Source organism: Notamacropus eugenii, chromosome 7, assembly GCF_028372415.1.
Source record: "Notamacropus eugenii isolate mMacEug1 chromosome 7, mMacEug1.pri_v2, whole genome shotgun sequence".
NCBI lineage: Eukaryota > Metazoa > Chordata > Mammalia > Diprotodontia > Macropodidae > Notamacropus > Notamacropus eugenii.
The window spans coordinates 65663210-65928422 of NC_092878.1; the positions used below are offsets into that span (position 1 = coordinate 65663210).

Genomic DNA, 265213 nt, shown 5'->3' on the forward strand with positions numbered 1-265213 from the left:
TCTGAAAGATGCCTTTCCCTAATCTTCACCCTTCTCTTCTACTGGAATTACCTCTGTTACACAGGATGTCACAAAAGTCTTAGGACAGTTTTAAGCTCTTAATAGTATTAAAATAATACCGTACAAATAGCACCAAGTAGATGTCCAACTATACTGAAACTAACCTTCAAACATAAAGACACGTCAGGCTTTTGTATCTTGCGTGAAATGGACCTGAAGGCCAACTGCAGTTAGACTTCGAAACCTCCCCAAGCCTTTTGGGACACCGTACATCTCTTCTATGTACAGCTTTGTTGCATTAGAACGTAAGCTCCTTCAGGGCAGAGACCATATGTTGGTTTTTTGTTTGGGTTAGTTTTGGGGGTTAGTCTTTCTCCGTATCTCCAGTGCTGGACACACAGCGAGCACTTAACACAAGCTTGCCGCTCGATCTGCTCCATACCACAGCCCTTCACTAAACGTCTGACAGCCGCAATCATCTCGAGGCACGGTCTCCGGTCCAGGAGCACCTGCCCCCTCTGCTCCACGTCCCTTCGAACAACGGAGCGCCCACAAGAGACCCCAACGTAAGTACAGGAGATGGGGGTCCGACCAAGGAGGAGAAGGCAGCTGCGGGCACTCGGCGCCCCTGCGAGTCAGTAAATGCGAACAAAGAACACGTTCACGTCCGCTTCCCTAAGCTGAGATCTAATCGGGCACCGGCCGGAGGACTCCCCGCTCTTGACCCCTCCAGCCCCGATACCCTGAGGACCAGCCAAAGCCCCGAGTTGGAGGGTGGGGGAGGGAGCGTGAGGACAGGGACGAGAAGCGGGGTGACACTCACCTAAGAAAGGAGAGGGCCGGGAGGGGAGGAGAGGCCCTCAGCGCCGAATCATCTTTAACTTTCACCCAGCCGTTGCAAAAAGCTGCAACTGACCAGACGCGGCCGGCGCAACTGACTCTTCTCGTCCCCAGCCTCGGCAGCTATGGCAACTTGAACTAGCCGCCCAGCCGTGGAGGCTGCAGCGGACCCCCCGCAGCCGCCCCGTGGCCTTCTGGGAGATGTAGTCCATGTAGCTGGGACGGCGGACAGACCCACCCTGGAAAGACCGCGAGGAGAGAAAATGGACTGCAAGTCCCAGGAAGGGTTGCGGGGGAGCCGCCCGGTGGCTTTGCCGGAAGAAGCCTAGAAGCCCGTACCCGCGTCCCAGACCGAAGAGGCGTCTGGCAGCTGTCCCGCCTGCGTCCCTTCCCCTTCCCTCTTCTTACAATTTGGTTTAAAGGGCCAGTAGCCTGAGAGGGGGTGTCTGGAGTAATGTCGACAGGAGCTGCAGGTTCCTTACGCTCTTTAACTCTTCTTCGTTGAGGACCCGGCGTCCAACAGTGATGGATGTGGTCCCTTAGGTCTAGCCAAAAGTCTTATGATCATGAACAGCGATAAGTCTGGTGGCTCTACATTTTTCACTAATACTAAATTACTTCTTTAGTGACTCCGATTACCCGCAGGAGAAAATGCAAATCCTTCTGTTTGGTCTTTAAAGTCCGGCACGCTCTAGAACCAGCGCACGCGTCTTTCCAGATTTGGTTAAGAGTTCATCTCCCTCGGGCACCGTCCTGTTCAGCCAATCAGACCTCCTTCCGGTTCCCCATCCGTGACGGGCCAGCTCCCGGCCCTGCGTCCTTGCACCAGCAGCTCCCTGGTGCAGAACCAGCTGGAATACTCTCCTTCCACACCTCGACCTCTTCGAGGTGCAACTCCTTGAAAATGTCCGCTCAAACTTACACGAAGTGATACAAAGTGACAGAGCCAGGAGAACATTGTATCCAGTAACAGCAATGTTGCACTACGATCAACTCTGAATGACTTGGCTATTCTCATCCATGCAACGAATGATCTGAGACAATGATGGAAAATGCCATCCACCTCCCCAGAAAGAACAGCTGGAGTCTGAAAGCAAATCGAAGCCTATTATCTTAAACTATTTTTTTCATGGTCTTTCCTCACTTTGGGTCTTTGTCTTATTTCACAATAAGATTAATATAGAAATGTTGTGCGTGATTGCATATGTGTAATGTGCATCAAATTCTTACCGCCTCACGGAGGAGGGGGAGGAGGGCAAGAGAGAGAGAAAATTTGGAGCTCAATTTTTTTTAAATGAATGTTAAAAATTTTCTTTACATGTAGTTGGAGAAAAAATAAAATATTTTTAAATGTTTCTGCTCAAGTTTAATCTTCTTCTAGAAGACTTTCCTGATAATTGAAGATTACAATCATCTTATTTCCCTCAGTGGTTATTGACACTCTTGAATCAGTGAGCCTTTAATAAACATTTATTAAACATGAGGATATAAAGAAATTTGCCGTAAGTACTTACCTGCGAACATGTATAATTATAATAGCTAGCATTTCTGTAGCACATTGACATTTGCAAACAACTTAACAAATATATCATTTTATCCTCACAACATCCTGGAGGTAGGTGCTATTTTTATCCCATTTTTATCAACCAACTTGGAGATATTTCTATGGCAGAGTGATGAGCTGCAAGGGGGATGTGTAAATGGCGATCTGATTCAAACATGCAAGAGTAAGCACACAAAATAGAGGTTAGAGAGACAGCCTAGAATAGGGGCGGCTTTCCTAGCTACAGTTTCAGAACCACTGGATTTCACTACTGCGTCAATTCAAGTTAGAACAGCTGAGGCCTGGGGAAGACATTGGCGATGAACTTATCTTTACAAGTAGCTCATGCTGACAGGTGCGGTCTGTCTGACCCAGTAGATGTTTATCCCTTATTATTAACGTATTATCTATTTATTTATCAAAGCATTCATATTTAAAATTACTTTTAAATCTTCTGTTTTAAATGTTGACTATAACTATTCCTCATTGTGTGTTTCATTATTTCTGAAAGGGAAAGGGCAAAAGACAAAAGAAGAAAAAGCAAGCAGACAGAACACACTTTTAAAATTAGTCTGCATTAACATTTTCTTCATGACCCCCAAGTCTAGACAATCAACAAAATAAGAAACCAAAGTTTGATTTGCAGCATTTGCTGACTTCAGAGGTGTAACTATTCACTAAAAATTTAATAATTGGCTCCCCCAAGCAGTAGGAATTAGCTCCGCCACACCTGAGAGGAGGAGAAAGGAGGACTGATGTGAGAATATGTGAGAGATAAGAGAGATAAGGAGAATGAACTTTCACGTTCAGAATTTCAGAGTGAAAGAATTTCTTCTCCCCTATTGGGCTTGAGGGCTCCTGAGTGAAACGAGGAGACTAATTTATGGATGATTATATTTTATGAACTTTCTAAAACATAGCAAACTTGAATCCAGGGTTTCCTCTTCATGGAAGTCTGAGACATGAGAAAGCAAATTTAAGTGGTAGAAGGAGGCTAACTGAGTATAGGGGAAATTTCTTGATTTCTCCAAATGTATGTAAAAGAGATCCCCATTTTATGTAAAAGTGTGGGGCCTGGAGTCCAGAAGAACTGACTTTCAAATCAGGCCCCAGATACTTTCTCATTTAAATTCCCTTTTGTTAAACGGATAAAATGAGGTATTTGTAAATAGCTTTGCATAATGCCTGGCACATAGTAGGTTCTATATAAATGCTAGATACTAACATTATTATGTATAAGCTCACAAAGTACAATGTGAATACAGATATTTGAGAGCCTTTGTTTCATGCCATAAAAAATTCAAAAGATGCAGAGCACCTATCAGAATCCTTAAATAGATACAGAAACACCTACAGCTTTCAAATAACCTGTATCTCACTCACTAATGCCACAAAAGGGAATGAACTGGGACTTATCCTCCAGGTATGAAATTGTAGTGGGCTGGGCCCAAATCAGGCCATGTGGCCTGAGTTTATGTTCGATACTGGAACAAAGTGAGACAACTATGGGTCATTCAACAGTTAACAAAAGAGCCACAAAAGAGAAGGATATTCAACAAGTATAGACTTTATGAAACTGAACGCTTAAATTCAAGAACTCTTAAACTTGGGATTACTCATTTAGCACAAAACTGAGACTCTCTAGTCAAGTCAGCTGGGAAAACACATTCTGCTTCTGTCATGTGCTTCTATTGAAAATTTCACAGTAACCCAGTTTCTATCCTCTGCTAAACTGAGAAAGCCCACTCTCAGGATCTCTCCTTTCAGGCTACCTATAAACTCATGTCTACTTTTGCCATGTGCCTCAGCTGCAAGTTGCTATCAGTTCTCCTGGAACTGTGCAAAGGAGAAATTCCTTTCTTCTCATTGATAGTAGTTATGCTCTGGATCAAGATAAAAGCAGAAGAGGCAAAAAAGATCTAAAGAGGGCAAAATTTGTCAGCTAAATTTTACAGAACACAGGGAGCAGGTAACTGATTCTCACTCAACCCCTTATCAGGAAGAAAACCAATCTTTGAAACTAACTCATTAGGAAGACAGTGGAAATATGTACATATGGGCCAGAAGGTGTGCCACGGTGACCGGTGCCCTATAATCTCATCAATTTGATTAGAGAGCCACTCAAATTGATCTGAAACTCCTATGATCAATTCTTTACATAGAAATTTTACATCAACAAAAAGTAAAACGTGTTTGATTGTTTTAAGTAATTTTTCTTTTTTTTAACCAAATAAGTTACCTGTTTTAAAGAATGAATGAAAATGCATTTATCAAGAGTACTATATTAAGTACTATGCTAAGCATTAGGGAAACAAACAGAAAAAATCAAAGTTCCTTTTCTCAAGGGGCAGCCAACACATGAAAGAAAGTTCATCTGCAGGGCAAAATGAAAGTTTTGGTGAAGTCTTAAGGGTCTAATGGTGGGGCAGATAGCAAATTCCAGAGACTGGAACACCATCATGCCTCCTCATCCTTTACATTTCTTGTTCAAATTCTTCCACAAATACTCCATAAAGAATCTATCTAACTCAGTAAAATTGTCTTCTGGGTCTTTTTACTCTTTCACCATTACCATGGCAATACCCAAGTTATCTGTCTGTTATAGGGTGAAAGGGACCTTAGAGGTCATCTAGTACCAAGGTATCAAACTAACCCCCAGCACTCCAAAGTGCAGCCAGAACCAGATTAAATTGTAATTGAGAAATGTTTAGCAAAATAAATAAAAATACAATAAAACATAAATGATGTTAATGTGTGGTTTTCTAAGACACTATGCAACCAACAGGGATCCTTACATGTGGTTTAGTGGACCCCTTTTCTATTTGATTTTGATACCATTGACCTAGTCTAACCCTGTTATTTTACAAATGAGGAAACTGAGATCCAAAGAGGTTAAAAGATCTGCTCAAGATCACTTAGCTAATAAGTAGCAAATCCAGCATTTGAATTCTTGTCTCCAAATTGAGCACTTTTAGAGGTGAATTTCTCAAGGTTACAGGGAGTAACAGAGCCAACACTAGAGCCCAGGATCTGTGAATCCCTGTTTAGGATTCTATCTGGTATTTTATATCATCCTAGTGTGTCTTTGTCACTATAGCTATGGGACTGTCCAATCTCCTTTTCCAAAAATAATACTTATCCTTGAAGGTATCTTTTATGATTCCTGCTGAATGCAAATTATCACTGGTAATGTGTTGCAGAGTACTGACACCCACCATAAACCTTTCAATTATCCTTTGGATCACCTTTATTTTTTCTTCTTCTGATATTATGATATTCGATGACCCACAGCCAGTGTAGAGAAAAGACTGATGTGACAAAATTGTGCTTTGGTTGCAAGAGCATCTTGGGATGCTGAAAGTACTATGCATTTTCCCAAATGTCATCCAGGCTACCTCTCTCCTTTTCAAGTTCTGATTCAGATATTTGTCTGAAGTATACTAATTCGATTGGCTGCCCATCCAACCCTATTTCATAATCTAAGCAATATGCATTCCTCATCCATCTGGTTTAACCTACAAGAATTACTGTACTAATCTGATTTGAGTGGTTGTGAATTTCATTAAGTTCCTTGTAGTATTCTAGGCTCAATACTATCATTACAATATGATCTACAAACTGATACTCTGGAGAACCTCATCGTCTTTAAGGAAACTGCTTCACTTGAATTTTGAAAAAGATTTTATATATATTAGGAGATGTTTAACACATCAAAGTTTTTTTTAAAATATTTCAACTGAAAATGGAATAAAACCCAAGAATAAAATAATACAATAGCTCAAAATGACAGAAGGCTGTCTCCCCTTAGCCAACTTCCAAAAACCTAATGCTAAGAACCAAGAAAAAGATTCAATTTACCCATGTTCAGATCATGAAAAAGGCAAAGAAGTTCACTGCTTTAGGTTAGATGTTAATATTAACAGATGTCAAAGAGAAAATCAAACCATTAAACTCCAATTTGCTTCTGTCTTCTTGAGGAGGATGGTCTTGAAACTAATAAATAAAGAAATAAATATGGTTTAAAAGGGTATCTTTTCCTCTTTTTTATTCTATCATAAGGAATGGCTTAGGGTGGGAAAGGAGGAAATGTATATTGGAAGATGAAGCACATACAGGAATAAAAAAAAAATCAATAAACCTTTTAAGAGCAAAAGAAGGGAGTGAAGCTAATTAGTGACAGAACTTAGAAGGAAACCTCAGACTCTGACCCCCTAGTACAGTGCTACTTCACTCCTTGAAAAAGATGAATAGTAGCCTCATACAAATTTATCTAGGCTTGAAGACCTATATTAAAAAAAATCATCCTCCTTGAGCAGGTTTATCTGCATCACTTATGAGACTTTGTTTTAGTATTTTGAGTATCAAAATCCTTCTCACTCTGAGATCCTGAAACTTCTTCCCTCTCTCCCCCATTTCTGCACCTGCACAGTGGGTTTTATTCTTAAACCTTTGGTTGCCTAATATGTGGTCATATCTAGTCTCAAAGTCAAGTTTATTTTGTAAAAGCAAAATCACCAACACAAAACTATGTGAGAAAATTGTAAAGTCCACCTAAATTGTAAAGTCCATGAATGTGGAAATACATGAGAAATGTCACCAAATTGTTCATGGCAATTTACCCAATGATTACATTACTGGGTATATGCCCAACAAGGTCAAAGACAGAAGGAAGGGCCTCATCTATTACAAAATATTCAAAGCAGCACTTTTCAAGGAAAGAATTAGAAATAAAATTGATACTCTTTGATTATAAAATAGCTGAACTAACTGTGGTATATGACAAGAATGAACTCCTATTATGGTACATGAGGAATCTAAGGATTTCAGAAAAGCAAGAGAAGACCTATGTGAACTGTTACAGAGTGAAATAAGGAGGCCTAGGGGGACAACAGATACAATAACTTCGATAATATAAATGAAAGCAAACTAAAAAGCAGTTGAACTCAGATTAATCTCAGTGACCATTCTTGATCCTGAAGAATAAAGAAACACACTAGTCTCCTCTTGACGGAGAGCTGATGGAGTATGGAAACAGAATGTTATTTATGCTGTCAGCCTTAGGGTTTTTTCAATCAGTTAATTTTGCTTAATTGTTTTTCTTTATGTAGCCCTCATTTAGCAAGAAGTTAAAATACAGCTAAAGGTTTTATTTAGTTTTTCTCATGCTTTCTCTCATTTGTTTTAATTCATATATGCAAGGACTAATGTGAAAATGTCTTTAATAAGACTGTGTGTGGCACCCATATAAGACTGCATATCATCTTAGGGAGGAAGGGAAGAGGGAGGAGGAGAAAATTTTAAACTTATGGAACTGATTGTTGAAAATTGAAAACAAATAAATAAATTTGGAAAATAAAAAAATAAACAGGAAAAAATAAAATACAGCTAAGGTGATTACCATCAGGATGGGAGAGAAATGCTCAGCAAATTCTGATCAAAGATCACTGAGGCTATGTCTGCCCCAGGAAATGTCAATCCCCCTCTCATTGCATCTTGAAAGGTCAAAAGGAGAAGAGAGAGAGAACTTTTGTTTGATTTGAATATATGTGTGTTGAAAAGTGGACAAAGCTCTGAAAGGGAATTGCTACCACAATGAACAGAAAAGATGATAACTATGTTGTCTATGGAAACAAGGGTCTGTCTCCAGACCCTGCTACCATCTCAATGGGAGAGAAACCATATTGTGGGCTTCTACATCTTTGAGTACAGTCTTTTGACTGTTTTACAGAACCAAGTGTTACAGAACCAGTCCTTTTTATACAGGGATTTGTTCTGTGAAGTTTGGATTCAATCAAAGGGTTGGACTTGAGGACTTAGAGGGCCACATGTGGCCTCAAGGCCACAGGTTCCCCACCCTTGCTCTAGGACCTTCCACCAAGATGACGCAGTCTCCACACCAAATGCCTTCAACCATGGGAGCTACTAAAGGGAGAGTGTGAGATGTCTCTGAGGAACAATGACTTAGAGAAAGAAATGAGGTATGAGGGGGGACCATCTGTCTCTACCATTGCTGTTACTTCCATAGCTCCTACACTGAGAGAAGAAGCAGATAGATGATATAATGAGAAAAGACTGTAGCTGTGGGATTAGGGCTACTTGAAGACATGGCAGAAAGATAATGTGTCTTTGCCAAGAATATGGTGGTGACAGTTGCCTTCTCTCCTTCCTTCTCCCTCCAGTGACAACATATATTCCTTCCAAAGCTTATTTCTGTCTTTTCAAAGTCTGTTCTGCATTTGACTCTAAAATTTGCTATTAAGATTAAACAATAGTTAACAAAATGCATTACTGGACTTTACATATTTCATTTGCTTAAAAGCAGTTGAGAAGGAGTCTAGGGTCAGCTATACACAGAGAGGAGATTTTCTATAGGATTTGATGGGATTTTTTTTGCACTGTATGGGAAAGCTAAAGAGAATTTTTGGTTGATAACTATTACTAAAGCTCCCCAAACATAAGGAAAAGATAACACATCAGAACCCTACTGGATACAAATGAATCAGCACTCAGAGAAAGGTAACTTGTAAGGAGATGCAAGAGAAATCCACTTGGGCAACTTTGCCTCTCATGGTTCCAATTCCCAGAGCAGGGTTGAAATAACTCTTGCCCTCTGGTAACTAGAAGGAACATCACATCTGAAGAGATGAGCTGGGTACAGCATGGGTCTGCCCATATAAGAGGAGCCAGAGTCATAAGTACTTAGCTAATGCTTTCCTTCAGCCAAACAATACTTTCCATCATTCACTATGAGGGTAACCAGGGTATATTTTTTTTAAATGGCAGCAAAAAAATTTTTTAATGGGGTTTGAAGCCAATCATCTGAAAATGCTGTATTATTCTTAAGAGTTGGAGGGGAAAGGGAGTTTGGACCTATGATTTAATTGACGCAAGCAACTCTCAATGAGGAAATTCCCTCAACCAATACAGATCAGAAAGTGCTTTACAATGGTGGTATCAAACTCATAAACAGGGCCCACTCAATTGTATATAAGGATCCCCTCAAGCCATACTTAATTTTAGAAAACCACAAGCTAAAATTATCTATAATTTTTATAATAAATATAATTTTATATTATATTTAATATATATTATATTATATATAATTATAATACATCACATATATAAACATAATGTAATACAAATATAATTTTTGTAAAAAGCAATACAAATATAATACAAATTTTAGCAAAATATCTATAATGGGTATTGTATATCATTTCTCAGTGGGTGAGAGGGAAGGTGGAGGGAGAAAATGTGTGACTGAAAATAAAAATTAAATATAACTTTGTATTTATTTATTTTGAGTATTTCCCAATTACATTTTAATCTGGCTCTACAGCAAGTAGGAGTTTTGCACTAAGCAATACAGAGTACATGTTTGGCACCTCTGCTTTACAATGTATTCTTGGAGTTACCTGGAGCACTGAGAGGCTGTTTACTGACTTATCAAGGGTCATATAGCCAATATGTGTCAGAGACAGGACTTGAACCCAGGTGTTCCTGCCTCCAACATTCTTTCTATCCACTATCTCATTCACAATATTATACTTCTGTAAAGTTGCATGACACCATGCTTGCACAGGTTCTGGTTAAACAAGGATGCTCTTGCACTTTCCCACTCATCAGTGGAGTGGAGCAGGACTGAGTGCTTGCTCCCATGTGTTTTAGAATAATGTTTTCAGTGATATTGTTGTATGTCTTCAATGAGAATGAAAACAGCAGCAAGTTCAGTTACTGCACTAAAGGTAACATTTAATCTGAAAAGGCTACAAGCCAAGACTTAAGTGGAGGGACAACTGGTGCACAACATCTTGTTCACAGATGATTATGAATTCAATGCAACCTCTGAAGTTAAATTGCAACAGTGTATGGATTGATTCTCTGCCACTCCTGTTATTTTGCCCTGACAATTACCACCAAGAAAACAGAGGTTCTCCATCAACCAACACCACACCAACCACACATGAAACCATCAGTTACAGCAACTGGGGAGATTATGAATGCTGTGAATAAGTTCACTTACTTTGGTAGAATACTTTCCAGAGACGTATACACATAGATGATGAGGAGATACACACATTGCCAGAGCTATCAGTGTTTGGGAGGCTCCAAAGAAAAGTGTGGGAAAAAAAAGAAAGAAAAGTGTGGGAGAAAAGAAGTATTAGGCTGCATACTAAACTGAAGGTCTATAGAGCAGTTGTGCTGACCTCATTGTTGTATGCCTATGAAACTTGGACAGAATACCCATGCCATGACAGGAAATTGAATTGCTTCCATTTGAATTGTCTTAGGAAAATTCTGAAGATCACCCAGCAAGATAAGGTATTAGTTTGAGGTCCTTTCTCAAACTTAACTGCCAAGCATTCAAACTCTACTGTAGAGCAGAACTCCAGTGGACTGGTCATGCTGTTTAAATGTCAAACCTAAATCTAAAATGTCAAATCTTTACCTAAAAGACTATTTTACAGAGAACTCCCACAAGGCAAGCACTCACATATAGGTCAGAAGAAGTGATACAAGAACACTCTTAAGGTTTCTCTGAAGAACTCTGGAATCATTTGTGAGACATGGAAGACACTGGTACAGGACTGCCCAGGTTGGCATGCTCACATCAAAGAAGACACTATGCTCTATGAGCAAAGAGGAATTTCAGTAGCTGAAAAGAAATGTGAGATGCACAAATTTAGAGAAAATGTCCATGTGGACTATTTGTGCTCTATCTGTGGTAGAACTTTCTGAGCTAAAATTGATCTAATCAGCCTCACAGTTGGACACACTGTACCTTGACTCCAATATAGTAGTGTCATTTTGTTCCTCTCAGAGCATGAAAGACAACAACCAACCAACTTCTATAATTAGAAAATTCTTGATCAGAATATATTACCTGCTTATCTCTGATCTCTTCAGCTAACTTCACATTGAATCCAACTTCTCCTACACCCATATTCCTCCTAAAAAATCTGCCCCAAAGTTCTTAACACATACTTCTCTATTTAACCATTCTGCTACTAAATCACTGTTCTTAGCATCAATAGATACAGTTTTGTTAAATTAAGAATCTCAGATAAAAAAGGGGAAAAATTGATCTTTCCTTTTTTTTTGAAGTGTCTTTTTAAAAAATCAGATTTAAGGAGTGGAATTTAATGATTCATAGTCACTCCTATTTGTGTGCTGTTACTTACATACAAAGGGATATTTGTGTCAGGGTCAAGTCAAGTGGAGAAAAACACTTAAAATAATCCATCCTTTCTTCTTTCTACACCTGCCACAGTATAAGAGGTATACAACTGGAGGTTGGAAATTGGTTCCTAGGTAACTTTAGCAGTTTGTTCTGCAGATTACTAGAACAATTCATGGTTACCATGGGGGTTGAACTGAAACATTTGTGGCCCAGATAGGTAGGAGACATTTTAGTTGAATCACCTTTGAAAAAAAAATCATGCTTTCTAGAGTTAGATTTTTATTAAAAAAATGATTTTAAAGTTCTTCTAGAAAATATTAGACACCCCTAATTAAATCACATATAGGAAAAAACTTATAAGCATAGGTTCTGTGTGAATGTAAATTTTCCCACTAAAGTCCAACTTTTGTTATCATGATATAACAGTGATCCTCAGGGCAGCTAGGTGGTGCAGTGGATAGAGCATCGATTCTGGAGTCAGGAGGACCTGAGCTCAAATCTGGTCTCAGACACTTGAAACTTACTAGCTATGTGACCCTGGGCAAGTCACTTAACCCCTACTGCATCACTGAAAAAAAAAAAAAAAAAAGGCAATTCTCTTTCAATATAATAGACCAGACCTGATGGAGGCTGGTCTATCACCTCAGTGTTGATACTGGAATGAAATAAAGATACTCATAATCCTTGTAACTGTTAACAAAAGGAGATTTGCTTAGTCATAGCAGGAAAGGATGTTCATCTAGAATACAGCATTAATTCAGCTAATTACAGCTTCCTTGGACCATTCACTATAGGTTTGGCCAGTAAGAAGCCTTAGGGCAAACCTAGAGGTCCTCTGCTCCTGGCTCTTTTGCAGTCAGGCAACTAGGAAACTATTTCAATGTCCTGAGTCTTTAAGACCCTGTTAGATATTCTTTTTACTACAATCTGCAAAGGCTATGCCAGAAGAGTACAAGTTCTAACAGGTCTAAAAGTGTGGAAAGACTTCAAGTACAGATCTACCATATCAGAGGATCAACATTGCTAATTTTGGAGAGACTTAAGATATCAAGTGCCTTTTTTTTTTTTTGCTATGGCAATTTGTCATTTAAAATAGCATGGAGAGATTATGATTCACGTTACATGTATATAATCTTGAAAAATTTTAAGTGACAAAGTAATTTAGTAGTGGTAGTAGTAGTAGTGGTGGTGGTGGTGGTGGTAGTGGTAGTAGTAGTAGTCTGTGTTGACCTTAAAACTTGGTTGCAACAGTCTAAATACATACATTTTATGATTTAATTAATTAATTAATTAATTCCCTATTAAAGAAAACAGTAACATAATGTATAATGGAGCCAGAAATGTTCTGGCTAACGATACGAAGAATTGGGCAGCCTTAAATCTGTTTTAAGACAAAGAAGTGTTCTGTGTCCTTCAGATTTATGGTCTCCATAAGTGATTAACTACACCATTAGAAAGGAATTTCTTAATTGCATAGGTTGTAAATACAATAAGATAACAGTCTGACAAAGTTTCACATAGAAATTATGACCCAAGATGTCTGTGTTTTCTTTACCATTAACATGCCATAACATAGTATATGTCTATAAATATTAAGATATGGAAAACATTCCATTATTCAAAATAGTGTGTTAGGTTAAAGGTCTCTTAAGGAATGTTAAGTCAGACTGGGCTGGCTTTTGTTGACATAGGAAGAGGCATTCTCTGAGTTTGCTTCAGAGAGAACAAAGAGATTATTCCAAAATTTTATATTAAACATTATCATCTGCTTAGAAAAATGTGATCAGTCTATCACTGGAAGTGTAACCCCCTTCCAGAGATGTGATCAGTAAGACAGGAAGACTGAGAGCTAGAGGTATGAAGACTGCACTTGAAAAGTTATAAAGGTTTTGGGTTTTTTGGGTATTGAAAGAGAGGTTTTTTTAGTAACTTATTTATTTTAACATTCTTTTTTAAAATATTGAATTCCAGTTTCTCTCTCCCAACCTGCCCTTTCCCCATCTATTGAAAAGGCAAGCAATATAGCAGTTATACATGTGCAGCTTTGCAAATCATTTTCATATTAGCCATGCTGCAACCCAAAAATGAAAAAAAAGCAAGAAAAATAAAGAAAGTTTAAAAAGCATGCTTCAATTTGCATTCATAGTTCAACAGTTCTCTCTCTGGAGGTAGACAGCATTTTTCATCATGGAGCCTGTGAAATTGTCTTGAACCATCATCTTGATCAGAATATCTTAGTCCTTCACAGTTGACCATCATTACAATACTGCAGTTACTCCGTACAATATTCTCTTGGTTCTTCTCACTTCATTTTGCATCAATTCATATAAGTCTTCCCAGGTTTTTTAAAGAGATTTTGAAAGGGAAACCATGTGGCCACACAGGTTAGATGAGCACTGCCATGTTGGCCAGTCAAACTAGAAGCAAAGTAATGGCTAGAGACTATGGCTCACTTGACAGCCATGAACAGAGGATACTGAAGACAAGGATGGGATGGAAATAGATATATTTACCTCACAAACACATCTCCTGTCACTGGCTGGAAGAGAAACAGGAAGTGAAGGACCAGATGAGAAAAATGAATGAGATATAATGATTTCCTTAGACAAAGTTCCAGGGGAGGATAGTTGAAGCAAAGAGGGCCATAGATTGGATTTATTTGTTGGAAAAGCTTTTAGTGTATCTCTGTCCCTCAATTATGTAATTAATTTATATAAAATTTCTATGTGGTGCTATGAAATATATTCTTTAGCAGACATTTAGAAGATGTCATAAGTCTCTTAGCTCTAGTTTCTCTAGAAGTTTGTTCACTATCATATCTTTCCCTTTCTGTCAGATTTGTTCTAAACTGAGAAAGATACTAAAATGTCTTACAATTGTGGCAACTAGGCGCTGCCATGGACATAGCATGCGCCTGTGGTCAGGAAGACTCATTGTCCCGAGTTAAAATCTGGTCTCGGAAACTTACTAGCTGTGTGGCACTGGGCTAATTACTTAACTCTGTTTGTCTCAGTTTCCTCATCTGTAAAATGAACTGAAGAAGGGAATGAAAAACCGCTCCAGTATCTTTGTCAAAAAAACCCCAAAAGAATACCATGAAGAGTCAGACACTACCGAACAACAGTATTTTTATCCATTTGTTCTCATAATTCGGTTAATGTTTATTTATTCATCTTGTTTATACTTTGATAGCATCATTGCAACTCTCATGAATACACCTACTCTATTTAAATTTTGTTGCAGCCTCTCATTTTTAATTTATGAACATCTTTATTCTTTAAGTGTATTTATTGGAAGCAGATTGTGGCGTTTTACTTTCATACGAGGTCTGTCATTTTCATTTCATTGAATTATGCAATCCATTCACATTTAAAGTTATAAAGTTTATTTTATGTTTTCCTCAGTTTTCTTTAATATTCTTGGGATTTTTCAGAATTAGAATTTTTTCTTGTTGTTCTGCTTCTGTTAAGAGGATACTTTTTCTCTTCAGGTTTATTTTATTTTATATTTTGCTTTTTCTACTTTAAGGTGATCCTATTCTCCCACTCTCTCTTCCTTCAACTCTCAGGTTCAACCCTACCTATTTAATACATCTTTCCTTAGCTTTGGAATCTTAGCTATTAATTCTTTTTTATTTGTTCTTCCTTTTATCTAGTTCTTCCACCTCTTTTTTTCTCTCAGTAAATAGTCAAGTAAAGTCCCCTCTTTCTCTCTTCTCCTTTAAACTTCTTTTATTTCTTAGTTTTTTTTTTAATTCTATGGACATTTAACATGATTTTTATCTCTGTGAGTACATGGTTTGAGACTGAGAGAAAACAAATTTTCTCCGAGAGCCTGGGAAGGGGGCATAGTGAATCAACCCATTAGAGAGAAGTTCTGAAAGTGTTGTACTATTCAGGCTCTTTCGAACATAAAGAGAGAACTAACAAGGAAATGATCACATAACCAGAGAATTGCAGGAGAATGCAGCAATCGTGCCTTCATTTTCTTTGGCATGGGTACAGCTGGCCTCCTAGCCTTGCCTAGTGTTATAAACCCTTTGACAATACATACTCATCAGAGGCCTCCCTTTCTTGCAGGGCCTCCCCAGCTTCATAAGTATTCAAGCACAGACTCTCCAACAACTTCTGAAGAATGTTGTAGAATAGAAGAAGAGACTAGATAACGTCTAAGTTTCCAGTTTTAAGGTTGTAAAATTCTCTCCTGTGAATCAAAGTCTGCAGGCTACTAATGCAGAAGAATGCAATTCCCACCAGGATATCTGCTCTGCTCAAGGCACTGAGTGCCTTTAGTCTCGACGAAGCAGAAATTTGTATTTGGCTCTCATTAAAACCATCTGTTTCTTTTAACACATACTTGTCTTCTATGGTCCACTCTTATTGGTCTGGAGGAGTTTTGTATTGGTTAGTACTCACATTCAGGAGAAATAAGCATTTAAGACCAATAACTTGGTGTTTACCAACTGTTCCATCTTGGTAATAATCTTACTTCCTGAGGAAATGATGTCTAACTTTGGTGATTGTGAATTTTAGAAATGAGTAGAAATTTGTTTTTCCTACTTATTAGTATTCCAAGTTGGAGAGAGGAAGGATGGGGAAAGAAGGAAAAATGAGACTAATTTTAAAAATATCTATTTAAATTGCTTTTTTGGGGGGAAAGTATAGTATAAAACAGAATTTCCTAACTCAGATTATATTGCAGAAGAATAAAATCTTTCAAATCTCTACATCAGATTAGTATACCCTCTTCAGCCTTAGCTGGGCAATTAGCAGTAGTTTGGGAAAAACGGGATCAAAGCGGTAAAAATAAGAGAAGAGAAGGAATGTGAGGAGGAGAAGAATAGGACACAGAAGGAAAAGATTTTTAAGGTAATATGTTTTAGGAAATAAGGTAGTTGGGAAATAAAAGTATTGGAAAAGAGTGTAGGAAGCAAATCTATTTCTAACAGATATTCTCAGCAATTGGAATAAGTTAACAGTAGATGACTGACTATTAGAAATGAATCTCTTTGGGCAAAGAGAAGTTAATGGGAGTTTAGCTGCATGTGTTTGTGGGAAATGTAGTTTCAAATGGCGTATCATTTCTTCCTTTTCCTTGGAGAGACTGAGGGTTGTGGCAAGTTCCAAGAAGATTTTTCTCCCTCTAACCTTCTGCCTTGTAGACTTCTTTGAAAGGTTAAATTCCAAGTATAAAGTATAGCCTAGAAAATAGTAGGTGCTTAATAAATGCAAATTGACTGACTGAATCAAATCCAAGCTCTGTCACTTACTAATTGAGTGACCTTAGCAAGTCACTTAATCTCTCTAGAGTTTTCTCATTTATGTAATTTTCTTCATTTATGGTAATTAGAGGGTTGGACTAAATGGCCTCCGAAGTATCGTCCAGCTCTCAATATACGACCTGTGATCGTACAGACAAAACAGTCATGATGGTTATACATAAGCAACAGCACGTTACAGATAATGATATGCATGAAAATAGTATTAGATATAAGACAAAGGAAATATATGCCTGGTAAATTAAATCAGCTAATCATTTTGTGACAACAAGGAATAGTAGAGGAATAGCCCAATTGCTAACCTGCTAACGGAACATTAAAAAAATCAAAAGGTGTGTGTGTGTGTGTGTGTGTGTGTGTGTGTGTGTGTGTGTGTGTGTGTGCAGAATTCAAGGAGGATAAAAGAGGAGTCACAGAGGATAAAAGAGAGTGAATCAGTCACATATTGTGCAGTTGGAGGGGGTACCTACTTGATGTACTCAAAAAGTCATCAATCTGTAGTTTGCTAGTTCAATTACTTACTAGGTAACACTTTAAAGTCACTTGCTCCTCTGACATCCCATCATTTCTGACCTCAACCATAAGTAACCCTGATCATCTGATTACTCTACACTTTGTTCCTGGGCTGCTGGGCACATATGTAGAAAGCTGTAAAATTATGTGGATTTCATCTTCAAATTTATCAGCTGAGCTTTCAATGCTGCTTGTCAATCCTTCTATTGTTTTCATTGATTCCCTATCTAATTTTCTACAGTTTTAACCTTTCCTATTGTTCAATTCCTTGACCACACTTCCATTCCCTACATGCAGAGCAAACAGTCTAGCTTCCCACCTCATTGAGAAGTCAATGCTATCCTAAAGTTCACTGGATCAGTGATATCTTTGAATCAGAAAACTGCATCTGGCTGGGTACAATAGAGACAAAAGTGGAGAGAGTACAACGAGGAGACATCTTCATGAGTCCTGAGGTGGTCATCTATAAGACTTTCATGATTTTAGCTCTTCCCTCAAACACAGATGAACAGATTTTAGCATGATATATACCCTAACATTTTCTCCGGTGATGAGTGTTGGTGCTTCTCTCTCTGGTAACTATGTATGTATATAATGATCAGACAGTTGGATCTGGCTGTTGATCTGTAATGTATGTATCACTTATGGTCAAACAGTTAGAAGGTCTGTCTGTCTGTCTTTATTTCTCTGCTTGTATTTTCTCTGTTGGTGAATGTGATTAAAGAAGATTGTTGACCCCTCAAAAGTTGCTTTCCTTTTAGAGAAGCAGATTTAAGAACCTGTGTAGTAGACTCCCCTGCGTATGCTGGAATGCTTGTGGTGTAGTTGGCACAATTTGTAAATTAAAAAGGAAGTATGGGAGCTGAGATAATTGTTCATTGCTTGCCAGTTGTGGTGGCTATGGCTCTGCAGAGCCCTGGAGCAGGAGCAGACAGCTGCCTACACAAAGACCCAGGCAAGAACTGGGAGTGGCTGGCTCCTCCTGGAGGAGGAAGAACCCCTGGAGCTCAAAATTTAGCCCTGGGGCAAGATAAAGACTGAGCAGCAAGGCAGGAGAACTGAGTGTGCCTTTTTTGCAGCATTCTCCTGGGATAGTTTGGGAGCCAGGGGGTGGAGTTGCCTGTGGTGGGTGGGGGAAATGCTGTGTACCCCCAAGGACTCTACCCTGTTGGCTTTGTTGCCCAGTTACCACTCAGGACTTGGAAGCAGGGCTGGAGCAATGTTAAGACTGGGATTTGGTGCATTTGAGCCTGCATCTGAGAGTGTCTGGAGGAAGCCTGCAAGGGCAGTGTGGGGAGAAGGATTTTATTTGAACATTTTTTGTTTTGAATTGAGGAAGGAGGAGCTGGTTGCTCACTTCCCAAAGACTGACCCCCACAGAATGATGTTATATTATGTATATATCTTTATGTTTGTTTAAGGCCATGTGGTCACTCTGGTAATGAGTTGTTATGTTATGTACTCTGCAAACTGAAGTTCATGATGTGTTTATTTTGTGAGAATTATGTTGTATTTACTTAAGAAATGTTAATGCTTATTCAGATACAAGCTGCCTATATAATGGTTGTGAAAGATCTTGGGGCTGAATATAATGTTAATGAGATTTATGTTAATGAAAGATCTTCTCCTCCCATTAATAGACCTCACCTGAACCCCATTAAGGGAACCTTGATTGGGGAGACTTGTTTTGTAGGACCACCACACCTTTTGTTAATTAATGAGGCATTAAAGCCAAGTGCCAAATAAGCCTGTGCCAGATGCATGTATTGTAAAGTATGAAAGATGCCCTGTACAAGGAGGATGGAGTAGAGATGGGGAGCAACTACAAGAAAGATGGGAAGAGAGAGACAGAGAGACACAGAGAGAGAGAGACAGAGAACTACAACCTTCCCTATGGCCCAGGTCAGAACAATAAAAAGCCATTTCCCACAGAATGTTAACTATCTCTTGATTTGCACTGTTCCTCTCCTTACTAAATTATGAGTTGATGCAGTGTCATGTATGGAATGAGATCTGCACTAGAAGTCAGTAGACATGGTTTTGAAATCTGACTCTGATATCAGTTTTGTGACAATGGATAAGCTCATTAGTTACCATGGGGCCCAGTTTCCTAATCTCTAAAATGTGTACAAAAGTACTTGTACTACCTACCTCAAAATACCATTAAAAAGAAAACTTACAGAATTGTACTCTATGAAAACACAAGTGGTTATGTAGGCAGTGATTGGGTCTCACTTAATTTTTGTATCATACAAAGAGCTTGATGAAGCATTCTGTATATACTACATGCTTAATACACATTTCTGAAAATTTTCAAGCAAAGAACATTCCCTAAAAATGACATAATATTTTGCAATATTTTTAAAACTCATGTATTCTTTTGTAACTAATCTATAAATACATATTTCCTTTGATATCCCAAAGTATAAAGAAGCTTAATACATAGTACTCATAGTAATAGAAATGTACACCTATTAAAGACATTGGAAAAATTCAACAATATTTTTATTTGGAGAAGATACACTATCAATGTTATAAGATTCCTATGATACTTAATATTTCTAACAAAATTAAAACTATGTAGTGTTCCCAAAATCTTGGTGCAGTTTTGGATTAATAAACTTGGCGCAGTTTTATAAATGATAATAAAAGTTAGAATAGTATTAATCTTTAATAGCTTTAAATAGCTTAAAACTGCACTGTCTTTAGGGGAAACCCTGAAGAAAGTTTTTTTTCAAGACAGAGGTTTTTTAGTCCCCTTGAAAGAAATGGAATTTTTGTGAGGACAGAGACAAGATGGTGGAGTAGAAACAGAGACTTGCTAGAGTTCTCCCCCGAAGCCTAGTCAAATACCTATAAAAAATGACTCTAAACAAATTTTGGAGCTACAGAACCCACAGGAGGATGGAGTGAAGCAAGTCTCCAGCCTGAGACAGCCTGGAAGGTTGACAGGAAGTATATATCTTGCCACAGTGGGAGCAGAGCATAGTCCAGAGTGGGCTGTGCTGGCATAGACAGGACCTGAGTAAGCTTAGGGGACTGAATCTCTGGCAGTTGTGGTGGTTTCTAGAGTTCACAACCCCAAAACACCAAGGACAAATTAGAAGGTCAGTGGAAAAAACCCATTAGATCTGTGTGAGAGAGGAGAGTGGTTCGACACCAGCCCCAGGGCTACAGAGAGGATGGAGGAACCCGCTGCACCCACAACAGGGACAGAGGTAGTGATTGTTTCTGGTGCTCCAGTCCCACAGATTGTGGGGAGATTTAGAGGTTGACAGCTGGAAGCAGAGAACTACCTTGATGAAGAGCTTAAAAGTCAAATAAATGGTTGGAAAAATGAACAAAAAACCAGAAAAAGAATCAGACTATGGAATCTTACTTTGGTGACAAGAAAGACCAAAATATACAAAACTTAAGAAGACAACAAAGTCAAAATTCCTACATCCAAAGCTTCCAAGAAAAATATGAACTGATCTCAGACCATGGAAGAGCTTAAAAAGGATTTTGAAAATCAGGTAAGAGAAGTAGAGCAAATTGGGAAGAGAAATGAGAGTGATACAAGAAAATCATGAAAAATGAGTCAACTGCTTGCTCAAAGGGGACTCAAAAAATGCTGAAAAAAATAACACCTTAAAAAATAAACTAGCCCAAATGGCAAAAGAGATCCAAAAAGCCAACGAGGAGAGGAATGCCTTAAAAAGCAGAATTGGCCAGATGGAAAAGGAGGCCCAAAATCTCACTGAAGAAAATAATTCCTTAAAGATTAGAATGGAGCAGATGAAAGCTAATGACTATGAAAAATCAAGAAATTATAAAACAAAACCAAAGGAATTAAAAAATAGCAGATGAAATGAAATAGCACATTGAAAAAACAACTGACGTTGAAAATAGATCCAGGAGAGATAATTTAAAAATTATTGAACTACCTGAAAACCACGAGCAAAAAAAGAGCTTAGACATCATCTTTCAAGAAATTGTTAAGGAAAACTGCCCTGATATTCTAGAGCCAGAGGGTAAAATATATATTGAAAGAATCCACTGATCACTTCCTTAAAGAGATCCAAAAAGAAAAACTCCTAGGAATATTGTAGCCATATTCCAGAACTTTCAGGTCAAGGAGAAAATATTGCAAGCTGCCAGAAAGAAACAATTTGAGTATTGTGGAAACACAATCAGAATAATGCAAGACCTAGCAGCTTCTACATTAAGGAATCAAAGGGCTTGGAATATGATATTCCAGAGGTCAAAAGAGCTAGGATTAAAACCAAGAGTCACCTACCCAGCAAAACTGAGTATAATACTTCAGGGGAAAAAATGGTAATTCAAAGAAATAGAGGACTTTCAAGCATTCTTAATGAAAAGATCAGCACTGAATAGGAAATTTGACTTTCAAACACAAGAATCAAGAGAAGCATGGAAAAGTAAACATGAAAGAGAAATTATAAAGGACTTACTAAAATTGAACTGTTTACATTCCTACATAGAAAGATAATATTTGTAACTCTTGAGACTTTTCTCAGTATTAGAATAGTTGGAGGGACTATACACATATAGACAGAGGGCACAGGGTGAGTTGAATGTGAATGGATGATATCTAAAAAAAATCAAATTAAGGGGTGAGAGAGGAATACATTGGGAGAAGGAGAAAGGGAGAAATAGAATGGGGTAATTTATCTCTCACATAAAAGATGCAAGAAAAAGCTTTTTCAATAAAGGGGAAGAGGGGGGAAGTGAGAGGGAAAGAGTGAACCTTACTCTCATCAGATTTGGCTTAAGGAGGGAATAACAAGCACACTCAATTTGGTATGAAAATCTATCTTACACTACAGGAAAGTAGGAGGGAGGGGAATAAGCAGGGTGGATGATAGAAGGGAGGGCAAATGGGAAGAGGGGGTAGTTAGAAGTAAACACTTTTGAGGAGGGACAGGGTAAAAAGAGAGAATAGAATAAATGGGAGGCAGGATAGGATGGAGGGAAATATAGTTCACATCATGACTGTTATGGAACTGTTTAACATGACAACAGATGTATAACCTATATCGAATTGCATGTCTTCTCAATGGAAATGGGAGGGGAGCGAGGAAGAGAGAGAAACTGGAACTCAAAGTTTTAAAAATGAATGTTAAAAATTGTTTTTGCATGTAACTGGGAAATAAGACATACAGTTAATGGGGTATAGAAATCTATCTTGCCCTCCAAGAAAATAGAGGGGAAGGAGATGAGAGAAGGGATAGGTGTGATAGAAGGGAGGGCAGATTGGGGGAAGGGCTTATCAGAATGTATACTGTCTTAAGGTGGGCAGAGGGGAGAGATGGGGAGAGAATTTGGAACTCAAAATCTTGTGGAAGTGAATGTTGAAAACTATTTTAATTATTAATTAATTTTAAAAAAATTTTAAATTAATTTTTAAAAAAAGAAATGGAAATTTTTTTTGCCCCCATCCCTTCAACTATTATTACATGCTGTTATTGTCCTTTGTACTCAAAGAGGACCAAAATGATGTCACCTTGTTGTGGTCAAGATATGGTGTTTTGGACTGTGGTTGATCAGACCAATATGAGCTCAGAAGGCTATACTCCAGGTTAGGCACAAATAGTCCAAATAAACATTTGGGATGGAGATGTCTCTAAATTTGTATATGTCACATTTCTTTGGAGCTACTGAGAATGAACTTCAAGTATTACCAAAGTTTTTTTTGCGTTTTTTTTTGTTTGTTTTTTGAGCACATGATAGCATCCCCTCTTTTAGCAGTAAGCAAACCAGGATTAGATTGGTGAAGCAAACAATTTTTTGGGCACCTATTCTAGCCCCTTCCTCATGTCAGGAGGTGAGCAATCCTTAAAAAAGGCTACTCGGACACCCAACGGGGCTGCATTACTGTGAGAAGACAACCCTATGCACTTGGCTTCCTGTGTGCTGCCTTGTGACCACAGTTCCATCCATATCTGCTGCCTCATCACATTTCAAAGTGGGTAAAAAGGGTAAAATGGTGTAGATGTTGTCTTTTGGCTTAAGCATTAACTGGATTTAAGTGAGACAGCTAAATATAACTGAACTATTGACACTGTTCTCTATTCTTTCTCAGTCTCTTTACTAGTCTTAGCATACATTTCGGGCCCTGTTGCTTTTATAATTCCTATTTCTTAACAACAGATGACATCAGAGCCTTCATTCCTAATAGTTACCCTTTGAGATCTCTCCTTTTCAAGTACCAAGTCAGATACCTCCTTTCCCATAAAGCCTTCTCTGATATATACCCTTCCTCCAACTCAACTGTGATCCCTTCTTCCTATTTCTCATAACACTTTGCCTAATTTTTCTTTGTCTCTATCACAATCTACATAACGTTATGCCAGCCTGTCTATGTGTAGGTCTTATCTTCTTTCCTAATCATGCACTAAATTTCTTTATGACAAGGGAATATGTAGTTTTTTTTCTTTGTGCCCTTACTACTTATCACAGTGACTTAAACATGAGATGCTTAATAAATGTCTATTGACAGAGAAAAAATGTTCCAAATACCCTTATATAAAACAGAAGCAGCAATATTCCATAATAATTATTCCAACATTGAGTTTGTCCAGGTTGATTATGCAGCAGGGCATAGGAGACCAGTTTTTAATGGCTGTATAAAAGCCCCCAATTCCTATCTATTCAATCCCCTGGTCTTTTATCCAAAAGGGAAGAGAAAGGAGAAGTCAGGCAGGATAGGCAAAAAGGAAAGCAAAGATACTGAGAAGGATGCAGAGAGAAAGAAAAACAGTCACAGACAAGCAGACCAGAAAATGGGGAGATACAGATACACAGAACAAGAGAGATGAGAGTGGACTGAGATGAGGACAGAGACAAGAGACCAGAAAATGAGATTGAGGCATAGAGGTGGGATGGCATTGAAATATTCACCAGGAGTTCTGCTTCGGCCACCTTTATCCATCAGGACCTGATGGAACAGCCTTTTGAGTGGACTGATGCAGACTTGGCTGCCACTTTTCTATCTTCCCCTACCAGAAAAGCCTATGTTGAATTCCAAGCTTATCTCTTTTATTTAGAGTTTGCTTATACTTCTGTTTAATTAGTATTGACTGTCCACTTTTGACTGATAAGAGCAGTTTCTGATTAATAGACTTTGTTACTGTGACTAAGGAAGCTGATCAATGCTCATCCAGTCAAGGTCCCTTCCAGTGAAAGGAGAAGAATAGCTCAAAAAACCTGTCAGTTCCCACATTCCAGAGATGGGGGTTAAGGAAGAGGGACTGAGAGTCCCACCCCTTTATCTGTAGCAGTTCAATGGATGAAAATGCAAGCAACTCCTTATAGATACACTGTTACACATGTGGATCCTATTCACCTGATATTTTTAAAAATTATCCCTCTCCATTGGGAGTTAGCATGCTGTTTTAATTCATTTCCCTTACTTCCAATAGACTGCATTCCTGCTGTAAGAGCTGTAAACACCTATACTATAGACATTTAAATTTCCATCGGTTTTGAATTTCATCTTTGTCTTATTACTTGGCTGCTTTGAATTTAGAATTGAATTTAGTTAAACATTTTACTGGTTTTTTGGGGAAATGTTGTTTATTAGGAGGCTAGGTCAGTCAACGGATAGAACACAGCCTAGAATCAGAGACACATGACTTGAAATCCAGTCTTTGACACTTATGACCTGTGTGACCTAAGACAAGTCATTTTACCTTTTCTGCCTCACTTTCCTCAACTGTAAAATTAGTATGATAATTAATAAGGTTTATTAACCTCAGAGGGTTGTGAGGATCAAATGAGGTAATATTTGTAAAGCACTTAGCAAGGTGTTTGGCACATGTTGTTCATTCATGTCTGAATCTTCATGATCCTGTATGAGATTTCCTTGGCAAAGATATTGGAATGGTTTGCCATTTCCTTTTCTAGCTTATTTTACATATGAGGAACTGAGGGAAACAGAGTTAAGTGACTTGCCCAGCTAGTAAGGTCCTAATCTGTGTGATGGAGATAATATTATCACCTATCTCCCCAGGTTGTTATGAGGATCAAATGAGATAAAATACTTTGTAAATCTCAAAGTGCTATATAAATATTATATCATTGAATATTATAGTTTTAATTTGCTGCTGACTGGATTTATAATGTTGACATATAATTTTGTTTCATTTTTGATGCATATTTTTGCCTTTCTGTTATTTTATCCTTCTTCATTTTATTAAAGTTTTATTTGATTTTTGTTTTGGATAATGTTTCTAGTTTTGGTTTTTCTTTTGCTTTCATTTTGTATTTTATTTTTGGTTTTTCTGTGCAGTAATCTACTTTATCCCTAGGTTGCCTATTATTTAATGGTGCAAATTGTGACACGGCTATTAAGCTACTTGTTGACGTACAAATAGAATGTTATGGTTATGGCTGCTATTGCTACATGTCCATTGTTTTAGATCCCTGATTTATGATGTTAGTCACTGAATGGGTGTTGCCTCAGATAAACTGAGGTCCAGGAAAGACCTTAATTTAGAAAGGTCAAGATCATCCATTTCATCCTGGGCTAACACCCAAAGATCTTGACTTTGTCTTGCCACTGAGCTTCAATGTCTCTGGAGGAGAGAATGAGACTGACGACTTTGTGCAACTGCCTCACTTAAATCCCATTCACGGGCAAGACATCACCTTGTGATGTCATTGGTCCTCTTCCAAAATGAAGGCAAATCACAATAATGTCTGTATGAGATTGCATGGCTAGTTAATTTTCCTTTGGTGATTAAATATGAGCATTATATATCAGTATTTTGAAAACATGAGTATTGCATTTGAAAAGAATGTTACTTTATCAGTGTTAACATCCACAGGGCATTACTGACCTTTAGAGGAGACATTGTGCTATTATACTGCATTACAAAAAGGGTATATTTTAAAACCCAGTAAAAGAGAAGGGGCTGATAGCACAGTGTATACTGGGACAAGGACAGGAGGATCCTTTAAAGGGTTCTTTGTGAATTACCAGGTCCGCTTGACCGTTCAAAAATCCTTGAAAAATTTCAGATGGGAACAGCACTTGGAAATTGGTTTATATTCCTCCCTAGGAAGTGGAGGAAAGCTTTTGACATTGAAGAAAGGTAAGAGTTCAAGAGTTAAGGTACAAGCTGAAACACATACTCAGGTTCTCACTTGTTCTTAGGAGAGGGCTTAATACTAGTACCCTGTTTAGGTTTGATGTTGGGAGTAAGTATTGTTGTTCAGTCATTTCAGTTGTGTCTGACTTTTCATAACTGTATTTGGGGTTTTCTTAGCAAAGATACTGGAGTGGTTTGCCATTTCCTTCTCCAGCTCATTTAACAGATGAGGAAGCTGAGGCAAACAGGGTTAAATGACTTACCTAGGGTCACACAAGTAGTGTCTGAGGCCAGATTAGAACTCGGAGAGATGTCTTCCTGATATCAGGCCTGGTGCTCTATCCATTGTGCCACCTAACTACCCTGGGATCACATGAGGCACTTGCAAATCATTGGACAATTGACAAAAGCAAGTTTACTTTGCCCAAACACTAACTTCTCTGGCTGCTGCTTCCCCATCTCCTTATACAAGTACACAGACACTCAAGGCAGCTTGAGGGCTCAGCCTATAGAGCTATAGGGCTGGAGTCAGAAAGATCTGAGCTCAAATGCAGTCTCAGACATTTACTAGCCATATGACTGTGACTTACTTTCTGTTTGCCTCAGTTTTCCAAGCTGTAAAATGGCATAATAACTACATACCTTCCAGTGTTGTTGTGAGAACCAAGTGATATAATATTTGTAAAGTGCTTAGCAAAGTACTTTGTGTGTAGTAAGCACCAAATAAATGCTAGCTCTTACTGAGGCATACTTTTTTTCACTTTATTTTTCTTGCTTTTTTTTGCAGCATGGCTAATATGAAAATGATTTGCATCACTTCACATATATAATTGATATATTGCTTGCCTTCTCAATCGTCAGGGGAGGGCCTCAAGAGAGGGAGAGAATTTGGAACACAAAATTTTTTAAAATTATTGTTAAAATAAAGTATATTAATATCAAAATGCTTGGTGGTGGTGGTAGCAATAGTAGTCGTAGTACTAGTAAGTAGTAGTAATAGTAGTAAGAGTAGCAGTCAGCAGAACAGGAAATGATGACTCAGTGGTATTAAATAAATTCACTAATGTGGGGGAGATGCAATTTTTTTGTGCTCTTAGATGATCAGAAAGCTATACAAGAGAGGCAGTAGTCAATCAAGCTCAATCAAACAGGTTTGTTGCATTTTAGGGAAAACTAATCCCCGTTGCAGGAAACCAGAATACTGGTCTGATGGCACCAGAGGAGAGCTGAAGCTAGATTCTAGTCATCAGAATCAACACTTCGTTAGATAAAACTGATTTCACATTGTTTATGCTAGAAGGGAAAGTTCTGTCCATGGTTAGACAGAGGACTGGGCCCCCTAATACAGAGAGATGAATGCCGTCTTTAAAATGGGCCATAGTGAAGTATACCGTATCAGAGAAAAATAGCTCACTTGTGAAAAGGGTCCAAGCTAGATCCCTTAGGTTCGAAAGAGATAGTTCACCTGAATATTAAGCAGGGGCTAAACCTCCTGTGCTACACATATCTCTGAGGAGCATATCCTCCTACCAGGATCCATTCAGATCAAGGCAGAGATTTTGAAAGTATTCTACTCAACAGTTATTAGTTTTGACTATTATCAAAATGTGTAGAATTATACCATGCTATCATCCAGGGGCCCCACAACCTGAATGGTTCAATTGCTCACTACTAATATGTTAGAGACACTGGAACCAGAACAAAAGTCTCAGTGGAGTCATTATGTGGTTTTCAAGGATGCCCATAATATTCTACGAGGAATGATGTCACAAGATTTACACTCTACCTGCTGATATATGGGTGTCTGCCACCTCATGCTTTGGAATTCTTGGTTCTAGTACGTTTCTTGGAATCTCTGCAGCTATACCAGGCATAAGAGGTGTCTCTGGGTCTAGTCTTATTCTATTTGGAGGTGCAATTACAGAAAACAACAGGATCTTTCGTTCTGTGAAGAAAGAGGAATACACGTCTGTTTCTGAATCACTGTCAGAGAGCTTTTCATTACTGACTGCAGACAATGGCAACCAGTACATCTCTTGACTGAGGGAAAAAGTAAAAGGAGTTTACTAATCTTAGCCCAGAAGAATTCTGACAGAAGCAAATGAGATGATTCCTGAATCCGTTAGATGCAACAAATAGCGTTCTGTTAAGATATTTTGGTGCTCATGACCTACACAAGTTAGTAGACTGATGGAAAGCTACTCCCTACCTACTTGTGGAGACATTGGACAACTTGCTGTTTTACAAAGTCATGGAAACAGGCAGGGGACCCTGAAAAGACAATCCACCCCAACTACTTATTTCCTATAGGCGAGTTGGTGGGACCTTGGGGGTAAAGTGATTGGGCACTTAGTTCAATAGATTGTAAGCAAAAGAGACTACCTGTTAGCAGCAAAGTAGTAATGACTTTTTGGCCCAGATAACATCTCAAAAACAGACATTTCTTCTGTAACTCAACACCCAGGTCGAATAAGGGGAGAAGAACCCTGAAGAAGTACATTTTATTCCTAGTACTTCAGCTGTAGAATCCTGTATAGATGCAATTCACAAAGCACAGTAACATTACTGAACAGTAGAAACTAACTTCTACCAGCAGAAAGCAAGTCCTCAGCACCTATCTATGTGAGCTCTTGAGAACCTCTGAAAGGGAAGATAGAGGAGGGGGCAGATGTCCATGAGGGAAAAGAAGTAAGGAGACTCTCCGTGCTTGATTCAAGTGAGGGAATAAGAGAGGCTGGAGTCAGAGACTAGAACTGGGAGTCAGATTTAGGGGAGGTATTAACCCATTCCTGAGAATTACACTGTAACTGTCCCTCCATCGTGGCCTGATAGAAAACCTTGAGATGTGTCTAGTTATTACTGGACTTCTGTGAGAAGATTCATAGAAATGGTGATGCTTGCCTATTTCCTTCCACTTTTCCTTACTGGAAGATTGCATGTTAAATCCACAATTCATCTTTTGTCTTTAAATTTTGTTTCCTTTTTTAGATAATTAATACCAACTGCTAAAACAATGTTCTTTATTATTGTGAATGCTAAGGTACATTCATTTGTCCACTATTCTTCTTCATTGTGAATGGTAAGTTGCAGAGAATGTTCTAAACTGCTGGTTGGAGACTCAGTGAGGGGCTCTGGAGTTCATAGAAGATTGTTCCAGGGCTAGAACTGACCCCATCAGATCATAAATTTAAAGCTGGAAGGTAACTGAGAGCTTATCCAATTCAACTCTTCATTTGTCGAGTTAACTGAGGCCTAGAGAGGTCGCTGAAGGTCCCAGGTAGCAAGTCAATTGATATGAAACTAATACAAATCCAGTACTTTCCCATCATACTTGAATGACTGTATACACGGAAAGTCACTAGATTTGAAGTCTGAGAGCCTTCCATTCAAATCCTGGTTCTGCTACCTGTGGAACAGGTCACAAGATCTCACTTTCCTCTTTGATAAAATGAGTGGGTCGTACTACAACCTCCAAGTTTTATTCATTTACAAATCCCACATTCAGGGGTCTCAGGTATTCAGACTTCCATTGGAGGGCTTATGCATTTCCAGATTCTGCCTACAGATGGCACCAGAGTCCCAGTTTCCTAACTGCAATTTGCACTGCTTGCGGGAGCTCTCACAAGAGCTCATCCCGCTTTACTTAGTGCAGAGAGCTCCAATCTTCTATGTCGGTTTAGGAACGTCTGATTAAGTTAAAGAGATCTTGCTGCGCTTCTGAATGCAGCCCGTGCTTTCCCAAACTGGGAACCCAGTGCATTGCCTAGTCCAAGAGGATGCTACTCTGAGACAGTCAGGAAAAGCAAGACACAAACACTTTCTTCCGAGAGGTCAATTACCCTCCGCAGGTGGAGGTAGTGGCCGGCTCCCCACCTCACTGAGGCGTCTCAGAAATCAGGTAAGGGGATTGTATTTTCCGGGACCAGAGAGTGTAGGTGGATCCCAGAAGGACAGTGTCCAAGGGAGCCCAGATGAGGAAAGATGCTCGTTGGGACCAGGGTCTAATGATTTATAGGAAAGAGGCACTGAGGCACGGGAGGTGGGGGCGTGAAAAGGAGGAAGAAGAACAAGAATAGGAGGAGAAGAGCCTAGGCTTGTAGACAGATAGTGGGGGAATTTGAAAAGAGGGACGAGGGAGAGCTGGAAGAAGAGCAAAGGGTACCTAAAGCCAGGAGGAGGCTATTGGAGGCAGTGTGGGAGCTGAGGGGCCAGGGAGAAGCGTAGGACTGGTGGTGCTTGGGGAGCTCCTAGAAGACGAAGTGTGAAGTCTTTAGTTTGAGGGACAGCTGCCCAGAGACGTGGAATCCTGACCAGAGCTGCCTCCTCCACCTCCTTGGTGGGGAGAAGCGAGGCTCACTGCCTTTCCAGAGGCTCAGCTCTTCTTCCTTTTCCTCCTTCCCTCTCCATGTTGTCCTCTTTCTCACTCGGATGCAGAAGAGAAGTGAGATGAAGAAATAGAGGGAGCGGCGGAAAATGGGGAAGTCCCGGCTGGCGCTTGTGGTGCTGCTGCTGGTTTCACCGACAGTCCTGGAGGGCAAGCAGCGCCCTTCCCCGCTCTGCGAGTGCTACCAGGAGGGCGACTTCCGAGTTACCTGCAAGGACATCCACTTCATTCCCAGCCTCCCTGACAATACCCAGACACTGTGAGTACTGGGGACCTGGGGGAAGGAGGACAACTGGTATTCATGAGCAACTGGAATGAGTGGGGCAAGACCCTTCCCAAATGAAGTAACTAGAAACAAGGCTGGGGAAATCTCTTGTGGAGGAGTTAAAACCCAAGCACCCAAGCTTAACCGGTGTTTTGTTGAGCCCTCGAAAACAAGTGAACCCTAGAGAAACACCCAATACTCCCAGAATGTCTAACTAAAGATAGGCTTTGTTAACACCCTAGTTTCCAGGTTTGTGGTTTGGTGATCAGCAATAGAATACCAGGTAAAATATTGTTTAAGTGGAAAGAGAAGCCTCCTTTCTAATGAAATAAAATGTGAAGTTTTACCTGCTCTCAGTTTTGATTTTTGGTTGTACTAGCTTCCACATTATATTGTACCAAACAATGTTTAATGAATAAATGCCAACAATTTTCTTTGGGGGACTATTGTTAATATATCTTTAATTGTGTGTATGTGTATGAATAAACATGGAAATCTATTGTTTAGCACAGAATGCTTTGTAATACCAAAAAAAGATGTGTCTACTAAGTGTCTGCACTTAAATCTTTTCATGGTTCAAGTTACAGGTTGCTTTAAAGTTCCAAAGACATGAAATGGGGGGAAAATGCATCTGGTACCCATATGTAAAAAATTACTGAATTAGAAACATGATGATAGACATACTTAATCTGTTTGGAAAATGTCCAGCAGTTCTTTGACAGAAGTTCAAAACAATGAATAAAAATGTTGAAATGTTACATGGAGACTAGCCCTTGAAAACAGGAGGGTCTAGTGGTTAAAGCTCTCCTCCCAACCAATTTCTGAAATTGATTTGAAATCAACGTTTTGTGTTGAGGGAAAATAAGGTGGGTTTTTTGTAAGAATATAAAGTCAAGTAAAAAAAGCTTGTCATGGAGAAATTTACATAAAAATTTCTATTGGAAAATTTTCTCCATAAGGATCGTGAGTTTGTGATTGCTTTAGTATTTTGGTTGTCTAACAGTAAAGGTGAATTACTATTAGAAATTTTTCTAAAAATCAAGGTGTTTGACCATTTGAGTACAGAACTGACTTTCTGTGCTTTGAATATGAAGATATTTTGATAGATTTTTCTGTTTTTAAAATTTCTTCAATTAGCATTTTAAGGAGAAATTTGCCACAAATTTCATGTATATTGAAGTACAGCAGTGCTAAAGGATAAGAAAGACAGCTGTTTAGGGTATGACAGTTAAGAAGCTGTAACAAGATACCTATTTTTACAATGCTGTGTATACATGTATGCAAATGCAGTAATATATATTAGAAAGAACACTAGCCCTGAAGCCAGGAGGGACTTAAATTCACATTTTACTCTAATATTTTCTAACTTGCAAAATGGAGCTAATAAAAATTGTACTGCACACTTCATATGGGTTATAATTAGCATCAGATGAGGCAATTCAGGATGTCCCAAAAGTCTTTTGTTGTTGTTAAGTCATTTCAGTCTATACAACTCTTCATAACTCTATTTGGGTTTTTCTTGGCAAAGATACTGGAATGGTTTGCCATATCCTTCTCCAGCTCATTTAACAGATGAGAAAACTAAGGCAAATAGGATTAAGTGACTTGCCCAGGATCACAAAAGTCACCTCTTACCGCTTGAAATTGCACTAAGATTTTTGGGACAGGCACTTTGCAAACCTTAAAGTGTTATATAAAGGGCAGTTATTATTTCATATCAGAAAATTCCATTCTTCTTAGTATATAGGTATTTATTTTGTGATCAGTCATAGGTTACAGTGAATCACCATCATCATTATAACTGACATTTATAGATTTGTAAAGCACTCCATATCCATTATTTTATTTGTGTCACAACATGACTCTGTGAGGAAGGTATCTCAGGTTTTTCTCCCATTCTTCAGAAGAGAAAACTGAGGCTCAAAGATATTTAGTAATTTATCCATGGCCATACAAGTAGGAAAAATCAGAGGTGGGATTTCAATCTGACTCTATTAATTCATCCCTAGAATACACAATAACACATAAAGAGTATGATTTTCAAATTCAGCCAATGCTTCCAAGTGACTTAATCCAACACTCATATTACAAGAACTTGATATATGGTTAGGAGATAATTAGGGCAATGGTTGATTTTTTTTTAATGTCATCAGTCTCCAGTGTGGATTCTATTATCATAATAACATTAAGAGAAGTGAACTATAGTATTATATCATACAGCAAATCCTTGAGGGATTGGTCTCCGAAAATTCAGAATTTTGAATATTTTAGGCATGTCCTTAAAGGTTTGGTTCCTTTAGCTCCATATAAGTAGATATCCCATTGCCAATTTGGATGTCAGAATGGAGTTTCAAAGTGGTGGCTGATGATCAGCCATGATCAGAAGCAATAAGGGATTTGTATTTTAGTTTAAATGGATGGACACCCATCAATTCAACTCAACAAACAATAATTATGCCTACATTGTGCTAGATGGTATGGATAATAATAGGAATGATGGTCCATCCTAGTTAAAGAGCTGATTCTTCTCTATCCTCTGTCACCTAAAAGGGAAATTCCCTTTTCTGGTTCCTGTTCTCAAGATGCTTATAACTGAATTCAAATTATTTGACATCTTGGGGAGGAATTTGGAAAAGAATTTATCTCTTTTCCTGAATCAGTGGGGTTTACTCTATTTGAACTTTTTATCAGTATCTTTAGTCGTGTTTTCTTGCCCAAATTATTTTACATTATGTATATCAAAGATAAACAGAGAAGAGATTTCTGTGAACCTTACATCCTTATGTTTCCCTTATTAATGTGCTTCAGAGATTACAGGAAACTTTTTTTGGAACTCTGGGTCATTGCATTGTGAACTCAGCGAATGTAGGCTGGTCTACAGATCTAGAATCAGCACTAGATATAGAAGGTAGATTAAAATAGAAATTCCAGCATAGAGTAGCCTCAAGTGCTCTAGCCTAGGGCAGTAAAGTCTACTCTCTAGGGCTCTTTATAACTGAAATACTTTTGAAGAGTTGAGAAGAGGAGCTGGGAATCCCAGACCTGGAACAAGATCCTGATTGTTTAAACTACCCCCAGATAGGCCAAGTCTCTAATAGTCCAATATGTCAATGAATCTTTCATCTTATTGACAATGGTCCTCCCTTCAGTAGTGCGCACTGCAATCTAACTCTTCCTTCTCATCTTGTGTGATTCTTGTCTACATTTTCCCATAAGCCCTAACATGGTCTTGTTCTAAAGTAGAGGTTCTTAATCTGGGGTCTGAGAGTTTTTTTAAAAATTGATAAGTATATTTCAATATAATTGTTTTCCTTATAATCCTATGGTGTTTCATTTTGAGTATTTAAAAACATTGTTCAGAAAATGGATCCCTAGGCTTTGGCAGAATGCCAGAATGTTCATTACATCCCCTCCCTGCAAAAAAAGGGGAAAAGAAGATACTCAAGTGGAAAAATGGTGCAGAAAATGTGTCTGGAGAATCAGGAGTGGAGCCCAGAGAGGAGTGAAGACATACCTGGCCTACTGTCCTTCTTTGTGTTGGGTGTGGGTTGCCCATGTGGATAGATGGGTCTGTCTAGATGTGGTTCACAGAGAGGTATGAATAGATATTTCTGGTCTCCTCCACCCACTCCTCTCTGAGGGAGATTTTGATTCTTCCCAAGAGGGAAGCAAGAGGTTGAGGCCTCGAGGCTGGCTATCAAAGAAGTGAACTTGGTTTAAATGATTTTTTTTTTTAAGTTTGTGAATTATTATATAGAAATGACCAATTAGTCATTTCAGAATCATGCAGTTTTAGCCTGAGTATATAAGGAATTAATTTTAGATTTTTGTGTGACTTTTGTCAGATTTTTTTGGGGGAAACAAGAGAAAAATGGATCAGGGATAACAACTGATATATGGTTATATCTCCACTATTATCTACATAGCTAGCAAAAGAAAAACATTTTCTTTGTATTTTTATTTGAAGGTTTATGAAAAGATACCTTGATAATAGCAAGAATGTTTTTTGAAAATAGTATTGTGATGATTATCTTGTGTTTGCCCCATGCCTTGAATAAGTACTTCATACATATCACTAAATATGAACTATTTTTCTAGTTAGTTGTTCAAAAATTTAATTTTTATGAAGTTTTTTGTGACCTATGTCTAATGGTAAGTTATGCAGTGCTAAACCATTTCTATTATCTCATATTATGTGTTTTTAGGGTTCAAGTCTAGATACTTGCAAAGTATAACTCAAAACCTGAAGAATTTGAAACCAAGTTTTGAAAGAAAGAGCAAAATATCAAAATTTCTACTTAAGGCTTTTTGTCACTCCATCTTTCCTTCTCCTCTTTTTTTTTTCCCCATGGAAGGTCAAAAGAATCTTGGGGTTGAGAACTTTGTTTTTTATTCAGTCGTGTTTGACTCTTCATGACCTCATTTGGGATTTTCTTGGCAAAGATACTGGAGTGATTTGCTATTTCCTTTTCCAGCAGTTTTACAGATGAGAAAACTGAGGCAGACAGGGTTAAGTGACTTGCTCAAGGTCACACAACTGGTAACTGTTTGAGACCAGATTTGAACTCAAGAGGATGTCTTCCTGGCTCCGGACCTGGCATGCACTGCCCTAACATCCCTTTGAAGTTGGTTGGCGGGGAATCCTCTAAAGAGATGCTGGCTGAGTGGGTGGAGTTTGGTAATTAGATATTAAGCTGACAGTTAACAAAGGTTTCTAACCTTCTGTCAGATAAGGGCTTCAGACCTTAGTAGATTGAGTGACTAAGGATGCCATTTAGATGACTAACTATTGTGTTGCAAAGAACTTGGCACCTAAAAAGTAAGACTTTCTTTCGAAGAGGAAAAACCTATTACAAGCAATGTTTTTACACATGAAAATGCTCCTCATGCAGAAAAAAATAAAGCAGGTAAGGATTTTTTCTTTAGGACCATGACTAGGTGTGTGATGGATATGACTTTCAAAAAAACAAAACAAAACAACTGTAGCTTCTCAGCCATAAGGTAAAAGAGATATGACAGATGACTCTTCCTCTTTTGAGGAAGTTGTACCGCATCTGAGAATTCTAACTGAAACCATAAAATGGGAAGCAGAGAAAAGTGAGGAAAGAAACATGTATTTATTAATTGTATTAATGTATTAATTGTATAAAATGTATTAAATGAAACAAGTATTTATTAAATGCCTACCATGTGCCAGACACATGCTAAGTACTTTAAAAATATTTTCTCGTTTGATCCTCACAACAACTCCATGGGGTAAATACTATTTTTATCCCCATTCATTTTATAGTCGAGGAAACTGAGACAGACAAAGGTAAATTGACTTGCCCGGAGTCACACAGTCACTAAGTGTCAAAGGTTTTATTTAAACTCAGGTCTTCCTGACTGGAGGAGAGACCAGCACTCTATCCACTGGGCCACTAAGCTAGCTGCCTTTGCAGCCTCACAACCTTATGCCCAGTGGTGTCAAACATGGCAGCAGTCATCTGTCACTCTAGATCAATAGGACACTGTCCATCAGTGACCACATAAAACCAGCATGGGGCAACACCTGTTATAGACTACATACCATCCTCACAATCCAGCAGTGACCACATAACTGACAGAAGATACCTGCAGTTCTATAGGATTAGAAAGGTATTACCTCTCCACACTTGTTCTCTGATCATACACAATTCTTATGTGTGTTCTACTCACACATGCACTCCCACATGGAGTCAGGGAGAGTTGAGTTCAAATACGGCTTCAGAAACTGGCTATGTAACCCTGCTCAAGTCACTTAACCTATTTGTCTCAGTTTTCTCATCTGTAAAATGGGGATCACAATAGCATCTTCCTCCCTGGGTTACTGTGAGGGTCAAATGAAATAATTATAAAGCACTTAGCACAGTGCCTGGCACATAAATCCTATCTAAATATTAGCTACTATTTTTATTAAGTGTCTTCTTATCTTCCTCATCCTTAAAAAACAAACCCTTACTTGATCCATACCCATACCTACATCTTACCTATATCCATACCTATGTATATCTATAACTATTGTTTTTTATCTCTCTTTCCTTTCATGGGTAAATTACTTGAGAAAGTCATCTACAACAGGTCCCTCCACTTCTGCTCCTTCACGGAAGGCTTTTTCCCCCTAAGTCTGATGTCTGACTGGGTGTGTAAGAGCTTTCATTTTTCTCAAAGATACATAGTAGAAATGCTTCTGGGCAGTAAGAAGAATGGTCAAACCCACTCTTGAGAGCACCCCAGCTGAAGCTAGAAGCTGGAAATAGGAAGAAATTCTAGATCCATATGTGAAACGCACATGGCAGTGAACACGAGCAACCATGGACCTAGTTAAAGCAGTATCAAGCAATGTTTAGCAGAAGCTGAATGTCTAGGAGAGATTACTCTTCTAACAGAAACTACATTCCCATCAAAGACTGTGTATCCAGTAGAGACTAGATGTACCTCAGGAGACTCAGTGGGAACAGAACCCCAAACCCCAAAACACTTTTCTTCTCATATCAACCAAGAGTATACTTTGTAGTTGCTTTTTCCTCACTCACTAAAACAGTAACAGATCCGAGATTCTGTGAGATTTGTCTTGATTTTAAGCCTTGGTGTGTTTATTACATCAATTTGTAAAGGGCAGAAATCCAAGCAGTGATCAGGCAAACAGCTGTTCAGTTTGAGGATTATAAATTTGATTGAGAGAACAGGGCACTTGCCAATTTTTTGTTGTTTTAAAAAATAATTTCCCAGCTTCTTGTAAGGATTTTTCTCTCCTATGAAATTGTCCTCAGTACAGTGAAAAGACTAGGAATCAAATAGGAATCTGTCCCAAAAGATCCCACAAAATTTCTACCAAGAACATATCTGCATCGTGTCAAAATTTGGCTGAAAGATCTGGCAGGATTTCCTGACTTCCCAGATCCCTGTATCAAATGCTGGCTGGCCTTTTCATGGAGCATAATGAGGTTGCCATTTCACAACCATTCCTAGTGCTTGGAATCCAAGAGAGCAAAGCCAGCAGTTCTGAAGTGTACCACATGAAATGCAAAAGAATTCCATAAAACCCTGGCCCCTACAGGTTTCAGTAAAAATGGAAGGTGTTTAATGTAGAAGAGATTACCTCTATGAAAAGAAACCAGGGAGTTCAGGGGTAAAAACAATGTTGTGGCCAAATACAGTAGAGTTTTAAGTTTTATTTTCTTCTTTTAAGTTGTATCTATATCAGGTAAAAAAAAAAAAGTGGCTTCCTCCTTTATCCTGGGAAGGGAGAAAATTGCGGGAAAGGAAAAACAGATGCTTGAGGCCACAAAGAGTAAACTGTTTCTAATCTGTGCACTGCTTACTTGGAACTGACTCTAACTATGTGAATGGCAATTATATGTATTGCTTTAGCTCTGCATTGCAAGTCAGATGACTTTAATTCTAGTCTTGTCTGATTTATCATGTGATCTTGGGCAGGTCATTACATATTTTTATTTATGCACAAAATGGGCATAAAATTGTTTTCTTCTATCTTTGTTAGAGGGCTGTACTGGAGAGAGAACTTTTAGTTCTTTGAAGAAAAAGATGACTCCAAAGTCAAAGCCATAGGAAATTTTCCGCTGCCTAGCATGGTTGGAAAAAAGCTAGGTTCTTGTTAATCTAATATTCTATTCCAAATTCATTTGACAAATGATGAAAGTTTATAGAACTCCTTAAGATTTTTAAAGTACTTCGCAAATATTTGTTAAGCATCTACTATGTATAAAGTTCTAAATAAAGGAGTTGTTGTAAGTTGAATACCATGTTCTATTGAAATAAAGTGCAGTAAAGTTTGCTAGTTGAGAGAAATGGATAGAAAGCTGGCCTTGAAATCAGGAGGAAATAAACTTTTTGTTAAGCACCTACTACGTACCAGGCACATTGCTAAGCACTTTATAAATATCTCTTTTCATCTTCACAAAATCCTAGGAGGTAGGTGCTATTATGATCTTCATTTTGCCAATGAGGAAACTGAGGCAGATGGAGGTTAAGTGACTTGGCAAGAGTCACATAACTAGCTAGTGCATGAGGTTGGATTTGCATTCAGGAAGGTCTTCCTGACTTCCATTCCAGGGGTCTATTCATTGCACCATCTATTTGCCTCTAAGTTCCAGGAAGATCTGAGTTCAATTACTTCTTTAAGCACACAATGGCTGTGACTCTGGGCAAAGTACCTAACCTTCTAATGCCCAGGCAAGTCTCTAAGGAAACCCTATAAATTGCTGAGAAGGTGTTGATCCTTATTAATAAATACCTCACAGGAATCTCCTTTATACATCTTATGCTCATCAGCATTATCATTAACAATGATAATTTACCACTAAAACTTTACTAAATATTTTGATTGGTTCAGAAAACAATGAACATTTTTGTAGAGTTTTAGTGTTTTTATCATGAATGTTAAATATCATTGTATGTACCATGAATAAATGTTGTTTAACAGAAATTTCTACTTAATAGAATGCCTTATATATGAGGTAATGCAGCAAACTTGTCTGTAGAAAAACCTAAGTTTGTTGTTGCTGTTTGTTCTTCATTCTTGAAAAGGACCATGACATCAGGAAGGAGATGCCATGACAAGTGAATTACAAGTAAGTCAGAGAGGGCTGCAAAGTCACCAGCCTCGCTTTCTCCTCTTGAGCCATCTGGGCCCTGTGGCAAGACATAAATCAGGATGACTGGAGATAGACCTGGATACTGTGGGGGACCTTTGTCTTTTTAAGCTAAGGTCTTTCTCAGGTCTCAGTTTAACCATACCCATTCAGTGATTAAGGCTAGGTAAGAAATGAGGTGAAGAATGGCCTCTTTTACCTAGTCAAAAAAAAAAAAGCCAATCTGGGAGGGGAAGACTAGTGTTGGTGGAGTTGTGAACTGATCCAATCTTTCTGGAGAGCAATTTGGAACTGTGCCCAAAGAGCTATAAAGCTGTGTTTACCCTTTGATCCAGCAATATCATTGCTATATCAATATCCCAAAGACACCCAAAAAAGGAAAAAAGACCAATTTGTACAAAGATATTTATTGTAGCTCTTGTTGTGATATCTAAGAATTGAAAATCAAAGGAATGCTCATTGATTGAGGAATGGCTAAAAAACCTGTGGTATATGATTGTAATGAAATAGTATAGTGCTATAAGAAATGACAAGCAGGATGATTTCAGAAAAACCTGGAAAGACTTACTCAAGCTGATGCACAGTGAAGTGAACAGAACCAAGAGAACACTGTACCCAATAATAGCCATAATGTTCTAAGCCTTAGTTATTTCATCTGCTAGCTATCATGGTCTCCTTAGTGGGAGCTGGGAGCTTTAGGAGAAGGAGAATTAGTGCCACACTATGAATCTCTCTTGATCAATTTTCTAGTTGACAAAGCCTGTGAAAAAGGATGTCTTCCTCTTCAGCCCCCAAGTGCAGGCACAGGAATGAGCTCACAACTCAGCCATATACCTTGCTACTGAACCCTCCAGATCTTTGAGCCCTATTATCCATTCTACTACTGCATCCTGAGGACCAATGGGCTTTGCCATCTAACCTGCAGGTGAACCCTCCTCTGTATTTCTTCTTCATTAGATTGTAAACTCATGCCATCTTGACTTTCATCTTGCCGCTGGACTTCAATGACTCTGGAGGACAGAGTTAGGCTGATGACTTTTCGAAGCTCTGCCTTACTTAAATCCAATTCACACAGGTAAGACATCACTCATGTGATGTCATTGGTTGAGTACAAAGGATGAACAGCAAGAACAGCAGCTTTGTAGAGAATAAAGACTGCCTCACTTTTCTGTTTCTCTCCCCAGTGCTTAGCACACAGAATAAGTGCTTAATAAATACTTAGTCTGCAAATCACTAAAAAGCAAATAACTTAATAATAGCGAAGAAGGAACTTGATGCATTGTAAAAAAAAAAAAATTCTGTGGTGAGGAGGCCTAAAACAAGTTTTTATTTTCTTTTATCACGTAAGTTAGGTCAACAAGCATATATTAAGTAGTAGTATGCTAGCACTGGGACACAAATAGAAGCAAAAAGACACTGTCTTTGCCCTCAAGGAGATCATATTCTAATGAGGGAAATAACATATTCAAATCAATTCAATAAACATTCATTAAGTGCCTACAACATACCAGGCACTTGGGTATACAAGTAAGAGAAAGAGAATCCCTGCTCTTATAGAGTTTAAGATCTAATGGAGGAAGGCAGCTGAAAGGCAAGGATGGGGGGAAAAGAAAAGGTACTTAGCTTGGGGATGATGATGGTGGAGTCAAATCTAAGGAGTACAGCTGCTGGAAAATGGCTGGGCCAGGAGTGGGGAACCTGGGGCCTTGAGGTCACATGTGGCCCTCTAGGTCCTCAGGTATGGCCCTTTGACTGAATCCAAACTTTGAATCCTTTTAGGTGATTTGTTCTGTGAAATCTGAATTCAGTCAAAGAGTCACACTTGAGGACCTAGAGGGCCACATGTGTCCTTGAGGCCCCAGGTTCCCCACCCCTGACTGAGATATGAACTCTCTAAATGGAGATGTAAGAGTTTTTTGCTCTGCTCTCCAAAACTCCAATCAGAATGACAGAGGCTAAGAGGACTGATGAGGTATGAGGATCAAAGCTGATGTATTCTCTAGGATGATAGGTTTCTTGGATGGTGAGCTTTTCCTGGGAGTACGATGATGCTGGAGTCAAGGAGAAAGGCTGGGCTGTGAGTGCTGTTTCAATGGAGGCTTAAAACAACATATAAAAGGAAGATGAAAAGGGGGAGGAAGGAAAGAAGCACCTGATATGAGGGAAATCCTGAAAGCCCAGAAGGGAAGAGAGTGAACATTGCTGGTCTGGGTAGGTGGCAAAGGGCTTTCCTAAAATGAAGGTTCTGGAAAGAAAGGACTAATCAGAGGAAACACAGGAAGCTTTCAGCATTAGAAGACCACAGGGCTAGAGGGATTTTCCAGGGTGAAAAGACTGCTGGACAATGTAGCTCATAATCTGGCATGCTTGTTATATATCCACAAACTATAGAATTTTCCATATACATTAAGCATGTGGTTTTTTTATTTTATCTAAACTCAAATATATTTTTAAAACTGTGTGTTGCTTTTTGGTCAATAAATCATGATATTCTCCCAAGTAATACCAAATGTGAACATAAACCAAAAGACATGAGCTTGTTCCAGATGAACTTTTCTATGAAATTATTCTGCAGAAATTCATGTCTTCCAGCATGTTCAGGGCTTCTAAACTTTCATCCTAAGCTCTCATCTAGATGCTAACACTTAACCAAAGCTGTAAACCACTGAACATAGCAAAGATCGCTGGAGTGTAAGGAAGAAATACTTATTTTTCAAACAAGTGGCTTAACCTACTTACAAAAAGCCTTGAGATTTTGGATACACTTCAAGAGCTCCTGCATATTTTTCTTTGGAGATTTCAGCTCAAAAGTTCAATTGCCTAAGTCTGATTTAAGAGAAAAGGTGAAGAAAGAAACCAGTTTCATCAAACAGCATCAAATTGAAAGTAATTAATCTTTTTGATTGACTGATTTGATTGATTGAAAAAGTTGATCTTTAAGCATTTGTCTTCTTATTAACACTACCACTACTTCTAAAATGCATTGTCTATTTCTTTTTTCCAAGTAAATTTTATTGAATCTTTTGTTTGTATATCACAGTTAATTCTGAAAATATACTCTGCCACCCCTCCCACCATAGCCCTGAATTAAAACTTCATTTGTAAAAAAGAAAAGCAGTTCATCAAACACACTGGATAAATGAATTCAGTGTAGCAGTGCATACAGCATTCTGTTCTAGTAGTCCCCCAGCTTTGCCTGGAAAAGGGATATTTGTTCTCAAGAGTCATTACTGTTTTCTCAGTTCCAAGTTTGGTTTCGTTGTAGTGATGTTTTCATTTACCTTGTAACTGTTGAGATCAGTCAGTGACCATTTGTCAAGCGCTTAATATGTGCCAGACATTGTACTTAGTACTGGGGGTACAGGGAAAGGCAAAAATCCTCAAGGAACTCACACTTTAATGAAGGAAAAGGACTTGCAAAAAAAGTACATATAATGTATATTATTCAGGTTTCACTCTAAATCAGTTCATACAAATTTTCCCATGATTCTTGAATTTCTTGTATTTATCATTTCTATTTTTAAAAATATTTTTAAAACTTTTTATTGATTTTATCTTTAATTTACGGAATAAAACCAACATTTCCACAGTATAGTATATATTTTTTTTAAAAAAAGATGATTGAACATGAAACTGCAAATCTATTATGTACAACTTGCTATTTCTTTTAAGTTCATAATAAAATTATAATGTAAATTTTTTTCCTTTATTTTTCTTCTCTCCTTTAGAGATGGTTACCATTAGACAAAAATATATATAATTGTTCTATCCATCTATTTATCAGTTTTTTCTTTGGATGCAGATAGCGTATTCCTTCATATATCCTTTGTAATTAATTTGATGACTTACTCAAAGTTGTTCTTAAAAACAATGTTGCTGTTACTGTATACCGTGTTCTCTTGGTTCTTCTCATTTCACTCTTCATTATTTCGTGCAAGCCTATCCATGTTTGGCTAAGATCATCAAGCTCATTATTCCCTATAGCACAGTATTATTCTATCACAATGATATACCACAACTTGTCCAGCTATTTCCCAATCGACGGACATGCCCACAATTTCCAGTTCTTTGTCACCACAAAGAGAACTGTTATAAATATTTTAGAAGGTATAGGTTCTTTTCCTTTTTCCCTAATCATCTTTAGAAATAGATCAAGTAGTGGTATTTCTGGGTCAAAGGGCATAGGCAGTTCAAAAACTCTTTGGGCATTATTCTAGATTGCTCTCCAAAATGGTTGACTCAGTTCACAATTCTACCAACAATGAATGTGTCCCAATTTTTCTATATCCCCTCCAACATTTGCTGCTTTCTCCTCCAATCATTTTAGCTAATCTATAGGCATAAAATACCCTAAGGTTTTAAAAATTTGTATCTCTCTAATCGATAATGATTTAAAGCATTTTTTTCATGACTATAAATTGTTTTGATTGCTTTATTGAAAAAGTGCCTGCTCATATCCTTTGACCATTTATCAATTGGAGAATGACTTGTACTCTTATACAACTATTCCTATTTTAAAATAAACCTATTTTATTACATCTATATACCACAGTTTATTCAGCCATTCCCCAATCAATGGAACTCATTTTGTTTCCAGTCCTTTGTTAGCAAGGTCTATTTAAAACGTCAATGTAATATCTCCTTTGGTGGCCAGAGACATTATTTTCTGGTCCTAATAGGATTCTATAGTGAATAGAATTTTTCAATAAAGTAAATGAATGAAATTGCACTATTTTTCATGTATGCAATCCTGATGCATGCTGCAAGAACTAATGCATTTACAGATTGGGAGGATATGAACAGGCAGTTTTCAGAGGAAGAAATTAAAGCTATCTATAGCCATATGAAAAATGCTCTAAATCACTATTGACTAGAGAGATTTAAATAAAAAAAAAAAACTCTGAGGTATCACATCACACCTATCAGATTGGTTAACATGATAAAACAGGAAGATGAGAAATGTTGGAGAAGATGTGGGAGAGTTGGAACACTAATTCATTGTTGGTGGAGCTGTGAGCTGATCCAACCATTCTGGAGAGTAATTTGGAACTATACTCAAAGGGCTACAAAAATGTGCATACCCTTTGACCCAACAACATCGCTTCTAGGACTGTATCCCAAAGAGATCATAAAAATGGGAAAGTAGAGTCCCACCTGTATAAAAATATTTGTAGCAGCTGTCTTTGGGATGGTCAAGAACTGGAAATCAAGGGGATGCCCATTAACTGGAGAATGGCTGAACAAGTTGTGGTATATGAATGTAATGGCATATTATTGTGCCATAAGAAATGATGAAGGGGAAGACTTCAGAGAGGCCTGGAAGGACTTATATGAACTGATGGTGAGTGAAAGAAGCAGAACCAGGAGAGCTTGGTACACAGTAACAACCACAGTATGTGAGGAATTTTTCTGGTAGACTTAGCCCATCATAGCAATGCAAGGACCTAAAATATTCCCAAGGGACTCTTAAGGCAAAATGCCTTCCACATCCAGACAAAGAACTGTGGAATTGAATCGCAGAGTGAAGCAGGATATTTTCTCCTGTGTTATGTTTTGTTTCGGATTTTCTCATAGTTTCTCCCATTCATTTTAATTCTTCTATGCAACATGACTAATGTGAAAATGTGTTTTCATAAGAATGTATGTGTAGAACCCATATAAGATTGCACACCATCTTGGGGAGGGGGCCACGAGGGAGGGGGAGAAAATCTAAGACTTATGAAAGTGATCGTAGAAAACTAAAAACAAATAAATTAATTAAAAAATAAAAGAAAAAAATAAAGATTGGGAAATGGATGCTCAGAATAGCTAGAGTGATGCATTGTGAATAGACAAATTAATTTCAATCTCATTGTGAAGCAGACCATGTAATTGTTTTATACGTATCTAAAACTTTCAAATACGTTTTCTCACGTAACAAAATGATCTGAACCTCACTGTAGGAAATTATTTTGAAAAATGAATGTCTTCATAAATTGATAACTGTCATTTATGTATTTAAAAGCACCTCTCATAATACATGGTTGATTATATATTAAGTTGCACAAAAAATATTCAGATGAGATTTCTGGGGAAAAGGTAAACATATATTTGAAAATCAAAAGGATATAGTGTTAGGCTTCAGGTCCCCTCCCCCACAACTAAATGTCTGTGGAACATTCCTAATTGGGTTATTTTTTGAGACATCTCAAACTCATCATGTCCAAAACTGAGCTCACATTCCCACTCACCCAAACCTTCCTCTCTTCCCTATTTCTGTTGAAGGGACCGCCATCCTTGCAGTAGCTCGGCATGATTCTTCACTCTTCATTCTCCCTCAATCCAACCAATTGCTAAATCTTGATATTCCATCTTTACAACAGTTCTTACATCTGAAACTTTCCCTTCTCTTATAGGTACCATTTTGAGGCCCTCATCACCTTTCACCTAAATTATTTTAACAATCCTCTGATGTATCTCCCTGCATCAAGTGTCATCACTTAGGATCATTTAACGAGGTTCATGAGAATGTGGCTGGCAATCAATCTTCCAAAGTTTCACCTTCTCTATAGGATTTTAATTCTGTTTGATCCCAGAGAACAGAACTAGAAACAGATTGGAAAAAAAAAGGCAGGGGGGAGGGGAAAGGGCAGATATGTAGATCTAGGGGTCATGTGCATAGAGATGATTGTTAAATCAATAAAATGAGTTAGAGAGAGAGAGAGAGATACAGAGGGAGTAGAAAGAGGTAGATGAGCAGAGTGTTAGGATAGATAGAACTTTGGGTAATATCTAGAGTTATAGATCATGATATGCAACCAACCAAAGAGACTAAAGAATGACTTGTCAGATAAATAAGAAGTGGACAAAGAAAGCATGGTGTCACGAAAATCCAGAAAGGAGAGTGGTCAATAGTGTCAAATGCAATAAATAGGTCAAGAAAGATGAAGACTGAGAAATGATTATCAAGTTTATCAATTAAGAGAGTATCTGATTTATGACATATTTATAATTGAAAATTTCTGTATATTAATATAAACCATACAGTATATATTATATTATATTTATATTTTATAATATTTGTGTTAATATATGATTAATGATATTTATAATATGGAACTAGTTATTATTAGCAATAATAATATAAATATATAATAATAACTGGCATTTATATAGCACTTACTGTGTGCCAGGCATTGTGCTAAGAGTTTTACAAATATCTCATTTGATCCTTACAACAACCCTGGGATGTAAGTTTATTGTCTCTATTGTACAGATGAGGAAACTGAGTCAGAAGTTTAAGTGGCTTGCCCAAGGTCACAGAGATAGTAAGTATGTAAGGCCAGTTTTGAACTCAGGTCATCTTGATTTCAAACCTGGATAACAATAGAAAAAACAGTTTTAGCTGAATGATAAGTTCAGAAGCCACACTGCAAGGAGTTGAAGAGTTAGTGAGAGAAAAAGAAATGAAGATAGCTTTTTCATGAAGTTTGGCTGAGAAAGAGAGGAGAAATATAAGACTACAGCTTCAAGGGAGTGTGGAGTCTAGAGAAAGTTTTTTTGGGTTTTTTTTAAATATATAGTTTATTTATTTTTCAGTTTTCAACATTCACTTCCACAAGAATTTGAATTCAAAATTTTCTCCCCATCTCTCCCCACCCCCTCACCCCAGGATAACATGCACCACATCCATGTCTTCCTCCAGTCTGTCCTCTCTTCTATTATCCCCACTTCTTCCATTCCCCTCCCCTCTATTTTCTGTAGGGCAAAATAGATTTCTGTACCCCATTGCCTATACATCTTCTTTCCTAGTTGCATGCAAAACAGTTTTTAACATTCATTATTAAAGATTTGAATTCCATATTCTCTCCCTTCCTCCCTCCCTACCCACCCTCATTGAGAAAGCAAGCAGTTCAATAGAGGTCATACACATGTAGCTTTGCAAAACCCTTCCATAATAGTTATGTTGTGAAAGACCAATCACATTTCCCTCTGTCCTATCCTGCCTTCTATTCATTCCATTTTCTCCCTTGAGCTGTCCTCCCACAATAATGTTTGCTTCTGATTATCCCTTTCCCCAATTTGCTGTCCCTTCCTTTATCCTCCCTTTCCTATCTTCTTCCCCTCTGCCTTCCTGCAGGGTAAAATAGATTTCCATACCCAAATGAGTGTGTGTTATTCCTTCCTTAAGCCAAATATCATGAGAGGCTTACTTACTCCCTTTCATCTCCCCACTCTTCTCCTCCATTATGAAAGCTCTATCTTGCAAATGTAAGATGATTTGCTACTTACTGCCACTCACTTTCTCTTACTCCTAGTACATTCAACTCAACAATAAATCTTATTTTTTAGGTATTCTCCCTTCATATTGAGCTTACCCTGTGTCCTCTATGTATGTATGTATGTATGTATGTATGTATGTATATGTATATATATGTGTGTGTATGTATGTATGTATGTATACACTCATCTACATATACATACCTACACATATATAACATACATATACATACAGACCTATACACGGCTACACACACACACACACACACACATAAACATACATACTCACACACGTATAAATATATATATATTCCTTCTAACTACCCTAATACTGAAAAAAGATCTCATGAGTTACAAATACCATCTTTCCACATAGGAATGTAAACAGTTCGATATTAATAAGTCCCTCATGGCCTTTCTTCCCTGTTTACCTTTTCGTGTTTCTCTTGATTCTTGTATTTGAAAGTCAAATTTTTTATTCAGCTCTGATCTTTTCAACATGAATGCTTGGAAGTCCTCTATTTCATTAAAATTCCATTTTTTCCCTGAAGTATTATATTCAGTTTTACTGGACAGGTGATTCTTGGCTTTAATCCTATCTCCTTTGACCTCTGGAATATCATATTCTAAGCCTTTCAATCCCCTACTGTAGAAGCTGCTAAATCCTGTGTTATCCTGATTGTATTTCCATAATACTTGAATTGTTTCTTTCTGGCTGCTTGTAATAATTTCTCCTTGACCTGGGAACTCTAGAATACGGCTACAATATTTCCAGGAATTTTTCTTTTGGAGTCTCTTTCAAGAGGTGATCAGTGAATTTTTTTCCACTTTATTTTACCCTCTGGTTCTAGAATATCAGGGCAGTTTTCCTTGTCTAGGCTCTTTTTTTTGATCATGGTTTTCAGGTAGATCAATAATTTTTAAATTATCTCTCCTGAATCTATTTACAGGTCAGTTATTTTTCCAATTAGATATTTCACATTGTCTTCTACTTTTCATTCTTTTGGTTTTGTTTTATAATTTCTTGATTTCTCATAAAGTCATTACCTTTCATCTGCTCCATTCTAATTTTTAAAGAACTATTTCCTTCAGTGAGCTTTTGGACTTCTTTTCCCATTTGGCCAATTCTGTTTTTTAAGGCATTCTTCTCCTCCTTGGGCTTTAGACCTCTTTTGCTAGTTGGGTTAGTATATTTTTAAAGGTGTTATTTTCTTCAGCATTTTTTTACATCTCCTTTAGCAAGTTTGTTGATTTGTTTTTCACGATTTTCTTCCCTCACTCTCATTTCTTTTCCCAATTTTTCCTCCACCTCTCTTACTTGACTTTGAAAATCCTTTTTGAGCTTTTCCATGGCCTGAGATTATTGCATTTTTTTTTTGAGGCTTTGAATATAGATGCCTTAACCTTGCTATCTTCCTTCAGTTGCATGCTTTGGTCTTTCTCTGGTTGAATGCTTTATTCTTTCTTATCCGAAAGAATGGAAGAAAAACACCTTTCACCAAGAAAGTAACCTTCTATAGTCTTATTTTTCCCCCTTTCTGGGCATTTTCCCAGTCAATTACTTGACTTTTGAGTCCTTTGTCAAGTGGAGGATATACTATTCCAGGCTTCAAAGATTTTGTGCAGCTGTTGTCCCTGAGATATTTCTAGAGACCTGTAAGTTCTCAGTTCCTTCAAAGTGACATAGTCAAGGAAGAGGTATTTACTCCTCTCCTGGCCTGCAGTCTGGTCTGTGAGCAACCACAAATACTCTTTTCTGCCCTGGAACTGTGAGTAGGATTCCCTCTCCACAGCCACCACCAACTCTGCCATGCCAGCACTCCTCCTCACCCCAGCACTGTCACTCAGTTCTGAGACCCAAATCAGCCATTCAATTCCCCCAGGGTCCATAGGCTGAGAGCTCCAGAAGTGGCTACTGATGCGGCAGTGGTTGCCACCACCCTGGGGATAGGACTAGGACTGTTTCTGGGGTCCTACAGAGCTCCCCTCTCACTTAGGTGAAAGAGCTTTCTCACTGACCTTTGAAACTTTTGTGGGTTGAGAAATCTGGAAGCTGCAGCAGCTGTCCATGAGTCCATGCCCTGAAGCCTGCTTCAGTCCTGTCTGTGCCTGGGCATGCTCCTCTCCAAGTCTGGTGTGATATAGACCCTTCCTGTTGGCCTTCCAGGCTGTCTTGAGCTAGAAATTTGTTTCACTCTGTCATTTTATGACTTCTGCTGCTCTAAAATTTGTTTAGAGTCATTTTTTACAGGTATTTTAAGGGCTTTGGAGGGAGAGCTTGAGAAGATCCATGCTTCCATCTATGCCATCTTGGCTCTATCCCCTCCTTTTATTTTTAAAAATGGAGGAGACTTAGGTATTTTTAAAAGTGGTAGGCAGGAACTAGTTGATAGGAAGAGGTTGAAAAATTGAGATAGGGAATGACTAAAGATGCAGTCTGCTGGAGAAGATGGGGGGAAATGGAATCACATGCACTTGAAGAAGGTTTGACCTTGATGAATAGAAGGGCTACTTTGTCAGAAACTGGGAAAAAAAGAAGGGAGTAGGAGATGATGTCAAGGGATTTTGAGATGAAGAGAATGGAAAAAGGATCAAGATGTTGTATGAGCTTGATTTTCTCTAGGAAAATAGCGTGGATAAATGATTTATATTGTTCATAATCATAGATTATAACCCTTGTCTCATTATAACTCCTTTACTCCTTTCATTTCTACTCCTTCTCCTACCTCTCTACTTTATCCACTTCTCTTGACATAAATATGTCATAATCTCAGGAGGGAAATGGCTCTTCTGTATATGGCCCCTATAACTTATGCTCCTAATACAACTCCTTGTCCCAAGGTTTCAGACTTGTCACCTCCCTCATCTATTATTTAGGTATGTTCCTTTCTCACCATTGGTAACATGACTGGAAAATAAACTCAGGTTGACTACTTTAATGGGAACCAATAGCTCTCAATAAATACTAACTATTTCTTGGTTTAGTGTCAAGAGAAAAAATTACATTTTGCAGTATGTATACATGTAAGATAATTAACACCAAGAAAACACAGGAGCTCTTTCAGCCACTACCACACCATCCATACATGGAACTATCAGTTACAACAAATGGAGAAGTTTTGCATGTTGTGGATAAGTTCACTTACCTTGGTAGTGTACTTTCCAGGGATGTACACACTGACAATGAAGTTGATGCACACATTGCCAGAGCTAGCTCAGTGTCTGGGAGGCTTCGAAGAAAAGTTTGGGAGAGAAGAGGTATTAGACTCACTACCAAACTGAAGGTATCCAGAGCCGTTGTGCTGACCTCATTGTTGTATGCCTGTGAAACATGTGGACAGTCTACCAGTGCCATGCCAGGAAACTGAATCACTTCCATGTGAACTGTCTTAGGAAGATTCTGAGGATCACCAGGCAGGATAAGGTACCAGACACTGAAGTCCTTGCTTGAGCTGAACTGCCAAGCATTCAAACTATGCTTCAGAGAGTGCAACTCTGATGGGCTGGCCATGTTGTTCAAATGCAAAATATGTGCTTGCCAAAAACACTGTTTTATGGAGAACTCACATGGGGCAGGTGATCACATGGTGGTCAGAAGAAGCAATACAAGGACACTCTCAAGGTCTCTCTCAAGGCTTTGGATTTGACTATGCAGCATGGGAGACACTGACACAGGACCGACCACTCAGCGTGGCATACCCACATCAGAAAGAGTGCTGTGCTCTATGAGCAAAGCAGAATTGAGACAGCACAAAGTAAATGTAGGATGTGCAAATTTGGAGCATCCACCCCAAATATTCATATGGACTATCTGTGCCTAACCTGTGGTAGAGCATTCCAAGCTCATATTGGTCTGATCAGCCACCGTCAGACACACTGGATCTTCACTTTATCATGGTGACTTCAGTTTGGTCCTCTTTAGAAACAAAGGACAAACAACCCCCCAAAGTGGAAAATGGAACCAATTTTCTCTAAAAAATCACAAGAATTGAAAAACTTATTTGCAGCAAGTATTTATTTTACCATTTGACCTATCTGTAGGTAACTCTCTAAATTCTCTTTCATGTAATTTATACAGATGTAGTCATGGTCAGCCAGGTGGTACAGTGGATAGAGCACTGGGTCTGGAGTCAAAAAAGCCAGAGTTCAAATATGACTTTAGATATTTAGTACCTGTGTGAACCTGGGGAAGTCTCTTAACTCCTGCCTGCATAAAACTGGAGAAAGAAATGGCGAACCACTCCAGTATCTTTGCCAAGAAAACCCATGGATAGTCACAAAAAGTCAGACATGACAGAACAACAATATTCATGGTCAGAGTTTTCTTTTAAAAGAATTTTAAGAGATTATCAAGGACTTTTGCCCATTAAATTTTTTCCCCTACTTTTAAAAGCCTATACCCTTTTTCTCTGAAATGATTTTGATCCAAATTCCTCTATTCTTATTTCAAAACAACAGCTACAAAAATGCAATACACACATTTCTCCTTTAAAAGAAGGAGGGGGGCTTGTAGACCTGCAGCTTTGAGGTTATCTTATTCATGTAAGAAATGTAAAAGAACTATTTTTTTGTTTTGTCCAATCTAGATTGGTAATTTCATTCACACACGAAACTCCAAGTAAGGAAACTCTTTTTACCAATGCAGATGGAAAAATATTTGCCATTTACATTGTAGGGACCTGAAACTTATCAAAAATTTCACACATATACATCAAGGTGAGACTTGAATTTAGATCTTCCTGGTTCTGAGTTCAGCTCTTTCTCCTACAAGCCATGCTATCAACCTGTTCTCAGTGATCTTTGAGTCTCTTCCTTGTTCAGATTCCAAATGATTCTTAGCTCTGGCTCAACTCATTTATATTGTTTGGATGTACAAAATATATTTTTATCTCCTGCCTCCATACTCTTGGAATAATCTGTTGAAAGACTTTCTGCCTTTATTTATCCAGGGGGTGCTGGTGAATGTTTAATAACCAGTTCTCTAAAAAAAAATACATATGCACACACACACACACACACACACATATACAAAACACATGTTTAAGTTTAATATGCATTATTTTCATTTTCTCCATCACTTCCTTAAGACCAGACAATCAACAATAACTCAAGTCCTGATTTGTAGTGTTCACTGATTTCAGAAGTGTAAAAATGCTCCCAGTCAAAATTTAATAATTGGCTCTCCCCAGCTGGTTCCAGCATATCCCATAATGCAAGTTAACTTCGGGATCTTTCATCATTCTAGGAAATCCTCTAGTTGACCCACTAAAATTATTGCAATTTGGTTGGCTAGAAATTGTGTGAATTATATATTGGAGGGTTGATGATTTTTATGCTGCTACAGGAAGTTTTTATTCTCCCAGCAGAGGGATTATAAAGAGAATTAACTAATCCTACTGCAGGCATATTCTGGCCACCAGAATCTTAATAACTGCAGGAATTAATCAAAAACAATTCCCACAAACTCTACCCTTACTCTTATTAGCAATAAATGCTGTATTCAGAATCCAGGGACCAAGAATTTTATCATGACAAATCTTAAATTCGGAGTTTTGCATAAAATTCTCAGTGCCACTGTAATAAAAAGAGGAGCAATGTGATAGAATAGAAAGAGTAATAGTCTTGGAGTTAGGTGACCTGGATTCAAATCTTGTCTTTGCTATTTACTATCTACATGACCTTGAGCAAGTAATTTCATCTGTATGTTTCCCATCTGTAAAATTAGAGAATTAGATGACAAGACTTCTAAGGTTCCTAGGTGGCACAGTGGATAGAGTGCTTGTCCTGGAGTCAGGAAGAGTCTTGAGTTCAAAACTGGCCTCAGGCACTTAGTGGCTATGTGATCCTGGACAAGTGACTTAACCCTATTTGCCTCACCTGTAAAATGAGCTGGAGAAGGAAATGGCATATCACTCCAGTATCTCTGCTGAGAACACCTCAAATGATGTTAGAAAAGTCTGACATGACTGAACAATAACACTCCTTTAATTTATGTTTTGACATTCTTTCCACCTAGGCATTCTGTAATCCCACAGACCCCAAGCTGATATAGAATATAGCTGCGAATTCATGCCAAGGATTGTGGGAAATATTTGGGGTTAAAAAGGTATGATAGTCTTCTAAGATGACTAACCTCACTCTATGTAGGGATAACCTTAATCACTAGGCACTCTGCTGTTTCTTGGAAATATACCTTTTTCCTTGCATTCACCTCTTGAATTCAGGTCATCATTACTGATCTCCTAGACAATATAATCATAGAGTTATAGATTTAGAGCTGAAAGAGACCTTTAGCTGCCATCAAGTCCAATGCAATCATTTTACAAATGTATTTCATTTGTAAGAGTCTTGGAAGAGGTTAAGTGACTTACCCAGTGCCAAATAACTGAGGAGTGTCTGAAGCATGATTTGAATTCAGATCTTCCTTTTTTTATGATATAGTAAAATAAGCCGTGAGCTAGGATTAAGAATTCAGGCTCTATCACTTAGTAGTAGCTATATGACTGTCGTCTCCTCTAACCCTCAGTTTCTTCATTTGTAAAATGGGGATGAAAATATTTGTATATGAAACTGAACTCTCTGACGGTAAAGAGTTGAATCTTAGCCAGGGTACTAACAAACACTATCAGAACATCCCACGATAACGTTGTCTATTCTTTTGACTACTTTGTCTGGTGCTTATTATTAGTCACTTTCCATCTTCGTGACTATGGGGAAGTCCTCTAGCTTATCTGGACCTAGGTTTCCTCGTCTGTAGAATGAAGGAATTGGAATAGATAACTATTTTTTAATGGATGTTTATTTACTTTTAAAATTCATTTATTTTGAGTTCCAAATCTCTCCCTTCCTCCAGTCCCTCCCACACCCACTGAGAAGGCAGGCAATGTGATACTCATTATACACGTGAAGCCATGCAAAGCTTATTTCCATGTGAGCCATGTTGCAAAAAAAAAAAAAGGCAAAAAAAGAAGTGAAAATTATGTTCTATTTTACACTCAGTTCATCAGTTGTCTCTCCAGAGGTAGACAGCTTTTTTTTTTTTATCATGAATTCTTTGGAATTGTCTTGGATTACTGTCTTGATCAAGTATCTAAGTCCTACACAGCTGATCCATATTACATTACATATTACATTGTTGTGACTCTGTATAATGTTCTCCTGGTTCTCCTCACTTCACTTTGCATCAGTTTATATGTCTTCTCAGTTTTTCTAAAGCAGGCCTGCACAACATATGGCCTGCAGGGTTCTTGTGGTCCACCAAAAGATTTCAGGTAGCCTATGAAAAATGTAGAGCAGTTAAAAAAAAGTAAAGATATAGCAAATACTTTGTCCATGCCCTGCATAACCCACCTTCCACTAGCAACTACTGTGCTCCTCATGTAACTTGACCAGTGGGTTGCTACTGCATACTCTCTCCTGTTTGTCATTCAACCCACAGCAACCAACCAGCATCAGTCTGTCTCTTGCCTGATAGAAGTGAGAGTCATATCTTTTCTCTGTGTTTTTGGTCATTATTGGCACTGAACAGGAACAAATCGATTGCAGCAAAGTACTGTTTTAAAAAATTAATGTGATTTCATGATAAATAAAAATCTTAAGTCATAAGTATAATTACTTGATATTAATTGAAATTTTCCCTTTTAAAGTATGGTTTATTTGCAAAATAATTTAATTATTAATTATATTTTTATTTGGAAAGTGAGCCACTAAAAACCCATCTGCAGTCCAACGAAATTTAGCCTGTTTTAATTTCGGCCCCTGCCTACTGCCAAGTTGTACAGGTCTGTTCTAAAGTTATTCCCCTTGTCATTTCTTATAGTACAATGGTATCCCATCATAATCATATACTACAACTTGTTTAGCCGTTCCCCAATTGGTGGGTAGCCCCTCAATTTCTAATACTTTGCCATCAGAAAAAGAATTGCTATAAATATTTTTGTACATGTAGATCCTTTTCCTTTTCCTCTGATCTTTTTGAAATATAAACCTGGATTAAACAGCTTCTAAGGTCCTTTCCAACTCCAAACTTCTTTATCCCAGGAACACATTAGGTTGTGGCATGTACCTAATGGCTCAGCAGTTTTCAGTACATGACTTGCCAAACAAAATAGACAGGTTGCTCTTATGTTTTAGAAAGTTTCTCACAACTAGGCTATCAGTTTTATCACTATTTTAAGTATATGCATAATCATCCATACAGCAGATACATACTGTACTTTTAGCTACTTTGTGAAAAGCAGTTAAAAACCAAGTTAAAGCCTCAATTGCATACTAGCAAACCAAAATGACCCCAACAATGAAAAACTTTAATCTCTTAAACATCAAGTAGTCTAAGGAGAGAGTAGTATAGTTACATCGTATTTTTCAACTTTTCTCTCTCCTACTTAAAGGAAATATGAATTAAAGTACATCATTCCAGGCCCACTTACCTCTCTCTCCTCAGCCCAAATATTGCATCCAAAACAGTGAAAAGAAGGGTTTTCTTGATCATAGTATGTGATTTATTATGAATTCTGCTGACTTCTTTTTTTGTCATCGCAATTTCTGGGTTTTTTTTTCTTCTCATAATCATATAGCGTTGGAAAGCCGCATGTTTGGATTGAATTTTGCCTACTACAAACTTTGGTTGCACTGACTAAGGCAATGAGCAACCCTAGGTTGATTAGCTTCCTGAAAATAATTTTATCTTTTTTTATTTAAAAATTTCTTTTTTTCTAAAATGAATTTTAAAATTAATTTCAGTTTTAAGGATGAATCAGGGCTTTCACTTCCACTTAAGTCCTATTTTGACAACCTTTTTGAGTCTATTATGATGATTGTCTAGAAAAAATGAAATAGAAGAATTAGGATTTCCAGAGAATTTTTAAGTTGAAAGGGATTTAAATAACCTCTCACTCAATTCAGTAATCCTTTGTAGAACATTCTTGATAGATGACCATCTAATTTCTGTTTGAAACTTTTCAGGTATAGGAAATTCGTTACTTCTTTAAACTCTGTTATGGGATTTAGAGTTTGTGGCACCACTGGACCTGAAATCAGGAAAAGTCATCTTGAGTTCAAATATGGCCTCAGACACTTGCTAGCTGTGTACATATACATACATACATGCATACATACATACATACACACACATACATATATACACGTACATATATACATATATATTTTAATGTTGGGTCACATCTATGAAGTAACTTTATGTGAAAAGTATTCATATCCATGTATTATGTATATTTAACTACGTGTAATCTAAATGTGAGACTTTAAATGTATGTATATATATATATATATACATACATACACATAAGTAGATACATAGATAGATATATATCTGGATATATACCTCTATCTATCTTAGATCTAGGTACATGTGCAAGTCATTTCTTAAGCAAAGAGTCACTACAAATTTGGTCTCTATTGCATAAATTAATGCAATATATCTACTTGTGTGTATGTATACATATATTTATATATATATGTACATACATTTGGAGTTTCACATTTAGATTATAAGTAGTTAAATATACGTAATACATGGATATGCATACTTTTCACATAAAGTTACTTCATAGATGTGATCCAATGTTAAAAATATATATGTATATGTGTGTATATATGTATGTGTATAAATATGTATATGTTTATGCAATGCATATATTAATATGTAAATTAACACACAATAGTCACAGATGTGGGTGTATATGTATATATTCATATACTGTATACACATATACATAACTTTGGGTCATGGCTCTGAGGTAAATTTACATAATAGGGTCTGGAGTTATAGTGCCTGCACTTAAGAAAGAGCAGACCTCTCACTGGGAGTTTTCATCTCTGTACTAAGAAAGACTCTAGTGGCTCCCATTGGTCTCCTGCACCCTCAAGTATCAAACAAAAGATACCAAGCAACTTAAAGACAAGGTCAGTCACAAGTGTTTGCTATAAATTTAATATTAAAAATCCAACAAATGTAGTCTCCTAACAATTTTTTTTAAATACACATTTAAGTAGAAGGCAAGAATCTGGATGGATAACAAAATGGTGAACCACTTCTGTATCTTTGCCAAGAAAACCTCATGGATGATGTGGTCGACAGGGTCACAAATTATCAAACTCCACTGAGGGACTGAACAGGTTTGGGGTAGGAATAGCCTTTTTCTCCCATCAGGTTTTCCCTCAGCACTCTCCCACCTGGTCACACATATTTCTGTGGAGAGGTCATCTCTTATTGTTGAGGGGGGCGGTTTGAGGGGAGAGGTAACAAAACAAAACAAAAATGTAACTGCAAATATCCTGGTCATTGCTTTCTAAGATTGCACTAATTTCATAATCTGCCTTCTTCCTCTGTTCTCAGGCAGGAGCCTTCATTGGTATCTGTCAAAACTCCACCCTATCTCTTGCAAGGGCTAATCTCTTGCCCCAAATTTGGAAGAACTACAAATCCCCAAGGGCTTTGTAACCAGTTCACCCTTTGTTCTGAGTAGTTACATGTATACTTTTAAAATAAGGTTTTTAGTATTTTCTGCCCCATTTCCCATCCCTCTGTCGTTGTCACTTTTGGGAACAGAAAGGAGTCACACAGGGATGAGAGACGTTGGTTTTTATATATTTCATGTACTATTAGGTAAAAGAATTCTTTTCTTTGGTTCAACCTGCAGATGATTAACATCTCAGTACTTAGCTTGGATGGTCTCACTATCTAAAGTAGAATAAATCCAGAGACATTTGATGACAGAAAAAAGCCTAGGCCAGAAAACTTTTTGACTATGTTATTTAAGTTCAAATAGGTATAAGAGACAGTTTTATTTCAACTCTTGGTCAGTAGATATGACTCATATACGACTTATTGTGATAGAAGTATTTTTATGTTGGAATCAGTGTCAAGGTGGTTATCATAGTATTTCAGGAGCAGAAATAAAAGATTCTTATCTTAAAAATTCCGATTTCTACAATGCTTTAAGGCTCACAAAGCACCTTTGTCAATGTAACTTTATGAGGTAGATAATATGAATATTATCCACGTGAAGAAATGGGTTCAGAGAGATTAAGAGACTTGCATTTGGACTTGCCCAGTAAGTGTCAAAGCAGAACCTGAAACTCAGACTTCCTAATCCCAAGCCTGGTTCTCTTTCCAATATACCGCTGCTGATAAGTGGCAATGGTGTTTATTTGCAGGGATGTACTGATAAATGTTTAACAACTAGCTCTCTATGGAAAAAACATGCTTTGCATAATTATACATTTGAGTTACATTTTAAACATTTTCCCTATCACTTTCTTAAGTCTAGACTTTAGACCAGGAGTCTTGAAGTCACAGATTTCCCATTCCTGCTTTTGACAATCAACAAGAGCCCTGATTTGGAGTGTTACCTAATTTCTCAAGTGTAAATGCTCGCATGGAAAATGTAACAATCATCTCATCCAAGTCAATACCAGCCAGCTCCAGAACCCCACTGTTTGTTGGGGACTGTTAGGTTAAAATTTTTAAAAAAAAGAAAAGAAAAAGAAAAATCGATTCCTAACAATATTAACCAGATGAAGACACAAATTACATCTGTGATTTCCCAGGTGAGAGAACTCTTTCTCTCCCTGCAGCTTAACACCTTCTAGTCTTAAACATTTGTTGAAAACAGTGAGAAGTTAAATGGATTTCTAAGGGTGATAGCCCCAGTATATGTCAGAGGTGAGACTTAAACCAAAGTCTTCCTGGCTTTGAGGGAAGCCCTCTATCAACTATACCGGATAGCCTGTTGTTTACATTACTATCAGCAAATGTCAAGAGCTGTCTTCTGTTGGCTTCTCAGGTTATAGCAAATCTAAAAAGTGGCACTGAGGTTTTTTAGAAAGATTCTATTTAATTTACTAGGATAAGCAGAAGAGGGTTATACAGTGGTGGGCTGCTGATTGTCTACCTCTGAAGTCTGATTTTTCATGGTGTATCACAATATTGGATCTTTCTCTTTCTTCTGCATGTTCAGGAAATGCTTATTCCTTAATTTAAAGAATATATTAAGGAAATTCCTGAGACAGTAGTTATCTAGATTGCCTACTTTTAGTCGCTCAACAAGCATTTATTAAGAAAGGAGTCCTTGCTCGAGCTGAACTGCCAGGCATTCAAACTATGCTTCAGAGAGTGCAACTCTGATAGACTGGCCACATTGTTCGAAAGCAAAATATACGCTTGCCAAAAAGACTATTTTATGGAGAACTCACATGAGGCAGGTGATCACATGATGGTCAGAAGAAGTGATACAAGGACACTCTCAAGGTCTCTCTCAAGAACTTTGGATTTGACTGTGCAATATGGGAGACACTGGCACAGGACCGCTCAGCATAGTGTACCCACATAAGAAAGGGGGCTGTGCTCCATGAGCAAAGCAGAATTGAGATAGTACAAAGTAAATGTAGGATGTGCAAATTTGGAGTATCCACCCCAAATATTCATATGGACTCTCTGTGCCCAACCTGTGGTAGAGCATTCCAAGTTCATATTGGTCTGATCAGCCACAGTCAGACACACTGAAACTTCACTTTATCATGGTGATGTCCTTTTGGTCCTCTTTGAAAACAAAGGACAACAACCATTAAGAAGAGAGTAACCTTCTGGACCTAACCCAGCAATTACTGAGACAAAGGTTTATCTTCCAGCAGTGTCATATACGGACATCAACTATGTAGAAACTGAGCTGAATCTAAGACCATTCTTTCCAGATACAAAAGTAGCATAGGGGAGACTGTGACTCAAAATTAACGTGTGTGGGGTATGTTTATGCTCCTGTTCTTTTCAGTAAATATCCCTGTGTAAAAGCTAATTGATGTTAAATGATTGGAATTAATTGGAATGGGAATTAATCACTGGTGGTTAAAAATGGAGAACTGATGCAGTTTGGGGTTGCTGGGAAGCTCAAAATGTCAGGGGACAAGGCAGCATCCACCCGGAAAGAATTCACACATTCAAACTTTCTTCCAGTCAAAGTGTCAAGGTTTATTGTAATGGCTAAATTCCTAGTGAATCTGCAACTTAATGGGGTGAGACTGTTATTTATACACAAAAAAGGGACAGTGAAAAGATCTGGATGGAATTAAAGGATGGTAAATAGCCTGAGAGTATTATAATAGGAATATAAAGTAGTCTGGGGTGGGCCAAGAGTGACTATGAAAGGACTGTCAAGGATCTAGGTGGACTGGGGTGAGCCTGATGCCTTGGGTGAGATGCCAGTGATCTGGGCTGTTGAAATGTATGGGAGAATTCAGCGACTGGGTTGCTTTCATAGACAAGGTCTTTTCCTTTTAGGGGTTATAACAGTAAGGAGCCTGGCATACATAGGAGGGCCTGCTGTACAGGTTCTTAGATCTGCTTTCCTTAGCGGCTACCCAGAGTCTCATCTGGCACACAAAACTTCTTCCAAAAATTAAATCGCAAAGTAAAACCTCCCCTCACAGTACATATACTCTTTTCAGGGCTGGAGCACATGACCCTTGTGACCCAGTGGGTCTCAGGTGGCCTCATTAGAAATTAACAAAAGGTGTTTGAGGCCTATTAATGGGAGGGAAGACTGTTAACTCTTCCCTCCACCCACCATTAATCTGACATGGGTCCAGGTCCCAAAGACAAGGTCTTTTCTTTTTTTTTTTTTTTACCAGGCCTCATCACCCCCTTAGAACTACACTAAAATTGGGGCATTAGAACCTTTAAATGGGATTAGAGAAGATATCCCACCCTTCAAAAGTACCCCAGAGCCCTAAGAGAGTGATATGGCTAGCTAGGCTTTGGAAGTGATTTTGTGATTGTCCTGGATCACTGTATTGCTGAGAAGAGCTGTCAGTCATGGTTGATCATTGCACAGTAACAACAAAGGTTTTAAGGAAAAAAGTTTAGATAATTCTTTTCTGAGAATAGCAAAAATTGGAAAAATAATCACCATTCACGCTATCTCACAACAACAATGGATCTAGCTCTCTCCTCACAGAATGGAGAAAGTGAAAAAAGAAAACATCACAGTTTTCAGGAGATTGTTATTCATCTGTTAAAGATTATCAATTTTGTTGTCAAAAGAAGAGAGTTTTAAAAATTAAAAGAGAGTTTTAAAACTGGGTACCTTACGGTATCTTTTAGTTTTTCCTTCATTGTATAAGAAATGAAATAAAAAAAAATATTATGAGACATTTTTTTTTCCTTTTGGATACAGCTACTGAAGTCATTCGGGGAAAACCTTAAAAAAAATTTCCTACTTTTTCTGCTCTTTGTCTCCACTCTTGTAAGCAGATTCTATAAAAATTCTGTACAAATAACTGGATTCTATTTAGGCAGCATTATCTTGAGTGGTTGGGTAAAAAAAATTGTTTTTATGTTTTAATAAGATACTGGTACACAGCTGGATTCAGGATTTAATCAAAGTTTCTAGAAAAAAATCCCCATTTAGTAAATTTCAGTTCAGATGTGAAGGAGAAATAAGTTTTGTTGGGAAAAAAATTTGTTATTAAATCATGCAGAAGGCATGTCCAATGTATACCAAGAAAACTAGCTGAAAAATAGGAAGGACTTGAGTCAAGATGAAATCTTGTTGCTCAGTTGACCCTTTTGGGGGTTTTCTTGGCAAAGATATTGGAGTACTTTGCCATTCCCTTCTTCAGCTCATTTTGCAGATGAGGAAACTGAGGCAGACTGGGTTAAATGATTTATCCAGAGTCACACAGCTAGTAAATGTCTGAGGTCAGATTTGAACTCAGGAAGATGAGTCACCCTGATCCCAAGCCTAGGGGTCACTGTGTTACCTACCTGCCCCAAGACAAAATACCCTGGTTAAATATTGATCATATGAGTTATGAATACAGGGAAAAAAGATGATTTGGGTACATGTTTTAAACAAAACAGAACTCATATACCCAATTGTACGTTGTTTCTTTTAAAGAAGTCACCTTAGGAGACTATGTACTTATTCTATCCATGCTGTTAATACTCAATCTCTTGGAATTGCTTTCAGAGCTTATAGCACATTCTTAGGAATACATTTCAGTAGTGGAAAGTCTCACTCTTTGGAAGGTAGATTTAATTTTTAGAAATTGTCAAAAGTGATTTGACACCAAATTTGCTTAAACAAGATGGTTGATAAAGCTTGGTAATTTCAGTTTTGATATAAAAAAAAGTTTGGTTGTCACTAGGAGACACTTGGAAATGATTAACCATGACTCTAGAGGACCAATGATTAATCATGCTGCTCACTGCCTGACAGTGGGCTCAAGTTGCAGATTAAGATATACAGTTTTGGACATGGTCACTGCATGGATTTGTTTTTGCCTGACTATGCTTATCCATTACAAGGACTGTGTTTTTCATTTTTTTTTTCCACTGAGGGAAGAGGAAAAGAAGAGGGAGATCTAGCAATTGAGTTGCCAAAAAAAAAGAAATGAAATAAAGGTCTTGGGAACATTTTTTTAAAAAGCTCAGAAGAGAACAGAAGTTCAAAGGTAACTTTGAAAGTAACGCAATGAATTTATTATGCACTTTTTAAAAAGCAAGCTACATATAATATAGATCTTTTCTTTCACATATAATCTTTTTCTGTTCTACTTTATATATGGAATGGTTTTTTTGGTTGTTGTTTGCTAAGTTCAGAATTTTAAAGAATTTTTTTTTTTTTTACATTTTCATCTTAGTCATGTTGCATGGAAGAATTAAAATGAATGGGAGAAACCATGATAAAAAATAAAACACAAGAGAAAATAGTCTGCTTCATTTTGTGATCCAATTCCATAATTCTTTCTCTGGATGTGGAAGGCATTTTGCCTCAAGAATCCATTGGGAATTTTTCAGGTCCTTTTACTGCTCTGAAGGGCTAAATCTGCCAGAAAAATTCCTCACACACTGTGGTTGTTACTGTGTAAAGTGATCTCCTGGTTCTGCTTCTTTCATTCAGCATCAGTTCATATAAGTCTTTCCAGGTCTCTCTGAAGTCTTCCTGTTCATCATTTCTTATAGCACAATAGTATTCTATCACATTCATATGCCACAACTTGTTCAGCCATTCCCCAGTTGATGGGCATCCCCTTGATTTCCAGTTCTTGGCCACTGCAACGAAAGCTGTAATAAATATTATTGTACATGTGGGAAAGAATTTCTTAAAAGACAGCACTAAAACCTCTGTAATAGGCGTCCTTGGGACTCTTGGGGTTGTAGGTGGATTCTGTCAGAGAGGGGCTTATTTCAGGCTGCCTAAATTTCCTTGGGTGTGGGATCAATAAATATTCAAAAGAGCTCTAGAGAAGTTTCCTGCTCTATGTCAATTTCTTTGTCCCTTCCCCATGGCTAATTCTAGAAATAATTAGTTTTGGTACAGAAAAATAATATGAATCAGTCATTTATGTAACCTACTCACCATTAATGCCTATCTACAATGCGATATGGTAACAATCACGCGGATTATATTAAGTATGCTAGATTAACTTGATTCGAAGCTAGTTGACCACACTCGATATAAACTGTCTTCACCTTCTCCGTTACTGTGGAAGATAAACTCCCTCAGGCTGGCAACTAGGAATCATCCTGGATTCTTCACTATCTCTTGTCCTTCATATTCAAGCTATTGCCAAGGCTTGTTGGTTTCACCTTGGCATCATCTCTTGAATATGCCCCTTGTTCTCTTCTGATACTGTCACCATTCTCGTGCAGGTCCTCCTAAGTTCACTATAGTAACCTGCTGGTGGGTCAGTCTGCCTTCTCTAATCCGTTTTCTGTTGACCAATGAAGTAATTTTCCTAAAATTCAGGTATGATCATGTCACCCTACACCTCCACTCAATAGAGGCTCCCTAATGCCTGCAAGACACAAAATGCTCTGTTTGACATTCAAAGCCCTTCATAACCTAGCCACCTCCTCCCTTTCTAGCGTTCTTTCATCATACTCCCCAACACATACTTGTTAATCCAGTACGCTGGCTTCCTGTCTCTTCCCCAAATCTTTCAGACCAGGCACTTTCTCTGACTGTCCCCCATGACTGGAATGCTCTTCTTCCTCAATTCCAACTACTGACCTCCCTGGCTTCCTCTAGATACCAACTAAAATTCCTCCTTCTACAGAAAACCTTCCCTAATCCTTCTCAAATCCTGTGCTTTTGATTATTTCCAACTTATCCTTTATATAGCTTGATTTTTATACATTTGTTTGCATATTGTCTCTTCCATTAGATTGTAAGTTACTTAAAAGTAGGAACTGTTTTGCTTCTTTTTGTATCCACAGAGCTTAGCATAGTGTCGGCACAGTAGGCACTTAATCAATGTTTATTGAATGAGTATTAAATGAATGTTTACTTACTCCTAAGTGAAAAAAATTAGAGGGAATATGAGTCCCAATGTATACCTGTTAACGCATTGTATTATTATTATTAGAAAGGAGCATGCTGTGGTAGATGGAAAACTGGCCTCAAAGACAAGAAGACCTGGATTGAATTCTTGCATCTAATGCATACTGACTATATGGCAAGTCACTTAGTCTTTCTGTGCTCTAAGCCACTGTCTAAGATAATAAATTGGATAGAAGCTACCAAGCTGTGGGGAGAAAAGAAATTTACTCATTTGGAAGTTCCTTATGCCACTGAAGGCATGTCGCTTATTATTATTCATTAGTAATAATACCTCAAGTTTATTTTGTGGATATATAAAACCGAAGAGAAACAAAATGAGGTAGTGGAAAGAATTGTTTTTTCAGAGGTTCTGGAATCAGGTTTTTATTTTTCTATTAACTAGTTCTTGACCTTGAATAGCACATTTTCCCTTTTTAGACCTTAAGTTTCCTCATTTATAAAATAAGGTAGTTGGGAGTAAATTATTTCAAATGTCTTTTCCAGCTCTAAGATTCGATAAAAACTAGATGCTAATTGTCATTATCATATTCAGTTTCTTAAAAGATAATTTAAAGTTAATGAAAACCAGGTAGCCAATACTGTTAGGAAGGAATTCCTTAAAACATTAGAATTTTTGTGGTAAATTCAGAAGGAAAAAAAAAACACCTATAGAATGCCAGTCTTTCAGCTCTATCATTAAATAAACTAAGTCATTCCCTCTACTTTCTGTTTATATACATGTAGCCCCAAACTTATAAACATTTGACTTTTGCAGATCCCTTACAGACACTTGGGTTGTTTACATTTTTATCTGTAATTTCTAGTTTTTTTTTTTTAATTTCTGTGATTCAATTCAATAAACATTAATATCCACTATATGGGTAGCTAGGTGGCACAGTGGGTTTAGTGCCAGGGCTAGAGTCAGGAAAACTCATCTTCCTGAGTTCAAATCTGGCCTCAGAGGCAGTGGTGGGGAACCTACAGTCTCAAGGCCACATGTCCTTAGGTGCACCTGAGTCCAAGTTACACAGAATAAATCCTTTTATTAAGGGGATTTGTTCTGTAAAATTTGGATTCAGTCAAAGGGCTGCACTTGAGGACGTAGAGGGTCACATGTGGGCTTGAGGCCACAGGTTCCCCACCCTTGTTTCAGACACTAGCTGTATGATCCTAAGTAAATCATGTAACTTATTTTCCTGAGTTCAAACCTGGTCTAAGACCTGGGTGACTCTAGGCAAGTCACTTAACCCTATTTGCCTCAGTTTCCTCATCTGTAAAATGAGCTGGAGAAAGAAATGACAAACCACTCCAGTATCTTTGCCAAGAAAACTGCAAATGGGGTCATGGAGAATCCTACAAGACCAGGAAAACTAAACATCAAGAGCAATCCATTGTATGCAACATATACCATTTCCACTAACAAGTATTTCTTTTTGCTCCCCTTTTTTATTGCTGTTATTCCAGATGTGTGATTTCATAAATGTTGGGAACTCCTGATGTGGAGACTTCTTCCACTGATGCAGATTGGAATCTTCTCTGAAACTTATAGTCTTAGAGAATTACCTGAGGTCACATAAACTAGTGTAGGAAGCTTCCCTGCTCAAGCCCAGAAGGAACATGTGGACCTAGATCTTCGCGATTCAAAGCTGGCTCTCTCTTATTCCCACATACCTCCCAATTTGAATATATGGAATAAAATGAGTGGATCTTGGATAGTCTAAGTTTAAGCACTCTAAATATTATTGTTGGAATGATTTGAAAACTTTTTATGTGCATTAAAAATTTTAGAACTTTCTTTTTGCCAATTCAAGGCTTCTTGCACATTACAATTATTCTGGGAAGAATAGACAATTTTCTTTTCTGTATAAAATTTTAGAAGACTAATTAATAGTTTTCAAAGGAGGCTTTCTTATTCAGGATAATAGACATGTATCTTCAGCCTGGCAGAAGTTCAGATAACCTCCTCAAAGATACTGCTGCACCAGGGTAGGAAAGGAGCACAGTCCAGCATGGACCACACCAGCACAAACAGGGCCAGAGCAGGTTTCAGGGCACTGAATCATGACAGCTGTGGCAGTTTCCAGACTTCTCAATCTCAAAGCGCCAGACGATCTAGAAGGTCAGTGGGAAAAGTCTGTTGGACCTGTAGGAGAGAGGTGCGTAGTCAGGCCACAGCCCCTGGGTGGTGGTGGTGGCAGTGACAGTGGTTGCTTCAGAAGCTCTTTGCCCACAGAGGATGGGGAGATCAAACAGCTGATCAGAGGGGGATTGCAGTGATCTCTTTGCTGGCACCGTGGCAGGATTCTCTTGCTTTGCCCATGCTTGAATCTGGGTTGCAGATTATCATCAAAACTATCTGGTATTGGCTAAGAAATAGCAAAGTAGATCAGTGGGACAGAGTAGACATAAAATCTACTGCAGCAAATGAATACAGTCACCCAGTGTTTGATAAGCATAAAGATGAGTTTTGGGGATAACAATTCATTATTTGCTAAACAATTGTTGGCAAAGCTGGAGAGCAGTCTTGTAGAAATTGGGCATAGACCAATATCTTACAGCATTTACTGAGATAAGGTCAAAATGAATACATGACTTAGACATAAAGGGAGATATTACAAGAAAATTTGAAGAATGTGGAAAATATTACCTACCAGACTTATGGATAGGGTGAGCAATTTATGAACAAATAACAGAGAATAGTGAGATGTAAAATGAATAATTTTGGTTACATTAAACTGGGGGAAAATTTATGAACAGTTCTTCAGATAAAGGTCTCATATCTCAAATATATAAGGAACTTTGTCTAATCTGTAAGAATGAGAATCATTCCTCAATTGATAGTCAAAGTATATGAACAAGCAGTTTTCTGATGAAGAAATCAGAACAATTCATTGTCATTTGAAAAAGCATTCTAAATCTTTATTGATTACAGAAATACAAACTTAAACAACCTTGAGATATCATTTTACCCCTATCAAATTAGCTAAAACGATAAAAGGGGAAAGTGACAAGTACTGGAGGAGATGTGGAAAAACTGGGACTTTAACTCATTGTTGGTGGATCTGTGAATTGATCCAACCATTTTGGAGAGAGATTTGAAATTATGCCCAGAATTGTCAAGCTGTCTACACCTTTCACCCAGCAAAACCACTGTTAGATCTGTTTCCCAAGATGATTAGGGAAAATGGAAAAGAACCTATATGTTCTAAAATATTTATAGCAGCTCTGTTTGTGGCAGCAAAGAACTGGAAATTGTGGGGATGTCTATCAGCTGGGGAATGGCTAAACAAACTGTGGTATGTATTCATGATGGAATATAACTCTGCTATAAGAAATGATGAGCTCAATTATTTTAGAAAAGAATGGAGAGACCTCCATGAAATAATGAAGAGCAAAATGAGCAGAACCTAGAGAACGTTGTATACAGTAATAGCAGTATTGTTTTAAGAACAACTTGAGCAACCAAGTCATTCTATTTTAAATGTCCAAATTAACCTCAAATGTCCTATGAAGAAAGATGCAGATAGTGATGTTGCGGTGGTGTAGAAATGATGAGCTGGTTGATTTAGAAAAACATGGAAAGACTTGGGCTTAGCAGGGAAGATGCTATCTATCTTCAGAGAAACAGAGGATAGGAGGAAATAAGCATAGTATGGTCTTACGTATATGTGTATGTGTGTATATGGGTATATGTGTATGTTTATAGATGTATATATATATATGTATGCATATATGTATATCCACACTTAATTGTATTCTCCTTTGGGAGGGGGAGGGAGAAAATAAGGTAAAAAATGCACAGCAGAAAACAAAAGAAAACCAACAAGAAGGCAAAAAAACCCAAACAAACCCTAGGCAACTTTGAAAAGAACATATAGTATTTAATATATTGGTTTTCTGAAATGGAAATTTATTTTTATGTTGAATTCTCTCTTATGGTCTGCTGTGTACATGGCAATTTTTTTCTTTTTGTATTTAAGTGTAAAATCTTTTTAAATTACAAAAAAAAGGAGGGGAGGCACTGCAGTGAAGAGGGTTTAGGCAAGGCTTCCTGTAGAAAGTGAGATTTTAGGTGGGGCTTAAAAGAAGCCAGGGAGATGAGTAGTATGAGTTGAGGATAGAGAGCATTCCAGGTATGGGGGACAGCCAGAGAGACTGCCCTGACCTGAGAGATCTATATATCCAGCCCTACTTTGTCTGCTGAGTTGTAGTCACACATTTCCAAATGCCTTTTTGGACACCGTGAACTGAATCCTGTAAGCATTCCCATTCATTTCATTATGAAATCTGTCTCCTATCTTGAGTTTCCCTATTAATGTCAGTATCTCTACCATCTTCCTAGTGTCCCAGGCCTGAAAACAGTATAATCCTTAACCCCTCTCTCTCTCTCACTCATCCCACACATCCAATCTGTTGTGAATTCCCGTCATTTCCACCTTCACAACATCTCTCATATATTTAACATTTGTTAAGCACTTACCACATGTCAAGCTCTATGCTAAGCTCTGGAGAAATAAAAAGGAGAAAACAATATAGTCCCTACTCTCAAGGATCTAGTAGGAGAAGACAAAAGATAAAGGGGAGCTGGAAAGGTGGGGAAGGGATGGGAAATGCAGCTGGTGTGGAGGTAGAGTAGACTGGAAGGATCTTTCCCAATCCTTTTAGTTCCTAATGTTTTTTCCTTTCAGTTTATTTCACCTACTTTGTATAGGTCTTGTTTACACTTAGGCATTTGTTTATGGTCTCTCTCTTTAGAAGACATACTTACTTCTTGAGGACTAGAACTATTTTTTGCCTTTCTTTGTATCTCCAGCACCTGAAGCAGTGCCGTGAACATAGTATGCCCTTAATAAATGCTTACGGACTGATTTCCCATTAGCTGACATTCTGCCAGGACAGTGGTTAGAAAATTCACACCTCTTCTTAGTCTTCTAAGTAGTAATGATAATGCATTTCCAAATTACTAAGAGTATATCACTGTCCTCTTGAACCCCTTCTGCCCTCTCATTCATCTTTACCTCTCTAATGTTCCACTTCATATATGCCCACATCTTCTACTGTGCCCTCTGAAACTCTCATCCGTAATTATACATCCCTCCATTTTCCTCCATTCACCCCTTTCTCTCATGTTTTTTCTGTCTTCTAGTACTTGACCCCTTCAGACGATATTGCATCTTTGGCCATCCTTCCTAGTAGTGATGGCACCTTCTCTAATACCCCTCCCCCAACCCACAGATCCTAGAAAAGCAGTTGGACTACCCATTGTTCCATATAATCACTTCTAGGTTCTCCCTCTACTCATCTACCTTATTGCCTTTGAGTCTTACTTTACCTGAATTTATTACCATCTTGGTGGCTGTTATCTGTTGGCCCCCAGGACATCCTCTCTCCTTTCTCTGTGCATTCAGTGCCTACCTTGTAGCTGCTTTCTCTACACCAATTCCTGCCCATATATTAAGGATCTTCAACATACAAATGGACATTCTCTCAAATATCAGAACCATTACATTCCTCACTCTACTCAACTCATTCCACATCAGCTACACACCGTTTTGTTATACTCTTGATTTTGCCATCATACAGAAGTATTCAACTTCCATAATTATGAACTCTGAAATTCCTTCATCCGATTATCATCTCTTATCATGAATGTGAATAGCAATTGTTTCTGTTTTGGCCAGAACGCTGAGGGTCTCCACCTCCCAGATTTGTTGTTTTTTTTTTTTTTTTAAGACACCATTCTTTGCCTCATTTCTTATTAAGTGTTACTCACTGAACAGGCATTGTCTCAATCAAACTGAGATCTGTTGAAGACCTTCGCTTGAAAAAGTCTAGGCCCCTTTCTCACTGCATCCTGGGCCATCTCTAGTCATTCTGACCACTGGATCCAGATAGTTCTGGAGGAGAGTGAGGTTGATGACTTTGCACAACCCTTCCTTTATTTAAATCCAATTCACTTGTATGTCATGGCATTGCCTTCCTGATGTCATGGTCCTCTTCCAGAATGGAGGACAAACAGCCAGCAAGCAAGAAATCTCTTATCATTTTATCTTTCCCTGAATATTATTCCTCTGAAACTTATTATTTGCCATCACTGGGATTTCCAATTCTTCCACTCCTCTGGCCACTGCTTCTGCTCGATTGTCACAATATCTATTACTTTTTACTCTCAAATTCCTTCCTCCCTTGTCCTATCACTACCTTGCCAAACTCCAACCTTTATTATTCACATCCCCCTCCCCACTTCTGGACTCTGATACACGCTGCTGAATGGAGCTGAATGAAGTAATACAGTTATATTAATTGTATGCCCTACAAATTTATGTTCTCTTATCTCAACTGAATCTTCACAGCCAAAAGATAATTCTTCTATTCTCTTCTAATTGATTCTCTATCCCACTCATGATTGGCTATTCAAACTGAAGCTTTCCTCAAGCCTCTCACACAGCTCCTTCCCTATTCTCTAACTTGAGGACCTCGCCTCATATTTATTTACTAAGAAATCAAGGCAATTAGTCATAAATTTCTCTTCTCAAATTATTATCTCACAATACTTTGACATCAAATCCCATAATTTTCTCATTTATTCCACTCTGTGGTAAATAGGTAGTCTTTCTCTTCAACAAGACCAATTTAGCCACATTTATGATAGTTCCCATTTCCTCCCATCTTTTCTAATAGATTAGCCCTACTATCATCCTCTCTTTATTCCTAATATTCAATCTCTACCTCTCTACTTTTTCCTACCTACAAACATGCTCAAGTCCAAAAATTCATTAGTAGCTCATACTATCCCTGACATTATCGTTTATATCTTTGCCTTTCTTAACCAAACTCCTTCAAATGCCTACAAATCCTCCTGGATTTAAGCTTAAGCCCTTAACCTTGTATTGCTCCTAGACAATCCTCTAACACTTTACAAATTACAAACTTGTAAATAAATTGACCATCTTTATGGGATGGAGAAACTTGTCATTGTAGCATTTATCCACATTGATGTAATCGTAGGTTTAAATACAGTTTTTTTCCTCCCCTCCCAAAAGGCATAGAAGTGATAAAAGTTAGATCAGTGATTTCATTGGTATAGGAAATTTCCTTTATAAATGCAGATGGAACTTTATCTTTTATTGATACTCCTTGGGAGTTTCCTAGAGCACTGATATTGAAGTTCAGGGTACACCTCAAAATGTTGGGGTGCAAGGTCATTTTGAAAGAATTTTCTCAGGCTGTCTCCAAATCAAGAAAAGGGGGTATCAACACACCAAGCAGGCTCCTTCACCCCTTAAGGGAGATGCACCTTAAGGGATACCTCAGTTGAAGGGGGGCAGTTCCTTAACAGAGACAGCAGCTCCTTAAAAGAAACAGTATCCCCATGGAAAAGGAATAACCACCCCCCCTCCAAGGGAGACAGTTTCTTAAGGGAAATGCCCTCCCCTAAAGGGACATGCCTACTTAAGGGGACCACCCAATGAAGGGATATGCCTGAGTAAAGGGGATGCCCTCCACTTAAGGGATATGGGTCCTTAAGGGAGATACCCCCTAAAGGGAGAGTCTCCTTAAAGGGAACACCCTCTGATTAAGGAAGATGTCCCCAAGCCAGGAGAAGGCAGGGATTCTCATAGGAGGGGAGATGAGGTAGTCAGGGACAATAGTTTAGAATTTCTAACACCATTATTCCATTGTTTAGCCCAGGGTGGAGCGGCAGAGGAAGGAGGGAGCAGTTTCTGTATTTCATTGACCAGCCTACTTGAATCTCATGGTCTCCTAAAGTGGCTTTAAGTGGTACTTGAGATAATGAGCTTCTCATTGACCAGTCAATTTCAATCTCATCACTGAAAGAACAAATGATATAAAAATATATGTCTATACTCATATAGTCCCTATGTGTCAAAGGTGGGACTTGAACTCCGATCCTCTTGACTTCAAAGCCAGTTTCCATGACTTCATACTACTTGGTTGTAGTCATAAAAGATAATTAATATTATGACAAGTATTATACCATAGTTCATTTCTCTAAGGTGTTTCAGATGCTTAAATCTTGTTTCCTGTCCCCTTCATGTGCCAAAGTATACTTTAAGACCATATAGGTTATCCAGAACTCAGTATCATATTTTTTGTTGTTTTAAGGCCTCGTTCCCAATAATTGTTGTACCTAATTGAAAACATTCAACAAACATTTTTAGTGTGCAAAATGTGAAACTTTATTGCAACAATAACAAAAAGAGACTGTATATATTTATATCAGTGAGATCTTATATTTCAAAAGAGAACATTTAAAAGATCCACAGATTTTTCAGACTTTTTGTCCATATAAATGACTCCAATTTCAAACACAATTTGACAGCAATTCTTAACAAGCATTATATTCAGTGAATTGTACATAGACTAGAAATTGCAGCTATTGATGGGGACAAATCAGTACAAATATGCTTCTTATCTTTTAAAAGAAAATGGTGTTTTTTCTCCCCTCACATGTGAAAATGTAGTAAAAAAAGTTAAAAACCAAGGTAGTAGATGTAGTTCTGAGATCCTTTTGAGGAAGTGTAAAACTAAGTCATAGAGTAAAAGGCACTTGAACTTTGAAGTAGGTAGACTGAGGGTTGAATCCTGGCCCTGTTATGTGACTGCGCAAAGCATTCTCTCTGGGCCTCATTTCTTTACTTGTAAAATGAAGAGTATAATTTAATTGATCTCTCATGTCTCTAGTTCGAATTTCTGTGATCAGATGGGTCAATAACAGATGTGTAAACCAATCTGGACAAACAAGAATCCTGATATTTTAAGACAAATTAACATTTCCCTAGAGCTAGCTGGTTGAGTTTTTTAAGATTTAGCCAGATTGTTCCTCAGATGCAAGTTATCTAGTCTAGTATGGGTTCTATACTTGAAGCCTAACTAGCTTGGCAGGACTCAGGTTACAGGATCATAACCCTTGAGAATCCAGGGTCATGTCTAAGCTGTAATGAGGCCTCACAATGATATTTTAGTGGAGGACATATCTGTATTTGTATGGATCTTAATAAATCTTTGATGATAAAATAGATCTGTGACCTCATCACATGTAAGTGCTCTCTCCAATCATGCAGGGTGAAGCCCATCCATAATTTTTCAGTTCTGTACTACTCATCCAGGTCCCCCCAGAAATTATCTGCAAGGGGTCCACCTATCATGCTGGGGCTTTTCTCTAGACATTTTGTCATTATGTGCATATCAAGGGATCACCAGGCTGTCCGTCTGTTATCCCTCATCTCTTACATGACTAGTCCACCTTTTCCATTCCTATATTTGTCTAATAACTCATTTCTTTTGTACAATTATTTTTTGGTAGTTTGTTCAAAACTACTTTTGCACACAATATTCCAGTTCTTAGAGACACTGGCATTCCACAATTCGCAGATGTTTGGCTCCTCAAAAAGTTGTGTTTTAAAAATAATCAGTCCTGCAAAACATTGCATACCCTCCCATCTAATGAAGACCTTGAGATGAAGCAAAAATTACTCTTAGAAAAAGTCACAATTGAAGCATTATTCATTCAATTATCTGCAAATAGGAGCCATTTCAATGGTTGATTCAAATTTCTTTTTCTGTTTAATACTCCACTGCAAAAATTCTGAATCCCACTTTGCAACAGGTTATTTGGTTTTGTCACATGGAGTATGAATCAAATAGAGGAACATTCAAGAAGATCTAATCTCATTGGTTTACACGTTCCATTATTGTATTATGTGTTTTGTATGTAACCCATCCATACCTGCCCCATCCTGTGTAAATCTGGCTCATGTCTTTCCAGAAGTTCATTACATCCAACGTACTGTATAGGAGCTTTCCACAGTTTCTCCTGACAATTTGAGGATATCAGAACATTCAGGATTATCATACCTCATCCCTCATGTAACCAGCCCAGCTTCTCCTACATCGACTCTTCTTCAAATGTTCCTCTTTGGCATATGTTGTGATCTGCTTGTACTTACCACACACTTCTCTGTTGTACTCTGGGATATTCCTTTTCATTTGTTCAGAGTTGAATTCCTTCTCTCACACTTATATAACAACACTGACTCATTATAAAAAAGGAAATTATGTTCTTGTGACAGGGGTGGACAAGGAGTCATAGAATTACATAACTTTGCCCTGGAAGGGACCTTGGTAACATAAATATAAATTGAAGGTGGTTCACAAAGGGTAGAGAATAGATGTCCATTCATTCCGGCCTTGCAGAGTCTTTTTTTCCAAAAAACTCTCCACTTACTTGTTGAAATAAGTATGGATAATGATGAGCTCAAATGTTATCATGCAAGGTTGCCCCCCAAATTCCCTCAGGCAGTCTCCAAATCAAGGAGTTTATTGGGGGTAATGCACACAATATAACACACCAAGCACAATACACCAAACTCCTCTGCCCCTTAAAGGGGGGTGACACCCCCAAAGGAGAGGAGGGCCCATGAGGGAGAGGCCTTAAGGGAGACACTCATCGAGGGAGACCCCAGCTTATGGGGGACATCCTCCCGTTAAGAACCCAGTAAAGAGATGCCCTCTACTAAAGGAAGATGCCCATTAGCCAGCAGAAGCTAGGATTTTTATAAAGTAAAACCTCCAACTTGTGACGAGATGAGGTGACCGGGAAGTTTTGGCATTATCTATTCTACTGTTCACCCCAGGGTTGAGGAGCAAAGGGGCTCCTGTTAGTTTCAATATTTCATTGACCAGCCTACTTGAATCGCAATATCTCCTAAAGTAGCTTTAAGTGGTTCTTGAGATAATGGGCTTCTCATTGACCACTTTATTTGCAACTTTTCTTCTGTCCCCTTAAGAAGTAGACACCTAAATTCATTTGAGAAAAAGGGTAAGGGTCATGCATTCCTCATCAGACAATTCTAGGGAGCTAGTCTAAAGCTGGGGGATTTAAGAAAAAGACTGGTTGATGCTTGGTGGTCTAAAGAGAAAATGGAGCTTGTTGCTTATCTTTTTCCCCAAGGAGAGAGGGAGATAAGAGAAATAGTGGTCCCCCAAACTACAAACCTTGAAGCTTAGCATCCTAATAGCTTGTCTGGCTTTTTATGGAGACTGTTCTTCTTTTGGTGGTGTCCAAGTCCCATCAGCAGGAAAGTAATTTACCATTATTGAATATAATTACTGTTTCCTTTGTAGCTATTGACAGGTCCTAAACACAGGCATTTTGAAATAAGGCTATTGTCCATTGTTCTGAGATTTCTAGGTAGGCAAGTACCATAAAAGGTTAGAATTTAATCTTTGTGTATTTTTTCTCTTGCAAACTGCAGTCCATTGAGATGTTTGAGGAGTGGTGCTAATGGACACTAGAGACTCTGGAAATGCAGAGCCTTAGCTTAGAATTTGATTGGGGGCCTGCTCAAGCCAAGTCTTTGCAAATGAAAGGCAGGCACTAGCATTCTAGTGTGAAAAGTGAAGAACCCTTAGAGAAAAAAAGGTCACTTGTTCATAAAAGTCCAACTGAATCTTTCTGATGCATACAAAGCCTAATCCTTATGACCATTTTTTAACCCCTTAGATGAAAGAATAAAATAATTATTCCCTTTATTTCAGAATTATTTCTTCATATGTACATGAAGAAAATTCCCTTTTTATATATAAAATAGGCTGTGATTTTTCCCAATAATGTTTTTTAAATGAAAGTGGAAAATTATTTGTCCTAAGAATAAATATCTTGTGATATAGTAGAAGGAGTGATGAATTTGAAGTTAGAAAACAGGGCTTGCAATCCTATCTCCACTTGACTGTGTGATCTTAGCCAAGTCATACAAGCTCTCTGAGTTTATTACCCATCTATAAAAATAGGCATAATAATACTTGCATTATCCAATTAACAGTCTTATAAGGATCAAATGAAATGATGCATGCAAAAGCATGCTTTTTTAAAAGCAATTTCTGTAACAATAGGATTGACATTTACCCAGCACTGGATGGTTTCTAAAGTATTTTATATACATCCATTCACTCGGTCCTCCCATCAACCCTGTTAGATGAATATAAAAATCTTTTTCATCCCCTTTTTACAGTGTCAACCTGAAAGTCTGGTTAAAGGAGGCAAACAGGCTAGACGATATGTAAATTCATATGTTTATTCCCTTAAAGCTAGCAGATATGTGCTGCACAGAGGCAAAAAATAAGTTCTGACTGTCTGATAAAATAATGACAAGCTTTTTATATATTTTAGAACAATCCCAACTCAGGGTCTCTATGTCACTCAAATTTATGCTCCCCATAGATCTTTAACCATATTATGAGGAAGGAATTTTCTTAATTGAATAGGTGGTAAATACAATAAGATAAGAGAGTTGACAAAGTGTCCATTGAAATTACAACCCAGAATATCTGTGTTTACTTTACCATTAACATGCCGTAACATAGTATATGTCCATAAAATATTAAGATAAGAAAAAGTCCCATTATTTAAGATAGTGTCTTGGGTTAAGGGTCTCAATCTTAATAGCCATAAACAGAGGAAAAAATGCTCTTAAGTCAGCCCCATTTGGTCTTGTTGACATAGGCAGAGGTATTTTCTGAGTTTACTCAGAGAGCAAAGGGATAACTGACAGGTCGAAGCTCTTCTTCTGGTTGATTAGTTCAGGTCCTTATTGAGGTTCAAATGATTTAAATGATTATCAACAGCTAAGGAAACTGAGGCTCAGAGAGATAAGTGACTTGCTCATGGTCACATAGATACTAAGTATAAGAGATAGACTTGGATCTTAACTCCAAGATCAGAATTCTTTCTACTGTCTAATGTTGCTTTTCCAGAAGCATGTGAAGTAATATGGAAATGTAAAGTATATAATAATTGCTATTATAAATTACATATAAAAGTTCTTCATAATTTTTGTTAGCTACAATTTTTATTATTGTGAAAAATAAAGTGGAGCTGTGCTCCTCCCTTGTACTCTTTATTATGTACTTACATACTTTACATTATATACACTCTATATTTATGCATATGGAGACAATATGGCAGAATGGATACAGAGCTAACTTCAGAGACAAGAAGACCTAGGTTTAAGTCCCTCTTCTGACACACATTGGTTGTAATCCCAGGCAAATCAATTAACCCTTCAAGCTCTAGGCTACAAAGAATGTAAGTGGTAGAGAAGGTATTGACCTACATTGTTAGAGGGAGTTCCTTATCTGGGAATTCCTTCTGCCATTAAAATCACATTAAAATCCTACCCTTATATTAATAAAATTAATAAATAATGAATCTTATAAGCAGGAATGAAATTCCTTTACTAGGCCCCTTCAGTTTGTAAAACCAGCATTTCAGTTTAAAGGTGTTACATATGCCAGACGTAGTCATTTTTGCTAAGAAGACCAAGGTTTGTGGATCACTTGAGTTTGGGCTGAAGACAATCCAGTATCCATACTGTCTGGCACCAGTCTCATGAGCTCCTGGGACCAAGGGCCATCAAACTGTCAAGGAGGGAACAACTATCCACGCTGAGAAATAGAGCAGTTCAAACCTTCTATGCTGATCAAAATTGTGATCAGGCCCATAAGTGGCCCCTTCACTTCCAGGCCAGGCAAGATTGGGAGACCTAATCCAAAAAAAAAAAAAGTATCCTATAACGAGATCTTATTATTTTCCAGGCATTTTATCTGAATGGCTTTATGGGTTTGGATTTACGTTTACAATAGTTGCTAGAGTTCTATGTGTGAGAAGTGAAGTGTTTTTTGAGCCTAAATTATCTGGTTTGGATGTCCACCCTGATCAAATCAGTAGTCATAGAGTTTATAGATCTCCTTTTCCCTGTGTTAAATACAGACATAGTTCCAGGCTGAACAAGCCAAAATAAGACCTTGTCAGACACCTATAAAAGCTTTTGTCCTATTTTTTAAATTTCTTGAGTGTTTTTGGTTTTTTGGCAAGTGAGTTTTGTGCAAAGCATATTTTTCTTTCATTTAGAAATCCATGTATATTTTAAAGAAAATTATTTTCATATGTTTCTTAGTCATTTATACTTTACTTCCACAGAAAACTATTATGTTATTCCAGATTCAAAGGGCTAGAGAATATCATGTCAGAAGCTTATAATTTTTTTTTATTTTTCTTTGGTTTTGCATTAGTTTGAAAATAATGTTAGAACTAAAACTTTTTAAGCTCTTGGAAGTTCATCATTATAGAAATATCTAGGGGTGTGCTGGTAAATGTTTAATAATCAGCTCTCTGTAAGAGAAAAAAATGTAGGCAGAACACACTTGAATCAACATTTCCTCCCTTACTTTCTTAAGTCTAGACATTCAACAAAAATGATAAATTAAGCTGTGAATTGTAGTTTTTGCTGATTTCTGAGGTATAAATGTTCACACAAAAATTTGAACAACTAGCTCTCTCTCAACAGAGAGGAGCTAGCTCTAACATACCTCCAAATTTGTGAACTCATAATTCCAGGATTTTATTATGCTCCCTGAAGGAAGAAAGCAATCTGCCATCCGAGATGTGGAATGGAGGGCCCCTTATCTCTTCACTTTGCTGCAACATGCACTATTATTTGAATAGAAAATCACTCTCCTAGGGCTGTTTCACATGGGACACTAACATATGCTGTCAAAGCAGCTTGTTCTCACAGGAAAATGCCAAATTCCGCATAAAGTCCATCTAGCCTTACTTCAAGTTTGTTACTAGATTAAAATGCAGTGCAGCATCAAAATATAGCATTATATTTTCCCTCCTCATTGGAGGTAACAAGAAAAGGAAAAAGTCTGCCAGAAAACATCAAGAGTGTGAAGCTAGTTTTGAAAATGTGTATAGGTCAGTCATTTTTTTGTCTGGCTAAATCCTTCAAAATGCTTACATGTACTCTGCCAGAAATGTCTCACAAAAGAATATTGGTAGAATAGCATACAAGTGCTTGAAGAAAAAAAAACTTCTCCAAATATTTTTAGTAAAAAACAAGAACAATAACCATTAGTGTATTCTTCCTTATTTCTGAGAAAAACGAAATCGCTATCAATTTTGTCTTCTCTATCTTTTTTTTTGAAACAGCATTTTATTTATTTATTTTATTCATTCATTCATTTATTTATTTAAATTTTAATTTATTTAAAATTTATTTTGTTTATTTAACAGTATTTTTGAAACAGTATTTTTCCAATTACATGTAAAGATAGCTTTCAACATTCATGTTTTATAAAATGTTGAGTTCCAATTTTTTTCTCTCTCCTCCATCCCATCCACCCTTCCCAAGACAGCAAGCAATCTGACATAGGTTATACATTTGCAATCATGTAAACATATTTCCACTGTAGTGTAGCAGCAAGCACCCTGACACATCCAGGATGGCCTGCTAGCCATCTTAGATCTGCTTTTCTAAAAGGAAAGCAACTTTTGAGGGGTCAACAATCTGCTTTAATTACATTCACCAACAAAGAAAATGCAAGCAGAGAAATAAAGACCAAGAGGACTTCTAATTCTCTGACCAATGCAATACATACATCACAGATCAACAGGCAGATCCAACTGTCTCACCATTATATATATGTGTATAGATATAGATATAGATATATAGTTTTGAAAGCTGGGAAGGAAGACAGGGCTCCTTAATGACTATCCAGAGTCTCATCTGGCACACAAGCCTTCTTCCAAAAAGTAAGCCCCCAAAGCAAAATCTCAACTCGGAGTATACATAATTATATATATACATATGCATGTGCATGTGCATATGCATATACATATGCATATCCATATACATAAACTGTTCATCCTTCATTGTTGAAGACCATGCCATCAGAGAAATAATGACATGACTTACACTTGACTGTTTTGAGTGAGGAAGGGGTGTGTAGGTCACCAGCCTCACTTCTCTTCCAGAGCCATCTGAATCCAGTGACCAGATATTCATCAGGATGACTGGAGATGAACCAGGATGAGGCAATTAGGGCTAAGTGCAGTGTCCAAGGTCCCACAGCTAGTGAGTGTCAAGTGTCTGAGGTGAGATTTGAACTCAGGTCCTCCTGACTCCTGTACTGGTGTTCTATCCTTATACGTATACATCTATATGTGTCTATACATGTATATATGTGTGTATATATGTATGTATGTATGACCCAGTGCCTTATTAAAATAAAAGGTATGGAGCTTCCTATAAAACAAGCCTCCCCTAATCAAGCTTCCCTTAATGGGCTCCAGGTGAGGCCTGTTAATGGTCTGGGAAGATCTTTAATACTAATTAACATTACAATTAGTCATGTTATGAAAGAAGAAATAGAATAAAGAGGAAAAGCCACAAAACTCCCCCAGAAGTGAAAATAGTATGTTTTGATCTGCATCTAGACTCCATAGTTCTTTCTCTGAATGTGGATAGCATTTCCCATCATAAGTCTTTTAGAATTGTCTTGGATCATTGTATTGCAATCATCACACAATGTTGCTATTACTGTGTATAATGTTCTCCTGGTTCTGCTCACTTCACTCAGTATCAGTTCGTGTTAGTCCTTCCAGGTTTCTCTGAAATCAGCCTGCTCATCACCTCATAGCATGAACTAGTATTCCATTATATTCATATACTACAACTTGCCCAGCCATTCCCCAGTTGATGGGCGTTCCCTCAAACCCTAATTCTTTGCCATCACAACAAAAGCTGTCATAAATATTTTTGTACCTGTAGGTCCTTTTCCCCTTGCCTTGATCTATCTGGGATATAGACTGAAAGGTTATTGCTAGATTGAGGACAGCGAGGTAGTACACTGGATAGAGCATCAGTGCAGAAGTCAGAAGGACCTGAGTTCAATTCTTACCTCAGACACTTGACACTCACTAGCTGTGGGACCTTGGGCAAGTCACTGAACCCCATTTGCCTCATCCTGGGTCGTCTTTAGTCATCCTGATGAATATCTGGTCACTGGATTCAGATGGTTCTGGAGAAGTGAGGCTGGTGACCTGCGCAGCCCTCCCTCACTCAAAACAAAGTCAAGTGCAAGTCATGTCATTACTTCTCTGATGACATGGTCTTCTTTGGCAATGAAGGATGAAGAGACACACACACACATTGCTGGATCAAAAGGTATGCACATTTTGATTGACCTCTGAACATAGTTTCAAATTGCTCTCCAGAATAGCTGGATCAATTTACAATGCCACCAACAATTTATTAATATCCCAGTTTTCCAACATTTATCATTTTCCTTTTCTATCATATTAGCCAATCTGATAGGTGGGATGTGGTACCTCAAAGTTGTGTTCATTTACATTTCTCTAATCAATAGTGATTTAGAGCATTTTTATATGACTATAGACAGCTTTGATTTCTTCATCTGAAAACTTACTGTTCATATCCTTTGACCATTTATCAATTGAGGAATGACTTGTATTCTTACAAATTTGACTAATTATATATTTTAGAAATAAGGCCTTTATCAGAAATATTTGCTATAAAAATTGTTTCCCAGCTTTCTGCTTCTCTTCTAAATCTTGGTTGTGTTGATTTTGTTCCTGCAAAAACTTTTTAATTTAAAGTAATAAAAGTTATCCATTTTGCATTTTATAATGTTCTCTATCTCTTGTTTGTCATTAATTCTTCCCTTCTCCATAGATCAGACAGGTAAATCATTCCTTGCTCTCCTAATTTGCTTATGGTATCACCCTTTGTCTAATCATGTGCCCATTTTGACCTTATCTTGGTATATGTTGTGAGATGTTGATCTCTGCCTACTTTCTGACATACTATTTTCCAGTTTTCCCAACAGTTTTTGTCAAATAGTGATTTCTTATCTCAGATGCTGGAGTCTTTTGGGTTTATCAGACAGTAGATTATTATAGTCATTCACTCTTGTGTCTTGTGTACCTAATCTATTCCACTGATCCACTACTATATTTCTTAGCCAGTACCAAATAGTTTTGATGATTGCTGTTTTATGATAAGTTTTAAATCTGGTATGGCCAGCTCACCTTCTTCTGCATTTTTTTTCATTAATTCTCAATATATTCTTGGCCTTTTGTTCTTTCGGATGAATTTTTTTTAGTTTCTTCTAGCTCTATAAAATATTTTTTGGTAGTTGGGTTGGTATGGCACTGAATAAGTAAATTAATTCGGGTGGAATTATCATTTTTCTTATATTAGCTTGGCCTATCCATGAGCAATTGATATTTTTCCAGTTGTTTAGATCTGACTTTATTTGTGTGTGAAGTGTTTTGTAATTGTGTTCATATTGTTCCTGAAATTGTTATGGTAAGTCGGCACCCAAATATTTTATATTGTCTACAATTTTTTTAAAAATGGAATTTCTCTTTCTATCTCTTACTGCTAGGCATTGTTGGTAAAATATAGAAATGCTGATGATTTATATGGATTTATCTTATATCCTGTGACTTTGCTAAAGTTGGTAATTATTTCAAGTTGTTTTTTTAGTTGATTCTCCAGATTCTCTAAGTATGCCATCATATTATCTTGTCTTCTTTATCTTGTGCTATAAATTAGTAACTTACGCCTACCATCAACCACCATGTTTCCCTGGAGATAGGAAAAAAAACCCAGATCAAACTAAGGTCTAAGGACCTTAAAAACAATGCTTATATTCCAGGAGATAATAGGAGCTCAATGAGATCCATGTAAATCATTTCATTTAGCAGTAGATGACCTTTTTTTTGGTTCCATTTGAGGTGACTTCGTCATAGCTAACAACTTAAATGATTTCTGGAGATTGCTGCTGTGAAGATTTTCCTTTTCAAGGAATCACATCTCATGTGGCAGAGAAAAACTGAGAGACTATATCCGTCTTGACAAATAATGACCTTCAAAACTGTGGCAAGGAAGCTACACAGAGATATAGAAACAGATATGATGATAAATATAGATATATAATGTATATATATATATATATATAATGCATATGTATGGGAATATGTATATACTGTAGATATGGATAGATAATTAAATACATATTTTCACCTATACACTAATCTTATATCTACACATATTATATATCTATCTACATCACAATTGTGAAAATTATTATTTATATTATCACATATAATATACTATATAGATGTAGATGTAGTGTGTGTGTTTACTATGTGTGTTTTGTCCTTCGTTGTCGAAGACCACACCATCAGAGAAGTGATGACATGACTTGCACTTGACTTTGTTTTGAGTGAGGGAGGGCTGTGCAGGTCACCAGCCTCACTTCTCCTCCAGCCATCTGAATCCAGTGACCAGATATTCATCAAGATGAGTGGACATGACCCAGGATGAGGCAGTTGGGGTTAAGTGACTTGCCCAAGGCCACACAACTAGTGAGTGTCAAGTGTCTGAGGTGAGAATTGAACTGAGGTCCTCCTGACTCCTGCACTAGTGCTCTATCCACTGCACCACCTAGCTGTCCCATTTCCTATGAATATATAGATATCACACATATCTATATGTCACCCAAATATACACATATATATTACATGTGTATGCTTTGAAATTTTAGTTATTTTTATAATTCTTCAAATATAAAGAAAAAATCAATTTCCTGATAATCTGAAAGATCCCTACTTTCCCTGCTCATTCTTGATCTCTTCTTGCTGCTTCAAAAAACAAAAGAGATTGATGATATGATGATAAGGATGGTGCTGTCAATTACAAACATCATTACATTGCTATGATTTTTTTTCTCCAAAGTTCATTATATTGGAGTGATACTTTAATTTGGCATGGTGATATTCAAAGTATTTTCAAATCTATGCCCCATTGGTTGCCCACAACAACCCTCTAAGGCAGGTAGTGAATCTCTTTACTTATCAAATGAGGATGCTGAGAGTCCAAGAGAGTGTCTTACAGCTAGTTTGTAATAGAACTGGGACTAAAACCCTGGCCTTGAAACTCCAGGTCCATAATACTTTGGGCTCCCCTTCTTCCTTGGAAGCCTGAAACTATGATGTACAGTGGTCAGATCTTGCTTCCAATTCCTGTTCCAATATCCTGTTATGGGAATCATATTTATGTGAAGACAGCATGTTATATAATAAAGAGCATTGGATTTGGAATTAGATGCTCTGGATTCAGATTCAGGCTCTGTCACATACTCTCTGTGTGACAAGTCATTTTCTTTCTCTGGGAATTATTTTCCTCATATGTAAAATGAAGGGTTAGACTGCATTCAACTCTGGTCCTATAATCCTGTGATCTGTATGGATGCTCAGTGATAGTTATGACCAAATGATGAAGTATCATTCCAGTATTATAACTTCTTTGTATCTTCTTTCTCCCTAATTCTGAAGTCAATGTAAGACCAGGATAATAATAGACTATATATCTGAAGATTAGCATCTCTTCCCTTGGTGGTTCTTGGAGCAATCTTTTTGATTCCATATTAGTCATATTTATTTGGTTTGAATATTAATCTTGCCACTCAGCTATGTCTACTATCATGTTTCTTGTTGGATGTTTCAATGGCAGTCTTCACAATGTGGTAAATTAGTGTCCATTTTAGTTTTTTCCAATTTAAGCGTATTTCCAGTACCACATTGCCCTTTCTCCCATGGCTAGCTCTTTCAATAAAGAAAAACAGTAGCTGCATTTTCATTTCTTTGTTCTTATTCTTAACTAAAATTAACTAAAACTCTCATTATTAACTAACATTGTGAATCATCTACTAACATAGAAACATTTAAACTCAGTGTTTTGGTTTAAGCTTGCTGCTGTTCTATTTCTGCACAAGTAATATTATGTATTTTTAGAAATCCATTAGATTTTTCTGTTTCTCTTAATATTTCATGAATGCCAGTGCAATTCTCAGTTTTCTGACTACATGACCAACCCATCTCCTTTGTCTGGCATGAAATAAGAAGTCATGTGATTTAGTATTTATTAAATTCATTAATACATATTGTTTTGATACAACAGTTTCTAGCAAATATCACCACCAATGCTACCATCTACTAAACACACACACACACACACACACACACACACACACACACACACACACACACACCCTATACAAAGTACATTGTTGAGTTATTTTTGTATCTGACTTTTTCTTGGCAAAGATGCTGGAATGGTTTGCCATTTCCTTCTCCAGCTCATTTTTTTAAAAAATTAAGTAATTAATTTATTTTTAGACTCCCACATTCATTTCCACAAAATTTTGAGTTCCAATTTTTCTTCCCATCTCTCCCCTCTTCCCTCCCCATAATACCTTGCATTCTGATTATCCCTCCCTTCTATCACACCCCACCCTTCCCTTATTCCCATCTTCTCTCTTTTCCTGTGGGGCAAGATAAATTTCTGTACCTCATTACCTGTGCTTTTTATTTCCCAGTTATATGCAATAATAATTCTCAACATTCATTTCTAATACTTTGAATTCCAACTTCCCTCCCTCCCTCCCTACCCATCCCCACTGAGAAGGCAAGCAATTCAATACAGGCTATATATGTGTCATTTTGCAAAAGACTTCCACGCTAATCATGTTGTGTAATACTAACTATATTGCCCTCTATCCTACCCTGTCCCCCACCTTTTTTTATTCTCTCATTTCACCTTGCCCCTTCCCAAAGGTATTTACTTCTAGTTTCTCCTTTCTCCCATTTGCTCTCCCTTCTGTCATCTCCCTTATCCTACTTGTCCCCTCCTCCTCTTCTTTCCTGTAGTGTAAGATAGATTTTCATATCAAATTTAGTGAGCATGTTATTCTCTCCTTAAGCCATATATGAAGAAAGTAAGCTTCACTTTTCCCTTCTCATTTTCTCCCTTTTTTCCTCCATTGAAAAGGATTTTTCTTATCTCTTTTATGAGTTATAGCTTGCCCCATTCCATTTCTCTCTTTCTCCTCCCAGTATTTTCCTCCCTCACCCCTTAATTTTTATTTTATTATTTTTTTTATGGATATCACCTCTTCTAATTCAACTCAACCTGTACTTTCTGTCTGTGTGTGTGTGTGTGTGTGTGTGTGTGTGTGTGTGTGTGTAATCCCTCCACCTACCCCAATACTGAGAAATGTCTCAAGAGTTACAGATATTATCTTTCCATGTGGAAATGTAAACAGTTCAGCTTTAGAAAGTCTTTTATGATTTGTCTTTCCTGTTTACCTTTTCATGCTTCTCTTGATTCTTATGTTTGAAAGTCAAATTTTCTATTCAGTTCTGGTCTTTTCATCATGAATGCTTAAAAGTCCTCTATATTATTGAATGACTATTTATTCTCTTGAAGCATTATACTCAGTTTTGCTGGGTAGGTGATTCTTGGTTTTAATACCAGTTCCCTTGACTTCTGGAATATCCTGCTCCAAGTCCTTTGATCCCTTAATGTAGAAGCTGCCAGATCCTATGTTATCCTGATTGCATTTCCACAATACTCGAATTATTTATTTCTAACTGCTTGCAGTATTTTCTCCTTGACCTGGGAACTCTGAGATTTGACCACAATATTCCTAGGTGTTTCTCTTTTCAGGTCTCTTTTAGGAGGTGATCTGGGGATTCTTTCAATATTTATTTTGCCCTCTGGTTCTAGAATATCAGGGCAGTTTTCCTTGATAATTTAATGGAAGATAATGTCTAGACTCTTTTTTTGATCATGGCTTTCAGGTAGTCCCATAATTTTTAAATTGTCTCTCCTGGATCTATTTTCCAGGTCAGTTGTTTTTCCTATCAGATGTTTCACTTTATCTTCTATTTTTTCAAACTTTTGGTTTTGTTTTCTAACTGCTTGGTTTATCTCATAGTCACTCAATTCTCTCTTTTAAAGAACTATTTTGTTCAGTGAGCTTTTGAACCTTCTCATCCATTTGGTTAGTTCTGGTTTTTAAAGCCTCCTTGTCCTCATTGGCTTTTTGGGCCTCTTTTTCCAATTCAGTTAGCCTCTTTTTAAATGTGTTGTTTTCCTCAGCATTTTTTGGTTCTCCTTTAGTAGGCTGTTGACTCACTTTTCAAGTTCTTCTATGGCTTGAACCCATTTCATATTCATTTTTGAGGTACTGGAGGCAGAAGCCTTGACTTCCTCTGCCTTGTTCTTCCTCCTCTGAAAGTATGGAAGGAGACACTTGTTCACCAAGAAAGTAACCTTCTATGGTCTTATTTTTTTCCTTTTTTGGCATTTTCCCAGGTAGTTATTTGACTTCTGAATCCTTTGTCAAGAGGAGGGTCCTAGTACTTCTCCTCTCCCCAGTACAAGGCTGAGATTCAAATCAGCTGCTCAATTCCACCACAGGCTTTAAGCTGAACTGCCTGGACAGTGGACCCAGACTGCTTCCTCAGCCACCGTAGCTGCCTGCCTCCCACTGCTGCTGCTGACTGGGGCTAGTGCTAGGGGGAACCCTGTTCCCCTCTTGCCCAGCTGGGAAAGCCCTCCCACACTGACCTTTGGAGCTTTCTTTATTGCTTGTGGGTTGAGGGCCCTGGGACCCTCCCTGCTGGGAATTCTGCCCCAGAGATCTGTTCAGATCCTGTTCCTCCCAGTGCCTCAGGGCCAGGGCTGGGCTCTGCTCAGCTCAGCATCCCATGAGATAGACCTTTCAGCCTTCCAGGTTGCCCTTGGCTGGAGACCTCTTTCGCTCTATTGTTCTGTGACTTCTGCTGCTCTAGAATTCATTGAGAGTCATTTTTTACAGGTATTTTGCGGACTGTGGGGGAAGCACTAGAGTATATGCATCTTTCTACTCCACCATCTTGACTCTGTCCCCCTCTCCAGCTCATTTTACAGATGAGGAAACTGAGGCAAATTTAAGTGACTTAAGTCACACAGCTAGTAAGTGTCTGAGATCACATGAGTCCTCCTGGCTCTAGTCCCAGCACTCTTTCCACTGCACCACCTTGCTCCTCTCAGAAGTGGCTACCATGCCTAATCAGAATTCTAGGGAAAACCCTGGTATTGGGTATTTTAGAGCTGTTGTTTGTGAACCCCCACTGGTGTGCTCCTTCTTGATTATCAGTCAGAATTACACTTTAGAAAGAATATTTAATAAGCATGATTATATCATAACCAATTGTTAGAGAAACCTCCTAAACTAGAACACATAAGATTCCTGGGAAGGTTTGACTCAAACTTAGCATATGTGATCAAAAGGTAAACTCACACCTCTTGTTACTGTGTGGAGTCCTCATGAGGTTTTCCTTTTAGTGTATTTCTTTGATGCGCTCAGAGAATTGGTCTACTTGGAGAGTCCTAAAGCTGTCTTTCCAGGTATGTTTAGTTCTTAGCACGTTTTTCAATTCCAAACTTGGTGGTATGATACTGATGCTTTGATGATACTGCTACCAGCTTCAAGACATGCTGCTACTGACTCTGATGGGAACTCCAGATCTTTAGTCTTTTTGAAATAGTTGAACAAAGTGAATTCACACAGAACCTATTGTCCAAAATATCCCTTTCTGCACTGTGTCCATTACCTTTCTGTTCGGTGGTGGATAAAATACTTCATCATAGGTCTTTAGGGGATCATTGGATTGCTCAGAATTCTAAAGTCTTTCAAGCTCTTTTTCTTTATAATTTTGTTTTCTTTGTGTAAATTGTTCTCCTCCTCTTACTAATTTCACTCTGCATCAGTTCACAGATAAATCCCATGTTTATCTGAATTCCTTGTCTCTTACTGTGCAATAATATTGCATTATATCAATATACTACAGTTTGTTCAGCCATTTTCCAATTAATATTTTGGAATATTAGATCTTTGTTTCTGATTGAAGAGTAAATGATATAAATGGCTTAGTCATATGTCTTGCATAATTCCAAATCATTATCCAGAATGTTTGGATGAATTCACAGGTCCAACAACTAGGTATGAATATGTCTATCTTATCCTGTTCTCCAACATTGAATGCTTTTATTTTTGTCATCTTTGCCAGTTTCCTGATTGTGAGGTAAAAACCACAGAGATGTTTTTATTTGCATTTTTCTGTCATCTGAAACCGTTTTTTATGTGGTTGCTTATAGTTTGCAATTTTTGAGTATATATCTTTTGACTTTATCTTTTGGGAAATTATTGTTATTAACAACAATTTAAAAATTATTTAAACCCTAGAATTATCCAAGTAATGCAAACTGTATTTATAGTCATGATTTTATCAAAGAATAATCTTGTGCATAAATGGAGTGGGCAGTTACCTATCCAAATGGGCTATTTTCATGGGAGATTTTGCAAAAATGATAGGAATCTTTTCCTATCTCGAAGGCCTAAAACTCCTTCAGTAGGAGAGAAAGCTCTTTATTGCACAGTTAGTCATAAGACAGAATGCATATATACTTGGGAGACACAGCATGGTGACTTAAATTTTCATCGGTTTTAAATTTCTATAACCCTCTAAATCAGTTTATTCCACTTTTCTGTTCAGTTGTTTTCAGTCATGTCTGACTCTTCATGACCCTATTTAGAATTTGGCAGAGATACTAGAGTGGTTTGACATTTTCTTCTCCTGCTCATTTTACAGAAAAGGAAACTGAGGCAAACTTAAGATGAATAATTCTGATTACAGATCCCACAGTCCCATACTGTGCCACCTAATTGTCCCTATTTCACTCTGGGACATCTTTAATCATTAGATTCTTAGAAGGAAAGAGACAACTTTTCAGAAGTGATACAATACAACACATCTTTACAACCACACAATTGCCTGAAAACTGAAAAGTATATATAAGCTCCCACTGTCTTTGTTATTTATTGACTATTTAAAAAGGATTTGATTCAGTAGAGCAAAATGTCACTATACTTTCTTCAACATATTTTCCCTAGTGTATGTGTTCAGATAATGTGATTCAAAAACTCCCTGATTATAATATCAACTAAGTCATAGAAAGGGACGTGGATGCTTGGCAGAGCTGATTGCTTCTGTCATGTTGGAGTTTTATAGCTACTCATCTGTCTATTTGTGGTTTCCTTCCAGTAGAATGCCAGCATCATACAAGTACTTTTTCATTTTTGTTGTATTCCCAGCACTTAATAGTGCCTTAAATATAGCAAGTACCTCATACTTGTTTGTTGAAATGGAATCAGTTGAATCAAAGAGGGACTGGTAAGGTTTCGTAGATGTTCTTGCTTGTGGGTCACATTGTGCTTCATTCCTCAAGTATTAGACCATTGGTGTGCACCTCCAGGAGGTCCAGAATCACTCAAGAGTTTGGTCTAAGAATCCTTTCAGAAAACAACCAAAATGAATAAAGAATGCTTACTGTTCAAACTATCACATGCACTTGGTTAGACAACTGGTTGAGCTAGTCCATCATACATATAGGTCGGATAGGCATCATGGATGTTTAATGAGTTGAGTTCAAAATTGAATAGAAGAAAACTGGCATAGCTTGCATTCATGAAATTGTGCAATTCTGTAAATGATCCTGAATTTCTGCTTAAAATGAAGGCCCATCTTTTTAACAAGAACATTTTTCTGGCAATATTGTATGGCTGTGAATCATGGAATATCAGTTTTCAAAGAATTAAAGTTATAGGTCACTAAAAGGGCAAATGGGAAGGCATGTAGTGAATAGGCTACCAAAATGCCTCGTACACAGTAAGGGCTTAATAAATGGTCATTGGGAGATATACAACCAAGAAAGAATTGTTCAGGAGGAGCAGTATAAAGGATATTGTCAAATGCATGACTAGAGAAAGGGATGGGCCAGGCATTTAATGAAAGCAAGGAATAACTTTTGTGTAGTTTTCTTGACCTTCTTTCTATCCATACAATGCCACAGGCTATCAAGAAATCAAGAAGAAAGCCCATAGCACATTGAGTAGACCTTTTATGGAAAATGTATAGGACAAAGAGTGGGGCAACTAGGTGGTGCAGTAGATAAGAGCACCAGAGCAGGAGTCAGGAGGACCTGAGTTCAAATCTCACCTCAGACTCTTGACACTCACTAGCTGTGGGACCTTGGGCAAGTCACTTAACCTCAATTGCCTCATCCTGGGTTATCTCCAGTCATTCTGATGAATATCTGGTCATTGGATTCAGATGGCTCTGGAGGAGAAGTGAGGCTGGTGAGCTGCACAGCCCTCCCTCACTCAAAACAAAGTCAAGGGCAAGTCATGTCATCATTTCTCTGATGGCATGGTCTTCTTTGGCAACAAGGATAAACACATACATAGGTCAAAGATAAGGTGTGGATGGGCTACTATGAACACTCTTGAAGGGATCACTCACATTGATGAGATCACAGATCAACTAGAGCTATGCTTCTTAAATTGTGGATCACATATGGGGGTCAAGTAACTGAATGTGGGAGTCACAAAAAATTTGACAACAGTAAAAGGTTTCTGAATGCTCAACTACAAATACGTAATGAATCAGAAGTGTTTCTGGCGGCCCTTGCCCATGTTGCATCGCATAACTTCACTACAACCTTGGTTCTGAACACACAACATGTGCACTTTGCACTGCACATGCTGTCATACCACACAATGCCAGCAAACACTACCAGAAACACCTTGGTTCAGATTCTAGACTATTGTCTGTTATGAATTGCAGTATTTTTACCATACATACAAAACTGTTAAATTAATTTTGGCTTGGGATTAGGACAGAATTTCTAATAATTTCTGAAATTGCCCTAAACAAACTTCTACCATTTTGTACCATTTTGTACATTTATGAGAATTGGCATTCTCAGCATTGACAATTATAATATCAAAATATTGATCAACTCTGAAAAATGCTGATGATGCTCTATTTCAATATCAAATATCTCATTATTATGTAAATTTGCTTTCGTCTTTAATAAGTGGTAAAAGTATAAGCATACCAAAGAATTGTTTTAAAATAAATTTCTTTATGCTTTATTATCAGTAAATGTTTGATTTGCATACCTATTTCATAATACCTGTATACTCTGGGTCATGCAAAAATTTCTCCAATGAAAAGGAGTCATGAATTGAAAAAGTTTAAGAGGCCCTGTTCTAGAGCATGTTTTTGAGTAAAGCATATCCATACAAATCCATATTCCAGACTTGGTTTTCATATCACCAACTCTTAGTGAGATAAAATTTGCTTCTTTATAGTAGGATCCCTAGTTCATCTTACTCCTAAATTTGTTTATAGAAATCTGAGGGTTGTATTACTGCTTCCTTTGTTGGATTTTTGTCTCCTTTAATTTAATTTCCTATGTGTACATTTAAAAATAATGTTTACTATTGTGTTTAGCAATGACAAACCACTTAGTTGTAGTTAATGGTATATATCCAAATTGTGAAACACTTGAATAGCTCTAGTAGTTCTTTGTATAAGTAGCTATAATTGGTTTTGTTTCAGTTAAATAAAATAGAAAATAGAAAATAGTAAATAGTACCCAGACATGTTTTCTTAGCCTTTTGGGGAAATGAATGATACCTGTGAATTTTACTTCGGATATTTGGAGAGCTTGCATCTAGATACAAACTCAAGAGACTCCAACATAGATAGTACCATCAGGTGAATGAATTGTCCAACTGAAATGCAGAGATGAAAGGGACTGAAGAGATCATCTTAACATTTACTTGACAAATGATGACACCAACACTCAGAGAATTAAGTTAGTCATTCAAGTGCTATCGTAGCCAGTACTAGAATGCAGGTCTTTTCACTTCTAATCTAGCATATTTACTGTTATTTTGAAAGCAATATTTAGCCTTTGGTATTAACTGGGGGAAAAATAAAGTTGAAATTTGGAATAAAATTATGGATAATCAGGTCTTAAAACTCACCTAAATAAACACACTGGGTATGAACCTTGAGTTATTTAGGTACATAATCATTCTGTCCCTTCTGTAGCATCCTATGTGTATATGTGATGCTAAACATATCTGTATATATGTGCAGATATGTATCACTGTAATTTCAAAATATATTGAGCATCAAAATACAGTAAACAAGCCCATGAGTTTTCTTGTGTTGTTACTCAGCTGTTTTTCAGTCATATTCCACTCTTTGTTACCCCATTTGGGGTTTTCTTGGCAAAGATACTGGAGTGGTTTATCATTTCCTCTTCCAACTCATTTTACAGATGTGGAAACTGAGGCAAACAGCATTAAGTGACTTAATCAAGGTCACAAGGCTTGTGTCAGGGGTTACATTTGAGTTCAGGAAAATGCATCCTCCTCTCTCACTGAGCCACCTAGCTGTCTGTATACACTTTACTTCCCTTATTATGCTGTAAGTTCCTTGAGGGAAGGCCCTGTCTGTTTTTTTGGGGGGGGAGGGTGAGGAGGAGAAGAGGCATCATAGACAAAAGACAGAGGAAATCATAAAAGAGAAAATAAAATAAACTTAATTACTTGAAATTGAAACGCTTTCACACTAATGATGTTAATAGTTAGGACAGAAAAAGAAAGTAAATTCAGAAAAAAATTTTTATAAATTGTATCAAATATCTTTGACAAACATCTGATAAAAGTTCTCTGATATATAGGGAATTAATATGAATATATAAGACCAGTGAATAAATGTGCAAAGTATATGAACAAACAGTTCTCAAAAGAAGAATTTCCTATTAACAACGTAAGAAAGATTGTGCCAACCTGAGAGAAGTGGCTACCAGGGCCCAGAAGCAGGAGCTCTATATAGCTCAGCCACTCTTCACACTATAGTCTAAGTTTTCCTCTGATCATATGATAATTTTTAATCAGAGAAATACTCTGAGCTTACAGTTCCTCTGAGTTTCACTTTACACACATCAAAATGGTAAAGATTACAAAAGGTAGGAATTGTCAGCATTGGAGGGGCTGCAAAACAAAACAAAACAAAACAAACCAGGCAGATGAATATTCTTTTAGCTGTGAACTAGTCTAACTATTTTTTAAATCATTTTGGAATTATGCTAAGGAAGTCATTAAAATATCCATAATTTTTGCCCCCAAGATCACCTTTGACCCTAAGGAGGCTAAAGACTGAAACAAAGGTCCCGTATACACCAAAAATATTCGTAAGAACATTTTATGTGGTAGCAAAGAAATGGAAACAAAATAAACTTCTGTTACTTAAGGTTAAGCAAGTTGTAGGATATGAATATTATTGCTCATTTTTCTCATCTATAAAATCATGATCATAATATTTATAATATATTAATATATTTATATTAAAGATTTGCAAGGTCCTTACATACATTATTTCATCTGGTCCTCAAAATAGCCCTATGAGATAGGAAATATCAATGTAAACTATTTTTCTTCTTTGCATGTCTCACTTTACCTAGCTAGTACCTTGCACATAGTAGATACTCAAGACCTTTTGTTTTTGGTCCATTCCAATCTTTCTTAGCCTACACTGATGTCAAATGTCAAATGTACAGGATTAAAATGCTCAGTTGAACTTATTTGCCAGAGCTTGCTTTGGACAGCTCAGAACTATCAATTCTATCATTTATCAGCCATCAGAATGGACCTCTGTGCATCAGACTAATTTTTGTGGTTCTGTATTATAGGAAATAATTGGTGATCAAGAAAATAATATCTATGATGCCTGTTTCTGTTTTTAATTTTAAACTTCATTGATATCTTTTATATTTCATCACCTACATTTTCCACTCTCATCCTCTGTCCTCACCTCAAAGACTACAAGTTATAATAGATCAGAAAAAAATTCAGCAAAACTAACCAACATACCTAGAAAGTCTGCCATTATATGCAGTGTTCTACACTCATAGTCAACTCAAGTTGACATTTATAAAGCACCTACTATGTGACACACACTGTGCTGTGTTGATAGAGAAGCATATGTGAGAATCTATGATAGCAAATTAGGATCATGACAGTTTTCACAGAAAAGGTATTTGAGCTAGACCTTAGAAATTGGATAGGGTTCAGACAGATTAAGGTGAGGGAACTGCAGACAAACAGAATGAGCACAATACAGAATGAAGGCGCTGGAATGGAAGAGTGAAGTTCAGGTCCAGAGAATTAGAAGTATCCAATGGAGTGACATAAAATAAAGTAGTAGGAAAGAGGTAAAGCTGAGAATCTAGGTCAGAGCCAGATCATAGAGGATGTTGAATGAATGAACAAGAATTTATTTTAAGAGTCTATGTGACAGGCATAATGATGTCAGGGAGTGCAAATACAAAAGTGAAACAGTTAGTCATTGCCTGATTTCTCTCAAGGAACCTAAATTCTCATTCTTGAGTTCCATATTGAGCAGTTTCTTTGGTAGGAAGTATCACCGAAGGAGAACAGCATTATAAACCATAGATTTAGAACTGGAAGGAACCCTAAAGAACACCTAACTAACTGTATTCAGTTTACAAATTAGGAAACTGAGACTCAGAGATGTCAATCAATATGCCCAAGGTCATAAGGCAGTAAGGGGCACAATCATGATTGGAGCCTTGGTCCTCTGGCTCCAAATCCAGTGTTCATTTTACTAGCACTTTGAGTGGAGGAGTTAAGTGATAAGATGTACGCTTTAAAAGAATTTAATCTAGTAATATCAGAAAGGGTAGACTAGAGAGGGGACAGTGTGAAACCAGAAAGATCAATTAGAAAATTATTGAAATGATCCAGGTGAGAGGTTCCTGGATCAGAGAGATGGTTTTATTTTTATGTAGCATTTTATGAATGTGTTTTGTATCCCTAACTAAATTGTATGCGCTTTGAGGGCAGGCACATTATCTTATGCTTCCTTGTCTCCCTTTATCCTTCAATCAGTGCCTTGTTTAGAGATTTATACATGGCAGGTGCTCAAATTCTTGTTGGGTCACTGAGAAAAATATTAAAAACCAAAGGAAATCAATGAACTCAGGTCCTATAATGCAAGTGCACAAAATGTACTCATAATGTCATACTCATAATGTCAAGTTCCAAACTGGAGCCATGATTTTTTAAGACAAAAGTTCAGTATGCTGAGGATTCCAGAAATATTGTAAAGAGTCAATTCTTTAAACAGTGACGTTGGGGAAAGTCTGTTTTAATATACTTTCAGCAAAAGGAAACTGCACTTATGCAAAATGCCTGTGAAAAAGTGAAGCATGCTAATTATAATTTGTTTCATTTGTTTTTATTAGAACATTAAACCCCTCTCTTCTGACTTCTCTAATAGTAACCAGGTCCTCCTCTCCATTCCTGTTAGTACTGTAGAACAAAAAAGATTCTATTCGTCCATCTGTGAAATATACAAATCAGTGAAGTTATGCAAGTAGGTTCTTTATTTCTGTATTATGTCTTGCACATACAGAAATTTGAGAAATACATCAATTTCCTTAATGGGACCCAAATAAAACATTTTGACTGTAAGTCATATCCTCTTTGCTTGTTCCTGATTAAAAGGAAGTTTAGTCAGAAAAAATGACTAAAAATTACATCACTGGATTGTATATTTATATTGATATTGTATATTGATCATTTTCGTATCAACTTTTCCTAGCTTAGAATTAAAAAAAACTTATTTGCCTATCCACCAATTCAGCATGCTCCAGCTAGGCAACTGTAGTTGTGAATTTTTTTTCTCCAACTCATTAATAATGCCTTCACCATCATTAGTAAAAAAATTTTGAAGTGCAGCCTTTCTATTTTTGTTGTTATATATGAGAATAAATAACACTTTGCTTTCCTGGAGTCCTAAAAAGCTTCTACAAAGCAAAGGGAAAGTTGACTTATTTTCTTAGATAGTATGTCTTGGAGCACACTGTTTTTATCATAATAAAGAAGATGAAGAATGCCTATTGTCCACACTGTGGCATGCAGTTGGACAGGCACCTCATTGATTCAGTCCATCCTTATATAACAGCCTCTGGCAAGGGTTAGAATTGGAGTATGACATTTGGAGAAAGAAGAAATTAATGTAAGCTCATCTTTGGTGGGTGGGAGTTTTGGGACTCTTAAAAATGAGGTGAGCAGATGGAGAGGAGGCAGTTTCCCATGCAACAGTATGACTGTGACAGCAGCTACCGTCAACCTGCAGTTACTTTCTTCAAGACCATGAAGGATGAAATATAAATAGAAATGTAGAGAGGTGTGTGATTACATTTTTTTCATTTCAGAGGTTTGCTCCAATAGTAGGATCTCTGAGAGAAACAAACCCACTGGAAAAACAATGATTAATTGTCCTTACTCCACTCCCTTCCTCTTAATTGTGTATTTTAAAAATTCTGTTAAAGAATGCATTTGCCAGATTTAATCAAATTTAATATTATTTCTCACAAATACCTGTTAGAGGCCTTTTCTTTGCATTGCCTGGTGTTCCTCAGATTGCATCATGAGGGTGTAGTGAAAGTCATACAGGAGAGAGGGACCTTTCCTAGCTCAGGACTGGGAACTTAAAATCCATGCTTCTCCCCCTCCCACCTTCCCCAACCCATTATTAGAGAGTTTTACTAACTATGAATGGGAGCTATATTGTACAAATCTTTTCCCTAGACACAAATCTGAGAGCAACTGGGTACCGCATGTACACAAAACAATGGTTAACATTTCTGTAGCACTTTAAGATTTGTAAAACACTTGAAAGATATCTCATTTGATCCTCACAATCCTAAGAATTTGGTGTTATTATCCCCTTTTTACAACTGAGGAAACCGAGGAGAGACAAATTAAATTAATTGCCCACTGTCACACAGATAGTAAATGTGTGAGGTTGGATATGAACTCAAGTATTCCTAACACTAGATCCAACACTCTATCCACTGCACTACTTAACTGTACAGTTAAGCTAGGTCCAGAGTTGGATAAGAAGCTGATAATTAACTGAATTACATTTGGGAATATCATGGAACATGACAAGATCTGAAGAATCAAAATTGCTTCTGGCCCAAATGACAATGAAGAAGGGACACAGCAAGTGTTAAGTACCCTGCAACATTTTACCAGCAACACCTTGCATCCAAAGGGCAAAGAAAAAGATAATCATTATGGAGGAGATATATGATCAGAAAAGAGAGTGAGCTAGTTATGTAGGTAGAGGAAAGGATAGCAGAGGGAAACCTGAGTGATGCCTGGCAACAATGAAATGTTGAAAGACCTAGAAGAAACCTTCTTTTGTTGGGGGTAGATTCTTCTCATTCACCTTTTGGATCCTTTTTCAGCTCACCCCCATTAATGTTTGTCATCCCCCAAGGCTCTGACCTGGGAAATATTCTCTTCTCCCTCTAAACTATCTTATTGGGTGATTTCATCAGTTCATATGGATCCAAGTATCATCTCTATGCATTTGACTCATATCTACAAACCCACCCCCTAACTTTTCTCCTGAGTTCCAGGCTTCTATCACTAACTGCCTCTTAAACATCTTGAACTAGATGTCATGTAGATGTCTCAAACTCTGCATTTCTGAAACAAAACTCATTATGTTTCCTGCCAAACTTTTTCCTCTTGTGAACTTCTGTTACTTTCAAGGGCTCTACCATCCTCCTAATCACCCGGGCTTGGAATTTGGGTGTCTTTCCCACTCCTCACTCAGTCTCTCTCATTGAATCTGTGGCCATGTCTTGTCTTTTTTACCTTTACAATATCACTCATGTATATTCCCTTCTCTCCACTCCTGTAGCCACTACCCTAGTTCAAGCCGTTATTATCTCATGTCTGGACTATGGCAAAAGACTTCTAGTTGGTCTCCCTGCTCCTGTCTCTCCCCACTCCATTTAGTTATTAAGATGTTCTTTCTAAAGCAAAAGTATACTACCCCCCTACTCAATAAAATCCAGTGACTCTCTGTTGCCCTGGGATCATATATAAAAATCATCATTGACTTTTCAAGCCCTTCCTGACTTGACCCCTTCCTAACTCTCATCTCTTCTTGTACTTTACCTCTTTCCACCTGCTCTAAAATCTAGTGACCTCCATCTTCTTGCTCTTCTGCTACATAACATTCTGTGTCTTTTCTTCTTCTTCTGTGTCTTTTCACTGGATGTCCTTTATATCTGGAATGTATGTCCTTTTCACCTCCAACTCCTGAAATTCCCAGACTTCTCAGGATCCAGCTTAAATCCCACCTTCCTCAGGAGTCGGACTGGGCATCTAATTTCCTTCTAAAATTGTCTCCTATATGAACAATTTTTCTAGTGTTGTTTTCCAAACTGGGAATGTGAGGTCCTTGAGTACAGGGACTCTTTTTGCCTTTTTTATATCCTGAGAACATAGCAAAGTGGCACACAATAAGTGCTTAATAAATACTTCATTCATTCATTGTATTATTTTGAGGAGAAAATTACTAAAGCGTTTGATATATTGCTTAAGTCCAGAGTCCAGGTTGAAAAGAAATTCACTATAATAGATGGTCATTTTCTTCAGATGCATTTCTTTACAGAAGAGAGCATCTTGATTGCATCAAGCCCCAAGACTCTGCAGCATTTCCTGGAAGACAATTGCAATCACTCAAAGGATTTTAGCTTGCATATCCACACAGAAAAGGCAAATGGATGGAGAATGTCTATTGTCCAGATTTCAACATGCATCTGAATGAATTCCCTATAGTGCTTGTCCAACGGTGTGTATATTTGGAACAGACAATACAGATGCACAATATGGGCCCAGAATTAAAGGGGGCTCTATTGCTTTCTGGAAATTGCAAAGCATTTTTACTGATCTCAAGCTTCCCATAACAGCAAAGACCCATCTTTTAAATAGAAACATTTTACTAGTGTAGTTTCATAGCAGCAAAACCTTCCTCAGAAGAACCAAAGATGAGCATCACAGAAAGGGCAATGGAAAGTCATATGGAAAGTGGGCAGGCTGTAGCATATACCAATGAGGAACTCTGAGGAAGAAAAGGAGTAAAGGATGCCATCAAAGAAGTTATGAAAGGAGGAGAAGATGGCTGGTCAGGTGGTGAGAGCAGTGGTTAAGAGATAACTGCCCAAATGTTCCTCTGCTATCCTTGCAATGACACCTTCATTTAGAATATTGAGTTGATTCCTGTGGGAATCTTTGGGAGGACATGGAAATGGACAATAATCACACTGGATAGGAGAGAGGATTTTGAGAAGATGGTAGAGTAGTTCAGAAAGCTTTTGGTTCTCCAAATTTCCTTCTCAAAAAAAGGCAGAACATTGCCTCAGAGAAATAAAAATAAATGGAGTAAAGCAGTTGTCCATCTCAGATAATTTGAGAAGACATCAGGAAAGACCTAACCTCCAGGGATGAAGGTTGTCCTGAGTGAAGTGAAAACAGTCTAGGTCAATGCTGCAAAATCAACAAACAGCAAGCGCCGAGGCGGCTGAGTTGAGGGGCAGACTCAACCTTAGAAACTTTTGTTTTGCAGTCAGTGTGGGAATCTGGTGGTTGAACAGGAGAATATTGAAGGTCCTTCCACTATCAAGGGATTCCAAGCACAGCTATGCTGACCAGATGTGACCTGGGCTGTGGCTGTGGGGAGAAGGAGCTAGCACACACCTGGTGAGTGCTGTAGTAAGAGTGGGGACCCTGTTGGCTGTGGGCATTTGCAGGTGAGCAGAGTCCCTGGTTTTACTTCCAGGGCAGAGAGGACAGCTATAGTTTGCCGCCACCAGAGAGAGTGTAGGGAGCAAGATAATTTGTGGGACTGTGGCTGGAGGCCTTAGGTGTGGTTTAGGAGTGAAGAGGAGAGACCAACACTGAACCTGGAGAGAGACCTCAGAAAATAACAGTAAGAAGAACCTGAGACTTGGGACATCATTGAGCATATCTTGGGACTACAACTTGATTACACTAATAACTGCTAAAAACAAAATAAAACAAATAAAAATGAGTAAGTAAAGGAGAAAGAACCCATAGATAGTTACTATGGGGATAGAAAAGATCTGGGTTCATATTCAGAGAAAGACAATGGAGCTAAAAAAGCTACTCCTTTTTCAATAAGAAACATCAAATGGTCCCAAGTACAAAAAAGAGTTCTGGGAAACACTTAAAAAAGAACTTTAAAAATCAAATAAGAGAGATTAAGGAAAAATTAGAAAAAAAATAGCAGTCCAACAAAACCATAAATTTGAAATTATGAAAATTATGAAAAATCAAGAAAATTATGAAAAATTAACCAACTTGAAATAGAAAATCAAAAACTTAAGGGGGAAAATAATTCCTTGAAAACTAGAATTAGGCAAGAGGAAGCTAATGATGTTCTAAGATACCAAGAAATCATAAAATAAAATCAAAGGAATGAAAAAAAAGATGAGAAAGTGAAACATCTCAGAAAAACAGCTGATCTGGAGAACAGATCAAGGAGAAATAATATATAATACAAGAATAGTCAGACTCTCACAATAAAAAAAATTCAATACAATATTACAATAAGTCATCAAAGAAAATTGCCCTGAAGTTCTAGAACAAGAAAGCAAAGTAGAAATCCTCCGATCACCACCTGAAAGAGATCCCAGGAGGAAAACTTACAGGAATATCATAACCAACTTTCAAAGCTCCCAGATTAAGGAGAAAATATTGGAAGCAACAAGAAAAAAATTTAAACATCATGAAACTACAATAAAATGTAATACAAGACCTAGTAACTACCATATTGAAGGACTGTGGGTCCTAGAATATGTTATTCTATAGAGCAAAAGAGTTGTGGTTCTGACCAAGGGTAATTTATCTAACAATGGATAATCCTGAATAAAAAAAAAAAGCACTTAACAAACTGAAGGACTTTCAGGTTTGTGTGACAAAACCCCCAGAACTTAAGGGAAAACTCAACATATAACATCCAGGAAAATATAAGGTAAACATTAAAGACAAATTATAAGGACTTAATAAAGTCAAGCTATTTACTTCATATATGTGAAAATATTAGCAGTATTCTTATGATTGCTATCATTATTTGGGTAGTTTGAAAGAAAGGCTTGGGCTAAGCTAAGTATGATGGGGTGATTCTTTAAAAAAATAAAACAATATAGGGAGAGAGAAAAAGGAATAATTATCTCATAAAAATGAAGCATAAAAGGAAAAACTGATACAGAAGAAGCCACTTGGGGAAAGACAGGAAGTGCTAGAACCTTACTCTCATCAGGAATGGATTAAAGAGGAAAAAAATACACATATATGCATATACATATCGCTATACTTATACTTTTATAGAGACATATACATGTCTTTCCCTAAATACAGAAAGAAATAGGAAGGTAAGGGGATAGGGTTTATGGAGTGGATGATGGAGGGAATTTTAGAGGTTTGGGTAAGTTAAGGGCAAGGTATCAGAAATAAAGCAGAGGAGTGAAGAGAGTAGGGTGAGAAGGATAGTAAGAAAAAATAGGAAGACAGAAAATATACAAGTAATTGTGGCTTAGAATGTGAATAGGATGAGTTTACCCATAAAATGGAAACGGAGAACAGATTAAAAATTTGAATTCAACAATATGTTGCTTTCAGGAAACAATAAAAGGAGAGATACACACACAGATAAAATAAAGAGCAGGAGTAGAATTTATTATGCAGAAAAAAGCAAGGATAATAATCATGATCTCAGACAAAGTTAAAGTTAAAACAGAACTAATCAACAGTGAAAATAGAGAAGCTACACTATGTATCAGCAATATTATTCAATATTATTTTAGACCACATAAAATACCTGAGCCAAAACAGACACAAGAACATTTAATATGAATATTAAACTTGAAATGCCTTTTATACAAATAAACTCAGATCTAAATAACTGAAGTAATTTTATTGTTCATGGGTAGAGTCAATATAATTTTTAAAATAATGGTTCTACCTAACTAATCTATCTATTCAATGTCATCCCAATTAAAGTACTAAAAAATTATTTTACTGAGTTAGAAAAAATAATAATGAAGTTCATTTGGAAGAACAAAAGGTCAGGAACCTCAAAGAAACTAGGGAAAAAGGTATAAAGGAAGTAGATTCAGAAGTATCACACCTTAAACTATATCATAAGGGAAAATATTGCTGAAGTGTAAAAAAGGATAATTTCAATTATTTTAAATTAAAATTTCCTTGTATAAATAAAACCTATGTAACGAAGAATAGAAGGAATGCAGAAAACTGAGGGAAAATCTTTCATAGACTATCTCTCAGATTGGATGTGATTGGGTTGGAACATTGCTACAGTGTAGGACATGATGAACGTGAATTAGAAAAATATGGAAAGACTTGGACCTATGCAGGAAGATGCCATCCATCTTCGAGAAATAGATGACAGGTAGAAATAAGCATAGTACAGTCTTACATATGTGTGTTTATAGATATCTATGTATATGTATGTGTGTATGTCTGACACATATACGCATATTTAGTCTTAGCCTGGTAGAGGAGAGAAGGAAGGGGAAAAAAATAAAGTAAAAAGTGCAGAGTAGAGAACAAAGAAAACTAACAAGGATGTTTTGAGGTCAGAGTTGAGAGAGCAGGTTCAGGTGTGAAAGAATTCATTTAGAACGGCTCTTTTAGACAATGGCAGCTTTTTTTCTTCAGCATTTTTTTGGGTCTCCTTTAGCAAGGTGTTGACCTGCTTTTCATGCTTTTCTTGCATCTCTCTCATTTCTCTTCCCAGTTTTTCCTCCACCTCTCTAACTTGATTTTCAAAATCCTTTTTGAGCTCTTCCATGGCCTGAGCCCATTGAATATTTATTCTGGATGTTTGGGATACAGAAGCCTTGATTTCTATGTCTTTCCCTGATGGTAAGCATTATTCTTCCTCATCAGAAAGGAAGGGAGGAGAAATCTGTTCACCAAGAAAGTAACCTTCTAAGATCTTATTTTTTTTCCCCCCTTTTCTGGACATTTTCCCAGCCAGTTACTTGACTTCTGAGTGTCCTCTCCACACCCACCTCACCTCCAGATCCTCCCAGCCAGAGCTTGGGGTCTGAGATTCAAATTCTGCTTCCCAGCCTCAGGGCTTTTGTCGGGGGGGGGGGGGGAGGGGCAGGGCTGCTATTCAGTGTGAGATTAAGTTCAGGTGCTCAGGTGGGGGCAGGGCCACCACATGGGCTCAGTTCCCTCAGGGGGTTTATGCAGAGACTTTCAACAATGGATCTGGGCTCCTGCCTGCTTTGGGAGCCCTTGTCTCCTGCTGCCTCTGCTGCTGCCTCCTGAGGGGGCCCGAGTTTTGGAGACACCCTGCTCCCCTCTCTACAAGCTGAAAAGACCCTCTCACTGACCTTTGGAACCTGTGGGTGGAGGGACCTGCACAGCTGCTGGAGATTCTGTCCCTGAAGCCTGCTCAGATCTGCTCCCCTCAGCCCGAGGCCAAGGCAGGGCTGGGCTCAGCTCCAGGTCCCGTGCGCGACTGACCTTTCGTGTCAGTTTTTCAGGTCTCTCTGGAACAGAAATCTCCTCTGCTCCCTTGTTCTGTGGCTTCTGCTGCTCCAGAATTTGTTGGGAGTTCTTCTTTACAGGTATTTTATGGGCTGTGGGTTTGGAGCTAGCATATGTGTGTCTTTCTACTCTGCCATCTTGGCTCCTCCCCCCCAGCTTTTTTTTTTAACATGAAAAAGTATCACAGGCCTCCTTAGCAGGAAAGCTAAGCAACACCCCGATATTTGGGGCAGTTGTGCTTATGTAGAGATGTTCAAGATGATGATGTGACTTTAGGGTTTTTTATGGGAGTTCTTCATGTAGGGACAGGTCAAGAATAAACAAGATGAAGAAGATGGTTGCTTACAAGATAAGGAAAAACTGTCATGACACAGGAAGAGGAAGATGAATGACAGGATAAAGGAACACAGGATAAGGGAGACAAAAGCAATTCTTGTGGTACAAGTTGTGTGGTATTTCAAGATCGGGGGAAAAGGGCTTTAAGACACCCTCAAGTTACAGGATCTTAAGTGACAGACAGGATGGGCTACAGAATGAGTCTCAAATGAGTCCCCAGGGGCCTGGTACAGTAACCCTTAATACTCCTTTTAACCCTTGGGGCATCATTTGTATCCATATCAGAAGCAAAGAAAAGCTGAGAAAGTTTGAAAACAATGTATAGTATTTATTATATAGGTTTTCTTGAAATAGAAATTTATTGTTTTATAGTGAATCCTCTCTTATGGTCTATTGTGTACATGACAATGCTTGTTTTTTCTCATTTTGTATTTAAGTTTAAAATTTTAAAAATTACAAAAGAAAAAAGTAAAAGTAAAAAACAATCACATAGAATAAAGAGGCATAGATGGGTTGCAAGCTACATCGATGGGGGTAGGGTAAGGAACTCTCAAATTGATGAGATCCAATTTGAGTAATTCTGCCCCATAATGGACTGACCTCTTTCTCCCTCTTCTGGAACCCAAACTGTTGAGGTCAGAGTTGGGAAAGCAGGTTTAGATTTGAAAGAATTCACTTAGACCTTCTCTCTATCCAGTGGGAGTTTTATTGATACAAAAGCACATGGACCTGAGATACAGCAAGGAGCTCAACAAAGGCACTGATATAGGAAAAGAACCAGACTTATAGACAGAAAGCTACATAGCCTGTAGGATGATGATGTGTTTTTTAGGGTTTCTAATGGGATTTGGAGATTTATACACAGAATGAGGAAGATGGAGGCATAAGATAAGGGAGACAGGGGAAATTTTATGACCCAAGATGGGGGGAGACAAGGAATTTTATGGTCTGGGATAATGGGGAAGTTTTTTGATATTTCAAGATAAGAGGGAAAACACTTTAGGAGGCCACCAGGCTCAGAAGAGATCTCATAAGGTACTGAAAAAGCAACCCTTAATACTAACTCTTAGGGCACCTTTGTATCCACATCAAAACCCTATGGCTAATGAAGATTTCTCAAAATGGAATAAGCTTTGCCTTCATCAGGAAACATAGTGCCAAATCACTACCATCTGCTTCTATCCAGTGAGGCCATGAATACCAAGCCTGCATTTAAGGCAGGCCTGCATAACCTGCAGCCTTCAATCTGCAACTGGCCACTTCTGTCAGGACTTCCAATTGGTCTGTTGTATTACTGAACATTATGGTTATTTCAGGTATAACCACATGGACCTGGTATACCTTAAAAATCCATTTAGGGTAAGTAGACTTCAGGTACCTTTGAATGTGTCAATTTGTGTGATCTTTCTCCAGTAAGTTAAAGAAAGATGCACAAAGGAGTTCATATTAGGCTTTTGGTCCTTAGTAATTACAACGATGGATTGTATCAGTCACTCTAGCCATCTAGTATCCCTCCCTCCTCTTTCTGGGGAAAGAACCATAATCTAACCAGTTAGTTTCCTTACAGACCTAGGAGCAGAGACTTTCAACCTCTCTTTTCTATTCCTTGGTCTTAGAATGAAAGCTACCTTCTATTTAGAGCTGGAAGAGATCTCAGACTCCCTAATTTTATAGTTGAAGAAATTGAGACACAAAGAGATACAGTGATTTAAAGTTACATGGAATAAGTGACACAGCCAAGATTAAAAATCAACTCCTCGGACTCCAAATCTAGCATTTTTTCAAGAGAAAAGATCATGTAAATAAGTAGGGTGTATTCCTTATTGAACTGGCTAAATTTTGTCTGTCAGCCATTTTGTGTATTAATAAAATCATCAAGCTAGGAAAAAACTCCTTCCTGGATTCTACCCCTACACTTCATGATATCAAATCTGATCTGAATATCTGTTATTTAAGAGTCAGATCTACTCTAAACAAAAAAAAGGGAATTTAAGTTATTCTTAACAGATTTGTTTCAACAGATTTGTTTTCAGTGAATTTATATAAGTTGGGTCCAGACTAAAATCTTCTTCCTCAATCCCCAGTTTCCATTCTAGATTACCTGAAATTTAGTAAACCTAAGTAAAGATTTTTAATCACCAAAAGGTAGCCTATAAAGTCGGGAGCTATTCACACAATTCCATCAACATTATTAGAACTATCCAGCTGTCTCTGGCTGTATCATAATAAGCATGATATTAATTAGTTTCATTCAACAAACCAGCTTAGATTAGGATCCTTGGCATTTCCCCTTCCTCTTTTGTTCAGGATGTATCATTCAGATGGTGAAATTGTTCAAATAGCTGCTCTCCCTGAGTCTACACAACTCTATTGACTTTGGTGTATCACCAGCCATCTCATTTGGTGTGAAATCTGCTGCTGAGAACATCTTGTCTTTTGGAATGAAGAGAAACTCCACCATTTCTCATCTGTGGCTTTTAAAAATGTTTACTGCCAAATCCTATGCCAACTAATCCATGAGGAGAATGATCTGTCTTCTAACTTAAAATATTGTGTGTGTGTATGTGTGTGTGTGTGTGTGTGTGTGTGTGTGTGTGTGTGAGAGAGAGAGAGAGAGAGAGAGAGAGAGAGAGAGAGAGAGAGAGAGACTCAGAGACAGAGACAGAAGCAGAAAGAGAGAGACAGAGACAAAGACAGAGACTGAGAGAGAAGACCAGGCCAAAATAGGGACTTTTACTTAGGGGATATCAAATTTTAAGAATACTAAATTGGGTAGAAAGCTCAGGCCAAAACCTAACCCTCCCTACTCCTGCCCATCTATGCAAGAGAGGGCGATGTCAGGAAGCATAGGTCTGCTACCATTCTCTGCTTCTGCAGCTAACTCAGTTTACTAACCACAGACTGACATTGCTACCAAATACCAGCTGCTACTTCCTAGAATGGGGGAAGTTTTAGTTAGGAATCTCCTTTTCTTGTTAATGGTGGCAGATTCAATACCCTAAGCAATGCCTGTTTAATCCAGAACTAGGGGGAATGAAGAGGGAAGAAGAATTGTGGGAATGGCTCCTAGTCATGAAACCTTTGAACCAGGATGACTATTAGGGTAAAGGTTCTGCTGAAGCAGGAAAGGTGTGGAAGAACAGGGCTAGAGAGAGACCTTATATACCTGTAGAACCTTCCTCCAGATCTCTGAGGGGCAGCAGGAGTAGGAGGGGGCAAGCAATCATTATCCGGGGTACTGCTGCCTACCTGCTGAAGCTTTTAGCCTTTTCCCCTCTCAGTCTGAATTACCTGGAACAGGAAAGTGCACTAAGCCCCTACAGAGTGTGAGATGGAGGAGAGACTCTATTTCACATTAACCCCACCTGGTGGTGATTGAATCAGAGCAGGGGTGTTCATCTTCTCTTTAGCTCCCCCAGCCCTACTACTGATTCATTAAATGGGGCTCTTGGTGTAATCAGCACCCAAAAACTACGCTTCTGCTCTGAGGAATTATATGAAATGATTTCTAATTCTCTTATCTTTTTAGTTCTGAGCCCCTAACCAAAGACAGCACACTGACAAAGCATCTCAGTGTTAGGTCTCTCTCTTTTCTGAGGCTGTTCTTTCCTCAGTTGCCTCCTCCCAAATACTTTTCTATTAAGTACACCCCAATTAGCATTGGGTTTTGGTTGGCAGGCTAACCACAGTGTCTGTTTGTTTTTCAGGGTGGTTTATCAGATTAGTTTATTTCACTTTGGAAGTCAGGGAACATCTGATGTTTTTTCTTTTTAAATTTTTATTTTCAGTTCCAAATTCCCTCTCTTTAACTCCCACATCCATTGAGAAGGCAAGGAATATGATGTCCATTATACGTGTGAAATTGTGTAAAACATTTTCATATTGGTCATGTTGCAAAAGAAAATGAAAAATATGCTTCAATTTGCATTACAGTTCATCAGCTTTCTCTCTCTCTCTCTCTCTCTCTCTGAAGGTTGATAGCACTTTTCAGTTTCCTTTGAAATTCTCATGGATCATTATATTGATCAGAGTTACTAAGTCTTTCACAATTAATTATCATTACAATATTGCATTCTTGTTCTACTTTGCATCAGTTCGAATTCTTGCTAGGTTTTTCTGAAACCATCCTTCATCATTTCTTATAACACAATAGTATTTCATCAGTACTATCACATACAACAATTTGTTCAGTCATTCCCCAATAGATGGATATCTCCTCAATTTGCAATTCATTGCCACCACAAACAGAGCTGCTATAAGTATTTTCATACATATGCATCCTTTTTTCTTTGATTTCTTTGGGATACAGGTCTACTAGCAATATTACTGTCAAAGAATTTGTGTGGGTTTTATAGCCCTTTAGGCATAATTCCAAATTGTTCTGTACCAATAGTGCATTAGTATGTATCTACTTTTCCACATCCATTCCAGCATTTGTAATTTTCCTTTTCTGTCATGTTAAACAATCTGATAGGTATAAGATATAGTACTCAGTTGTTTCAATATGCATTTCTCTAATTATTAGTGATTTACAGCATTTTTTCATATAATGATTGATAGCTTTGATTTTTTCTTCTGAAAATTGCCTGCTTTGACCAGTTATGAAATGTGGAATAGCTTTTATTTTTTGTAAATTTGCCTCAGTTCCCTTCTATTTGAGAAATGATACCTTTATCAGAAAAACTTGAAATAAAAATTTTTTCCATCAATTTTCTGTTTTTCTTATAATTTTGGCTATATTGGATTTGTTTGTGTAACAACTTTTAAAATTTAATGTAATCAAAATTATACATTTTACTTCTCACGAGCCTTTTATCTCTTATATTGACATAAATACCTCCCTTATCCCTAGATCTGACAGGCAATTTCCCCCCATACTCCTCTAATTTGTTTATGACATCATCCTTTATGTCTAAGTCATTTACCTATTTTGTTTCCTGGTATACTAACCTAGTATATGGTGTGAGATGTTGGTCTATGCCTAGTTTCTGCCAGACTGCCTTCCAGTTTTCCCAGCAGCATTTGTTGAATAGTGAGTTCTTGAGCTAATAGCTTGGATATTATCAATATTTGGTTAATATTATCAAATACTTAAGTTATTGTGATGTGGTGTACCTAATCTATTCCATTGACCAATCACTTAATTTCTTATCCAGTACAGATTATTTTGATGATTACCACTTTGTAGTATAGTTTCAGATCACTTTCTTTCATTTTTTAAAATTGGTTCCCTTTAATATTATTGACCAACCATACTGCTTGTCAAGAAAAATTAAACATCTAAAACAAAGAAATAAACCTCAAAAACAACAATTAAAAAAACACTAAAATGAAAGTTTCCAGGCTTCCATAAGAGAGGGAGAGAAAAGGAGATATAGGATTATTGCTTGAAGGTCTACAGCAGGGAGTGGAGGTAAAGTAGTTTCAGCAAACTAACACCTGTTCTGACTCTCTTTAGGCCTTTTCAGCCCAAGTAGTCTCAGTTACAGAGTAGCGAGCCCTTTCTTTGTGACATTCGTTCTGCCTGTGCTTCCATTCTCCCAGGTCCACATGACTACTCATGATTGGTTACTGATCTATGTAACATCTCTACATTTCATCAGTAGCCAAGTTCTTCTTCTCCTCCTATTTCTTCCTGGACTAATTGTTAAAGGTCACCCAGGGAGTATGGGTTATCACTGTCATCCTATCATGTTGCTCCCTTTCTAATTCACTCAAGGGTTTTTGTTGCATCTCTGTAAAGGGATCACACAGTGTTTCTGCATTTTTACTCATATCTCATTATCAGTCACATTGTGATTAGGTTCTGGACTTTCAAGGATCATCTCTTTTTTCCTAGGTAAATTGTTGTGTTCAAGAGAGATAGAGATTTATAATTAGCAAAAATTTCCCAGGGGAATCCTAGCTGTGGGCTCAAGCTGAACAAAAAAATTATGTATTCATCTTTTATAATTTCCCCAAACTGGGAGAATATGTAAATCTGATTATCCTATCATCACTTTGGGTGGAAAGAAGATAGGAAGCAAGCTGAGCATTTCCTTTCCATGGTTTTTCCAAGGTGAGGTATAAAGGAAAACCAAGCCATGCCCAGAGATGAGGGAATTGCTAGAGAGAAAATCACATGGAAAAGGCAGATACAGGAATTAAGGAAGTAGTGACTCAAACTATCAGTCAGGACCAGAAAGAGGGAGTAAGAGCTCAGCTTAATAGTTATGGTACCATTACATTATTAGACTTAGCTGGGAAAATAATATCTATGCCAGTTTGGCAGGAATGTGGAGTATGTGAAGGGGAATAAAATGCAGTAATTCAGGGCAGGTAGGCTGCAGTCAGCTTGTGAAGGGGTTTCAATTTCAAGTTAAGGAGTTTAAATTTTGTTGTAGGGGCAATATGGAGCCACTGAAGGTTCTTAAGCAAAGAACTGACATTGCTGGACTTGCGACTTAAGAAGCCATGTGGAAGGTGGCTTGAAAAAGAGGTAATTGGAAGTCTGGAGAGTAGTTATGAAACTATTGCCAGTGAGACATGAGGAAGAACACCTGATACCGTTAAATCAGGGACATTCAGCAAATAAAAGGGTATTAGGAGTAAGAGAGAGGAAAGACTTCAAGACAGTACTGAGGTTGTGCACCTAGATGCTTGGAAAGATGGTGGTACTCAGCTGAAATAGGAAAGTTTGGAAGAAAGATGGGTCTAAAGGAAAAGATAATGAGTTTCTTTTTGGACTTGCAAATTGTGAGATGTCTATGGAATACTCAGGTGGAGAAGTCCAGCAGGAAGTTGATAATATGGGGCCAGTTTTCAAGGGAGATTAGCGATGGAAATATACCTAACAATGGCTAGGAATATAGAGTTGTTTAGCTCAAAAAGATATGGACAGTTAGGTGGGGCAATGGATAGAATTCTGGCTCTTGAAGCAGAAGGACCTGAGTTCAAATGCAATCTCAGACACTTACTAGTTGTGTGGCCCTAGGCAAGTCACTTAACCCTGTTTGCCTCAGTTTCCTCATCTGTAAAATAAGCTGAAGAAGGAAATGGCAAGCCACTCCAGCGTCCTTGCCAAGAAAACCCCAGAAGGGGTCCTGAAGAGACTGAAATGACTGAACAGCAGCAAAGCTAAAAAGGAAAGCTAACCACTAAGCTGCTTCTTGTCTGGGCCCCATCCTCATAAAAATGGTCACTCTTTTCTAGCTCCTTTCAGGTATTCCTATGGATGTGACTTTTCCTCAGTCAATGCTTTCATGCCCTTCAAGGGTAGATGGGAAACCCCGAACCTGCAAGTGGAAATGTACCAAAGGTAGATTTGCCTGAGTCTACTAAGGCAGCTAACTAGCAGCTTCGAGGAAAGTGACTCCAGATCCATGTTGATCTATTCCCCTTGGCTCTCAAAGCCACACCTTAGCTCATGCCTTGCCCAGGGGAATTTCAAGTGGCTTCTTCTTTTCCCTGCTTTTGGACTTTATTTTACTGTTTATCAGTTAAAAAAACCCAACTTTGTTTGGTTCTGAGTCTTCAGTCAGGGAAACCTTCTAGTACATAGAAATAGAGCTTCCATTACGCTTGGTGTGCAGCGGACCATAACATCCCTCTCGACTGTTTCTAAGGAAACTGAATACCAATCAATAATGCTTCAAGTTAAGCGCAGTCTTATCTTAATACCAGTTTGTAGAGACTAGGAGAACAGCAATGGAAAATATAAACTTTAAAGAAACAAAACTAAGTTTTGTAGCGTATACTGGGGCGGGGGAGGAGGGAGGGAGCAGGGGGAGAGGTAGGAGAAGTGTCCTCATCGTTGTTCTTTTGAAACAAAAACAGCGAGTCATTTCTACCTTACCATTTTCTACTTCCTTTAATCTCCCTGGTTGGCAAGCAGTGGTGGTGACGGCAGTGGCAGGGGTGCCACTGAACCACTGGAGGGCCTCTCTCTCTCTGTCTCCCTCTCCCTAGCTCTCTCTGTTTCTGTCTCTCTCCCTGTGTCTCCTACCTTTTCTCTGCCTCTCTCTTTCTTTGTCTCCCTCCCTCTTTCTCCCCAGTCTCTTATCTCTGTCTGTCTCTTTTCTCTCCATTGTATTGCATGGCTTACAGTTCTCCGCTGATGAGATCTCATCTCCCTCTCCTTCTCTGATGAAAGGAGACTTCTGTCTTGCCATTGTAAGTAGAGCCCCATTTCCAGTGGCTTGCACAAACAGGCATTAGGGATTTCATATCCTCCAACAGACACTGATCTCCAATGCCCTACTATGTATAGATTTAGGAGTTGTAGGATAAGAGATGATTGAAACTATAACTGATAAGATCACCAAGGGAGTAAATGTATGTAGAGAGAGTAAAGAGGTCTCAGGTTAGTCTTGAGGTCCCCTGTGGCCAGAGGGCAGTATATAGATGAAAGGCAAGCTAAGGAGAGATTCTTGTGGATTAGATACCAATTTTTCATAATAGTGTCCCTAGGCCTTTGGCTTCCCTAGCTCTGCCCTAAGCCCACTAGCAGCTCAGGGCACCTTCTTACTTCTTGACTCAGATTAAAAAATTCCTAGTTAATGACACACTCCCACGTGCTGTGTGTGTGTGTGTGTGTGTGTGTGTGTGTGTGTGTCTGTGTGTGTGTGTCTGTGTGTGTGTGTGTGTGTGTGTGTGTGTATTTTGACAAACGAAATTATATACTGTAAAAATTGGTACTTTGGAAGTAGAATATAAACATTATTAGAACTATAAACCTCAAATACAGTTTAAGAAACTTTTCATTTTCAGTCCCAAATTCCATACTAACTTTGTCACCTCCTTCTACTCTTTCCCTGTGTTTGGATATTAGGTTCTGACCATCTGTGTTAATCATTATTATGCAGAGACTAAACCCAAACTTTGTCTAGGCAGTGAGAATTGCACTTTTGTGGAAGTTTCACAATGAAATGCGTAACCTGGTGCCTGATTATATATAGCTTTGCTTGTAGAGTGGAGCGTTGTCAAAGTGTCTAAAGTAGCAACCTAGTAGTAGCCTGACCCTAGAAAATGTTCTATCTGAGAGAGTGGGAACATCAGTCACATTCCATCCTTCCTAAAACAGCCAATTATAAACCTGTCTCAAACACAGTCACACCACCCTCTTTATTCATTAATAGATCAAGACTCCCCATTAGACCCCCTGTTACTTCTTTTAACCCAAGTGGGATTAAAATCTAGGGATTTTAACCTAACTGTGACACAGGCACTGGTGTCAGATGCTGCAAAGATCAACTTATCTTCATAATATATTTCAGCCTTATCTCATTTCTATTTCTGTGTAAGTTTATAAGGTACATAATTATTAGCACAGTACTATATATCTGTGTATATACATGTACATACATACATATGTGTATATATATGTATTTCTATAAAATTTATGGAACAGAGACTGGACCTGGACTGGACCTGTGACTGCATTGATATTAGGAACTCCTGAATGAAGAAACTTGCCCTACCAATGAAATACTTTCCCTAAAACTTAGAGGGTTTTTTTAAAGCATTTTATTTTTCCAATTACATGTAAAGAAAAACTTTTAACCTTCATTTTTAAAATAAAATTTTGAATTCCAAATTTTTTTTCTCCCCTTATCCCCTCTCTAAAATGGCAAGCAATTTGATATAGGTTATATATGAGCAATCTTGTAAAACATAGTTCCATACTAATCATGTTGTGAAAGAAGAAACTGAACAAAAGAGGGGAAAAAAACATGAAAAAAAAATAAAGTGAAAACAGTATGCCTTGATCTGCATTCAGACTCCACAGTTCTTGATCTACATGTGAATAGCATTTTCCATCACGAGTCCCTTGGAACTGTCTTGGATCACTGTATTGTTGAGAAAAGATAAGTCTATTATACTTGATCATCACACAACGTTGCTGTATAACTTGAGGCTTGAGAATGGGTTAGTGCACTGAGAGGTTAAGAGACTTGCTCAATAACACAGATAAGATGTGTCAGAGGCTTGTGTGTTAGCTCCAGCACTGACTATTCATGATGCCATTGCAATTTATAGGAATATAGGTTATATAATTTATAAATAAAATGTATATATACATACTTATACATAAAATGTATATACATGCATAATAATTTTTGGATGGTAGGGGCATACAATCAAAAAGGTTTGGAGATAACTGGCCTAATTAGAGTTGTGGCTGTGCTGTATACTACCTTAGCAACAACGGGCAATTCATACGACTTCTGGGCTCTTCATTTTGCTCAGCTTAGAATATGGGAATAATAACACTGGTACAACCTACCTCATGAGACTATTGGCAGAAAAGCATTTTGTAAACTGAAAAATGCTATATAGATATTGATATAATATGTTATTTTTACTAATGGACTTCAAGGTCCAATTTAGGGACCACCCCATCCATGGAACCTATCTTGATTTCTCCCATTTGCTAGTAATCTCTCCCTCTGCAATTAACCCCTTCTTTGTACTTTCATGAGTCACAGTTTAGTCATTTGTTTGGAATGTTTTATCTTCCCTATTAGATTTGAAGTTCTTTGAGGGCAAGGATTGTGTCTGATTTCATCTTTGTATCTTCAGCATCTAGTGTAATGTCTGTCTACAGTTATAGATGCTTGTTGAATTTGATTATTGAATAAATGGGTATTCAAATGTAATATTTTATTTCATTTTAATTCAAAAGGTTGTTGTAAAATAAAATGAAATAATAGGTATGAAAGCAGCTATTATTAATTTCTTGTAATGGACACTGTTTTATTTTGCAAACATTTTCAGTTTGCAGATTGTTTCTTTTGCTAATAAGTTGCCAGTTGTATCCAGTTAAGATGAGTTTAAACTAAAGACCTCCAAGCAGAGGCAAGTATTTGGTAACATTTCTGGATTGGTGATAAAGACCGCATCATGCTTCATAATAAAATACCTTGGGTTCTAAGGAGCTAACAAAGTATTCTTGTCATTAACCTCTGTCATTTCTTTACTCCCCTGCAGGAGCAGGTCACATAGATAAAAGAGGCTGTTCTTGCTTCTTCTTTGATCATGTAAATTACATACTCATTTCAATCACTGCAGTAGCAGAGTTCAAAGAAAATAAGACTGAGGGAAATAGAATAATAAATAGTAATCTAACAGACTAATAGCTATGAATTGATGGGAAAATAATCATAAATTCAATTCAGATATACGCATATTAATTATTGTCCACTATTTTCAAGGCATTGTGCTAGGCACAATGGAATACAAAGACAGATTTGAGGCAATCTCCACCCTCAATGACCAAGCATGCCATTAACTATGGTACAAAGGTATATCAGGAAAGTACAAGTCTCAAGCAATGTGCCAATAAGGATGTGTGTGTGTGTGTGTGTGTGTGTGTGTGTGTGTGTGTGTGTGTATGTGAAGGAAAGGTTCATAAAGAAGAAGGTGACTGAGATGGTGTTTGCAGGAAGGACTTCAGCAGATGGAGATGAAGAGTAAGAAGAAAATTCATCCCAAGTATTAGAGATGCCATGTACAAAGGAAGGATGTAGAGGTCATGAAAAGAGTGGACAATGGAGTAGTACTTTTTCTCTGAAATGCAGAGCATATGAAGGGGCCGGGGGCGGTGATGTGAACTGGAAAAAAAAGGTTAGAGCCATTGAAGATTTTGAATAGAGCAGTATTGGGATGATCACGTTGGGCAAAAATGTGGAAAACAGATTGGAGAGGGGATGGATTGAAGGAAGGAAAACCAGTGAAAGGGCTATTACTGTAGTCTAGGAGAAGAGGTCAGGGCCTGACCTCAAGACAAATGGAGCTACATGTGACACAGATAGGAAGACAGACAGACAGACAGACAGACAGACAAATATATAGATAGATAGATAGATAGATAGATAGATAGATAGACAGACAGACAGACAGACAGACAGACAGATAGATAGACAGATAGATAGATAGATAGACAGATAGATAGATAGATGACAGATAAAATAGATGGATGGATCTAAAAAGCATTTTAAAATTTCTATATACTAGGAACTGTACTAAGTGCTGAGGATACACACAAGAAAACAAGATGGTCCCTATTCTCAAAAGAACTACGTTCAAAGGCAGATTTAAGGTAGCCAGATGGTGTAATGAATAGAGCGTAGGACTTTGAGTCTGGGAAGATCTGAGTTCAAATTCTTCTTCAGACATTTATTAGCTATGCGGTCCTGGGCAAATCACTTAACCTCTATAAAATGGGGATAGTAATAGCACCTGCCTCGCTGCTATGAGGATTAAATGAGATAAAACATGTAAGGCACTTTGCAAATCTTGAAGTATTATATAAATGCTAGCGATTATTGTTATTGCTACTACTACTACATTTGAATAGGGAAAGACAAATAAAAGGGAGGCTGGAAAAAAGAGTGGCACACAGTACTGTTGTCCCACATGGATGATGGGGATGCTGTAAAACTTGAAAAGTTAGGCCTTAGCAACTAATTCAATGCCAAGGTTAGGCGTGGTAACAAAAAGAAATCCTCTGGTTTTTATTAATATTTTTGTAAATAGGATCAGTGTTTAGAATGTTCTATGTGCAATGACTTGAACACAGCCTACTATGCTTAACAAATATTTCTTGAACAGAACTCAGTTGGATCAAAATTGTAACTGGTCAACTGTTTTTTACCCCACAGGAAGTTCACAGAGACTCATCTGAAAACCATCCCTAGTGATGCATTTGCAAATCTGCCCAATATTTCCAGAATGTAAGTTATACTTTAACATTAAAAGAATAAGCTTTCATTTAATATTTTTTAAAAGTTGTATAGCATTCAAAGAAGTTATTTGCTACATAATGCATTCCCATAAAATCACTAATTCCTAATGATTTAAAGGTTGTGAAAATCTAACAATATTTGAATCCATGTTCCCATCTTTCATATTCTGACTAGACATGTATGGCAGTTCTAAAAAATGTTTTTTAAAGTTTTAATTAACTTAACTTTGAAAATCAAAAATGAATTCAGATTCATTTAATCATAACAGCTCTTAAAATGAATGGAATTTCCTAGGTAAAAGGATAGAATCAAATTCTAGTAATCTATGGTTGATTGGTTTCAGAGGTCTCAGGACTTTTCAGTATAGTAGAGAATGCCTTGTGGAAAGAACACTGAACTTGAGAGTCAGAAGACCTGATTCTAGTCCAGGCTTAACCAATAACTAACTGGGTAGCTTTAAACAACTACTTAATCTTTCAATATCTTGCTTTCTTCATCTGTGAAATGAGGATAAAAATATTCACCCAATCTACCTTTATTGAGATCAAATAAAATGCTCTCTTTGAAATAATTGAAAATACTAAACAAATCAAGTATAACATGATCCTTTCCTAAATTATCACTCCCAAATGAACAGTTCTTATCAAAATGCAGAGTTTTAAATCATGCTTTATTCTATAGTAAACTTGTTTTCTCCCTGTTACTCATGACCTCAGTTCCATGGACCTACTACTTACCTATATACCTCCCATCATTCTGATCCTTTTCATGCTTTTACCCGACACCTAAGAGATTATCTGTCTCTTTCAATCATCTCTCATATTCCAATCAAATCTTCCTCAAAATTTTAATTTAAAACGGGCAAAATTTTAGCTTGCTAACTTTTAAGAATATGCTACAAGGTCTATTAGGTGATGTAATAATTAAAGGCCTTTTATTTTGTTAAAATAAAAGCATTCCTTCCACCAATGCAGCATAACCCATCCTATGGCCAAAATATTCCTCTGTTAGTGACCAACTTGATAACAAGTCTCTTTGAGTTTGGTCTTCAAATGAAAGACAGTATTCATCACTAGGCCCTTACTTGATGTTCTTTCAGCTTGATAGACTCTGCAAGAACACAGAGTCCACTGATAGTGTCTTTGAGAACCCAGGGTCTCCTGTAATTCATGAGGAGACATCAGAAAGAGAATTTAGTGAAAAAAGTACAAAAAATGCAAAAAAAAGAATAAATGTAGCAGTGAGACATTGGGGGCAGTTAGATGACACAGCAGATAGAGTTCTGGGCCTGGAGTTCCTGAGCTCAAATTTGCCTTTAGACACCTATTAGCTATGTAATCCTGGGCAGGACACTTAACGCTGTTTGCCTCAGTTTCCTCACCTGTAAAATGAGCTGGAGAAGGAAATGACAAACCACTCCAGTATTTTTGCCAAGAAAACCCCAAATTGAGTAATGAAGAATCTGACACAGCAACAACAAAATAGCAAGCTATTTGGATCACGTTTAATTGTGAAGTCCACTTTACACCTAACTACTCTGCTGGATTCAATTAAATTCATTAAATACTTATTAAGTGCCCGCATGTGCCAGGCACTGATACAAAAAAAGGAAAAAGACAGTCTCTGCCCTCAAAGAGTTTACAATTAAAGCCTGCCAATCTAAAATTGCCTGCCAGACACTTAAATTTGGGTTCTGAACTGGCTAGCTATTTTATGGAAGATACACAAGGTATGACAAGGTTGTACAGTTTCACATCTTTGATTGATTGATTCACTAGAGATGTTCTCACCTGATAAAGCTATCATAGCTAGAGTAGTTCATTGGTTAAGTGGAAAGAAATGTTTGATTGCCCTCCACCCTTTTATTTTTCAAAGAAGCATTATGTTGTCAGAAATCTTTGTTACTAGAGTTAGAGGTGATATAGAAGACTTGGGGATACATTGTAAGAAAGCAAGAAAGTAAAGTCATGTTGTAAAAAAAAATGCTAACTAAAAGTAACTCATAAAGCCCTTAGTCTCAAGTCCAACATTTTACTACTTTTAGACAGGACTCAACAACTTTGTGTTGATTTTCGACAACATTAACCCTCCAGGTTTATGGGACCCTATAGGTTTATCTGAGTTAGCCCTAAATCCTTTCCTATCTCTTTTCTCTGTTATAAAGTTCCAGATAACAGACTGATTCCTGGTTGTATAAATCCTAGCATTTGTTTTCCCCACAAAAATCCTGGTCATCAATCCCCTGTAAATCACACCATCACAAAATATCACAGGGGATCTTTTCTAGCCCGTGCCTCTAGAGGTCACTGCACTCAGCATAACATTCTGGTGAGAGGACAGAAGGTCCCTCAAAATAGGGACATTGATGAGGCTTCTAATGAGACATCCTCTATATGGTAACTCTAGGCCTTTTGAGGTTGAAACTGAAATCTAATGAAAATCACCCCAAGTCCTCTTCATCTCCTAATAGATAATGAGAATCTTAGGTTTACAAACCTGTCTACTGACCTCATGCTGTCTTTGTAGACAGAGGACTTGGATTAAATCTTCTGTCATCTACTACATGTATGACCCCAAGGCCACTCAGCTTTCTCAGTCCTCAGATTCCTCCTCTGTAAAAATAAGTGGGTTGGACTAGATAGCCTAGAAGTTCCCTTCAACTCAGTCTATGATTCTATGATTTTTAATTCCTAGGAGGCAGCTAGGTAGTATAATGGCTAGAGCACTAAACCTGGCACCAGGATGACCTTAGTTCAAATCCATCCTCACATGCTAGCTATGTGACCCTAAACAAGTTACTTAACCTCTGTATTTCGAAGTTTCTTCATCTGTAAAGAGGATAATCTTAACATCTATCTCCCAGGGTTGTTGTGAGGAATAAATGATACTGTTTGTAAAGTGCCTCGCACATAGTAGATGCTTACTAAATGTTTGTTTCTTCCTTTCTATGAGATCTGCCCCAGCTCTTCCTGAGATTAACTCCAAGCCCCAAATTCAAAACATCCTTAAAAAACTGAAAAAAGAGATGATCTGGCTGAATGTAAGTGGGAGGTGAGGGGGGGAGGAATAATCTGATGGAAATGGAATGAGGCAGTTCCAATGGAGTTGGGCATCTTTTCTCTCTCCCAACAAGGCAGGCTACAATTGCCCTCTCTTCCCCCATTAAAGTGAAGGTGAAGGAAACCTAGAGGAAGAGAAAAAAACAAAATGGTTGCAACATTAAAGAGGAGCAAGAAGAGAAGAAAAAGGAGAAGGGAACAGAAAGAGGGGAAGTGAGATAGTTTACTGTCTCCCATAAGGTCTGTAACTTCCTAACCAATTAACTTTAAGAAGGACATTTCCATCTTTCTAAAGGACAGCACCTATGTGGTACATGAATACTTAGGTTTCCTCTTGCTTTCCTTCCACAACCATGTTGCCCATCTTCTACAAATTATACATGTTTTTGTTTTATTTTTAAGCGCATCAACAAATTAATTTATTTGGAGATTTCAACGTCATTGTAACCTGTCGTTGTTTGTTCTTTGTTTTCAAAGAGGACCATGACATTAGGAAGGAGATGTCATGACTTGCAAGTGAATTGAATTCAAAGAGGAAGGTCCTGTGCAAAGTCACCAGCCTTACTTTCTCCTTGGGAGCCACCTGGGTCCAGTGACAAAATATAAATCAGGACCAATGGAGATGGCCCTGGATGCAGTGGAAGACTTTGGCCTTTTTAAGCTAAGGTCTTTCACAGATCTCAGTCTGAGGCAATGCCCATTCAGTGATTTGATACATAATTAATAGGGATAAGATGAATTTAGAGAAATATAGTTAGACTTATAGGAACTGATGCAAGAGGAAGTTCCCAGAACCAGGAACTATACAGTAATGAGGACAAAGTAAATGGAGAGAACAATAAAATGCAAACCTCAGAGAAGGATTGGAAAAGCATCTCCTATTCACTGTAGATGGGAGACTGGGTGTGAAATGTCATGTAGGCTAATCCTTATAATCTGGGAGCTATCAATATGCATATGATTTTCTATATTTCTATTTTTTCTATATCTCTATTATAGATTTTTATATTTACAAATTATATACATAATTTTGAATTTGCAAATTTAAAATATAAATATAATGGAAAGATATAAAAATATAAAATGGACAGTATAAAAATACGCATAGATTATATACATATATTATATATATAATATATTTCTACTACTATTTTCAATAGTAAACTATCATTCTATGAAATAAAGTAGCCTCATAGGCCTAGAAGATAGCTGAGAAGTCATCTAAGTTCATGTCTTTCCTCACATCAGAAAGATGATAAAACCCTCTTAGAAAGCCCTACTCACATGTCAAAATAAAATGTTTGAGAAAATGCTGTGACCTCTTTGGCAAAGCCGAGCCTTATAAAAAAAATTTAAAAAGTTGTCAAAAGAGCCACTACTCATTCCTCAGACTATGTATAAAACTTGACTCCAAGCTTCCAACTAATTGGCTCATAGTCAAGTGTTTCAGAAATCGAGTCATGAGAATCAACTCTACTGGGAAAAAAACATTCAGCATCATTAGGCATTTGTCATACACATCATGATTCATGAAATGTGAAAATGAAACCATTAGCTTATACAAATGAATGAATGAAATTAAACATAGCAGCAATGTATGAAAAGGCTCTATAAATAACTATAGTTTTAAGCACTAAAAAAAACCACTTCTAAAGTCCATCTACAATTCCTAGTTCTGTTGAATGGCCTTGTTGTGTTACCTTCACCAACCCAAGGCTGCAAAAACACAAAGATCAAAGGATTTAATTCATGCTTGGTTCAGTTCATTTCATTTTAAGGTAGGAACCAGGAAGAAAACTTCCAATTTGGATTCACTTTTAGGGACAGGGGTACAAATTCACTCAAGAAAACAAATGAAATTGGTGAGTGTTTGTATTAGCTCCCTTAAACTATAGCTACCCAAGTCATATCCATGCATCTTCCCAAGCAAGAACTATCTGTTCCAAAAGGTAAATTATTTCTTTTCATTATATTTGTGTTTTAAATTTGCAAATTCAAAGCAAGGATTTTTTTTGAAAACATTGGAGCTCTTAAATCCTAGCAACAGCTCTCTTGATGACTTAATTTGTTTATCTGACTTGCAGAAGGACCCATTTTCCCATTCTTGTTATAATAATCTTATAATGGGATGTTCAGAATTGAACTGAAATAAATTGTTCAGAAATTTTATATAATCAACTGAAGAGGAAGAGAAGCAAGAAAGACTGAACCTTCTAGTGAGAACATTTCCTCTGCTAATGGAAATCTGCACCTGCTCAGTGACCTTTAATTTTTAAGGCTTTTTTGGGAGTCATGGGGGGGGGGGGGGGGCGCTAAGAAATAAAGTAATTTGTCCTGAGTTATATAATCAGGATTCTTCAGAGCTGAGATTTAAACCCAGATCTTCCTGACTCTATCCATTCTATCCACTCCCTCTCATATTACTTTAGAAAAAGCATTTGAAGGATAAAAAGAGAACGGATTTTTCTTCCTTTCTTGAGGGATTAATATCAGAATCTCCAGCATCTCCTGATTTGGAATTCTGTAAACTATACCAGGGATGCATGTTGTCCCATGTTAACTTTATTGCAAAGCTCACGTAGGAGCTATCTACCAATCAATGAAAAAGGATTTATTGTGCCTTTATTATGTACCAGGCTTTGTACTAAATGCTGAGAATGTCAAGAAAGGCAAAAACATGGTTCGTGCCCTCCAAGAGCTTATGTTCTAATTGGGAAGACAACACATAAATAACTAGACATATACACAAGACTATAGAGAATAGATAAAAAGTAGCTCAAGTCAGTCAAATCAGGAGATAAGAGGTAGCTGACACATGGGCTGTGTGACCCTGGGCAAAGTCACTTCACCCTGAGTAATTCTCTCAAACCATAAGCTATAGAACAGATGCCATTCTACAATGGTAAAGAGATTTTCTTCTGGGAGTTCCGTATTCTGATTTAAAAAAAACCTAAACAACCCACAGACCTAACCCTATCCATACACAATGAAATTACTTTGTTTTAAATGTTTCTCCTTTCCTTGAGGTATCTCCCCTGAATCCCCACATGATGTTTAATTCTAAAGAATCTTATGATGTTGTCGTCCCATCCCAAAGGACTCTAGGTCATGAAAACTGGTAAATTAAAGGATGATTAAAGTAAAGGCAATTCAAAAAGGAAATTAGAACATCATTAGTGGAATCAATAATGAAAAGAATTTTAAAAAACAGATGACTAGGGCTCCACTTATATTTTATCTATCTATAAATATAAATCTACATATCTATTCATATTTTATCTTCAGGCAGGTAAAACTGAGGCTTTACCATCATTTGCTAGTAGTCACATTTCTTGAATTTCAAAGAAATCCCTTTTATTAGAGAATAATCATTTGGATTGTTGCGTCAGTCATTTTCACTGCAAAAGGGAATTTGAGAAGACTTTTTGAATCATCATCATTAACTTTCATTTTATTTTTTATATTAATTTTATTTGTTTTCAATGTTCTACAATAGCTACCATATAACAGATAATTTTTTTCCCTTCCCTCTCCCCTTCCTTCCCTGTCCCTCCCCGAGACTGCATACAATTTTATATAGGTTCTATACATACATTCTTATTAAATACATTTTCACTATAGTCATGTTGTGTAGAAGAATTAAAATGGATGGGAGAAATCATATAACAAACCAAAACATAATACAAAAGAAAATGATCTGTTACATTCTGTGAGTGAATTCCAAATTTCTTTCTCTGAGTATGGAAGACATTTTGCCTTAAAAGACCACTGGAATTTTTTTTTAAGTCCTTGCGTTGCTATCCAAGTCTACCAGAAAAAACTCTCACACGCTGTGGTCGTTGCTGTGCACAAAGTTCTCTTGGTTCTGCTTCTTTCACTTCGCATCCGATCATACAAGTCCTTCCAGGCCTCTCTGAAGTCTTCTTGTTCATCATTTCTTATGGCGCAATAGTACTCCATTACATTCATAATTTATTCAGCCATTCCCCAATTGATGGGCATCCCCTTGATTTCCAGTTTTTGGCCTCCACCAAAAGTTCTGCTATAAATATTTTTGTACATGTGGGACCCTTTCCCATTTTTATGATCTCTTGGGGATACCATCCTAGAAGTGATATTGCTGGGTCGAAGGGTATGCACATTTTTGTAGTCCTTTGGTCATAGTTCCAAATTGTTCTCCAGAATGGTTGGGTCAGCTCACAGCTCCACCAATGAGTTAGTGTTCCAACTCTCCCACATCTCCAACATTTATCATCTTCCTGTCCTGTCATGTTTGCCAATCTGATAGGTGTGATGTGGTATCTCAGAGTTGTTTTGATTTGCATCTCTCTAATCAATAGTGATTTAGAGCATTTTATATGATTATAGATATCTTTAATTTCTTCCTCTGAAAACTGCCTGTTCATATACTTTGACCGGTTATCAATTGGGGAACGACTTGTATTCTTATATATACTTTAGAAATGAGGCTTTTATCACAGACTCTAGTTGCAAAAATTCTTTCCCAGTTTTCTGCTTCCCTCCTAATCTTGGTTGCATTGGATTTGGTTGTGTAATAACTTTCATTTTATTGAAAAGATGATTTGGATATTTGATTTTTGATGCTAAAAACTTGAAATTTTTACTTTTCTCATCTCCCACCCCTCTTTTTTGACAGAGTTCTTTAAAAAGAATCTGTACTCTTCTTGAGGAGAGATGTTAGATTAGATTAGATACCTTGCTAAGTCCTTCAGGAAGTCACTTCACTTTTCTGTGCCTCAGTTTCCTCATCTATACAATGAAGGGATTAGGCTCAGTGTTCTCTAACACACCTTTCAGTGCTAAACCAATTATCCTATATCAAAATGAGATGATAGCAGAGTTTGTAACAAGAGCTATTCTTATAATTAGTCCATTAAGCACCTTTGTTATTTTTCTTTTCCCTCATTTTGTTTATTCTTAAACTCACTCTATCAGACTGAAATGTTATTGTTGTTAGTCCCAACTTGGGGTTTCATTTGTGTTTGGATCTCCCAATGAAGAAATGTTTACTAAAACAACGTATTCTGACAACTGTCCTACAACTTAGGGAGAGTTGGCCAGGCCAGTGGTTGAGTGATTTGCCCAGAGTCTCAAAGCAAGAATGTATCAGACCTTCAAGTCATCCTTATTCCAAGACCATATCTCTGTCAACTAAGTCTTACTGCCTCTCATTTTAAACATTATGGCCACTATTTTTATTTCCTTTAATAAAGTTTCCTATTTCTTATTGTAATAACTATGGGAGGAAATGCAATGAAGAAGTCTAGAGGTATGATTTCATTTATATAGGATACTCTTGGTATAAAAACGGCTCCCACTGGCACAGCTTAACTACTTATTAGTAATTTAGAGTCTTAGAGAATTGTCTGAGTGGCACGGAAAGGATAAATGACTGACCTGGAGAAATACAGTCGGTAAGTGTCTGATCCAGGATTTCAACCCAGATCTCCCTAACTTTTTAAAGCCAGTCCTTTATCCATCAATTATAATACTAGCATTAATATAACTCTCTAAGATACACAAATTACTTTACAAATATTATCTCAATTATTCTCACAAGTCTGAGAGGGAGATGCTGTAATTATTACGATTTTGCAGATGAAGAAACTGAAGGTGAGAGAGCTTAAGTGATTTGCCCAGGGCCACGAGGCAGAATTTAAATTCAGGTCTTTCTGATTCCAGATTCAGCTCTCTATTCACCACCTAGCTACCCAACATATTCTCTCATGCTCTTCAGTTCAGATGAAAACTGTTCTACATTCCTGAGGCCAAAAAATCATTACCCCAGTGGTCAACTTTCTAGTGATGAGTGAACTTCTCTGAATTTTAATAAGCTAGTCTTCACTGGACAGACATCACAAAGCCTGCACTTGAAGGACCAACTAGAACTTACTTGGTAGATTTGCAATTTCATGTACAATCATTTTTTTTATTGTACTGTGTTATGGAAATGTTCATTTTGTTCTGTGAATAGAAAATAAAATAAAATTCAAAATAAAGAATATTATGGATATACAAATAAAAGATAACAGCAAGCATTTATCAAAAACCATTTGTATACAGAGTGCTATGCTTAGGATTAGAGGAGATACAAAGTTAGATAAGACCTGTTCCCTGCCTTCAGGCAGTTTACTCTCTGGTGGAGAGAGATACACCAATACAGATAACTACAATACACAGAATTCATACATTACACGATGAGTGGGCTTTTTTAAATTCTGTTTTATTTTCAGGTCCACATGCTTTCCCTTCTCTTCCCTTCCTCCCCCACATCATTCCCTCCATAGAGAAATGATCAGTGTTTTAGACAAAGTGCTTCATGAGATCTGAATATGATGTTAGCAACAGAGATCATGGTATCACTAGAAAAGTGTGTATATAAACACACACAAATATATATATATATATATATATATATGATATGCATGTGCACAAACATACACATGTATATGTAGATATATATCCTATGTTAAAGTTGTTATGTTATACTATCTGGAGTTCTTGGCTCATAGATTACCCATAACTGATAATAGGTTTTTACTTCATAAGTATTAATTTCTCTTTCCATCTTATATTTTTGTGGTGTTTAGCTACTTATCCATAGATGTAACTCTACAAAGACTGGAGGCCCATTCATTCTACAATTTGAGTAAGATGACTCATATGTAAGTATAACAAAATGGACTACCTGTAGACAAGCCACATCCTCAAATACTTAATAGGGATAATATCTCAAATTATGGCAAGCATCATTAACTTACACTGTTGATCAAAGTTCAATCTTTGCTTTATATACATACACACATATATAATACACATACACACACAATTGATTTAAATACTTTGATATTTCCACACTCTTTGACAAAGTATAGCACCCATTTCTATTAAAAACCCTAGAGAGCATAGGAATAAATAGCATTTACCTTAAAATGATAAGTAATATTTATCTAAAAACCATAAGCAGGCATTATCTGTAATAGGCATAAGATAGAAGCCTTCCCAATATAATCAGGGGTGAAGCAAGGAGACTCATCTTTATCTCTATGATTTCACATTGTACTAGAAATGTTAGCTATCACAATAAAAGAAAAAGAACTTAAAGAAATTAAAACAGTCAATGAAGAAACAAAATTATCACTCTTTGCAGATAATATGATGTTTTATTTAGAGAATCCTAGAAAATCAACCAAAAATCTACTAGAAATAATTAACAGCTTTAGCAAAGTTGCAGGATACAAAATAAACCCACACAAATCACCAGCATTACTAACAAAATCCAACAGCAAAGTATAAATTCCACTTAAAATAACTGTGGATAATATAAAATACTTGAGATTGTACCTGCCAAGACAAACCCAAGAACTATATGAACACTACTATAAAACATTTTTCACACAAATAAAGTGAGATCTAAATAGTTATAAAAACATTATTTCCTCATGAGTAGAGTGAGATAATATAATAAAAATGACAATTCTATCTAAATTAATCTATTATTGTGTCATACCAATAAAACTATCAAAAATTATTATACTGAGCTTGAAAAAATAATAACAAAATTCATCAGGCAGAACAAAAACTCAAGAATATCAGGAGAATCAATTTAAAAAATGCAAAAGAATGTGGTTTAGCCATACCAGATCTCAAACTGTATTATAGAGTGATAATTATCAAAACAATCTGGTATTGGCTAAGAAATAGAGTGGTGGATCAGAGAAATAGATTTGGTACAAATTACATTCTAGTAAATGACTATAATAATCTAGTATATGATCACCCCAAATATTCAAGCTTTTGGAACAAAAACTCATTATTTGACAAAAAGTATTAGGAAAACTGGAAAATAGTATGGCTGAAACTATGTACAGACCAACATCTCACACTGTATACCAAGTCAAGGTCAAAATGGGTTACATGATTTACACATAAAGGGTGATACCATAAGCAAATTAAGAGAGCATGGAATCGTTTGTCTGTCAGATTTATGGATAAAGGAAGAATTTAGGACCAAAGAAGATACAGAGAGCATCATAAAATGTATAATAGACAATTTTATTAAAAAATTTTTGCTCAAGCAAAACCAGTGCAATCAAAATTATAAGGAAAGCAGAAAACTGGGGGCAGGGAGAGATTTTACAATAAGTATCTCTGATAAAAGTCTCATTTCTCAAATATACAGAGAACTGAGTCAAATTATAAAAATACAAGTCACTCACCAACCGATAAATGGTCAAAGGATATGAATAGGCAATTTTCAGATAAAGAAATCAAAACTATGTATAGTCATATGGAAAAAATGCTCTAAATCACTATTGATCAGAGAAATGCAAATTAAAACAACTCTAAAGTAACACCTCACACCTATCAGTGTGGCTAATAAGACAAAAAAGGAAAATGTTGAATGTTGTAGGGGATGTCGGAAAACTGGAATACTAATGCATTGTTGGTAGAGTTGTATACTGATCCAATCATTCTGGAGAGCAATTTGGAACTAGAATACCATGCATAACCTTTGATCCAGCAATACCATTGCTAGGTCTCTATCCTAAAGACATCCCCCCAAAAGGGAAAAGGACCTATTTGTACAAAAATATTTATGGCAGCTCTTTTTGTGGTGGCTAAGAATTGGAAATCAAAGGGATGGTCGTCAACTGGAAAATGGCTAAACAAACTGTGGTATGTGACTGTAATGTTATATTATTGTGCTATAAGAAATGACAAGCAGGATGATTTCAGAAAAACTTGGAAAGACTTACTTGAACTGATGCAGTTCAACAGAACCAGGTGAACCTTGTACACAGTAACAGCAATAATGTAAGGATGATCAGTTGTGAATGACTTAGCTTTTCTCAGCAATACAATGATCCAAGACAATCCCAGAAGACTGATAAAGCATTCCTTGAGACTCCAGGGAAAAAACTGATATTGATTGACTGAAGTATGCTATTGTTCGTTTTCTTTTTTTTCCTTTTGATTGATTCTTCCTGTACAAAATGACTAATGTGGAAATGTTTTGCGTAATTGCAAAAAAGTATTTTCAGGCTCTCTGACTTTGTAGGTGAGTATGCTCCTTCAGGACAGAACAAAGTCTTCCTATATAGTTATGAGGTCTTCATGAACTGCCATGGCCAAAAAAGGGAATTCTTCACCTGGTTGAGAACTGTCCAGCAATCTGCTTTCATACTTCACTAGGTTAGTCCTCTGATGACAGACATCATTTGAAGATCTACACTTAAAGTGTTTCTAATTTGGTAGAGCCTATCAGAGCTTACACTCCACTGGCAAAACCTTTGAAGATACATGGATTCTTCTGCACCACTATGAGTTGTTGGAAGCTAATGCACAAAATAATATTTGGACTTGCACACCTAATTTGCCTTTCTTTGGTACTAGGTTTCATCTTTATCACTATGCTATTTAAAATAGCTATAAACCACATAGTAAGTTTAACATTCCTTGAAGCAAAATTTTGAGAAACCTAGTGGAGAGATGGTCCCCCTTCCCATAATTCAGAATATGTTTGGGTAATATTTATGATTTATTCAGTCTCTTATCCACTTACAGTTCATAACATCAAATCCTAGACAGCAAGCAATGTTTCTCTGGAGCATAATTCCCAACCCAGTTCTCCATGTCTGATTGGCATGATGAGGTTACCAGGACTTTCTTTCTTTGGAGGGTTCAAGAGTTATCTAGTAGGAACAAGATTAAATAGAACTCTGCATATTTACTGCTGGCATTACAAATAATCTACTGCTTCTTTTTCTATCCCATCTCTTGAAGATTCTACTGGGAAAATTTTTCAATAATTTTCTTTTAAATTTTGAAATCACAGCCTTAAAAATCCTTAATTTCCTCATATGTAAAATGAAGAAAGTGAACATGATGATCTTGCAGCTCTAAATCTAAGATCATATGGGGTTTTTACCCCTCTTGAGGATAATTTATTTCTCATAACAATTGAAGTCTGTCAGACATCAAATAACATCAAAAAAAGTGCATTAGGTTAAAAGAGTTTTGGAGTACTTTGGGGTCTGAGACAAACATGCTCTGAAACTCTATCATCTATGATATAATCCTTGTTCTATGCCATCAAAAATTGGAGAGAGAAATCACTTTTAACTGGAAGAGGTAGGGATGTGTGTGTGTGTGTGTGTGTGTGTGTGTGTGTGTATTTGTGTCAGTGAAGGTCTCATAAGGGGGAGGAGGGCAAGGAGGAAACAATTTAAGAAAGGAGGAATGGGATGAGCAAATCTAAAAGTTCAGTTGAGAGCACAGACAGGCTTCTTTTTGTGACACCTGACACAAAATGTCACAATCATTTAATGTTCTTTTAATGCTTAATTACAAAGCTGCTTATAGAGCCAAAGAAACAAAAGTTTAGTCTTAACAGGCAGTGTCTCCATTGCAAAGAAACCTGTCATGGAAAGGGACCCTTTATGAAATGTTTGCATGGGTTGGGAAGGTGGTTCTAGAATTTTAACTTATAACATTCGAATTAGTTTAGTCACTTTAGAAATCACTTTAATTTACACTCATTAGAAGCATTGGAGTTAGGGTTGGAAAAGATATTTAGGTATATTTAGGTCAAATTCCTTATTTTGAAGGGTGGGAAACTGAATCACAGAAAAGTGAAGTGACTTGAACAAGGTAACTTATACAAGGAGCAGAATGAATATTCAAATCTAAATGCTTAGGCTCCAAATTCATAATCTTTTCTGAGGCAGCTAGGCAGTTCAGTGGAACTTCATGGGGCATAGAATCAGGAAGTTCTTCATTCAAGTGTGGCCTCAGTCACTTCCTAGCTATGTGATTCTGAGCATCACTTAACCTCTACTTGCCTCAGTTTCCTCAAATGTAAAATGAGATAATAATAGTCCCTACCTTCTACAGCTGTGGTGAGGATAAAATGAGATAACAATTGTAGAGTGCTTAGTACAATGCCTGATATATAGTAAGGCTATATAAATGTTAACTATTATTTTTTTTGGAGGGAGAAGGTGAGGCAATCAAGGTGAAGTGACTTGACCAAGGTCACACAACTAGTAAGTATCAAGTATTTGAACTCAGGACCTCCTGATTTCAGGGCCAGTGCTCTGTGCCACTGTGCCACCCAGCTGCCCCTAATGTAGTTTTTATTTATAGCACATTTTTTATTTCACCTTAGTTCTTTATTTGTTTTTTGCCTTTTACAAATATTGCTTCAGTCTCTTTTTTAATCTCTCAAATACAAGCAGAATCCATTTTTTTTGTTCGATTATTCCTTGGAATATTAGCATTTTTTAAACTGTTTGCTCTTGTTTCCGTGTTTATATGCCAAATAAAGAAAGATAAATAAAATGGACCTTGTGTAACAGTAAAGAGTTTACCAGATTTCTTTACTTATTAAGATGTTTGTTGGGGAAAACAAGTTCCCAAGGGATATAAAACCCAAATGGAATAGCTTAGATAGAAAAGCTTGTGAGTACAGTAGGGAGGCTTCACCATACTGTGAACTTAGAATCATTAAAAATCGAGCATTTGTTTCTTCTAATCTATGAAACTATGAAAGACCCAGTACCATAAAGGTTTAATTATATTTATATAGCAAAGAAATAAAAGGTATTGCTCTCAGGAAAAACACAAATAAATAAGAGATTTATAACTTTTTTAGGTACTTGGTGAAATGAATAAATCACATCACACAGTGTAGAAGTTTTGTAGTTATTGGGGCTAAATAAGTTGAATGTCTTAAAAATGAAGACTAAACGAATTCTAGATTCTGGGTTCAGCTGTGGCCTGGTATATAGTAAACACTTAGTAAATGCTTATTGACGGATTGACAATCAATATAAAACTGAGTTCCAGCAATTTTTTTAAAATGTGAAAATGTGATTGTGCTTCCCAGACAGTTCAGATTTGCAGAGCCTTAAAATGCAATCTCTCTCATGATGTCTTCTGCAAATGGAAGTGTTTTCTTGAATCTTTTCTCCAAACCCAGAGATTTGTAAACTTCCCTAAATTGACATGGGTTATGTTTACATAATTGCTAAAGTACGAGACATGCTGGGTTATAAATACCTTCTTTGGTTATATGATTATTTTATGTTCTCCTGTTACATAATGTTTTTGGAGTCTTGGTGCTAGAATAAATATGCAGTGGTGATTTTCAAAGCACAGTAAAACCCTATTAATTCAAAATCTGTGGTAATTCAGACAGTATGCATGAAATTCTTGGGGTTTTTTTAATTTTCAAAATCTTACTGGGAAGTAAGGGCAATCCAACCCAAAAAATCAGTAACTCTTTAAAACCAAGGGCTTAAGAAGCAAAAAAAAAATTATTTGAATATAAATTAAATTGACTCAAGCACTTAATTTTTGCATGTTAAAACATTTTTGACCCATTATTGGCTTATTGTAATTACTTGTTATATTTATTATATCTATGGTAAACTAAAGTAAAATAGTACTACTAAGTAAGGTGACATAATTAAATGGAAAATTGCAATTTATAATAACCCTATAATGGATTAAAATACTCTAACATGCAAAAATTAATTCCTTGATCTATACATATATGACACATGTATGCATATATATATGGACAAGGAGTAGACTTGTGATTTCATTTGTATAGGGAATTCCCAAGAAAGTAAACTCCCTCTCTCCATGGAGGTCAGCAATTTCTCTGCAATTTAGATAGCTACTTGGAACACTGAAAGGTTAGTTGACTTGCCAAGGGTCACATAGTCAGATTATGCCAAAATATGTCTAGCACAAGTCAGTTTGACTTGGAGGCCAGCTCTCTGTCCACTATGTTAGACAGCCCTCTCTATTATACTATTCTATATGCTATCATAATATAATATACCTTTATATTATACTAAATGATCCTATACTGTTATATAACATACTATTTATTATAATATTGTATCATATTCCATTATGCTGTGTTTTATTATATTAGATTCAACACTCAAAACTTCCCATTATCACACAAAAGATCATATAATTCTATTTTTTTTTTTACTAGAGCTATGTCTGGATATATATGCATATGCATACACACATATCATCACTTGGAAAATCATATTAAAGAATGAATAATACTAGCATTTATGTAGCACCAAAGTTTGCAAAGTTATTTATTTATCATTTAATCCTAACAACTCTATAACATCAAAAGTGCAAATATGATTATTATCTTTCATTGAATATATAAGGAGATAACTTCAAGAAGTAAAATTGGTAGCAACTAGGTAGCACCGTGGATAGAGCACCAGCCCTGGAGTCAGGAGAACCTGAGTTCAAATGTGACCTTAGATACTTAACACTTACTGGCTGTATGACCCTGGGCAGTCGCTTAACAACAATTAGCCTCCCCAAAATGAAGGGAAATGACTTGCCCAAGGTCATAGTAAGTAATAAGTGGTGGAATCAGCCCTCAGATTCAGGTCTTTTAACTTGTAGTCAGTCTACTTCATGACAATTCTTTCTGATTAATTAAAACTAGGGTGTTTCTTTTTTTATAGTATCTAGCACAAGGTATTCTGCATAACAGGTAAAAAATAAATAGATATCCATGTTGTAGTGGAAAAAGTCCTATATTTGGAGTTAGAAAATCTGGGTTCAGTTCTCATCTATTTCATTTATTACCTGTGTGACTTTGGCCAAGTCATTTAATTTCTTTGTTTCTCAACATTCTTAACTGTAAAGTGCAGAGTTAATGACAAAACTCCTTAAAATGCATCTAAGAACTTTTCCAGTCTTAGGCGCTACAAATTTAAACCATCTTTAAAAAAACACAGGTAGGCAGGCCTTGCACATAGTAGATGCTTAATGTGTTTAATGATTGAATTGAAGTGTGCATGTACTGAATGCACATGTATTGAATATTGAAGGTCATACTGACCTGCCCACACTTCTGAACAGAATGCTTTAAAAAGAAAACAGTATATAAGTTTGAGAAATACAGTGCCTTTGGTGTTCATTTTGTAACTAATGGTATTTTGGATGGTTTCTTTTTTTTTTTTAAACAACTTCCAAAGTCATTTTTGCATTTTCTTCCCCTTAAGATTATCCAGTGCTTGTGAACATCTGAGGCTAATGGCACTGTTTGAGCAGGTGCTATTCAAGTTTCTCCCACCCAGCTCTGGTCCTGGTGTATTGTCTTGGGCTGAAATTTTCTCTAGTTACAGTGTCTCTGAACTATCAGTTCACCCCCACCCTTGCCTGGAATCTCAGTTCAACTTCATTACTTCCATCAACTCTGCAACCCAAGCCAGACTGAAATGGAACAATTCAGGGTCAATTAAATCATTTAGAGGAACTATATTACTAGAGAACATTTTTCTTCATTGTTGTACCCCTAGCTAATGAATTCTAGTACTGTCTCTGCTTTTGACTCCTTCCCTATATGTTCCCCTTTATTCTCTCCCCAATTCCATTTCTTTCAGGATTATAATTTACCATCAGGCTTAATGGAATTATGTTTCTGCCACAATGCTGATTTCATTGGGCAAGTATATTTCTCGAGAGGCTAGTTCTTGGCTCTTTCTGTGGTTTAGTATGGATATTTGGAAAGAAAAAGAGACTGTAGACTCTGATGTTTGATTAAATCAACAAAATATGTTGAATTAGACTGTTAATCTTCAGTAACCTTTCCCGTTAGATAGTCAATAGTGTCACATTCAATCTGAATGTCTATATTTTAAATTCAATGAAAAACTGAAGAGTTTTTATTAAAAAATTCTTGTGCAAAGCTTTCTTTTCTCAGAATGAGAAGATAGGGAATTAATGGGAAAGGATTAATAAAGTATAGTCCAAGTGATCAAGCAGGTGCTTTTGCCAGAGTTTTCCTACTTAGAATTAAGTAATGTTAAAGGCAAGTAGGTAGTATACTACAGAGAGCGCTAACTTTGAGTCAGGAAGACCTGAATCTAAATCCTGTCTTAGATATTTACAGTGTGACCCTGTGTAAGTCAATGAATCTCTCTCAGTCTGAGTTTTCTCTTAAATAAAATGGGAATAAATATAGAACCTAGTCTTTGTTATAAAGCTCAGATATGAGAATGCATGTACAGCTTTGCAAACTTTATAGTAATATAATAATAATGAAAATTATATAACAATAATTATCATCATCATCATTATTGCTGCTGCTGTTGTTATAGAAAGAAGGAATCTTGGAGATTATCCAGTGCAACATTCTCATTTTACTGATGAATAAACCAAGGTTCAGAAAGGTTGTGATGCATAAGCCAATAGCCAGTATTAACTGGCTGGTTCAAGAAGTCTTAAAACTTCAAGTCCAGTCTTCTTTCCAATGTATTTAGGCAAGAGGGACCATGTTGTCTATTTCTTTTGTCTTTTATAGCATGTAGGTACTCAATAACTTTGACTGAAATATAAAAAATAGATTGTATGTCTTCCATCTTTCCTCTCTTTGTACTATGTATATGGATATGGAGTGAAGGAGTTAAGAGACCTATGAAGAGGGTAGAAAGGGAGCTCTTATGTGCTATGAAATCAAGACTACATATGAGTGACTGAACCAGAAATTTCTTATTTTTGATTGGAAAAGGAAGCTGATCTGATTGGTAGAGAGTTCCTCTATATTGGATTGAAGTTGGGATAAGGTTAGTTGAGATGGTTTGAGATGTTGGACTAGGACAGGGGTTATTCATCATTTTTTTATGTCTCGGACACTTTTGGCAGTCTAGTGAATCTCCAGACCCATTTTCAGAATAATTTTTTGAAATGCACAAAACAAAATACATAGCATTATAATGGAAACCAATTATATTGAAATACTTATCAAAATATTATTTTAAAAAACTAAATTAATGGGTCCCAAGTTAAGAACCCTTGGGTTACTTGGATATTGACCAAGATTCGAATGTAGGCACTCATTTTCTGGCCTTTCAGCATAGTGTAGAGAAAAGAGCACAGGTGTGGGTTTAGGGAGACAGAGGAATCACAGAATCTTACAACACTGGAATTGGAAGAGACTACAAGGACCTAGTCCAATCCCAGTCAGAACAGGACCCCTCTTTTACAACATCCCTGACAAGTGGTTGATCAGTCTCCATTCGAAAATGTCCAGTGTGAGTAAACTCATTAGCTCCCAATGTAGCTCATCCCATTTTTTTTTGACAACTCTCATCATTAGGAAGTTTTCCCTAAAACTCCATTGCTTTCTCTCCTTAGTTCCTAGTTCTGCGCTATGAATTCAACCAGAACAAATTTAACTTTTCTTCTTCAAGGCAGCCTTTCACATACTGGAAGATAGCTATTATATTTCCTCAATGTCTCTTTTCTCTCCAACATAAACTCCATTCCCATTCCTTCAACTCATCCTTGTATGGCATAGTTCCCAGTTCTCTCTCCTAATCCCTCTCCTCTCCATATACTCCAGTTTGTCAATATCCTTCCTGAAAAGTAGCATCCAAAACTGAATACAATACTCCAGTTGTGGTCAGACCAAAGCAGAGCACACTGCAGGACCGTCACCTTCCTTGTTCTATATTCTATAACTCTATTAATACTGACTAATTAGCTTTTCTCATTAACATGTCATGTTAATGATTCATACTATGCTTTCAATCTACTAAAATCATCAAATCCTTTTCAGATAAATTACTATTTAGTCATTTCTTTCCCCAGTCTGTAGTTATACAGTTGATTTGATATGGACCCAGCTATAGGACTTTTAAATTTATGTCTATTAAATTACCTCATTTGATTCCATCCCATTAAGAATTTTTGGATCCTGATTTTTTTGTCCTGAGTGCTTAGCTATTTAACGTTGTGCCATTTGCAAATTTTTAAATTAAATTTTGTTGTTTTAATTGACAAGTTTTTATTTTGTCTTCCTTATACCTCCTCTCTCTGAAAAAGAAAAACCTTAAGTATACTGTCTATGTTTCCTTCTAGTAATTGATAGAAATGTTGAAAAGCACAGGGCAAAGGACATATCAACTGTGCAATCAAAGAGAGCCCTTCCTTCATGTTGACATCTATTCATTAATAACTATTCAATCAGTTAATAAACATTTATTAAGCACCTACGGTTTAGTAATCACTGTGCTAAGTAGGAACACAAAATTCTGAGAATGCTAAAACGAAAAAGGTGACAGTTCCAACCCTCAAGGAGCTTATATAATGTAATGGAGAGGACAACGCATAAAAAGAAGCTAAAATAGGGGAAGGGAAGAGGGAAGTTATCTGGCACAGGAGTATGGCGGAGAAGACCAGAAAATATAGCCATGTAGGATATGAAGAAATGGTTACTTTAAAAGGAGGTTTTGGGAGGAATGTATTGCTCTGCCCACTAATCAGAAAGGTACTGCCAAGGTCTGAGTATCAAGGTTAATTTGATCTTGATCAAATTGGGGGCATAGGAAAGAAGAGGCATAGAGGGGGGAAATGAACTATTCTTCTTGCCTGGTCATTCAATCAACAATCTCACTACACAGTATGTAATAAATCTAGCCTTCCTCTTGTCCATAAGAATATTATAAAAGGTATAGTCAAATGCCTTGCTAAAATTAAAGTGTACTACATCTGTGATATTTCCTTAAATTAATTGTTGGTGTAGTGACATTGTTGAAAAAGTAAATCTGGTGAGTCTAGCATGGCATGTTCTTTCTGAACTCTTGATGGCTCTAAGGTCTTACCTTTCACATGCTATCCCTTTATTAACAGATTCTAGAATTTTGCCCTGAATTAAAAGCTAGGCTTATTGGCCTCTATGTTGCATTTTCTCTCTTATCTTCTTTGGAGACTGGGGACATTTGCCTATCTCCAGTATTGTGGCACCTTCTCAATCTCCATGATTTTTCAAGTCACTAACAGTAGCTTAGCAATCACACTGCCAATTCTGAAGTAAGTAAATTCTTCTCTCTCCCCCATAGTTTCCTCATCTATAAACTGAAAAAAAAATGTCCAAAAGCTCCTTTCATTCCTAAGATTCATAATGACTGGTTCATTCCACTTAGGAAATCAAACTAAATTATCCCATTAAGTTAACAGGACTCTAAGTGGAATGAATTAATTAACTCCTGAGGTATGAGGCCCTGATTTTCATCATTAATAATATAATCAGTTGTACTATGACCAGGGTTTTGGAAAAAGTGAATTTGTTCAAACACAGTTGAAATATTAGGGAACATTCTGAGCAAAACACAAATTTTGAGTTGGCTTCTGTTCACTTTCTTCTGAGAGAAAAAGCAAGGAGGTAGAAAACAACCATTTTAAAACACCCACTTCTCCAAGCAAGCATAATTTCTTTTGTCAATTTCTTTTTGTCAATTTCTTTGTACTACATTTATTTCATTTCTTTTGGTGAAATGGTGAAGTACAACCTTTAAGAGGAGAAGGCTGGTTTGAACCACTTCCACCATCAACCCCACTCTCACTCCCCTGACCCCACCATAGCCTTTGCTGGAGGCCTAGAGTTGAGGACTGCCCAACTTGCTCCAGGTCCAGCAACAGACTAAGGCCATGGACGCAGTGATTGTTAAGTGTATTACTTATGTATTTCTTAGCCATTTAAAAGTTATAAAATTATACTTTATGTAATGCAATAAATAATTTATATAATAAACAATTTATTATATATTTATTATAATTATTTTATAACTTATAATAAATGTATAATAAAATAAAAAATGTAATAAAAATATAATAAAACATTTTTCACTAGGTTGCTTCCTTTTTGGATGTTATTGTTAAAGTTTTTGAATGTTACATTTTTCCCATAAGTTCTGTGGTTTTTTTATTGCTCAATTTTGCATAGTATACTGTTTCTAGGGAATGTATATCACATTATAGAGTTGTCTGTGTTATCTCATACGTATGGAGTGCTTTATACTTTGAAATACACGTGTTCTCATGATAATTATAATTTTATCACAAAGGGTATTTACATATTTATAATTATTTCTCATTATCAAAATAGAATTTCCACAGATGCTTTATGTCCATTTATTACAAACTGAATACTTTGATAGGTCTGTGAATATGTCAGTATGGATACTTCCTCTCCACCAATGCATACTATAACCTCTTGTCCAGAATGCATCACCACACATGTTGGAGATCTTCCTCTGATCCCTCTGATATTTCACATGTATCAATATAATACTCAAGCTATCTGTCTTTGTCATGTCCTGACCAATACACCACCTTACATCTTGCACACATCATCATTATTAAGAGGATAGGGTCTGAATATCCTTACCATATATCTTTTCCATTGCCTATTGAGTTACTTGCAATTTTAATTCTTCTTTGTTCAGACTGCTTCATAATTTGTGGCTATTTGGCGTTAATAGCAGAATATAGATATTAATTAAATTGTTTAGAATCACTTAAATTATTGGCCCATAGTGAGTGCCTAATTTTCTTCCTTCTTTCCTTTCTTCTTTCCTTCCTGTCTCTCTCTCCCTCCATTTCTTTCTTCCTTTCTTTTTCTTTCTTTCTCTTTCTTTTTTCTTCCTTCCTTCCTTCCTTCCTTCCTTCTTTCCTTTCTTCCTACTTTCCTTTCTTCCATCCCTCCTTCCTTCTTTCCTTTCTTCCTACTTTCCTTTCTTCCATCCCTCCTTCCTTCCTTTCTTTCTTCCTTCCTTCCTTTCTTTCTTCCTTTCTTCTTTCCTTCCTTCCTTCCTTCCTTCCTTCTTTCCTTCCTTCCTTCCTTCCTTCCTTCTTTCCTTCCTTCCTTCCTTCCTTCCTTCCTTCCTTCCTTCCTTCCTTCCTTCCTTCCTTCCTTCCTTCCTTCCTTCCTTCCTTCCTTTCTTTCTTTCTCTGTTATCAATTAAGGAATCTGCAGCGCTTCTAAAGTCAGTACCTTTCAGACTTATTCATTATGCATTTAATAAGCAAATTATAGAAACAAGACCATATTGTGATACCAGATGGGACCACCTAACCTTCTACTCCATGAGTGAGCTGCTTTGCTTGCTTTGTTGGTATTATAAATAGCGATGATGGTATTTGCCCATGAATGCCAGCACCACAGTGGATAAGCTGTGTGTGTCTGTGTGTGTACCTAATTATGCCTAAATGGAAACAAAAAAGGACTGGTGAATACAACCAAAACAAAGGTTCCCCCATTCACACAGTTTAGCTAGAATCAGACCAAAGCTGGCGAAGCAACCTAGCTACCATAGGCAGCAAAGAATGAAAAGGCCTCTCTTCCCTGAGTGGAAAGCAATTTGTTGTAATTCTGCCAATAGGTAGTTATTCTTATCTCTTAATTCAAACTCATTTATTTTTTTCTCTGGGGTTCTTTTAATGTCTTGCTTCTTTGAGTTTTGTGGCGAATGAAGAAAGAGCTCAGGCATTTTATTTAGCACAATATTTTTCAGCTTGTGAACTTGTTCATTTTAACTTTTGCAGAGAAATTCGAAATACTAGAAGCTTAACTTACATAGATCCTGATGCCCTAAAAGACCTGCCTCTCTTAAAATTCCTGTAAGTATTGGAAACTGTTCTTTACAAGGGAATTGCCATGCTGTCTTTTAGTCAGAGCTGTCCCTAGGATAGGGCTGGGATAAATCACATGACACCTCCCTCCCCATCCTCCAATAACCCTGATCATTTTTACCCAAATGAAAGCCAGTTCAAATGAGCATTAAGACCGCTCTTGAAGGAAAAAGAAGTCATAGATGGACAACATGAAGCCTGAAGGGAATGTATGTAGAAGGAGGAGAAAGGCAGTTCTAGTCCCTTTGCCATGGGAATGCTTTATAGGTTGATATGTGTGTGCATGTGTATATGTGCCTGTATTTGTACAGAGATACACGTATGTTATCTATGTAAAGGTTAATAGCCCCTTGCTCCTTCCCCCCAATAAATACATATGTGCATACATATACATACATATGTATGCCTCCAGATTAGGAATTCTTAATCTTTTTGGTGGCAGGTACTCTGCTTGCTGTCTGTTGAGATCTATGGATCCCTTCTTAGAGTAATGTTTATAAATTAAGATGCTAAACTCCACTCAGAGGATAGTGAAAATAAAGATGTAATTTTTTTTTCCCTCTAAGGTCACAGATGCCCCTGAAATCTATCCATAGAAGGTTCAAGGGTATACTGACAAATATTTAACAATCTGCTCTCTGGGGAAAAAAATGTCACATGACACACTTTTAAATTTAATCTGCATTATTGTTTTCCCATCATTTTCTTAAGTCTAGACAATTAACCAACCAATAAATTAAGCCCTGATTTGTAGTTTCACAATATCCAAAATAAAAATATTCATGCTGACATTAACAATTAGTGACTGGCTCTCATGAGCTAGTCAGAGCTGGCTCTGGGAAATTGCAGTATACATCCTTGGAGGTCCATAGATTCTAGGTCAAGAACCTCTGCTTTAGAAGTTTTTATTTCCACACCAGATGGTGGAACCACTTCTTTCAATCCAATTCAATAAACTTTCAATTAAGAGCCTGCAGTGTGGATGGGGAAAATAGTGTGCTGAGGATAGTACGATACAACAGTTTTATAGCCCACCCCCCCCCCCCGACCTTCTGCCTCTGAGTCATTACCTGATCAGTTATTCTCTGTAATAGCATAGGAACTCCATTGTGGAGGTCAGCCTGATTTATGATATGTCACAAGGACAGTTCAGCCTATAGTCATGGAGTTGCTGTCATCTAATGATGGGAGCTGTTCTTTTCCCTTTCTTTGGTACATCTAAGACTCTTGGTGACTACAAGGTCAGAACTCTCCAAACTTTATTAGAGTCTTTTTTTTTCTTCTAAGACAGTATTTAGCAGAGGTGGAAATCAATTAGATCCTACATCCCTAAAAAAACATTGTATTATGGGAAAAGTCCAAGGCACTTAAAGGATATGAAATAAAAAGCAAAAAGGTAATTTTTAAAAAATCAGTCAGTTTCTCCCGATGCCTAAATCATACTAGTTACATTTTTCAGTTTGAATCACCTCCAATTCAACCTTCAGACTGTTAGAAGATTAATCTAGTCATGTCATTCCTGTGCTCAAAACCTTTCAGTGACTTTGATGTTTGTCTCCTGACACCACTCCCAACCTTTCTCAGATCTCTTCCTCTTCCTCACACACGCTCAAAGCCTATTGTGTCCTTTAGCATACCGACCTCTCTTTTAGTAATCTATACTTTAGGGTCAAATTAGAGTACTCATTGTTCTATGAATATGTCCAATGCCTTTCCACTTCTATATAGTTACTATAGTTCTATAGTTCCCATATAGCCATCTGTATAGCTAGAATAGTTTTGCCTATTATCTGCCTTTTGTAATCTTACCAAGTTTCAGTTCAAATATCAGCTCTTTCATGAAACTTACTCTGATCACCCGATTAGAAATAATTCTTCCTTCATTAGAACTCTTTTATCTCCCTAAAACACATCGAGACAATACATACATAATGCAGGTATTATGAGACAAAGATGTCATTTGCCTCATATGCACCACAACCAACCAACAAATATTTAAAAAGTACTTCCCATGTACTGAAACTATGCTCAGGCATTGATGGAGTGGTTTAGAATAAACTAAAAACCTTATAAAGGGAATTCTAAGTGAAGAATCCTACCTTAAAGTATCGACTTTGCCCAATTCCAGTGGGTGAAAAGGCAACTGAACTAATGATCGGACTGTATATATGAAGTTTAAACTCCCTTTTAGTTATTATGGATCAGGGAGGAGATGTTATAGTTAATCAAACATTTAGCTTAATGCTATAAAGTTACCACATATGCCATATATACATAAATTATTTTTTTTTTAAAAAATCCATTTTATTAGCTCTTGAAGGAGGACTGATTCACCTATCTTTGTACCTATTCCCAGCATAATGCTTTGTTCAAAGTGGATATAAATGGTGACTTAATGAAACATAATGAGAAATGATTTCAAAAAATATTTTAGGATTTTGCAGTGTCTTGAGGACTAAAATAAAATAAAAGATAAACATAGGTCTATTATTAAAAATAATTTCTGATTGTTTTCATTTATCTGAACATATCCATATTTGAAGTTTTATGCCACTGTGCTAGTGTTACAGAGCCACTTTGGAGGAAGACTTATTTCTTAACATATCACTATAAAATCTGAACGAGAAAACCAAGTTTCAGTAAAAACAAATTCTTATACATTTGTACGCCTCCTCCACTCAACTTAATAAGCAAGCAAAAGTTAAAGGAAAAGGAATCTGAAGTCAATATGCACTCTTTAGTCTCACTGAGTCCAGATGAATGTTGGTTTTCATCTAATTTGATATCTGGTTGAGAAAACATCTGTCTTGATGCAAGCCCTTCTGAATGGAGACATTTCACCAAGCATTAAATAAGCAACAAAGGTGTATTATTCATTTACTACGAGCTAGGCACCATGCTATGTACACAACGTATCAAGTGAAAATAAAAGATGCCCACGTTGAAGGATCCTACATGCAACTAGAGGAAACAATATATGTGCAGATCAATAAATCATATATATATATACATATATATATATATATATGTATATATATATATAAAGAGAGAGAGAGAGAGAGAGAGAGAGTAAATGCAAAGTAATTTCAAGACACATATTGCATGAGGGATGAGGAAAGATTTCATGAAGTAAATGACATTTGAGTCAGATGTGAAGGGAGCCAGAGATTTTAATAGGTGGAAATGAGGAAGAAGTGTATACCAAGCATGAGGTACACAGCCTGTGTAAAGGCAAAGAGATGGGAGATAGACTTTTGTGTACAAAGAACAGCAAGAAAGCGAGTAATAGAAATTATCTGTCAGAAAGCATTCATATTCAAAGATTATACATCCAGTTCAGAAAGCAGAAACACTCATTTAGAAGAAGGGGGAAAAGATCCTGAAGTGGAGAAGAAGAAAGTATGGATGAAGGAATGTCACATTTTTTGAGAAATCTACATAGCAAAAATCAACAGATCAATGATCCAGAAATGGTATATTAGTAATATAATAAAAAAATCCTATGTTTTGTGCATGTTTGTGATGCATTCTTAAACCTAACTTCTATCTTTGTTTCTTTGATCCCTGTAATTTAGTGGGATTTTCAATACTGGACTTAAAATATTTCCTGACTTGACCAAAATTGATTCAGCTGATGTGTTCTTTATACTGTAAGTAAGCATATAACTTTTCAATGTTACTGACTCCAAAGATATCAGTTAGATAAATACCCCCCCACACACACACAAAGATAATGGAAACCTTGAAATTCAAAATTCTCTTAAATCACATTTATTTGGCAAACTTGTATTGGTCCTTTACATCTCATATGACAATGATCACAAAACGCTTTCAACATCAGAATTCTCATGATGTCTATATCATTATTATTTCTAATAACAAATGTAAAGGAGACCTGATTTCATCAGTATGGGGACATCTGAGAGTGGGAATTTCTTCCTCCAATACGAATAGCCGTCTCTCTGGGACTTGATAGATTTTTTTGAAGGCAAGTCTAGCACTCCACATAGCATACCACACTAACTCTGTTTGTAAATATTATCCGTAGTTTTGATGGTAGTAGTGATTGCAGCAGGAATTGTGGTAATACTGCTTTAATTTTGATTGAATATTTTCACATCCATGTTTGTTCTACTTAATTGTGGAATAGCTAGGTGGTATTAATTGATAGTGTACTGGACCTGGGTCAGGAAGACCTAAGTTCAAATCTGATCACAGACACTTACTAGCTGGCCCCTAGATAAGTCACTTAACCCTGTTTGCCTCAGTTTTCTCATTTATAAAATGAGCTGGAGAAATGGAAAACCACTCTAGGATCTTTGCCAAGGAAACCCCAAATGGGGTCATGAAGAGTTAAGACACAACTGAAAAATGACAAAGCAACAAAAATTTTGCTATGCGAACCTGAGCTACAATCCTTTGTATCTTTTTTTGTCCTTTGTAGCTTGGGGCTGCTAACTAAGATATTTCATAGGATTTAAAGAGAGCAAGTAAGGCAGTGGCTAGAACCCTGGAGCAGAAGACCTAGGCACTCAGAAACTGAAGGAATAAATGAAAACCTAAGATTTAGTCCTAGTTCTACTCATTATTAACTGTGTAACCTTGGTCAGATTTCTTAAATTTTCTCGGCCTGCATTTCCTTGCGTGTGTAAGAGGCAGTGTAGTATAGAGAAAGAGCACCATGTTTAAGGTCAAGGAATTCAGGTTTAATTCCTGGTTCTGATTTTTGTTACCAGTGTTGTTGTTCAAGTCATTTAGTTGTGTCCAACTCTTTGGGGCCTGTTTTGGGGTTTTCTCAGCAAAGACACTGGAGTGGTTTGCTATTTCCTTCTCCAGCTCTTTATACAGGTGAGAAAACTGAGGCAAAAAAGGTAAAGTGACTTCCCCAGTTCGAAATGACAGTTGGTAAGTATCTAAGACCAGATTTAAACTCAGGTCCTCCTGATTCCAGATGTGGCACTCTATCCACTGAGCCACCTAACTGTCCTCTTGGCACATAGTAAGTGGTTAATAAATTTTGTTTCATTCCTAGGGAAAACCTAGTGGCCCAAATGAGATGATAAAGTACTTCCTAACTCTGTTAACATTCCATAAATGCCATTGTTGCTGTTCAGACCTATCAGTCATGTCCAACTCATCATGACCCTATTTGGGGTTTTCTTGGCAAAGATACCAGAATGTTTTGCCATTTCCTTCTCCATTACTGGTGTGGCCTTTGGCAAATCACTGAACCATTCTGGATGTCAGTCTTCTCTTCTGTAAAATGAAAGATTTGGGCTGGACTAGGTAATCTCAAAGATCCCTTGAAGATTTAAATCCTGTGGCCTATCTAGTGGAACTGAGATTAAACTCCAGGTCTGCATCCTTTTATCCAACCAAAACATTTTTATTGACTACTTATGTCTTCTGATTTCTGTTCTACCTTATGCTGTCTCTCTTTATTACCTTATCAGGCATTTTATAGTTCTGATTCTCAATGTTACAATGGGAAAAGTCAGTTATAGGGAAGTACACAGGTCAAGTTTTTGAAGAGGAGCTAGCAGCATCTGAAGATATTGTCAAAAGTGCCAACTCCAAGGCTTCCACCCTGCTTCAGTGTGCCACTGTCCAGATAAAGGGACAAGTCATTTTCAAGAAGTCTCGTTGACTTAGAGAAGCTCCAAAGAGCCACGTATCCAGCACAGTTAGGCCAGTAAAGTGCTTGTGGCTAACACTTGAAAATTTTAATTGTCCTACTGCCTTTCTTCAATCCTTTTTTATAGCCATTGCACAGCTGGAGAAGTTCAATATTTACTAACACTCGCATTTCTTAGATAATTTGTCAGTCGATAACCTTATCAATTATTCAAGGAATGCACAATTTCACATTTTAAGTTATTGACCTACCTGTGCTGATCAGCCTATTAGATTCTCACTTCATTGGAGTGGACCCACCAAGCAAACTGTCTGACTTCAGAGGCTCCATGGGATTAAAAGAGAAATGAATTTAGATTTAGCTGTTGATGCCAATTCTCTGGAAGGGTACTAATGTAGCAAAAGACCTTGGACTAGGTTAATTTAATGTTTTGACTTTTTTCTCATCATAGTTTTTCTTTTTTCCCTTTTTGCAGTGAAATTACAGATAACCCTTTTATAACTTCAGTTCCTGGGAATGCTTTCCAAGGACTGTGCAACGAGACCTTAACCTTGTAAGTGCTGTCTGCTGAATTCCTGTCACCCCTACCTTTCTATTCAGTTCATTACCATATACCATATACCCATTACACTGGAGCTCCTAACACAAAGGCATATTTCCCCAGTGAGGCTTGTTAAGCTTCTGAAAGGGCACACATTATATGGGCCCAGGAGTGCGGCTACACAAGCCTACTCCGGGTTTAGAATGGTTAGACCCATTGTATGTTATCAAAAGCAGACTTTTTAAAAAAATCTCTTGAAATCTGGGAAATTCAGAGTTTCTAACTGTGGTTATAAAAAAATAATGGGAAAAATAATTTAACTCTTTGTGTTTACCCTTCTTTGACAAGAAAGAGATCCTTTGCTGAAGTATTAAGTCCTTGAACAGAATATGACTTTTACCTGAACCCAATCTAGTCCTGGGAAGTCCAGTCAGTTACTGACTGTTTCTCTCCCTCCCTCCTCTCTCCCTGCCTTCCTTTCTTTCTCTCTCCCAATGGAAGGAAAATGAGGAATTGTAAGCATATGGAAATAAGCACACAAGAGTCAAACCATAGTTCTGATGAAATGGAAATTTCAGTCTAACTTCCTAACCTTTTCCTATTGTTTCTTTACTTGCAAGATTCATTTCCTTTGGATTGTGTTATCTATTATTTATTATTGTTGCTATTGTTAGCTCAGTGATGCAGTGAATAAAGAATATTGGACTTGGAGTCAGAAAAACCTGAGTTCAAATCCTCCCTCAGATGTTTACCGACTATGTGACCCTGGACAAGTCACTCTACCTCCCATAAAATCATCTTCATCTGTACTAAAATCTTTCTTCATCTGTACTTCACAGGATTGGAGTGAGGATCAAATGAGATGTCGCTTTGCAAACCTTAAAAGACTATACAAATTCCAGTCTTACTTGTCTATCTTAAGTCAAATTAAAAGTATCTCAAATATGCAGGAGCCTCCTCTTCTTTTCATAGTATGAGAGAGAAATTGCTGAAATATGACTCTCACTTCTGGAACACAGTGAAGATATATACCTTAAGACTATGAGATTTAGAGCTGGAAGAAACCTTGGAGATCATTCATTTATCCTTTCCATTTTACATATAAAGAAACTGAGACTTTGTTCTTATTTAAATGCATACTCATAGAATCAACTTGACCATCTCCTATGTGGAACCCAGAAAACAAAAGAAGGGCAAAATGTTCTTCCCACGCACCCACCCAAAACAGCACTATGATAGATTCAAGGGAGATGAGCTTGAAGCAGTAAAGAATAAATATTGACTCTGGCTCTACAATTGCATTATTTTAAACAATTTCCTTTCATACTTCAATCCCCTCACCTGTGAAATAGGAGAAATAATAGTGCAGATTAGACTTTCTGAGTTGTTATATGTTCCATGAACTTATTTTATAGTAATGTGATTTAAATCTTTTTTTCTTTAAATCAGGCAGCCCACTCACAAGTCCCAAATCTAAATTCTGTGACCCTAAGATCTCATTACTTTTTTAGTTATGTTTGACTGTAAGGTGACTGTAGTTCAACTTTTTTCAAGAGTAGTGAGGTCGTTGTCAGTGGATGTCACCAAATGGACAATGAATGCCCACTTGTTAGGAATGTAGTAGATAATATTCATTCTTTGCATAGGAGCTAAATCTTTGAAATCCCTTCCAGCTCTATAATTCTTTGATTCTTTAAAAATAAACAAATAAACCAAACCATATAAATATTTTAAAAAGAATGTTTCATATCTTACTTATTTCACTGTAGCATTGACTTGTGCTTGAAGCAAATTTATAAAATAGGGCCCTGATTAATAATAATTCTATAATTGAAAAGGTAGTTTTTAAACGGCTTCTATTTATGTCCTCAGTTAGAGAGCAGAACTCTCCAGCAACGCTCTGGGACTGAGTCTTCAAACTCTGCACTAGGAAAGGTCCCTCTCTTCTTCAAAGCTTCCATTGTGTCCTCATGACACAAAGGGACACTCAAAAACATAAGAACAATAATAAATATTTGTGAGAAACAATGTTGAAAGAATTATTTGACAGAATAAATTTAAGAAAAACAGAAATAGAAGTAATATGGGATGGGACAAGCCCCAGCTAGCTTGTTTCTCTCAGGCAAGCACTGAATAAATCACACATAGTCATCTATGTTTCCCAGCTTTTCCATTTAGATAGAGGTCATCTCTCATGGTCTTAAAGAAGGGAATTACAGATGTGGTAGACCCCAGTTGCTGCTTCCAATCATGCTACTGCCATAGGAACACAGCTACTTGTCCTTTGTTCTCTCCTCATTCTTCATAAGAGGTCTCCACAATTCCCACTGCCAGTCCTCTTTGTGAGGATTGTGTGTGTATTCCTCTTCTTGCCCATGCCCAGTCAGATGGATGATGTCCCACTGGTTTCCTCTCTTTCCAAACTAGAACTAAAAATCCCAGGGGAAGGAAGGTTGTGGTCAGCTAGCCAATTGCCAGGGATTATTATATCAGTATTATTTCCAATATTCAAAACATTTGTGTAAACCCTTTTTTGAAACTATATTCATTGTCTTTAATATACTTCTTTGACTATCCTCAGTGGTGACAAATCTTCCTCCTTTGAGAATAGGATTAGTCATTCAAAGCCAAGCCTGAAGAATAAAGTAGGCAATCAAACTGCTTTTTTTTAGTTGAAAAAAATGAGAATGACTGTAAAGTAATGAGATCAGTTCTTTTGAATAACCCATAACAAGCTCTGAAAGCCATTCTATATTTTTCTGACCTTGGAGAAATAAAAACTATGTACTTTCATATGATATGTCATAGGTCACTAATTTCCTACCTTTGTGACTTGCAGGAAACTCTATAATAATGGCTTTACCTGGGTCCAAGGATATGCCTTCAATGGGACAAAGTTGGATGCTGTGTAAGTAAAATTATAATCATAACTGTCCTCAAATAAGGAGAAAAGTAACTTAAAATTGTGAATATGCTTTTAAGCTTTCTTTATATAACTGTTAGAAGAAGACAAACTTATGACAAGTTAATAAATCAAGTATGGATAAAAATGGGGGTCAAAGGTGTGAATGACGAATGATGAAGAAAGGGAGTAAAAGAGGAGGGTTTATGGTGAGAAAAGAAGACCAGAAGTTTCAAAATAAAGCAGCTAAACACAAGACCTGAAGCCAAATGAAGAGTAAAGTCACAACACCTCAGACAAACACAACATGAACAACATTCTATTTATGAATGTCTCTGAATGGTTACATCAGAGCTGCAAAGCTAGCCTGCCAGGAGAAATAATGCCATGTTTGTTTTTCCCCAGATCAGGAAGATCATTTGGAGTCTATGGAGGATGAGACGATGATCTCATTATATATCAGGGTATTAAATATAACATACCTCATCTAGTTAGGATTCACTGACAAATTCTACCAAAGACTTCTCTCTCAGTCATAGAAACCATATCATCTGGGTTAAGAAAATTGACAAAGAACAACTTAAATGACTGATCATCCAGTCCCTAATTCTAACTAGACATGAATGCATGTCACAGGACTCCAATAGTGAGATACTGGCTAAGTTCCATTATCTCAGGAGAATATTTCTATATATTTAAGTGTGCATATATATGATGAAGAGGGTGGGAATGAAGCAGAGCATGGTAGAGTGGAAAGATCACTAGTCCTAGAGGCAGAGAACTTAGGTTCAAATCCTGATGCTAACATGACCTGGAGCATGACACGTAATCTTCCTGGATCTTTGCTTGATCAATTATAAAATGAGGTGATTGGATCAGGTGGCCTCTGGTGTCTCTTACAACTCTAGATAGATGATCCTTATATGTGCAAGAAAGAGGAGTATCAGCTAAGTATCTAGTAGGTTGTATTCCTTCATGACACACTCAGAAAGGTAGACATTTTATATTTGATTAACTTAGAAATGACCATGAAGTTAGAGCCTACTTTTCCCCCCTCAAAATAATATACAGGATCCAGCATGGGTTTCAAATAAGCAGATTAATGCTGCCATGCACTTCTGTCCTTACCCTTTTCTTGATCCTTAGAAGCAGTGGCCACTTGGAACAGGATACATATTACAAAGTCCCAAGCTGGAAACATAATACCCTACAAATAAACAAAATATTTTGCTTTTTCATTGAATTAATACAAGTCTTTCATTGATCAACCATCACTGGGCTCAGGAGGCCTGGGGCACTGTTCCCACTGTCTTCTCTAAGGAACCACTTTGTTCTGAACCCAGGAATGAAGTCTGGACTGAGTTCAGTCCTGGAAGAAACCTGACCTCTAATGAGAAGGTGGAATAGGCTCCCTTCTCTTTTACTCTTCAGTTGACTAAACCATCACCTTGGTACCCCAAGAACAAATTATTTGAAGTTTAAATTGTGGCTCATTTGTAGAACTCCCCAAAGTGGAAAGAAAAAAGGTACTTAATACACAGTAAATACTTAATACACAATAAAACAGTCACAGTACAAGGAGAGGTCTTTAATTTCATACATATAAAAGAAATTCTAAAAGACACAAAAGATTCACAGTGTGGATCAACAGAATGACTGAAAACAGAATTTTGTAGCTTACAACTATTGTTACAGTAACTTGGCAAGGTTGATACTTAAACTTCAGCAGAACATAAATCAGTTGGCAGGACTGCTGATTGCGTATTTTACCTCAGTTATGCCCTGTTTTTGTCAAGGTCCACAGAGTATGATAAACCAACCCAAGGCTTGGTCCCATTCACTTATTTGTGGTCGTCGTCTTCAAGAGTGCTAAGAAAGCTTCTGAGAACTCCTCTTTAGGCCACTACTCAGCTCTGACCAAAAAGATCCAGAATCTCTAAACCTCTTAGACTCAATAGGTTACCTTCAATCCTCGACTCTGCCATCTTAAGATAGATACTCACTTGCCTAAGATCAGGCAAGAACAAATAAAAATGATTCATGCTCACCTAGGCAAGATGTGCTTTATCTGCCATGAGCTAGTGGCCCTCGTGGCTGCTGAGGTGAGGATTTAGGAAAGTCAAAAGTCTCTCTCAGTTGTAGAAACCATGTCATATGGTTTAAGACAATCAACAAAGAACAACTTTAAGTGACTGCTCATCTTGAATCTAGTTCTAAGTAGACACAAATGCATATCACAGTGTTCCAACAGAGAGATATTGACCAAGCTCCATTACATCAAGGGAATAGTTATGCATGTGTATGCAAGTAGAAGTCTGCATATATATGATGAAGGATATGGGAAAGAAGGAGAGCACCCTGTCTTCAGAATGCAGCTCCTGATCCCAAGCTGGAAAAGAAGAAGATAGTAAAGATATGGTCACACATCTACTTTGTCATCAGCTCTTCCTACTCAGAGCCCAGTAAGAGGAATGTCTAACAATCTCACATTGAGCCACCATATGGCTGAAAGTAGACAAGAAGACAAATGGGTCAAGAATTGAGTCACTATATCTCTGAAGAGCTCCAGGTGCATGCTCTCTGGGATGGCTCCTGTAGAACAATTCAACCACCACTCAACCAAGATGATTGACTAATTTTATTTCAAGAACACACAGAGCTTGTTTTGAATCAAGCAAAGTCCAAATAAAAAGTTTCTTGAAAGAAAGGGATTTGCATGTGAACTCCTTGAAGGAGTGACTGTGAATTATATATATTCATGTACTCACAATAGTGAGTTGTTGTTGGAAAGTACCTGTGATTTTCTTGCTAAAAAGAAGTCCTCATAAGTAAACATCCTATACCAGTGCAGGTCAACACCCGCTTTACAACTTATAGAACTGCCTGAATCATTGAAAATGTAATGTATTTATCCAAGGTCACATATATTATGTACTAAGAGACAGAATTTAAACTCAGGTCTTCCTAACTTTCAGCTAACTCTCTACCTAGAATACACATTGCATCTATCCAACATCGTTCAAGACTTAATAAATGTGTGTAAGTGTGTGTGTGGGTGTATGTATCTGTGTGTATATGTATATATATGTAAATATACACATACACATGTATATAAAAGTACATATATACACACATATGTGTGTGTTAAATTAATGCATATTTTTAAAACTGTGTATGGGAGAAAAGGCTCCAAGGTAGTCATTTCAAAGAAATTACATAACTACTCCACTCTCCTAAAGTTACTATAGTATATTTAGCATTGATCCTTATCAGAAGTAGGAAACCATGAAGCTTTTAAGTGTGCTCTGACTTGCTGGCATGGCCCTGAGTTAAACTCAGTTTACAGAATTGCCAGTTTACAACAGGAAGGTTATCTGGTTCAATCCTCTCATTTTACAGATGAGAACACTGAGGCTGAGAGATGTTAAATGACCTGTCCTTAGTCATCCAGTTAGTAAGTGGCGGAGTTGGACTCTGGGTGGCAGTGGTAAGCACTTAGAGTTTTAGGCTGGAAACAGACTGTAACCCAGTCTGTAATTAATTGAATATATTTTTGTGTTTAACAAAGTAGATCATTTCTGTGCCCTTTTCCTCCTACCCACCCAGATATTGTATTAAGAGGTGATGTGGCATAGTGAATAGGAAGCTGACCCTTAGAGTCAGGAAAACTTTGTTCAGGTTTTGCCTCTGAAGCATACTATCTCTGGGTAAGTTATTTAACCTCTCTATTCCCCAAAGCAGCATCTGCTTTGATAGAATTCTTCACTAAGAGCTCCCTACCCCTTCATAAGTCTATTTTAAAAAATGGGAAAGGGAGATTAGAGAGAGACTGTGCTCCCAGCTATATATGCTTAAGCACCAAGGTAGAACCATCATGGCAGCTATGTGATATTGACCAGAAACTCAGTACCACAAACCACAGTCCTGTGCCTTACGTACGCCACTGGGTGCAGCTAGGTGGTTCAGTGGATAGGGTGTTGGGCCTGGAGTCAGGAAGATCTGAGTTCAAATCCAGACTTTGATGCTTCCTTGCTGTGTGACCCCCTAAGCAAGTCACTTAACCGGGTTTGCCTCAGTTTCTTCATCAGTAAAGCCCTTACAATCCCTGGTACATAGTAAGTGCTATATAAATGTTAGCTATTATTATGACTGAATAACTAGGAAATGGATCAGTCCCTCTCCCCCGCCCCCACAGAAACACTTAAATTCAAGCTACTTGTATTTATTTTCTCTTGTCAAATCAGCAGCTTTCTGCTTTACATCTCAACTGCCATCCCTTCCCTGCCAAAAGTTAGCCAGTGGTTATTCAAACTTGTCATGCAAGGTTAGAGTTATCCAGCCCTAACCCTAAAAGTCCTGCACGCGCTCTGATTCTGTCACTTGTCTCATTAAGTTAAGGTAACAGTCTAGAATATAAAGAGGAAATATACTTATGCAACATTTGACCAGATTTACTAGAGTAATTCCATTTTTATGCCAAAATTGTAAGAACTAATCAAAGTTTGTCAAATTTAGATGTGTCTTAGCTAAGAATAATAGTGTTTTGATCTGAAAGTATGGATGACATCATTCTGTGAAGGTGATAGTTTTATGATTAAATAAGAATTTCAGGGGTAAAAATTTCTAACTTAATTATAGGAAACAAGGAAGATCATTTTTTATCAGTATTTTGGATCCAAATGTGTTCATCTTTGGGCTTTTTGATCTCTCACTGAAAGTTTAAAGTTCTTAATAAATTGTTTTCCCTGTAAATTTGAGCACTTCAATAGTAACTTTAAAAAGCACCATACACATCAAAGGTAAGGCAGGAGTGGAGTGGAGGAAGTCAGGATTTGGGATGGGTAAGAAAGCAACAGAAAAGGAAAGAAGAGAGGAATGATACATTAGTCACTTGATGTATTTACTGGATCATTATTGCTTTTGGCAATAATGCTACATGTGGGCTTAAATGAATGGAAGTACACCCTTCTGTTTATTATTGCAATTTGATTTGAAGGGTAGCTCACAGCATTTCAAGCATCTGGGAAAGTCTGCAGAAGCACATTCAGATATGTATGTTAAGGTTCTAATTTGATATAACCTTTAAACAACATATAATCCCCTTTATCCCTCTCCCCCCAAAAAAGAAGCATAACTTGATAATTATTCTAGTGCCAGTTTGCTGGAATGGGTAGGTCTGGTGTCATTTACATCCACTTTTCTAGGATAATGAAAGAACTTGATAGCAGCAAAAACTGAACAGATTCTTTACTAACTAGGAGGACTAAGTCCTGAGAAGCAATAAGATGGTTAGGGAGAACATTCATGAAAATTATTACAGATGGGTAAGAACCAGATTATCTTCCTTTTATTCCCATGGAATCACATATCCTGTCATCTGTCAGATTTGAAATTAATAATAATAATGAAGGACCTCCTTCACAGAAATTCATTCACCTGAATTAAACTAACATGAATTAAACTAATTTAATTCATAACTCATAACAAATTGACTCCAGAAAAATAACCTCCAAGCCCATAAATTTAACAGGTCTTGTGGCTGCCACCCACCATCTCGTCCCTATTCCTCTTGCCAACTAGAGTGTCTGACTTCCTGATCTACTGTTGCTGCTAAATGCCCACATATTATTAATGCCTGACAATCTCTTTTGTGTGTACTCCCAGTACACAGCACAGTGCATGGCACATAGTAAGGGCTTAAAATACATTTATCAATATTTTGGCAAGCTTTAACACCATCTTTGATGTGCTAACAGAGCACAAACTATCCATGAAATAACAAACCATTATATTAGGAACAGAATAGTAAGTGCACTAATTATTTTCCAGCTCATTGTCAGACTCTGGAGGCAAAACATCCCAGTTTTGACAAGCAGTAAGAAGAAGGTAGAGAACAGCACTAGCTGGGAAAATTATATATTTCCCAATGTAAGAATTCAAAGAGTCCTTGGGAATACTCTAAAGATGTCTTTTCAGCGATTAACTTTAAAATCTTAAGTTTTTTTCCCAATATCAAAAACTATAAGCATCTGCTTCCTACTTCCTCCACTGTTGTGCTGGGTGGTGTTTCCTAACAGTTTTAACTGATTTCTACTGTCATAACGGTTTCCAGTCAACAATTCAGTGTACTTCAAACTACATTAAGGAAAATGGTTTCTTTTACATTCAAAATAAGAAATGTTCTCAGGGTGAAGCATATTTCTACAATGAAGTATTCTTATCAGAAAGCCCAGTAACCTGCCTTGGCTCATGTTTGATACTGATGCCAGCCCAAGTTTCACAATCAAAGAATTGTAAGGGAACATAGTGTAATTCCATTTTGGATTTGATATTCATCTTGAACTTCTCCAGGAAGAACAACTTAGCACTCAGAGCTAATGATGCTGCCTGTTCCTAACTTTCTCTCTCTCTCTCTCTCTCTCTCTCTCTCTCTCTCTCTCTCTCTCTCTCTCTCTCTCTCTCTCGCTGTCACACACACACACACACACACACACACACACACACACACACACACACACACACACACACACCTACTTACCTGCATCATGGGTCTAAAAAAATAACTCAAGAGATTAACTACATGAATCCTGTTAGAAAGCCACTACCTTATATGAGTTCCTGAACCAATTTACTCACTTCTCAGTCTAATCAAGAAGGAAGTGTTGGGGCCAGAGGTAAGCCAGTAGGATTACCCTTCCCTCAATGATTCATTCAATAATTGGACAAACTTTTACTAAGGAGGCAGTGTGATGCAGTGGAAAGAGTGGTGCATTTGGAGTCAGGGGATCTGAGTTTAAATCTAGATGCCCACTTACTATCAATGCAGCTTCAGGCAAGTCATTTCACTTCACTAGGCTACAGGTTCCTCATTTGTAAAATTAAGAAATTGGGCTTGGATGACTTCGCAGGTCTCTTCCATCTCTAAATCCATGATTCTATGTATGGAATTGTGCTACCTGTTGACCTGAAAACTTTGTTAAGAAAAGGCAACAGGCTAAATGCATACATTTTATGATTTAATTAATTAATCAACTCCCTATTAAAGAAAACGGTAACATAATGCATTATGGAGCCAGAAATTAAATATGTTTTAGGACAAAGAAGTGTTCTGTGTCCTTCAGATTTATGATCTCCATAAGTGACTTACTAGACCATTAGTAAAGGAATTTCTTAATTGCATAGGTTGTAAATACAATAAGATAACAGAGTTTGACAAAGTTTCACATAGAAATTACGACCCAAGATGTCTGTGTTTTCTTTACCATTAACATGCCATAACATAGTATATGTCTACAAATATTAACATATGGAAAATGTCCCATTATTCAAGATAGTGTCTTAGCTTAAAGGTCTCTTAAGGAATGTAGAGTCAGCCTTGGCTGGCTTTGTTGACATAGGAAGAGGCATTCTCTGAGTTTGCTTCAGAGAGAACAAAGAGATTATTCTAAAATTTTATATTAAACATTATCATACCTGATAGAAGTATAAAGATTAAAACCGACATGGTCCCTACCTTCAAGGCACTTTAAAATCTAATTATACCACTCATTGACACTATCAAAAAGCCTACACTTAAACTAGTGTTTCACAGACTATTCTGGGAATCCCTACGATGTGACTAGGATTCCATAAGAAAATTGTTAATTCCAGTGCTGTGGGTTTTTTTTTTAAACATTGTGAGATGTTTATGCATCAAATACTTATTGCAACTAATTATTTGGTATGAAAATAGGCTTTATTTTTCCTATTGAACTCCACAGTTTTTCTGACCTTGACTTTACCCACGCCAGGTCAGTATTTATAGGCGCCATCAACATAATTCAATCACAAAAGCATTAGTTTGGGAAGTGCTAGCCTAAACCACCTGTCACCTATGCATCTATTGGGTGTGTCACCTTTAAAAACAGAATAAGAATGGCACAGCTTCTCCCACAAGCCTATTTCTATGCTTAGAGGATTCTCACTCTCGGAAAGTTCTTACTCTTAGATTTAATCTCTGTCCCTAATGATGGAATTCAAATCTATTTTTTCATTGTTCTGACCCCGACCAGTTAGTCACTATCCTCTGTTAAAAAAACCAAAAAAATCATTTAGAGCAGGCTGTCTAATATAGTCTGCTAAGATTTCTGATTCAGACAAAATAATAATAGGTGATGGAGATTCCAGAGGAATATGTAACCAGGTTAGTGATTGGCCACACAATTTTAATTAGACTTGGAATTTCTAGAAGTCAATTATGTTCCAGAAGCATATGAAAATTGAGTACTTGAAGATCAAAAAGCTATTAAACTGTGCACAATCTTTGACCCAGTGATAACACTACCAGGTTTGTATTCCAAAGAGATCAAAGAAAGGGGAAAAGAATGAATATACACAAAAGTTTTGTAGCAGTGTGGTGGCAAAGAATTGGAAACTGAGGAGATAACCTATCAACTGGAGAAAAACTGAACAAGTTATGATACATGAATGTGATGGGACATAACTGTAGTGTAAGAAAGATGAAGGAGCTGGTTTCAACCTTAGAAAGATTCATATGAATGGATAGAAAGTGAAGCGAATAGGAAGGAGAATAATTTATATAATAATTATAATATAATAAAGATGAACATCTTTGAAAAACCTAGGAGTTTTCACCAACACAACCAGCAACTCCAATTCCAGAAGACTCACAATGAAGCATGCTACGTATCTCTAGATGGAGAGGTAATAGACTCAGAGTACTAACTGAGACATATCTAGACCTAAATATATTTGGACACGGCCATTGCAAAGTTAGTTTTGCTCAACTATACATGTTTGCATAGGTCCTTTTTTCTTGCTTTCTCAGTACTGGATGTGGGGGTAGTGAAAGAGAGAGAATTCAGGCCTGAAAATTAAATAACATTGAATTTTTTAAAAATAGAGAGAGGTGCTGGCAGATCTTAGTGCAGAAATTTCCCTGTCATGTAGCTTCTCTCCCTAATTGTACATAATTTGTCTTATTGATAAAGTTTTTGGGTGTGAGTATATGTTTCTTTGCTCTGGAAGTTACTAAAAAAATAACTAAAATAACTATGGGATAACAGAAAGTAGAGGATCATCAGTATGAGATACACCAATTTATTTTTATTTTAAGTTACCAAATTAATTTTGAAAGGTAAAGGGTTTAAGTAATCAAAATGCATTGACCTTTAGAGATCCAGCATCTTGATGACTGGACTTCTCTCTGTTAAAATTGGCCACCGTCTCCTAATGGTTTTTATTATCTTCTGTTGCACTCTGGCTGGCTCTTCAGTTTGAAGTTTTCTTCAGTGTTCCTGGCAGACCAGAATTCTTATCACCCAGTTTCATGATCCCCAGGGGCATCTTAAATGTCAGAGGAAAATGGGGTGAAATTGGACAAGCAATTATTTAGTTGTACAATGGTTTCTAGTGAATTAAGAAAATGTTAATGCCAGCTAATTTGTGCCAGGCCACTTTTTTCATTGACTGAGTCAAAGGCTTTTAGTGCTACAAAAAACAAACAATTTTCTGTTTGTTGCTATCGGAATGAAGAAGGCAGTCTATGATGCACTCACTTGCTTTTGTCTGATTTGAAGTAATGCAGGAAGAGATTGTGCTCTACAAACTACAAAATCTAAAAAATACAATGGGGGAAATAAGTCTGCACAGCAGTTATGCTGAAGCTCCATTTGTTTCTTTGTTTTCCCTTAAGAAATCATTTTGTTTAATATCTCTATTCAATTTTTGTTTCTCCCAAGGTATCTTTTCTTTTCACTCCAATTCTCATTGGCCAAGAGAACTCTATGCACACAGAGCACTGAAAGGAAGAGTTGAACAGCATGAAAAGAAAGTATCTTTGGACAGAGCTCTTTGCACCAGAAAGGCATTTGTTGCCTTATGGCACATAGCCCAATCTCTTCATATGACAGAGCCTCAGGTGGTACTTCATAAGCAGAGAGGAATTTTTCTGACTTGCTCAGGATAAAGCCTAGCACAGTTCTGAGAACTTAATGAGAACTTCAAACTGATAGTGATGTGAAAACTAATTGACCAAATTCAACTATACAATATGCTAATCATTCCACTTCTTCCTTTCCAATTTATTATTTTAAATATCATTATATGCCATTTATAAAAAAAAAATTCCCTTCCCACTAAATATCCCCCTACACTGCATTTTTTTAATCCACCTTTTTATTCCACCATGGATGCCGATATAAATGTCATGCAAGTGATTGTATGTCACAGAGGAAGTTTTAGAGAGTTCCAACATTCAGTGCAATAGCAAAATATGATCTGTGGGTAAGAGTATTTGGGGAACATTATCATGAGGCAGCTAGACAGAACAGTAAGTAGAGCACAGACTTTGGAATCAGAAATGCCTGAGTTCAAATGCTGACATATGCTTACTATCTGTGTAACCCTAGGTAAGTCACTTAGCCATTCTGTGTCTCAATTTCCTCATCTGTACAATGAAGATAATAATTGAGCTTTTTTACAAAATTGTTATGAGGATCACCTGATAATATATGCAAAATGTTTTGCAAGCCTCAAAGCACTATATAAATGCTATTATTAGGGCTGAGTAAAAAAATTCCCATGATCTATAGGAAAGTGGTGGCATTGTTGGGTCAAAGGGTAGTTTTATAGCTCTTTGGGTATATTTCCAAATTGCTCTACAGAATGGTTGAATCACCAACAGTGCATTCGTGTCCTAATTTTCCCACATCCTCTCCAATATTTGTCACTTTCCTTTTCTGTCATATCAGCCAATCTGACAGGTAGGGGGTGATACTTTTGACTTGCTTTAATTTTCATTTCTCTAATCAATAGCAATTTAGAGCATTTTTTTCATATAACTACAGACAGCTTTGATTTCTTCATCTGAAAATAGCCTGTTCATATCTTTTGACCATTTATCAATTGAGCAATAACTTGTATTTTTATACATTTGACTCAGTTCTCTTTATCTCATTTAAATGAGGCCTTTATCAGAAAGACACTTGCTATAAAAATAGTTCCACAACTTTTTACTTTCCTTTTAATTTTGGTTGCATTGGTTTTGTTTGTGCAAAACCTTTTTAGGTTTACTGTAATTAAAATTACCCATTTTACATCTAGTAATACTCTCTATTTCTTGGTTGGTCATAAATTCTTCCCTTCTCCATAGATCTGACAGGTAAATTATAACTTGTACTCCTAATTTGCTTTTGGTATCACCCTTTGTCTAAATCATGTGTCCATTTTGACTTTATGGTCTTTCTTTTTTTAAATCAAATTAACCAAAGGTTTATCTATTTTGTTGTTTGTTTGTTTTTTCATTAAACCAGCTCTTAGTTTTATTTATTAGCTTAATAGTTTTCTTACTTGCAATTATATTAATCTCTCCTTTAATTTTCAGGATTTCTAACTTGATGTTTAATTAGAGATTTTTAATATGTTCTTTTTCTAGTTGTTTTAGTCATATGCTCAATTCATTGATCTTCTGTTTCTCTGTTTTACTTATGTAAGCATTTAGAGATATAAAATTTCCCCTAGTATTGCTTTGGTTGCATCCTATAAATTTTGGTATGCTATCTCATTATTGTCATTCTCTTTGATAGAATTATTAGTTATTTCTGTGATTTGTTGTTTGATCCACTCATTCTTTCAGATTAAATTATTTACTTTCTAGCAAAATTTTCATCTCTTTTCATGACTATTAAATGAAAATTTTATTGCATCATGATCTGAAAAGGAGGCACTTAATATCTCTGCCTTTCTGCATTTGATTGTGAGGTTTTAATGCCCTAATACATGGTTAGTTTTTGTGTAGGTACCGTATGCTGCTGAGAAAAAGATATATTCCTTTCTTTCCCCATTCAATTTTCTCCAAAGATCTATCATACATAATTTTTCTAAAATTCTATTCACCTCCTTAACTTCTTTCTTGTTTATTTTGTAGTTAGATTTATCTAGTTCTGAGAGGGGAAGGTTGAGATCCCCCATGAATAGAGTTTTTCTATTTCCTCATGTAAGAGGAAATTTTCTCTTTCAGAAATTTGGTTCTATAACATTTGATACGTATATGTTTAGTATTGATATTACTTCACTGTCTATGGGATCTTTAAGCAAGATGCAGCTTCCTTCCCTGTCTGTTTTAATTAGATCCATTTTTCTTTTGCTTTGTCTAAGATTAGAATTGCTACCCCTGCTTTCTTTTTACTTCAACTGAAACCTTTTGTCTTTACTCTGTGTGTCTTTCTACTTCAAATGTGTTTCTTGTAAACAATATATTGTAGGATTCTGTTTTTTAATCTACTCTGCTATTCACTTTCATTTTATGGGAGTGTTCATCCCATTCATATTCACAGTTATGATTACTAACTGTGTATTCCCCTTCATCTTATTTTTCCTTTGTTTATACTTTTTTCTTTCTCTCCTTTTACTCTATCCCTCCTCACCAGGGTTTTGCTTCTGACCACTGCCTCCTTCAATCTGCTCTCACTTCTATCAGCCCCCCCCCCTTTTCTTTTCCCCTTCCCCTCCTACTTCCCTGTAGGGGAAAATAGATTTCTCTACTCAACTGAGTGTATATGTTATTCTTTCTTTGAGTCAGATCTGATGAGAATAAGGTTAAAATAATGTTCACGTCCTCCATTCTTCCTCTCTGTAATAGGTCTTTCACACTTCTTCATGTGATATAATTTACCCACTTATGCCTACCTCTTTTCTCATCTCCCAGTACAATCCTTTTTTTTACCCCTTAATTCTTTTTTATATCATTACATCAAAATCAACTTATACCTGTACCCTCTATGTACACTCTTTCTAACTGCCCTAAAAGAGATACAGCTTTTAAGAATTACAAGATCATCGTCCCATATAAGGATGTAAACAGTTTGACCTTATTGAATAACATGTCTTTTTCTTTCATTATTTCCTTTTTCATGCTTATCTTGAGTCTTGTATTTGAAAATATTGAATTTTCCATTCAGTTTTGGCCTTTTCATCAGGAAAGTTTGAGTATCTATATTTTCACCTGAAAGATTATTCTCAATTTTGCTGAGTAGTTGATTCTTGGTTGTAATCCAAGCTCTTTTGTCCTGCAGAATATCATATTCCAAGCCCTCCAATCCATTAAAGTAGAAAATGTGAAGTCTTGTGTAGCCCCTGCTATAGCTTCTTAATATTTGAATTATTTCCTTCTGGCTGGAAAGTGATCTTTCAGGAAGTGATAGGTAAAATCTTTCAATGACAAGTTTACCTTCTGGTTTTAGGATATCAGGGCAATTTTTCCTGATAATTTCTTGAAAGATGCAGTCCAGGCTCTTTTTTTGATCATGGCTTTCAGGTGGTTCAATAATTCTTAAATTATCTTGCCTGGATCTATTTTCCAGGTCATTTGTTTTTCCATTGAGGTATTTTACATTTTCTTCTTGTTTTCTGCTTTTAGTGTTGTTTGATTGATTTTTGATGTCTCATGGAATCATCAGCTTCCACTTGCCCAATTCTGATTTTTAAGGAATTATTTTCTTCAGTGAGCTTTTGTACCTCCTATTCCATTTGGCTAATTCCCCTTTTAAAGGAGTTGTTCTCCTCAGTGAATTTTTCTACCTCCTTTCCCATTTGGCCAATTCTCCATTTTAAGGTTATTCCTACTTTCTCACCTAGGACATTGGGTAGCAAGGTGGCAAAATCTCAATGCAGTGGTTCCACTATTGTTGCTGAGAAGAAAGATCACTACAGAAAAATGCTGGCAGATTTATTTAATTTCATTTGTCTATTTGTTTTTCCCCTTTCAGTTTCACTTACTAAGTCTCTCAGGATGATCTAAGTAGGCAGTATTTCAAGCCAGTATCTCTGCAAGAACATTTTCTCTTTAACTGCTTTTATCTCTTTGGGATTGTTATGTGGTAGTAATGTTCCATCATCAGAGATAATAAATTTAGACCCTGAAGAGAAACAAGAGGTCATCTAGTCCACCTGAAGATCAAGAAAAGGAGGCCCATCTTCTCTAATGTTTTTCAAGTGAGCTTGCCTGCTAAATCTGTGTTACCCATGGCTGTCAGATCTCCTAACTACTTATTTGCTGGATAAATTGCTTCTTCATTCTTTTCTCCTCAAACGTATGTAGGTTTTTCAAAAGATAAAGTACTATGGGTCCTGCTATGGAAAGATAAAAAGCCTTTAGCATCCATCAGTAAAGAGAATATTTTATATCAAGTACTATGCTGTATTTTTGGTGCAGTTATATAATCTCTGTATTGAGACACATCTCTGTTATTTTTTTGTCCTTAGTTACTTAAATAAGAACAAATATCTGACTGTGATTGATGAAGATGCTTTTTTGGGAGTATACAGTGGACCTACCCTGCTGTAAGTAGAACAAAAGAAACATAACCTGGTTCAAAATGCTGAAGAGTATTGATGGTAGTGATAAGGAGCATTGTTTCTTTCTTCTACATTTTTTTGTATATTAAATGATAAATTACTGCTATTCTATGTTATATATTGAACTATTGTTTGTGCTTCAATGTGTTTACTGTGTTTTTGAGTCACTTGAGTCATGTCTGACTCTTCATGACCCCATTTTTGGGGAATTTCTTGGAAGATAGTGGGGTGCTTTGCCATTTCTTTCTCCAATCCATTTTATAGATGAAAAACTAAGACAAACAAGGTTAAGTGACTTTCCTAGGGTTACACAGCTAGTAAGTGTCTGAGGATGGATTTGAACTCAGGAAGATGGTCTTTCTGGTTCTAAGCCCAATGCTCTATCCACTGTGCCACCTAGCTTCCCAGGAGCATTGTTTTTTCAGATGAGTTAACTTCCTTGGAGAAACTCTGTCCCAGAGAGTTAAGATTGAAAGTTTCTTTCCTGCTGTAGTACCTGATCAAGCCACTACAGCCAAGTGGATTCAAGAGAAAGGAAGGGACCATGCATTTATTAAGTACCTACTATGTGCCAGACTCCATGCTGAGCACTTTACAAATATTATCTTGTTCAATTTTCACAAAGATCCTGGGAGATGGGTGCTATTATTATCCCCATTTTAGAGTGGATAAACTGAAACAGAGTTCAAGTGACTTTTCCAGGATCACACAACTAGTAAGTATCTCAGGCTATATTTGAACTCAGACCATTCTGACTCCAGGGACAGTGCTCCATCCATTGTTAGGTGCCTCTGCATCATTGTCCATCACTGTTGTGAACAATCATCATGAACTACAATGCCCTATGCTCAGGAATAAGAATAAAAAGAAGTATAAGCCCTATTCCTTGCCTTTTTGGAGGTTAGTTTTTAGGCAGGGATCGAGGATACATGTATAAAGAGATAATTTATATTACTTTTATGCTGTTATCTAAATACTGGAAATGAGGCAGATGGTATGGAGGAAAGACGTAGAGTTAGAAAACTTGAGTCTAAATCCAGGTACTTAGGCTTAATAACATTTTAGATCATGGGCAAGCCACTTACTCTTTCTAAACCTCAGGTTTCTTTTGTGTGATATGATATAATATTTTTGTCAACTACCTCACAATATTAAGTGAAATTTAGTAGGGATAAATGTAAAACCTTACACATCTTTCAAAAAATCAGCTTCATAAATACTAGATGGGGGAGACAAGGTTAGACAACATGTTGTCTGAGAAGGTTTAGGGTGGGGGGCAAGGTTACTGGACAGTTAGAGCAACAGGAGTCTTTAGTGTGTGGTAGCCAAAAAAAAAAAGCAAATTTGATCAGAAGGTGCCTTTGTACTCTGCCCTGATCAAATGATGTCTAGCTTTTTGTGGTCAGTTATGGATGCTCTGGTTTAGGAAGGACTTTGATAAGCTGGAGGGCATCTGGAGGAAACTTACCAGGAGTCTAAGAAAATTGGTTAAAATAACTGTGGCTGTTTAGCTTGGAGCAGGAAAGAAACAGAGGGGACATGGTAGCCATCTTCAATCATCTGAAGACTAACATGTTGAAAAGACATTATACATATTCTATTTGGCCCTAGAAGAAAGGACCAAGAACAATGGGTAAATCCAGTAAAAGATAAATTTAGGTTTGATAGTAAGGAAAATTTTCTCATAATTAAAGATATCTAAAAGTAGAATGGATTCCTTGGGAAGCAGTGAGTTAACTCCTCCCCTCAATGAGGATAATCAGGAAGAGGCTAGACAACTTTTGGGTACATTGTAATGGGGATAAGGATAGGGACTCCCAGAGGAGGAAATTCCTTCTATCAATTCAACTTCCATTCATAAAAATTGTCTAGAGCACTGAGAATTTGAGGTGACTTGTCTAGGGTCACACAGACTTTTCTTTATCTAAATTATTCCATATCCCATTCTTTATTGCTGAAGTGACATGGGAGTGGAGGGCAAAACATGATTATCAGCTTATAGGATTTAGAGGAGACTGCATTTCAACTTCAATGTTATAAGGTTTTTGAGGTGGTTATATTTTAGATGTAATGATATTGGGTTTAGAGATGGTTGCATTTCAAGTTTCAACTATTTTTTTTTGTCACAAAAAGAATGCACATGGCAGTGAAAATTTCCTTGTCTTGAGAAGTACCACAGACCTTTAAAGATTTCTATGACACCTAGTTTTATAATACTGGAGGTGTTTTATTATCTAAAGGAATGTTTTTTACTTCTTGGAGCAAAGTTAATTTTAATTATCAGGAATTAACTTCCTCCCAAAAAGTAATACTTGAATGTCAAAGTATAGAGGTGACCTTGAATCCTCTAGGGATATACCAGTGGAGTACAAGCTCTTGCAAAAGTTACAAAACTTGAAGGATGAATTCAAGTTCAGTAACAGATTCTCCAGGCAACTAGGTAGCACGGTGGAGAGAGGATCAGACCTGGAATCAGGAAGAGCTGAGTTCAGATCTGGCCTCAGATACTTACTAGCTATGTGACCCTGGGCAAGTCACTTAACTCTGTTTGCCTCAGTTTTCTCATCTGTAAAGTGAGCTGGAGAAAGAAATGGCAAATCACTCTAGTATCTTTACCAAGAAAACATCAAACGGGGTCACACAAAGTCAGACCGAACAACAACAGAAACAGATTCTTTGCTATCTAAGGACCAGCCTAACACAATATGGTCAGTTTTGCTGTTACACTTGTTTTAAAAAAGCAAATTTGTTCCATCTTGATTGATATGTTGGGGAATAATTTGATTATAAGGGAAATTTCAAGTTTGCTTATTTATTTCTCTATGAGAGAAAATGAGAATGAGTCACTCCTGTCCACTTCCACTATTACAACTTTTCATCTGATTTCAGATAACTTTCCTTCCTTCACTTCACAATAACTCACAAGCAGCAACCAACCCTTAGTCTACTTCCAAAAGCAAACTTCAGATCTTTTTCAAGTTAAAGTGTCATATTTATTGTATATCTTCTGGTATAGTAGAAGCTGTGAGAGGAGAGAACTGTTCCATATCCATGCAATTCAATCCCTCCAACCCATCCAATCTTATGCCAAGTCCACAGCCCCTGGACTTACCTTCCTGAAGTTGCAGCCCACTTGAGGCTGTCTTCTTGCCAGCATAGGCCAAGCATAGGCTACAAACACCTGTAAAAGCAAGCACCCCAACATACACAGGAAGGCCTGCCATCATAGGTTCTTTGATCTGCTTTTCTAAAAGGAAAGGCAGCTTTTAAGGGGATCAACAATCACTTTAATCAAGCACATATAATCATTCACTTAGTTCAGGGGAAAAAGTCAGTATCCTGAACTTCAGAGAAAAATAGAGAAAAATCAATGGACACAGCTTCCAACTGTCTGACAGTAAGCAATACATACATCACAAATCAATAGACTGATAACTGTCTGACCATACATACTTAATTAGCAGAGAGAGAAGCACCAACATCTGGGTTTTCAAAGCCAGGGGGCTGCTTAGTGGCATCCCAGAGTCTCATCTGGAACACAAACCTTCTTCCAAAAATAAACCAGAGTAAAACCTCACTTCAGAGTATTTATACATTTTTCTGAGCCAGGCGTCATAACCCTTGAGAATTATTGCCTCATTAGAAAATTAACAAAAGGTATGGGCCTCCCCTAATCAAGCTTTCCTTAATGGGCAGGCCCATTAATGGTTGGGGAAGATCTTTAAACTCTCATAGTTACCATTACAACACCTCTACTGTTTGTTATAGCATTTATGTATTTCTTAACCACTCCTAAACAGTTGGTGCCACTTTTGTTAGATGCCTCTGTCTTTTTTTATGTGTCATTGATAGTTTTTGAATGTACCCCAATGTCATTTTTCTTACAAGCCCTGCAGTTTTTAATTACACAATTTTGATCAGAGCCATGTTTTTTAGGTTTGCATCTGTCAAGTTTTAGTAGAACTACCTGTAGATAAAGACTCAGTCACCACCACCAGGTTGGCTACTAGGTGATGGATTCTTTAGCAATGGCTTTAGAGGTGGCTAAGTGGCTCACTTGATAGAGTTCTCAGCCTGAAGTCAGGAAGATCTGAGTTCAAATCCAGCCTTGGACATTTACTAGCTCTGTGACCCTGAGCAAGTCACAGCTTCTATTTGCCTTAATCCACTGGAGCAGGAAAGCGTAAACCACTCCAATACCTTTGCCATGAAAACCCCATGGACAAGAGGATTCTGGAAAGATGATGGAGTAGGTCAGAAAATTTCAACTCTTCACATTTACCCCACAAATGAGATCAGGGTCAACATAGAGCAGTAAAAAGAAATGAGTAGGGACAGAACAGTGATTTTCCTGGGAATAATCAGAGAAGATCCGAAGAAAAATCCTGGGACAAGGTTTGGTCCCTGTGAAGAATAAACATTTCCAGGCTAGTTCCACTTGAACAACAAGAGGAGCCCTGGTGTTAGCTGAGTTGAGAGGCAGCTTCTGCCTGAGCCCTAGGAACTTTTACTTCCCAGGCAGTGAAGGGAGTTGAGTATGTGAACTGGGGAAGATTGAGGGAACCTCTGCTACATGGAATGCCAGTCCCAGCTGTGCTGCACAGACACAACCCTGGGTGAGAAGGAACCAGCATAAACCTGGTAAGTGCAGGAGGGTGGGGTCCCTGCTGGCTGTGGCCCCTTACAGAAGACTGGAGGTCTTGTTTTCTGTTCCAGGCCAGAGAGGAAAACTGAAGGAGAATCTGAGGCTAGAGGCACCATCCCTAATAACCCAGGTCTAAAGGTGATTACAAAGAGAAAGCTGCTACAAATAAAAAAATCTAGCAGGCAAAGGAGAAAGAATCCAACCATAGAGAGTTACTATGGGGATAGAGAAGACTAGGGTTCATCTTCATAGGAGGATACTGAAGCAAAGATACCCTCTCCTACCCCAAATAGTAATGACCAAATGGTCACCTGCCCAAAAAGAATCGTAGAAAAACTTTTAAAAGACTTTAAAATTCAAATGAGAGAGATTGAGGAAAAACTTTAAAAAAAAAACAACCCAGGAAAAACAAGATTATGAAAAGAAAGTCAACCAATTAGAAAAGAAGATTCAGAATCTTAAGGGTAAAAAAAAAAAATCACTCCTTGAAAATTAGAATTGGGCAAGGGGAAGCCAGTGAAGTTATGAAAGACCAAGAAATAATGAAACAAAATATAAAGAATGAAAAAATATAAGAGAATGAGAAGCATCTCGTAAGAAAAACAACTGATCTAGAAAACTGATGAAAAGAAAACATAAGAATAACTCTACTACTTGATTCAAAAAAAAAAATCTTGATACAATAATACAAGAAATAATTAAAGAAACTCTCCTGAAGCATTAGACCAAGAAGGGAAAGTAGAAATAGAAAAAAATCCACTGATCACCACCTGAATGAGATCCTATGAGGAAAATCCAAAGGAATGTCATAATTAGATTCTGAAACTCCCAGCTCAAGGATAAAATATTATGAGCAACAAGAAAAAAAATTTAAATATGACAGTGCCACAATTAGAATCTCACAAGATCTATCAGAAGTGACATTAAAAATTCACAGGTCTTAAAACACTATATATTAAAGAGCAAAAGAACTGGGATTCCAGTAAAAAAAAAAATTTTATATATATATATATATGTGTATATATATATATCCCAGAAAAGCTAAGCATAAACCCAAATGGGGAAAAAAAATGGACAGTTAATTAATTGTCAGACTTTCAGGATTTTGTCAAAAAAGAAACTGAACTTAATAGAAGATTTGCCATATAAGATCCAAAAGAAACACAAGGTACATATCAAAGACTAATTATAAGGGACTCAGTAATGACAGTGTCTATCTTTTATACAAGGAAATAAAAAATGTATATCTAAGACTATTATTAATTGGCTAGTTTATTTTTTTAATTTGTTTATTTATTTATAGTTTTAAACAGACACTTCCAAAAGATTTTGAATTCCAAATTTTCTCCCCATCTCTCCCACCTCAAGATAGCATGCATTGTGATCACTACTTCCCTCAATCTGTCCTCCCTTCTCTTATCCCCATCCCCTCTATTTTCTTATAGGGCAAGATAGATGTCTATATCCCATTGCCTGTATATCTTATTTCCCAGTTGCATGTAAAAACTATTTTTAACATTCATTTCTAAAACTTTGAGTTCCTACTACTCTCCCTTCCTCCCTCCCCACCCATCTGCACTGAGAAAGCAAGCAATTCAATATAGGTTATACATGTGTAGTTATGCAAAACACTTCCATAACAGTTATTAGGAATTTGTTAGAGGAGGAAGGGTGGTAGTTCTGGAAACCTACTTTCATCAGGCATGGGTTCAAAAGGGATATTACATATATATATGTATATATATATATATATATAAAATATGTGTGTATATATATATATATAATATGTGTATATGTATATATATATATACACATATGTATGTATAGTGGGTGTGTATATGTGTATGTATAAAAGTCTTAAATTCAGAAAGAAATAAAAGCAGATAAGGACCAAGGAAAGAATTAAGGGAGGGATCTCTAGAGGGGAGGATGAGGGAATAGGATAAGGGGAGTATAGAGGGATATTTAGATTATGAGGAATGGAAGGATAAAGTAGGGCTCCTTGGGGAGGGAGGCAGTAGGTTAAGTAATCAGAGGGCAAGGTAGTGGGTAAAAGTAAAATAGAGGAGTCAGGAGAGATAAGAAATAAGAGAAATGCACAAATATAAAATAAATATCAAGGTTATAATTTATTAGGGAAAAAGGAGCGGAGGTGGTAATCATGATTTAGGACAAAGTTAAGGCTAAAATAGATTTAATCAAAATAGAAAAATAGTGAAACTATACTGTGTCAGCCAGATTCATCAATAATGTTTTGGACTATTTAAGATAACTAGACAGTGATAAGGCTGGAATATTGCTGTGGTGTAGGAAATGATGAATTGGTAGACTTGGAAAAATATGGAAAGACTTGGATTTATGAAGGAAGACATTAGCCATCCTGAGAGAAACAGAGGACAAACAGTATAGTACAGTTTTACATAGATGCATGTGAATATATTTGTCTATATATGATTATAATTATAGATATCTAAGTATATGAATGTGTATATAAAGGTACACGTGTATGAGTGTATGTATGTATTTTTGTGTATATGTGTTAACATATGTGTATATAGATATATATACATATGTATACATACACACAAATATGTCTGTGTTTAATTGTAGCCTTCTGGGAGGGGGCAGAAAGGGAGAAAAAGAACAAAGTAAAAAGCCCACAGCAGAGTGACAAGGAAGCAAAGATGGACAGCTCTCAACATAATGGGTAGTATTTATTATTTAGGTTTTCTGGAAATAGAAATTTATTGCTTTATATTTTGAATCCTCTCTTACGTTCTGCTGTGCATATCACAATGCTTTTTTTCTTTTCTTATTTTGTATTTGTTTATAATGTTTCTTTTTTTCTTATTGTATATTTGTTTAAATATTTACTTAAAAAAATTTTTTTAGAAAGAAAACCTTATGGACAATACTGGTGTGATATTGTCCACAGGGCCACAAAGAGTCAGCATGATTGAATGACTGAACTACAGCAGTCACCCATAAAGCACATGAAGGTGCAAAGTCGTCAGACCTTTGCATCCTACATCAATTCCACAGAAGTTGAGTAGTACAAAAAAGAATCAAGGCTGCTAAGACCTGTTTAATTCTTTAATTGTCCATAAATTTCAATTGTGTTGTTTCTCTAAAACTGAGATCAGACCAACAACCAGCTGGTTCATTAGTGAATTATCTGAACCATATATGTATGTATGTATGTATATATATATGTACATATATATACACATATACATATATATTCTCATTATAAATAAATACAGAAGACAAAGAAATTACATCTAAATGGAAGCATGATTCATAGTTTCTCTTCAGAAAGATGAACAAATGTTCAAAACTGAGTTACTCATAGCTTAAAGGCAATTAAAAACAGCACAATACAGTGGAAAGCACACACCAAATTTGCAGTGGGAGGAATAGGTCTTTAATTCTAACTGTGCTGCTTACTAACTGTGACTTTGAACAAGTTATTTAACCACTCCAGATCTCAATTTCTCCATCTATAAAATGAAGTAGTTGGACCACATGACCTCTAAGGTCCCTTACAGCTCTCAATCTATGATGCTCTCGCTCCTGTAGGAACAAATGAAATTGACAGAAAGAAACATGGGAATAATCTGGCCAAGATAATGAAGTTCTGGCCAAGAAACTAAAGCTCTTAGGGGCATGAGTGGTGTCTTCCTCGTGGCTACTGATAGAAGGCAAGGAGTTTAGAAGAAACAGGAGGATATAGGAGCTGGAGAGCTGATGAAGAAGTTGAAGAAAAAAGGATTTGACTTTCTGGACAATATCTTATGATGCAGAAATGGCTTTTATTTATTTGTTTTTAGTCTACATCTGTGACTTCACTGACATATAAAGTTCCAGGGTGAGAAAATTCCATCTACCAATATAGATCAGCAACTGCTCTGTAGCTCATATAGTCTTAGAGACTTGCCTAGGGCACTGAGATTTTTATTAACTTTACCAGTACCACATAGCCAGTATGTGTCATAAGGAGGATTTGAACTCAGAGTTTTTTTGATTCTGAGGTTGGCTCTCTACCTATTACATTATGCTACATTTCTAGGAATAACTTTTGGACAAGCATAAAGTACATCTGTAACGTGCAAATCACAAGGTCATAGATTTTGAATGGGAATGGACCTGAGAGGTCAGCTAGTCCAGTGCTCTCATTTTATAGATAAGGTAACCAAGGTTCTAAATTACTCATTAAGCAAGATAAGTGACCTCCCTTAATTCATACAGGTGGTGAATAGTAGAGCCAAGGTTTGAATCCAGGTCCTCTGACTCCAAATCCAAATTTAGCTCTGCTATGGCAGTTCAAGAAAACTATTTTTGCAAAGAGATTTATGGATCTTCTTGAGAGAATTTTACAATGAAAATGGTGGGTGACAGAGAACCACCCATGTAAAATTATTGTTTGATATTTTTTTAACAAAGCTTCTAAACTCCCATACTATGGAGCAGAGGTATTTGTTGTTCCATGATCTCCTTTCAACAGCAACAAAATGTGTTGTGAACCGCCAGGGTAATTGAAAATGCTGCTCATAACAGTCCTTAATTAATTATTATTTTAAGATGCTATTAAAGAATTTAGTGTGAATCCTATGAAACAAACCCTCAAGGAGTTCACACACCATTAAATGGGAACCACCATCATAGAGGATAACAGGTATGACCTAGGAAAAAAAGAGCAGTAGAGGTGCCCTGTAATTCATTTAAGGCTGTCTTGGAAGAGGGGCAGACATGATGCTTGTCACCTCCAGAATCTATGAAATAATTTATAAGTACTGGTAATAAAGAGAAATCTTTGTGCTGGAAGGTAATATGGCCTGACAGTTAGCATTGACCCCTAGTCTTCCATGGAAGGGTATACCTTGTTTAAAAGTAATAGATTAGAGAAATGGGATTGTGGTGCACCATTATTCAGAATCCACTTTGGCAAAGATATTGGAGTGGTTTACCATTTCCTTCTCCAGCACACTTTACAGATGAGAAACTGAGGCAAATGGAGTTAAGTGTAAATTTGCCCAGTGTCACACAACTAGTGAGTGTCTGAGGCCAGATTTGAACTCAGTAAGAGGAGTCTTCCTGACTCCAGGTCAGTACTCTATCCACTGTGCCTCCTAGTGGCCTAAAGATGGTATAGTTCATTTGGATAGGAATCAACTGAAGAAGAAATGGAATTGATATCATGATTGGAAACACTGTATACTGGCCAGAACAATAAATGACTGGTTCCTAATGCATATTTTGAAGCTTGTACTAGTGCCTGGCACATAGTAAGCACTTAATAAATACTGTTGAGTAATTGGTACAGAGGTTGCATAAAGCAGTCACGGAGTACTTTAATTATCCAGACTTCTGTTAGAAGTCTCCACTAAAATAAGAAAATGTAAAATTTTCAATTGTCTCCTGATAACATCATCTTTCAGACAATACAAGACAAAATGGTGGAGGGGGAGAGCGGCTATTCTTGACTTGATTCTGACCATTAACGAGCAATTAGTTGTTGAAGTTGTTGAAAATAATGGGAACTTTGGAAGGAATTGACTGTACCATCTTAAAAATCAAGGATTCAGAGTCAGAGGACCGAGTTTCTGCAATTTATTACCTAAATGAATTTGGTCAAATCACTTCGCATGCATAGTACAGTGGAAAGAGCTATAGATCTGAAGTCAGAGAGCTTGAGTTTGAATCCTGGCTTTGTCATTCACCTTGTGTTGACCTTCGACAAGTCTCTTAGCTTCTGTAGGTCTCAGATTATTGATCTGTGAAATGAAGAGATTGCACTAAAAATTCTATCAGTCAGAGGTCCTTAATCTGGGGTTTGTGAATTTGTTTTTCTTGCATTTTGATAATTGTGTTTTAATATAATTGATTTCCTTTGTAATACTATGCCTTTTATTTTAAACATTTTAAAACCTTCTGAGAAGGGTTCATGAGACTCTCAAAGTGATCCATGACACAGAAAAGGTTAAGAATTGCTGCTCTAAGGTCCAATCCAGTTCTAAATCATTGATTTTGAGCATAATTTCCCTCGAGTATAAAACAAAGATATTAAACTAAATTATCTCTAAGGTTTCTTCCAGTTACAAATCCTATGCTTCTATGATAAGATAAAGAGAAGAATGCTGGAAATAATACCTTTATCTGACAAAAGAATGGATATGAAGAATTCTGATAAACTGTAGTTTGAAGTTGAGCTCTATAAGAGAAATCCACTCAAGGATAGGGAGGCTCTCAAGAATGAAATCTGATAATAGATAAGATGCTAAGGATACTTCTAAAGAGATTGATATAGCTACATAAGGGGCTCATTGATGAGATTTTCCAATAAATATGAATATGTGAACAGACACCAAGTCTTAAAGTCAAGAAAACCTGGGTCCAAGAACTACATCTGATACATACAGGTAGTGAAACCATTGGCAAATCACTTAACCTCTCACTTTGTTTGCTTCTCCTTAAGACTAAAGAATGAGTTATGATTACTATTGTTTCCTCACTGGAAGTTCCCTACACCAATGAAATCATATATCTACTGCCAAAAAAACCTCCAAAACTGTTTAGAATATAAAAGCAAAGGCAGGTAACTATAAATGAATACAAAAGAGAGTCATGGACTTGTAATAACAGCATCAGGGGATTAAAATTCAAAATAGACTTTTTTTTAATGTTTCTTTAGCTAGAACTGGTGCTTAGGATCACCAGTCCATCAACAAACATTTATTACAAGCCTGCCTTATTCCAGACGCTGTGCCAATGTCTGAGAATACCAAGAAAGATGAAAGGTATTCGCTGCTCTCAAAAAGTCTGCAACCCAAAGAGCAGACCACATGTCTAGACCACAAGCTAGATACAGGATAAACTGACAATAATCAATAAAAGGAAGAAATTAAAATTAAGGAAAATTGGGAAAAGCATCCTGTTGAAGGTGAAATTTTAGCTGGGACTTGAAGGAAGCCAGAGAGACCAGGAGAAGGAAATGATGATGACAGACAGAAAGCAGAAATTCTTAGCTCATATTTTATTGCGGTTTTGTCTACCAAAGATGATCATCTTAAGAACAACAAAATAAAAATGATTAGCAGGAAACTGAAATCCAAAGAAATCCTTGTAATAAATTTTGTTTTTCTTTCATTCTCAATTGATGAGGGGAGAAGGAAGAGGGAGGGAGAGGATGCAGAACTGAAAATAAAATTTAATTTAAAAAATTTAAAAAATAAATTCAGTTTAAGAGGAGAGATGGTAAGAAATCATGTAGCTGTCCTTGATGAATCTGAGTTACTTATCCTGGTTGAATTTTATTCCAGGATGTTGAAAGAACTTACAAATATGAACCACTTTTTGTAATCTTAGGTGGAACCGCAAGAGGACTGGAACCAGGAAAAATTCCAATTTTCAAAAGAGTGGAATAAAAAGATTCCTTGAACTATAGGCTTATGAGCTGATCACTGAGTCTGCCAAAATTTTAGAATGTCTTGCTAAAGTTATGGCTTGTGGGCACTGAGCAAGGGAAACAGTACTGACTACAAGCTAGAATTAGTTCATTAAGGTCAGACCTTCATTTTATTTCTTGAGAGGGTAACTAGAGGAGTACATTAAGGAATTATTTCAAGCATTTTATACCTAGGTTTCAGTGAGGCATTTGACAAAATCTCTCATGATATCCATGTGAGTATCAATAGAACAAGAATTTCCAGAACAAGAGAGATGATTTATACTCCCCTGGTTGGAATATATGTGGAACATGATGACCAATTTTTGGTGTCACATGTTATAATAGTGACAATAATAACTCACACTAATATAGTACTTTGAAGTTTGCGAAGTTATTTACAAATAAGATCTCATTTTATCTTCTCAAAAATCTTAGAAAAGGGGTGTGTGTGCTACTATTATTCCCTTTTTACAGATGGGGAAACTGAGGCAAGGGAGGGTTAAAAATGTTAAGGATATTGACAATCTGGAGGAGTATGTGCCAAAGAAAGTGACCCAGATGGGGAAGAAACTCAATGCTGTTCTATGCATATGTAGGTTGCAAAAACAGAGGGTGTTTAGCCTGAAAATGAGATTTAAGGCACAACCGAATGTTCAATATAGAAAATAATCTACTTCCTAACATCTAGAGCTATTCAGAAATAGAATGTACTCCCTAAGGAAGTAGTGGATTTTTCTTATCAGTGGAAGTCTTCAAGCAAGTAGTATGCAAATATATTGCGGATGAGATTCACACTTATGAGATGGATAGAATTAGTATCCTCCCACTTCCCTTTCAGATCTGAGGTTTTATGGATTTGAGTCCTGAACAGAAAAAAATACTATGGATTAGAGCAATCAAGGAAGGTGGAACCTAAGCTGGGTTTCAAAAGTAATAGAGAGACAGAGCATTTATTAATCACTTAGTATGTAATAGGCACAGAATAAATTATCTTCTACTAATCCACTCTTGGAATCCTATGCTCCAACCAAAATTGTTTACTCACTGTCTCAGGTAAATTTTTTGGTCGCACCATTCACCCAACTTGGAAGACCTTCTTCTCTAGGTATTTTCTAGGTCACCTCTTCCAAGAACCTAGATCTCATCTCTGTGATGCCTTCCTAGCCTGAAAAGACCAATCTGTTCTCTGACCATGTATAGCAACTAATTTGGGCAAGTGACTTCAGCTTTGGATCTCAGTTTTCCCATCTGTAAAATGATAGTGTTGAATGAGATCATCTCTGAGGGCTTGTCTACCTCCAGTATTAGATGCATCTATAGCTGAATTGTTTTAGTATTTATATTAATCATTAGGACATTCATGTAGGGCCTTGTGACATCTCTCCCTCTATTTTTTGTAGTTAAAATTTTGGGGCTTTTTGTTATTATTTAATTTCTACATCCTCTAAAATTCTAGTCTGATGTCATGGAAATGGCATGGAGGTGACTGTGGGTTCTTGAAGGCTGCACTCTGTACTAGGGGACTTCAAATGTAGGCAGGACCCACAAAATGGGAAATATTGCAAATACAGACCTAGTGAGGAAAAAAAATACATATATACATATATATATATATATATACACACATACATATGAAAGTAGTACTACTACTAAATAATTATATAAGTATATATGTGTATACATGTATGTGTGTATTTATATATACATGTATGTATATGTACATGTGTGTATATATGTGTGTGTATCTATATCTATATCTATATCTATCTGTTGACTAAGGACCAGCCTACCCAGTTTTAGAGAGACCCACAACCTAATTGACTGAAAGGTGATGAATTTATTATCCTCAGCAATTCCTACAGGCAAAGCTATAAAGATGGTTGTGATCTTTATGGCTAGAGGGTGTACACACACTAATTAAATTACGGAATCTTCAGTCTTTTCATACTTTTCAGTAAGTTTTCACAGACTTAGATCTTGTCTTCCTAATGAGAATGCAAGTTCCTTGACAGCATGGACTGTATCTTATATTTCTTTATATCTCCCACAGCATCTAAGCCAGTGCTTTGTATGTGGAAAGAGACAAAAAAAATTTTGATTTGATACTGGCTTTTTAAATGGCTATCTGAGAAAGAGTCATCTTCTGTAAAAATCCACTGAACAAAATCTCAAATTTCTTCTAAGGGAAAAGGGAAGTGGGATATTGTGTCTTATTCTTTATTATTCAATAATAAGAATAAAACATCACAGTCATTTATAAAAGTAAACAAAAATAGCTAAATTTTCACATTTAGTTTAAAACATTTTTTCAAGGGTCATCTCTTGAAAACAGAGACTAATTCAAAGCAGATGCCAATGCTAAAGCAAAGAGATCTGTAGTCTAGTTTTATTTATCAAAACAAAACCTCTAATTTGACTTGGGAGTTTGATGCCACTTTTTCCCACCACATTTTGTCTTGTACTTTTTAAAGGCCCATAAACAAACTAGTTTTGCACTCAATTTTTAGTAAAGTATTTCCTCTGAAAGTGAAGCATTTGGTGGTTGCAACAGAAGCACATTGAAATGAACCTTTTGTAACTATACTTACTCATCTTTATCTAGAATGTTATTGTTACATTTTCATAATGTTCTCATTGTATCTCATTTGATCTTTACTGCAGGTATTAGCACCCCTTTATCACAGATGAAGAACCAGGTTTAACAAGGCTAAGTGACTTATTCATATACCCATGATTAATATGTGGTAGAGAAATGAGTTAAACCCAGGATTTTCAACTTAGAGTTCTGTGGGCTTTCCACTATATTATTCTACCTTTGTAATACTAGAATTCTGAAAATCCCAGGATCTGGGCCTAATTAGACAAACAGTAATGATACTGTCTTCAGAATCATGTCCTTGGCTCTTCTATTAGAGCTACATTATTATATTTCTTTTCCACTTATCTGCCGAGGACTAATTTGAAAGTTTTGGGTCTCAAAGTACTCATTTTTCAGATAAGTGAAAGTGTCTCTTGTTCAATTCTTTTCATTCCTTCCATGTTCAACATAAAGTCTGATTTTTACAATTTAATTACAGAACTAAATTATAATAAATCCTTCAGACTTTTCCTATTGCCTTGGAAGAAATCAATGCAAGTTAGGCACCTAAGTAGGGACATGGAGTCAGGCAGACCTGAGTTTAAATTCAGCTTCAGACACATACTAGCTGTACGACTGTAGCAAGTCACTTACCTTCTGTCTGCTTGGGTTTCTTCATCTGTAAAATGGAGCTAATAAAGGCACCTACCTCCCAAGGTTGTTGTGAGAGGAAAATGATATGTCTGTAAAAATGACTTGCAAACCTTAAAGCACCATATGAATGCCAACTATTATGATTATTATTTGGGAAATAGTCTCTACTCAGGGCTATTCCAGGTAAAACTGTGAGATAAATGAATGAAAACTCTTTTAGTCTTCAGCAGCCACCTTATCATGCACTGTCTCTCTCCTTTGCCTTTCACCATTGTCCTGTACCTCATCTGGAATTCTGGAAGTATTTCCTCTCTCTTTATCATCTAATCTGCAGGGATGATGCCCAGCATTGGTTATTGTAGTCCTTGTGAGAGATTAGTAGAGAAATTTGTAAGGTCAACAATAGGGCCAGTCCAGAGCTTTTTCCAAGATACCATGAGCTTTGGGAGTGGGGTGGGTTGGGGTATAAACCTGGACTTAGAATCTTAATGGTATTTATATCATTATATTAATGGTATAAGGAATTCCCAATGAAGAAATTCCCTCTACTAATGAAAATCAGTGTTTGCTCTGAAGCTTACAGTCTCAGTGAATCTCCTTGAACACTACATAGTTAAATGATTTTTCCCAGGGTCAACTAGCCTGTGTGTATCAAAATTAAACTGGGAACCAGGGCCTCCTCACTTTGAGGATGGTTTGTTATATACCATATTGTTACTTGTCTGCAAGTCTCAAAATCATATACCTACTTTGGTTTGAATTAATCTTCATTATTTTGTAAGATCACCATTTTGAGTGTTTCCTAAAAAGTAAATGTTACCATCTGGAGCTATCATATCAGCATAAATACACTTAAGCTAAAGTCAAAGGGTAAGAAATAGCTCATCTGAAACTAGTCCAGTTCTTTGAAGTCTCAAGAAAACAATTAGTTCTTAATCTGGGTTGTTTCCCCCTCCCACATTTAGATAAAAAAAAAATACACATTTGTACAGTGCTTGTCTTTTAGAGAAAAGGACGCACTTTGTCACATAATTCACAGATGTGACTCTAATTGGAGGATTTCATACCTCATGGGAAGCTGGGTGGAAAAGGATTCTTGGAGATGGGAAACAGGTAACACCTCTTAAATGGCCAAATATTCTTCCACATCTACTTGGGACCAATTGGTTGGTTGCTGTCCTTCAAGCTTGAAGAAGACCAAAAGTATATCACTATGTCAGGGTCAAGGTAGAATGAGTCTAACTGTGACTGATCAGACAAGTATGAGCTCAGAAGGCTCTATCACGAGTGGGGCACAAATAGTTCATATGGAGGCAGCTAGATGACTCAGTGGATAGGATTTTTGGCCTAGAGTCAGGAAGACATGAGTTCAAATCCAGCCTCAGACATTCAGCTGTGTGATCCCAGGCAAGTCACTTAACCTCTGTAAGAATCAGCACTGACTATATAAATGCCTAGAATATTATATATAATAATGCCAGTGGATTCAAGCAATGCCTTCTAAGTAGGTACCAAACAAATGTTGAAACTGAATTGTGCAAAGGGCAGAGCCAAGATAGCTGAGAGAAGCCAGGAAGCTGCCTGAACTCTCCCCAGTTTCCTTGAGAAACAACATTAAATCAAGCCTCTAAAAGAATTCTAAAGTGACAAAATCCACAAAAAGGTAGAGTGAAATAATTTTCTAGTTCAAGATAACTTGGATGGACTTCAGAAAGGTCTGTCTTACTTGGGTAACAGGGGAGTGCAGCCCAACAAAGCAGTGTCCCGGGGAAGTCAATGGGAGGTTCTTAACCACAGCACAGGACAGTAACCAAGACCCCTAAATTCTAGTGCAGAAGTCCAATAGCACAGCAGGCCAGCTGTGAGGCCTCCAGCCCTAGCACAGCAGGCAAACTGCAAGCCCCAGAATTCAGGGCAACTATATGCAATAGAGGCAACTGGACCAGGCCACCCTAATGCAGTGGGAAAGCCACCAACCTAAGAGGCCCCAGTGCAGAAAGCCAATGACCAGGTCCCTGGCCCTCAGTGCAAGAAACTTGGGACAGCATCCCCTGTACCCCAGGAGAAGAGTTCAACTTTTAAAAATGAGCAAAAAACAAATAAGCAAACAAAACCCCTGACCATAGAAAGCTACTATGGCAACAGAGAAGATCAAAACACAAACTCAGAAGAGGAAAACAATGCCAAAATACCTACATGTGAATCCTCAAAGGGGAACATGAATTGGTCTCAAGTCCAAAAAGTCCTCTTAGAAGAGCTCAAAAAGGATTTTTAAAATGAAGTATGAGAGGTAGGAAAAAAAACTGGGAAAAGAAATGAGAATTATGCAAGAGAATTATGAAAAAAAGAATCAACAGCTTAGAAAAGTTTGTATAAAAATTGACTGAAGAAAGCAACTCCTTAAAAATTAAAATTGGCTAAATTGGGAAAAAAATCCCCTGAAGACAACAACTCCTTTAAAAGTAAAATTGGCCAAACAGAAAAGGAGATACAAAAACAAACTGAAGAAAATAATTCCTTAAAAATCAGAATTGGGCAAGTGGACTCTAATGACTTCATGGGACATCAAGAAACAATCAAACAAAATCAAAAGAAGGAAAAAAATAGAAGAAAATGTAAAAAACCTCACTGGAAAAACCAACTAACCAGGAAGATTTATCTAGGAGAGATAATTTTAGAATTGTTGGACTACCTGAAATCCATAAGAAAAAAAAGAGTCTAGACAGCATCTTTAAAGACATTATCAAGGAAATCTGCCTTGATATCCTAGAATCAGAGGGTAAAATAGTCATTGAAAGACTCTACCTATCACCTCCTGAAAAAGATCCCAAAATGAAAACTCCAAATAATATGATAGCCAAATCTCAGAGTTACCGGGTCAAGGAAAAAATACTGCAAGCATCCAGAAAAAAAGAAATCAAATATCAAGAAGCTGCAGTCAGGATTATACAGGACTTAGCAGTTGCTATATTAAAGGACTGGAGGGCTTAGAATATGATTTTCCAGATGGCAAAAGAGTTTGGATTACAACCAAGAATCAACTACCCAGCAACATTGAGCATAATTTTTCAGGGGAAAAAATGAACATTCAGTGAAATACGGGGCTTACTGATGAAAAGACCAGAACTGAGAAGAAAATTTGATCTTCAAATACAAGACTCAAGAGAAGCATGAAAAGGTAAACAATGAAAGAGGGGGAAAGCATGATATTCAATAACACTAACTTTACATTCCTACATGGAAAGATGATACTTGTGACTCTTAAGAATTTTATCTCTATTCGGGCAGTGTACTTAGAAAGTGTGAGTATAAGTTAATTTTGATGTGATGATAAAAAAAAATTATTAAGGGGTGAAAAAAAGATTGTTCTGGGAGAAGAAAGAAGGGGGAGGCAAAATGGAGTAAATCATAACACCAGAAAAGGCATGAAAGATCTATTATAATAGAGGTGGGCATTGTTTGACCCTTACTCTTATCATATTTGCCTCAAAGTGGGAATAACGTACACACCCAATTGGATAGGGAAATCTATTATACCCTATAGGGAAGAAGGAGGAGAAAGGAAAAAGAAAAAAGAGAGGTTGATAGAAGAGAGGGTAGAAATAGGAGGGGAAAGAGGAAAGAACAGTGAGGGGGGCTAATAGAAGGGAGGGCAGCTGAAAGAAGGGAGGGCAGATTGAGAGAGTTGGTTGTCAGAAACAAAACACTGGTGAGGAGGGACTGGGTGAAAGGAGAGCAAAAAATATAAAAGGGGGAAAATAGAATGGAGGAAAATACACAGGTAGTAATCACAATTGTTAATGTGAGTGGGATGAACTCTCCATAAAATGAAAGAAAATAGCAGAGTGGATTAAAAACCAGGATCTGACAATATGTTGTTTACAAGAAACACAGAGTAAAGATAAAAGACTGGAACAGAATATATTATGCTTCAGCTGAAGTAAAAAAAGCAGGGGTAGCAATCTCAATCTCAGACAAAGCAAAAGCAAAAATATATCTAATTAAAAGAGACAAGGAAGAAAACTACATCTTGTTAAAAGGTACCATAGACAATGAAATAATATCAATGCTAAACATATATACACCAAATGATGTAGCATCCAAATTCTTAGAGGGGAAGTTATGTGATTTACATGAAGAAATAGACAGCAAAACCATACTAGAGGGGAACTTCAACCTCCTCCTCTCAGACCCAGATAAATCTAATCACAAAATAAACAGGAGCTGAATAGAATTTTAGAAAAGTTAAATATGATTGACCTCTGGAAAAAACTGAATAGCGATAGAAAGGAATGCACCTTTTCCTCAGCAATACATGGCACCTACATAAAAACTAATCACATATAAGGGCATAAAAACCTCACAATCCATTACAGAAAGGCAGAAATATTAAATGCATCCTTTTCAGATCATGATGCAATAAAAATTACATGTAATACAGGGCCTTGGTAAAATAGATTAAAAATTAATTGGAAACTAAATAGTCTAATCTCAAAGAATGAGTGGGTCAAACAATAAATCATAGACAGCAATCAATAATTTCATCAAAAAGAATTACAAAATAATGAGACAACATGCCAAAATTTATGGGATGCATAATGCATAATCAATACTTTGGGGGAAATTTTATATCTCTGTTTATATGAATAAAGTAGAGAAAGAGCAGATTAATTAATTAGGCATGAAATTTAAAAGGCTAGAAAAAGAACAAATTAAAATGCCCCAGTTAAATACCAAGTTAGAAATTCTGAAAATCAAAGGAGAGTAAGTAAGAAATAATAAATAAATAAATAAGTCAAAAAGCTATTGAACTAGTAAATAAAACTAAGAACTGGTTTTATGAAAACCCAATAAAATGGACAAACTTTAGGTTAATTTTATTTTAAAAAAGAAAGAAGAAAACCAAGTTACCCTTATCAAAAATGAAAAGAATTAATTCACCACCAATGAAGAGGAGACTAAAGCAAGAGTTAGGAGCCTTTTGTCCAACTGTATGCAAATAAATCTGACAATCTACTAAGGGAAATGGATGAATATACACAAAAATACAAATTGTCCAAATTAACAGAAGAGGAAATAAAATATATAAATAACCCCATTTTAGAAAAGTGAACAGGCCATCAATGAACTCCTGAAGAAAAAAATCTCCAGGGTCAGATGGATTTACAAGTGAATTCTATCAAACATTTAGATAATAAGCAATTCCAATACTATATAAACTATTTGGGAAAATAGGCAAAGGAGTTCTACCAAATATGGTGCTGATACCTAAACATGAAGAGCCAAAAAAGAAAAAAAAACTATAGACCAACTTCCCTAATGTATATTGATGCAAAGATTTTAAATCAGCAAAGAGATTACAGCAATTTAATACTAGGATAATACATTATGACCAGGTGGGATTTATACCAGGAATGTAGGGCTGGTTCAATACTAGGAAAGCTATTAGCATATTTTACCATATCAATAACAAAACCAATAGAAATCATGATAATGGATGAAGAAAAAGCTTTTGACAAAATATAACACCCATTCCTATTGAAAACACTAGAGAGTATAGGAATAAATGGAGCTTTCCTTAAAATGATATGTAGTAGTATCTATCTAAAACCACGAGTGAGCACTATCTGTAATGGGGATAAGCTAAAAGCCTTCCCAATAACATCAGGGGCAAAACATGGATGCCCATTGTCACCACTATTATTCAATATGGTACATTTCTAAATGTTAACTTTAGCAATAAGAGAAGAAAAGGAATTGAAGGAAATCACACAAAGCAATAAGATCACTCTTTGCAGGTGACACAATGGTATACTTAGAGAATCAACTAAAGAATTATTTGAAATAATTAACAACTTTAGCAATAAATTCATAAAATCATAGTTTTCATGACTGCTGCTTTATAATATAGTTTTAGATCTAGTATGACTAGACCACCTTGCTTTGCATTTCCCCCCCATTAATTCCCTTGATTTTCTTGACATTTTGTTCTTCCAGATGAATTTTGTTATTATTTTTTCTAGCTCTATAAAATTAGTTTTTGGTCATTGGTGTGGCATTGAATAAGTTAATTAATTTGGGTAGAATATATAGAGAACTAAGTCAAATTTATAAGAATACATGTCATTCCCCATTGATAAATGGTGGGAGGGCATAAATAGATAGCTATCAGATAAAGACATCAAAGCTATCTATAGTCGTATGTAAAAAAATGCTCTAAATCACTACTGATTAGAGAAATGAATTAAAACAACCCTGAGGTACCACTTCACACCTACTGATTGGCTAATACAACAGAAAAATGATAAACATTGGAGAAGATGTGGGAAAATTAGGACATTGATAAACTGTTGGTAGAGTTGTGAAGTGATCTAACCATTCTGGATAGCAATTTGAAACTGTGTCCTAAGGGCAAACTGTACATACCCTTTGATCCAGCAGTACCACTTCTGGGTCTGTGTCCCAAAGATATTATTAGAAGGAGGAAAGGACCTACCTATACCAAAATGTTTATGGCAGTTCTTTTTGTGGTGTCAAAGAATTGAGGGTTGAGGGAAAGCCCATCAAATGAGGAATGGCTGAACAAGTTGTGGTACGAGCGTAATGGAATACTAGTTTGTGTTATAAGAAGTGACGAACAGGTACATTTCAGAGAAACTTGGAGAAACTTAGATGAACTGATGCTGAGTGAAGTGAACATAGTCAGAGACCATTGTACACATTAACAGCGACATTGAGTGACAATAAACTATGATTGACTTAGCTCTTCTCAGCAATATAGTAATTCAAGACAACTCCAGAGCACTTGTGATGGAAAATTCCATCCACATCCAGAGAAAGAGTGATGGAGGGGTTTTTTTTGGTTTTTCCCTTTGTTCTGTTTCTTCTTTCACAACATAACTAATGTAGAACTATATGTACATGATTGTACATGTATAACTTACATCAGATTGCTTGCTGTCTTAGGGAAGGAGGAATCAGAAGGAGGAAGATAAAATTTGAAACTCAAAATCTTTATTTTTTTTAATTTATTTATTTAACTTTTAACATTCATTTCCACAAAATTTTGGGTTCCAAATTTTCTCCCCATTTCTCCCCTCCCCCTGCCCCAAAATGCTGAGCATTCTAACTGCCACTATCACCAATCTGCCCTCTCTTCTAACATCCCTCCCTTCCCTTATCCCCATCTTCTCTTTTGTCCTGTAGGGCCAGATAACTTTCTATACCCCATTACCTGTATTTCTTATTTCCTAGTAGCAAGAACAGTACTTGACAGTTGTTCCTAAAACTTTTGAGTTCCAACTTCTCTTCCTCCCTTCCTCCCCACCCATTCCCTTTGGGAAGGCAAGCAATTCAATATAGGCCATATCTGTGTAGTTTTGCAAATGACTTCCATAATAGTCGTGTTGTGTAAGACTAACTATATGTCCCTCCATCCTATCCTGCCCCCCATTGCTTCTATTCTCTCTTTTGATCCTGTCCCTCCCCAAGAGTGTTGACTTCAAATTGCTCCCTCCTCCCATTGCCCTCCCTTCCCTCATCCCCCACCCCCCTGCTTATCCCCTTCTCCCCCACTTTCCTGTATTGTAAGATAGGTTTTCATACCAAAATGAGTGTGCATTTTATTCCTTCCTTTAGTGGAATGTGATGAGAGTAAACTTCATGTTTTTCTCTCACCTCTCCTCTTTTTCCCTCCACTAAAAAGTCTTTTGCCTGCCTCTTTTATGAGAGATAACTTTCCCCATTCCATTTCTCCCTTTCTCCTCCCAATATATTTCTCTCTCACTGCTTAATTTCATTTTTTTAAGATATGATCCCATGCTATTCCATTCACTCTGTGCTCTCTGTCTCTGTTTGTGTGTGTGTGTGTGTGTGTGTGTGTGTGTGTGTGTGTGTGTAATCGCACCCAGTACCCAGATACTGAAAAGTTTCAAGAGTTACAAATATTGTCTTTCCATGCAGGAATGTAAACAGTTCAACTTTAGTAAGTCCCCTATGACTTCTCTTTGCTGTTTACCTTTTGCCTCTCTTCATTCTTGTGTTTGAAAGTCAAATTTTCTTTTCAGCTCTGGTCTTTTCATCAAGAATGCTTGAAAGTCCTCTATTTCATTGAAAGACCATTTTTTCCCCTGAAGTATTATACTCAGTTTTGCTGGGTAGGTGATTCTTGGTTTTAGTCCTAGTTCCTTTGACTTCTGGAATATCATATTCCATGCCCTTCAATCCCTTAATGTAGAAGATGCTAGATCTTGTATTATTCTGATTGTATTTCCACAATACTTGAATTGTTTCTTTCTAGCTGCTTGCAATATTTTCTCCTTGATCAGGGAACTCTGGAATTTGGCCACAATGTTCCTAGGAGTTTCTCTTTTTGGATTTCTTTCAGGCGGTGATCGGTGGATTCCTTGAATACTTATTTTGCCCTCTGGTTCTAGAATCTCAGGGCAGTTTTCCTTGATTATTTCATGAAAGATGATGTCTAGGATCTTCTTTTGATCATGACTTTCAGGTAGTCCCATAATTTTTAAATTGTTTCTCCTGGATCTATTTTCTAGGTCAGTTGTTTTTCCAATGAGATATTTCACATTATCTTCCATTTTTTCATTCTTTTGATTTTGTTTTGTGATTTCTTGGTTTCTCATAAAGTCATTAGCCTCCATCTGTTCCATTCTAATTTTGAAAGAACTATTTTCTTCAGTGAGCTTTTGAACCTCCTTTTCCATTTGGTTGATTCTGCTTTTAAGAGCATTCTTCTCCTCATTGGCTTTTTGAACCTCTTTTGCCAATTGAGTTAGCCTATTTTTCAAGGTGTTATTTTCTTCAGCATTTTTTGGGGTCTCCTTTAGCAAGGGGTTGACCTGCTTTTGATGCTTTTCTTGCATCTCTCTCATTTCTCTTCCCAATTTTTCCCCACCTCTCTCACTTGATTTTCAAAATCCTTTTTGAGCTCTTCCATGGCCTGAGCCCATGGTATATTTATTTTGAATGTTTCGGATACAGAAACTTTGAATTCTATGTCTTTCCCTGATGGTAAGCATTGTTCTTCCTCATCAGAAGGGATGGGAGGAAATATCTGTTCACCAAGAAAGTAACCTTCTTTGGTCTTATTTTTTTTCCCTTTTCTGGGCATTTTCCCAGCTAGGTACTTGACTTCTGAGTTTTCTCTCCACACCCACCTCACCTCCAGATCCTCCCAGCCAGAGCTTGGGGTCTGAGATTCAAATGCTGCTTCCCAGCCTCAGGGCTTTTGGTGGGGATGGGGCTGCTATTCAGTGTGAGATTAAGTTCAGGTGCTCAGGTGGGGGCAGGGCTGCTTCAAGGGGCTCAGTTCCCTCAGGGGGTTTATGTGGAGACCTTTAACAATGGATCCAAGCTCCTGCCTGCTTGGGGAGCCCCTGTCCGCAGCTGCCCCTGCTGCTGCCTCCCGAGGGGGCCTGAGTTATGGGGACACCCCACTCCCCTCTCGACCAGCCAAAGAGACCCTCTCACTGACCCTTGTCATCTATGGATGGAGGGACCTGTGTGGCCACTGGAGATTCTGTCCCTGAAACTGATCGAATCTGCTCCTCTCGGTGCCGCTCAGCCAAGGCAGGGCTGGGCTCCGCTCTGGGTCCGGGGCATGAGGGACCTTTCGTGTCAGGTTTTCAGGTCTCTCTGGAACAGAAATCTCCTCCACTCTGTTGTTCTGTGGCTTCTGCTGCTCCAGAATTTGTTGGGAGTTCTTCTTTACAGGTATTTTATGGGCTGTGGGTTCAGAGCTAGCATATGTGTGTCTTCCTACTCTGCCATCTTGGCTCCTCCCCCTCAAAATCTTATAAAAGATGAATGTTGAAAGCTATCTTATCTGTAATTGAGGGGAAAAAACTATTTACCAAAAAAAGAAAAGAAAAGGAGGAGCGGGGAGAGATATCTTGTAACAAATACGTAAAGTCAAACATAACAAATTCATAAACTGAATTTGCTAAAGGATGTCTGTCTTATTCTGTACCCTGAATCTGTGACCTCTTTGTTAGGAAGTGGGTAATATGTTTCCTTATTGGTCCCTGAAATCATGGTTGGTCATGGTGTAGATAGTACTCTGAAGTCTTTCAGTTGTCTGTATTTACAATGTTGTTGATTCTGCTTACTTCATTCTGCAGCAGTTCCTGCCAGTCTTCCCAGTTTCTCTGAAACTGTCCCTTCTGTCATTTCTATACACTAATATTGATTATTTTGCTACACCACAATGTGTACAGCATGGATGCATATCCCCTTGGCTTCCTGTTCTTTGCCACTATGGGAAAAGCTACCATCCGTATTTTTGAACATTTTTGTTTTTTCAGCTGCGTCCAGCTCTTTTGTGATCACATTGGCAGTTTTCTTGGCAAAGATGTCGGAGTGATTTGCATTTTCTCCTCCAGCTTGTTTTACAGAGGCAAATAGGTTGGATGACTTACTCAGAGCCACAGCTGGTGGGTGGCTGGGGTTGGTTTTGAGCTCAGGAAGATGAGTCTTCCTGACTCCAGGATCAGGGCTCTGTGCACTGTGGTGCCTCCTAGCTGCCCCATTTTTGAGCATGCAAGTCATTCTGTCTGCCTGTCTGTCTGTCTGTCTGTCTGTCTGTCTGTCTGTCTGTCTGTCTCTCTCTCTCTCTCTCTCTCTCTCTCTCTCTCTCTCTCTCTCTCTCTCTCGCTCTTGCTCTCGCTCTCGCTCTCTCTCTCATCTTTTTGGAATGAGAGGCTAAAGGTTTTGTCACCAGGTCAAGGGGAATGCACAGTTTAATGGCGAACGGTCACTTGCTGGATGAATTTACAGCTCCACCAACAATACGTTAATAATCCTCTAAAAAAAATTCAGTTGAGCATCTACTCTTCCAGCTGAGTATCCCTGTTGTATTTATCCTCATTTACCTAATCTTTTAAGGCAAAGACCACACACAAAGGGAAAAGAAACTCCAGAAGTGCTCTTTTGATGTAATTTCACAGAATTCAATTCAATGCTGGTTTTCCACACACACCAAGCACACCACTCAGAGCAGCTGTGTTGTGAAGGGAAAGAATGGCAGAAGTCCCTGGTGGAGTAACACACAATGCAGATTTGGCTGCCTGACTACACAGTTCATCAACCATAAAATGCACTGCAAAGTAGGAAACAGAGACCTTATTCTATAAAAGTCTCTGGCACTAAGCTGGGTATATACCAAGAGAATAACGTTGTTCAGAATGTAACTAGAATATCTCAGGCCAAAAGATAGCACACACAAACACACACACACACACACACACACACATACACCTGGCAAAACTCCACAGCCAATGCAAAGTGAAAGACTGAGAAAATCCTATAGAGTAATTGCAAAATAAAAGTAGCTTAGGTGGTGCAATGGATAGAGGACAGGGCCTGGAATTCAGAAGACTCATCTTCCTGAATTCCAGTCTGGCCCCAGATGCTTACTAACTGTGTGACCCTGAATGAGTCACTTAACTGTTTGCCCCTGTTACTGCATCTGTAAAAATGAGTTGGAGAAGGAAGCGACAAGCCACTCCAGCATCTTTGTCAGGAAAATTCCACAAGGGTCATGAATAGTCAAACATGGCTGTAAACATTTGAACACCAAATGCAAAACATGGAAATACATAGCTGAGAGGATGCATACAAATATTGTAAAAAAGAGTGAACAAAAATTTTTCAGAAATATTGTAAAAACAGAGGAGGCACACAGAAACCTTAGTTCCAACAATATATTGCCACAAGGAATATATAGTCATGATATCTGAACTGAATGGTTCAAATATGAATTTTCCTAGCTATAGGGCAATGAAAGCAAACAATAAATCATTGCCAAAGGGGCGGAAGCCAAATTCCTTATACTGCAATATATATAAATATAAGGTATGCCACTATAACCTTCTGAATACTTTGGAATATTAGAATTGAATAAATGTAATATTTTATGCAAATGAGTACTCATTGGTTAAATGGTCACTTAATAATAATTAATATACTTAATAATAACTGGTATATAAATAGTCCTTTAAGGTTTTTTCTTGGCAAAGGTACTGGAGTGGTTTGCCATTTCTTTCTCCAGCTCATTTTACAGATGAGGAAACTGAGGCAAACATGACTTGCCCAGACACAGCTAGTGTTTGAGGTCAGATTTGAACTCAGGAATATGAGTGTTCTTCCAGGTGTGGCACTCTATCCACTGTGCCACCTAGCTGCCCCCTGAGCCTCTCAAATAGCTACATCTTCTTAATATGTGACATTGTTCTGCCATCCCTTTTGGATATAGACACACCTTCCGGAAGCAGGCGATGGAGGAGAAGAGTGGATTGGGACAAGGGATGGGAAGTAAGAACCCTAGGAGCTAGTGAGATAAACTCCACTAGGAGAGTGGAAGATTCATAGATAATTTAGTCTAAATCCTTCATTTTATAACTAAGGAAACTGAGACCCAAGGAAGTCAAAGGACTTGCTGAAGGTTGCACAGGTAATTCACATTAAATAGATTACATTTCTAAATATAAAATGAGTATAGTAGATATATAAAGCACTTTATAAACCTTAAAGCGCTGTATAAATGCTAGTTATTGTTTCTGTGGAATTTCAAAGTTTACTAAGTACTCGAAAATATCAAAACAACCCTATGATCTAAGTAGTTCCAGCATTATTATCCCCATCTTGCCAGTGAGAAAACACGTTAAGAGAATTGAAGTAAGATCCAAGGTCACATGGCTAGTTAATATTGGAGATAAGAAGAAAGCCCCTTGACTCTAAGTCCAGTGGTATTCCCAATACACCTTTGTATATATCTTGTATGTACCTGATTATTTCTTTCGAATGCAAGTTTTTTGAGGGCAGGGAATGGTTTTGCCTTTCTTTGTATTCCAAGTGCACAGTGCTCAGCACACAGTAAGTACATAATAAATATTTACTTGATTGATATTAGGGAGGGAAAAACATTCAGTTCTTCAAGGCCCCAGCTCAATACCAGATCTTTCATGAATCCTGCCTTATAGCCCTAATGGAAGTGTTCTCTCCCTCCACTAAACACGGTACTTCACATCTGACATCACAGGATTGTAAAGCTAGAGGTGCAAGGGGCCTTAGGGATCCACTAGTCCAACCTCTTAAATTTATCGCTGAGGAAAGGAGGGCCAGAGGAATTAAGTGATTTGCCCAAGGTAACATGGGTAGCAATGAACAGAACGGGATTTGAACTGAGAAGTCTTGTGCCTACAAATCAGCATCCTTTAACTATTCCACATTGCCTCCAATTTTCTCTATTACATACACACATCATTCCTTGTATAATAGTTTTCTATCCATTTTATCTCCTTTGCTATCCTGTAAATCAAGAAGGTCAATAATTATTCTTTTTATCCTCTAGGTCACATAGTACAACGTCTTACATATATTATGTTCTTGAGAATTACTTTGAAATAAATGAAGATACGACAAGTCAAATTACCAATTATTCGTGCCAAAAAAGGAAAGTAGTGACATAGATAATCCAAAACTGTACACTAGATGAGTGAAAAAAGTTATTTGAAATGAACTATATGCTATTTTGTAGTACATTTAATTTCTAATAATGTTTTACTTACATTATTAAAAATTTTGTTTTGCATTCCCTAAGGAGTTTTTTTACTCTTCGTTAGTTCTCATCTGAAAAATAAAAATCAACAGGTCATTTTCTCCCTTACAGTATTCAGAATGAGTGACAATCTTTTCTCTATACAAGTACAATTTCAAGTCATTTCAATACAACTTGAGATGGTTCCCATGACCTATGCTTTAAGCTTCAGTCCATCTAAAAGAACTGTGCTCAGATGCATTATCATTTCCTACGTACAGAACACTCTTTAGAGGCAAACTCTCATGGAGTACATGAATCCTGTAACTAAAAAATTAAGAAAAACAAAATTTCCCTTGACCTAGCTATCTCCCTCAATCTATTATCCCTTCTGCTTTCTCTCCTTCATTACCAAATATTTAGGAAAAAAAATAGGCTACAATTGCTTGCTGTCTCTACTTCTTCACCACCTACTCATGTCTCGGGTCTCTGCTATTTGGCTTTTGTATGGACCACTCCACTGAAGGAAGCTCATCTCTCCAAGTCTCCAATGACCTTTTACCAAGGCCCCATAGTTTTTTCTAGTTACCATCCTTCTTGACTTCTCTGAATCATATGAATAATTGAGTTTAATAACAAATGATATTGCTTAGATGGAATCATAAAGGCAAGCAGAAACATAACCAGACATCTTTTTGAAAATACAAAATTCAACACAGACTGAAGTATATTATTTTCATTTCTTTCTTTATCTCACTCTTTTTTTAATTCAAGTGTTTTTGGACAAAATGACTAATGTGGAAATGTTTTACATGATTGCACATGTATAAACTATAATGGATTGCTTTCTGTTTTGGTGGGGAGAAGAGAGAGGAGGGAAAATACAGAATTCAAAATTTCAAATTTTCTAAGTGTCTACTGTGTACAAGGTACTATGGACACTGGGGATACAAGGACAAAAAAATTGAAAACAAGGACAAAAAATTGAAAACAAGTCTCTGCCTTTAGGGAACTTACTAGCTAGAGAGACTGATGGGGAGAAAGAGAGAGAGAGAGAGAGAGAGAGAGATAGAAAAGCTAAACAGATATATTAAATATTGGAGATACAAAGATGAAAAATAACATAATCTCTACCTCTTTGATTATAGAACTGTAATCAAATCAACATTATCATTACTTCTAGAAAGACCATGTCAGTGGACTGCCCTATTATTCTATTTAACATCCCTGCAATACCTAAGATCAAAACACCCTTTCCTAGCCATCACTCCCTTATATGCATTGTTTCCTTCAATATTCTAATTGTATAAGCAGGGGTGTGCTGGAGCCAGAGAGCTGATTGTGAAATTTCCAGCGTGAGCATTTATACCTCACAAATCAAGTCTTTATTTATTGTTTTATTGATTGCCTCATCTTAAGAAAGCAAAGGGAAACAAAGTAGAGAAAATGTTAATAATACAAACTAAGCTTAAAAGTATCTTGGCATAATGTTGGGTGGAAGAGTTGGTTGTTAAACATTTGCCACCCACTATTCAAAGTAAGCTTCTTGGAGGAAGATTCTGTCTTGCTTTTTGTATTGTATCCACAACACTTAGTACAGCACCTAACATCTAATCAAATCTCCTTCATTTGAGCTATGAAAGGTGAAATGACGTTTCCCAAAATCACATGAGTACCACACGGTAGGGGTGGCATTCAGAAACCTAATTCCTTTAACTCCAAATCTAGTGCTCTTTTCAAGGACATTAGAAAACTAATAATTCCTTTCTCATACTTTTGCCTTCCATTATTTTCCCCAGAATATTGTTAGAACATCCTAGAATGGAAAAAATTGAAATGATTTATTGTGACACTTCCAGAGTCAATATACAAAATGGGAGACTACTGTGAATGTCTAGTTCAACATTAATCACGTCCATTTAAATACCCAGCCCCAGCTCAGGGACTCCCTCAGATCAGCCTTACTGTTTACCATCCCAGGAAGAGAACGGAGGGAGGTCATGAATACCACCCACTCTACAAATGCTATCTGTGACCTTTATAGGTAGAAGAGATTTCTTCCCAAGAGAAGGAAGTCACAGATACTGTATAACATAGATAAGTTGCAGAAATTCATCTTAATTCATACAAATCTGATTCTTATTGAGGCCCAGCAAGCCAATACATAAGGATCTGTCCAAGTTAGATGACTGTGTGTTTGAGGAGAGGTTTTAAGGATGAGCTGACTTAGAGTACGAACCCAGAGAACCCAAATCTCAGACTTGTTATAGGGATCTCCACTACAGGCTTACTTGTGTGAGTGGATCATTTATGCTCTCATTGCCTTTTTTGTATCAGCAGTGTTTCTGTCATTTTCTCCAATAGAATATAAGCTCTTTGAAGGCAGAAACTATTTTATTTTTGTCTTTGATTCTGTGCACATAGTAAGCACTTAATAAATAATTACTGATTGATTGTGTAAAAAGGGGACACCGACACACCTGCTCTTTACCTGCTTTGGTGAGATCTTTCTTGATAAAGCTATGTGTTCATAGACTAGATGATCATTGGGGGAAGCAAACGATGACTTGTCCAAAATGGCTTCTGCTCCACACTGCCACTGTGTCTGAAATACACATCATCTGAATTTACAGGATCATGGAATTATGGATTTGGAGTTGAAAAGGACCTATGAAGTGATCTAGTCCAAGCTCTCATTTTACAGGTGAAGAAACTAAGGCAGAGTGTTAGGGCACAATCTCTAAAAATGCTGCTTACAATGACTATCACTTACAAAGCACTGTAAAGTTTTCAAAGTACTTTATCTACATTTTCTCACTTGAATATCACAGCAACTCCGTGAGGTAGATAACACAGGTATGATTGTCCTTGTTCTATAGAAAAAGTAACAGAGTCTCAGAGAGTTTAAGTTATTTGTCCATGGCTACATACCTAATCAATGTCAGAGTCAGGATTGAACCTAAGACTTTTTGCTAAAATGCAAACATTACCTGAGAGTTAATGGATTAATGTTAGCATTAACTGATCAGATTCTCGAGTGAAGGGAAGTACTTTGAGCACATAGGCTATGGACGGCCAGATTTGTCTGGGAAATAGTGAGGCGCTGGGGCTAGCGGCTTCAACTGATTAAGCCCAGAGCATAAGACACAGCTATGGAAAGTGCGGTCAAATGACCTTGTCCAGTTATTAGGGAGAAGGTGATCTGTGTCTATTCAGATCACTCAGTGGTAAGGAGATGGGGGTGAGCCATCTTTCAAACAAAAGAAGAAAAAGAACAAGTTAGTCTGGAGGAACTAGCCTCAGCTAGGTGGTGCAGCAGATAGTGTCAGCCCTGGAATCAGGAAAACCTGAGTTCAAATCCAGTCTCAGACCTACTAGCTGTGTGATCCTGGGTAAGTCATTTGACTTTGTTTGCCTCTGTTCCTCATCTGCAAAATGAGCTGGAGAAGGAAATGGCAAACCATTGCAGAATCTTTGCCAAGAAGACCCCCCAAATGGTGTCATGGAGAGTTGGACACAACTCAAAATAACAAAAAGAAACCCAGACTGGTGTGGTGGAGGTTTAAAGTAGGTGGGATGGGCACTGGCCTGCAGGCCCAGAGTGAAGAGGTGACTACTCCCTTAAAAACTAAAGTGGCTAAAAGATACAACTTGTAGAATTTAGCAACAGCTGAGAGACAGCAGAAATGGAAAGACAGGGGACTTCTCCTGTCAGAGAATTCGAATCTCCAAGGAAGGATGAGAGAAGTCAGCTTTAGGGGTCTAAATCAGAAGTTTGAGAATGGAGCCAAGAAGGGCTTTTCAGTGGGTTGAAGGTTAAGAGCCTAAGAATTGGGAGTAGCCGAAGGAAAATCCGTGACAAAGCCTAAACTCCCATAGATTATCTTTGAAGGCTAGGGAAGTAGATTTTGAAAAACTTGACATTTGACCTCAAAAGACCTAAATTCCAATCTCATCTCTGATATTTCTGTTAACATGTGTGTGTATGTGTGTGTGTGTGTGTGTGTGTGTGTATAAGCAAGCTGCAAGTAATGAAGATTCATGGTTTCACACATAATTCTCTTTTTCTATTCTAGTTTTTACATGAAAATATTCTTTTTACTGGCTGTTAAATGCTTAATTAAAAACATTGAACACATGTGTACACACACACAAAATCTTCTTGCTAACTAAGCATCCTTATTTGATCTGCTTTTAACCTCACAGGGACATCTCTTACACTAGTGTTACTGCCCTACCATCTAAGGGTCTGGAGCATCTGAAAGAACTGATAGCAAGAAATACTTGGACTCTTAAGAAGCTTCCCTTTTCTTTGAGTTTCCTTCACCTAACACGGGCTGACCTTTCCTATCCAAGTCACTGCTGTGCTTTTAAGAACAGAAAGAAAAACAAAGGGTAAGTGTATGGCATGAATCTGGCCCACAGGTTCCTCATCTGAAGAAAGAGGGGGTTCAGTGCTTCCCAAAGTGGGTAATACCACCCCTTGAGGGAGGCACTGGAATGATCTAGGGAGTGATATTCACCTCAGGTGCAATTGGGGGGCATTGAATAAAAATAAGGCAGCATTGGACACATAAAGGAAGGAGAAAAGAGAAGAAAACCATTCATATATGTGTCATGTGTTGTATAACAGAGTTAAAATCATAGTGATTATATTATTTTCCAAATAAACACACAAAATTCAAATTATAACCAATCAGTGGTCAAGTCTGCCAACAGTTCTTAACAAGTAAGTATTGGCAGATGAGCATGTTGCACATTGTCAGGAAGTCCAGCATGCATCCACAGGAATATGTATGCATGTAATGACTTGTTTACAATATGACACTATACAGCTACATGACACAATATGGAAACTTCAAAATTACAATGCAGGAAAATAATAAAAATTTACAATAAATTATTAAATTTAAGATGCATCATTTTTTTTAACTTTATAGTTTTTTGAAATAACAATTAAAAAAAAAAACATTAAAGAAAGTAGATTTCCAGTGGGGCAATGAGCAATTTTTGTTTTTAAAACAGAGCAGTAGACCAAGTAAGTTTGGGAACCTCTGGGCTAGATGAGTGCTAAGGTCCCTTCTAGCTCTAAAGCTATGATACTATGATCCTGGTGCTTAAGATTGTACTCTGTGGGTAGAAGAGAGAGCACGAGTGTCAGATGTAAGCAGATTTGGACTACCTGCTCATCTTCAATTCATATATCAAAGACCCAGAATTTTTTTACTGCCCCACAATTATCATGACACTATGGAATGCATTTGTTTTCATTGGCATCACTTGACTGGGATGACATTTGTACATATACTCTACAAAGCAAGTTAGATGGACATGGTTCCTGTCCCTTAGAGGTGCTATATATAAGACAAGCAGCCATAATGAACAATATCTAAACAACTTGGATTAATTCCTCAAAGCAGGCTAAGAAACTACCTCAATTTCAGGTCATGTATCTATCATGCAGGGTCTCTCCCCCTCCATACCAGCTTGATTGTCCTCTTTCTCTCCTACCTACCCTACATCCCTTATACTCCCATCTTTCTTCCTTACCATGATTCCTTCCTTATCTACTCTGCACTCCCTGCCCTACTTCTGAGTATCTATTCATCTGCTTCCTGCACAGATCTATCCTGTTGGTGATAAATGTAGGCCTAATGATGGGGGCAGAATCAAACAGGAAAATGAAAAATAGTGCAGGGAAGACATATCCAGCATTCACAGCAGCAGAAAAACTGGGCGGATCAGGAAAATATATTTAGTTGGCATACGGCATTTGGGAAAGATGAACTCTACAGTAAGCCATATTGGCTTTTCCTCAACTCCAACATAGACAAGAATAGTCAAGCCTCCAGATATTTTACTCTATACCAGGAAAATTAGTTGAGCTCAGATTAAAACATGAGACAAGATGAAAACTATACTTGTTAGAATGGTTGGGGTTAGATCAGAATTCAGCTTCCTTCTAGAATGATTGCCAGAAAGAATCAAGACCCTGACCTCTGTTGCCTTTCAGAATCCTTGAGTCACTAATGTGCAACCAGAGCAGTGTTCAGAGCTTGCGTCAGAAGAAATCTGTCAATTCCTTGAATGGTCCCTTCTACCAGGACTACTCAGAGGAACAGAATCACACGAATGCGTTGTATGAGGGAGACTCCACAGTACAGGATTTCCACAGCAATTCCCATTATTATGTCTTCCTTGAAGAACAGGAGGATGAGAATATTGGATTTGGCCAAGAACTTAAAAACCCCCAAGAACTAATTATACAGGCATTTGATAGCCATTATGACTATACTGTGTGTGGAGGCAATGAAGATGTGGCATGCTCCCCAGAGCCAGATGAATTCAACCCCTGTGAAGATATAATGGGATATAAATTTCTTAGAATTATAGTATGGTTTGTCAACCTGCTGGCTCTCCTTGGCAATTTCTTTGTCTTGTTCATTATCCTCACCAGCCATTACAAACTTACTGTCCCACGCTTTCTCATGTGCAACTTGGCCTTTGCTGACTTCTGTATGGGGATCTACCTGCTCCTTATTGCTTCTGTTGATCTCTACACCCGCTCTGAGTACTACAACTATGCCATTGACTGGCAGACTGGCTCTGGTTGCAACACAGCCGGATTTTTCACCGTTTTTGCCAGTGAGCTCTCTGTGTACACACTAACGGTCATCACACTAGAGCGCTGGTATGCCATCACTTTTGCCATGCGCCTGGACAGGAAGATCCGCCTACGGCATGCATGCATCATCATGTTAGGTGGGTGGGTTTGCTGTTTCCTTCTAGCCTTGTTTCCATTGGTGGGGGTCAGTAGTTATGTCAAAGTAAGCATTTGCCTCCCCATGGACACAGAGACTCCCCTTGCTCTTACCTACATTATTGGAGTCCTGCTGCTGAATATCATTGCTTTTATCATCATCTGTGCCTGCTATGTAAAAATTTACATTACTGTCCGAAATCCCCAGTACAGCCCAGGTGACAAAGATACCAGAATTGCCAAGAGGATGGCTGTGCTGATCTTTACTGATTTCATGTGCATGGCCCCAATTTCCTTCTATGCTCTGTCAGCTGTTATGAACAAGCCCCTCATCACTATTAGCAACTCAAAAATCTTGCTGGTCCTTTTCTACCCACTTAACTCATGTGCCAATCCATTCCTCTATGCGATCTTCACCAAGGCTTTTCGGCGAGATGTTTTCATTCTGCTGAGTAAGTTTGGTATCTGTAAGTACCAGGCTCAAGTCTACCGAGGGCAGACAATCTCTCCAAAGAATACCATTGGTATTAATGGGCAGAAAGGTTGTCGGGGAGCAGGGAAGGCTCTTGTCAATGTGCAGGATGACTACGAACTATTTGAAAACATTCATCAAGCCAAAGGCAAGCAGAACCAACTCAAGGTAGACTGCAAACTGACAGTTTTATAAGGTCATCTTCATACTCTGCAACATCTCCAAATGCTAATCTCGCTGACAGAACCCTGATTTCCTAATTGAAGTATTCTAATTCTGTGTCACACTTTTTCCTTCACCCTTCTGTTCCTGCATTTCTTACAATGAATAAATAAATATATTTTGCACATGAATGACTTTAACCTAATCTCTCCTCATAAGATACAACCCTTAGGAGAACGAGGAAGTATTACCAAGACTAAGACTGCATCTCAAACTTAGGTGACAGCAAAATGAACCATCCTCTGGGAAATTTCCCAACCAGTTTGTTCCACAAACAAGTTTAAAGACAAAGTTTTCTAAAGGGGATGTAACACAAGTCAGTAGAGCTATGAGAGTAGAGATCCTTCCACTTCTGATGCCACCTGTAGAGTGGAGACTGCACTTGGACATTCTCCAATGACTTGGCTGGTGTCACACAGCTCATTATATGCTCTTTTGAGCTGCTTTAGCTTTGTAGTGCTTGGTACTACCACAAAGAACTGAAGCTGATTCAAGCCTAAAGTAAAAAAAAAAATAAGACCATAAGGAGAGTGGCTATTTTGAGTACCGAATAAAAGGGTGGGGTTGGGGCCGTGAGAGAGAACCTTTTTTTAAGATGTCTTCTGTGACTCTAGCCACTCCTTGAAACCACTTACTGTATTCATCTCTACAAGTTCCTATCAGGGATCCAAATATTTTGTGTTGCACAGAAGAATATGCAGGTTTGTTTGTATGGCTAAAAGCCTGTCTTCCTGATGAGTATCTTAGAAGAAAAGAATGGAATTGTAGAAACCATGTCTGGTTAGCAATAAATGTCTCTAATGGTATTCTCAAAAATACCACTTTGACCCACTGACGAATATATAGTTTTCCTTTTATATTACTCCTATAAAAAGCTTTTTCAAGTTTCTACAAGATGAAGTTCACTTGATTTTACCAATGCCATCTCTCCTTAGCACTGACTGCTTTCTTACTGCCTCTCCTTTCCCGGGGCTAAGGGAATATAAAATATTTGCTTTGTGACACAGTCACACTGGATTGGGAGTCAAGAGACCTGAGTTCTAGTCCTGACCCTACCACTTTTAGACTACGTGACCTTGAGCATGTCCCTTAATCCTCTCTGACCCAAAGTTTCCTCATTTTTAAAACGAGGGGTTTAGACTGAATAAATCCTGAAGTCTCTTCTAGTCCTAAGACTCTATGATAGGGTTCCCACTGACACCTATTTCCATGCGAACCATAGAAAAAGGAACTGCAAAGGAAAAAGGGAGACTATCACAGTTCCTCTAGGCCAGTTCTCTATTTCTCAGAGGCCCGTTTCCTCTTACTCCACCAAGACACAGGGTTCTTAAGATTACTAAACCAGATAGGGAAGACTCTAATGATAAATTGAGCTAAATCTGAATTGTTAAATTGGCATCTGGTCTATACCAGACAATGGTTCTAAGACTGTTGAAACAAAAAAGAAGGGAGAAAAAAAAAAGGTTTTGTAAAACTTTTTGGTCTGAATTATTCATACAATTGAATAATATGCATTGTAAAGGACAGTGGTTAATCAGAGCAATTCGCTACCCCGGTAATAAAAACCTTCCCACCCTACCTCCACTCCCAGTCCAAGAAGTTAATATATCCTTAAGAACGGATTGATTCGCTAAGGAAAATTTGGACCAAATCAAGAAGCAACAGAAAGGTGAGTAAACAATGGTACCTTAATCCATGATGTTAAAATATCTGTACATAGTGTTGGCTTCTCCTTGGAACCTGAAAAATCTCATCAGGTAGCATTGACCTTATATAAAAAATGCTCTTCTCTTTACCAAGATTTTATAATTGTCCATAATTCTGGGATCTTTATCAACCAATGCTGTCACTTGTTTGCCTGCACATAGGCACTCCAATTCTCAGCTGAAAGACACCAAGCACAGAAGTCATCTTTTTCTCTGTGCTCATTAACTCTAGCACAAAATGTAAGCTTTCTGTTGTTCTCAGACTGTATATTGCCAAGTTAATGTGCCAAGTGAACCCACTTGCAACTATCAAATCTGACTACAGCTTTCATAGTATCAGGTTATTTGAAGACTCACATTTTAATAAGAAAATTCTAAGTACCTAATATCATTAGTTATTCCCAAGCTGGCAAGCAACATAAACTTTATTGAATTTATTGTTATTTTGTATAGTATGTTCTTAGTCTGTGACATTTTACGATGTCTTGTCTCAACGAAATAACATGCTTTCATCTTGAATATACAAAACAGTGCTTTTAAAGACTAGTGCTAGAAAAAGTAACTACAACAGAATCATTACTAAAAATGAATGTGCTACATTTTTCTTATGCTTTAAATTTCCTTCTTCTGAAAAGTATTGCCTTGAATTGTACAATCTTCCTCTAACTCCAGGGTTCTTTTTTGTGTCTAAGGTATATTTTATAATGAAAGATCACAGGGGTGAATGTCTGATTAGGAAGAAGAATGAATACCTTTGTCAGTAAGGATCTTACCTGTTTTATTGTAAATGATAATTTTTTGCTAGCTAGAGACCCTATGCTTAACTTATAAATGTCACTTTGTGAAAATATTGATAGAAAATAAATTACATATTGCTTTTCTGATAAGCTCATGAAGGCATGGGAGCTTACCTCAAGCAGTTATTAATTTTGACAATGGAACTGTAAACAGAAACTTAATGAATAAATATGAGTTATGGCTATAAAATAATGAGACTGCTTTTATTCATGATTCTCATAATCACTCAAATGGGTTCAGCCTAACTCTCTAGTGGTCATAACATGATTTGGAGTTTCTGGGAACCCTGATATGTCAGGGTACAAGGTGGCATCTTCCTGAAATGAATTCATGCACTCAAACCCTCTTCCAGTCAGTGGCAAGGTTTATAGTAACAACAATAGTGCAGGCTAGATTCATAGGGAATCTGCAGTTTAATGGGTGTGAGACTGATGCTCATATACAAAAAGGACAGTGAAAGGTTCTAGATGGGATTAAGGAGTGGTTAGCAGTCTGGGGTGGGCCAGTTGTGTGAATAATGACAGGAATTTCTTCACAAATTTCCTGTAAGCTACTTAGGTGGGCTGGGGTGCGCCGTTTGTCTTGGGTGGAGGCTCCAGTGATCTGAGCTGCTGAAAGGTATGGGAAAATTCAGGGACTGAATTGCTTTCCAAGACATGGTCTTTTCCTTTTAGGAATCCAGGCCCCATCACCCCATCAGTCAGTCAATAAGCATTTATTATGGGCCATCTACTGTTATCACCCAGGGAATGCAAAGAAAGGGTAGCTGACACTGTTCCTGCCCTCCTAGGAGCACATTCTGATAAGGGAAATTATAACAAATAACTAAGTGCATACATAATATATACAGACTAGATAGAAAGTAATCTCAGAGGGCAAGGCACTATGGTGGGAGTAGGGTGGTAGGGGAAAAGGGTTCCTGCAGAAGAAAGTATGAGCTAAGTATTAAAGCTAACCAGGAGGCCAAGGTGAGAAAAGAGAGAGCATTCCAAGCCAGTGAAAAAGCAATGACTCAGAGTGTGTGCAAGGAACAGTAAGGAGGCCAGGGAAGCTATATTGTAGAGGCCTTGGAAGAGAATAAAATTCCAGAAGATGAAAGGGATGAAGTTGTGAAAGACTTTAAATGCCAAACAGTATTTTACATTTGATCTTGGAGGTAATAGGGAACCACTGATGTTTATCAAATAGGGGGCATGACATGACCAGACCTGTGCTTTAAGAAATTCACTTTGGCCATATTATAGAGCTGTAATCATCAAAACTATCTGATACTGAAATAGAATGGTGGATAAATGCAATAGATACACAAGGAATGGAATAGGTACGCAAGACACAGTAGTAAATGACCATAGTAATGAAGTAGTGGATAAACCCAAAGACCCCAGCTTCTGGGCTAAGAATTCATTATTTGACAAAAACTCCTGGGAAAACTGGAAAACAGTATAATAGAAACTAGGTATAGACCAACATCTTATACCATATAGCAAGAAAAGATCAAAATGGGTATGTGATTTAGACAGGAATAGTTTACCTGTCAGATCTATGGAGAAGGGAAGGATTTACAACCAAATAAGAGATAGAAGCATTGCTAGATATAAAATGAATAATTTTAATTATATTATATTTAAAAGGTTTGCACAAACAAAACCAATGCAACCAAGATTAAAAGGAAAGCAGAAAACTAAGAAAAAATTTACAACAGTATCTCTGATAAAGGCCTCATTTCTCAAATATATAGAGAACTGAGTCAAATTTAAAAGAAGATAAATCATTCCCCAATCTATAAATGGTCAGAGCATATGAACAGGCAGCTTTCAGATAGAGAAAGCAAAGCTATCTATAGTCATATGTAAAAAAAAAGATGCTCTAAATCACTACTTGCTGAGGATGGAAGCTCAATTCCAGGTGGACAGTCTCGGGTGGGTAAAGGTGGGAACTTCTAAATCTTAGAGTTCTCACGAGGCCCCCCCAGGAAACGACTGGGAATCGAGGTGAACCGAGCTATCTCGTGTATTTCCGCCTCTTCCCGTGAGAAACGTGATGGGAGAGAGCTCTCCCCGCCCTCGAGATTGTCCCGGATCTGGGCACACTATTGTTATCTAACAGCACGGTATTCAGATGCAAACTATGCTGCTGGAGAGTTTAAGTAGGATCAGGAAAGCCTGAAAGTTCTCTTGGGCGGAGGGGCGCGGAGCGGACAGGACACAAGGCTCTGCTTTTCCTCTCTCCTCTCTCCCCTCCCCCTCTCTCCCCACTTACACTTCTACTTCCAATCTCTTATTGTAAGATCTTTGCCTCCTTGGGAGATTCTTCGCTCCCTCCTAAGGAAGAATTCCCCTGCACTTGTAACTAGACCCTGAAATAAAGCTCAACCCTTGTTCGACTCTGGAACGTCCTTTCTCTCATACGAGCATCCGGTTTGGCCAACCGAAGACCTCCGATAGAGGTAAGGGAAGACTCGGGTAGCCCTCAGGCCTCTAGGCCTGGCAACTACTTATTAGAGAAATGCAAATTAAAACAATTCTGAGGTACCACCTCCCACTTATCAAATTGGCTTATATGACAGAAAAGGAAAATGATAAATGTTAGAGAGGAAGTGGGAAAATTGGAATACTAAGGCATTGTTGATGGAGCTATGAACTGATCCAACCAATGTGGAGAGCAATTTGGAACTATGCCCAATGATCAATCAAACTGCATACCCTTTGGTTAAGCAATGCCACTGCTAGGTCTATATTCCAAAGAGATCATAAAAAAGGGGAAAGGACCCACATGTAGAAATATAATTGTAGCAGGTTTTTTGTGGTGGCAAAGAATTGAAAATTGAGGGGATTCCCATCAATTGGGGAATAGTTGAACAAGTTGTGGTATACAAATGTAATGCAACACTATTGTGAGATAAGAAATGATGAGGAGAATTTCAGAAACCTGGACTTACATGAATTGATGCTGAGTGAAGTAAGCAAAACTAGAACATTGTATACAGTAGCAGCTATAGTGTACAACTTTAATAGGCTTAATTCTTCTCAGCAATAAAATAATCTAAGACAATTGCAAACGACGCATGATGGAAAATGCTGTCCACATCCAGAGAAAGAACTATGGAGTCTGAATGCAGGTCAAAGCAGACTATTTCTCTCTTTCTTTTTACCTTTCCTTTTCATGGTTTTTCTCTCATGTTCTGATTCTTCTTTCACAAATGACTAATGTGGAAAAATGTTTAATATGATTGTACATGTACGATCTACATCAGATTTCTTGTAGTCTTGTCTTGGGAAGAGCAGAGGGAGGAAGGGAGAAAAAAATTTGGAACTCAAAAATCTTAGAAAAATGAATGTTGAAAACTATCTTTGCTTGAAGCCTGAGGCATCATCCCAAACACACCTTGGGACCAGAGCCTGACGGTAATAATAAGCCACAAAAAATAATAATAATGAGCAAGCAAAGGAGAAAGAACCCAGCTATAGGCAACTACTATGAGGAAAAAGATCTGGATTCATAGTGAAGTTAAAAAAGCCACTCCTACTTTGAAAAAAAATCTCCAATAGTCACAAGTCTAAAAAGAGTCCTTGGAAGAGCTTTAAAAACCTAAAATCAAATAAGAGAGGTTAAGGAAAAATTAGAAAAAAAAAAAGTAAATATATATATGAAGTAAACCGATTGGAAAAAGACATCCAAGAACTTAAAGAAGAAAATATCTCCTTATAAATTAGAATTGGGCAAAGGGAAGCTAGTGACATTATAAGACACCAAAAATAATAAAACAAAGTCAAAAAAATGAAAAAAATGAAGGAATGTGAAACACCTTATTAGAAAAACAACTGATCTAGAGAACAGATAAACGAGAGACAAAATAAGAATTGTTAGACTACCTGAAAGTTATGATTTTAAAAAAGGAATCTAGCTATATTACAAGAAATCATTACGAAAAATTATCCTGAAGTTCTAGAATGAGAAGGTAAAATAGAAATAGAAAAGAAAATCCATTGATCACCATGTGAAAGAGTTTCCAAGATAAAAACTTAGAAGAACCAAGTTTCAAAGTTCCCAGGTTAAGGAGAAAATACTACAAACAACAAGAAAAAGAAAAACAATTTAAATAATGTGGAGCTACAGTCAGAATAACACAAGATCTAGCAGCGTCTACAGTAAAAGACTGAAGGGTTTGAAACATATTTTAAAGAGCAAAGGAGCTGGGGTTGCAACCAAAAATAACTTACCCAGCAAAGCTGAGTATAATCCTGAATGAAAATAAAAGGGGGATATTTAATGAAAGACTATTAAGTATTTATGACAAAACAGACCAGAACTCAATGGAAAAATCTGACATATAAGAGCAAGGAGAAAAATAAAGTAAATATTAAAGACCAATTATAAGGCACTTAATAAGGTCAAGCTGCTTACTTCTTATATGGGAAAATGTTACCTACAAGAATGTTAGTACTTAGGTAGTTTGAAAGAGCATATACTGATGGAAGCCTTGGAGTTAAGTTTGATGGGATGATTCTAAGAAAGAAAATTGGGTAGAGAGAGGTAAAATGGAGCAATTATCTCTTACAAACAAGACATGGATGGAAGAACTGTTAATAGTAGAAGCAGATGAGGGTGGAGGGCTGGTAATGCTGGAACCTTATTCTCACTGAAACTACATTAAAGAGGGAATAACATATGCATGTAGAAGGGTTTAAAAGTATTCTAAGTTTATAAAGAAATAGAAGGGTGAGGAGACAGGATAAGGGAGGGACTTTTAGCAGGGTGTGTAGATCAAAAAGTAGGAGGACAGATAAGGGGAGGGGATAAGGGAGGGATTCTATAAATGGGTGTAGATTAGGGAAGGCTGTGGTTGGAAGTAAATCAGATGTGTGAGGTAAGACTAAGTAAAAAGAGAAAGTGAGAAGGATAATAGAGAGGAAAAACAGGATGGAGGGAAGTACACAACTAGTAATTATAACTTTGAATGGGAATGGGATGAACTCACCCATAAAACAGAAATGGATAGCAGAATGGATTAAAAAAATCAGAATCTGACAATATGTTGTTTACTAGAAACACATTTTAAAATGAGAGATAAACACAGAGTTCAAATAAAGGGCTGAAGTAGAATTTATTATGATTCAGCTGACACCAAAAAAACCCAAGCAGGAGTAGAAATCATGATCTCAGACAAACTTAAATCTAAAATAGATTTAATTAAAAGAGATAAACAGAGAAACTATACTGCAATGAAAGGTACCATGGAAAATGAAACAATATCAATCCTAAACCTATATTCACCAAAAGCTATAACATTTAAATTTTTAAAGGAAAAGTTAAACTAATTACAGGTGGAATAAAAATTACAGGTAGAATAAAGTCACTACAATAGTAAGTAACTTTAACCTTCCCCTCTCAGAACTATATAAATCTAACCAAAAAATAAGTAAGAAAGAACCTGAGGAAGTGAATAGACTCTTAGATAAACTAGAATGTGTGTGTGTGTGTGTGTGTGTGTTTGAACATAGAAAGAGATAGAATTTAATGGGAACAGAAACAAACCTTTTTCTCAGCAGTACATGGTATCTTTATAAAAACTGATGATATATTAGGGCATAAAAACTTTAAAATTGGAAGAAATTTTTAATAGTTTCTCAGATAAAGGTCTCATATCTCAAATACATAAAGAACTTTGTCAGATTTATAATATGAGTCATTCCCCAATTGATAAATGGTCAAAGGACATGAACAAGCAGTTATTTCATGAAGAAATCAAAACTAAATATAGTCACATAAAAATGCTCTAAATCACTTTCTGTTTTCCTTCTAATCTTGATCACATTGGTTTTGTTTGTACAAAAGCTTTTCAATTTAATATGATCAAAACTCTCTGTTCTACATTGTGTCTCTGGTTTGGTCATGAATTCTTCCCCTCCCTGTAGATCTGAAAGGCAGACTATTACACGCTCTTCTACTTTGATTGCTTCATTGTCTATGGCACTGTTAGAAAGATGTAGTTTGCTTCCTTATCTGCTTTGATTAGTTCTATTTTTGCTTTTTCTTGGTGTAAGGTCAGGATTGCTTACCCCTGATTTTTTTTTTAACTTCAGTTGGAGCATAATAGATTCTGCTCCAGCCCCTCACCTTTACTCTGTGTATGTCCCTCTGCCTTAAGTGTGTTTCTTGTAAACAACCTATTGTAGGATTCTGATTTTTGATTCACTCTGCTATCCAATTCTGTTTTATGGGAGAGTTCATCCCATTCACATTCATAGTTATGATTATTACCTGTGTATTTGCCTCTATCCTATTCTTCCTCCTCTGTCTTCTCTCTCCTTTTACCCTTTCTCACCTCACCAGTGTTTTGCTTCTGTCTACCACCTCTCCTGATCTGCCGTCCCATCTGTCAGTCCCCCCACCCCTTTACTTAATTTCCAACCCTCCTACTTCCCTATCAGGTAAGATAGATTTCTATATTCAACTGATTGTGTAGATTATTCCCTCTTTGAGTCAATACTGATGAGAATAAGGTTCAAGCAATATCCATCGCTCCCCTCCCCTGTCTTCCCCTCCACTGTAGTAAGTCTTTTTTGCCTCTTCATGTGAGATATTTTACCCCATCCTACCTCTTTCTTCCTTCTGCACCCATTGTATCCCTCTGTCTAACCCTTTAATATCTTTTGTCATTCCCTCAATTTCTCATTATACCCATACCCTCAGTCTATGTATATTCTTATCTGTACTGTTAGTGATACAATTTTTGAATTACAAGTGTTAGTTTCCCATGTAGGGAAGTTTAGTTTGATTGAATCCCTTATGTTTCTTTTCCCTTTGTACGTGTTTATGCTTCCCTTGGGTCTTACTAGGACAGGTCAAATTTTTAGTTAATTCTGGTGTTCTCCTTATGAAGGTTTGAAATCCTTCAATTTCATTGAATGACAATTTTTTCCCTTGATGTATTATGCTTAATTATGCCAAGAGAACATTGTATACAGAAACAACAAGATTTTTCTATGAATAACTTTGAATGATTAAGTTATTCTGAGTATTTCTAAATACTCAAATCAACTATAAGGGACCTATGAAGGAAGATACTGTCTACATTTAGAGAAAGAACTGATAAATAGAACTACATATAGTGTGGTTTTACATACACACACACACACACACACACACACACACACACATATATATGCATTTCTGTGTCTAGTGTAGCAGGGAGGAGGGAAAAAAATTAAAATTTCACAGCAGAGAACAAAAGAAAATCAAAAAGGAAGCACAGAAAAGCAGGGTTGCTTTGAAGATATGTAATATTTATTACATGGTTTTCTAAAAAAAGAAGTAAACAGCGTGAAATGGAAATTCGTGATTTTATACTGAATTTTATTTTTTATGTTGTGCTGTGTACATAGAAAAGTTCTTTTTATCTTTTTGTATTTAAGTTCAAAATGAATTTTTAAAATTTATAAAGGAAAAGAAGGTGATATGTATCAAGAGACGTGAATGCAGAAACAAGATTTGACAATAGCTTACATAGTTGAGGTGAGTGTGAATGAAGAGTCAAGGATGACCCTGAGGTTTGGAGCTTGTGTGGTTGAGAACATGGTGAGACACTCAGCATTTGGAGTATAACTGAGACAAAGACAAGGCTTGCAGGAAACAAATGAATTCTATTTTTGTCTATGTTGAGTTTTAAATGTCTACAGGACATCCAGTTCAAGATGTGTGAAAGACAGTTGGTAATGTGAGCCTGGAACTGAGGAGAGAGATCAAGATTGAATATATAGATCTAGGAATCCTCACCATAAAGACAATCGAACCCATGCAAGCTTCTTGTGAGATCATTAAATGAAAGAGTAGAGGGAGAAGAGGACAGTCTTAGGAGACATGGATGAAAAATACCTATTTCCAAGACACTTAAGTGGAAAACCTATAAACCTGGTCCATCAATACATTTATCTTGGATAGATACTGCAAATGGAACAATAACCTGGTTCCAGAAATGGAGGGAAAGAGTTGGCTGGATTGCATTTGGGAAACTGTACATATATAAATGCATTTATTAAGCACTTGGAATATGCCAAGTACAGTGCTAAATGCTGAAGATACTGAGAGAAATATAAGACAGTCCTTGCTCACATTCTAATAGGGAGAGACAACATTTTTAAGAGGTATCAGGGGCAAATTCACTGCTTTTGATGACCCCCAAGGACCCACATTTTAAAGACCATTTTTTTTTGGTGATGCTGTGTGACCATATGAGTGATGGAATTCCACTGTCTCTGAAAAATTTTGAAAAGGCACATGGAAGGTGTAAATTAGCTGCAATATATTACCAAAGAACTACACAGGAAAAGCCATGTAAAGGCTATCAAGTTGTGTGACAAGAAAAGTAGCTGAGTTGCATTTAGTTAGAGCAAGGGATAATTGCTAGATGGTCCATGTGCTCCACTGACATATTCACACAATGTCAGAAGATGCTGAGGAACTTTCCCCTTACCCCCAACCCTATCCTCACCCAGAATTTTAATGGACCATGCATAGAAGACTAATGAGAAGATATAAACAAAGTTATACATGATAAAAAGTTGGGGATAAATTGTAATCTACACTGTTTAAAGGAATTTGCACATTGAGGAAATCACAGAGATATCATAGTATAAAAGTAGCTTGTTTTTTGTTTCTTTTTTTGTTTTTTAAAAATAAATGCACAGGAAATTATATGGCCAGGTGAGTGTTCCTTTTCAAGATTATCACCTTGGGTGATAGTACAGTGATAATAAAGTAATTCTGTCTATCACTCAAACATTTGGGGAACTACTACTTTAGAAGTAACTTTGGACACATTTATAAATGAAATCCAGTCTTGTTATTTTATATTCACGCCTCATTTTTGACACAATATACACATATACAGAAATACACAAAACAGAAACAATGTAACCCTGAGAAAGAAAGGAGACATTAGCATTGGGAGGGCCCAGAAAAGGCTTCATACAGAAGATAACATTTGAGCTGATGAGTCTTAAAGGAAACTAAATATTTCAAGCAGAGGTGGAGAAGAGGAAATGCATTCTAGGCATAGGAAGCAGCCAACACGAAGACATAGAGATGAGAATGGAATACAGTGTGAAAAGAATAGACAGAAGGTCAATTTGGCTTCCCTTTCACAACGAGAGTGTGTGAAAGTGATAAATATGAAAAATTATGGAAAAGTAGGTTGGGACATCATTGTAAAGAAGCTAGGCTGTTGGCTATATGAGTGAATGAGATATGTGAGAGGCAGAGGTGAAGATGGTGAGATCTGGTAATTGATTGGATGTATGGAATGAGTAAATAACAAAGGATGACATAAAGTTGTAATCCTGGTTGACTGGAAAGATAATAGTAATCTCAACAGAAATAAGGAAATTCAGAAGAGGGGTGAGTTGGGGAAAAATAATGACTTCTATTTTGGACATGTAGAGTTTGAGATATCTATGGACATCCTGGTCAAAATGTATAATTATTTGTTAATATTGAACAGGGAGCTCAGAAAAGAGGCTTGGGGCAAGAGAGACAGAGATATATATATATATATATATAAAGATATATATATATATATATATATATATACAGATATATACAAAGACATAGATATATTTACATATATGTATTTATGTGTGTGTATGTGTGTGTTTCTGGGAGTCATTTGCATAGAGATGCTAATCAAACCCATGGGAGATAATGATATCGCCAAGTAAGAGAGTATAAGAGAGGAGAAAAGGGAGCTCAGGAAAAAGTCTTGAGATATACCAATAGGGGACATGATATGGATTATGATCCAGCAAAGAAAGCTGAGAAGAAACAGCCAAATAGGTAGGAGGAGAACAAAGAGAGAATAGCATCTCAAAAATCCAGACAAAAGATAATATTCAGAAGGAAAGAATGGTTAACAGTTTCAAATGCTGCCGAGAGGACATGACAAATGAGAACTGAGAATGGTCATCAGATTTGGCAATTTAAGAGATCATTGGTAATTTTGAACAGTATTTTCAATTGAATGATGAGGTCAGGAACCAGATTACAGAGGGTTTAGAATACAGTGAGAGTAGTGGAAATAAAGATAACAAATATAGCCAGCTTTTTCAAGAGAGGAGAGACATAGGATGATAGCTAGAGAGGACAATAAAGACCAGTGAGGGTTTTTTTAAGAACTGAGAAGAAATACTTGTGTGTAGGCAACAGGGATGGAACCAGTAGAAAGGGAGAGTTTGGATATAAGAGGAAGGGGATGAAAGTGGAGGCAATATGCTAGAGAACATATAAGGGGATGGAATCAAGGGTAAAAATGTAGAGGTTGGCCTTCATGAATTAATTGCCACCTATCTGCTAAGAGTTTTCAAATCTTTCTATCTTGACCTAACCTCTCTGCTGACTTGTAATCTTGCTTCTCCAGCCGACTTTCAGACATCTTGAATTGAATGTTCAGTATACATCTTAAACTCAACATGTCCAAAACTGAATTTATCTTTCCCCCTAAACTCACCCAACCTCCTAACTTCCCTATTATCGTCAAGGCAATACCATTGTCCAAGTCCCTCAGGCTCACAACCTAGATGGCATCCTTGACTCCTCATTATCTCACTCCTAAGCTCCAATATCCAAATCTTTTGCCAAAGTCTGTCAATTTCACTTTTGTAACAATTTTCAAATATTCCCCTTTCCCTCCTCTGACATTGCTACCTTTCTAGTACAAACCATCATCACTTCATTATTGAACTATTGACAATAGTCTAATGGTGAGTCTGCCTACCTCAATTCTTTCTCTTCTCCAATTCATCCTCCATTCAGCCATAATAAACTCTAGTGGCTACCTATCACCTCCAGGATAAAATATAAAATCCTGTGTTTGGCATTTATCTTTTATATCTCAGCCCCCTCTCTTTCCAGTCTTCTTATACCTTACTCCTCACTGTATACTCTTCAATCCAGTGATACTGTCCCCCTTGCTATTTCTAGAACAAGCTCTCAGCTCTTGGTATTTTCTCTGGCTATTCCCCTTGCTTGGTATGTTCTCCTACCTTATCTCCATTATAATTCAGTCATTTCATAATTGAGGGTCACCCCTTCAGTTTCCAATTCCACCAACACACACACCCTTATACAAACACATGCACACACCACTGTACTCTACACATTTTTTTTTGGTCATATGGGTCCTTTTCCTTTATTTTTAATATCTTAGGAGTATAATCTTAATAGTGATATTTCTGAGTCAATAGATATGCACAATTTAATATCTTTTGGGGCAGAGTTCCAGCTTCCTTTCCAGAATGACTGGACCAATTCATAGTTCCAGAGAATGTACACTAATGTAACTGTTTTCCCATAGACTCTCCAGTATTTAACATTTTCCTTTTTTTGTCAACTTTGCCAATCTGATGGATTTATTTTAGCTTCAGAGTTTTTTCTAGATTATTTATTCATATGGCTATTTCAAGTTTGGATTGCTTCCTCTGAAAATTGTCTATTCATATACTTTGATCATTTATCAATTGGGAAACTTCTTATTCCTCTAGATTTGAACCAATTCCCTATTTAGAAATGAGATCTTTATCAGAAAAGAAAACTGCAAAGATTCTTTTTCCCATTTACTTGTTTCTTTTCTAACTGTATCTGCACTGTTTTATTCAAAACGTTTTACATTTTATATAATCACATTGTTTATTTTACCTTCATGATCTTCTCTATCTTTTATTTGCTCGTGAACTGATCCTCTATCCACAGATCTAACTTCTGGATTTTGTTTATGATATCAGCTTTTATGTCTAAGTAATGTACACACTTGGAGCTTATCTTGGTATATACAGTGTGAGATATTGGTCTTTACCTAGTTTCTGCTAGACTACTTTCTAGTTTTCTCCATAGTTTTTGTCAAATAGCTCTTGCCCCAGTAGCTACGATCTTTGGGTTTATCAGACTCTAATCTGCTAGTCTACTATGCTTGTTTGCTTTTGTATATTGTATATTTAATACGTTCCACTGACCAACCTCTATTTCTTAACTAGTCCCTAATTGTTTTGTTGATTACAGCTTTGTGGTCTGGCACTAGTAAGCTCCCATGCCACCTGTTTTACAAAATTAATTGTCATGAGATTTTTGACCTTTTATTCCTCCAGATGAATTTTGTCATCATTTTTTTCTAGCTCTATAAAATAATCATCTAGTAGTTTACTTAATATGACACTGAATAAATTTTGGGTAGTATCATCATTGTTGAATATAATTTTTATTGCACTATGATCCATGAAAATTTCTTTAATATTTCTGCTTTTCTGCACTTATTTGTGAGATTTTTATGCCCTAATACATTGTCAATTTTGTTAGAGTGCTACCTGCAGTTGAAGAATTAGTTATACTACTTTCTTTACCCATTCTATAATCTACAGAGGTCCATCATCTCTAGTGGAAGTACTATAGTTTTAGGTCCTTGGGGGGGAAAAAGGAATTGACAAAACATAGGTAATCATATCTATTTTTTTCTGTTCAGTCAAGTAGATAATTCCCATATGAAGATAACTCCTTAGCAGTATTTTATACACATTGATTGACTTCAACAAGAACAATGATATTTGTCAGTTCCTTGAAAAGAAAAGCTAAGAAGAGTTCCAATCAACTTTGATCATTTGGTAATACCACTGAAATACAGAATGGAGCAGAGACCTAACAGATAATATAGTCTGGTTCCCTTATTTAATCCCTTGCTTTTTTTACAAGAAGATGGGGAAACTAAAACTCAGGTTGGGGCATGACTTGCCCCAAATCACAGAAAAAACTAAGAAGCAGAATTAGGATTTTACCTCCAGCCTGTTGCAAACATTGCCCACTTTTCTCCAAAGACCAGTGCTAGAATGCAGACTTTTAGAAAGATAACTATTCTTTCACCAAAAATGTTATAGGTGCTAGAGAAAGGGAAATATAATTGATGTATTTTGTTTCAGCATTCTTCCACAAAAATTGTAAAAGAAACCAGAGTTTCTCAAACCTATTAAGAGCTAGTGCCTTCTCTATATTTTTGGCAACAATAATAGCAATCATTACACAGGGCCTTAAAGGTTGCAAAGGGCTTTACAAATTATTATCTCATTTTATCTTCACAACAACCCTGGGAGATGGGTGCTATAAATATCCGCATTTTATAGAAGAAGAAACTAAGGCAATGAACAATAAGGCATGTGGTGGAGCAAACCACAATGAATAAAATATCCCATCTTCTTGAGGAGAGGGACAGATATTTAATAAGAAATATCAGTCATATGGACTATTGGGGGAATTACTAGTTCATTAACAAACATACACAATGGGGTAATTAGGTGGTACAGGGGATAGAACACTGGTCCTGAAATTAGGAGGACTTGAGTTCAAATCCAGCCTCAGACACTTACTAGCTGTGTGACCCTGGACAAGTCACTTAATCCTGATTGCCTCAATAAAAAAAAAACAAAAACAAACAAACCTATAACCAACAAGATTACTTCTACTGCCTGAGTCAGAGGCTGAGAGTATGATCATTTAAAGTAATGTGGGGATTAAAATTGTCCCACCTACAATAAAAGAGACTGAGGCAGAACTCTGAGCCCAAGGCCTTCTATTAAAGGGTCCATGGTCCCCTCCAATGAAGTGCAGATCTTCCTCACAATCTGAGATACCCCCTTTTTCTAAGGGCCTTATTTTTATAAGGCTTGATATGAGATTTGATATCTAAGATTTTAGAGGGATTATACACAGTACAGAATCCCATTGATTGATAGATCTTGCTTTGTGGAGCAAAAACTGATGCATTAACTAGAAATGTTATATCAGCAGGGGGGGTCATAAGTTGGGTGAAACGGGTATCTTCACTGACTAAGTGGTGATAAGATGGTCATAAGGTCACCTGCTCGTGTTGGGTAAGAAAGAGTGGTCTGGAGGTACAAAAATAAGTTGGAGGACTTCCCATGTAATTTAGTCACCTCTGCCACACTGAGCTTGGTCACCATGGCAAGGTAAAACAAGGGTGGAGGATCTCTAGTTAGTTTCCTATAATTCAGCAACTTACAATCTGCAGCTCATAGTGCTGGGACTTACTATACAGAATTTATAATCTCTAGCCCTGTGGGATAAAATCAAACTGAATAATACTGACTGGAATAGAGTAGGGACCCAAATGAATTATTTCTCACAGTAACATGAATGATATAGGAAACATAAACATTTCTCAAAAGAAAAAAGAAATGGATCACCAACTGATACATGTCCTAGGACCAATGGGACTGACTTCCCATATAGCTAGCCAAGAAGAATGGAAGATTCCCAGTGAAGCCAGGTGGAATGTCTGCAGGAAGAGAAGAAGAAGAACCCAGGGTTTCTGTTGTATTAGAAAGGGAGATAAAAGGAAGAACGAGGCCCCTCATAAGACCTGTATTTTTAAATCCCATCATAATAGTAGTAGTGTTGTTTTGTTAGTCAGTCACATCTGATTTTTTGTGACCCCAAGAACCATGCTGTCCATGGAGTTTTCTTGGCAGAGATGGTGGAGTGATTTGCCATTTCCTTCTTCCTTAAGTAACTTGCCCAGGGTCACACAGCCAGTCTAAGTCCAGACTTGAATTCAGGTCTTCCTGATTCCAAATCCAGAATTCTATCCCTAGCTGCCCTCACTGGTGATGGCAACAGTGGTGGCAGCAGCAGCAGTGCTAGCTGCAGTGGCAGCAACTAGGTGGTGCCTTGAATAGAGTGCCAGGCATGGAGTCAGGAAGACCTAAGTTCAAATCTGTCCTCAGACACTTACTAGCTGTGTGATTCTGGGTAAATCATTTAACCTTATTCACCTAGTTTCCTCATCTGTAAAATGAGCTGGAGAAGGAAATGGCAAATCACCCCACCATCCCTGCAAAGAAAATCCTAAAGGGGATCATAAAGAGACAGACACAACTGGACAAAAATAATGGTAGTAGAGCTAGTGCTAAAGTGATATTCACAGTACCAGCAGTGGCCATGAATATTCCAGTGCAATTCTGAATCACGAAATACAACAGATTCTCCACATGGAAGACAGAACCAAAACATTTATTCAGACATCAGAAAGCCAAATCCATCATAGTAACAAGGAGATAAATATGCAACAAGAATGCAGAGAACAACACCATCCCCACGCCTTCCCCCTGCTGGGCTTCCCACAAACCAGCCCAATTAAACAAAATCACAAATAAGCTCTCTCACTCACACAAGCTGCCTGCTTGCCTGCATCCTTCCTAACTGACTGCTCTCTGACTAACTTCCTCTCAGCTCTGTTCTAGCTCTGCCTCTTCTTGTTCCACACTTTCTGTTCCATTCATTCAGCAAAATCCTCCCACCACAGGTTCCATGTGACCCGGGCTTCCGTGTGATCCAGGCAGGTCACATGGACCTATTAATGGATGGGAAAGATATTCCCATTAAGAAGCAAAATTATATTGACTATAAGCAAAAAATGCATTATCAATACAGTAGTGGTGGTGGTCATTGTCATCAAGGCTTCCATTGGCAGCAGCAACACTTTCAAGTCACATATTGATGAACATTCCCAAGCTGGCTCAGTTTACCCTATCTCCTCCCCCCCATCCAAAGTTTAGAAACATTACACCATCTGCATTACAAGATTTAGGCTGAATCTGAGAGCTGGTGGAAGTACAATTCCCTGCTCCATTCCTCATCCCAAACACACCCTTTTCAAGGGACAAGCTGTTTTAAACCCAAAAGATCATATTCTGTTAACAACAAAAAAATCATCTTCTCAATCCAGGCATGAGTCTCATTGGGATCTATTTGTTCTGTCAGGAATAATCAGCAGGGAAGATTCAGTTGAATGTGTTGGGGGGGGGGGCGGTTTAGCGGGGGGAGGGGGGGGACAGATCAGTTTGGAAAAACAGAAATCCGACCCTTGTAACAAAAAGCTGAAAGTCACCTTCTCAGTCCAGTTGTATGATTCTTGGTGCTCACTTTCCTGGGACTCATTGTTCTGACAGGCATCAGGTAGGGGAAAGCTAAGTCATTTTGCCCCATTCCATTACCCCCAATTCCAAACTGCTAGAGGACACTAGGTGTCAGTTGTAATTGCAATTTGGACAAGGAAGGCTGATCCAACAGTTTCCTAACAACTTTTTCCATTGCACTGATACATCCCTCCAGTGTGTGCACCTTTCTATAGGTACTCATTAAGGTCATGTTTTTCTAAAATGAGACTAAAACTTAAAGATCAAGAAACAACTATGTCATTTTTACTATCAGGCTAGCACCAGGTTCAAGGATTAGAATCCATCTCAGCTGGAGACATCCATCACACGGGATTCAAAGTGAGGAGTTGTCTGGGTTAGTCAAAATAAATGTTACTTAAGTATGCCACTCAAATAGGAAGGTATGTGAGTATAAAAATGTAAGGTTCCCCAGGCCTTACCTTCTGATAAAAGATGGAACCAGCTCACTCAGATTGCTCCTGAGATATTTCTCTGATTTATCATTTGTTCCTTAAGCATTTTGACAGAAAAGGAGCTAGGGTAGAAGTGCTAATAGCTTCAACAAATGCTGAAGTAATGAAACACAGTGACCAATCCTTTCTTTGGTCCAGACCAAGGAATAGATACTAGACTATCTACCTGTTTTTACCATTTGCAGCTTCCTCTGAAGAAGAGATGGAAACAATGATCACACACCTCTGGCATGTGTATGGTCTTCCCAGTGGCCCAAGCTACAATGTGAACTCATTTTAGCTGGTATGGCTTCTGGACTGTTTTCATCTGGTTAGAAGTCAGCACCCAGATACTAGCCAAGGAAATGTCCTCATGAAGGAGAAATGACTATATCCCATCAACGATTTACTCAGGGAAGTTTTTTTTTTTCATAGACTGAGCTCCAAAAATTGTGGATGTGATTTTTGCCTTACCTGCCTGTCATACGTTCAAACTGTCTTGCTAAAGGCAAAGGAAACTACCACAGATATTAGTCAGAAGTTCAACTGTCAAAGCCAAGGTAGAATTAAGCATTTCATCCCAATGAAAGCTGAAGAAATAACTATCCCTATATTTGTTTAGTATGTCACCAAGAGTAGATGGTTCAGTGTACACTTATAATCCCTGTTGCTGGGGAGGCTGAAGGTGATGGATCAATTGAGTTTGGAAGTCCTGTGCTACAGTAGGGATAAAGCAGATCAGATGTCTGGCACCAATATAGTAAATAGCAGAGGACTGCCAAGCTGCCTCAGGAAGAATAAGACAACCTAGGTCAGAAAAACAGAGCAGATCAAAGCCTCTGTGCCAAACAGTATTGAAATCAGCCCACGAACGGCCGCTGAACTTCCAGACTGAGACAGGGAGACCGAGTCTCAAAAAAAAAAAAAAAAAAGAGGATGCCACCAAGGCCAGAGAAAGCTCAACCTCATTCCTGGTTGTTAGGAAGAGCTTCTATGTCTCCTACTTTCTCACTCAACCTAACATAACCATTAGAGTGGTTAAATATCAAGTAAAAACAAGAGGCACCAAGAAACAGTCCCACTTTCCAAACAGTTTTTAACCTTTAGTAGTTTTAAACTATTTTGATGGAAACCTCATTAAAAAGACTACAATGAATGTAATTAAAACTTTCTCTAAAATTCAAGGTCTTTACAACCGATAATTATGATGTAAATTGATTCATTAATCTAATTCCCCCTTTAAATTTATAAAGCTATTTGCTCTTATAGTGAATGTCCCTCCCTTCAAGATTACTGTGCTTACTGAACAGTGTCTACTTGGCATAGTTTTTCTGTTTCCTCAGTTTGGCAGCTGTCACTCTTTTTTGCTATCTGTAAACCTGCCTGTGTTAGCCCTCTCCCTGCCTCTAATTTATTACTTTTAAATTATTGTGGGTTTAGAAACCAAATAACTAATGTTATCAGAACTGTGCATAAAAAAAAGCAAATAGAGTCTGAGTTATGGAATGAAGGGCTTTAGTGTATGGAGTTTTGACATTTCTTTTTTCAACACCAAGGCCTATTTTGTTTATTTCCTGATTTTGGTTTCACTCTAAATTACCAAGAGCTGAGTTTCAGATAGATGAAGTGTTACTGTGGCCCAAAATAGATCAGGTGTGTGCCTTCCTTGGCAGCACATGTACAGAAGAGACCTAGCAATCTTTAACCCAAAGTCAAATCAACGTCCATCAACAATGGCCTGCTGGATATGTAAAAGATTAATATGAGCCTTTTACTTTCCCCTTTTTTTTCTAGTTCTACTGATATGTTTTGCTTTTACGTTACATTTTCCGATTACTCCCACTTTATGCAATCTCATAACAAAATATAACACAGTAACTTCTTTGGAAAGTTCCTGTAGCATTTCACATCTACAGGACAACTCTACCTCTATTTTTTTAAGTCAATATAAATCTATTTTCTCTCCCTTCTACCCTTTACCCCACTGGGAAGAAAAAAAAAGCAGATTTCCTGTGACAAATAAGCATAGTCAAGCAAAAACAATTTCCCTTAATTCTAGTATGCACGTGTGAGTGTGTGTATGTATGTCTCGTTCTGCACCATAAATCTGTCACCTGTCTGCAACATACAGCATGTTTCACAATCAGTCTACTAGTTCAGAATCATGAATGGTTCGTAATTGTTACAGCTTTCAGAGTTGTTTGTTTTCCTAGTGTTGTTATTGTACACATTGTTCTTCTAATTCTATACATTTCATCCTTTATTATTTTATAAACGTCCTCAAAATTGTTCATTTTTATAATATTAATGTTATAGTATAAATTTTTATCCTCATTCTGCTTACTTCACTCTGCTTCAGTTCATATGTCTTTTAATTTCTCTTTTAAATCATTTGTTTGTTCTTTTCTTACAGCCTAATAGTGCTCTATCACATTCACTTAACCCATCCTCAACTGCTGGATGTCTTCTTGCCACCACAAAAGGAGCTGCTATAAACACCTGTGTACATAAAGGACCATTTCCTCTTTCTTTAATCTCTTTTGGGTATAGGCTTAGCAGTGCACATAGCTAAGAAAGGGGCACAAATGACCTTTTAAAGGGGAAAAGAAAATATCTGCGTCACAGGTTGCTTATTGCTGGCACTGCTTCAGCAAAAATCAGTCAAGTCTGAGAATCCGTACTTCTGGGAGGTTAAGCGTCTGCCAACTGAAGGGTCATCATCAGAGAGTGGAACTTGAAAAAAAAAACACATTAGGTAGCTTTAAGATGTGACACATACTTTCACTTACGGCAGATTTGTGAAATGCATTCATCTCCCTTGCTTGTTTTTCTAGTACCGTAGGGGAAGGAGAGGAGGGAAGTTTTCACTCAGATGTTCCTAGTGGTCTCAGCATTCAGAGCCAGGTGTCAGACCTACCAAATTCTCGTTCATCAGTGCTACAAAAGCCCTGATCCTTATCCAAAAGTCCCTCCCCTGAAAGATTAAGATCTCTCTCTCTCTCTCTCTCTCTCTCTCTCTCTCTCTCTCTCACACACACACACACACACACACACACACACACACACACACACACACACACACACACACCATATAGATATATAGATAGATATACATAAATACACACAGGATAGCAATAAAATTTTCCCCCAAAATGTGTTTTATGTTGACAAAATATTTCACATAGAGTACAAATATCTAACAAGCCTGGGAGGTACATACTATTATTTTTCCAGTTTTAAAGATGAGGAAACTGAAACTTCAAAAAGTTCAATGACACTATGCAGCACCTACGTAGTAGGCATAAGAGCCCCCTAATAAAAGGATTCAACACAATAAGTGACAATATCCACAATTTTTGATATTGCCATCCTCAAATATTGCTCACTGATAGAATAATATAGCTTCAAGTTGTTTTCGTTTTGTTTCGTTTTGTTTTTTGTGGGGGAGGTTGCATATTTGATTCTTTATACTTGTTTCTAAGCAGCTGAAAAGCAATGAGGATTTCTTTCTACTCTCCCTTCTCACAAAGTAGCAAATGACCAAGAGCCAGGAGCTCATGGTTAATACAAAACCAAGTGGGATGAGGGTAGATTTAACAAAAGACTGGCACTAGCCCACAAGACTGGGTATTCTTTCTTACTGAAAACCATCCAAACTCTAGGTTCATACAGATTTGGGGTTCAATCTTAGGAAAGCTTGAACCACTAGAGAAGATCTAGGCTCTTTCATTTCCTGGTTTTATATTCTCACTACAGAGTCTCAGGGAAAATCACTTTAAGGAAGCTTAGGTTTGGCTCAAGTCAGTTCTCACTAGAAGGTATCAGAAAGGCAATCAGTGTAGAATACAGATTAGGTATAGGACAGTGCTTTATTTCATCTAGATAAAAGAAATGCTTAAAACGTAAACTCAAAGGAACATAACAGTGAAGACTTAAAACATGACCCAGTGACCTATAACTCCTATTATGTTCTCCAAGGTGATTTGATACTTAAAACATGAAACATTTTTTCAGGATTGATAATCAGTCACTTTCCCTTTCCCTTTGCTATGTACAGATTGAACAACTCCTTCAAGGACCATAAGTGGCACAGTGAATATAGTGCAGGGCCTAGAGTCAGAAAGACTTGACTTCAAATCCAGTCTTACACACTTATTAGCTGTGTGACCCTGGGCAATTCACTCTAACTTCTTTTCCCTCAGTTTCCTCCTCTATAAAATGGAGATAATAATAGCATATACCTTCCAGAGTTGTTGTGGGGTTCAAATAAGATAATTGTGAAGGACTTAGCAAAGTGTCTGGCACACAGTAAATGCCATATAAATGTTAGCTACTACTACTACTACATTATTATTATTATTGTCTGCTGGTAAGCCAAGTATGGTAAGTTCTGGTAATCCTTCAGAAGGAAATGGCAAAACAGTCCAGTATCTTTGCCAAAAAAAAAAAAAATCATGGACAGTAACATAACGATAAAAGAGATGACATCAAAAGATGAATCCCTCAGATTGGAAAGATGCCCAATATGCTACTGGGGAAGAGTGGAGGCCAACTGTACATAGTTCCAGTACTAATGAAGCAACAGGATCAAAGTTGAAAGGAAGCTCAGCTGCAGATGTGTGTGGTCATGAAAGGAAAATCCAATGCTGTGAAGACTGACAATGTATAGAAATCTGGAAGGTAAGATCTAGGAACCATGGTAAGCTGCATGTGGTCAAAGAGGAAATGGAAAGATTAAACATTGACATTTTGGATATCAGTGAATGTAAATGGATGGGAATGGAAGAATTTAACTCACATGATCACTACATATACTACTATGGGCAAAAATCCTTTAGAAGAAATGGAGTAGCCTTCATAATCAATAAAAGGTAAGAAAAGCAGGATTAGTATGTAATCTCAAAAATGACTGAATGATATCTGTTTGAATACAGGGCAAACCGTTCAATATCACAGCAATGCAAGTCTATGCTCCAACCACTGATGCTAAAGAGGTTAAAACTGAACAATTCTATGAAGACCTACAACATCTTCTAGAAACAACACCAAAAAGAAGGTCACAGTCATCATAGGGGACTGGAATGCTAAAGTAGGAAATCAAAAGATAATTGAAATAACAAGCAAGTTTGGCCTTGAAGTTCAGAATGAAGCAGGGCAGAGACTAACAGAATTTTGTCAAGATAACTTGATGGTCATAGCAAACACTTGTTTTCAACAATCCAAAAGGTGACTGTACACATGGACATAACCCAATGGTCAATGTCAAAATCAGATTGATTATGTATTTTGTAACTAAAGGTGGGAAAGATCTACATAGTCAGTTAAAAAGATATGAAGTTGACTGTGCCTCAGATCATGAACTTCTTAATGCAAAATTCAGACTAAAATTGAAGAAAGTAGGGAAAACCATCAGACCATATAGGTATGACCTAAATAACATCCCCCATGAATATGAAGTGGAGGTGATGAGTAGATTTAAGGGATTAGATCTGTAGACAGAGTACCTGAAGAACTATGGATAGAGTATTGCAATATTATACAGGAAGAAGCGACAAAAAACATTCCAAACAAAAAGAAGAGCAGGAAAGCAAAATGACTGTCTGATGAACCTTTATGAATAGCTGAGGAAAGAAGGAAAGCAAAAGGGAAAGGAAAAATGAAAAAAATATATATCCAACTAAATGTAGAATGGGAGCAAGAATTGCTTTCTACTTCAGTAGTTCATGAGCCCCCACTGTATGCTTCCTTTCATGACTGTGAGTTGATATTCATTAGTTAGTCAGACTTAATTAGTTTTCAGAAAGGAGTATTTAGGAATGATTGATTCAAAACATTCTTCCTGCAACACATTCTGCCACTAGTACATGGAGAATACAGGGGGAAATGGGCTCAAGCTTAGAGATCACATGTGGCAAAGTGATAACTCATGGAGCCTGATTTGCTGGAAGTCCTTTCCTTCCTTTCATGAAGTAGTCATAAAGCTTCCCTTAGGCATGATATAGCTTTCTGCTGGGCTCTTTGTAGAATCCTAAAGCAGCATTTTCTCAGTGCACCTAGTGGTGTAGTGGATATAGTTCTGGCCCTGGAATCAAGAAAACCTGTGTTCAAGTGTGGCCTCATACACTTATTAGCTGTGTGACTTTTGCTTCAGTTTCCTCATCTGTAAAATGAGAATAATAAATAGCACCCGCTTCCCAGGGTTGTTGTCAAAATTAAATAAGAATCCAAAGCACTAAGTACAGTGCTTGGCACAGAGTAAGTGCTATGTAAGTGTTAGTGCTATGTAGAAAGTGCTACATAAAAATTATATAAACATAAAAACAATATAAATTATTATTATCATCTCCCAGCATAGACACTGCCATCATCTGGTTTGGAGACGCTTCTAGGATGAGAAGTCCAAGTCCTCTCAACTTTCAAAGTTCACAAGATCTTCTTCTAGTCAAGGAGGGGGCAAAAGACTGAAGTCCCACTTCTTACCCCCAAGAAATCCCCTCTCAGAGGCTTGGCTGGAGCTGTTCTGTAAGGTACCAGAGAATCTAACATTGGGTTTTGAAATGGCTTGCCATTTTATAGAAGATCTATAGGGCCTAACAAAGACTAAATTAGTTCGACTGATGGACTCACAATAGTTTTGTGTTGTGTTTGTCCTTCATTTTTGAAGAGGACTATGACGTCAGGGAAATGATGACATGACTTGTAATTAACTTTGATTTGAGTAAGGGAAGGCTGGGCAAGGTCACCAACCTCACTTTCTCCTCCAAAGCCATCTGGGTTCAGTAGTCAGATATTCATCAGGATGACTGAAGATGGCACAGGATGCAAGAGGAGACTCTGGCCAATTTAGGCTAAGGTCTTATCAGAGTCTCACTTTGAGTGAGATATACCCATTCAATGATTAGGCCTCTTTAAGTAGCTATTCAAAGGATGGCCCCTTTAATCAAAAAAAAGAAAAAAGTCAAACAGGGAAGAACCTCAGGGTTCCTGGGTAAAATAGAAACAGTTACTATTTAGTAATAATAGTAACAAAATAGCTTTAATCACCTGATAAAGATATCTGAAATTAAGTGGGATGGAGTGATTGATTCAGCTGATTCCTATACTTATACAAACATTATTATGCACATAATTTGAAGGATCTAGGGATTAAAGGAGGGGGAGGAGAGATAGGGAGAGCTATTAGTGGTATAGGGAATTTTTGTGGAAATTTTAACAATGCAGACTGGCACCTGCAATTTATAGCCATAGAGTGCCTGGGATCCTGAGAGGTTAAGTAACTTGCCCAATATCACATAGCCAGTATGTGCCATAGACAAGACCTAAACCCACATTTTTCTGATTCCAAAGGCACCTCTCTATTCACGGTACCACACAATCTCTCTAGTACATGGTACTGTTACATAAAAATGACACCAGTCTAGGCAGCCTTTCAGTGACCAAGCTCCATCCCTGCCTCCCAATCCATTTCTAACCAATGGTTGTAATTCATTTTATAAATAAACAAAGTGTTCTTGCTAATGCCTGCTAGCAAAGCTGTGACTGGTATAACTGACTGTTTTGTTTTTCCAGGGAGAGGAGAGAAAAGGAGATGACATCAGTCCAGTTTAATTTGCCCAGTTAGTTGCAAAATAACTCCCCTCCTGCCAGGGGTGAGTGAGTCACACCAGGTGTTTTAAAGCTCATCAGGAAGTCCTGAGAGATTGGCTAAACAGCCAATAAATAATCACAGTGTTGAGGAGGGTATAGGAACAAAGCAGAGACTTGAACCTATTACTTTGAACAAGCTATGTTGCCTCCTGATTTTTGAATTGGGTCCTCTCTAGTGAATTACCATGTTACCTGATTTCCCACTTTTTTTCCAACTGGTTTGAATCCAGAGTCTCCTTCCACCTGAGTGTCCTGAACAGGTGCTTTGAAGTCATTCATCCTCAACAGATTAGCTATGACTCCCAAACCCAAACCATCTGCACTCCTTTTTGCTCAGAGTATCCTCCACTCTCTTCAAAATAAGTAAGGTATTCCCAATCAAAATGTTTGGAAAATCAAGCCCTTGCTAAATTCTGCTCAGTCAAGCTGATAAAGAAAACTAGAAAAGAAAACAAATCCAAAACTTACTACTAAAAGCATGGATGTGTGGAATGGATGTGTCTAATACCATGGCCCTCACCTCCAAACTCTCAAGGTCCTCTAGAACCTCTAGGGGCAGATGTAGCTAACTTCTCTTTGAGGACCAGACCTACCAGTGGAAGTGGGGGCTGGGAGAGTAGAATACTTGAAAAATAGGCTTTAAGGTAGGGAAATTGTTACAGAGTCATAGAATGTTAGATTTAGAAGTGTTTAAAAATCATTTAATTTAACCTCCTCATTTTACAGAGGGAAAAAATGAGTCTGAGAGAGAGAAGTATCTTCCATGTATTAGTGATGCTCTATAGGGGACCCAGATACAGTTTTCAGAGGTATGTATGTGTATACATATATATGTATATATATATATATATATATATGAAATTTAATTAGCCCTAATTCCTTTGTTAGTCTGAAACCAAGGAAGCCCTCAAACATTTAGTAGTATTTGAACTTAATTGAAGTCCTCAGGAATAAAGTGCCTACTGTGTGCCAGGCACTGGGAATTAAGAGACAAAAAAAAATTCGTTTCTGACCACAGGAGCTTGAGTCCCTCTCAATGTGAAAAAAAACAACTTGAATTAGAGATAAGTAAATACTGTGCATATATGTGTATATGTATATGTGTGCTATACATAGCACATCTATCTAGTAATATATAGTATTATACCACAAAGTACATACATAGTACTACATATATACATCTATATATATATACATATACACATAGAATGTAGTACATAAATAGCACATCTATGTAGTATTATGTACTTAAATATACTTCTCTATGTGTAGTATCAGGGCAACTAAGTGTATAGAACTCTGAGCCTGGAGATAGGAAGACCTGAGTTCAAATCCAGCCTCAGACATTTATTAGCTTTGTGACCCTGGGGAAGTCACTTAACCCTGTTTGCCTCAGTTTCGTCTCATATAAAATAAGCTGGAGAAGGAAATGACAAACTATTCCAGTGTCTTTTCCAAGAAAACCCCAAATAGGGTCATGAAGAGTTGGACAAGATGGAAACAACTAAACAACAGCAAGTGTTTAGTGCACATATATACTGTATAGGTATATATTATACATAGATGTGTACATAGTACTATGTGTATTATGCATTATATGTGTATAGATATATGCCTACATGTGTGTACATATGTGTATAGTGTGTTTATATGCACATATACATATGTGTAGATATGTAAGTATATATAAATTAAAATTTTACCTATCTCTATTCATGTTGTTTTCATCAACAGAGCTCAAGCTTCTTGAGGTCAGGGACTATTTCTTTTTTGTCTTTTTATTCCCAGTACCTGGCATAGAGTAGATACCTAATGTATGGGGATGTCAGTTAAATTCAAATACTACTGTTTGATCCCTAATAAAGGGAATTAGGGTTAACTGAATTCTCTCTAGATAGTTGATATTGACAATTGATATTCTACTTGATAGTCTCTAGAACCCACAGCCACAATCAAACAAGCTACATTAAAGGGAAGAGGACTTGAAATATGATGTTCCAGAAACCAAAGGAGTTATGATTACAACCAAGAATAATAACCTACCGGACAAAACTGAGCATGTTCCTTCTAGGGGAAAATGAATGTCCAATGAACAGAGGAGTTGCAAGCATTCCTGATGAAAACACTAGAATAGAAAATTTAACATTGAAAGACAAGACTCAAGAGAAGCATAAAAAGGTAAAAATGGAAGAGAAATCATAAGGGACTCAATAAAGTTAAACTGTTTGCATTCCTACATGGGAAGATGATCCACATAATTCCCAAGAACTTTATCATTATTAGGGTAGTTAGAAATATACAGATAGAGTGCATGAGTATGCCTCAATTATGTGGAATGATCTAAAAAAATGAAGGAATGAGAAAGATGAATGCACTGAGAAGAGGAAAAGAGAGATAGAATGGGGAAAATTATCCCACAAAAAGCAGGCACACAAGGAATAGCTATTACAGTGGAAGAGGAATTGGGAATGGAGGCAATATTGGAACCTCACTCTCATCAGAATTGGTTCAAAGAAGGAGAAATACACACACACACACACACACACACACACACTCAGTTGGGTATAAAAATCTATCCTACCCAACAGGAAGACAGGAGAGGAAGGGGATAAGAAAAAGGGGAGGGGATGGTAAAAGGCAGATAGATTAAGGGAGGCAGTGGTCATAAGTAAAACAAACTTTTGAGGAAGGACGGGATAAAAAAAGAGAGAAGGATAAACAGAAGAAAATAGGAGGAAGGGAAATATATAGTTAGCAATCAGAACTGTGTATGTGAATGTGCTGAGCTCACCCATAAAACTGAAGCAAATAGCAAAATGGATTGGAAATCAGAATTCAACAATATATAGTTTACAAAAGACACACTTGAAACCAAAATTTGCACATACAGAGAAAAAATAAAGGGCTGAAGCAGAATCTAATCTGCTTCTGTTGAAGTAAAAATGGCAGGTATAGCAATCATGATCTCAGACAAAGTAAAAACAAAAATAGACCTAATTCTGTTATTCAATATGTTACTAGAAATGTTAGCTTCAGCAATAAGAGAAGAAAAAGAAATCGAAGGAATTAGAATAGGCAAAGAAGAAATTATCACTCTTTGCAGATGATTTGATGATATACTGAGAATCCTAAATAACAGCTGAACAAGTTGTAGCATATGATTGTGATGGAGTACTTTATGCTATAAGAAATGATGAGGGAGACAGTTTCAGAAAAACATAGGAAGACCTATACGAACTGATGCAAAATCAGGTGAGCAGAAGGATTAATATTGTACCAGCAATCCTGTAATGATGACCAGCTGTGAAAGACATAGTTACTCTGATCAACACAATGATCCAAGACAATTCCAAAGGACTCATGATGAAAGATGCTATCCACCTCCATAGAGAGAACTGATGAACTATGAGTGCAAATTGAAGTATCATTTTCTCTTTTCTTTATTTTTCTTACTTTTTTGGCAATATGGTTAATATAGAAATTTTACGTGAATTCACATGTATAAGTGACATATTGCTTGTCTTCTCAGTGTGTGAGAGGAAGAGAGTTTGGATCTCAAAAAAAATGTTTTACAGGCTGTCAAAAATAAACACATATTTTTTTTAAAAAAAACTTGGACTAGATGATCTCTAAAGTCTTTTTTCAGTTTTAAATCCCTTCTTCTATCAACAGAAAAAAAGGAATGACTATCAGTTACCTACTTTCTTATCAGCAGTTCTATGACCAGAGAGAGATCATAATTATAGAAGATAGAAGAATGCAGTAACAACACAGGAAGTAGGGATTTGTGACACTAAAAGTATAATTAAACATTAATAACAAATGTGCAAGGTAACACAAATAGTCTTGTCACAAAGGCATAATTTATTAAATCAGTATTTATTAAGTACCTACTATGTGTCAGGCACTGTGAAAATTGCTGGAAATACAAAGAAAAGCAAAAACATAGTCTCTTTCCTCAAGGTGCTAGTACAGGAGACAACATGCACAAAGAAATTGTACATACAGGATATATACAGTCTTAATGGTAGGCATTAGCAGCAGAGATCACTGGCAAAGAGGTCATACAGAAGGTGGAATTTGTAATGAGGTTTGATGGAACCCAGGGAAGTCAGGAGGCAGCAGTGAGGTGGGAGAACGTTCTAGACATAGGGACAGCCAGTCAGGAAATGAAGGTCAGAGTAGCTGGATCACAGAGTATATAGAGGGGAATAAAGTGTTATAAGACTGGAAAGGGAAGAAGGAACTATGTTGTAAAGGGCTTTAAACACTAAATAGAGAATTTAATATTTGACCCTGTGGGTAAGAGAAATCTACTGGAATTTACTGAATTGGAGGAAGGGGGGTATTTATATGTTCAGACCTGTGTATTTGGAAGATTAATTTCATAACTTGAGTGGAGGATGGACTGGAATGGGGATAGACTTGAGGCAGGGAGACTAACCAGAAGATTATTGCAGTAGTCTGGGCTTGAGATGATGAGGATCTGCCCCAGGATGACAGCTGTGTGAGTGGAGAGAAGGAGATCTACACAAGAAATAATAAAAAGGAAGAAATTACAACACTTGGCAACAGATTGGATTGTATGGTGAGTTCAAGTGAGGAGTTAAGTTTGGGATACTGGGAGTATGGTGGTGTCTTGCAAACTAACCAAGAAGTTAGGAAGAGGAGAAAGAGTAGGTTCGGGAGAGGATAAGTTAATGAGTTCTTTTGTATTTCATTTTGGAGGCAATCAGGGTTAAGTAACACGCCCAGGGTCACACAGTTAATAAGGATCTGAGGTCAGATTTGAACTTAGGTACTCCTGACTCCAGGGTCAGTGCTCTATCTATCCACCATGCTACCTAGCTGCTTCCAGTGAAATCTATTTTAGATATGAGAGGTTTTTTTAGATATGAAGAGTTTGAGATGTTTATTGGACCTACATTTTTTTAAAAATAGTATTTTATTTTTTCCTGAGTTACATGTAAAAACGATTTCTAACATTCATTTTTTTAAAGTCCTGAATTTCAAATTCTATCCTTCCCTTCCTTTCTGTCCCCCACTCTGAGACAGTAAACAATCTGATATATGTTATATATGTGCAATTATGTAAAACGTTTCCATATTTGTAATTTTGTGGAAGAAAACTCAAACAAAAAAAGAGAAATAAAGTGAATAATAGTATGCTTTGGTCTGTATTCAGACACCATCAGTTCTTTCTCTGGATTAGAACAGCATTTTTCATCATGAGTCCTTTCAGATTGCCTAGGATCATTGTATTGCTGAGGAAAGCTAAGTCATTTACAAATTGTTCATTGTACAATACCACTGTTACTGTGTACAACATTCTCCTGGTTCTGCTCCTTCACTTTGAATCAGTTCACATAAATCTTTGTCCTGCTCACTTCACTTTATGAACCTCTGTCCACTGAATATCCTCTGATAAATCCAGAATAAATTACAAGATACTATAGTAAAATAAATTTACTTAAAGTGAAACAGATGGTGAATAAAAAGGTTAGCACCTTTTTTATTTATTCATCAAGCAGCAAGCACTCCTCCCATGCATTTCCCAAAGCTGCCAACTCCCTACATATCTCCTGCTGAGGTCAGGAAACCATATGTTGAGGTTTGGGGTGCTTGGGACCCCAAAATGCCAGCACCTCAGGTCTTACCCAAAGGAATTTGACCCAAGCCTTCTTTTAGCCAAAGTAAAACAAAATTTATTAAAGATTCACCATATTGGGTTGACTCCAGAAGCTTCACCATTTATGACTCTTGTATTGACAAGTGGGCCAGATTGAATCTGAGCAATGGAACTCATATACAGAAAGACAGTGGGAGGGATGGGGGGATGGTTTGTAGTAGTCTATTTGTAGTAGTCTGGGAGGAGGGGTCTAGGGAGAGTCTTGAGAAGGAATCTAAGGAGGATCTTAATGGGACTGCTGGTGACTAAAGGTCAGAACCAAGAGAGTGTGGGATTTTGATGTGATCAAGGGTAGAAAAGAGTTGGAGGCAATTGGGAGGTAACAGACAATGAAGGGCTGGGTTAGGAAGTATACTTTATAGAATCAGGGGATGGGAAGCAGCCAGAGGTAATTGGACAAAGTAATAATAAATGTTGTTTTTGCTGTAGTTTTTGTGTTTGTCTTTTGTTCTTGAAGAGGACCATGACTTCAAGATGATGACATGATTTGCAGTTGACTTTTCAGTGAGGGAGGTTTGTGGAAGGTCATCAACCTCACTTTCTTTGATATTTATCAGGATGGCTGGAGATGGCCCAGGATTCAATGTGAGACCCTGGCCCTTTCAGGCTAAGGTCCTATAGCATTCTCACGTTGAGTGAGATACACTCATTCAGTCAACAGCCTTCTTTAAATAGTTGTTCAAGGAATGAGCCCTTTAATAATAAAAAAAAAAAAATCAAACTGGGAAGAAAAGACCCTCAGGATTCCTGGGTAAAAGAGAAACAATTACTACTAAATAAAAGGTTTATGGCTCAGGTGAATGCCAGATCAAGTGGGAAGATTCATGGAGAGTTTAAGGGGGTTCCCAGAGTGTGTACCCTATTATTCCCACTGTTCTCAACTCCTGATGAGATGCTCTGGGTTTCTGTCCCCTCCACAACACAGCAGGAGTAAGTAACTTGTGAGTCACTTTTCATAAAGAGGGTGTTTCAGTACTGAATGGGTTGGCTTTCTCAGCATAACACTGTAAGCTAAGGTGGGGTAGTGCAAAGGAAACTGGAGTGTGTCATAGAGACTTTGGTTCTCAGTATCCCTACCAAGTGTATAAGACGTCAGAGCCAGTTCCCAGTTGCCATTTCTTTCGCGAGTTCTCTCTGGCTCTGCTGCCCACACTTAAACCCATATCTCATCATCACATTTGAAATTCTGGTGTCTCATTTCCCTTTAAAGTTAGTACCTTACATCTGAGATTATCTCCAAGGTATAAAATCCAAATCCTGTTTGTGCTGCTGTGTCTACCTCTCTTTCCCCTTAAAATATGAACTCCTTGAGAATTTATCTCTTGATTTTCTTTGTATTCAAAGAGTTTAGCACCACTTCCCAGTACTTAGCAGATGAGTAATGAATGCCAGTTGAATGGCTGACCTCAGACTAGGTGTTCTAGAAGCTGCTAAACTCCACACAGGAGACAGCAGAATACATAACGAATAGAGCATGAGGCTTAGAGTTAGGAACATCTGAGTTCAAATTCAGTTTCAGATACTTTTTAGCTCCTGAGAGAAATGGTAATTAAGTAACCAATTACTGGGGAGATCCAGGGGTTTTCCCTTTTTCCTATTTCCTCAAAGTCCAGTCTTTCAAGGAGATATATGACCCTGCCCAAAAATTTATCCCACTTAGGCCAGGGTTTCTTAAACTTTTTCTACTCAAGACCCCTTTTTCTCCAGAGAAATTTTTACATAACCCCAGTATAAAGGCATATAAAATAGGTATGCAAATCAACATTTACTGATAATAAGTCATAAAGACATTTATTTTAGAAGATGATGGAGTAGAAAGATGCACATACTCTAACTCTTCCCCCACAGCCCAAAAAATACCTGTAAAAAAAGACTCTCAACAAATTCTAGAGCAGCAGAAGCCACAGAATGAGGGAGTGGAGGAGATTTCCAGCCCAGAGTGACCTGGAAGGCCAATGTGAGAGGTCTGTCACAGCATATGCAGAGCTGACCACAGCCCGGCCTTGGCTGCACAGAGCCAGGAGGAGCAGTACCACAAGCCTTGGGGGTCAAATCCCTGAGAGCAGCAGCACTGGAGGTTCCCAGACCCCCCAACTCACAGACACCAGAGGCAGCTTCAAAGGTCAATGAGAGGGCTTTTTCACCTCCATGACAAGGGAGCAGGGTCCTCCCCTAGCCCTGGCCCGAGGTGGTGGCAGTAGCAGCAGCAGGCAGCAGTGGCTGAGGTGGCAGTGGCCATGGCAGGCATTGTTGGAGCCTCATCGTAAAGCCCCTGAGGGAACTGAACAACTAATCTGAACCTCAGCTTCGAGCTAGGCCAGGGAGTAAGCTCATCTCCCTGGATTGTGCCACCTTGGAGAAACTGAAAACTTACAGGTCCCTGGACTATACCCTACTCTCGACAAAGGACCCAAAAGTCAAGTAACTGGTTGGGAAAATGCCCAAAAAAGGGGAAAAAATAAGACTACAGAAGGTTACTTTCTTGGTGAACAGATATTCTCTCCCATCCTTTTGGATGAGGAAGAACAATGTTTACCATCAGGGGAAGACATAAAAGCAAGGCTTCTGCATCCAAAACCTCCAAAATAAATATGCAATGGTCCCAGGCCATGGAAGAGCTCAAAAAGGACTTTGAAAGTCAAGTAAGAGAGGTGGAGGAAAAATTGGGAAGAGAAGTGAGAGAGATGCAAGAAAAGCATCAAAAGCAAGTTAGCACCTTGCTAAAGGAGACCCAAAAAATGCTGCAGAAAATAACATCTTTAAAAATAGGCTAACTCAATTGGCAAAAGAGGTCCAAAAAGCCAATGAGGAGAAGAATGCTTTAAAAGGCAGAATTAGCCAAATGGAAAAGGAAGTTCAAAAGCTCACTGAAGAAAATATTTCTTTAAAAATTAGAATGGAACAGATGGAAGCTAATGACTTTATGAGAAACCAAGAAATTACAAAACAAAAATAATGAAAAAATGGAAGATAATGTGAAATATCTCACTGGAAAAACAACTGACCTGGAAAACAGATCCAGGGGTAACATTGTAAAAATTATGGGACTACTTGAAAGACATGTTTGAAAAAAGAGCCTAGACATCATCTTTCATGAAATTATCAAGGAAAACTGTCCTGATATTCTAGAACCAGAGGGCAAAATAAATATCGAAAGAATCCACCAATTACCTCCTAAAAGAGAACCCAAAAGAGAAACTCCTAGGAATATTGTAGCCAAATTCCAGAGTTCCCAGGTCAAGGAGAAAATGTTGCAAGCAACTAGAAAGAAACAATTCAAGTATTGTGGAAATACAATCAGGATAACACAAGATCTAGCAGCTTCTCCATTAAGGGTTTGAAGGGCTTGGAATATGATATTCCAGAAGCCAAAGGAACTAGGATTAAAACCAAGAATCACCTACCCAGCAAAAGTGAGTATCATACTTTAGGGGAAAAAATGGTTATTCAATGAAATAGAGGACTTTCAAGCATTCTTAATGAAAAGACCAGAGCTGAAAAGAAAATTTGACTTTCAAACACAAGATTCAAGAGAAGCATGAAAAGGTAAACCAGAAAGAGAAATCACAAGGGACTCACTAAAGTTGAACTGTTTACATTCCTACATGGAAAGATAGCATTTATAACTCTTGAAACTTTTCTCAATATCTGGGTAGTTGGAGGGATTACACACACACACACACACACACACACACACACACACACACACACACACACACACACATAGAGAGAGAGAGCACAGGGTGAGTTGAATAGAAAGGGATCATATCTAAAAAAATAAAATTAAGGGGTGAGAGAGGAATGTATTGGGAAGAGAAAGGGGGAAATGGAATGGGGCAAATTATCTCTCATAGAAGAGGCAAGAGACAACTTTTCCAATGGAGGGGGATTAAGGGGAGGAGAGAGGGAAAAAGTGAAGCTTACACTCATCATATTTGGCTCAAGGAAGGAATAACATACACACTCAATTTGGTATGAAAATTTATCTTACTACAGGAAAGCAGGGGAGAAGTGGACAAACACAGTGTGGGGGGATGATGGAAGGGAGGGCAAATGGGCAGAGAAAGCAATTAGAAGTCAACATTCTTGGGGAGGAACAAGGTCAAAAGAGAGAATAAAAGAAAAGGGGGTCAGGAAGGATGGAGGGAAATGTAGTGAGTCTTACACAACATGACTATTATGGAAGTCATTGGCAAAACTACACATATATAGCCTATATTGAATTGCTTGCCTTCTCAGTGAGGATGGGTGGGGAGGGAGGAAGGAAGAGCAGTTGGAACTCAAAGTTTTAGGAACTAATGTTGAAAATTGTTTTTGCGTAGAACTGGGAAATAAGAAATACAGGTAATTTATAGAATTTATTATATAGAATTTATAGAAATTTATTTTGCCCTACAGGACAATATAGAAGATGGGGATAAGGGAAGGGAGGGTGTTAGTAGGGAGGGCACATTGGTGAAAGGGGCAATCAGAATGCAAGGTGTTTTGGGGTGGGGGAAGGGGAGAGATGGGGAGAAAATTTGGAACTCAAAATTTTGTGGAAATTAATGTTGAAAACTTAAAATAAATAAATAAATTTAAAAGAAAAAAAGAAAAAACTTTTCCTTCAAGAAAAAAAGAGATTTATTTTAAAACAATTTGTTAGTAAACATAAAGTTATACCATTTATTAAAGATAAAAGCAAGTTTGCATACTAATAAGAAGGATGTGGTTGTTTATTTTTACATAAAGAATTAAATCTTGGCAGAATATTTGATACTGCAAGACACAGAGGATCTTCAATGTCTTTCAGAGTTGATGATATTTTGATTTTATAATTGTCAGTGTTGAGAACGCTGCTTCTCATAAACATACAGTACAAAATGGCAGAAGTATGTTTAGGGCCATTTCAAAAACTGTTGGAAATTCTAATCTAATCCCAAGCCATAATTCATTTAACAATTTTTTAGGAAACTCAGTTTTAAACCTGTGTCACTTGATAACTCAGCAAATTCTTCTTGAACTTTTAATAGCACATTACTGATTTTTTTAAAATTTCAATTGAGTATGGTTTATGAACCCAACTTAATTTTTTAGAATCAAAATTTGAAGGGAAGTATTTTTGAAACTGTGTCTCCAGGCACTTCAAATGATTTGAGAAGGTTTTTTTCAATTATAAAATCACCTGTACCTGTCAACATTTCTAAAGAACCATTTTCAATCATATTCTTTCATATATTAATTTTTTTCATAAAACTTTCAATTTGATATTTTAACATAAATGTTACATTTTTTTCCTTGAGGTGACATGTTTAAATCATTGAGTTTTTTTTTATAACATCCAACAAATAACACAGCTTTGAAAGTCTTCAGTCATTATGAAAAAAATTAACAAAATCAGATTTCTTCTCAGTCAAAAATACAACAACTTCATCTTTCAATTTCAAAAATCTATTTAAACTTTGCCCTCTTGAGAGCCACATGATTTGACATATTTTCTTTCTCTTGTCAGTTTAGGTGTACTAGAACCTGATAGTGAAGATGCTGACACGTTATCAATCATTGTCATTTTTTTTCTCTTCTGTCTAAATTTACCCACTTATACACAACCAAAAAATATTTTTGTCCTAAAATACAAATATTGTCATTAATTTCTCAAATAAGTACTAGCTTTAGTTTATGAAATTATATTTGTTTGTGCTTAACTTAAAAAATTGATGTTTACACTTCATACCTGTACAGTGGTGATGTGTAAGGTTAATGCAAGGTTAAGGGTGGATATTTCTGTAAGAGCAGAATATTTTGTATATCAGAAAATACTGCAGTTTATAACATACAATAGTCTTGAACAGTGCACATGTGTGTTCAGAAACAAGGCTATAGTGAAGTTAAGCAATACAACATAGTAAGCTCTGCCAGAAACACCTTGAATTCATTATCAGTTTGATTTTGAATTGATTTTTGGTCATTGTGCACTCAGAAACCTTTTACTGTTGCAAAGTTTTTCGCAAGACCTACAGTTTAAGAATAGACCATCTTATCTAGGTGGAGTTGTTGCCCTACCCAACTAGAAAAACCTTACAAAGAAAATCTAACCTGGGTAAATTCCAGCCCATTGTGTTTGACTCAGGCTTGGGAGTAAGAGCCCCAGGCCCACCCCACTGCCCATCCTTTGTCTAGATTGCCCAGGGCTGGAGTGGTCTTTGAGTAAGAGTAATATAATCAAAGTTACATCCCCTAGGCTCTCATTAGAATAGGTCTACCTCTCATAATAATATTTATCCTCTCATTAATTATTGACCAATCAAAGTTGATTGGCATATCAGGAACACCAACTTTTCCAAGGGCATATAAAATCAAGAAGCAACCATGATTCCTCTTTGGCATTGGAGACATTTTTTTATTAATTATCTGCTAGCAATAATTAATAAAATAATTAATCTCTCTAGCTTTTTATACATCACATGGCCAGAGGCAAATCACTCAACTTTTGTTTCCTCAACTGTAAAATAGGATGTAATAGTAGCATCTACCTAACAGGGTTGATGTGAAGATCAAAGGAGATACTATTTGTAAAAAGCACTTAGTACAGCACCTAGCAATTAGTAGTCATTATGTAAATCCTTATTCCCTCCACTTTCTCCTCCCCCACTCCCCAACAAGCTTCTGGCAGATTCAGTTTCCAAAAAGACCAAGAGTCATACACTCTTCACTCAACTCCACCCCTTTCATGAAAATGGATTAAAAAATGAAAATAAAAAAGATTCGCTGGCCCCATAGTTTTTCAGCATCCCAAGAGTAAACCGAATAAGTAGCTGTACCTTTCTGTCCTGAATCGCAGTTATCCAGCCCTACCAAGCATTAACAAAACTAATAAACAAACCCCTATGGGAAATCTCTCTAGACACATCTGAGAGCCAGCTTTATTTCAGTGTAAGATTAATTTTCTTAGAGAAAGTGACAGCTTTCATCAGTTTATTATAAAGAGAAAGGAAGGTTAAGTGGCACCTATCTGTCTTTGTATTGACGCAGATATTTTCATGAATTATTTTACCTCTGTCTGAAGAAATGAGATGGGGTTGGCAGGGACAGAACTCCTGAAATAGAAGTTTAAGCATCATTATGTGCTAATCCTTGGCTTATGTTAAGAGAAAGTCTAGCCTCTAAAATTCACTTTCCCTCCTTATTAGACCATTTAATCTTTCCTCTCTCTTATTCCTCTCAAGCTCATGATTAAGTGAGACATGTTGGATAACATAACTTGAGCTCCAACAAAGAGCAAACCAAGAATTCTTTCTATAAGCATCTCTGACAAGTGGTCTTCCATTTACATACTTCCGATGTGGGGACACCCATTACCTCCTGAAAGATTCCGTCCCATTTAGGATAGCTCTGTTAGGAAATGTTTCTCACAGGGACCCTAATTCATCAGTTTTGGCATTTCTACCCTAAGAAGTCAGGATCATTTTACCATTCACCCAAAGTAACTGCCCTATACCTTCTTTGACCTTTATCTTTGCCATACTATACTTTGAAAGGCATTTTCTACTTATACTTAGCCTGAGGGAGGGGGTGGAGCCAAGATGACAAAGTAGAAGTCACGTGCTAGAGCTCTCCCCACAAACCTCTCAGAAAACCTGTAAAAAATGACTAAATAAATTCTAGATCAGCAGAAGCCACAAAATGACAGACTGAAGCAAATTTCCAGCCCAAGACAATCTGGAAGATTGACAGTAAGGGTCTATCACACAGGGCTAGGAGTGGAGTGCAGTTCAATGTGGGCTATGCGGGCATGAATGGAGCTGGAGGAGGTCTTAGGGGACTGAATCGCTGGCAGCTGCCTCATTTTCCAGTCTTTTCAACCCACAAACACCAAAGATAGCTTAGAAGATCAGTGGGAAGGGCCTCTCACTTTACTGAGAAGGGAGCATGGTCTAGCCCTAGCCCCTGGTCCAGTCCCAGCCCTAGCCCCAGGGACTGCTTCTGAAGCCCTTCACTTAACAAAGAGCTCAAAAGTCAAGTAAAGATGGGGGTGGGAGGGGAGAAACAGACTATAGATTCTTACTTTCTCAGTGAAGAGGTATTTTCTTACATTATTGGTGGCAAGGAAGATCAAAACATGCAACCAGAAGAAGACAACAAAGCCAAAGCTCCTATAACCAAAGCCTTCAAGACAAAATGTGAATTGGTCTCAAGCCATAAGAGACCTAAAAAAGAATTTTGAAAATCAAGTAAGAAAAGTAGAGCAAAAATTTGGAAGAGAAATGAGACCTATGCAAGAAAATCATGAAACACAAGTCATCAGGTTGCTAAAGGAAACACCTCCCAAAAAAATGCTGAAGAAAATAACCACCTTTAAAATTAGACTAACCCAAATGGCAAAAGGGGTCCAAAAAGCCAATGAGGAGAAGAATGCCTTAAAAAAGCAGAATAGGCTGAATGGAAAAGGAGACCCAAAAGCTCACTGAATAAAATCATTCCTTAAAAATTAGAATGGAACAAATGGAAGCTAATGACTTTATAAGAAATCAAGAAATTATAAAACAAAATGAAAAGAATGAAAAAATAGAATATAATGTGAAGTATCTCATTGGAAAAAACAGCTGACCTGGAAAATGGATCCAGGAAAGATAATTTTAAAATTATTGGACTACCTGAAAACCATGAGCAAAAAAGAGCCTAGAAATTATCTTCCTTTCCAGAAATTATCATGGAAAACTGTCCTTATATTCTAGAACCAGAAGGTAAAACAGAAATGGAAAGAATCCACCAATCACCTCCTGAAAGAGATCCCAAAAGGAAAACTCCTAGGAATATTATAGTCAAATTCCAGAGCTCTCAGGTCAAGTAGAAAATATTGCAAGCAGCCAGAAAGAAGAAATTTGAGAACTATGGAAACACAATCAGGATAACACAAGATCTAGCAGCTTTTCTATTAAGGGATCAAAGGACTTGGAATATGATATTCCAGAGGACAAAGCAGCTAGGACGAAAACCAAGAATCACTTACCCAGCAAAACTGAGTTTAATACTTCAAGGGGAAAAATGGAACTTCAATGAAATAGAAGACTCTCAAGCATTCTTGTTGAAAAGACTAGAACTGAATAGGAAATTTGACTTTCAAATACAAAAATCAAAAAAAATATGAAAAGGTAAACAGGAAAGAGAAACCATAAAGAACTTATTAAAGTTGAACTATTTATATTCCTATATGGAAAGATGATATTTGTAACTCATGAGACCTTTCTCAGTATTAGGATAGTTGGAAGGAATATGTGTGTGTGTGTGTATGTGTGTGTATATGTGTATGTATGTATACATATAGAGAGACAGAGAGAGACAGAGGGCACAGGAATAAGCTGAATATGAAGGGATGATATCTAAAAAAGAAAATTAAGTGTTGAGAGGACTGTACTAGGAGAAAAAGAAAGGGAGAGGTGGAATGTAGTAAATCATCTCACATAAAAGAGGCAAGAGAAAGCATTTACAATGGAGGGGAAGAAGGGGAAGATGACAGGGAATAAATGAACCTTACTTTCATAGGATTTGGCTTCAGGAGGGAATAACATACACACTCAATTGGGTATGGAAGTTTATCTTACCCTACAGGAAAGTAGGGAAGAAAGGGATAAGAGAGGGGGGGAAATAGAAGGGACGGCAGATTAGGGGAAGGGGTAATCAGAAGCAAACACTTGGGTAGAGGGACAGGTCAAAGAAGAGAACAGAATAAATGGAGGGTAGGACAGGACAGAGGGAAATACAGTTATTCTTTCACAACATGACTGTTATGGAAGTGTTTTGCATGATTACACATGTATGACTTTTACCAAATTGCTTACCTTCTCAATGAAGGAGGATGGGGAGGGGGGAAGGAAAAAAGTGTGCAATTCAAGGTTTAAAAATGAATGTTAAAAATTGCTTTTACATGCTTTCATAGAATTTGGCAACTAGGAAATAAGATATATATATATATATATATATATATATATATATATATATATATATATATATTTCTATACCCCACCTAATGTGGTATAGAAATCTATCTTTCCCTATAGGAAAATAGAAAGGAAAGGGATGGGGGGGTGATAGAAGAGAGGGCAAATTGGAGGAAAGGGTAATCAGAATACATCCTGTCTTGGAATGGGGTGAGGGTGGAGATGGGGAGAAAATTTGAAATTCAAGATTCTGTAGAAATGAATTTTGAAAATTGAAGATAAATAAATAAATAAATGATTTTGTTTAACCTTCTTTTCCAAACTTAGATTCTTCTAAGAAAATGTAATTAATAAACAAAACCCTAAAGAAAAAAAAGAGATCGGGGTAGAAAATGTATTCTTAACCAAACAAGATACAGAAGCAATTACAAAAGACAAAATACATACTTTGATTACTTAAAACCAAAAAACTTCTGCAAAAACAACATTATTAGGATAAGAAGGAAAATGGAAGAGTAGGGAAAAAATCTTCATATCAAATTTCTCTGATTAAAATTTGGTATTCAAGATACATAGCCAATTTATATGTGAAGCTAATAGCCATTCCCATAGATAAATGTTCAAATGATATGAATTAATAGTTCTTGAAACGGTTGTAAAGCATTCACAACCACATGAAAATGCTCCCAATCACTAATAATAAGAGAAATGCAAATCAAAAAAAGCCCTGAGGTTTTGCCACACACTCTACAAAATTGCAAAAATGACAAAAAATGGCAACAGTCAGTGCTGGAGGGTTGTGGAAAGATAGGCACACTAATGTTTTGTTGGTAAATCTGTAAAATGGTACAACCATTTTGGAAAGCAATTTACAATTGTGCAAATAAAAAGACCAAAATGTCTATATTCTTTGAACGGGAGACTCTATTACTGAACTTATACCCCAAGGCATCAATAAGAAAAAATATCCCCATATGTTCCAAGATATTTCTAACAGCACTTTTTGTGATAGCTAAAAATTGAAAACAAAGCAGATGCCTGTCAGGGAATGGCTAAACAAAATGTGGCACATGAATGTCATGGAATATTACTGTGCTATAAGAAATGATGTATGTGTTGAATACAGAGAATTCAATACAAGAATTTAATACAAGAATTTAAATAGAAAGAACATTACACACCAGAAAATCAAAGCAGGATCTTGAAGATCTTAAAGATCAAACAGGACTTGAATTAAGAAATATAAGAAGATACCCCCAACCTACCCCTTTGCAGAAATGGGAGGTCCACCAGTATTATACGTTACACATTTTTGGATTTTTCTGATATAATGATCAGTTGTGCTCAGTTGTTGTTGTTTTCCTCTCTAAAAAATAACTATTTCTCATATGGTATGGCTTTCTGAGAGGGGCAAGGAGAGGAATTCATAGGATACTGATGACATAAAAAAAGATTATTCATAAAAGCTAATTTTAAAAAAAGAAAATGGTGGAGAGGAAAGAAATTTTTAAAGAAAAACAATCTTAAAGATTCAAAACTGAAAGTCTTATTTTATAGATAAGAAAACTGAGGCCCAGAAATGTTAAATGACTTGTCCCAGGTCCTACAAGTACTGAGTAGGGGAGCCAGGTTTTAAATCTAGGTCCTTTGACTCCAGAGTAGAGCCAGTTTTTCCACTGCACTAAGCTGCCTCCCAAGTAATGCTGATGATAAGCCAGTCTTTTTTAACAGGTTGACCAAAGGTTGAACTTATTTTCAGAGAAACTGAATGAGAAATGCAGATCTCTGATTATAGCAAACAGAGAAAAAAATTTTAACGAACAAATGTTAGTAGTACTGCTTAGAAAGCCATTGCCTAGAAGCTCTGAAGAACTACAGAAAGATGAGGAACTAGAACCACCAACCTATCCACTGAGACAATCAAATCTCATTTAAAACTTTGTTAAGAACTACAAAGAGGATGAGTGGAATGAGTGCTCAACTAGGAGAGCCCCAGTGCTGCCATCATCTAGCTATATGACCTTGGGAAATCCAAACCTGTTTGGTCCTCAGTTTCCTCATTTGTAAATGAGGTTGGACTCGATGACCTCTAAAATCCCTGACAACTCTACAGTTCTATCGTATGCTAGATGTTGCCTGCCTTTTACACTTAAAACATTGATCTTCATAGGTGTCTGCAATTGCTGCCTAAGAGCAGTCATTGTTCTATTTTTATGATGGATTCCCAGCTCAATAAATGTTTGTTGATTGATTTTGAAGGGAGGGAGAGGGGGAGGAGGAAGACGTGGATTGGGGGATGAAAAAGCTAAAGACCCAAGGTGGTTTCTCACATTCACATGGTCTTGGAGGGTGGAGAAGAAAAGGAAGCCCTTGGGGGGAATCCTTCCTCCATTACCACATTGGTCTTAACCAGCTGTGAATGAGAGTAACTTTGACCCTTAGAAACAAATGTAGCAAAAATCCCTGGCAACTGCTGAATCAGATCTTTTAAAAATATTTCAGTTATAGCTACACAGATAATGAAAAAAGGCTACTCCCAATCACATGTTAGACCAAGGCAAAATGTCCATATATGATGCAGCCTCCGGGCTCCCTGAAGTAGTTTCCTACTGTCTTCCAAGTGGACGACATCTTAACAAACTAAACGTGACTATACAAGGGCTAGGTTCTACAAGGTTCATTATAAAGTATTCCTTCCCTAGTGTTATCATCCCTTGTAATTCTCCTCCCTCTTTCTGCTTGTTTCTCTGCTGAATTTGATGTATTTCTATGTGTGTTTATGTGCATTCAATCCTCTTTTGCACTTTTCAGAAGAGTTTCATCTGATGTCCACTTCCCCCATCCCATTCTCTGTGTTTGTACATTTTTCTCATTTCTCTCAAAAGACAGAAGTCTCTCTTTCAAGATATCCCACCATTTACAATAGAAGCTGCCAGGTCTTTGGTGATCCTAACCGTGATTCCTTGATACTTGAACTTGTTGTTGTTGTGTTTTATCCTTTGTTCTCAAAGAGGACCATGACATCAAGATGATGACATAACTTGCAGTTGACTTTGATTTGAGGGAGCGAGGGCTGTGCAAGGTCACCAATCTCGCTTTGTCCTCCAGAGTCATCTGGCTTCAGTGGTCTGATATTCATCAGGATGGCTGGAGATGGCCCAGGATGCCATGTGAGACCCTGGCCCTTTCAGGTTAAGGTCTTATCACATTCTCACTTTGAGTGAGATACACCCATTCAATGAATAAGCTTCTTTAATAGTTACTAAAGAGATGGCTTTTTTAATAAAAAAAAAAAATCAAACTGGGAGAGGAAGACCCTCAGGGTTCCTGATTAAAAAAGAAAAAGTTACTATTTAGTAATTACATTCACTCTGTGCTAGGTGGGTGGGGACCTGTTGTCGTCTATGAGCTCCAGAGTGAATTGGGTTTAGGGCTTGGTCTCTGAGCAAGAAACCTAGCCAGTAAACCCAAGGAAAAAAGCTTTTGGCCATGGAAGTGCACCTTCCCCTGGGTAGACCCGAGGAGAAGAGAAGGGAGGGGAGGGGAGGGGAGAGGAGGGGAAGGGGAGAAAAGGAAAGGTGCTACTCACAGGTTGTGCTTGTCCTTCTTTCTTGGAAGAGGACCATGACATCAAGATGATTACATGACTTGCAGCTGACTTTAATTTAAGTCAGCACTTGAACTACTCTTTTCTGGATGCCTACAGTACTGTTTTTAGATGTAGAAGCTCTGGATTTTGACCTCGATATGCCTAAGATTTTTTCCTTTTAGATTTCCTTTCAGGAAGTGATCAGTGGATTCTTTCTCTCTTGACTTTGCACTCTGATTGTAGTAGATCTGGGCAATTTTAATCTATGATTTTTTAAAAAGTCAGGCCTTTTTTTAAAATCGTGATTTTTAGATTATTTTTCCTTGACCTGTTTTCCAGATTAGTAGTTCTTGATATCTTCAGATATCTTTTTGTTTTATTAGAGGATTTCTTGCGCTCTTAGAGCCATTGATTTCTAGTAGGTTTATTCTAATTTTCAGAGTTCTTTTCTTTTTTGAGTTTAGGTCTCCTATCTCTCCCAGGCTGGAAGTGCAATGACCACTCATGGAGCCAATCCTGATAATGATAAGCACAGAAAATTTAACCCACTATTCTTCTGATCTGGGTCAATTTACCCCTCCTTAAATAAACTAGTGACCCTCCCCTTTTTTTTTAATTTTTAAAATTAATTAATTTGTTTTCAGTTTTCTACAATCACTTCCATAACTCTTAGATTTCCCTTCCCTCCCTCCGTCCCTGAGACGGCATGCAATGTTATATGATTTCTATATGTATATTCTTATTAAGCACATTTTCACATTAGTCATGTTGCATAGAGGAGTTAAAATGAATGAGGGAAGCCATGAGGAAAAAAACAGACCAAAACAAAATATAGCACAAGAGAAAATATTCTGCTTCATTCTGCATTCCAATTCCATAGTTCTTTCTCAGGATGTGGACGGCATTTTGCTTCAAGAGACTACTGGGAATGTTTCAGATCCTTGCATTACTATGAAGGGCTAAGTCTACCAGAAAAATTCCTCACACACTGTGTTTGCTGCTGTGTACAATGTTCTCCTGGTTCTGCTCATTTCACTCAGCATCAGTTCATATAGGTCCTTTCAGGCCTCTCTGAAGTCTTCCTGTCCATCATTTCTTATACCACAATAATATTCCATTACATTCATATACCACAACTTGTTCCACCATTCCCCAAATGATAGGCATCCCCTTGATTTCCAGTTTTTGGCCACCACAAAGAGAGCTGCTATAAATATTTTTGTACATGTGGGACCTTTTCCCATTTTTGTGATCTCTTAGGGATACAGTCCTAGAAACAGTATTGCTGGGTCAAAGGGTATGCCCATTTTTGTAGCCCTTTTGTGGTCTTTCACTTTCAAGGCCCACACCATAGTATTGCCAGATTTAGTGGGGGACACCTGATTGGCATTAACTTAGAACTCCCAGACTCAAGCCTCAGCTGCCCTAGCAGCAGAGACTTTTAGGCATGTGCCACCTCACCAGCAGAGCGTATTTTTTGAGATCTACCATTATCTCTTCTAAACTACTTATTCTCCCAGCTATTCCCTCTAAACTTTTTAATCTCGTTTAAAAAATATATTGTTTCATTTCTTCTAGGGATTCAAATAATTCTTGTGGAAAATTTGGTTTTTTCCTCTGAGTCAGTTGTGGAGTTACTCTTTCCTTTTTGGGAGAGAATACTGTGTTCTCAGTGTTTCTCTGATTCATTCATCTCTCCAGCTTTAGTTTCTGGAATGGGCCTTTGCTAAGACCAGTCTCTAGCCCCTGCTCAATTTTTAGGTAAAATGATTAGCCCTGCTTGGTCTTGGCCCAGGTCCTCTGCTTTCTTGTAATAACCTTCAGTTTTCAAGGATGGGTACCTTAGAATAAGGGCAGGAATTGAGATAGAGAAGAGGATTGTGTTAGGTATTGAACTCCTTGAGAGAAGAGAGAATGTCTTAGGCCTGGTAGATACCAACTAATAAGATCTGGATTGGGTGATAAATTTGAATGGAATGAACTTCAAAGGAAAAGAGATGGTGGGAGAAGAAGAGTGATGGTGGGAAAAAGAGAATCTAGAAATGGCCATGGAAAGCAACTCATTCAGGACCAGCATGGTGAGGAAGAGGAGGATTAGTAGTACAGAAATTGCATATAGTCATTGTATCATTAAGGAGATACATGCAGCTACTTTAACTATTTTCAGGATCTGATTGCCCAGTATAATGAACACACTCACACTAAATTAGAATCAGTATAACATTTATTTTGCACACAAGGACAAAATAAAGCAGGATTAAAGAAATATAGAAATATGCAGATAAAGATAGAGTCTAACAGAATAATAGAAATATTTACATACATCACCAAATTGGGGGAACACCTCCATCTGGGTCATGTGGCTGGGGAGTCCCGGTTCAGCCTTCAGAGTCCCAATTGGGAAAATGTACCACCGGGCAGAGCATTCTCCCCACAAATGAACTCGGAAGAGTAGGGGATCTCTACAGGTTATTTTATCCAGTGTTAGACAAAAAGGGTATTGGGCCAGTTAACTGGTTTGTTGCCAGAGCCTTACGTGACCTAGAGTAACTAACTGTACGGGGTGGGTTGCAGCTCTGGACTTGGCCAGAGTCCAAAGAAGCAAAACATCCATGATCAATATGGCAAAACATCTATGTTCTAAAGGACACAGGATGGATTCCAAGAGGAATCAGCAAGGGTACATTGGACTTTTAGTCTTAGAAACCAGAGCAAGGTGACTTTTTTAGTCCTGGGAACTTGGCCCCTGTTCTAAGGAGAAAGAGCAACATATATATTCACAAAGTACTATAAATGTACAGGGAAGATCTTTAGTATTTCAATATCCTTCAATAACAGAGAGGGGTATAGGGTGTGTTCAAGGAGGACCAGTACCAGTACCTTTGGAGTGATGGCTGCTGAGCCCTTTTCAGGGCTATTTCCACCTTTGGTGTCCACCTGTTCCACCTGACTCTCACCTGTGGCTCCGAGAAGCTGCAGCATGCACAGTGGTCATACCCCGGTAAACCATTTCAGCAGGCGGGTCAAACCAGGTTGAGGGTAACCAAGGATTCTTGAGCTCTTTTGCCTTCCCAATCACCAGTGGAGTGAAACAGGACTGTGTGCTTGCTCCCATGCATTTTAGCATGATGTTTTCAGCCATGTTGACAAATGCTTTCAATGAGAATAAACATAGCATCAAAGTCAACTACTGTACTGATGGTAAGTTCTTCAATTTGAAAAGGTCACAAGCCAAGACCAAAGTTGGTGCATGATCTTCTGTTTGCAGATGATTGTGCACTCAATGCAGCCTCTGAAGCTGAGATGCAACAAAGTATGGATCAATTCTCTGCTGCCTGTGCTAACTTTGGCCTAATAATTAATACCAAAAAAACACAGGTGCTCCATCAGCCACCACCACAACATCCACATGTGGAACCATCAATTACAACAAATGGAGAAGCTTTGAATGCTATGGATAAGTTCATTTACCTTGGTAGTGTACTTTCCAGGGTTTATACATGCCAGAGCTAGCTCAGCGTTTGGGAGGCTCTGAAGAAAAGTTTGCTGAACTGCCAAGGATTCTAACTATGCTCCAGAGAGCACAACTCTGATGGGCTAGCCACATTGTTTGAATGTCAAATGTACGCTTGCCAAAAAGACTATCTTATGGAGAACTTGTAGGGGCCAGGCGATCAAATGGTGGCCAGGTGAAACGATACAAGGATACTCTCAAGGTCTCTCTCAAGAACTTTGGATTTGACTGTGCAACATGGGAGACACTGACACAGGATCGCTCAGCATGACGTGCTCACATAAGAAAAGGTGCTGTGCTCTTTGAACAAAGCTGAATTGAGACAGCACAAAGAAAAAGCAGGATGCACAAATTTGGGATATTCATCCCAAATATTCACATGGACTATCTGTGCCCAACCTGTGGTAGAGCATTCCAAGCTCATATTGGTCTGATCAGCCACAGTCATACACACTGAGATTTCACTTTACAATGGTGATTTCATTTTGGTCCTCTTTGAAGATGAAGGACAACCACCACCACCACCAGAGGATTTGGGTCTATATGAGTTTGAGAATCAATCAATCAGCAAATTAAGCACCTCCTCATCTGATCAAACTACATCTTGTTATAAGGTTGCTTCCCTAGACCCCTCATGACATTTCTTTCATATATCTACTGTAGAATGCTGGGGATCTCAGAAGACGTAGTGACAGCAGCATAAGGACACCCATCAGGGAAAACAGGATGCCACGCACTGTGCTAAGAACTGGGGATACAAAAAGAGGCAAAAGACTGTCTCTGCCCTCAAAAAGCTTATAATCTAATGCAGGAAACTATATGCAAACAAATATATATGAAACAAGCTACATATACATTAGAAAGGAGCCTGAAACAAAGATCTCTAAAATGAAAGTAAGTTTATTAGTTATGGAAGGGGAGTTCTGCAAGTGTAGGGTTCGTACTGGGAAAAAGTTCTAAAATACAGTAATAAGAGAAAAGACATAAAAACTTAAACTCTGTGAAAGGTGAAAGTACAAATATGGTGACTTAGACACTGATTTAAAAATTAAGATACTATGACCTATGAAAGCCAAAACATGAATACTGTGACCCATATATGACCAATATATGATCAATACACAAACTAATGTTTGGGCATAACACTGGCTTAACTCCCAAGCTCCTAAGCAAAAAAACCACACACACACACTCCCACACTCTCACACTCACACTCACACACACACACATTCACACACACACGCATACTCATGTACATCACAGGGAGGGGAAAAAATCTTTTTTATTAAGTATCTCAGAAAGGGTTGTGATACACAAGCTATAGAGAGACTCAATACTAATATGTAAGACTAAGAGCCATTTTTCAAAGCATAACTATTTTCAGCTATATGAAAAACTTCTGGAAACATTAATAATATGAAACATGCAAATCAAAAATTGTAGGTTTTACTTCCAACCTAGCAAATTGGAAAATATGACAAAAGATGGAATCGACAATATTGGAAGGGCATACTGCAAGACAAGTCCACTGATATACAGTTGAAGAAATTGTGAATTGACCCAAACACTTAGGAATGACGCTAAAACAGCGATTAAAACATCCATACCATTTGATCCAGAGATCCTTTTAGTACGCAAGGAAGTCAATGAGAGAAACAAAAGTTCCACATACATCAAAATAATTATAATAGCACTTTTTGTGTAAGTGAGGAACTGGCAATGTTTTGTTGTTACTGCTGATCGTCATTTGTCCTTCATTTTTTTTTCTTTTCTTTTTGTTTTATTATTTTTTTAAATGTTTTACAATCACTGCCATAAAATTAAGATTTTCCCCCCCCACATGTACCCCCCGCTACCTCTTTCCCTCCCCACGACAGCATACAATTCTGTATAGGTTCTACATATACTTTCCTACTGAATACATTTTCACTATAGTCATGCTATGTAGTCAAACTAAAATAAATGGAAGAAATCATATAACAAATCAAAATATAATACACAAAAACACACACACACACAAACATGATCTGCTACATTCTGCAAATGACTTCCATATTTCTTTCTCTGAGTGTGGAAGGCCTTTTGCCTTAGCAAACCACCAGTGGAATTTTTTTTTTAATAAGTTCGTGCATTATTACGAAATTCCAAGTCTACCAGAAAAAACTCTCGCACACTGTGGTCGTTGCTGTGCACAAAGTTCTCCTGGTTCTGCTCCTTTCACTCAGCATCAGGTCATATAAGTCCCTCCAGGCCTCTCTGAAGTCTTCTTGTTCATCATTTCTTATGGCACAATAGTACTCCATTACATTCATCTACCATAATTTATTCAGCCATTCCCCAATTGATGGGCATCCCCTTGTCCTTCATTTTTGAAAAGGACCAATGACATTACTGAGAGATGACTTGCATGTGAATTGGATTTAAATGAGACAGCATTACACAAAGTCCTCAACCTCACTCTCTCTTCCTGAGTCATCAAAGTCATTGGCTAGACCAAGATATAGTACCCTTAACAATAGAAATTGGTGTCACAAATGATTGCAGGTATAATGATACTCTGGGAAAAAAAGTTTCTAGGGAAAGAAATATGTATTCTGGGATGGGAGGATTTGCTGTATTCCTCCCTGGCAAGAGAATGGGTGAAGGGGACAGGACTGTGTGAAAAATTGGGAAAAACTTATAAAGAGAGCAGAGCCAGGGGAACCGAGAGACTGAAGTCAGTTCCTCTTGAAAAAGGAATTTCTGACAAACCTCTTAGAGCTTTTGGATTCTCCCTGTCATCTGTATTTGTTCTGTGTTTTTGTCTCTGTGTGATGTGAGTGTCTGCATATAATCAGAAAATCTGTAAGGTTTAAAATGCAGTCAGCCAGCAAGAGTAGCTTCCAAGGGTTGCAGCTGGACTTTTCTTGGAATGACACTTACTCTTTCTATTCCCCTCCTCCCTCCCTCCCTGATTGCAGTAGCTTCAGAGGAACAGGTGGATAGGAGAAAGTAAGAGAAAGAAATACTTTATTAATTAGATTATATGATTGATAAAGCAAATAGAGAAGGGTAAGAAAAGTGTAAGATCAGAAAGAAATAAGATATGTATACTATATATATATACATATATATATATATACTATACAACACACAACATATTTATGTATATGGGTGTATATATGTGTATACATATACATATATATATTTATACTATATACACTACACAGACTTAAGTGTTTTTATATCCACTTAAAGTTTGGGGCCCTGGAATCAAATCCTCTTGGAGTAGAAAAGTTTAATTATATTAAATTAAAAAGGGTTTGCACAAACAAAACCAAAGCAACCAAGATTAAAAGAAAAGCAGAAAGCTGAGAAAAAAATTTACAGCAAGTATCTTTGATAAAGACCTCATTTCTCAAAGGTATACAGAACTGAGGCAGATTTATAAGAATATACATTATTTCCCAATTAATAAATAGTCAAAGACTATGAATAGGCAGTTTTCAGATGAAATCAAAGAATCAAAGAAATCAAAGCTATCTGAAATTATATGAAAAAATGTTCTAAATCACTATTGATCAGAGAAATGTAAATAAAACAATTCTGAGGTACCACTTCCCACCTATCAGACTGGCTAATATGAAAGAAAAGGAAAACAATAAATGTTGGAAGGGATGTGGGAAAATGGGGACTGTAATGCACTGTTGGTGGAATTGTGAACTGATCCAATCATTCTGGAGAACAACTTGGAATCATGCACAAAAGGCTATAAAAATGTACATACCTTTTGACCCAGCACTACCACTTACTAGGTCGATATTCCAAAGAGATGAAAAAAAAGGAAAAGGACCTATTTGTACAAAAATATTTATAGCAGCTCTTTTTATGGTGGTAAAGAACTGGAAATTGAGGGGATGTCCATCAGGGAATGGCTTTACAAGTTAAGGTATATGATTAAATGAACTACTATTATGCCATAAAAAATGAGTTGGATGATTTCTGAAAAACCTGAAGGACTTAGATAAACTGATGCAGAATGAAGTGAGCGGAACCAGGAGAACATACACAGAACAGCAATGTTGTACAATGATCAACTGTGAATGACTTAGTTATTCTCAGCAGTACAATGATCCAAGACAATTCCAAAGGATTCATGATGAAAAACGCTATCCGCCTCCACAGAAAGAACTGACAGAATCTGAATACCAATTGAAGCATACTGTATTTCACTGTATTTTCTTTTACATCATATCAAATTGTTTGCCATTTCAGGGAGGAGGAAAGGGAGGGAGAAAATTTGAAACTCAAAATTTTCAAAAATTGGTTTTACATGTAATTAGAAAAAAAATATTAAAATTTTTTTTAAAAGAAACCTAGCTGTCCAATTATACAAATGAGAAAAAGAAAAAGAAATTCAACTAAGCTGAAACAAATAAAAAAGTAAGTGATCTTCTGGAGCTGTATCTCCTCTCATTAACAGATTTAACTTTAACCCCAAAACATGTGTATACTGTCTTTATCATAGTAGTACCCACATCATCTTTGCTTTTCCTGATCTTTTATGACCATTTTCTTCTACTCTAAAAGATAGATTTCTTGCTGTTACTGTTGCCTTTGGATTTCTTGTGGTAGTGATTGTGTTTTACGGTTCTTTTTTTGCTCTTTTTATCGTTCTTATCTTTTTTTTGGTTTATGGTTATTCACAGTGCTCAATTTCGAGTCTTCAGTGTTATGACATAATATTTCATTACATTCACAATAGCATAGTTTATTCGGTCACTCCCCAATCACTGTGATTGGGGGCAAGATCTTTCTCCCTTCCTTCCCTAACAAGAATGATGACTACACTTTCATTACAGTAAGAATACATGCTTGCTTAAAGCACATGTCTGGAACTGGCCCTTAAGTCCCTAGACGCCTCTTCTGTTTTGTGTTTCTCTGCTCTGAGAATTGGTGACCAAATAAAGATCCCAATATCAGTGCTTTAGTGGCAAACTCATGGATTAATGGATTCAGATATATGAGAGTTTTTGGATGCCGGTTGCTCAGAAGAATGTGATCTCAATGGTAACTTTTCATGGCAGACGACTGCTACCAAGAGGATATTACAGATGAAGACTGAGAAAGCCCAGACCCTGCCCTGGCTTGTCAGTAGATCTGGACTTGTAGGTTGTGCAATTCGTGCGGGCCAAAGGGGTAAAATATTTGTTTAAAAATCCCACAAGTTTTCTGGTGTTCCTTATTTCCCAGGAGAGTATAAGTGATAGGCTTTTATTATATTTTAAGTATTTGTCAGTAGGAGCTCATGAGTCTTTTCTGTTTCAGGCATTTCTTTTGTGGTGAAAGAAGTGGCTATTCTATTGCTTAGCTACTTTAGATATTGAGTACCTTTCTAGAAGAGACTCTGCTAGTTCCTTTTCAGGGATTTGAATCATTCCTGACCTTTGCTTGAGATTTTCTTCAGATTTCTACTCTGGGGTAGAGACATAAGGATCCAGACAAAAAGATCCAGATCCCCTTCATTTGGGGAATGTTTTGTTCTACATGAGACCAGAACTGAGACCTCTTGATAGGATAATAGCACCTAGATCCTGAGTCACTAGTTTTTATACCTATAAATGTTTCTTCCTTTTTAGAATAAGTCCTTTTAAGGTCAGGTACTCTTTTATCTATGTCTCTAGCCCCTAGTCAAGTAATTTGCACTTAGTAGGTGCTGAAGTTAATATTATACTGTTAATAATTAATTTTTAATTTGTGATCCATCCTTTTCCTCCTATTTCTGTTAAAACCCAACTTCTAGAAGGGTATAATAGCAAGGTAATTTTCTCCCAGCCACAAAGCATGTACCTGGACAGGAACCCTAACTATTTATTTGTAAACAAAAACCAACCTTAGCTAGATCTTTTCTTGTCCTAGATTCTTGCCACTAGAGTTTAGGGCCACCGAGCTCATGAAAGAGAAAACTAGTCAGAGAAGTCTGAATGAAAATGGCTTCCTCTGCCCAGATGCCTTGAGGCTGCTGAACCTCTACCCCACCTCCTCATTAAAAGTCTACCAATCAAGATTGAGTTTCACTTGTCAAGGGAGTTCCCTATCAGAAGGTGTGTACCTTCTGCACACTGATTTAGAAGGTGTATCTGATTTATGCCATTTAACCGTCTACTTTGGTGTCTTTGGTTACCAAGAGAAGCCACTGATCACCAATTTATAATTAACTAACTTAATTAATAAGTTATTAATCACTTGAAAACTCTCTCAGGGTTTTTACTCACTACAATGCTTAATAAATGTTTGATTGATTGACTCTTTTGAAAACCTGACTATTCATATTCTATGATTATGTATTACAGCAGCATTAATATCATTCTAATAAATTTGTTAATTTTTAAAATTAATTTTGGATGTCAGACAAAAGAAACGAGTAAAGATTTTTTCTTCAATTTTTTTTCTTTTCTTCTGGATTCACTGTTTTTTGTTATACAAAAGTTTACTTTTATAAAAGTATATTCATCTACTTTGACTCAATTCCGTCTAAGTAGCACCTTGCTAAGACTGTGTCCCTTTGCCAGTGTGAAAAATATGATAAAATTATCTTCTAGCTTATGATTTTTTTTGTTTAGCTAGCTGAACCATTTCAAATTTATCATGGGAAATAGTATGAAATTTTGGTCTTCCCAGTTTTTGGAGACACTATCCAGTCTTCCTATAATTTTTTGTTGAACAATGCTTTCCTTTAACTGTTGTGTGCATCTGCTTTACCTCATTCTCATTTAACTCATTACACTGCTCTTTTTTTTTTTTTCTGGTACCAGTTTTGACAATTTCTACTTTATAGCTATGGGGAGCAGTAGATAAGAGTGTTAGACTAAAAGTTTAAATCCTGACTCATACAATTAATTATGTGACCCTGGGCATTTAACCTCAGTTTCCTCATCTATAAAATGGGGATAATAATAACACCTGTCTCCTAGGATTATTGTAGGATAAATTGAGATAATATTTGTAAAGTGCTCTGCAAACTTTAAAGGACTATATGAATACAGGCTAGTCGTAGTATAATTTAAAACCTGAAAATGCAGTTTTTACTCCGACTTCCTTTCCCTCCCAACTTCCATGGATAATCTTGACATTTTTCCTGTTCCATAAGAATTTTATAATTCTGTCAAATTCTATAAATTATTCTTAGTATTTTGACCAGTAGTCAAATCTATAGATTAATTTGAAAAGTACTGTCATCTCTATAATATTAATTTGGCCTAGTTATGAACATCAAGTCTAGTCCAATCTTTTTCTATACTAGGAAAGGTCACATAGGTAGTTTTTGACACATATTTTGTTTGCCAGTATTTTATTTAATGTTTTTGAATCCACTCTGTTAATCAATAGCTCTCTTTCTTTGTAGGTACAATGGTGAAAAGAATATCAAGTAGGCCAATTAGGTGATCTAAGCGGGCTGGAGTGGGCCAGGTGCTTTGGGGGAGGCACCAGTGATCAAGGTTGCTGAAATGTATGGGAAATTCCAGAGACTAGGCTGCTTTCAGAGACATGGTCTTTTCCTTTTAGGGGCCCAGGTCCCATCACCCCATCAGTACTTTTTCATCTTAGGTTTCACATCTTAACTACTTAACCTCAGTTTCCTCCTACATAAAACCAGAAGCTTGGACTAGATAGCCTCGAAAGTTCCTTACTAGCTCTCAATCTATGATCCTATGAGGACTTTTGAATTTTGTATACTCCGAGTAATGCTCATGAAGAATCCCCTCAGTTCTTTTCCCCAATCTTTTGAAATAATTTCACACCCAGTGTTTTTTCACCAGTAAAAAGAGCACTGGATTTGGAATTAAGGGACTCGCATTCAAATACTGTCTCTGCCACTGATCATCTGGGTGACTTTCTGAACTTTAGATCCCCCATTTGCAAAATGTAGAGGAAGAGAACTAGATCTAAACTGTTACAGCTATAATCTCTGGTCTTAATGATCTCCTCATAACTGATCAGTTCAGTTTTATTTGGGGTCCACCAACTGGAATGGTATGTCAAACATCTAGTTATGTGGTCTCTCCATGTTCTAAAATCTAAAACTGCATAAACATGGAAGAGCCCCTGATCTAGTCTTCATTTAACATAAGAAACAGAGCCCCAAAGAGATTGAGGGACTTGTCAAAATCACCCAGGTAATAAACATCAGAAGCAGGATGATGTTTTGTATGTTAATACTCTAGATAATTCTGGAGAAATATCAGAAATTGAAATTATCTGTAAAGATCACACATAGTTCACCCACAGTGCCATGAACAAGATGCCCCTCCCAGGATAATCTCATCACCACATAGCTAACTCAGGCCTCCATAGGTACTTTTCCCTTTGGTTTGGAGACCTGGAAGATGGGAGTATCAAACTCCTCCCAATGCCTTCCTTAATTGAGGATACAAAGCACACTGTCAGATCACTCTCTGCCCTACAGAATAAGATTACTTACAACAAGTACTCCCCCTGCTGTCCTATTCCCCCCCCACCCCTCCTGCTGCCCCCCACACCTTCCCTGGGGCTCTGGAGGAGAAAGTGAGGCTGGTGACCTTGCACAGCCCTCCCTCACTTAAATCAAACTGCAAGTCATGCCATCACCTTGATGTCATGGTCCTCTTCGAAAATGAAGGACAAACACAACCTGTGAGTAGACTGAGCTGCCTGAATAGGGACCCAGCTAGCTGGTGACTCAGCTCCTCGGCTCCCTCTTCCTTTCCTTCTTCTCTCCAAAGGAAGATAAATTTTGGTGGCCTTAGCCTAAAGGGGCCAAGGTCTCCTATTGCATCCTGGGCTATCTCTAGTCATTCTGATGAATACCTGGCTCTGGAGGAGAAGGTGAAGCTGGTGACCTTGCACAGCCTTCCCTCACACAAAACAAAGTTAAGTGCAAAGTCATATCATCATTTCTTTGATATTATGGTCTTCTTAGAAAACGAAGGATGAACACAACAACCTGTCTCCCCCTTTAGATGACTCCAACAGATGAATCTAAGGTGTTTCTGTTTCTCTTCTCTTTCATTTGTTCCTCCCAATTTCAAGGACTGGAGGCAATGTAATTCCCAGGAGTTCTGGCCTTGGCAACCTTGGAGTCAGAATTTTAAATGGGATGTTCCAGTTAGCCAGACCAAGAGGGAAGAAGTCCTGAGAAGCCTGGGAGCCCAAGACATGAGCCCAACGCAGGTTTGTACTTAAAACTTGAGACTTGCATCTATAAGAATTGAGTAAAACTTTAAATCGAAATTCCCTTCCTCTCCCTAGAGACTGAGGTAATCTAGAGGAGGAAATTAAGTCCCATGCATTGGGACTTGTTTGTTTACACCTCTGAAGTAAATATTTCTTTGTAAAAGTTCATCTGATTAAGTGGCTAAATGGAACTGGGGTGCTGGGGACCCATTCCTACAATGAAGGGAAGACCATAGATAGGGACTAGAACCAATGGCTGAGAGGCTAGACACCATTAAACCCATTAAAAGGTACCAGAGAATCCCAGAAGGATGAAATGTAACGTACCTGGCTTTCAGGCAGTAAGGACCTAGGCAGTCAGTGTTCTATTATGAATCAAAGATATTTTGATTAACTATTTGATTAACTAACCACTTAACTATTCAATCCAATGACTTTTAGTCATTTTGCTTTACCTGTTTGTAGCTTTTAAGCACTGCCAAGCATTTTCTCTTCTTTTGGATACTCTATCTTCTTTTTATCATCTGTGTCATTATTCTCAGTTTTACCAACGGGTATGGTTCCTCAGTCTCCATTGCTGGATCATCATTTTTTTCTTGCTTAAATGAGTGTCCCAAGGTTCTGTCTTCAAGGATTCTCTGCTAAGCAATCAGAATTTTCTATAATCTGGCTTTCCCTAGCTTCGCAGTCTAATTTTGTATTCCCCTTCACATGCTATATTCCAGTCAAACTACTAGATCTTCCCTGGAGACTCCATCTTCCACTTTAGTGCCTTTAGTTCCTTATGTCTAAAAACACTCCTTCCTCACCTCTTCCTCTGAGAATCCCTTGCCTTCTTTAAGGCTCTTAGTATTTCTATGCAGTCTTTCAGGATCTATCCACTTGAAAGTACTCAACGTACTTGCTGTTGTCTGTCCTCTTTAGGACAGACAGAACTTTCAGTTTTGTCTTTGAATCCCTAGCATTTAACACTGTACAAGGTTAAATAGGAAGCTATTTAGTCTCCTTCTTCTGATTGTAACTTCATTCCGCTCTTCCTCAGCCTCATATGCCCTACCTCTGTTCTTTGTCCTCATGGTGACCTCCAATTTTTATACCTGTCAGTTCTTTTCCAGGCCATCAATTCTATACTTTACCATTTAGACCTTCTGGTGAACCAGTACAACTCTATACTGTACCTTTCTCTACAATCCTTTACCCTCATATCCTATCACCTATCTTGCCCTGCCAAGACTCAATCTTAGATTACTCCCATTATCTGCTACATTTGTTCCTATTCACATGCTGCTGAAAATTGCAGACAATCATGATACTTGTTGATGCTGTGTCTACTACAAATCTATGTTACATAATCTCAGCTGAACCCTCAATGTGCCACCTCCCTATTGCCATGGACTTGCTCCTCTACTTGTATCACTCAGATGCCTTTTATTGCCTCTGTCTTTACCCCACCTCACAGTAAATGGTGACCCTTCTCAGGGCAAAAGCAAACTCTACTTTCACAAAGGCCATCCTATCTCATCTTGTCTAGCAGATTGCCACCTCCATTAACATCACTTTCACTTCAATTTCTCCTTGCCTACTGAAGACTTCCCTACTACTTATGAAACGTCTCTGTCTCCACTATCTTTACTTGACTCATCCATTCCTACTACAATGGTCCTGTATCTCTTCTCTCTTTAATGACAAAACTCTTGAGAATCATAAAGTCAGTGCCTCCACTTCCTTTTTTCATTCTCTTAACTCTGCAGTCAGGCTCCTGAGCTCATTGTTCAACGGAAACTGCTCTCTCTAAAATTACTAATCTCTCAATTGCCAAACCTAAGAACCTCTTCTCAATTCTCAACCTCCTCAACCCCTCTGCAGTCAATTACCATCTTCTCTCTAGGATTTCATTGCTCTCTCCCATTCCTACTCCTGACTATTCCTCAGTATGCTTTGCTGGATTTTTTCCCAGGTTGTATCTATTAACCACAGGTATCCCCTAAGGCTCTGTTCTAGGACACCTTTTTCCCCTCTACAACTATTTCATAGTGATCTCATCAGCTTCCAAGGCTTCCACTATTATCACTATTAAGATGACTCTTAGATAAGTTTGTACAGTACTAACTTCTTTCCTCCAGTTTTGCATCTCCAGATTGAACTGGGTATCTCATAAGGCATCTTAAACTCATTTTGTCCAACACTCGTTACTTCTCCCCCTCCAAACACCTCCTCTCTTCCTAACTTCCTTATTAGTTTCAAAGGTACCCCCAGCTTTCATTACCTAGCCTTGCATCTTAGGCATCATCCTCTACTCTTCCCTCTCATCACTCATAATCCAATGACTTCCCAAGGTCCTATAGCTTCAACTTCAGAACACCTCATATACATTTCATTCTCTAAATACACCCTAGCAGAGGTCTCCATCTCCTCAAGCCTTAATTATTGCAATAGCCTGCTAGTTGGTCTCCCTGCTCTGTCTCCTCAATCCAGTCCTTCTTTCACTGAATTATTCAATTGATCTTCCTTAAATCATCTTGATGAGGGTTGTAAGTGGGTTGAGACTCCCGCAAAGACCGGTGTACCAGGAGCAGGTCACCTGGAGAATTCACGGACTCAAGCATTTTCGAGGTCAAAGTAAAGATTTATTACGCTTTTCAGTGGGCAAGAGTTCTTAGGGTATCTGCAAACTTAGAGGGGTACAAGGTAAGTTTATATAGGATATTCTATAGTGAAGCATGTGACAAATATGCTAACTAGGTGTTTTGGGGTGGGATTAGGGAGTGGTTAAGGAGTGCTCAGTTCTTAAAAGAACATGCACTTTTGATATCTACTGCACAGGTATTTTACCCAAAATTCATCATGAAATAGCCCAGGGGGGGCTACCTGGAGGTGTAGTTTTAGGCCTGAAACATCACTAAGTCACCCAAAGGTCAGGGCTAGTTTAGAAATACCAAGTTGCTCTCATCAATGTCTTGTGAGACAAGATAAATGTAAGGGAGTATACATATGTCTAAGTCTAGGATACATATGATTGGTCAGTGAGCAGTAAATGCTGTTATGACCCAGGGCAGTCAGTTCAGTCAGTACATAGTTGGTTCAGACTAATAAGATATAATGGTTGTTGCTGGGACAAGCTGTGTCCTTGGGCTGGGGACAAGCTGCCTGGGATAGTGTTTGGAGGCTAGGGAGAAATGTGATTTTTAAAGAGAAATGTGATTTTAGAATTGAGGCCCAAGCACATGCACCCAAGCACCCCATTAATCTGATTATGTTTCTCCCCTCCACCTTCAATAAATTACATTAGCTATGACCTCCAGGATCAAATATAAGATCCTGTTTAGCTTTTAAAGCCCTTCATAACCAGATCCTTCCTTTCCAGGCTTCTTATACTGTACTCTTTCACATACTGTGATTCAGTGACACTTACCTCTTCGTTATTCCTTGAACACCATGGTCCTAACTCTAGGAATTTCCAATGGCTCTCTTGTTTGGCTGGAACTTGTCCCTCATCTTCACCCTACACCTTCACTGGTTTCCTTCAAGTCTCAGGTAAAGATCTACTTTCTACAAAAAGTTTTTCTTGCTCCTCATTCATATTAGATTACCTACCCTTTGAGAATAACTGTAATTTACTATGCCCTCTGATTTTTATTATGAAAGCAACTGGTATGGCTAACCCACAAAAAGGTTAACGTAAGTGATTTCATTAGCTTTTAAAACCATTTTTCTGTGAAATTCAGTTATTTTTTGCAGGGTGGGCAAATGGGGAGTGTTTAAATATTATGCGATTATAACTCTTAATTGGAGAAATGAATTAGCAGCATTTTGGACCAATGTCTGAGGATGCTAAAGGAAGACAAAACTTTGCTGAGTACTAGGGTAAGAGAAAGCAGTGATACTGGTCCAAGTAACAAAAAATTACAGGGTAAAAAACCTCAGTTTTTAATCTATTTAACCTACTTATAAGCGACCAAAAACACAAAACAAAAAACCTGTCATTTAACATAATATCATAAGTAAAACTGTATTTAGATCAAGTTGGAACTGAGGACCTATAAGAAGAGGGATAAACAAATTTCAAAGGGTAAAGAAGTTTTAAGAAAACAATTTTTCTCTTAAATGTAAATTGAATGTTCAAGTACTTCCTTGAAAGTACTTTAAAATTGTACAAGGCATTTCAATACAATATTTGGAGTCAGGAAGAGGCAGGACAGCAACATGCTCAGTGACCACAACAATGTAAATGAGAAGAACAAAACTGAAACTGAATGATGTGAAATAAAAACCAGAGATAAGAGCAGATGCTCTCCTACTTCTCTGCAGGTGTACCTCACTCCCCCAACCCCCATGCTCCTTTGCACAAGTGAGAGTGCACTGTGGCAGAATACCACCTATTCTATCATCAGACTTATTTGATATATTGGTTGGATCTGAAGAACTTCCTTTTTTTTTTTTTTAAACTCAAAGAATGGCTTGTTGGAAGAGAATAAGCAAAGTATACAGCACGAAATGCAGGGGTAAAAAAATATCTACCTTGTTTCAAATCCCAGTTCTGCTAATGTCTGTGTTTGTGAAACATTGGGTAAGGATATTTTCCCTCTTTGAACCCTGATTTATTCATCTATAAAAACGAGGAATGCACTAGATCCCTTCCTAGCTCCTCTTTCAAATTCTACATCTTGATTCTAAGGCCTACTCATTAACTTTGGTTCCATTTTTAAAGCTCAATATTCTGACATGTACTTGAATACACTTAAAAATTATTCAGCATTTATAGAGTTCTTACTTATTCAGACTGGTGTTCTCTCTCACTAATCAAAGCAGGTTTTATAATATTTTCCCATCATGGATTAACTGATTACCATAATTTGAAGTCTTTGCCTAATTTACCAAAGGATATAACTTCATGTAGTAACCTTTGTGTCAAAATAAAATTTATTATTAAACAAGTA

General features: G+C 37.3%; 2 protein-coding genes across 15 annotated transcripts in view; one reads left to right on the forward strand and one right to left on the reverse strand.

The window, feature by feature from the left end:
• Positions 1 to 1739, reverse strand: part of CEP128 (centrosomal protein 128) — a 559633-nt gene extending 557894 nt beyond the window's left edge. For 7 of the 13 annotated variants that reach the window (XM_072623249.1, XM_072623247.1, XM_072623253.1 and 4 more), the window contains exon 1: positions 824 to 1581. The gene's annotated coding sequence lies outside the window, so the exon portion shown is untranslated. Of the gene's footprint in view, positions 1 to 823 lie in introns of all 13 variants that reach the window. The other 6 variants (XM_072623251.1, XM_072623245.1, XM_072623250.1 and 3 more) reach the window with 5 other exon arrangements.
• Positions 1740 to 30104: 28365 nt separating this feature from the next.
• Positions 30105 to 201923, forward strand: TSHR (thyroid stimulating hormone receptor). 2 transcript variants are annotated; one of them, XM_072625602.1, is made up of 11 exons: positions 30105 to 30348; positions 30885 to 31093; positions 118385 to 118456; positions 128139 to 128213; positions 141931 to 142005; positions 145593 to 145667; positions 148128 to 148205; positions 151033 to 151101; positions 165358 to 165435; positions 198536 to 198724; positions 200343 to 201923. In XM_072625602.1, exons 2-11 carry the CDS (start codon positions 30924 to 30926, stop codon positions 201754 to 201756), a joined length of 2295 nt encoding a protein of 764 aa, XP_072481703.1. In that variant the 5' UTR covers positions 30105 to 30348; positions 30885 to 30923; the 3' UTR covers positions 201757 to 201923. The 2 variants fall into 2 exon arrangements, with proteins under 2 accessions (XP_072481703.1, XP_072481704.1); XM_072625603.1 differs by lacking the exon at positions 128139 to 128213.
• The last annotated feature ends 63290 nt before the right edge of the window (positions 201924 to 265213 follow it).

Coding starts and splice junctions, on each gene's coding strand:
- TSHR (XM_072625602.1), top strand. CDS start 30,924: ATGGGGAAGTCCCGGCTGGCGCTTGTGGTGCTGCTGCTGGTTTCACCG. Junction 118,457..128,138: donor CTGCCCAATATTTCCAGAAT/GTAAGTTATACT, acceptor TGTGGTGTTTAG/CTACTTATCCATAGATGTAA. Junction 142,006..145,592: donor CTGCCTCTCTTAAAATTCCT/GTAAGTATTGGA, acceptor CCTGTAATTTAG/TGGGATTTTCAATACTGGAC.